Source organism: Rhinolophus sinicus, chromosome 8 (assembly GCF_057876585.1).
Source record: "Rhinolophus sinicus isolate RSI-liver-muscle chromosome 8, RSI-T2T, whole genome shotgun sequence".
In the NCBI taxonomy this organism is placed as follows: domain Eukaryota; kingdom Metazoa; phylum Chordata; class Mammalia; order Chiroptera; family Rhinolophidae; genus Rhinolophus; species Rhinolophus sinicus.
In genome coordinates, this window is record NC_142508.1 from 30,231,204 (window position 1) to 30,501,587 (window position 270,384).

The following is a 270,384-nucleotide window of genomic DNA, read 5'->3' on the forward strand; positions in this document are numbered from 1 at the left end:
TAAGACCATTTACCAGGGAGACCCCAACGAAGAGCCGCCACCACCTCCCTATGCATCACGGCCAACCACTGGCGTGGCCCCGCTGCTTCCAGACACTCTGCTTCCAGCCTCGGCCTCTCCATGGTCCCAACCCAACCAGCCCAGAGCCCGACTTCATAGGATTAGCGGGAATTGAGTCAGACTGAGGGCGACTGGGCTCATTCGAACTCAGCCCCCACGAGCCCACGGTTAACTTAGATGTAGGGGGCCAAACAGTATCTTTTATGGTAGATACTGGAGCAGAACACTTGGTAGTCACCATGCCGGTGGCACTACTCGGGGACTGCAGAGTCACCATAATGGGAGCCACCGGGGATCAAGCTAAGAGCCGACCATTCTGCCAGGCTCAGACTTGTAAATTGGGAGGACACACCGTATCGCACGAGTTCCTCTACTTACCAGACTGCCCAATCCCACTCCTGGGACGTGACCTCCTTACCAAGTTAGTCCTCTCTCTTTATCTTTTTAAGAGAGTGAGCCTTAACCAAGACGGGAACTCAGGGGTCTCAGACGGTCCGAATAACGCGCAAGGCGTAGCCTCTGGTGTCTTTTTTGGACCAGGGGTGAGGCAATTGTTTTGACTTAGGCACCAACCCCTATGTAGTCTGGACATGAGTTCAGGAAGAGCTGAAATTGGGTCAATCGGGACCCTCCCTTGCAGTACCCAGTTGCTGCAGCCGTCTGGTGCTCAAGCCCTTTAGATCGGGCCGACACGTTTTCAGCCACCGTGTCTGCTATATGTTTATATAGCTGGAGCCTGTTTGTAACTGGTTGTAATTACCTTCCGGATGGTCCATCGTGGCCAGGCGTTGATAATGAATATGGATAGGTTTGGCCAGAATGTTATCTATTTGTTGTTTGATGAATCCTGTCAGTTTATTAAATGCCCAAGGTCCGAGGGAGACAAGTAGGAGTAATCCTAGAATGGGACCAAGGATGGGGAGGAGGACAGGCAAGAGACCATGAAAACTGGTTAGAAAGGGGTTGTCAAGAAGTTGTTTTTTGCGTTGAAGAAGATCTTCTTGGAGTCTCTTGACCTTGTCTCGCACTATGCCGGATTTGTTGGCATAGAAGCAGCATCGTTCCTGTAAAGCTAAACAGATCCCCCCTTGTTCCGCTGTTAGAAGATCGAGCCCTCGTCTGTTTTGGAGTACTACTTCTGCTAAGGAATCGACCTGCTCTTGAAGGTCATTAATAGTATCTGATAGTGTGGTAACATCATCAATAAGTTGGAGAGAGAGCCATTAATAAGTGTCTACGGACACTCCTACCCCGGCAGCACCTGTGGCCATAGCGGCGGTTATACCTAGTCCTGCCATAAGGGGAATAAATGCGAGGGCCCGTTTCTGTCGTCCAGGGAAAAGATCAAGGGCTGGTATAGGAAGTGACTGATCTCCGGGTAGAATATCTATATCTGGCAAGAGAAAAGCCAGTGCACAGAGGCCAGTCCAATTGGTGGGGAGGGCCGTGAAGGCCAGGCCGTTGCCGCAGATGAAAACATGATTAGGAGCGGGGCAGGCAGGAGCAGTGGAATTAACAATAGCCAGCCAAAACGCAAGAAGTTACCAGGAGTAGATATCCAACGAGAATGGTTGGGTGTAACATCTGCGGAAAAAAAGGAAATATCTCAGGGATTAAGTCCCTGGTGGTGGTGGATTAGTGATAGGGGGGTTAATGGGTTTGACCAGACGAGCGGGTAACCAGCGGGGATTGTTTTCCTGGGTATCATATATGCAGGCAGATCCTCACGCCCAGATGAGAACTGGGTCGGGCCCATTCCATTTTGCCGTGAGGGGAATGGTGAAAAAGCAGTCTTTTAGATCAATAATAATTTTGGCGTGATTGGCTGGTATGGCAACAGGGGAGGGGAGGCCAGGTTGAAGGGCCCCCATGGCAAACATAGTTTTATTAATTTCACGGAGGTCTTGGAGAAGTCTCCAGGCTCCACTCTTTTTTTTAATAACAAATATAGGAGTGTTCCACGGGGAGGTGGTAGGCTCAAGATGACTGGCCGCCAGTTGTTCCTGCACTAACTGTGTGGCGGCTGTGAGTTTTTCTGAATTAAGTGGCCATTGGTCTACCCATACAGGCTCATCCGATTTCCATCTTATTTTGTCTGCATGGGGTACAGGGAAGTCAATGGCCGCTAGGAGAAATTTTGGTCGGGATGTCCCAGACCTGTCCTATTATTGTTGGTTATAACAGTTATGGGATGTTTGATGCCTTGTCCCGACTTTCCAAGCCCCTGTCCTGGGACAAAGCCTTGGTTGAGCATTTGTTGTGTGACTACTTCATTGGGGCTACACATGATAAGCTTTAACTGCGAAAGTATATCGCGTCCCCAGAGGTTAACGGGCAGCCCTGGGATGATATAAGGTTGGACGTGGCCGGTATTACCTTCACTGTCTGCCCAAGTGAGAAGTTTTGTACTCTGTCTAGGGTTAGTAGACTGACCGATGCCCTTTAGATGGGTGGAGGCAACAGTGGTAGGCCACGAGGCAGGCCAGAAATGAGAGGCGATGACCGTAGCGTCAGCCCCAGTGTCAATGAGTCCCTCAAAAGGTTTATTGTCTAATTTTAGGGTGAGAAGGGGTCTGTCAGGGGTAATTTGTTGTATCCAGTAGGTATCCGAGGCCCCAAAGGCAGAGTGTAGTCTAGGGTGAGGGAGGTTAGACTTAGTGGAGGAATCTAAGGGAAGTAAAATAAGTTGAGCTATTCTCTGGCCTTGTTGAATAGTAACTGGCCCGTTAGGCGCTGCGGCCAGGAGAGTAATGATCCCCATGTAATCTTGGTCAATTACTCCCGGGATAATATTGATCCCCGCTAGAGCTGAACTACCGCGCCCAAGGACTAGCCCGAAGGTATTGGGTGGTAGAGGCCCATGGGCATTGGTAGGGAGGAGTTGTATGCCTTGATCAGGGGTTAATAATGCTGGGGTGGGGGACAAGAGGTCCAATCCTGCACTGCCTGGGGTGGCTCTGCAAAGGGAGGTAATGGAGACTGGGACTGAGGAACAAACCGTATTGCCCCTGGTTTGTTCTGGGGACTTGGGGCCAGGGGCTGGCCCCGTTGGGGGTTTCCCGACCTGGGGGGAATTGGGTTACCCATAGCATCTACCTTGGAGTGACAGTCTCTAGCCCAATGTTTGCCGCGTTTACAGCGAGGACAGATAGTGGAAGGTGGCTGACGGGGCTATTTGTCTATAGGGCATTCCCGGACAAAATGACCAGGCTGTTTACAATTGTAACAGGATTTTTTATTGTCCTGTGTGAAGCTTTTTAGTGCGGCTCCAATGGCTAGACCGATGGCGTGAGACGCCCCGACACCAGAACAAAGTTTAATATAGTCTGAGAGGGAGCCATTGCGATGGGGGTGGATGGCGTCTTGGCATGTGGCATTGGCATTTTCAAATGCAAGATGTTTAATAAAGGCGCTATCTGACTCTTCTTTTCCAATTAAGCGCTCGGCAGCCTCAGTTAGGCGGCTGATGAAATCGCAATAGGATTCGTCAGGCCCTTGATGGATTTTGGCCAAGGAGGTGCTGGCGGGCCCTTTGGGTGGGAGTTTACGCCAGGCCTTGAGGCCGGCGTTTTGGACTTGAGCTAATAAGCCTGGGGGGAAGGCGGCCTGAGCCTCATTGGTGTTATAGGGCAGTCGGCCGAGAAGGCGATCTCTAGTCCAGGAGCGGGAGGACTGGCTCTGAGTATTTCGTTCAGCCATTTTTCGTGCGTTTTCCGCATACTCTGTGTGCCATAAAACAAAATCACCGCCAGACAGGGCGGCGTGAGCTAAAGTGAACCAATCATTTGCCGTTAGCCAACGGTCGGTGAGGCTTTCCAGCAAGGCTACCGTGAAGGGAGCTACAGGGCCATAAGCGTGGACCGCAGCCTTTAAGTCTTTTAAATACTTTATGTTTAAAGGGCGGTAGCGCTGTCTGTCTCTTAGGGGCCCCGCCTCTTCCTCTGAGGGGGGGTTATCCTGTTCCTCAGCTTCATTATCGGACCCCTCCGCGGTATCCTCCTCTTGGGGGTATACTCAGGGGTCTGAGTATCGGGACCTACCTCTGCAGCCTGTCTGCGAGTGACCGGAAAAGCGAGGACAGGTCTTTGTTTGGGAGCTCGTTTTAGGGGTAGACGGGGGGAAAAGGGCAGCCCAGAGAGTGCAGCGAGTTCAGCCTCAAGGGCACGGAGTTCTTTGAGAAGACTAATGTGTTGGCGTTTTTCCTGGAGGGCCTCTCGAAGAGAGGCAATCTGTTGTGTTAGGGAAGCGGTTGTTTGAGTAGGGGGATTGGAGTGAGGAATAGTAGAAGGGGGACCGTGGACGATGGGAGCGAGGAATGGAGGGTGTTGAGGGATGATATAAGGAGGTGGCCGGAAGGGTGGAGGAGACGATACAGCGGGGTCCTCCTGATGGTAACGAGCGGCCGCATCCTCAAGGGTAGCCTGGTCCTTGGGAGGGAGGGTTGTGTCCGAATCTTGGGGAAGGTTTTTAAGGCAGGGATAAAGTCTTAATGAGGGATGACTAGGGGGTTTAGCCGAATTTTGGGTAGGGCCTTCCTCGAGACAGGGCTTGGGCTTAGGGTCAGTAATAGGGATATCTATAGACACGGAGTCATTTTCAGATGGGGGACGGGACGATTCCTTTAAGAGGCTCTCCCCCTTTTTTATAACTTCTCTAACATCCGGGTCACGAGAGTGAACCCTGAGGACGTCATTTATAAGATTCCAGTAAGTAAAAGTAGAAACGGGGACCTTTTCAGGCCCAAAGGCTTTATAAAAGTCTTGGAACGCATCGCCGACGCGCTTCCAAATCCTAATATCAATCGTTCCTTCTTGGGGGAACCAGGGACAAATATCTGTCAGAAACTCGAAAAATTCACGGAGATCCTTTTTTCTAGCCTTAATTCCACGCACTTTGAGGGAACTCTTTAACCCAGAAATGAACAGTTCATGAGAACTTAATGTCTGACCCATGGTCCCCTTGTCGGCCCTTCAATCAACAAGCGAAACAATCAGATGCCCATCTGGCCGTGCCCCTCGGCGAAACAATCAGATGCCCATCTGGCCGTGCCCCTCGCGGGACTAAATCTGTCTTGGCTAAGGCGCTTCGGTATAAACCCCCGAACTGGTGGACCGGAGTCCAGTCGCCATTATGCCGTATGACAGAACCGGAACCGCAGATTAGGGCCCAAGCAAGCTCCGTGACGAGAAGTCGTGGAACTATCACTCATTCACACATTCATTCGACCAAGGGGTAATATTAAATCTAAAATCATCCCAAAACATCTATTTTCGTCTGTCTGCTTACCTCTATCAGATCAGGCTCACGGATCAGCTTGTATCCGCGGAGATCAGGAAACGAGTCAGGCTCACGCGGTAAAATCGCGCGGAGACTCACCAACGCGTCCGGCCGGACTTAAGGCAGACAGTTTTTCAAGGGGTCTGGGATCCTCGGGCCCCACGTTGGGCACCAGAAATGCCCCGACCAGCGGGGCATTCAACAGGGACCGAAGGGAGACACCCTGAAAAGAGAAAATAGGAGGCGCGAAGAAATGGAGGCAAGACAAAGTTCTGATCAAGCCTCAAATTTTTTATTGCAGCTACAAGATTATATGGGTTAGGGTAAACTGGGCGGGGAGTGAATGAGGAAGGAGAGAGCGGAATGAGGAAGGAGCTTTACTTATCAGAGACGTGACCTTTTAAGGGCAAACTGACGGTTCCAGGAATTAGGTCATGTGCTGCCGGATAGCATAGTTTCTCTGAGTCAGGCTCCTACAAGTTAGGGGCGCAAATCTCCTTCGAACCATCAGGTCAGGCCACCATGTCACTGCAGCTCCTGTCAGAGGGACTTATTCTGTCTATCACTACCCTGAGGGAAGAAGAATGGAGGCTTTATGGGACCAGAACCGGGAAGCCTACAGTGCCAATTTCCCGGAGGTTTGAGCTGAAGATAACCCGCCTGGGCTAGCAAGACATAAGGCCCCAGTTTTGGTGGAACTGAGACCCAGAGCTCAACCCCAACGGCTACACCAATACCCCATCTCCAAGGAAGCTCAGGCAGGGATTCAAAAACACCTCACCCATCTCAGAGCAGCAGGGATACTCATAGAGTGCCAGTCACCATGGAATATGCCCCTCCTGCCGGTAAGGAAGCCTAATGGAGAATACCGGCCAATACAAGATTTAAGAGTGGTAAACTAAGTCACAGTCTCCCTACACTCCGTAGTCCCAAATCCGTACACTCTCCTCAGTCAGCTGCCCCCGGAGGCTGGATGGTTCAACTGCCTGGACCTGAAAGATGCATTCTTCTGCATTTGGTTGGCACCCCAGAGCCAATCACTGTTCACTTTCCAATGGACTGATCCTGATACCGGCCGGTAGCTCCAGCTGACATGGACTCGGCTCCCACAGGGCTTCAAAAACTCCCCAACCCTCTTTGCGGAAGCACTAGCCTCAGATTTAGCCACCTTCCCTCGAGAAGAATACCGCTGCACTCTATTGCAATATGTGGATGATCTGCTCCTGGCCTGTGCCACCGAAACCAAGTGCCAAACTGCAACATGGGCACTCCTGTCGCACTTAGTCGAGATGGGGTATAGAGTCTCCTGGAAGAAAGCCCAGCTCTGCAGAAAACAAGTACAATACTTGGGCTTTGTCATCTCCAAAGGACAGTGGGCCCTCAGCACCGAGCGGAAGAAAGTCATCACCTCTCTCCCTCGGCCCCCCAACCGGAGAGCGCTCCATGAGTTCCTTGGGGCCACCGGCTTCTGCCAGATCTGGATTCCTGGCTTTTCGGCAATAGCCCGGCCCTTATGTGAGGCTCTAACTGGTCAAGAAAAAGCCCCCATACTATAGACAGACGATCAAGAACATGCCTTCTAGCAGCTCAAGAGCTCACTAGGAGAGGCCCCAGCCCTCGGGTTACCTGATGCTGAGAGGCCATTCCAGTTATTCGTCCATGAAGAAGACAAAATAGCCTTAGGACTGCTGGCCCAAACAGTTGGACCGTGGCTCCATCCCTTCGCCTACCTCTCAAAGAAACTAGGCCCGGTAGCAGTGGGTTGGCCACCATGCCTGTGGGCCCTAGCAGCCACTGTGATTCTCATCAAAGAGGCAGACAAGCTCACCTTAGGCCAGAGACTCGTAGTTAAGTACCCCACTCAGTCACCACCTTAATGAACAGTCAGGGACCCCGATGGCTGTCGAATGCACGGCTGACTCAGTATCAGGGGCTACTCCTGGAAAACCCTCGGATCTCGTTAGAAACTGTGTGCACCCTGAACCCAGCCACTTTCCTGCCAACCGAGGACGGGGATCCAGAACATGACTGTACAGAAGTTATCAGCGAGGTCTATGCCACCAGGCCTGACCTCTGGGACAGCCCACATCCTAACCCGGACCTTACTCTGTATACTGATGGCAGCAGCTTCCTGAGGGACAGAAAACGTAACGCAGGGCATGTGGTAACTACTACAGATGAGGTACTCGAGGCAGGGGCACTTCCATTGGGATGGTCGGCCCAACGGGCCGAACTGTGGGCACTAATAAGAGCCCTTACTCTATCCGAGGGCCAAAACATCAACATCTACACCGACTCTCGGTATGCCTTTGCAACCATCCACATCCATGGGGCTATATACAAAGAAAGAGGCCTTCTGACTGCGGAGGGAAAAACTATTAAAAATAAACAAGAAATCCTTAAGCTTCTACAAGCCATTTGGCTTCCCCAGCAGGTTGCAGTTATCCATCGTCCAGGCCACCAGAGGGGCAATGAGCCCTCAGTAGTCGGGAACAGGCTCACCGACACCACAGCCAAATCAGCAGCGATAGGAAGCCCTAGAGAACTACTCTTGGTCACTGACACCACCACCATGTCCCTCCCACGGTACACAAAAGAACTCAGATGGGCAAAGTCAGAAGGGGCCACCAGATTGCCACAAGGGTGGTGGCAAATGTCCGACGGAAGACTCTTCATCCCAGCCCTGCTAGGTCCTTAAGTAACCGCTGAATATCACAAGTTAACCCACTTAGGAAAAACTGCTCTCAAGGGCCTCCTAACCAAAAACTTCTACATCAGCTGGCTGTCAGCTCTTTGCAAGTCCATTGGAGAACGCTGACTCACTTGTGCAAAGAACAATACAAAGTCCGGCCCTAGCCCCATCCCCGGGATTCAGAGAAGCGGTCCTGCGCCTTTTGAGGACCTTGAAGTTGACTTCACTGACATGACTAACTGCTGCAGTACTAAGTACTTACTAGTCCTGGTCTGTACCTACTCCAGGTGCGTCGAAGCCTTCCCCACTCGGACTGAGAAGAGCCGTGAAGTAGCCAAGGTCCTCCTCAGGGAGATTATCCCCCACTACGAGATTCTACTTTCTATCCACGGTGACAACGGGCCGGCTTTCATAGCAGAACTCCTCCTGACAGTAACCAGAGCCATGGGCATCAACTGGAGACTCTATACAGCATACCGACCACAAAGCTCAGGGAAAGTTGAACATATGAACTGTACCCTCAAGGAGACATTAGCTAAACTGCACCAGGAGACCTCCCTAGGGTGGGTAGACCTCCTACCACTAGCTGTCCTTCGGGCACGCTGCACCCTTGGCAAATCTGGATTCTCTCCCTTTGAAATTATGTTCAGGAGGCCCCCACCCCTGCTGACCAGCCTCCCTGGTGACATTCGCCAGCTGGGGTTCTCCAGCCTCCAAGCCAGATGGCCGTGCTAGGCAAGGTCCTCACAGATGTACATGCTTACATTCTGGAAGGGGCCCCCATTTATCTCGGGGCCCTGGTACACCCCTTTACCCCAGGAGACCAAGTCTGGGTCAAATATTGGAAGCACGAGCCCCTACGACCCCGGTGGACAGGCCCTCACACTGTTATCCTTGTTACTACCACCACTCTTAAAGTTTCAGGCATCACTCCATGGATCCACCATACTTGAGTTAAAAGAGCCCAGCCGGAGGACGACGCCTGGAACACCCAACCTGACCAGGCCTGTCCACTCAGTCTGACCCTCAAGAAACAGCCCGGATGAGCCTCGCCGTCATCTGTCCGGCCTCCGTCTTTGCTGTTATTGGACTCCTATTGTTTCTAGCCTTTGCTGGTCTCATTGCATCCTCCCCTGAGCTGGTCACCACTGGAAAAGGGACTGTTAGGGTTCTACTTCCTGTTTTGGCCTGCTTGCCTCCTCTCCCTAACCTGTCTTAGGCAGCAACCATGATTTGGCTTTTTCTCATACTATCTCTTCCCCGGGAAGGAGTCACGACCTCCCCTTCCTGTCCCTCAGGCTACTGGGGAAAATTCACTGGCCACCCAACCTTCTTGTACTTATGTTTCATAGAGACCTCCGTCACCCGTTGGGCTACAGCCCAGATCCTTGCCCTGTGGGGTTATCGTCCTGTTAGCTAATATTATGACCTCTAAGATGTTACCACTTACGATCATCAACGGGGGGGGACATGATGCAGAAACTGACCTAAAATGGTTCGCTGCCACATGGAACTGACCTAAATGGTGGCCCGAGCAGAGAGAGAAGTCCCCAGCCTAAGCCCCAGCCCACTTCCGCATAACCCCCTCCAAGCCACACCCCGAGACAATCACCAGACGACACCTACCCCTTCCCCAACTCCAGGAAGTCCCCAACACATAAAAACCTGCTCAAAACCTTGCTAGGGGCTCGGTCTTTTGGGAAGGATCCCACTGAGCCCACCGGAGTAATAAAGCTGACCTTCCTAACTCTCTGAGTGCCGCTTGGGTTCTTTCCGGTCCTGGTATCCGTAACACCCCCTGTACAGACTAAAGGGCACTACAGGAGAGAGTACCCCTTGTTTTGAAGGGAGCAAGGACCAGCTCCCTCCCCCAAAATGGCTGTCATCACTGTTGGTCCTGAAGTTCCCAGTGGTTCCCAAGCTGTTCTCATCACAGGGGGTAAAACTGTGGGTGACCCTTACCACCCTGTGGGTGGTAAGCCTATTAATTTCCTAATTGATACAGAAGCCTTTTTATTCTGTCTCAACTGCTCACTCTGGACCTTTTTCCTATGAAAACCGTTTTGGTTGTAAAGATAAAGACAGTCCCCAGATTTGGGCTCATTTTGCTCAGCCTGTTTCTTATTATTGGTCTATACCTTAAAGAAAGTATAAAATAAACAAAATTAAACTTAAAAAGGACTCGAAAACTATTTAAGAAACTAGACTTCATAGCGCACAGCTGGTCAGCTTGCCTCCAGGCCATAGCTACAGCTGCCATCCTAGTTCCCAATGCCACCAAGCTCACAATGGGGAAAGACTTAACCATTTTCGTTTTTGCCCCACACCACATTCAAGGGCTTTTAAATGCTAATAAGAGTCACAGGCTCACTGATAGCGGCCTCCTGCAGCATCAGGCCCTTTTAAAAGGTCCTGTAATTCAAATAGGGATCTGCTCCACCTTAATCTTGCCACCTTCCTCCCAGAGACAGAGAAATAATTAACTGCCAATAAGTTTTAATACAAGCTTATACTGTTAAAACAAATATACAAAAAATACCCCGAGAAAACCCAGGTTGGACGCTCTTCACTGATAAGAGTTCTTTTATTAAAAAAAATAACATAATACAGAATTGTACACCTGAAATCTATGTAATTTTACTAACAATTGTCACCTCAATAAATTTAATAAAAAAAATAAAAAATAAAAAAAAAAAATAACATACAAAAGGCTCAATAGTCAAATAGCTTACTCAATGACAAAAACCCTAAACGCCACCTCACAGGCTATCCATGCCATGAGACAAAAGTTAGGACAGGTCAGAATAACAGTTCTCAAACAAAGCTGCCATAGATTATCTACTTCTCAAACACAATCAAGAATATAAAAAGTTTAAAGGGTTATGCTGTTTCAGTCTCTGATAATTCACAGTTAAGATTTCCAATATTAAACTAAAAACAAGATTTTTCAGCCTAGATTTTTTCTTCCCTACTTCCTCGCTTCCCAGTTTAACAGGACTTAAAGAAGCCTTTCTCATATTTCTGTTATTCATTATTATATGAATTATCTCTTGCTGCTGCCTAAGGTGTATCTACCACTCACTAGCTGGCTACGACGGCCTCCAAAGCAACAAAACCTTCATCTGGATATGCTCATCTACCGGGGACCCTTCGATAGACCTCTGGACAAGCCCTAGCTGCTGGTCTCTCTCTATGTCTCTCCTCAGCCTGAAGTATCCAGAACGCTCGTCCCCCCATCCGCTAACAGCAGTTAAGGCTTCCTCTTCAGAGGGGGGATTGAGACAGGTTAGTAAATATAATTAACTGGTGGAATATAATCCCTGGTGGAATAAAGAATAAAGAAAAGACAGCCATATCCTAAAACTCCAGGTTTTGAAATCACTCCTTTGCTCCAGGACATAATGTAACAATGTGGCCTTGAAGTTAATCATAAAATTCATTTTGGCCTGACAAACAAGCAGATCTGATAGCTAAGAGTGGGTTACTTTGCTAATTCCTTTAGGATGGGCAAGCAGAACAAAACTGGTAGACAAATTTCATTAGAAGGCACCAGTTCCCTTCTTCAAACAAGTTCCCTTCTTTAAACAGCTCCCCTTCCCCAAGCAGACAGGGGAAGGTATAAAAGTAAGAGCTTTTGCCTCAGTTATGGGGCACCCCCCATTCGGGACCCCCTCCGGCTCGGGAGCTATAACCTCTTCTCCTGCCTCTAATAAACTATCCTCTTTTTAAAACTTTTTGCCTCTCCCTGGTCCGTGTTTCCATTCTTCGGCTTCACGAGACAGGATCCCAGCCCACACTCAAACTGCTGGCAGATCTAATTTCACCTACATCACTTTTACATAGGTGGGTACAGGATAGTTAATAGCATTTTACAACACAGAGATGGTATTTGGGGAACAAGAAAACAATGAGGGATTTTGTAGTTTCCTGCTCTCGCTTAGGGGGTTGTGCCCCCTGTGGGGTTGAGAAAGGAATTATTCTTACATTCCAAGGGTATGTTATCTTAGATGCAAAAAGATGACAGACAGGCTCACGTAAGGTAAAGACTGACCTTTGTCAAGAAAGCTACAAGCCAAAGATGTGACACCCCTCTATGGCCCACCTTAGTTAGGAATTTTTATGTTCATGCTGTTCTATGTGGTTATTTTCAGTCTCCTGAGCTTGTCAGGTTTAACAAGTAGCCTCTTTTCTGTCCTCATAAATCCCTCATCTTACCTGGCAAACTATGTAAGTCCTCAGCACAAAAGGACCGGGAGCTTATGCCTCTTTTGCCCACCTCAGATAGGCCCATTCTCTTCCCTAGGAGTGTGTTACGAACAAACCCTGTTTGCATACTTCTCAGCTTGCTGGTTTTTGATTCTTCACTGTGTCAGCAAGAACGAGCCTCCCACAACATTTTGGTGCCGTGACTCAAATTGAACCCTTTGTGCCTCCAGCCATTTGGAATGCAGTGAAGTATGACTGGCAAGGTTTTCTTGTCTTCTCTCACCTTCAAGGTTAAAGAGAGATACCACATTGCGGAGGAGGGATATTCAAACATGGTAGGCCTATGTTCAGACAGAAACAAGGATAAAACAAGGATAAAATCTAAAATGAGTGCTCAGGTTTTGTTACTGGAAAGTGGGCCCTTCTCAGCGCGATGTCCAGATTCTTGCAATCTCAAGCAAAAATTGAATGAGACACAGAAATAAAGTGGTGAGAGAGTAGTTGATAAGAAGAGATAGTATACTTCAAAGGGTTTGAAGCGGGCCCGAACAAAGGCAAAGCTCAAGAGGTGCTGACTGGTGAGGACTTGGAGTTTTTATCCATTTTTTTCTCTAGAATGGGCTGTTCCTTCCCAGGTGTGGGACCACTTGATTGATACCTGTGATTGACAAGAGGCCATTACCTCATCTTTTTTTTTTTTTTTTTAAGATTTTATTGGGGAAGGGGAACAGGACTTTATTGGGGAACAGTGTGTACTACCAGAACTTTTTTCCAAGTCAAGTTGTTGTCCTTTCAATCTTAGTTGTGGAGGGCACAGCTCAGCTCCAGGTCCAGTTGCAGTTGATAGTTGCAGGGGGTGCAGCCCACCATCCCTTGCGGGAGTCGAACTGGCAACCTTGTGGTTGAGAGCCCGCGCTCCAACCAACTGAGCCATCCGGGAGGCAGCTCAGCTCAAGGTGCCGTGTTCAATCTTTAGTTGCAGGGGGCACTGCCCACCATCCCTTGGGGGACTCGAGGAATCGAACTGGCAACTTTGTGGTTGAGAGCCCGCGCTCCAACCAACAACTGAGCCATCCGGGAGGCAGCTCAGCTCAACGTGCCGTGTTCAATCTTAGTTGCAGGGGGTGGAGCCCACCATCCCTTGCAGGATTCCAGGAGTTGAACCAGCAACCTTGTGGATGAGAGCCCACTGGCCCATGTGGGAATTGAACCAGCAGCCTTAGAAGTTATGAGCATGGAGCTCCAACCGCCTGAGCCACTGGGCCGGCCCCTACCTCATCTTTTTAGACTGTGCATGTTCCTTCCCAGAATTCAGTCTGTTATAATATTAATAAACTTCTGGGCATATGTATGATATTATAATGATGGTATAATGAGGCCCAGGTGAAATGAAGGTCATTGTGGCCTTTACTGTGCAGGTGTGAGTGGCCAGTTTAATCTAGTTGGATATTTTGTACCCATTTCTTTCTCATAGGGGTAGATAATTATAGTGAAAAGGGAAGTTTTGGGCAGAGAGGGGAGGTCTTTGGGGCAGTTGCATTCTGTGGATTATGCAGGAATGCAGAGTCCTGATGCCTGTCTCTAATTGACTGCCTTGTTTTCTCCTTGAGAGACATGATCCCCATAAAATCTCTATGGGAAGTTGAGGGACAGAAGGTCTGTTTTTCAGTATCTGCTTCCTGCTGGGCAGGGGCGCAGAGCTGTCCCTACCTGTTGGGGGATTCATGAAACTCTCTCCTTATCTGATCTCAGATGAGAGGAAGTAGTCTTGAGATCCACCTGGAAGACCGTGTTGGCTTCTTTGGCTGTGACTGGAAATCTTGCTGGGGTACCCTCTGTATCCCCAAGGCTCCTGAATGTGGAAAAATAGATTTTAATAAATTTCTTAAAGAGCAGAGCTTGAAGCTATTCGTGCGAGGTGGCTATGCGATAGAAAATCCGTCCACTCTATGGAGCCTGTGGCCACTTAATCAGTTATTTGGGTGACATTAATTGTCCAGGAGCTGGGCCCAAAATAGGTTGGAAAGAACATTAGACTTCAATGATTACAATCAACAAGTATAAATCACAAGTTTTAGGGTAATTACCTAAAGCAGGGGGTAGGAGCTAAAAAACTGGGAAAAAGAAAACTTTAAGAAGGAAACTTAAAATCTCTACAGGCAAGAAAACAAAGTTTTTTGGGGAGAGAGGGGGGCTACTCACTTGGCCTGTATCAGTTTCACCAGGGTTCTGAAGACCAAAGAGGCATTTCCTCCCTCCAGTCTGAGTTCTTGGGTATCCCTACATGGGTGGGGGCCTCTCAGAAGTGTCTGGAGTCAAACCGTAAGATGCACAGGGGCCTCATAGGGAACTCCCATCACTGTAATATAAATCTGTCTCCTCTGGAGACATACAAAATAAGGTGGGGACAACCAGGGGAGAAACCAGGCATGTAGAGAGTTGGGGATGGCCAAAGGTGTAACGGCCTTTGGGAGCCCCACTTTTGACCCATCACATGAATTCCTTTTCTTTTCTGCCTCTGTAGGGACAAAAGAGTCAGTCAGCTTCCACCCCAGCAGCCCTGACCCGGCAGCCCAGTTACATAAGAAGGAACGCTGCACGGGCGGCACCCATCCTGAAGATGTCGCTGTTTGTATACGCTTATATAAACACCTTGAGTGTCTGCCAATTTGGTCTCTTTACGGTATAAAAATCAGGCCATTTCAAGAGGCTGGCTGCAGCTGCTGTACCGGGGGGCTGCCGGTTATCCCCTGATGAGGCGATGAAGTCAGTGTATAAAGTATGTCTACTCTGCCTTCCGCTCCACACATCTTCTACCAGCTCCCAGACTCACAGACACCTTACCCTGGGCCCACTACTCACTCGGACAGCCCCTAAACCTGGCCAAGAGAGAAATAAATGTAAATCATCCGCCTGTCGTAAGCTCGCGGCAACTCTCTTTGCCCCAGGTGCCTCTAGCGACTTATCTGCATCTGAACACCTTTTGCAGGAGTTGCAAGAAGGGGCACTGTGGTATTTGCCAGATGAATACCTTGCTCTATTCCTCTGGAGAAATAGTTGAATCCCTGCAGGCAGGGCGGGCTCACATTAGAGCACACCCATGGCCCTTCACGGGCATGAACTTTTTATTTCCTCCTAAATTCTGAGGGTCCCAAGGAGACTTACAGCCTGGGGAGCAGTGGGCACAGCCGCTCCCACCCGGGCTTACCCCCGATCCTGTCTCCAGGGCCCCCGTTTTCTTTCTCTGATTTCCAGGTGAGCAGCAGCCCGCCTAGGCTCTCTCCTGTTACTTTCTCCACCCTAAGTCTTTCCTTTGTTTCACTGTCCCCAGAGGCAATCACACTCCCACCCCTGTGGCGCATCCCAGACTTAGGTTTAGTTCTTGAGAGGAGGCAAGAGTTTAACTCTCAGGGGAGATTCTCGGTCTTTTCAGGCCTTTCTTTTAATTGTGGCTTTTAGCTCAAATTTGCCTCACTCACAAGTCTTTTCTGTCCCTTTACTGACTATATCTCTACCACCCCCATCGATCCTGCTATAGAGTAGCTGCCCTGTCTCTTTTCAAACTGAGCTGCAATTTAATCCCCAAAGGCAATGCTCTTTTTGAACACTATTGCCTAGCAGGGGTCACGCTAACACCAGCAGACCCGGAGGTGGAGGAACAAAGGGATGAGGGTTTGAGTACTTCCTTCTGGCTGCTATCACTTTCTTCATAAATACAACAAAACTCTTAATCAAAATCGTACCCTGGTCTTTCCTCATTAGCCCTTATAATTTCCTACTCCTGGATGAACGTTTTTTAGCTCCCAGAGGAATGCGGTAACTATCAAGACTCTTTCTCAACCCTCAGAAATCCAGAAAAGGGGCGGGACAGTCTTGCCACTGCCCATCCCCTGTAGTTAGGGCCAGGGCTTTGAGGTCTCCTGACAAAACTCCACCAGAGTCTTGTTTTTTTCAAGCCTGATTTGTTCGTTTTATTATACATTTTTTCTAACGTATAAGCCAATGGTGAGGAACAGGCTGAGTAAAATAAGCCCAAATCTGGGGGCTGTCTTTATCTTTACAACCAAGCAGTTTTCAGAGGAAAAAGTTCCAAAGTGAGCAGTTGAGACAGAATAAATGGCTTACATATCAATTAGGAAATTAACAGGCTTACCTGCCATGTCAGGGTCATGCGCAGTTTTACCCCTGTGATGAGAACAGCTTGGGAGCTGCTGAGAACTTCAGGTCCGTTAGTTTATCACAGCAATTTGTGGGGAAGGAGTTGGTCCCTGTTCCTTTCAGAATAGGGGGCAATTCTTCTTCCAGTGCCCTTTAGTTTGCACAAGGGGCACAGCTGTTTTGGAAAATTACGACACTCCTTATTGCAGTGTTCTGGGTTTCCACAACCAAAGCAGGCTTCTTTATCTGGTGTTTCCTCTTCTGGGGCTTTTGGGGTGCCCTGATGTGACTTCAACCCTGGGTTGTCTATAACTGTGGCCAAAAGTCTGGCTTGTCTCTGGTCTCACTGTTCCTTTATTCCTTGTTTTCCTGTCTTGGTTGTTAAAGATATTTAAACAAATTCCTGGCCTTCTCTAGGATCTGAGTCTCTTAATCAGGGATGTAACAGTGGGCTAGAACCATAAGAATTCCCTGCCAGTTAGGGACAAACAGTAGTCTAAGCTTCCTTTTATTGGCCTATAGCTGATACCGAGGAAGGCACATGAACTCTAGCAGTTCTAACATCACCAGCTTACTTTTGAGATTTAAATTTACTTAGTTAATTACATTTAGTTTAACCATATTTAAAATTATCTCAAGATTTCTTTTATAGAAAATGGCATAGGAAAAGCTGGAAATGCTGTAGTTACTTTACATAATATCTTAGAAAATGCAAGCCTTCCTTCTGGGGCCAGCGCACAACGGGCCTAACTAATAGCTCTCACCCGAGCACTAGAGCTGAGTAAAGGAAAAAGAGCCAAAATATATACTGATTCAAAAAATGCCTTTTTAGTATTACATGCCCATGGCAGCATTTGGAAAGAAAGATGCTTCCTAACAGCCAATGGGTCACCCATCAAATCTCACCAGGTGATCAACTGACTGCTGCAGGCAGTACATTCTCTTCAAGAAATAGCAATCATACACTGCAAGGGGCACCAAAAGGGAAGTGATAAAATTTCTGAAGGCAATAGATTAGCAGACCAAGCTAAAAATGCTGCCAAAATGGGTCTCAACCATATGCTACCTCCTCTAATTTGGGACGGATCCATAACTCAAATTAAGACCCAGTATACTCAGAATAAGATTGGGCCAAAGCAAGGAGCTACACTGCCCAACCCATGGGTTGGTTACAAGGGGGGAATGGTCATTTACACCTCCCAGCTGCCAATCAATGGAAAATTCTTAAAACCCTCCACCAAATCTTCCACCTAGGGAGGGACAAAACTTTACAAATGGCCCAAATATTATTCATAGGAAAAGATCTTTAAAAGACTATACAACATATTCTCACCCTCTAACACATTCTCAGACACCAATAGGGGTACAAAGACAAGGCAAATGCCCAGGAGAGGATTGGCAATTAGACTTCACCCATATGCCCAAGGCCAAAGGCTATAAATATCTCTTAGTATGGGTAGACATCTTCACACACTAGGTTGAAGCCTTTCCTTGTAAGACAGGAAAGGCAATGGAAGTAGTTAAAAGTCCTAATCATAGAAATTATAACTAAGTTTGGCCTCCCCAGGTCTCCTCAAATTGACAATGGGCCTTCTTTCAAGTCTTCAGTCACCGAGGGTGTAACCAAAGCCCTGGGAATAAACTATCACCTCCATTGTGCTTGGAGGCCACAATCCTCAGGAAAGGTAGAAAAGACCAATGACATCATCAGAGACATCTTCGAAAACTCTCACAAGAAACTGATCAAAATTCGGTAACTTTACTTCCCATAGCTCTGCTTCGCATTCGAAATACTCCAATTAAGTGTGGCCTGAGCCCTTTTGAAATGTTGTATGGTAGATCTTTCTTAACCAATGACCTCCTAGTTGATCATGAGGCTATGGAATTAAACCAACATATAACCTCACTAGCACAATTTCAACAGGCCATCTAACAATTGTCAGAAGCTCAATCCCGAGCAGATAAAAAACCACTATTTAACCCAGGAGATGAAGTTCTTATTAAATCTCTTCCTTGTCTGTCTCCAATGCTAGATCCAGTGTGGAAAGGCCCCTACACGGTAATCCTCTCCACTCCCACTGCAATTAAAGTACCAGAATTCGACTTCTGGATCCACCACTCCCAAGTCAAGCCTTGGACACCCTCCATCTTAGACACAAGATAGCTACATGACTCATCTTCTGAGCTCTTCTCCTAAGCAACACACATACTCTCCAAACAGAGGGAACCGCCTTTAACCTAACTGACTGCTGGATCTGTGAGAAAGAGTGTCTATGGACCATTATCCCTGCTTCTATACTTACCTGGTTACAGGCTAATTACACCATTACTCCCTCAATTTCTTACACTCACCCCTTCCTCAACGGGTACGTTGAGAAGCTATTCCTAGCCTCCTGGAGAGAAGACATGGAGAGTAAAAAACAACAGACTCCCTGTTCTAATGAAACCCCGGCTGTTGCCTGGCTAGATAGGCTAGGCCTTAACACCTCTGCTACCTTCCCACTTTGCTTTGAAAACACCCTCCAGACAAAATGCCCGGATTATTCCTTGGACAACTCCCCCCTTCCCAATGTAAATTCACATTTAAGATCATCCCAACTTCTAGAGAAGAACTTTGGAATTCCTCAAGACACCACACCCTAAGAGCACGTAAGGGCTGTGCAAGATATCACACTTTCCTTAGAACACTCTACCCCACCTCAGGGAGGGCACCCTTTTATACTATCTCAAACCAATCCTGTTCAGCAAGATGGTCACATATAGTCTGCAATACCTCTCAGCTCAATCTAGCCTCAGGACTGCTACTCTCCGTACACCAGTTCTCCCTAAAAATCTACCCTTCCAGTAATTTACTCCCCACGCTCTCTGAAAGAGCCAAAGCAGATTGGGATATAATCTGGCAAAAATTAACTGGGACGTACTCCTCTTGATCAGCCAGACCAAAGACCCTTTACACCTATGCGTTTAATTTTAATTTAATACCTGAAGAGGGTCTTTTTTTCTCCTGCGGTACTAAAGCCTATATTACTTTATCCCCTGGTTGGACAGGCCTCTGTAGCCTTGCTTTCATAGCTCCCATGGCAGACTACGCTCTTGGCACCAGCAATATGCCACGTTTTAAAACAATCACATCCTAGGATGCGAAGGGCGGCAGTGGCTCCAGTTTTAATCCTGCTCCTGATCGGCGTTTTGGAAGCATCTGGTGCAGCCTTAGGGGGAACTTCCATGCATCTATCTGTCCAACTAGCAAAGGCATTAAAAGAAACCACTGCTGGAATGCGACACTTGCCCAACAAGTAGACTCACTAACAGGGGTAGCTCTTCAAAACAGACAAGCCCTAAATTTGTTACCGTGTTTTCCCAAAAATAAGACCTCGCTGGACCATCAGCTCTAATGTGTCTTTTAGAGCAAAAATTAATATAAGACTCCGAGTCTTATATAATATAATTAATATAGTATAGTATAGTATAGTATAGTATAGTATAGTATAGTATAGTATAGTATAGTATAATATAATATAAAATAAAAGACTGGGTCTTATATAATATAAGACCGGATCTTATATTAATTTTTGCTCCAAAAGACAGAACTGATGGTCTGGCTAGGTCTTATTTTTGGGGAAATACGGTGACATCCTATGTGGGAGGGACCTGTGTCTATCTTAAAGAGGAATGCTGTTTTTACATAAATTATACTGGGTCCGTAGTGACCCATTTAGAAACTGCTGATGAACTAATAACGTCCATCAAAAATGTCTCAGGCTGGTGGGCATCCCTTAAAGCCAGACTCCTACAAAGGCTGTGGCCCCTTACAGCCCCTCTAATAATCCTCCTCCTTCTACTCTTATTCAGGTCTTGCATCTTCAACCTACTCACTTGGTTTATTTCTTCTTGCCTAGAAACCATTACGTTACAAAGGTACTCAACATGGAGCCACACATGGACCTGCAAGACCTATCCATCTACCGGGGACCCTTAACAGACCTCTGAACAAGCCTTAGCTGTTGGTCTCTTTCTACGCCTCTCCTCAGCCTGAAGTAGCCAGAGCGGTCATTGCCCCTATTCCCTAACAGTAGTTAGGTTACTTCTTCAGATGGGGGATTGAGATAGGTTTAGTTAGCATGTTGTTAGGTAGACAGGAAGGTCCCTAGTGAAATAAACAAAAGGCAGCCATATCCTGAAACTCCAGGTTCTAGAATGGCTCCTTCACTCCAGGACAAAGATATAAGAATGTGCCTTGAGGCTAATAAGTTATCTCATAAATCTCTTTTGGCTGGACAAATGGAACTGATAGATAGGAATGGATTATTTTGTTAATCATTTCAGGATGGGCAAACAAAACAAACCTGATAGACGAATCCCATTAGAAGACACCAGCTCCCTTCTCCAAGCAGGCAAGGGAAGATATAAAAATAAGAGCTTTTGCCTCAGTCACTGCGCATCCCATTCAGGACCCCCTCCCACTCAGGAACTGTAACCCTTTGCTTTTAATAAATTATCCTCTTTTACAACTCCTCGCCTCTCCTTGGTCTGTGCTTCCATCTTCGGTTTCACAAGACAAGATCCCGGCTCTCACAGAAATGTCCTACATCAATTAGCTGGAGTTTCCCTCCAAAATTGAACGGCATTGGACCTCCTTACAGCCTCAGCAGGGGAAACATGCCTATATCTTAAGGAACAGTGTTGCTTCTATGTTAACAATCAGGACAAGTCTAAAAGAATGTTCAGAGCATCCTTGAATCTGCATCTAGGATCAAGACCTCAGCCTTTTTCTGGGATTCAAATTCATGGCTCATGTTTTTATTTCTTGCCTTTGCAACTTACTAAGTTTATCTCTTCTAGAATAGAGCCTATAAAGCTACAAATTATTGCCATGAACAACTATCAACCCCTGGGACCCCAATCTCCAGACATTTATAACGGACCAATGGATGGATACTTCTCTCCGCCTACTCTGATCAATAGTTAGCAAGCAGATAGCCAAAGAAGTCTCAACATCCCTTTACAGCAGGAAGCAGCCAGAGTGGTTGTTGCTCCAAAGTCCCCAAAGATTTGGGTTCCTAATGCTTGAGGGGGGAAATGTTAGGTAGAAGTTAGAAAATGTGGGAGAAGGGGGAGGGGTGGGATGGGGTCCATAGTAACTATAGAGAAAGCTCATAAATAGCTTTGATTAGCTGCCTCCAGCCACGTATCCGTTTCTACAACAACAGATGACAAGAGGTGGTCTGGAGCTAGATAAAGATCTGAGTCAACAGACCTCCACCCATCTTAGGAGGTCATGCCCTCCCGTGGAAGAGCATGCATCACTTTTCCCGCCAAATCAATATGTAATTCCCTTACCCCACCCAACAAACTCTAAGTCCTCTGGACAAGAGCCCTCCCTCTGGCACTCGTGTTCTCTCACCCTCACTCTCTCCTCCTTTCTCTCTCCCTTTCTCTCTCTCTCTCTGCCTCTCTCCCAACTCAGCTAGGCCCATTCTCTTCCCTGAGAATGTATCACTATTACCAGGGGCCTAGGCTTCTCTCTCTCTGTCTCTCTCTCTCTCTGTCTCTCTCTCCCCCCTCCCCCACCTTGGCTAGGCCTGTTCTTTTCCCTGAAGATGTATCACTAATAAACCCTGCTTGCATATTAATCAGCTTGCTGACCTTTGATTGTTCACTGCATAGGCAAGAAGAACTGACACTCCTGTAACACAGTCATGGCCAGTCCTGACAACCAATGAGACTGCGGGTCAATCCTGCCCATTGATGTGCAAATAGCAACCAAGGCTCAGCTATGAAAGGAGGGCACACACAACCCACACAAGGGACACATCTGGAGTGCATGGCTCAAGTGACCAGGAAGACTGTGCCACTGGGCCCCACAGGATACCTACTACGTAAGTCCCCTCTATTAAGACCAGAAGACATAGCAGCCCTACCTAATACATAGAAACAAACACAGGGAGGCAGCCAAAATAGGGAGACAAAGAAATATGTCCCAAATAAAAGAACAAAATAAAGTTCCAGAAAAGAACTAAACAAAATGGAAACAAGCAATGTACTAGACACAGAGTTCCAAACACTGGTTATAAAAATGCTCAATGATCTCAGGGAGAACCTCAACAAAGTAATAGGAAACATAAAAATAGAGATAGAAAACATAATTAAGAACCAATCAGAAGTAAAGTATACAACAATGGAAATGAAGAACACATTACAGGGAATCAACAGTAGATTAGATGAAGCAGAGGATCAAATCAATGATTTAGAAGATAAGGTAACAAAAAACACCCAGTCAGAACAGCAAAAAGGAAAATGAATCCAAAAAATTGAGGAGAGTTTAAGGGGCCTCTGGGACAACCTCAAGCATAACAATGTTCTCATCATACGGATACCAGGAGGAGAAGAGAGAGCAAGGAATTGAAAACTTATTTGAAGAAATAATGATGGAAAACTTCCCTAACCTGGTGAAGAAAATAGGTATACAAGCCCAGGAAGAGCAGAGAGTCCCAAACAAGATGAATCCAAACAGGCCCACACCAAGATACATCATAATTAAAATGCCAAAAGTTAAAGACAAAGAGAGAGTCCTAAAAGCAGCAAGAGAAAGACAACTAGTGATTTATAAGGGAGCTCCCATAAGACTATCAGCTGATTTCTCAACAGAAACTGTGTAAGTCAGAAGAGATTGGGGCAAAATCAATGTGATGAAAAGTAAGAACCAAGATTACTCTACTCAGCAAAGCTATCATTTAGAATTGAAGGACAGACAAAGGGCTTCCCAAATAAGAAAAAGCTAAAGGAGTTCATCACTAATAATCCCTGCTTTATTAATAAACCAGTATTACAAGGAATCTCAGAGGGACTTCTTTAAGATGTAAAAATAAAAACTAAAAAATATGAACAATAAAATGGTAATAACTACATACCTATTAACAATTACTTTCAATAGAAATTAAGTAAATGCTTCAATCAAAAGATAGTGAAGCTGAATGGATAAGAAAACAAAACCCTTACATATGCTGCTTATAAGAGATGCACTTCAGATTGAAATATACACACACAGACTGAAAGTAAAGAGATGGAAAAAGATATTTCATGAAAACAGAAGCAAAGAAACAAAGAAACAAAAAGCTGGGGTATCAATACTTATACCAGACAAAATAGACTTTAAAACAAAGATGATAACAAGAGACAAAAGAGGACCTAGTAATCCCACTTCTGGGTATTTATCCAAACAAACCCAAGGTGCTACTTTGAGGAAATGTGCTCATCTATATGTTGATTGCAGCATTGTTTACAATGGCTAAGATGTAAAGGCAGCTTGGGTGCGCTGGATAAATGAATGGGTAAAGAAGACGTGGTACCTATGTACAATGGAATATTACTCAGCCATAAAAGAGAACAACATCTTGCCATCTATGACAACATGGATGGACCTAGAAAGTATTATGCTGAGTGTAGTAAGTTAGACACCAAAAGACAAATGTCATATGATTTCACTTATAAGTGGAGACTGAAGAATAAAATAAACAAATAAGAAACAGAAACAAACTCATAGATACAGAGAACATTTTGATGGTTGCCAGATTGAGGGGTTGGGGATAGGTGAAAAGGGGAAGGGATTAAGAAGTAAAACTTGTTTGTTACACAGTAGTCATGAGGATGTAGGGTACAGCATAAAAATATAGTCAATAATATTGTAATAGCTATGTATGGTATCAGATGGGTACTAGATGTATCCAGGTGGCAGATGGGAGGGCAGTTGGGGACAGGATAAAAAAGGTGAAGGGATTACAAAATACAAATTGGTAGTTACAAAATAGTCATGGGGATGTAAATTATAGGGAATATAATCAACAATATGGTAACAACTATGTATAATGCCAGATGGGTATTAGTCAGGGGCATCACTTCCCAAATTATATAAATGTCTAACCACTATGCTGCACACCTGAAACTAATATAAAATAACATTGAATGTTAACCCTAATTGAAAAATTAAAAAGGGTGGGGAGAAAGATAAAGAATAAGAAGTCCAAAGTTCCAGATATAAAACAAGTAAGTCTAAATAAATCTTGGGGATATAATATACAGCATAGAAATATAGTCAATAATATTGTGATAGCATGGCAGGCACAGTGTCAGATGTTTTCCAGACATATCATGGTGATCACTACTTTAGCATAGGGAATATAACTTTGTATAGTGCCACGTGGGTACTGTTGAATAACTATGATGTACACCTGAAGCTAATATAATATTGTATGTTAGCTGTATTTTAATAAAAATCTTAAAAAACAACAACTCTGAATTCTCTTTTTTGGAAGTCTTGGTGTAATACACACAGACACGCTTGAGACATACTAAGATGGGAGGGTGGATGAGGGAAATTCCTTTGCACTCAGATGGGTTAAAGAATGGAACTGGAGAGTGGGAGAAAGAGAAACTAAAGGAAGGAGGTTGTAAGTCATTTCTATTTCATTTTTTGTGAAGCTACTTAGCCTATATATTTAATTGGTTAATTGGTCTAAATGACTGTAAGAGCTCTTTGTAAATTAAAGAAAGTTCTTCTTTTGTTATATGTGTTGTAAAGATAGATTTCTATGTAGCCTTTATTTTTTATTTTTTATGGTTAACCTTAAAGTAGTAATTTTCAGGATTTTTTTTCTTCATGGCTTCTAGACGTTCCTTAGAAAGCCTTCCCCATGTTTGTGTTATTAAAAAACAAAAATTCCCATTTTTCTTCTAGATTTTTATAAGTTTACATGCTTATATTTAAATATTTCATCTATTTTTTAGCGCTTGTGTGTATAAAAAGTGAAATATTTATGTACTCTTTTTATAGAAGTAATATGTTTGAAGATACTGGTATTTAATATATAATATTAGATAATTAATATTTATTTAATTTGTAATTTTACTGTCAGATTTTATTATGTAACTTTGTTATACCTTTAACCTATCTTTCTATAGCCAGAACACTTTGGTTCACATTTAATAAAATAAAAACAAAGTGACTCATACAAAAAAACAAAAAGACTCTACCAAACAGCTATTAGAAACAATAAATGAATACAGTAAAGTTGCTGGCTATAAAATCAATGTACAAAAATCCATTGCATTCTTATATACTAACAATGAAACCTCAGAAAAAGAAATAAAAAACACAATTCCTTTTACAATTGCAACAAAAAGAATAAATTATCTAGGAATAAACAAAGGATGTGAAGGACCTATACATTGAAAACTATAAGACAATTTTAAGGGAAATTGAAGAAGACACAAAGAAATGGAAAGACAGTCCATGTTCATGGATTAGAAGAATCAACATAGTTAAAATGGCCATATTACCCAAAGCAATATACAGATTTAATGCAATCCTTATCAAAATCCCAATGATGTTTTTTAAAGAAATAGAACAAAAAATCATCAGCTTTATATGGAACCACAAAACACCCCGAATAGCAAAGCACTCCTAAGAAAAAAAAAATTAAGGCTGGAGGTATCACATTCCCTGATCAGCTTATACTACAGGGCAACAATAATCAAAACAGTATGGTATTGGCAGAAAAACAGACACACAGACCAATGGAATAAAACTGACAACCCAGAAATATATATGGGCCAATAATTTTCAGCAAAGGAGCCAAAAACATACAATGGAAAAAAGAAAGCCTCTTCAATAAATGGTGCTGGGAAAGCTGGAAAGTCACATGCAAAAGAATGAGACTAGACTGCTATCTGTCACCATACACCAAAATTAACTCATGGATCAAAGACCTAAAACAATAAATGACATAGGTACTAAATTTATGGACCTTGGGTTCAAGGAGGCTTTTATGAATTTGACTTCAAAGGCAAGGGAAGTAAAAGCTAAAATAAATATATCAAACAAAAAAACTGCTGCACAGCAAAAAAAACCATCAACAAAACAAAGAGAAAACCAACCAAATGGGAGAAGGTATTTGCAAACAATGCCTCTGATAATGGGCTAATATCCAAAATATATAAAGAACTGGTACAACTGAAAAACAACAATAACAACAACAAAACAATCCAATTAAAAAATGGGCAGAGGACATGAAGAGAAACTTCTCCCAAGAAGACATACAAACCGCCAACAGATATATGAAAAGATGCTCAACTTCACTAGCTATTAGGGAAATGCAAATCAAAACCACAATGAGATACCACTTCACACCTGTTAGAATAGCTATTATCAACAAGAGAAGTAATGACAAGTGTTGGAGAGCCTGTGGAGAAAAAAGGAACCCTCATACACTGTTGGTGGGAATGCAGATTGGTGCAACCACTATAGAAAACAGTATGGAGGTTCCTCAAAAAATTAAGAATAGAATCACCATATGATCCATCAATCCCTCTTCTGGGTTATCTACTCAAGAAATCTGAAAACATTTATCTGTAAAGATATATGTAGTCTGATATTCATTGCAGCATTATTTATGGTGGCCAACACATGGAAACAACAGAAGTGTCCTTCAATAAAGAAGATAAAGAAGATGTGGTACATATATACAATGGAATATTACTCTGCCATAAGATGAAATACTGCCCTTTTGACAATGTGAATGGATCCTGAGATGATCATACTAAGCGAAGTGAGACAGAAAAAGTCAAGAACTATATTAAATCACTCATATGTGGCATATAAAACAAACGAACACATGAACAAGACAATAAACAAAGAAATAAAAAATCATAAATACAGAAACAGTTTAGTGGTTACCAGAGGAAAGGGGGGATGATAGAAGAGGGTAAAGGGGGTCCAATATATGGTGATGGAAGGAGAACTGACTCTGGGTGGTGAGTACACAATGCAATATACAGATGATGTATTATAGAAACGTACACTGATAACCTATCTAATTTTACTAACCAATGTCACCCCAATAAATTTAATAAAAATTAAGAAAAAAGCAGTTGATGGTAGTAAAGAGTCTACCACCTCAAGCCAGACCAGGAGAGTTGGCTTTGGACATTGCTTGTATCGGAGGCAAATGTCTTCAGATATAAAAGGGCTAAAGAAGAAAGATTAATCTGAGTGGAAAACTGGCTTTAATAAGTTTTTACTTCTTTGAACAGAAAATTAATAAAATACTTGAGAAGGCTTTGACAAAGCTTTAAAAGAGAAAATATAATTGTTTCTGTTTGAAAATTAATATTTTAACTCTTCGTAAAGACTGGAGATAAAAGTGGAGTTTATCAGGGGTTTTTGCGTCATATGTTAATGTATTAGTTTTCTATTGCTGAGTAACAAATTACTACACTATCAAGGCCTTGGCCAGGGCTTAGTCCTCATCTGGAGGTTCAACTAAGGAAAGCTCAATTTCCTTACTCATGTGGTTGTTGGAAACATTTACTTTGTTGAGGCTATAGGATTCGTGGAGGCTTACTTGTTTATAAAACAGCAAGTGGAGAAAGAGAGAAAGTCTGCTAGCAAGACAGAATCTAGTGTAATATGATGTAATCATTAGAGTGACATCCCATTTTCTTTGCTATATTCTGTTGGCTATAACCAAGCCACAGGGCCTGCAAGAGGAGGTAACTACACCAGGAAATGGAGATCATGGGGACTACTTTAGAGTCTGTTTTCCACAGGCCATCCTCTGGCCATCAATAATCCACATGCAAAATACATTTTCCTCTTCCTAAGGTTCCCAGGCATCTCACTGAATTATAGTATCAGTTCAAATTCCAAACTCTTATCATATAAATCAGGTCCAGGTGAAGATTAGGCTTCTGGGTATAATCTAAGTACCCCTCCTGAGAAAAAATTTCTCTCCATATGTGGACCTGTGAAACTAAAATTATCTGTCCCAACATATCCAACAGGCAATGGTGAAATAGGTATAAGAAAACAGCTATAGACATCCTAGTTCACAAAGTGGGGAAATGGAAGTTAAAAAAACTTATCAGTCCATAGTAGTCAGAAATCAATACAGCAAGACAAAAGTTGGCAATTCCTTTGAGTTTCAAAGGCTGCAAATAATTTTCCATGGCTCTTAGCCCAGTCATCTGAGGTCTTGGTTCTTCCCCTTGAATTATCTTTCATTTTTCATAAATGGTAGCATATGTTTTATCAGACTACTTCTGGAGAGCATAATGTTGGGAGTCCAACAGCCTCCATTCATTTTGTACTCTGACCCTTTCCACCCAAGCTGGAAGTGTTTCTGCTGAAATAATTTTCTAAAAAAATCTGTGGGTTTCCTATGAATTTCAGTGGAGTTCATCTCATTGGACAAAAAACATACCCACAGATCTTTTCAAGATATTTTTTTTTCTGTCTTTGGCTCCTAATGAGATGGTTGAAGAAAAACAAACTTAAGCTTTATAGAGTCTCTATGGTTTAACTGAGAGAATCTGTGGGGGAAAAACCTTAATCTCTTGAAAAGACCCTTTGTATTACTCTGTCCTTTTAATCTTTCTCAAGTTTTATGAAAAGGTTGTACAGTCACATTCTCAGCTTTTTTTCTCTAGATAGCATTGTCTTAATTTTAGCATCTTTGGTCACCTGGAGAAGCAGAGAATTTTCAAGATCATTAAGTCCTTGTTCCTTTTTGTTTAATAGTTATTTCTATTTCCTTTCCACAGTATCTCTCCTCCCATATTTTTTCTATAAATATCTTCAATACTTTGCTTGCTCCCATATTTTTTCTATAAATATCTTCAACACTTTGCTCGGAAGTTCTGCCTTCCACATAACTGCCAGAAACAATTTTACTAACTTCTGTGATTTTTCCAACATGTGCCTCACTTCCTTTTGAATCCTTAAAGTTCAGATTTCTATAGCATATTTGAAGTAATTTAGGCCTTCTCTATCATGATACTTAAAATTCTCTAGATTCCACCCTCTGCCTGTTTTCAAAGCCACTCCTACATTTTTGGGTATTTGTTACAGCACCATGTCACTTACAGATATTAAAATCTGTATTTATTTGCCATTACTGCATACCAAAGCACCACAAACTTAGAGGCATAAAACAACACAAATTTATTAACTTACAATTTCTGTGGGCCAGTAGTGTGGACATCACTTGGTTGGGTCCTCTGCTTAGAATCTCACAAGGCTGTTCTAAAGGTGTTGTCCAGGGCTATATTCTTAGCAGGAGGCTCAACTAGGGAGGGATTAACTTCCCTGCTCATGTGGTTGTTTGCAGCATTCAATTCTTTGTAGCTATAGAATTCACGGCACTTATTTCTTCAAAACCACCAGTGTAAGAGAGGTAGCAAGTCTGCTAGCAAGATAGAGTATTATAGAATGTGTTGTAATCATTCTGACTGAAATCTCATCACCGGTGCCATATTCTATTGCTTAGAATCAATCACAGGTTCTGCCTACCTTTAAGGGGAGCGAATGACATGTGAACATCAGAAAGCAGGGATCAGAAGGGCCACCTTAGATCTTTGATTCTTTTTCAAAAGTCACTAATCCTCTTCTCCTCTACTGCTCCCTCACATCCTATTTTCCCACTAAATGAGAGTATTAGAAATTCCTCAAATATTAGACACACTTTCACTTCTCTGAACCTTTGTACATTCTGTTTCTTTTAATTGGAATGTCTTTGATCCACTTCAGTGCATGCATGTGTTGGTTAAGTTATTTAATATTCAGGAGTGGAAGTCAGCTCTGCTCTCAATGCAGTTGCCTTTCAAAATATTGGGTTCTACTCTACATACACAGATTCTCTCCATCTCAAGTTCTTAGCAGAAAACTTAACTTTGTCCAATCTGCTACAAGAAACTTACCTATTGGAGGTTGTAGGAAAGATAATACAGAACCTATATCCTCTAATTATATTTGATTTTATTCTTGACTCAATCCATATCTTTGGTTCCTGGTTCCTGACAAAATGCAGCCCCCACCACATTTCCAGTTTGGCTCCTTCCTCCTTAGCTTTAGAATAATTGTTAGAACTCTGCTTCTCGCTCAAGTCTGGGCCAGGTTTGGGGATACTCCTAGCTTCACCCCTCCCAAAGCTTTCACCTCTGAAAACCAAAGAGGCATCTTTTGGGAGCACCATGTTAACTTTATCTGCACTCTACACTATATGTTTCATTAAATTATATATTTACTCAACTAATGTATCCTGAATCTTTACCCTCTTTTAGCTGCTTGCTATACAGTGATGTACAAGACATAGTCTCTGTCCTGACTGACAATCTGTTGAAGGAGACAGATGTAAGCAGATAATGGCCATGTGTTTGTAATATGCTATAGAAAAGATATTCAAGTAAAGGCATGCAATCATGCAGAGGCCTTCAGGATAAAAGAAATGAAAACAATTTGCTATGTTTGAATCAGATACGAGGTACATAATGGAGAATTAGAAAAAATAGAGCTAGAAGAGCTAAAGGTGGCTGACTAGTTATCAGCTTTTAATTTTCAAATTAAAATCTTGACCTTCTCCTGCAGGCAATGAAGAGTCACCAAAGATTTTTAAATATGAACGTAAAAGTTTTTAAAATATTGTTTGATGAAGGTAACTTTGATACAAGCCTATCAAAAAGCTATTACAGGGCCGGCCCGGTGGCTCAGGCGGTTGCAGTTCCATGCTCCTAACTCTGAAGGCTGCCGGTTCGATTCCACATGGGCCAGTAGGCTCTCAACCACAAGGCTGCCAGTTCAATTCCTCGAGTCCTACAAGGGATGGTGGGCAGCGCCCCCTGCAACTAAGATTGAACATGGCACCTTGAGCTGAGCTGCCTCCCGGATGGCTCAGTTGTTGGTTGAAGCGTGGGCTCTCAACCACAAGGTTGCCAGTTCGATTCCTCGAGTCCCACAAGAGATGGTAGGCAGTGCCCCCTGCAAATAAGATTGAACACGGCACCTTGAGTTGAGCTGCCGCTGAGCTCCCGGATGGCTCAGTTGGTTGGAGTGCGTCCTCTCAACCACAAGGTTGCTGGTTCGACTCCCACAAGGGATGGTGGGCTGTGCTCCCTGCAACTAGCAACGGCAACTGGACCTGGAGCTGAGCTGTGCCCTCCACAACTAAGACTGAAAGGACAACAACTTGACTTGGAAAAAAGTTCTGGAAGTACACACTGTTCCCCAATAAAGTCCTGTTTCCCTTCCTCAATAAAATCTTTTAAAAAAAAAAAAGCTATTACAACAGGCCAGGGAGAGAAATAAAAAGGGAATCAACTCAAGAAACACTGTAGAGGTTTAGTTGACAGAATTTGACAGTCTCTGGATGAAGGGAAGGAGAGTATGGAATACCTCTGAGGAGTTTCTCCTAGGTAAATTACTGAAAGATGGAACCATGAATCAAGATGAGTAACAGCAGAATAGATGCAGACTTGAGGAGAAAGGTTCAGGAATATGGAATCTTGTAAGAGATTGGATATAACATTAATATCTGCATTTGAGCTGTTTGCACCATTCTCTACTTAACCCACAAAAGTGGATTTCTTTCCCAGCTAGGAGGTGAAGGATAGAAACAAAGTCATTTTCATTCATCTTCCAAGGGATGAAAGCCTTGGGTCTAAGTACACCTCTCCTGGCACACATAGCATGTTTTTTCCTAAGTGGGGGAAAAAAAAAATCCATGACCTTCCTCATAAAGAATATCTCTGTCTTTGAACTTCTGGGTTTAATGTCTCCTGGGCATATGAAGACACTGTCCCAATGCATTTTTAAGATCCCAGTGCTTTAATCAAGCCAATTGCTTTCATGTTTTGAATGTATAAAAACATCTTAGTATAGGACGCACTTAATATTTCAAAATAATGGCTCTTTGTTAACTACTGCTTATGTGCAGTGAGAATAAGCTCTCTAGTGGAAACTTAATTTCATAGAGGAAACAGTTTTGTTAGCTTAAAAATTAACATCAGTCCAATTCAGAAAGAAATGATGTACCTTATTGTATGTACATGCTGTATGAGAATATGCCATTCTTGAAAATATCGGTGTGTGGAAGAAGGTTTCATATTTATAGCCAACATTACAGCCATTCTGGAAATAAGTGAAGAACATCATTAATATATTTGGCTTTCCGCTATTTGCTTCTCAGTAGGAAGTGGGATTCAAAATGAGGAATTGGTCAGTGACTGACCAAGTCCTGAGCACTGGGCTGACTACTGTGGAAACAGTGGTCTGGACTTCTGGGCTCACTGCTGCATGCAGGCTGTGGTTCAGGTGCTCACCTGCTGGAGTGAGTGGTTCCCCGGCTCCCAGGCAGATTTAGAACATTCCATGGACTGAAACCCTTCCTGATAATGCAAAAAAAAAAAAAAAAAAAAAAAAAGAGTTCATAAAAGTGAGTGCGAAGGGGGACTGCGCAGGCATGCATTCCCTTCCCAGGAACCATCCAGGCTCATCCCCTACAGGACAATTAAGCTGTCCAAACACCCCTAAAAAGGGGAGATAAAACCCCAACTGGATTTAGCTGGTTCCTAAATATGAGCAAACTATTGGAACCCACCTGCTAGCTGAACTCTAGCCTCATTATAATACAATTAAAACAAAATGAACATTGAGCCTTGCCCTCCCCTCCACCCATGAGTTTTTCTGTATGCCTTCTGAGTAAAAGCATGCACAGAAAGAAACTAGTTATATAACCACCATATGTCAATCAAGTAACCTCAGTCTATACGTCACATCTCCTGTGGGAAGTTTTCCTTCCCTGTCCTATATAAGAAAAAACTAACCTAAAGTTAGGGGCAGTCGTCTGCCCCTGGCAACCTCTATGCTGGCATCTTTCTTCTTGAATAAAACTTTCCTTGCTCTCCTACTTTTCTGAGTCATGCAAATTCTTTCACTTTCTGCGAATGACTAGGGGTATCTATCCAATGACACACTTCCTTTGTCACCTTCCATAGGTCAGAGACTTTTTTGGGGATAAACTTCAGTTATTTTGTAAAAACAATTAAGTAAAAACAATGGTAATGATTGCAATAAAGTGTGATGGTGGTAATTTTTATCACTGCTATAAACCTCCACAGTTTTTTCCTCAGTAACTTTCATACTGCAATGAATGAATCCTAACACTCTCAACTAATTCATTTCATTCTTTTATCACCCCCCGAGATGTCTGGCCATCTCATCTATCTTCCTGGATTGACCTAAAAGCCGCCAGCCCAGGTGAGACCCGACAACTGCTCCAAGAAAGTCAAGAAGGATGGGATAGGCAGGCAAAGTCACTCCCGCTGGCTGCATGGCCCTCCCTGGTCCACCGCTGGTCATGTTTCTCAGCCTCAGGCATCCAGAGACACATCTCAAATTTCCCTGAAGGAGCTTCCCACTACCAGAACCCACACAGGGCCACGGCCAGGTTCAAGGTCTCCTCAGCATCCCTCACAGGATGGCCCATGCTGGTCCTCTTTCCTGAAAAGCTTTTCCACGAGCGCCTACAATGACCAGCCCCACAAAACCATGGCCAGGCGCTTTGCTCCCAACTCACTTGCCTGGGATAGTGAGAGTCTGTCCGCCTTGGTGAAGAGGACTTTTGGCTGTTTGCTAACCCACAAGTGCCATGCCCAGGAGGGGACCAGAGGACCCCCATTTGGCTGTGAGTCCTCTCTATGGGGAGTCCATCCATGCCCTTAAAACAGCACTCACTCTTGGGTGGCTGGATGGCTCAGTTGGTTGGAGCGTGAGCTCTCAACAACAGGGTTGCCAGTTGAATTCCAGCATGGGATGGTGGGCTGTGCCCCCTGCAACTAAGACTGAAAACAGTGACTGGACTTGGAGCTGAGCTATGCCCTCCACAACTAGACTGAAGGATAACTTGGAGCTTAAGGGCCCTGGAGAAACACACTGTTCCCTAATATTCCCCAATAAAAAAATATTAAAAAATAAAAATAAAAACAGCACTCACTCACTGCCTCATGATTGCTATGCACCAGGATTCAGTTTAGCTGACTTTTCTCCAAGTTCCCTTTGTCCTTCTCTGCAGATATTGAAGGATGGGCTCAATTGACATGAAACTTTAATCCACGCAGATCATCTCTGTTCATGGTGAATGAATTGCTCAGAGTTATTTCCCTAGATAATCCACTTTCATATTTCCCAGTGCCAATAATTAGGTCTTCTCAATTTCATAGTTTTCATAGTCTAATGTGATTTTCTGGAAAAGAGGAATGAAATGATGGAGATCAATGTGATTGTAAACCAGGACAGAGAAGTCTCTCCAGCTCAGGAGGATGCAGTAAGGTCAGGAATCTTTAGCCAGGAATTTCTCTGCTGGCCTCTCCTACTCACTTTCTCACCTGTCTGGATACAACACACACTCAGAAGACAGCTGGATAGGGAGGGGTGAGACAAAACTTTCCACCCCAGTTTTTCTTACTATAGTAGCATACACATTACAAACTTTCCCACCTTCACCATTTTGTTTTCTTCTTTTTTTCTTATTAGTTTCAGGTGTACAAAACAATGTAATAATTAGACATTTATACCCCTCACAAAATGATAAACACCCTCCCCGAATCTACTACCCCTCTGATATTGCACACAGCTATTACATTTCCACTGTCTCTGTTCCTTATGCTGTACTGCACTTCTTGTGACTATATACATAGACATACATACATACGTTAAATTATAGTTGATATTATTATTCAGCTTCAGCTTCAGGTGTACAGCACAGTGATCAGGAATCTACACCGTCCCTGAAGTGGTCTCCCTAATAATACAAATGTCCATCAGATACCCTACAAAATCTTTACATTATTGATTATACCCCTCAAACTGTCTTTCATATCCCCGTGGCAATCTTGTGGTCACCTATTGTGCTTTCTAATCCCCTCACCTTCTCCCTCATCTCCACTCCCTTTCCGATCTAGCAACCCTGAGTTTTTCCTCTATATTTCTGAGACTGTTTCTGATTAGTTTGTTCATTTATTCTAGTCTTTAGATTCGGCATATAAATGAGATCATATGGTATTTGTCTTTCTCCGTCTGACTCATTTCACTTAGCATAATGTCCTCTAGTTCCATCCATATCGTTCCAATTGATAAGATTTCATTCTTCTTCTTGGCCGAGTAATACTCCATTGTATAAATGTACCACAGTTTCTTGATCCAGTCTTCTACCGATGCACATTTGGTTGTTTCCATGTCTTGGCTACTGAGAATAGTGCTGCAATAAACATTGGGGTGCATAAATTTTTTTCAAATTAGTGTTTTGGATTTCTCTAGATAGATACGTAGGAGTGGAATCACTGGGTCATAAGGTAATTCCATTTCCAGTTTTTTGAGATAACTCCATACTGATTTCCATTGTGATGGCACCAATCTGCAATCCCACCAGCAGTGCACGAGGGACCCCCTTTCTCCATATCCTCGCCAGCACTTGTTTTTTGTTGATTTATTGGTGATAGACATTTTGACTGGGGTGAGGTGGCATCTTATTGTGGTTTTTATTTGCATTTCTCCAATGATTAGTGAGGTTGAGTATTGGATTTAATTGGTATTTTTAGAGCATTTCACCCCAAAGCTGCAGAATACACATTCTTCTCAAGCAAACATGGAACATTTTCCAAGACAGACCACGTTAGGCCACAAAACAAGTCGCAATAAATTTAAGAAAACTGAAATCATATCAAGTGTCTTCTCTGACCACAAAGCTATGAAATTAGAAATCAATTACAAGAAAAAGACTGGAAGACACACAAATACATGGAGGCTGAATAACATGTTGCTAAGTAATGAATGAGTCAACAATGTGATCAAGGAAGAAATCAAAAGATATCTCAAGACAAACAAAAATGAAAACACAACGACCCAAAATCTATGGGATGCAGCAAAAGCAGTCCTAAGAGGGAAATTCATAGCAATGCAGGCCTACCTAAAGAAACAAGAAAAATCACAAATCAAGAGTTTATCCTTACACTTAAGGGATCTGGGAAAAGAACAGCAAAATAAGCCCAAAGGGAGTACAAAGAAGGAGATAATAAAGATAAGAGTGGAAATAAATGAAATAGAGACCAAAAAAACAATACAAAAGATCAATGAATCCAAGAGCTGGTTTTTCGAGAAGATAAACAAAATCGACAAACCATTAGTCAGACTCATCAAAACAAAGAGAGAGAGGACCCAAATTAATAAAATCAGAAATGGGGCCGGCCCGGTGGCTCAGGCGGTTAGAGCTCCGTGCTCCTAACTCCGAAGGCTGCCGGTTCGATTCCCACATGGGCCAGTGGGCTCTCAACCACAAGTTTGCCAGTTCAATTCCTCGAGTCCCGCAAGGGATGGTGGGCAGCGCCCCTGCAACTAAAATTGAACACGGCACCTTGAGCTGAGCTGCCGCTGAGCTCCCGGATGGCTCAGTTGGTTGGAGCGTGTCCTCTCAACCACAAGGTTGCCGGTTCTACTCCAGCAAAGGATGGTGGGCTGTGCCCCCTGCAACTAGCAACAGCAACTGGACCTGGAGCTGAGCTGTGCCCTCCACAACTAAGACTAAAAGAACAACAACTTGAAGCTGAACAGAACCCTCCACAACTAAGATTGAAAGGACAACAACTTGACTTGGAAAAAAGTCCTGGAAGTACACCCTGTTCCCCAATAAAGTTCTGTTCCCCTTCCCCAATAAAAAAATAAAAAATAAATAAATAAAAATAAAATCAGAAATGAAAGTGGAGAAGTGACAACAGACATCACAGAAATACAAAAGATTTTAAGAAATTACTATGAACAACTATATGCCAACAAATTAGACAATCTGGAAGAAATGGACAATTTTCTAGAAGCATACAACTTTCCAAGGCTAACTGAAGAAGAAATGGAAAACCTGAATAGACTGATTACCACCAGGGAAATTGAATCAGTAATCAACAAGCTCCCAACAAACAAAAGCCCTGGACCAGATGGCTTTACAGGAGAATTTTACAAAACATTCAAAAAATAATTATCACCTATTCTCCTCAAGCTATTCCAAAAAATCCAGAAGGAGGAAAGGCTCCCAAACACTTTTTACAAACCACTATCACCCTGATCCCCAAATCAGACAAAGACATTACAAAAAAAGAAAGCCACCTTCAATTTTTAAGTGTACACTGCAGTGGTGTTAAATACATTCATAATGCTGTGCAGCCATCACAACCACCATCTCCAGAACTCTTCTCATCTTGTAAAACGGAATCACTATATCCAGGAAACTATAACTAACCATTTCCTCCCAGTCCCCAGCCCCTAGGAACTCCTGTCTATCATTTTCACTATTCTCAGTGTTCTACTCATAGAAGAAGAGTAATACAGCATTTGCTCCTTTGTGACTGGCTTATTTCACTTACCACAATGCCCTCAAGTTTCATGCATGTTGTACCAGAATGTCCTCCTTTCTCAAATTTCAAAAATACTCCCTTGTATGTATAGACCACATGGTGCTTATTCATTCATCCATTGATGGCCACGGGTTGCTTCCACAGTTTAGCTACTGTGACTAAGTTGGCCACGAAAATGGGTATATTTGATCTAAAGCTGATTTTGTCTGATATTAGTATAGCCGCCCCTGCCCTCTTTGGGGTGCTATTTGTACAGAATATCTTTTCCATACTTTAACTTTCAATCTAATTGTGTCTTCTGATCTAAAGTGAATCTCTTGTAGACAGCAAATACTTACATTATGTTTTTTAATCCATTCTACCAATCTATGTCTCTTAATCCATAGTTATTGTTTTCCCTTGAATATGCCCTGCTCGTTTTTGGTTACTATATACATGGACTACCCTTTTCCATCCTTTCAAGTTCAACCTTTTTGTGTCTTTGGATCTAAAGTGAGTCCCTAATATAGGTAGAGTGTATAGCTGGTTCATGTGTTTGATCCATTCCGCCAATCTGACTATTTAACCCACTTACATTGAAAGTGATTACTGACAAGGAGAGACTTATCAGTTCTCTGTCACTCTGTTGTTTGTTTTCTATATGTCTATGAGTCTTTTGTTCCTCATTTCACACATGACAGTCTTCTTTTGTGTTTAGTTGACTTTTCTGTAGGGAAATATTTAAATTCCTTTCGTGTATATTCTACAGCTCTTTTCCTTGTGGTTACCATGGGGAGTACATTTAACACTCTTATGTGACTTCATACAAGCTTAAATTCAATTTCATGTTTTTCAAAATAACTCTGCTCCTTCACAACTCTGACCTCGTGCCTTTTCAGTTATTGATGTCACAAAATTACATCTTTATGCATTGCAAATCCAAAAACATACAGTTTTTTTGTTTGTTTTGTTTTGTTTTTTTAAAGATTTTATTGGGGAAGGGGGAACAGGACTTTATTGGGGAACAGTGTGTACTTCCAGGATTATTTTTTCCAAGTCAAGTTGTTGTCCTTTCAGTCTTAGTTGTTGGGGACACAGTTCAGCTCCAGGTCCAGGTGCTGTTGCTAGTTGCAGGGGGCAAAGCCCACCATCCCTTGTGGGACTCGAGGAGTTGAACTGGCAACCTTGTGATTGAGAGCCCACTGGCCCATGTGGGAATCGAATCGGCAGCCTTCGGAGTCAGGAGCACGGAGCTCCAACCGCCTGAGCCACCGGGCCTGCCCTAAAGTTTTTTGTTTGTTTGCTTGTTTTTTTTAAACAAGTACATTAGTCTCCTAATGTAGAAAGCAATGATGGGACCATCCTGGTGGCTCAGGCGGTTGGAGCTCCGTGCTCCTCATGCTGAAGGCTGCTGGTTTGATTCCTACATGGGCCAGTGGGTTCTCAACGATAAGGTTGCTGGTTCAATCCTCGACTCCCGCGAGGGATGGTGGGCTCCACCCCCTGCAACTAAGATTGAACATGGCACCTTGAGCTGAGCTGTCACTGAGCTCCCAGATGGCTCAGTTGGTTGGAGCACGGGCTCTCAACCACAAGGTTGCCAGTTCCACTCCAGCAAGGGATGGTGGGTTGCATCATTTTGAGATCAACCAGAGTTTCAAAAAAAGGAATTGAATATTTTAAGTGTAGGGCACTATAAGGTCTTTAAAAGACAAAATTTATGACAGATTTTCAAATTGTAAATGAAAAGTTCCCTGAAGCATCCTACAAATTTTCATTTCTATTAAAGTCAATATCAGCCTTTAATATTCCACAAAAATAAAAGTTATTTGGGGTCCCCCCTCCTTTTTTTTTTCCCAAAGTAAAGGGGTCTTGAAACTAGTAAGTGAGAAAACCACTGTATCTTATGCCCAGTCATGATTTTTCGTGATTATGCTCCGGCCTCATAAGGCATCACTGTGATGGAATTACAAAAAATCCTGTATAAGGTCCTGGCTGGGCTGAGGTTTTTGTCCTTATAGCCCAGGAAGCTGATGTGTGGTGACCTGTCTGACTTGGACCAATGAGCTTGTTTTCTCCTTTTTTTGGGGGTCCTGTTTAGTTTATTTTTTCTTTTGTCTTTACACTTTTTCTCATTTTCTTTTTTCCTTATAAGTTTCCATGTTCTTATTTCTGTTTGTTCTCTTTTCTCAGTTTTTGTTTTTCCTTTTCTTTTTCTCATTTTCTTCCTTTGTTCTTTTCTCATTTTTCTCTATTTTTTATTTTTCTTGTTCTTTTCCTCATTTTTGTCTTTAAAGTTTTTAGTTAGTATACTTAGTATTGTTAGTACAATTAGCATTGCCTACTATTACTTACTAGTATCGTTAGTGAGCATAGCTTGCATTGTTAATATTGGTATCAGCAACTTAAAATTGTTAGCATCGTTTGTAAGCATAGTTAGCAGTGTTACTACTAGTTGACGTACTTAGCATAGTTAGCAGTGTTTGCTAGCATAGTTAGCATTGATAGTATAATCTGTTAGTGTAGTTATCAGGTCACCATGTCGCATGATCTTCTACCCATCTCTAAAAAAATGTATCATTGGATAATAGCAATGCATAGATAACATATTTTGCTTTTCTTATGTATTTATAAATAACATTTTAGTTCAAAATTATCAATACTGTATGATGAGACAGGTAAAAGTTTAAGAGGAACGAATTTGTAAGCTAAGAGGAACGAGCTTAAAGATTAACCACTTGGCTATGAATCCCTCGGCTAGCTGTGGGAACAGACAGTTTCCCGGAAGAAGCTGACTGTAGCAACCCCCCTTGCAAGCTAACAGGCGCCTTACATCCATCACAGATGGGAACAGAACAGTTCCCAGAAGAAGCCAATTGTAACAGCAAACTCCCTGCAAGCTGAGAAGTATCCTGCATAGAAAAATATAAACCCCCTACACACCTTCTCATCAGGGGAGCTGTCTACTCTAGACTCTGACCCCAGCAACTCCTCTGCTGGTACTTCTCTCCTTAAATAAATTTTCTAACTTCTACTCCTTCGTGCCTTATAAATACTTTCACAACCTGCGAGCTAGCAAACACAACAATTTCCAAGTTTGGGTTATACAAAATTATAAATCCTGGGTTGAGCACCCCTTCGTGTTCTCTTACTTGCTGGCTCTGAGGAAGCCAGCTGCCATGTGAGCTGCCCTATGGAGAGCCTCATGTAGCTAAGAACTGATGTCTCCAGTCACACACATGAGTTTGGATGGAGATCTCCCCTCAGTCAAGTCTTGAAATGACTGCAGCCCCAGCCAACCCATTAACCACAAGCTGGTAAGATCCCCTGAACCAGAGAGGCAACGAGATTGCTTACCCACCATAACTGTAAGATAATGAATGTAGTTGTTTTAAGCCATTGCTTTCTGGGTAAGTAGCTATGCAACAATAGCTAACTACTATAGTCTGGTTTTTTTTTTCTTGGAAAACTGTTAAAATATTCTATCATAGGTACCCCATAAGTAACCACAAGCTTAGGGTCAGTGGGGGCTCTTGCATCTAATATTGTTACTTTTCAGCCTAATTGTCCAGGAATCTGTTTCAGAGGATCCAGTTCTAGGTGGACCACACTGAAAACTGCAGACACAACAAGGGAAACATCCAGAAAGAAAGAAAAACCATCCTTCTCCCAGAGGGGATCTCGTGTGACCACAGAAAATGACAATAGCAAAAGGGAAATATCAGTTTTTGATGCTATATAAATCATGGAATAGCTCTTTTTAACAAAGCCTAAGACTTTTTGAATAACCCAACCTCTGTTTGAACCCCATGGTTTCTTCTCACATGCTTTCCAACACAGGTCCTTTTTTGTTTTTCTTTTGATCTCAGGAATTCTATATCCCCCCCCCGCCCCGCTTTTTTTTTAATTAAAATTTATTGGGGTGACAATGGTTCCCCTTAAAAAAATTTTTTTAGCTACAGTCGACATTCAATATTACTTTATATTATTAGTTTCAAGTGTAAGCAGCATAGTGGACAGACATTTATATAATTTATACAGTGATCCCCTGATAAGTCCAGTACCCGCATGGCACTATACATAGCTGCTGCCACCCCCTTTTAAAAGTTGATGTGGGCCAGTGTGAGAAACAAAACTGTAAAAGAGGAAGATTGTGGAACTGGCCATGTCTGTGTTTAAATTCTGGCTGTCATTAATTCAGAGCTTTGGGTGAGTGACTGAATCTTTAAACAGGCATGCTGATGCTTACCTTTCAGAGTTGTTGTGAATATTTAAGCTTCAAAATTTGAAGTAATGCATTGAAGGACTCAGCACACCATAGGTGCTAGGTAAATAATAGTCACCATTGTTAGTATTCCTTCTCTCATGTTTGGTTCTTCCCTTAAGGCTGGTCTTATGACATCTCCCAACACATTTTATTAAAAGTCACTTTGTCAGTGTCGTGCGGGGCGGCCTGCGGGGTCTCTGGTCCCGCTGCCCACATAGAATGCAGGATATGGTGAGGCCAAAAAGGAACACCCACGGAGCCATAGGTAGGGGAGTCATACCACTATGGTCTCACTGGAGGCTGGGCCCACCGGACGCACGACCTGCCGTCTGCCTTTCCGCCAACCGACCGACGACTCTCCTCCACTCTCCTCGGCTCTGTTCCTCTGCTCTCTTCCGCTCTCCTCAGCAATCCTCCGCTCTCCTCGGCTCTCCTCAGCTCTCCTCAGCAATCCTCGGCTCTCCTCCATAGCCGCAGCAGTTACATCAGCGGCCAATTGGCCAACTGGCCACAGCCGATGGCCAACCACCACCCGAGCCAACACCTTTCCACGTGAGGCCGAGAGCCTGTAAACTTTCTGGGGCTCTGTCCCCACAGTCAGTGTCCTGCCTGGTTGCTCAGGTGGTTGGAGCTCCATGCTCCTAACTCCGAAGGCTGCCAGTTCGATTCCCACATGGGTCAGTGGGCTCTCAACCACAAGGTTGCCGGTTCAATTCCTCAAGTCCCGCAAGGGATGGTGGGCTCTGCCCCCTGCAACTAAAATTGAACACAGCACCTTGAGCTGAGCTGCCGCTGAGCTCCCGGATGGCTCAGTTGGCTGGAGCACGGGCTCTCAACCACAAGGTTGCCAGTTCAAGTCCCGCAAGGGATGGTGAGCAGCGCCCCCTGCAACTAGCAATGGCAACTGAACCTGGAGTTGAGCTGCACCCTCCACAACTGAGACTGAAAAGACAACAACTTGACTTGGAAAAAAGTTCTGGAAGTACACACTGTTCCCCAATAAAGTCCTGTTCCCCTTCCCCAATAAAATTTTTTTTAAAAAGTCACTTTGTCAAATTGTATTTAACAGGGAAACACATTCTGGATGCTACCCACGTGCTTATCCCAAGATCCAGAAAATCCTATTTCAGAGGAGAGGTACAACATGGAAATAGAGGTTTTCAGCACTTAGCGAACGCAGGAGGAAAGTTATTTGCTGGCGTTTGCCAAGTAGCGTGTAGGCTAGATGCCCAGTGGTTCCCTCAAGGCTGTCCACAATGCACTCCACTCAGAAAAGAAAATGAAATGTAAAATAACTGATCGACAACTTACAACATTTCAGAATCTTTGAACTAAACAACACGTATTTAGTTGCCTCCTGAGTGGGAAAACCTAGAGAATGAGAAACTGGAGTGAGAGGGAGAATTCATCTTAACGGTACTGTTGGTAGGTTAAAATTTTTGTACTATGTTAGACATGACCTAATCAAAATGTTGTATTAATTAAAATGTATCCACTCTGAATCATATTAATATTGCACAATTAATCTTTCCCTTTTAGTTGTATTAGTCCCAACATTTCGTTTTGTTTCTCTTTTAGTAGAACAGAACACTAATTCTAAACATTTTCTTTCAAAAGTAGTACAAGTGGGCTGGCCAGGTGGCTCAGGCGGTTAGAGTTCCGTGCTCCTAACTCCAAAGGCTGCCTGTTCAATTCCCACGTGGGCCAGTGGGCTCTCAACCACAAGGTTGCCAGTTCAATTCCTCGACTCCCACAAGGGATGGTGGGCAGCGCCCCTGCAACTAAGATTGAACACGGCACCTTGAGCTGAGCTGCCTCCCGGATGGCTCAGTTGGTTGGAGCGCGGGCTCTCAACCACAAGGTTGCCGGTTCGACTCCCGCAAGGGATGGCGGGCTCTGCTCCCTGCAACTAGCAACGGCAACTGGACCTGGAGTTGAGCTGCGCCCTCCACAACTAAGACTGAAAGGACAACAACTTGACTTGGAAAAAAAGTCCTGGAAGTACACACTGCTCCCCCAATAAAGTCCTGTTCCCCTTCCCCCAATAAAATCTTAAAAAAAAAAAGTAGTACAAGTATCAGTTTCTTAATCCATAGAGATAGCCACTCCCAATTGCAGTCTTACCTCCAATTTGATTGAGCATTTCCTCCAGCTTTGATCACCTATGGTTAGGAAGGAATTCACCTCTCTCCTGGGCTTCTCCTGGAGGAGAGAAAACAATGAAACTTCCCACCAGCTTTCAAGCCAGTTATTTATCAGTCACAGCTTTAGGCAGTTCAGCCTTGGCCTGCACACAGGACACATGTGGATACATCAGCTACAGCCTTGTTCTCCCTTCACTTCTGAGACTGCTGGACTGCTGGGGCGTGAGCTGCCCTGGGATTCTGTCCCTGTTCTTAGAATATCAGAATAGTGCTTTTATTCTGAAGAGTCAGAATAAGACCCTTCAATAAGGAGAAAAAACACTTTACAAAACTTAAATTAGGAAAGCTCTTTTAATTGTCCTTAAATCCAATTAATAGTATTAGTCATTTCAATGGGTTCAACATTCTTCTCTCTACTAGATGGTTAGTGGAAAATGTATGTCTCCCAAAACTTGGAAGCCATCATGTCCTAGATCCAGAGAAAAAACAAAACAAAACTTTGAAATGATTCAAAACTAACTCCTAATTAATAGAGAAAAACCAAAAGTTTTCTACCTTTTGTAGAAAACAACCAAATGAAGACCTGTCACTGTAACAGGCATGGTATTTGTGCTGTAGAGGTATGTACTGGTGTAAGAAGATCTGCTTCCGACTTGTGTGGAGTTGAGACGTCCTGAGAGGGGCTAAGTGGAAGGCAAGATACGAGGTGATGCCAGGCTCTCCACCCCTCGCTTCTTCTCCAAGAATAGTAGGGCGTCTGCCTCAGCGCTGGGAAGGCAAACCCACCTCCAGATGCCACTAGGGACCTTGTTCTTTTTGTTTCTTCTCTGCTTCCCACTCATGTATTTTTCCTCTCTTAATTCGTGACCTACCATTTTAAACTAATTAACCTCAGGGGCTTTATTTTTATTTTGAACATGACCTCTCTTAATAAGTATGTTTTTCATTGCTTTCCTAGCTGGAGTGCTGCTCTTCACCTTACCAACCAAGCTGTGGAACAAAGTACCCATTCTTTCTGTGCCTTCCTTCCTTGCTGTAAAATGGAGATGGTAATGGCCCTGCCTCACGGCGTCATTGGGAGAATTAAATGAGTTAGAAGAGGCACCTTTCTTAGAACAGTGCCTGATTTGAAGAAAGCACCAAATGGGGCAGATGTTTCTATTTTTATGGAAAATTTCACTTATTTCCCCTTTATTCTATTTTTAACTTTTAGCTTATTTTATTGAATTTTAATTTTAGCATTATCTTAGTTCTGTTTTTCAGGTTTCTCTATCATTTTAAATCATGTTTAATTTGGTCTACTCTACTGTTACCATTTTCTAATAATTTACTTCAATGACTCATTTAAGCCTGTCCTTCACTTGGGTTTTATTGACCCTCTTTGTTGTCCCATTTTTTCTTTTTGGTTGGATTGGATGAGGGTGGCAATGCGAGTAGTCATTTTTAATGACTTGTCTTCATTCTGGGCAACAGAAGTGAGTCTAGAGAAACAATTAGCAAGCTTCAGTGTCCCTCAGAAACACCCAGAGGGCTTGTTAAAACACAGACTAATGGCACTGCCCTGAGTGATTCAGTGGGTCGAGGTTGGGGCCCCTAATATTTGCATGTCTAACAAGTTCCCAGCTGATGCTGCTGCTGTTGGTTGGGGACCACATTTGGAGATGCACTGGTCTGGATGAGTATGAGTAGGGGACTGTCATGCGGGAGACCCTGCTCGCTGTGCCATTTTTCAGGTGGGGCAGCCTGCAGGGTCTCTGCTCCCGCTCCCCACACAAAAACGCAGGATATGGTGAGGCCAAAAAGGAACACCCACGGAGCCATAGGTAGGGAAGTCATACCACTATAGTCTCACTGGAGGCTGGGCCCACTGGACGTGCGACCTGCTGTCCGCTCCTCCGCCAACCGGCCGACGACTCTCCTCCACTCACCTCGACTCTGTTCCTCTACTCTCTTCCGCTCTCCTCGGCTCTCCTCCGTAGCCGCAGCAGTTATACCAGCAGCCAATCGGCTAACCGGCCACAGCCGATGGCCAATTAGCCACAGCCGATGGCCATCCACCACCCGAGCCAGCACCTTTCCATGTGAGGCCGAGAGTCTGTAAACTACTTTCTGGGGCTCTGTCCCCACACTCCACCCCTACAGGGTCTTGCCTCACAAGCTACACGACAAGCGTCTTCCGCGAGGGTCCCTGTGCCGTATTAGCCTACTGACACCTACGGACGAAAAGAAACGGTAGTCTTAGGAACCAACAATGGCAAATCCCTTCCATCTGGGAGGATACACGCTAGCATTTTGTCCTGGGAAAGGAGGGTCGCTGCCACTGGCACCTTTCCCAGTTTGTGGTACCAGACCTTTATGGTAGTGCTTGGGGTCCCTTGCATAGTTTCAACATGTAACAGAACAGGGGACCCCATAATAGGCCATAGTGAGAGCACAGTTTCCTCGCAAAATCATCCCAGTATCGGGACCTCTGTATACTACAGTCACTTGCAGTGGCCACTCAGCCACCACTCCTGGTGTCACTTGCAAATCATGAGTCAAACCGGCCCCCCATGGGGCTATCAGACCCAACCACCGACAGTGGGGGCTTTTGACCTGTCAGGGCCAAGTCCATTGCTGCCATTCCCCGGCTTTCAAGCATGTGGGTGCTGGCAGCAAAATGTTCCCATTTCTGCCATAGCCTGGCTTTAACAGAGTCTCACTGGTGGTAACTTGTAATTGAATGGGAGTGGCCGTTCGATGTAGCAGACCTTCTACTGGTGCGGGCCCTCCCTTCTGTGGTCTCTCATTCAGGACTCTCAGGACGTCCCATAGACGAGAGGCCCAGTCACGCATCGTGGGAGGGTGTTTTGACACCCGGAGACCTTGCTTCAAAAAGCCATTATAGCGTTCAATCATGCCAGCTGCTTGTGGATTGTACGGGGTGTGAAACAACCATTGTATGTCCATCCTGGCAGCCCAGTGCTGCACTTCTTGCCCCGTAAAATGGGTACCCCTGTCACTTTCAATGACTTGGGGGCGCCCATAGAGGGCGCACAGCCGTGTAAGGGCGACCACTGTATGCTGCTGATCCGCAGCCGGACAGGGCCAAGAAACATCAACCCCGTAGCAGTGTCCAGTGCTGTAAATGCGTATATCGCATTGTGGGCCTTAGGCAGGGGTCCAATGTAATCCACTTGCCAGCAAGTGAGGGGCACCCTCCCTCGCGTAATCTGCTGTGTCTCCCAGGGGAGCCTCCGCCTTTGGGGGCTGTCCTGGGCACAGACGGCACAGTCATAGCAGGCGTCTGCTATCTCCTGCCATTTCAAAGGCAGGCCCCAGCATCTGCTCACCTGCCACATGGTTTGGCTTCCAGCGTGCTGCAATTTCCTATGCAGCCAGTGGGCCACATCAGTGGCAGGAGCCCGCTCTAACTATCGTACCCGTGCTAGGGCGTCTGCTTCATCATTACCTGGGGACACTAAGGGGAAGTGACCTGTGACATGCATTAAGGTCACCTCCTTCTCTGCCCTAGATCCCAGAGGTCCTGCCACATGGCTTGACCCCACAGTGGACGGTGTCCCACCAACCAGTTTTGGCATTTCCATGTAAGAAGCCACAACATTAGGCCCCGGAACACCGCCCAGCTGTCAGTGCAAATAACTAGGGGCCCAGGCTCGTGGCTGATTACCATCCACACAGCCCGTAATTCAGCCCACTGGCTACTCTGGCCTGTCCCAGTATCAAACCAAATGGTGTCTGTTTTGTACACCAATAGCCGTCCAAACAGCTGCAGCCCCTCGGCTAGAACCATCAGTAAACCAGGCATCCTCAGGTATTGGGGACTGTCCTTCTTTGTAGGGCGAGGGCTCCAAGTCCTCCCCTCTAGGCAGAGCACTTGGCTCAGCCTGGGCTACAAGCTCCACAGGCCCCAGGACCTGTTGTAGCTCTGTGCTCAAAGGGCTTGAACTAAGGGTGCTACGTTGCTCCAAGTAGGCACCCCACTTGGCGAGAGTGGTGGTCTGTGCCACCCCCGTTTTGGGTCCCTGGGTCCACGTACGGACCTCCCCCCTGTGACGGGCCAGCCGCCACGAGTCGATCAGTACCTGAATGGGGGAGTGGGAATGAAATAAAAGACACACACAAATGCTAATGCGGCCGGTCTTCAGTCATGCTGAAGCCCTGAGTTTATTATTTCTAACCAATATATACAATTTGAGTACGTGCAGTTAAACGAAGAAGATATGCATTATCTCAGTGAAAGTAAATCTTTCCAGCTTCAACCTTACTTTGACATAGAAGATACAAGGTCACTGAAACTCACAAAAGTAAATATTTCAAGGAGACAGAACCTACCAATTGTCCAGAAAGCCCTTAGTCTTCTGTGTCTGGGAACTGGCCGTTTTCACCACATTCCTCAGCAGCCGTTAGGCGCTTTTCAGATAAGGCAGAGACAATGTTATGGGGGCAGAAACCGAGCCAGTCTGCAAGGTTCAGGGTTGCAAGAAACCATGGCTCCCCACACCCCCCCCTTTTTTATTTTATAAAAGCAAAGTCCATCCAGCCAGGATGGCGAGGTGACAGTGCCTGACTTAGGCATCCCAGGACGCCTGCCTCAACTTACCCGTCATTGGTACTCATATTTTATTATATAAGCCCTGTCTTAGGTGTTGAAGCGGCTCCCAAGTATTTGCCCGTCGTTGACTAACCCGCCCCTCATAATGCACAGTGGTGAGAGGCTTATTGCTTGCCTTAAGCTCAAGCTGATGGATGTCAGCTCGTAAGTCTAACATCCTGCTGATGAAACATCTGATGAGGATGGGGAGTAGGCACAGAACCAAGCAGACACAGATGCCCAATGTAAGAAATATTATAACAGAATGGGTAATATAAGGCATAGAGGGCAAAACACTCCTAAGAACATCAACAAACTCAGAGGCAGCCTGAGCTGCATCAAATTTTAAGGGTTCAGCTTCTCTCATACTTTGAATTTCATCATGAAGCCAGCTTTCTTTTATACAGACAGAAACAAGAAGGTTACATAAAGCGGCTGAGGCAGCAAGTACAGATTAGTTATGTTTTCTCAAAGTTTGGCCCTGACTGTCTTTATCTCTTTGGTAATTTCTCATCCCCAGAACAGCAGGTGTCTGTTTGTTCTTTATGCTTATCGGAGTTTCCCTCAGCCATCCTCCCAAACTCTGCTTGAAGTTACATTTTCTTAACCCTTAATGCTCCAATTCCCTACATATCCCCCTTTTTTATTTTTATTTATTTATTTTTTTGAGATCGTGTCTGGCTTAGGTGGTCAGTACAGACATTTTTACTTACCCGTCATTGGATATCAATCATCAAAGCGATCGACTCCTGTCTTAGGTTGTAAAAACGCTTACTGATCATTACCCGTCATTGGCTACCGATCTCCTTTGAGGAAAGCCAGAGACAGCAATGGCTTTTTCCAGGCAGGGGGAAGGGGAGGCAAGGCTCCTTTTTGGATCTTTTAAGGCAGCTCATTGGGGGTCCCCACTCGGTTTTGCCTGGCTTAGGTTGTATCTCCTGTGAGATATCTTACCCGTCTTTGGCTGCAAACCATCTTTTGGGGACCAGACAGAGAGACATAAGGTGTAAACACAAGGATGGAACAGAGTCCCAGAAAGGCACAGTCTTACAGGCTCTTCTTTCCTTAAGGAAAGACATGGGGGGACAGTCGGCTAGGCTGTTGTGTGACTACATCTCCCCCTTTTTTTTTTTTTTGAAGTATGAGAAACACAGAACGTGTAGTTATTTCATTTACAGCCTGTCGGAGGGCTATTTGTCCACATCTGAGGACTATGTAAAATAAACAGAACAATAAACAGAATAGCAATATCTCCAGCAAACCCTCTACCCAAAGTCTTTATCCATTTAACAGGGTCTGAAGTGGAAAGTCCTTTTGCAGCTGCAGAAAGTGAGAGCTTTTCCACACCCTAGGGGCGTGGATGGGTATCTATAGATGTCTCTTCTTCTGTGGGCTGTTGTTCATGGTATGGTTTAACACCGACCAGGAATTCACAAAGGTTTTTCTTCCGGACCTGGAGAAATACAAGCAAAGCCTCTTCCCCGTGTTATCTCGCGGGGAGAAGTAGGATCAGCTTCCCCACGTAATATTTTAAACAAAGGTTGTAATTTACCGGTTGTCAACCGCAACTGAGGTCTAATCCAATTAATGTCTCCCAGTAGCTTTTGGAAATCATTTAATGTTTTTAAACAATCTCGCCGGATTTGTATTTTTTGAGGCACAATGGCCTGAGGCATTAAACAATATCCCAGATAAGAGTAAGGAAGCACTTGCAGAATTTTTTTTGGGGCTATAACCAGCCCATAATTGAGGAGTTTTTTTTTTGTAAATGAGCAAAAGCAGCAAGCAACTTTGGTTCACAAGAGTGGGCAAGAATTATGTCATCCATGTAGTGGATGATGTAAATATCTGAAAATGTCCTTTAGGTAGGTTTTATAGCAGCTGATACAAATTTTTGACATAATGTAGGGCTACTAGCCATTTCTTGAGGTAGCACTAGCCAATGATATCTCTTAAAAGGTTTTTGTAAATTAACAGAAGGAACACTGAAAGCAAACCTAGGGCAGTCATCAGGATTTAAAGGTATAGTATAAAAACAATCTTTTAAGTCTAAAACAATTTTATATGTGTTTTTTTGGTATGGCTGCAGGACAGGGCAAGCCTGGCTGTAAGGCTCCCATTAATTTCATGGTTTTATTAACTTTTTGTAAATCTTGTCATAATCTCCATCTACCAGATTTTTTTTTTTTAATAACAAAAATGGGAGAATTCCAGGGAGAATTGGAGGAAGCAATGTGTCCCTTTTAAAGTTGGTCCTGTACTAGCAGCTTGTAAACTCTTTTGTAGGGGGGACCTTTGATCTTTTACGCCTGGTAATTGTCTCATTGTCACAGGGGCTACAACAGGGGCCTCAGGCTGTGGATCCAGCCCTGTAACTACACTTGGAGGAGAGCTTAATTGTAACCTAGGCTTCTATTTTGATTGAGATTTTAATAAAGGCCCAGTCTGTTGAGCCTGGACTAATTGCATTTGAACAGAGAGGGAAGTGAGTGCAGCTTGTAATCTTTGCACCTCTGCTTCCAAGGGGGATCTTTACCCCGAGGATTCCATTGATTTCTAAAAGGAATCTGGGGACTCCGAGGACAATTTCCTCCATCCACAGCAACTTTAAGTTCAATCAGCTGTCCCTGAATCTTTTTTAGCTGATCTGCAAAAGAAAGTGTAGTGCCTGCAGGTTGTCTGCCTTCTTGAGCCATAGCCACCAAAGGAGGGTATTTGTTCCTATTATGTTTGGCTGTTTTATCCTCTAAGTCTTTTTGATCCTGAGAGTCTAAATCTTCCCAGTCCTCGATCGGAGGTTCCTGATAAATAGGCTCTGTATCTTTAAAAAGTTCTTCTGTGGGTTTGGCTTCCTCCCCCTTTTCTCTCTCTGCCAGAGAAGCGGCAGATGAAAGAATTTCTTCATTGCCAGCTTGTTTTACTTTCTCTAGCTTACAGCTCTTACGCCTGAGATCTAAACAATCTCTAATCAAGGTCCACAACCCGAATGTTTCTACAGGGATCTGCTGAGGTCCGTGGGCAGCATAATAATCTTGTAACTGCTCTCCCACTTTCTCCCAAGTTTCCAGACTGACAGTGCCTTCTTCTGGAAACCATGGACAAACTTCTTTTACAAATTCTAAAAACTTATCTAACTGTTCTCTGCTCACCCGACTGCCACGGGCGGCAAGCAATTTCTTAAGTCCTCTAACATACAGGTCCTTGCTGCTAGCGTGACCCATCCTTTACCCTAACTCGGCCCTTCTTTCAAACAAAGAAAACACTCTGATGCCCGTCTGGCCGTGCCCCTCGCGGAGCCAAATCTGTCTTGGCTAAGGCGCTCCGGTATAACCCCCCAGACAGGTGGATAGAAGTCCAGTCGCCGTTATGCCGTATGACAGAACCGGAACCGCAGATTAGGGCCCAATCAAGCTCCGTAACAAGAAGTCGTGGAACTATCACTCACTCACACATTCATTCGACCGAGGGGTATTGTGCCTTACTCACCACGCATCCACTGATAAGCTCTCTACGAGCTGGGCCCTTGCCACGTGGTGTTCCTCACTGTTACCCCCGTATTCAGGTCCCTGTTCGGGCGCCAAGTGTGACGGGCCAGCCGCCACGAGTCGATCAGTACCTGAATGGGGGAGTGGGAATGAAATAAAAGACACACACAAATGCTAATGCGGCCGGTCTTCAGTCATGCTGAAGCCCTGAGTTTATTATTTCTAACCAATATATACAATTTGAGTACGTGCAGTTAAACGAAGAAGATATGCATTATCTCAGTGAAAGTAAATCTTTCCAGCTTCAACCTTACTTTGACATAGAAGATACAAGGTCACTGAAACTCACAAAAGTAAATATTTCAAGGAGACAGAATCTACTAATTGTCTAGAAAGCCCTTAGTTTTCTGTGTCTGGGAACTGGCCGTTTTCACCACATTCCTCAGCAGCCGTTAGGCGCTTTTCAGATAAGGCAGAGACAATGTTATGGGGGCAGAAACCGAGCCAGTCTGCAAGGTTCAGGGTTGCAAGAAACCATGGCTCCCCACACCCCCCCCGGACAGGATATGTTGTTCAAACCAACACACGTGCCGTTCCTGTGATGGCTTCTGTGGCCACTAGGGCTGCATACACAGCAGCCAGCTGTTTATTAGAGAGTAGCGGACCTCCACTCCTTTCCATAATTGGGACCAAAATCCCACTGGCAACCGGAGACGGTCCTGCCGTTGCCAGAGGCCCCATCCGTACCCCTCTTGGGTTACGTGAACATCAAGTTCAAATGGGCGGCTGGGGTCCACTACTTGCAGAGCCTGTGCCTGCTGCACTGCCCGTTTCGTGGCAACGAAGGCTTGCTCCATAGCCTCAGTCCAATCCCATGAGGCCCCCTTTTTTTTATCATATTGTACAAGGGCCTTGCCATTTGTGCTAAATGGGGTACAAACGCCCGTCAATATCCTAGCAGCCCCAAATACGTCTGCAGTTGGGAGACCTTGGTCGGCCAGGGAAAGGCTTGTATCTTATCAATGACTGCCTCAGGTATAACCTTTGTCTTACCCGACCACACAACACCCAAAAATTTGACGGATAAGCCAGGGCCTTGGACCTTTTCCTCATTCACCGACCAGCCGTGTGACTTCAGGTGGCGGAGAAGAGAGGGAGCTGCTTGCTCTAAATCAGAAAGAGAATCTGAGGTTAATAGAATGTCATCAACGTAATGAAACAAGGCCACAGAGGATGGGCGATCCCACTGTGCGAAATCCTGGGCCACGAGCCCGTGGCAGATAGTGGGGCTGTGCAAGTATCCTTGTGGAAGGACTTGAAAAGTCCACTGCCGCCCATCCCATGTAAAAGCAAACTGCTCTTGACACTCGGGTGCAATGTCAATGGAGAAAAAAGCATTGGCCAAGTCCACTACATAGTGATATGTCCCCAGGCGGACAGTCAGAAGATCCATTAAATCATGAATTGAAGGCACTGCAGCATGCAAGAGTGGCGTCACCTTATTTAACTCCCTACAGTCCACAGTCATTCGCCAGGTCCCATCTGGCTTCTTGACAGGCCATACTGGGGAGTTAAAGGGACTAAGCATTGGTCTCACAATATGTGCCTTTTCCAATTCCAATATTGTACGATCAATCTCCTCCTGTCCTCCTGGCAGGCGGTACTGTCGCACTGTAACCACGTGCCAGGGCTGTGGCAACACTTGAGGAGGGTGGTGAGCATGCCCGCGTGTCACCGATTTCACCACCCGGATCCATAGACGGAACTCTCCTACCGACGTCTGTAAGCTGAGGCCATGTAGCACGTCCACCCCTAGAATATACTCCGGAACGGGGGAGACATAAACCTTGTAGGTACGAGGAGGAAGCCTTCCTATACCCAGTGGTAAGGAAATGGCTTTCACAGTCACAGTCTTTCCCCTGTAGCCATCAATGCAGATTGCTGGTCCAGGGAACAGTTCTGGGTTCCCATAAACGAGACTGCAGTCGGCACCAGTGTCAACTAGGGCCAAAACCCTCTGTACATTCGAAGGGGACCAATGTATGGACAGTTCCACGTGGGGCCTCCGGTCCCTGCTCGTCCCCTCTGACCGGGTACCTTGGCCCCACCCCTAATCAAGCTGAGAGGAGTCGGCCTCAAGCGGCTGCATGAAGTCCTGGAGGGACACGGGTCGCGCTTTGCCAGACTCCTCCTTTATGCTTCTCCGGAATTGTTGTTCCGGACGCAACTGTTTCCAAAGTTCAAGCAGGAGTGCATTGGGTTGTCAGTCTATTTTCTTCCTATCGACCCCTGCTGCCATGAGATCACGCCACATCTGTGCGCGTGTTAGTCACTGAGGCCCGCAACCTCGCCCCTTTACCTTTGGTTTGGGCTTCCAGGTCTCAACTGTGCGGACCTCCTGTCTTAACTTCCTTCGCCTCCGGCTTTCTACATCCCCTAGGGTGGCCGTGGCAGTTGTAACTTCATGGATCCGTCGCCCTACATACGGTGTAAGAATAGCAACCAAGGATCCAAAAGCTCTCGCAGGTGCAGTATCCAAAACCAGATCTCTCATGCTGGCAGTAAAAAGTTCGTCATCTGGGCCCTGCATGTTGAGGTTAAAAATAGCATGTCTCATACCCATTTCACGGATTATTTGCGTAAGTTCTGTATATGACTGCCATTGACTCACAGTGTCTGGCAGCTCGCCAGCCTGTCCCCATACTGTGCATACCGCAGCAGTGAGCCACGCCATTAGAGAATGGTTGCCCTGGTTGTTGGCCAACCTATGGCAGTTTTGTAACCTTTGTCACAGGGAAGGATGCACTGTCACGAAGGCTAGCTTTTCCATCTCGCCTGGGGAGCAGAGAATGCTGTCTGCTCCCTCATTCTCTGTCTGCTCCCTCATTCCATAAACGTAATAGCCAAGCTGAGACTGGCTCTCCACTGTCTGTACTGCCTCCCTAGCTCCTGCAACTCAGTGGGAGTGTATGGGGTGTAGGTAGTGAACTCAGTCACAGCTGGGTTGCCGGCAGCAACGCCCCCAGGGCCCAAAGGTTGCTCACGTTTTACCCTTTGCTTCAAGATTGGCCGGGCTTGGGGGTTGGGAGCTACATTGTCTCCACTGGCTTCCTCCGCCTCTGCCTCAGAGTCTCCACCTTGGGGCCCCTGTTCTAACAGGCGGACCCGGGCTTCCAGCGCTTCCAACCGGGACACCTGGTCAGGTACCTGGGTCACTTCATTAAGCGCATTTTCCGAGTTGAGACTCAAGGCCGTGAGGAACATCCAGCCCACGCGGCCGGCCGCAGCCTTCTCCTCCTCCGGCAACCGCTCAGCCAGAGCCTGCAGGGCCCTCTCCACACTGGCCGGAGAGCTGTCCATGTCCTCCCACCTTTCCTTAGGGGTCCAACTCCTGAGAACAGTGGCCACCGGACACCACACACTGTGTGGGGGCCACACGTCCTCCTGCCCAGAGTCAGATGCCATTCCTACCTGGTCGGAATCTTGCTCACCGTGCCAAGTGTCTGAGTGGGTGGAGGCCTCCTTGTAAGATGTCCACCACCCTCGGATCCTAAGGCCGCAGCAGATCAACAAAAGGAGGACAACGCCTTCTATTGCCAAGAAGGTGGTGTGCCAGCTGGAGGCTTGAGTCTCCCAGGCAGACCGCGCCTCCCGTTCCTGGTGTCGCTCCTCATGGGCCTCCCGAAGCTGGGCTCTCACACGCACAAACGCTCCACCATGCTTCAGTAGGTTTTGGCCGGCACCGTACCCTGCTCGCTGCGCCATTTTTCAGGTGGGGCGGCCTGCGGGGTCTCTGCTCCCGCTCCCCACACAAAAACGCAGGATATGGTGAGGCCAAAAAGGAACACCCACAGAGCCATAGGTAGGGGAGTCATACAACTATAGTCTCACTGGAGGCTGGGCCCACTGGACGCGCGACCTGCTGTCCGCTCCTCCGCCAACCGACCGACGACTCTCCTCCACTCACCTCGACTCTGTTCCTCTACTCTCTTCCGCTCTCCTCTTCTGCTCTCCTCGGCTCTCCTCGGCTCCTCAGCAGTCCTCGGCTCTCCTCCGTAGCCGCAGCAGTTATACCAGCGGCCAATCAGCTAACCAGCCACAGCCGACGGCCAATCAGCCACAGCCGATGGCCATCCACCACCCGAGCCAGCACCTTTCCACGTGAGGCCGAGAGCCTGTGAACTACTTTCTGGGGCTCTGTCCCCACAGGGACAGCATCCTTACCATAAACTAGGGAAACGCTTTCCATGCCCCTTAACCCGCTTCTTACCACACACTCACATGCTTCACTGAATTCTCCCCAACACATTCCACTCCCTGTTCACTTGGAACTTTTCCCAAGGTCGTTAACACCCTCTCTGTATATGGGTCATTGATTGGCAGAAAAGGTTACTTATTAAAGCCTCACACCCTCTCCTTAAGAGAAAATACATGAATTTGAATCCACGGTATTGAAAACATATAGTGATAGGGCTTTAGGCAAACATTGGCAATTGCATGCTAGGAGGGAAGAGCCAGGTGAACCTCTAACCCGAGAACATACAGCTCTGGCGTGACCCTTGTGAGGAGCCAGGTGCAGCGGAGCTCTCATCGGGCCTCACAGAAGTATAGGAACCTGCAAGTCAGGTTCCTGTCATGGCTTTGTTACTTTCACAGTAATCACTTCAAATAGCATGTTGGGAAAATGATAACAGTCAACTAAAACCTCCCCGAGGGCCCATCTCTGTCCCCTCCTGTAGTCACACAACAGCCTAGCCAACTGTCCCCCCATGTCTTTCCTTAAGGAAAGAAGAGTCTGTAAGACTGTGCCTTTCTGGGTCCTTATGTTTACACCTTATGTCTCTCTGTCTGGTCCCCAAAAGATGGTTTGCAGCCAAAGACAGGTAAGATATCTCACGAGAGATACAACCTAAGCCAGGTGGAACTGAGTGGGGAGCCCCAATGAGCTGCCTTAGAAAAATATGGGAAGGGGCCTTGCCTCCCCTTCCCCCTGCCTGGGAAAAGCTGTTGCCGGCTCTGCCTTTTCCCTGGCACCTGTTTGTGAGAGAAGTTACAAAAACAATAAAGATCAGTTCTCTCCACTTAGCTCAATGGAACTGTTACAAAATAAGAGACTTGACCCTTCTGACCCTGAGAGGGTACATACCTTAATTAGGACATTGTGGGACCTTGTGCTTCAGCTGTTGACTGACAAAGGGTGATTGAGATAAATATTTTTCTGTTATGATGTGTGAGTTTCAGAGACCTGTGTTCGAAACAATGTTGCTTTCTCTTGTTTTTGCATACCTGTTACAATAAAAAACCCCAGTCGGCCATATTCTGGGCTCCAGTCCTCTGAGACTGAGAGACCCCTGACCTTTGGAGAGATTTAACTGCATTAAGTCTCTGTTTGTTTCTTTCTAAAAAAACTTAACCCAAACCGCCCCTTCTCGCACCCTCACTGCCCGTGTTGCGCTGGACGCGACACCCTCCTTTTCTCCCCAGGGATAACGGCTTCCCTGTAGTGGATGTGGACTCTTCCTATCATGTTTGTATATTTGTATTATCTGTGTGTCTACCAACAATATACAGTACACATTACACATTGTGATATTTACATAGTCTGCGTCTGTCCCCCTTTGTGATCATAATCTATGTCTCACCTTATCTCCATTACCCTGTTCCCAAATCCCTCCACTCCCTCAAATTCTGAAAGTACAGGGATATGGCTGAGCTGGGCTTTTCCAGTCTTTGTCCTTTGTCCCTCGGCAGTACAGGATGCTATGTATCCTTCAAAGGGAGCTTTATCAAACTTGGATAGAAGCCAAACTGATAATCCTGATAATGGTTCCCTCTTAGCCCTAAATCTCCAGTTGTCTTTGTGTCCTCCGAGTGAGAGAAAGATTTTCCCGTTGAAAGGATTCTTGCCCAACATTAAATAATCTTTCTGCCTTCTTCCTACCTCTCCACCCTGCCATCTCAAACGCACCACAAATTTCCGAACGTGGGAGGTCACTTAGCTCTCTCCAGATGGAGGGAGCTGCCCACTGCCTGACTCCAGCCACTTCACCAGTGAGCTGCAGTCCAGTTTCTACCCTGCAGACTCGCCTACCTCCCTGGCCCACATGGGCTCAGCTGGCTGGGTGTGGAGTGCATGGCACCATGAGAAGTGGCAGCCTGGTAGGCCACAGGCCGCAGGTGTAGGGCCCCCCAGATAATCCAGGAGGATCTCCTAACTCAAGGTCTTTAACTTCATTCTATCTACAAAGACATTTTGTTTTTCCAAATGAGGCCACATTCCTACATTCTGGGGATTAGAACACGGACGTGTCTTTTGGGGGCCTATACTTCAACCTACTACATATGGACTATCTCTCCAAAGTATCACCACACCAGTCTAGAAGACGAGTACCAGTAATACCATTTCTCTCTTTCTGGTGGGGAAATGGAACTTACTTTCCTGAGTCACAGAGCTAGTCAACAGGAGAGCTGGGATTTTAACCCAGGGAACTGGACTATAGACCACGTTTCTAACCACATCACGGGTCAGAGTTCAGACACGGCCTTTCTTTTAGATCCCTCACTTTCCCTTCTACTTATTCCCTCAGAAATTAAAAAAGGGTCCGAGTTCTTTGTTACTTCTGGCTTCCATATGATAAACAGCTAACCAAGCAGGCCCACCTTATCTATAGACTGAACAGGTCAGACCAAGCAGAGCAGCTCCATTCTCCACATTCCCTTGGGATGCTATGATTGTGTTACACAAGTGTGAGATATACAATAAAATACATGTATTGCTGAAACAAAGTTGCTCAGTCAAGTTATCTGAGCTCATGGGAAAGTAGGGTGTGGGCAGACCACTCAAAATCTATGTGACTTGATGGTCAAGAACACAAAAAAACAAACACAAATAAAACAATAACTAGTATCTCAGAGAAAACTTGGGCTGTCCAGGCAAGCAGCTTTTCATGACTGGAGGATGCCAGAGGGCATTTAAAATGCATGAACAATGACAGAAAAACACCAGCAGAGTGAAAATTCTGGACACGGGGTAACGTGTGTGTGTGTGTGTGTGTGTGTGTGTGTGTGTGTGTGTGTAACGCATTCCATGAGCCCTTGGGGGAGCTGATCATGTGTGCCCACACCTTCTGTTGTTGTTAGGCCTGCACAATCCCCGAGTTGCTGGGTCCTGCTTCTTCTCGCCTTGTACCCGCACGAATAAACAGCTGGCATTCAGATTTAATCTTAAAACAAAAGAGGAAACATGAGTCATACCCTCATAGGACAGTTCTGCCACATCCATCACTGTAATGTGATTTAGCTCATACAGTTAGTACACAGGGGAGTGATATCAGGTAACTCAGAAATCAAATTGGTTCATACTCCACATTTCCTTAGCAAAAGGAGAACAGGAAAATTATAAGCTTCTGCAGCAAAGAAAAAAGCCAGCTTCTCCAGTGGCAGCAGGGATACTTTGGCTTTACGTTTTACAGTGTGAAGTAAACACCTGCCCCTCAGAGAGGGGCCTGGACCTTGCATGAGTCTTGGCTCAGGCAGCAATGGTGCCTCAATTGCCCGCCTTGCAGGCTCAGAGATCCATTTCTAACCACATTGTCTCTGCATCGTCCAGTACTCCTGCCTTCTTATGTTTGTTCTCGATTGCTTCCTAATCTTGTAGGAAGGACAGGAGAGGGATTAGGGTTTCCCTGCCCTTTAACTCTGTGGACACACACAGGCTCTGGCACAGGCAAATCTCAACCCAGGCCTCCATTCTGGACGCTGATACAGAATCCCACCACTGCAACTGAGGGCGAAAAAGGGGCCACACACTAAACCTGACAAGCTTAGGGGAGGCCTGCATGGTGGGCCCTACAAATTCAGACACCAAAATTAACCACATGGGATGGTCTGAACATAAAAATTCCTAAAAGCAGGTCATGGCCGGTAGTCACATCCTTGGCCTGTAGCTTCCTTGACAAAGGTCAATCTTTTAAGTGAGCCTATGTAGTGTCTTTTTGCATCTAAGATAATATACCCTCAGAATGTCAAAGTAACCACTTCTCTCTGGATCTCTCTGGGCACAACCCACCACACCACAGCATGAGAACACAGAGCACTTCACTGTTATTCTGTTGCCGAATAGCATCTCTATGTGCTGTAAATGTTCATTATTCACTAGCCTGTACCCACCAATGTAAAAGAAGTATGGTCTCTCTGTTCTACTTTTTATCCAATCCCAGAGACTTCCCCGCTTTGCTTTCTCCCACCCCCTTAATCTACCACCAGTGGACTTCATGTAACCCTCATGTCTCCTCCTTTGATTCTAATGCATAAAATAAGTTGCAAACCCATCATTTTCTGAAGCATTTTCTCAGTCCATTGAGATTTTGCTTTCTGACATTTGTTGTCAGTTTTGCTCAACTAAACTCATAAAAATTCTCTACAGGTTTGGATGTTTCTTACGTCAACCCAATCATTGCGATAACAGCAACAAGCACTCAGAGATTGCTAGCTATTAGTCAGGAATGTTCTAAGAATGTTACATGGTCTTACATATTAAAGAGGAACAGGATAGGTCATCCAAAAATATGCCACTTTGACATAGGATTATTTTGAACAGAAGACATTTGAGTTCCTGAAATCCCTATCCCTCTAAAAGCAGGGCCTCCCAGGGCGGATGGGTGGCTCAGTTGTTTAGAACATGAGCTCTGGGCAATGGGGCTGCTGGTTTGATTCTCACATGGGCCAGCGAGTTGCGCCCTCCGCAACTAGAATAAAGTCAATGAGCTGCCGCTCAGCTCCCGGGTGGCCAGATGGCTCAATTGGTTGGAGCGCAGGCTCTCAACCACAAGGTTGCTAGTTTGACTCCTCGACTCCCCCAAGGGATGGTGGGCTGCGCCCCCTGCAATAACTGGACCTGGAGCTGAGCTGCGCTGTCATGCAGGGTGTCACACGGGGTCTCAGCTCCTGCTCCCCACATAAGAACGCAGTATATGGTGAGGTCAAAAAGGAACACCCACAGAGCCACAGATAGGGGAGTCATACCACTATATTCTCGCTGGCGGACGGGTGAGACATACGAAGTAGGATGCACACGATCTGTAATCTGCCGTCCGCTTTTTCTGCCTGCCAACCAGCCAACCAACCAAGGCAGCCAGGGCAGTTACATCAGCAGCCAATGGCTAACCAGCTACAGCCAACTGCCAACCACCACCCGAGCCAGCATCCTCTCCCCCATCCCACATGAGGCCAAGAGCCTGGAAACTGCTCTCTGGAACACTGTCCCCACACTCCACACCTCCAGGGTCTCGCCTCATAATCTACGTGACAAGCATCTTCCGTGAGGGGCCCTGTGTCAGGAACCCAGCTCACGAAAAAAAGGTCCCAGTCCAGTTCAAGTAATGTCCCAGGATGTCCACCTACTTTCTGGGCACAGCCAGAGCTCCCAGGGCACCGCCAGTCCTTCTTGGCACAACCAGACTTCCTGGGCACAGCCAGGGCTCTCAGGGTACCACCAGTCTTTCTGGGCACAGCCAGGTTTCTCATAAACAAGACTGCAATCTGTGCCAGTGTCAACTAGGCCCAAACCCTCTGCACATTAGAGGGTGACCAATGTATGGACAGTTCCACGTGAGGCCTCTGGTCCCCGCTTGTCCCCTCTGATCGGGTAACTTGGCCCAACCCCTAATCAAGTTTAAAGGAGTCGACCTCAAGCGGCCGCATGAAGTCCAAGGATCATACTTTCCTGGACTTCTCCTTTAGGCTTTGCCAGAATTGCTGTTACAGATGCAACTGTTTCCAAAGTTCCAATAAGAGTGCATTGGGTTGTCGGTCTATTTTCTTCCGATCGACCCCTGCTGCCATGAGATCACACCACGTCTGTGTGCGTGTTACTCTGTGAAGCCCGCAACCTTGTCCCCTTACTTTTGATTTGGGCTTCCAGGCCTTAACTTCTCAGACCTCCTGTCTTAACTTCCTTTGCCGCTGGCTGTCAACATCCCCTAGGGTGGCCATGGCAATGGTAACTTCATGGATCCGCCCACCCCACATAGGGCGTAAGAATGGCAACCAAGGATCCAAAAGCACTTGCAGGGGCAGTATCCAAAACCAGATCTCTCATGCTGGTTGTAAAACGCTCGTCATCCGGCCCCCGCATGTTAGGGTTGAACATAGCATGTCTCATACCCATTTCACAGATGATTTGAGTAAGTTCAGTATATGACTGCCATTGACTCACAGTGTCTGGCAGCTCACCAGCCTGTCCCCATACTGTGTGTACCGCAGCAGTGAGCCACTCCATTAGAGAATGGTTGCCCTGATCTTGGGCCAACCTATGGCAATTCTGTAACCTTTATCGCAAGGACGGATGCACCCTCACGGTGGCTAGCTTTTCCATTTCGCCTGGGGAGCAGGGAATGCTGTCTGCCCCCTCATCCCATAAACGTAGTAGCTAAGTCGAGACTGGCTCTCCAGGGCGCTGTCTGTACTGCCTCCCCAGCTCCTGCAACTCAGTGGGAGTGTAAGGGGTATAAATTATGAACTCAGTCACAGCTGGGTTACCGGCAGCAATGATCCCTGGGCCCAAATGTTGCTCACGTTTTACCTTTTGCTTCACAATGGGCCAGGTGTGGGGGTTGGGAGCTACATTGTCTCCACTCGCATTGTCCGCCTCTGCCTCAGAGTCTCCACTGTGGGGCTCCTCCTCTAACAGGCGGACCCGAGCTTTCAACACCTCCCACTGGGACACCTGGTCTTGCACCTGGGCTATTCCAGCAAGTGCTTCCTCCGAGTTATGATGCACCGCAGTGAGAACCTCCTCCAACCAACGGTCCCGAGCTTCCCGCTGGGGCTGCTGGTCCTGCACCTGAGCTATTTCATTAAGTGTGTCCTCCATGTTATGGCACAACGTGGTGAGGAAGATCCATCCCACGTGGCCGGCTGTACCCTTTGCCTCCTCTGGCAACCACTCCGCTAGAACCTGCAGGGCCCTCTCCACGCTAGCCGGAGAGCCATCCCTGTCCTCCCCCCGCCACTCCTCTCGGGGGTCCAACTTTTGAGAACAGTGGCTACCGGGTACCACACACTGTGTGGAGGCCACATGTCCTCCTGCCTAGAGTCAGACACGATTTCTACCTGGCCGGAATCCTGCTTGCCATGCCAGCAGGATTGGGTGGAGGCCTCAGTGCAAGATGTCCTCAACCCTCGGAGTCTACAGCAGCAGCAAACTACTAAAAGGAAGGCGATGCCTTCTATGACCAAGAGGGTGGTGTGCCATCTGGAGGCTCAAGTCTCCCAGGCAGACCGCAACTCCGTTCCCAGCGCAGCTCCTCATGGGCCTTCTGAAACTGAGCTTTCATATGTAGAAACTGCTCCATTACCTTACAGAGAGTTTCGGCCAACACCAAACCCTACTCATTTCACCATGTGTCATGCAGGGTGCCACGTGGGGTCTCAGCTCCCGCTCCCCACATAAGAACGCAGGATATGATGAGGCCAAAAAGGAACACCCACGGAGCCAAAGACAGGGGAGTCATACCACTACATTCTCCCTGGCGGCTGGGTGAGACACACGAAGTAGGATCCACACGATCCACAATCTGCAGTCCGCTTTTTCTGCCTGCCAACCAACCAACCAACCAACCAACCAACCAACCAACCAACCAACCAACCAATCAACCAACCAACCTAGTCACAGCAGTTACATCAGCAGCCAATTGGCCAACTGGCTACAGCCAATGGCCAACCACCACCCAAGCCAGCACCCCCCTTCCCCCCACACCCCCCTCAGCCTCCCAGCCAGCGAGGCAGAGAGCCCAGAAACTTCTCTTCGGGACTCTGTCCCCACATATGCCCTCCACAACTAAGATTGAAAGGACAACTTGACTTGGAAAAGTCCCAGAAGTACACACTGTTCCACAAACAAAGTCCTGTTCCCCTTTCCCAATAAAATCTTTAAAAATAATAATAAAAAAATAAAATAAAAGCAGTGCCTCCCAAAAGAATTCAATTGTCATTCCCTCCTAGGATCAAGGAGATAAGAAGTTGGCACCACACCCAGACACACACTGTCACAAGCTATTGTATCTCCCATGGATCCACTTATCTTTCCAAAGTTGTTTGCTTTTCTATAAGTGCCCTCCTTTTCCCCTACTAAGTTAGTTGTATATACCCCCAAATTCTCTCTACTCCCTTGAGTTACTCATTTCCCAGTGCTTCCATGTTATGTGCCATGCACATGCTGATACACTTGTTTTTCTCTATTCTGTCTTTTGTCTGTCCAATTTACAGGGCCACAGACCCTAGGAAAGTAGCAGATAGAATTTTCCTCTTTTACAGTATGTATTTGTGAAGTTAACTTATTTAATTACCACAACCTTATGAGGCAGTTGCTTTCAGCTGAGAAATCTGAGACAAAATGTTAAGTGATTTAGCTACAGCCAGTATTACGATGGCACAGCCTGGAGAAAACAGTCAAGTTCTAGAGTTGGAATGACAGTTGTGGGGATGGGGGCAGGGTGAATGAATAAAAGGGGGGGGGGAAGAGCGAATACCAAGCTTCTTGAGTTGGTGTTGTTAAGTCCGGGAATCTTGCTCATTTATGGGCCAGCTGAGGTCTCCAGGGGCGGGCACTCTTTCATATTGTTGTCTGAGGACCATGAGCTGGACAGTATTAACCCGATCTTTTACGAAATTAATAAGTTTGTTTAATATGCAAGGGCCAAAGGTTAAAATAAGCACAAGTAAAAGAATTGGACCTACTAAGGTTGATACTAAAGTGGTGAACCAGGGGGATCTATTAAACCAAGTTTCAAACCAGTTTTCTTGAGCTTCGCTTTTACGTTTTTTCTTGGCTAGCCCTTTTCTAACTTTGCCATAGATTTTTTTACTACCCCAGTATGGTCAGCATAAAAACAGCATTCTTCCCCCAGCGCAACACACAATCCACCTTGTTGGAGGAACAACAAATCAAGTCCTTTTTTATTTTGGAGTACTACTTCGGATAGAGAGGTGAGCGACTTTTCTAAATGACTAATAGAGGTTTCTAGTCTTTTTATATCCTCATCTATGGCCGCTCTCAGGGAGGTCATTCCTTATTGTTGAGTAGCTAGGGAAGCTATACCGGTCCCGGCTCCGGCTATTTTTAAACTGAACAGAGTTGCAATGGTTAGGGCAGTGATGGGCTCTCTTTTTTGCCTTGCATTATAGCTTTTACCTTGGCCAGATTGGTGGGGCGCCGCTCGGAGACCTGCCATAAGAGTCGTTGGCCGTCCATTGTCGCCGGGGACATTCTTTCTGGCCTCGGTGAGGATCCGCTCGCGCTCTTCGGTGGTGAATAAAGTCTTAAGAAGCTGCTGGCAATCATCCCAAGTGGGACTGTGCGTGTGCATGACAGACTCAAACAGGTCAGTTAAACCTTTCAGGTCCTCAGAAAAAGAAGGGTTTTGGGCCTTCCAGTTGTACAGATCACTGCTTGAAAAGGGCCAATACTGGTATGCACGCTCCCCATCTGGGCCAGTCCCTCCTATGGCTCGCACGGGGAGAAGTGGCGTCCCCACGGAGGTGGAGGAGGATGGCTCCCTGTATCCAAGCCCCCTGTATCCGCCAACAATGGAGTGGCTGCTAGTCCTGCTTCTACTCAACATCTGGGAGAAAAGCCACGCGGGGATCAACCCACACCAACCCCATAAGCTAACCTGGACCCTAACGGACGGACAGACCCAAACTACCCTTAATAGCACTACCCATACTGCACCAGTCAATACTTGGTGGCCAGACTTGTTTTTTGACCTGCGTGACATTTTTGGCCACCTCTGACCGGAGGAAGTCTGAAACAGGGCTCCCCGGTCTTAATCAGGGAGGGCTGAAACAGGTCCTCGGCCAGAGGCTGAAACAGGTCTCTGCTTGGTCTGGTCTGTGTTTGGTCTGGTTTTTTGAGAATTCTCACGGGAAGGAAGGAGCGGGTTACGACCCTGGAAATTCCAACTCTGGAAGTCGTGGGAGACGTCCCCGACAAGAAGGTGGCACAACGATGTCCGCAGTGGACGCCGTTCGGACGGGCCTGGGGTAAGGATCCTGAGTATGGTGTGATTGAAACGGCGCCTGTGGATGTAGTGTGGTTGACCGGCCGGTGGGTGTTGAAAAGTCCTGTGCGAAGTTGTGTATTTTCTGGCATTGTGTTTTCGGTCCTTTCTTTTGTCTTTTCCTGGTTTCTCTTTACAACCATTATGGGACAGGCTACTGAAGACTCATTACGGAAACTAATGCGCAATGTATATGAGGCCCTTAATGCCACCAGTCCTAACCTCACAACTTCCTGTTGGCTGTGCTATGACGTTAATCCCCCGTTCTACGAGGCAATTAGGCTTAATGCCACTTATACCGCCTCTAACAGTAAGAACCCCTCTCAGTGTTCATGGGGGGATCGTAAAATTGGCTTAACCTTGCAACTAGTAAGTGGCAATGGAACCTGTTTAGGGAGAGTGCCCCGGGCTAAGCTAAGTCTATGTGCCTCCATAGACCACACCCCTAGTTGGAAAAGTGACATCAAATGGTTCATCCCCAATACTAATGGATGGTGGATATGTTCAAAGACTGGCCTCACCCCGTGCCTATCTACCTCGGTCTTCAATGCCTCCAATGAATTCTGTGTCCTGGTAGCTGTATTGCCCCGTGTTCTCTATCACCCTGAGGAGCGTATGTATTTACATTGGGATAGTGACACAAGTGTGAGAAGTAAAAGAGTGCCCGCCCCTGGAGACCTCACCTGGCCCATAAATGAGCAAGATTCCTCATTATGAACAACAAACAGGGGGGAATGTAAGGGACTGTTAGCATAAGGACTGCCACTTTACGGTTAAGATAGGGTTAACAGCCCTGGCAGCCCTGGGCTCAAGAACTGTTACTTTAAAGTCAGAGTAAGATTAACAGCCTAACAGCCTTGAGCTTAAAACAACCTAATGGCCTAATTGTTAGTTCCAGGATGTGGGCATAGAGACCAGATGTTTTATCTCCTGATATGGAAGCTTTTGAAGCGTATCTATTGTAAACTCTTTGAAGCATTGCACAATCTGCACTCCCTAAGACTTTAGAAATTACAGAATGTCTCAGTTATGTGAGAATTGAAGTTCATACTGTACTCCCTAAGACTTTAGTGATTACTAAGCACCTTAGAACTGCTATAAAAACCCTTAGCTTTGTAGGCTAGGGGTCCTTGTTGAAACCCGCTGCGTCGGGCAGAGACAGGGACCCCAGCTAGCTGGAAATAAACCTCGCTGTGTGACTTGCATTATCGTGTGTTCTCTGTCTTTCTGAGGGGTGAAAGATTCCCGGACTTAACAGTGTCAAAAGGAAATTGTGGATCGATCAACCAAGATAAGCAGGAATTTTGAAAAGTTTATGAAAGTTATCCGGGGGCTGCCCAGATAATTGATAGCTGATTAAATATACCAACTTTTTCTTAAAAATCGTAACAGCAAAATGAATTCAAACTAGAACAGCAGCCTAGAACAATCCTGAAATTTATTTAAAAAAATGGATTTCTGAGAGAAGAGCTAAACTTTTCCAAAGCATAAAGCAAAATGGTCACTCCCAGCATTCTTTGTAACTCATTCATTTTTTTTGAGGGGGGGGGATGTCTTTATTTAGAAGTTTGGTGATGTTTTTGTGACCAGAAATATATAGTAGGAACTTAACTCTTATTTGTGTCAATTAGCCTATAGTAAACTTGGTTTCATTATATGTCCTTTTGCTTCAAGACATAATGTTAAGATTTACTGTCTAAGGACCTACACAGAGCCTTATCAGGACATGGGTGAAGGAGCAACAATTGCAGTCGGTGGCTGTGAGGGAAAGTTGCAAAGACAATATAATATTTAAGCTGCAGTTTACCTGGTGAGTAGGCCTTCACCTCTCCGGTGAAACTTAATCCGCTGCATGAACCGGGCTGGGGCAGCGTTGTAACCCCGCACCCAGACCTCAACGCACCCAGCCAACCAGAGGACTCCATCTCCGACACCCGCTGAAGGTTGGGTTTGCTGCCACATGGGGGCGCCGTAGCCTGGCGCCTCCAAGGCCCTTCCGTTTCCGGGCACCGGGGTCCAGCGCCGCCATCGACGCGGGACGTATAGCTGCCCGGCACGCCCCCGCCGCGCGCCGCGAATCAGTCGCGGCTCCTTTCACCAGGGCAACACCTGGCGCTTCCTTCGCGCCGGCTGGGATCGTTTCTCCGCGCCATTTTCAAACTGCCCTAGCGCCGGAGCCGGTGTTTGGGGCGGAAGGAGCCAGGGAGGGAGGCAGGTTCCAGGGCGATGCGGGCGCAGGCGGTGGGAGCGGCAGCGGGAGCTGAGAGTGAGTGTGATCCCCCGGGCTGTCGGGACCCGAAGGTCGGCGGCGCCATCGCTTCCCCGGGCGGTCCCCACGGGCCGGGTGTTGCGGGGAGGGAGGCCGCACGGCCGGGCGGGGTGCGGAAATTCCTCGCTGGCTCCGCTTCCGACACCTCTTCCCTTCTCCGCCCGACGGTGAAACTGCGGGCCGGAGGTCGGCCTGCTGGAGCTCCCTGGTTGCCTCCTGCGCTGCTTGCCACGGGTGCCTGTGCGGTCCCTGCAGACCGGCCAGCTACTGACTGATGGGTTGATTTAAAAGTTAAAATGCCTTCTTCGTGTAAGAATCTTAGTTGTTCTTTATAAACACAGAAATGCCCCCCAAATTAGGACGAGAGCCATTTGTTAACCTTTGTCCCGCACCTTTTAAAACATCCCCTCTACCTTCCAGTCTCTACTCCTAGGCAGCCTCAGTTAAGGTTGTGTTTTGTTTTGGTTTTTAGCCTTTGTGCATGCATACGCACATGATAACGTTAGTAAAATAAGATGTACTGGCTTTCAGACATCAACCCCCCCCCCCCCCCCCCCCAGTTAAGTAGGAGGATAATTCTAAAAACGCTGCGTGGGGGACCTCCAAACCTCACCTTTTCTCTTGTTTGTCTAGAAACTTTCAGTATAGCCACACTGTTGGATGATTGTAACTTGATTCTTAACAATCAGATGCCACTGGGGATGACCACAGAGAACAGAAAGATGAACACTGTTTTATGTGTAGACTAATGGTTTGCTTATATTATTATCTAAAACTGGGAGTGGCCTGAACACAAAGCAGGCCCTGCAAACTCATTAGTGCCAGAACAGAGTTACAAGGCCAACTTCTTAAATGTGAAAACAGTTACTTCTGGAGGATGTCCCAGAACTTTTAACTAGTTTATAAACAACAAGCCAATCCAGTAAGTTGTCTCAGTCAGTTGTCAGTTATCTTGGTGCACACTGAACAAAGGGAGCATCTTAGAGGATGTGTACAGAAGCAGCTCTCCTCATAGTCAGGTTCTATGGGTGCTAAAAGGAGGGTTTTTAAAGTTTTGTTTTTGTGGTTTATCTGAAGCAAACATCTTGTTATACCTGCTTTATATTGTTTTCAAGTTAATCGTTGACATGCTACACAGAGCAGAACTGTTGTATTCCATTTTATGTTCACCTGTGTGCTAAAAGAGATCCAAAATTATATTTTGGGGAAAACTTTAGCCCTCTGCAAGTATTTTTCTAACTCATTTCAAGTGGAGTGGATATGACGAAAGCCAGCATATAGGCACATACCACATTTGGATACATGTCTACTTTTGGCCCCACTCTTGTTACTCTTTCTTCTTTTATTTCAGTTGTAATATATCCTACCTGGCCACATTTTATGTATCATTCATTGTAAGTAGCTATAAATCAATTTCGAATAAGGTAAGATATAAATTGTGAAAGAAATTAAAGATATTTTAAATACATTCAAATACATTTGTATTTCTTCAAATATAAATTCAACTATTACTGTAAATGTACACATATACTGTTAAAAAAAGACAACAGGCCCAAAATAGAGTCATTTATGTTAAGCCCCCAAAACAAACTGAGACTTAACTTACAATTTCAGCTCTCCCAGAAATAGAATCCTAAACCAGTCAGTCAGGAATTGCCTGATCAGCTAGTTAGGTAATTTATAGTCCCCCTCCAACCCAAACACAATTTGAGACAATAATATAAGCACATCATTAGTTCATAAAACAATGTTCATCTTTCTGTTCTTACAGGACTATGTCCACTCATCTGTAACGATCACCTTTCCAAAGGGGACAGCATGTCTTTCCAATACGGCTTAATCTGTCTTGAAAAAGGAAAGTTGCATGCACGTTTAAATGCACTGTTCCTAAATCTGAAGACATCCAACTTCTTTGTAGGCATGGCCAAGACAGAATGAGGAATCCTTTCTAGGTGGTCTCCCAACTGACAGGACTAAACCTCCCCACTCTTTCATACCCTGAAGCACATCAGCCACTTCCCTGAAATAGAAAGAATAGAACTTATAGTCACAAGTTCAATCATTTCCACAAATCCAAACTTTGGACTATGTTCTTTAATCGAGACATGAAAGGATTTTTCTCATTATCAAACAAAATACCTCTCTAAGTTTGTTCCCACACAAGAGAAGAGTCAGAGAGAAGATCCTGGTCAAGCTGGTTTATGTGAGTGATGATCCTAAAACACAGAAATCATGGACAAGGGAAAGTGAGTTGAGAAAGTGGAAAAAGCCAATGTCAGGCTCATTCATGACCCAAGTTCCCACTGGCCAAAGCAGCTCAGGTCCCTGGAACGTGCTGAGCAGCACACAGCTTCCCAGGACCAATTCCTCAATGTATAAGTTTTAATGGTGCTCTCCTGCCCATTTTGAAACCTCTAGATACATGTGTCTCTACTCACAATACCTGTGGTACTGCTGACATTTGGGGCCAGGTGATTTTTATCCTGTGGAGGTCTGTCCTGTGACTACTAGGCTGCTTGGCAGCATCCCTGACCTCCAGCCACTAGATGCCAGTAGTACCTTCTCCCCAAATGTCACAACCAACAATGTCTGCAGACATTGCCACATGTGCTGTGGAAGGCAAACTTGTCCCTAGTGGAAACCACTATTAGACGTAAGGATTCACTTTTAGTTTTTTAAATCTTATTCTAAAGTTTTTATTGCCATTTTGTAACCATTCAAGTTATCTTTTTGTTGTAGAATTTTTGTTTTGTTTTAGAATGTTTCTTGTTTTGTTTTAGAATGTTTCTTGTTTTTTAGAAGAGGAGCTGTTCTCAGACTTACATTCTAAGAACTCCTTGCCTTAACATCATCACAGGCTAAATTAATAGTTGCTACATTCCCATTATACTTTGAAATAAAAAATCTGTAATATTATTTCACATTCTATTACAGTGCTTAAAAATACAAATGTATTTGTATCTGTATATATTTGTATATATATTTCTGGCTACAAGACTGTCATTTCTTTGGTGATGGAGATAATGTCATGTTCATTTTTGCATCTATAGCATTTACAACAATCCTAATACCTATGCATGTGCTTTTATACTGTATTTTAAAGGATTCGAGTGTTGGCTCTTTCAGTTGCCTATGCCTACAGGGTGCCTATTTATTATGTCTTGTGACCTTTACTCAAATCACAGCCCTGCCATCTACTGGCTAATTACCCAAACTGTAGGTACAATACCCAGGAAACAATAAGCTAATATGCCATATTTCTCAAATACAAAACCTAAAATTACATTCAATAACACAAATTAAAGAAACTTCTGAATCACTTTCAAACATATGCAAATATATATCCAACTATTGAAATACTTCAATTTTTAACAATTTTGCCTAATTGAGTGAAATTAATTCACAGGTATAAGGTTTTTAGTTCTAATATATAGCATTTGTATTTGCAAATAAGGATTATGCAATGAATATATAATGTCCACATTAACCCCCTTTGATTTTACGCAATGTCCTTTCCTAACTAACCTCAAGCTTTGTTGCTTTTTCCCTTAGAGACCTCTCTTTGAAGAGTGTAAGCCCCTCAACAAAATACCTACCAGGATGCCTAACCAGCTGAATAGAAGACTTCAGGACAAGCTCCTCAGCTAGCAGGATTCCTCTTCTGATTGGACCCCAAGTTGTTCCACAATTTGGATTGAAATAAGCAGTTTTTAAATAGTAGGTTATTAGTACGGTTACAGGATTGACTGAATTGAACCATGAATTCAACCAAGTAGGTTAGTAGGTGTTGGGGCTGGGGAAACGTTCCCCTCACCCGTCTAAGTTCTTCTGGTTGGTCAGATAATTCAAATAACATACAGCAGATTAACAGTATAAAAAATCAAATGTTTTATACATATGCAGAGATTCACATAAGCATGAAAATTCTAAAGACAGTGAGGTAACATTGGCTATATACATACGACATTTTGGACAAAGGAGAAAAGGGGGGAGCGGGATTGTTAGATTTCAGAAGTGAGAATGGGCAATTGACAGGTAGCTGCGGAAGAGTGAACACACATGGCAGGAAAATTCTTACAGGGCAACTTGTAAACAATGGGACATGAGGTGATCCAGTAAAGGCACTTGGAACCTTCCTGACTAATGCCAAGCTTCCCCTCCTGAAGGTCTTTTTCTATCTGAATCTCTTTGAGAAAAGGGGAAGTACAAAATTCTTCTTGTTTTGGGGCTTTCACTGATTTCAGTTCAAAATAATCTGCATGCCAGGGTGGCACATTCTGGGGACATTTGCTTCTAACTGCCCCATAAGAAATTAGACTAAATATTTAAAAAATTGTGTAAAAGCATTTTCATTACTGGTTGAATGAACCTCCTCACTAACTCATTGCCTTCACCAATTATGACTGTATACTTTCAAGTGTCTCATTCATACATTATTCTACTCTTACAATAACAATAATACGGTTAACTAATAATACAGATTGGGTGGGGAAACAAAAGAATGGAAGGAGGGTGAGATAAAAGTTGGCAATTCAACTTTAATTACTAATTAACATTTGACATATCATAAATCTATTACCAATTCATATTTATGAATTATAAAGTGTATTTGCTTTAGCAGGAAGGCATAACCAAATGTCTCTAAAGTATGCTGAATAGTTCTGTCACTTATCTGTTTTGTTGAGATCATTAACATGCTTTGAAGCCAAATGCAGCAGATGTACAAACTCACAGATATTTCTCATTCTTCCTAATATTAGCTCCTGATACATTACTGATTTGCAAGATGACTATTTATTTCTAATACAGAAAACTTACCAGTGGCATGACCCCATTTCTGTACTCCAGATACTTAAAATGTCTGAAGAAATTCAAGAGATGATTGATCATAGAACAATTTGGCACGGCATAAATGGAGAAATTGAGGTTTTGCTGTTTAGCACCTTGTCTAAGGTAATGGAGCTAATTGTGGGAGATAATTCTAGAACTCTCAGCTGCTGAGAAAATAACTGTTAGTCCCGAGGCCACACCGTAGGCTGATGCCTGGGACTAACACACCACCAACAGTATTACAAGGTGAGCCTCTCAGGCCCAATCCCACCACACCTCACACCCCTACGTACCTCACTCATCTGCAATCCCAGCCTAAGTCATTCTTTTCGCACAAACTCTTAACCCACAAGCTCTGTTTATGCTACTTCCTTCCCTTCAGAAGCAAACCCTTCCAGTGTCTCTTGTGACCCCAACCTGTAACCAGCCATTCCCCTTTCTCCAAACATTCCCCTCACTGTCTTGCCCTAAGGAAACCTACGTGGGCCCTGAGCAAACATCGAATGTCAGCATCAGGTGTTGAGCAGTTGTCTTCCTTACTCTGCATGGTTACTTGCAAATTATCTCAACCCTTCCCTCCTGCAAAACCACTGTCCTTTTAATGCTGATGTCATTTGGATAGACCACCATTTCCTACACCTCTCACACCCCTCTGCCAACCTCCTAGTCACATCTCTTCACTCACTAGCACTCTTCCTGGCAAGGAGGCTTCCGTTTCACCCAGTTTCCTTCATCCTTAGTGATTTCAATACCTAAGTGGTGAGCCATCGAAAAGCCCCAACTTCTCAGTTTCTTGATTTCCACACTCCATTGACATTTTCCTTTTTCCACTTCCATCACCCATTTTATGGTCACCCTGGACCTTTATGTCTCTTAAAACATACAAACCTTTTCAAAAATTTCAAATAGAAAAATCTTTCCTACTACAGCTTCCTATGCATTCAGTTCATTGATACGGGTAATTCTATCCGACCACACAGATCTTCAACGTGAGGGCATCTGATCCTTTCATCCCACCACTTTATCATCCATCAGTCCCCTCCTGTCTTCACTTTCCACCTTGTTCAGCAGATTCCATTATCATCAACATAGGGCCCCTTTGTAAATACTTTCAACTCCCAGTGCCTTCTGTCCCTCAATTGAACTCATCGTACAAAACTCCAATCCATGTATAACGTAACCTTGCTTCAGACCTACTCCTTGTTTACAACGAAACAGGAAAGTGTTAGTAATCACAGAAATCACATGATCAGGCAACTAATTTCACTTTTCAGTTTGTACTTTCAGGTCACAATTTAAATCTTGATATGGCCCAGAAGTCTTGTGACATTTCTCTAATAAGTGACCGTGTCTTCTTTCCTTAAGGGAATATCTGCAAAGTATCTGGTATGTTAAATGGTATAAAAATAACATTAAGAGCTTGGTTTGAGTCACACATAACATGAACAGTAGAGTTGAAAGATCTGAGAAAAGGTGAGCCATGAGACCTGGGATTTTCCGGGTGTGCCGTTCACCCAGATAGATCCCCACAAAGTGAGCGCATATCTTGATGCAATCACCAGGCCCAGGATCCGTCCTGCAGCCTTTCAGACACAGAAACTTAATCTCATCAATGTGAACACAACTAACACAGCTCACCAGAGACTGCTATGTAAGCCTTTTACTTATTTACAATAAGGAGTGTAATGGCCAAGCAGTCTGGAAATGTCATCCTGGGAAACAAGGAAGCAGAGTAAGGAGTTACACTACTGGAATGTGTCATGACAACTGGCTTCCATGTGACAATAGCATATCCTTGTCAAGTGGCTTTTTGAATTGGCCTAACAAGATTCTCTCTTCAGGTAAAGTCATGCTCTTGCAAATTTTCTTTTTTTATACCTTTATTTCCTAGCCTTCTTCTAAAGTACAAATCCATTCCTTACCAATGTTAATACCCCTCTGCCTATGAGCACATACATCTCGTTAAGGTGATGCTGCTTTTCTCTGCACTGAATACATTACACTTACTGCTGTTTAACTTTCGGAGCTCTCTGGGGACACCTAGGATCACCTCCATATAGAAGCTAACATTTCATTCCTACGTGCAAAGCCATTAGCACACGCTGAAGGGCAGAGTCAACATTCCCCAAACATCGGTCATACCTGTACGACTTTCATGATTTTTACTATTATCTGAGGACAACTATAATGCCATTGTTTATTTGTCTTCAGATAACCTCACTTCTTTGCCTAAATTTATTTTTAAAGGATGCTTTCTTACTACCATTAATTAGTAACCCAATCTATACTTGACAGAAGTAAAAATAACCAATAAGGTAAAAATAAAAATATTCTTTAACAATTCATTTCACTACTGCACATATATCATTACTTATTACCACAGCTGCTAAAATAGAACATATTGTTTTCTATCTGCTATGAGGTCTAATATAGCCCATGCAATCCTGGCCTGTTACTGAAGACTACACAAGTATTACCTTGTTGTAACATCAGCACTGCTCTGACTCATCAAACCTTGATGTGGTGTGATTGCTAGTTCAATCTTTAAAAGAAACAACAACAAAAAGACCATAGAAAATATGAGTTGTTTATATGGAATGTTCCCGAGGATATTATCTTTAAAATGAGACCAATTCTCTGGAAATAATCTAGCGGTCTTTCATGAATTCTCTGAGTTCTGACTGTGTACTTAATGGGCCATCATTTAAACCATTTGTTGTTGTGTAGGAGGTGAGTTTTAAAAACATTTTCTGAGGCATAAAAAGCTATAGCTCTTTTGGACCACAACAAAATGTTTTGCACAGCTCATTCTATTCAATATGTACAGAAGCCTAAGATGTAGTAAAATGTTTGAAAATAATTATTAAGGAAAAGAGAATAAGGAACGATGGGGTTTGTTGGCAAAGGTACAAAGTATATTTTCAGAGGCTATTGGAAAATGTATAGGGGATTGATCAGGTATAGACAAAACAGTAAGAAAAGCTCCTCTGTCCTTTGAGTTACCAGTGTCCTGGGGTAATGCTTTGTCCAGAAAGTCTGTGAGCATAAGTCCGTAGGAAAAAATAAATATTATATCGTGAACCATGAGATTTTTAGGACGTCCACTAAGAAGATAGCAATTGTAAATGCCGTGTATCTTTAAATCTTTATTTCCAAACGTAGCTTCGTGGTTATATAAAACACCTCCAGCAAATTCAAGAACAAATAATATTATAATAGAATATGATTTGACTCACTGTAACTGCATCTGTGATCTACTTAGGCATCTTAATATTGAAACTTTGTTGCATTCATTTTAAATACATCTTAGGGAAGAGTGGGTATTTGTTGTCTCCTTCCTTAGCATCCATTTCCCCTTTTTTCCCAACCCAGAGGGCCTCATTTTCTATAGGAAAACTCACCATCCCCAGTCCAAAGCAGCCATGTGGTTTGAAAGGCTAGATCTCATCCCCAGGTCAAGTTCAGCAGAGCCCTTTACACCTGACCAGTCATTAGTTCAGGGAGGGACATGGATCCCAGTTTGGCCAATGAAATGGCCAGAGATTTACGAAGGACTCCTAAGCATGAAGCTTCCTTTTTCTTCTGTGGGAGCTTTAGGGACTTGAGCTGACAATGTGAGAGGAATGTGAAGACCATTAACGGTACCATGAGAGGACCTAGCACGAGAACAAATCCAGCACCTGGAGGAGGACAGAGCTACAAGAATCAAAATGGAGTTGGTGTCCTGATGTCACCATGAATCTATGAGTCAGGACTCCCCAACAGCCTAAAATCAGAACAGTCTGTGGGCAACTCAGTTCCATGAATCTATTATGTACTCTGTTATATACTCCACATTTTTTTCTTTCTTAATCCACTTTGGTTCAGGTTTTCCATTATTTGCAACCAGAAGCCTCCCAGCCAATATAGGGAGATGTTCTGGGACATAGGAAAAGTATTGTGTTCAGGAGGCCTGGGTTCTGGATTAGCTCTTCTACTGAGTGTGAGTGTGATCTGAAGCCAGTTCTTAACCAAATCCTTCACTCATTTTATCCACGAGTAAAACGAGAGCATTAGTTCCAGAGGTTTTCTGAAACAGTCCAGACAGGCTAGCTGTCCACCAGTTCCACCCCTCTTCCCAGGCATACAGGTTGACTACATATACTCGTCTCCCATACTGTTTGGCTGGGGAATTGTAACTCAGTTCTCGACAGTGGGACATAGAACAAAGTGATGAAAACAACATCACGGTGTAGCTTCTTAAAATGCCTCAGAGATTCCGAAGTCCTCTCTGCTTTCTGCAGTGACTATGAGGGCAAATGTTAAGGATGACAGAGTCCTAGGTCCCTGCATCTTTAATAGGAGGGTACCACCCAGGGATGCTTCTCAACCCACATCAGACTCGGGAATAAAAAATAAATTCTGTTTAACGACAAAGATTTGGGAGTTGTTGTTTTTACAGTACTTACGCCATACAGTAAGATTGTTTTCATTTCACAAACTAAGTGTAAATTAGGATAGAGGTAGTAAAACACGCATAATTTCAGTTTAATTTATCAGTCACATAAGTCTGAATCTAGGCTGTTTTATCAGTGCAAAAATAGTTCTTTTAATGTTTGTCTTTTTTTCAGGATAACTTCTAATGGAAGAAGAGAAACATGTTGGAAAGTTTTCAAGTTTTGTGGTTTGTGACAATTACCGTTTTTCCCCGAAAATAAGACCTAGCAAGACCATCAGCTCTAATGTGTCTTTTGGAGCAAATACAAGACCGGATATAGTATCCTATCATATAATACCGGGTCTTATATAAGACCAGATCTTATATTAATTTTTGCTCCAAAAGACACATTACAGCTGATGTTCTGGCTAGGTCTTATTTTCGGGGAAACACGGTAGGTTGAAAACTAAAGGAGATTTTGAATCTGGGAGACTAGGCTGACGGACGATCACGGTGAGGTGGCACAGTCCTGAGGATGGGATTGAACCTGCCCCTCAGCAAGCAAGAAGCCACAGCACAGTCTTGAGGGGCGGGTGGCAGGAGGAAGGGGAGGCTAAGCAGTGAAACGACTGGTGTATCATGAGTCTTTTCTAGATCAAAGTTGGGCAACCCATCCCACTGACTCAGACAAGAGGAGACATTCAATTAGTAACCTATTACTAAACCAATTGGACATGCTGGATCAGTCTTCTAAGTTAGATTTATTTTGTCTCTTACAACCAGTCCCAGATATCTGCCTATCCCTCTACCTCTTGGATACAAGGAATAACCAGTTAGGGCTAACATTGGATCCTTCCTATTTCCTTGTTTCCATCTAAGACCTTGGCCCCATTAAAACTTGAGCTGATTGTGTACAGCTCCATTCCTGTGTCTGCCAACCCAAACCCATAGGGAGAGTAACCTCACCTCCCTCTACTTATTTTAGAAGTGATGTCTTTACAGTGTAAACTCAGGAGCTGCTTTGGATAAGTGATGGTCATCACTGCGTCTGGCACTCTGCTCCACCAACGAACACTGTAAAACTGATAATAAGGTTCTCTATCGAGTAGTGTTTTCCTGATACCCAGTTACCTTGCAACCTACCGCAGCAAGGGATACTAACCACAATGGGACCAAAAACGCTTAGCTATAAAGAGGTCCTGTTCCCAGCAGTAACTATGTGCTAACAAACACCCTGCATACTTCTCTTTCTGCTTTCTTATGGTGGTTTTATATAGATGTCTATATATGAAGATGTAAGTATGTACATATTCTCCACAAGAATGGTAAACTTAAGAAAACTGTCTTACTCATTCAATACTCTATCAAATAACTATTTTTTCAGCATGTCATATTTTCACTTAAGAACTTTGAGCAGGTTTTCTGTGTGAGCACGTGTGTGTTTCTTTGAAGGGGTTTACAGGGGAAGACAAATTTAAGATAAAGTGTCAACTGCTAGAATTCAGGTCAGACTGGGAATTTCGGATGTGTTTACTGTCATCTATTTGTAGGAGTTCATTTAAATGGAGTGGAAAGAGACTATGAAGAGGATCTTTTTCTTCACCTATTTCCATGGTCTTGTGTCTGAACTCTGGGTACAGGGGGCGAATTACAGACGGAAGTAAGAAAGAGTTGTTTTCACAAGGATTCTCTGAGCCTTGGGTCTACAGGCAGCCGTCCCCCAGAATCCAGTAACAAGCCCTGATACACAGGCAAGGACCCAACCTCATCACTTACGATGTGAATACAGTGTAGCGTTAGCTCAGGCAAGATATTGGAAATAGACTATCATTTTGGCAACCGTGACAGCTTGAAGCTCTGGAACTTTTGGGAGACGGCCCTCTGCTCCCTTTTTCTTACTCCTGCCCATATAACTAAAGAATTGCCCTGATTACAAGTGAATGTTTTTTGGAGCTGTACACCTTGCTGACACGAAGTGGAAAGACGCTTTTTAAATCTTTTACCAAACTGGAATTATCTTCCAACACGTCTTCTGTAGTCACACAACAGCCTAGCCAACTGTCCCCTGTGTCTTTCCTTAAGGAAAGAAGAGTCTGTGAGACTGTGCCTTTCTGGGACTCTGTTCCATCCTTGTGTTTACACCTCGTGTCTCTGGTCCCCAAAAGATGGTTTGCAGCCAAAGACGGGTAAGATATCTCGGGGGATACAATCTAAGCAAGGCGGAACCGAGTGGGGACCCCCAATGAGCTGCCTTAGAAGAATATGGGAAGGAGACTTGCTTCTCCTTCCCCCTGCCTGGGAAAAGCCATTGCTGGCTCTGTCTTTTCCTTTTCACCTAATTGGGATAAAAGTCTTGAGAATGATAAGATTAAACTCTCTCTGCTCAGCTCTGTGAAACAATTTCAACATGTGATATATGTCCCTGAAAAGAGGTGCATACCTCACCTCAAGGACATTCTGCTCCGGCTGTCTGAAGATCAACATAATTGGTTTGGGTTGTTTCTATAACGTGATAAGTGAATCTCACAAACCATGCCAAAAACATGCTACTTCCTTGTATACTTACCAATAAAAACCTCCAGTCGGCTCAAATCTGGGCTCCAGTCCTCTGAGATTGAGAGACCCCTGGCCTTCCGGGAGATTTAACTGCATTAAGTCTCTGTTTCTTAAAAACTTAACCCAAACCGCCCCTCCTCACACCTTCACTGCCCGTGTTGCGCTGGACGCGACATCTGGCGCCTAACGCGGGGCTCGAGACTACGAGTCATAAGGATCTGCAGACACGGTGAAGGGACTCCGAGAATCTGCCGCGGCTGCTACCTGGGGTAAGGAGGTAGTCTATGGACTTGGAGAATTTAATCAGGGTAACGAAGAAGTTCAAAAGAAACAACTCTTTCGTGTGAAAGAGTGTGATTGTGTGAGTGAATGCTTATAGCTCCATGGTCCTTTAGGACTACGGAGTTTGCTTGGGCTCGTAACCGCGGTTCCGTAAGGCGTCATACGACATAACAGCGATTTGGCATCTCGCCAACCACGGTTGGGGGATATACAACCACGCCTTAGCTAAGACATGTTCTAAGGTCTCGAGAGAGGCACGGCCGGCCGAGCATCAGAGTGGAATTGGAGTGAAAGTCCTCTTTCATTTCCTGCTTAATTACTAACATGGGTAATGCAGAAAGCAAGTATAGACCTTACATCTGCCTGCTTCAGCAGCTTCTTAAAAAGGGAAAGCACAGAACCTCAGAAAAAGATTAGAGGAATTCCTCAAAGTAATTGAGACTCATTCCTGGTTTCCAAACCTTGGGACACCTGATATAGATGAATGGGAAGAGGTAGGACGAAGTCTCCGTGAAGTACATTCTAGTGGAGTGTCTTTCCCCGGTTCAATCTGGGAAACGTTCCAGTTAATCCACTCAGTTTTGGAACCGCTCCAAACAGACTCAGAAGAGGAGAGAGAAAAAGATGACATAGACCAGTTTAAAAAAACAAAAGAGGGTCGAGATGATGATGAGGGGTCCGAGACGGCGTCCACTGTCATTCCTAAAATTCTATATCCAGACCCAGAGGAATGTTTTGAGGACGATTGTCCCCCTCCTCCATCTCATTGGCCACCTCCTTCCTGTTTAAAACAAACGCGGAGGCTTTCCAAACCTGCTAGACAAAACAATAATCCCTTTCTCAGTAAAAGTATCCCTCAGACAACTAAGAAGGGTACGCGCTCTTCATTATCAGCTATAGAGCGTGGCATACAACAAGCTAAACTCGAAAGAGACATAGATGCCCTTAATTTTCCAGAGATCTTTAGACAGGCTGAAGCCCCTAATGCAGACCATCCTGAAGGGATCCATGAGGCGATTTATGAGCCTTTCTGCTTTAAATTGCTAAAAGAATTAAAACTATCAGTTTTGCAGTTTGGAGTCACTTCTCCATATACCGTCGGCCTTGTTAAAAGTATTGCCGATGGAAATCGGATGATTCCCACAGATTGGAATGCTTTAGCAAAAACTTGTCTAACTCCTTCTCAATACCTCCAATTTAAAACTTGGTGGATTGATAGTGCAGAAACACAGGAGAGACAAAATCAGGCTCGTAATATAGATATTTCTGCTGACCAGCTATTAGGAAAAAGACTTTGGACTGAGACCCATGATCAGCAAGATATGGAAGAATTGGCTATTGGACAACTAAAACAAATTTGTCTAGCAGCATGGGAAAAGATTGAGATAGAGGGCAAAACTCCCTCCTCTTTTCAAAAGATTTTACGAGGTCCACAGGAACCTTATTCAGATTTCCTTGCCTGTTTGCAAGAAGCCATTAATAAACAAATCACTAATCCTGCTGCCGCAGATATCATTCTACAAATTATGGCTTTTGAAAACGCAAACAAAGATTGTAAGCGTGCCATTGGCACACAAAAAGGAAAAACTGCTGCTATGGGATATCTTAGGCTGTGTCAAGAAGTGGGGACAGAAGACCATAAAGCTGCTATGTTAGCTAATGCCATTACAGGGGCAATTCAGGGAAAAGACAAATTTTCTGGCACTTGCTATAATTGTGGCAAGCCAGGACATACTAAAAAGAATTGCAGAGGTAAGAAAAAAAGCGGCTCCCAGCTGCAAAGTCCTTCTCCCCAGGGTTCTAAACAACCCGGGGTTTGTCCTCAGTGTAAAAAAGGAAAGCATTGGGCCTCTGAATGCCAATCTAAATATCATAAAGATGGGACCCCGCTTCAGGGAAACGGGAAGCGGGGCCAGCCCCATGCCCAGACAACAACCGGGGCGTTTGTGAGTCAGACAGCACCTCAAAATTACCAGACGGTGCCACCTCCTCAAAATTATCTGTTCAACAATTAACCCATGCAACTGAGGGAAGTGCTGCAGTTGATGTTTGTACAGCTCAAGATATACTGCTACTTCCAGGAGAAACCCCCCTTCGTGTGCCCACAGGAATAATTGGACCAATCCCTCAAAAAACAGTTGGACTTCTCCTTGGTCGCTCAAGCTTAACATTAAAAGGAGTTATAGTCCACACTGGAATAATAGATCCAGATTTCAAGGGAGAAATTCAAATTGTTATGTCCTCCTCAGTCCCTTGGTCTGCTGAAAAGGGAGAACGAGTTGCACAGCTTCTTTTAATCCCTTATGTACCCCCCAAAAAGAGGGGAACCTGAAAAAGAACTGGAGGGTTTGGAAGTACCGGATCAGCAGGTGCTTTTCTGGCAGAAAAGATTTCTGGCATCCGCCCAGTCTGTCAAATTAAGATTCATAACAAAAAATTCTTAGGATTAATGGACACTGGTGCAGACATCTCTGTAATAAATTCTCAAGATTGGCCGGCTAATTGGCAAGTACAACCATCTAACACTAATGTTGTAGGGATAGGCGAGGCTGCAGGACTGCTTCAGAGCACCTGCATTCTTCCTTGCCTCGGGCCAGAAGGACAAAAAGGATTTTTACAGCCTTATATCGCTGATATTCCAATCAGTTTGTGGGGTCAAGATCTGCTTTCTCAATGGGGAGCAGAAATCTGGATACCCCCAGGACAATATAGCTCTCAGAGCCAAAAAATAATGAATCAGATGGGTTTCCAACCAGGACAAGGTTTAGGAAAGTTTAATCAGGGACTTACTCAGCCTATTCAGACTGCGTTGCAGACTGGACGTGAAGGATCGGAATTTAATTCATAAAATCATAAGCCTTTTTGTTAGGGGCCACTGTCATGGAGCTAAAAACTCCTTTGGCTCTTAAGTGGAATAGTGATAAGCCTCACTGGATTGAACAGTGGCCCCTTTCAAAAGAAAAATTAGAGGCTTTGACTGAATTGGTACAAATTCAATTAAAACAGGATTATATAGAACCTTCAACTAGCCCTTGGAATTCTCCTGTTTTTGTCATAAAAAAAGAGATAAGGAAAATGGAGAATGCTCACAGATTTACGAACAATTAATACTTTGATTGAGCCTATGGGTCCGTTACAGCCTGGACTCCCCCAACCATCCATGATTCCCAAGAATTGGCCTTTAGTAGTAATAGATTTATAAGATTGTTTTTATACTATCCCTTTACATCCTCAAGACTGCCCTAGATTTGCATTCTCAGTGCCCTCTCTAAATAATAGAGAGCCTAGTAAAAGATATCAATGGAAAGTGCTTCCTCAGGGAATGCTTAATAGTCCCACAATATGTCAGTTTTTTGTAGCCAGAGCTGTTTCACCAGTCAGAAAAGAATTTCCAGGTTGTTACATCATTCATTATATGGATGACATTCTCTGTGCTGCATCTACTGCAGAGATTTTAGCAGATTGTTTTAAGTTGCTTCAGAAACAACTTGAGTTGGCAGGTCTCTGTATTGCTCCTGATAAGATTCAAACCACGACTCCTGTAAAATATCTTGGAGCTATTGTTGACAGACAAACGATTAGGCCTCAAAAGGCACAAATCAGAAGAGACCAAATCTCGACATTAAATGATTCACAAAAATTGTTAGGAGATATTAATTGGCTTCGTCCCACTCTGGGAATCCCCACCTATGAGCTCAGTAATTTATTTGGTCTCTTATGGGGTCCTTCTCAATTAGACAGTCCTCGTGCCCTGACTCCTCAGGCCAACAAAGAGCTAGAATTAGTTGAACAAAAAATTCAAGAGGCTCAGATTCAGCGCATAGATCCATCTCAACCTTTACAAATTTTAATTTTTCTCACTCCTCATTCGCCTACAGCGGTCATTATCCAACAAAATGACTTGGTGGAGTGGCTGTTTCTGCCTAATAATTTTGTCAAATCACTCCCAACTTATTTAGAGTTAATTTCAGAGCTTGTTTCACGAGCTCGCACCAGAGTTCTTCATTTAAACGGAATCGAAGCTAACAAGATAGTAGTCCCATTTAAAAAACAACAAATTACACACTTAAATAACCATTCTGAAATCTGGCAAATAGCTATTTGTGGATATTTTGGAATTATTGATCATCACTATCCAAAAAATAAATTTTTTTTTTAATAAATTGTTTCAATTCCTTCTAAAGACAAGTTGGATTCTCCCTAAAAGATTAAGTCCAGCTCCAATTTCAAAAGCTGTGACAGTTTTTACTGATGGGTCTAGTAACGGCAGGGCCGCAATTGTAAGTGAAATAAATCAACAAGTCATTCAAACTAATTGTACCTCTGCACAGAGAGCAGAGTTAGTTGCTGTGCTAATTGCCTTACAAGATTATACTGAACCTTTAAATATTGTCTCTGATTCAGCTTATGTAGTTCACACAGTAAAAAATATTGAGACGGCGTTACTGTCTAATAACTCAAACCCGTCTCTTCAGTTTCTTTTTAATCAGCTTCAACAGGTTGTTAGAAACTGACAACATCCATTTTTCATTACTCATATACGCTCCCACACCTCCTTACCAGGACCACTGACGTGTGGCAATCCTGTTGCTGATTCTTTAATTGCTAATGTTCTAGTTACTGAGGCAACCCAATTTCATTCTTTAACCCATACAAATGCTGCTGGCCTTCGGGCTCGTTTTCCTATTACTTATAAACAGGCCAGACATACAGTTCAAACTTGCCCAAACTGCCAAATTCTTAATGCTTCTCAAGAGGGCCGTGAAGGGGTTAATCCCCGAGGACTAGTTCCTAATGCTGTTTGGCAAATGGATGTAACTCATGTCCCTTCCTTTGCACGTTTATCTTTTGTTCATGTCCCTGTTGATACATCCTCTGGTTTCATCTCGGCCACCGCTCAAAGCGGAGAAAATGCTAGCCACTCTTGCAGACATTTACTTATCTGCTTCTCCATTATGGGCCTCCCTCAAGCCATTAAAACAGACAATGGCCCAGCTTACACTAGTAACAACTTCACAAAATTTTGTGAACAGTGGAAAATTAATCATACCACAGGGATTCCTTATAATCCCCAAGGACAAGCTATTGTAGAACGTGCTAATTGTACTCTCAAAAACAACTTCAAAAACAAAATGGAGGAGACAATCCTCCACAAGTATAACTGGCCAAAGCCATGTTTACTTTAAATTTTTTGAATTCTTCTGGCTCTAGCAGTAATACAGAGCCACACCTTGGGCGCACAGCTGCAGAAAGACATTTTAACAATCTCCATAGTCCTAAGGCTTTGGAGGATGTGCCCATTTGGTGGAAGGATATTCAAACTAATCAATGGCAGTTAGGGACTTTGTTAACATGGGGACGAGGTTCTGCTTGTGTCTCTCCAGGACCAAAGGAACGTCCTTTGTGAGTGCCTAGTCGGTGCATCAAGCCATACTGTGGACCTCGCACCCCAGTCCAGAGTGATAATCACTCGCGGGACAAAATCACTACCGATCACCAGTGTGAGTCCACAGAAGGATCAGTGCCACTGGCTTCATCGCTTCATGGGACCCCATTATCAGCCACCAGCTCCCGAGATGCCACACCAGCCCCGTCGGCAGCCGCCTGTGGTGACTCCACTTCCATCACCTGATATGAAACAGCGCGACACCTGTAGCCGTCCTGCCCCGGTGCCTGCTGCTTCATCCTCAACTAAGGCTCCTGACCTGAGTACTACCACACTCCCTACTTGGAGACAACTTGAAAAGTTATCCCTAGAGGCTAATAATAATTTAATTAAAGAAATATTCTCCCAAACAGATACCAACATATTGGTTTCCAAGATGGCTATTCTTTTCATTGTGAGTTGCCTTCCAATGAGTGTTTATGCTGATAATTTTACCTATTGGGCTTATGTTCCTAATCCTCCATTGTTAACACCTGTAACTTGGAACGATGATCCTCCTTTAATTTACATTAATAATAGCTCCTGGTTTCCAGGACCTGAGGATCAAAGAGGCCCAGAGTTCCCTGATGAAGAAGTCCGAGAGTTTATACTCTCTGGTCACACTGCCTTAGGTTTTGAACATATACCTATCTGTATTGGCCCTATTCCTCCATGTCTTCCTCTCTCTGATCAAGCTTGGGTGATTCCCAAGGGAGAGGGAAATGCCACTTATAAAAAATTGTTTATGCTTTCAGGTCAAGGATTTCAGACTCAAGAGCTAAGCACTCATCTTTTTCCTCCTTCTCTTCATCCGTGTCCTCAAGATAAATGGGTTGACACACACTCCCGCATTCATAGGGAAGTATGTAGAGGAAGCTTAGATCGAGCGTACTGTAGTTGATTGGGGACCTTATGGGATTGCTATTCATGTATGTTCCAGAGTAAATTGCTCTGAACCTCAATCCCTAAGAGATCAAATGTCAGAGCTCAATTTCCCAAAGATCATTAAATCACCATATTTCTATTTTTTGGAAAGATAAAGTTTTAGCACCACCTCAGTTAAAAATGATTACTCCTATTTGGGGTCCTGTACAAAAGACCCTATGGAAAGTAGCTTTAGGTTTAGGTCAAAATCAGATTTGGAATGGAAATTATACTAAAGATATTGGTAATCAATATACCTTTAAGTTTGAAAAAACACAGATGTTTAATTTACAAGTATGTCTTAAAACTCCTTTTGTTTTTCTGATGGGAAAGTTCACAATTGATTCAACCTTAAAAATAGCTGAATGCCATCAGTGTCGTTTGTTTGCTTGTATAGATTCTTCAATTTATAATTCCTCCCAAGATCAGATAATGATCTTGAGGAAAAGACGGGGTCTATGGATTCCTGTCCAAGCCCCTCGAGTGTGGGAGGGCTCTCCCACTGTTCATATTGTTCTTCAATTGCTTCATAAGATATTACATAAAACTAAAAGATTTGTAGGATTGCTGATTACTGCTATTATGGGTATAATTGCTATAACCACTGTCGCTGCTGTTTCTGGTGTTGCTCTACATCAAACTGTTCAAACTACAGAATTTGTACAAAAATGACATAGAAATGCTAGTAAATCTTGGAATCAACAAATCAAAATAGATCAAAAAATTAATGTTAGATTAACAGATCTAGAAACCACTGTTGTATTTCTTGGTGATCAAGTAAAAATCTTCAGACTATGATTACCCTAAAATGTGATTGGAATGTATCCACTTACTGTGTAACCCCATTTTCTTATAATCAAACTCGTACCCCTTGGTCTAAGGTGCGAGCCCACCTCCTGGGACATACGCCTAACCTCACTGTGGACATTATACAATTACAACAAGAAGTGGATCAGATGTCCAGCGCCAAGCTTTGGCTCCTCCCTGGAGAAGAGACACTTTCTGCAGCTGCAGAAGGACTTTCCAATTTAAACCCTGTTAAATGGATAAAGACTCTGGGTGGAGGGTTTGCTGGGGCTATTGCTATTCTGCTTATTATTCTTTGTTCATTTTGTGTAGTCCTCAGATGTGGACAAATAGCCCTCTGACAGGCTATAAATGAAGAAACTGCACGGTCTGTGTCTCTCATACTTCAAAAACAAAAAAGGGGGAGATGTAGTCACACAACAGCCTAGCCAACTGTCCCCCCTGTGTCTATCCTTAAGGAAAGAAGAGTGTGAGACTGTGCCTTTCTGGGACTCTGTTCTGTCCTTGTGTTTACACCTTATGTCTCTCTGTCTGGTCCCCAAAAGAAGGTTTGCAGCCAAAGATGGGTAAGATATCTCACGGGAGATACAACCTAAGCCAGGCGGAACCGAGTGGGAACCCCCAATGAGCTGCCTTAGAAGAATATGGGAAGGAGACTTGCCTCTCCTTCCCCCTGCCTGGGAAAAGCCATTGCTGGCTCTGGCTTTTCCCTCTCACCTAATTGGGAGAAAAGTCTTGAGAGTGATAAGATTAAACTCTCTCTGCTCAGCTCTGTGAAACAATTTCAACATGTGATATATGTCCCTGAAAAGAGGTGCATACCTCACCTCAAGGACTTTCTGCTCCGGCTGTTTGAAGATCAACATAATTGGTTTGGGTTGTTTCTATAACGTGATAAGTGAGTCTCACAAACAATGCCAAAAACACTGCTACTCCCTTGTATACTTATCAATAAAAACCTCCAGTCGGCTCAAATCTGGGCTCCAGTCCTCTGAGACTGAGAGACCCCTGGCCTTCAGAGAGATTTAACTGCATTAAGTCTGTTTGTTTCTTTCTTAAAAACTTAACCCAAACTGCCCCTTCTCGCACCCTCACTGCCCGTGTTGTGCTGGACGCGACAGTCTACCATTTTCCACTTTAAATGTCCCCCAAAACTTAAATTACTAGAAACTTCAATCACTCCCTGGCATGGACACTTCCTGCACACCACCCAGCCCCCCTTAGATCGCCTACGCTTCCTGTGCTTCAGCTCCTGAAGCCAGGACCTGCTGCTCCTCTCCAGGACACTGCCACCTGTAGGGGGCTCGGGCTTTGATCTCACACAGCAGCTGGAACTGTGCCTCCTCCACCGACAGCGTTCCCTAAGCATTGGCAAAACGGGGTTACCAAAGCCCAGGTACCGTGCCTCAGCTGAGGACACAACTGCAGACACAAGGCACATACCAGCACCGCCCTGCAGGGGTGGCCTGGGTAAAACCCAGCCTGCAGATGCCGCCATGCTTGGTTTCCTCCCCTCCCGCTTCCCTCACTCCTTACTGACTTCTCCTCCATAATAAATCGCTGACATAAATCCTGGCTTTAAGGTGTGATTCTGGAGCCTACGTCCTACAACACTCTTCTAAACAAAAGGTCTATAAAGAAACACCAGGAGTCGAGGGGGAATATGGTCGAGGGGGACAGTCTCACACAAGGTAAGAGTGGTTTGAAGGAAGACAGGAGAAGCATTTTGCTGAGTATTTGACTATCACTAGTACTGGAAATGTCAACATGAGTGACTTACTCTGTGAACGTTGCGACCTTGCAGGTTGACCACCCCACACCCAGTTCCTCCAGGAAAGACACATGGGTAGCTCAAACCTTCATCACCACTGCAATCACCAAGCTTGGAGTGTGGCCAGGCTTCTGAACGCCACGACTAGACAGATCACTGTGGTGTCAGGAAGTGGAGCTCAGATTTGCCCTGTTTACCCAAAGAGCCCAATATGTTTAGGGGACACAGGTTATTGGTGGCACCTACCTATGGCCAGACCACAGGCTGGTCAGTTTTTGGGGACGGGTCAGAATGGCAACCCAGACTCACCTAATGGTGCTTTTCCTCTGGCTTGCTTCTGAACCAGTAACAGGCAGGGCAAAGGATATACATGAGATTACGATACAGACTAGTGGCTTCATTTCTTGCTACATCATTGAGCCCAACTGAAGTTTTAGTGCAGCAACCTGGCTACAGTCTTTCATAAACAGGTATTTTTTGAGTAAACAACCCTTTTTAAATCAATTTTGGTGGTAGCGGTGATTGCCTACCCAGGGATATTTAGAGGCCCGCACAGATCTGTGGAGGGGGGGCAGAGTCCCTTATCATCCTTTGCATCATGTAAAAGATCCGTTGATATCCGATGACAAGGAGGGGCTACAGGTACCTTCAAACCAAGGAACATACAGGTCCCTCCGAAAGGAAGAAGTATTCATGATCTCCATCTTAGGCAAGAATTCAAGTACAAGCAGTTTATTTAGGGAGAACCAGGAAGGGAATGGAGAAGTGTTCCAAGGAAAGGAAGGAGGCAATGAGAGGTGCACTGTTAAATCAGCTACTGTGTTGAATGACTGAGATATCCCACCTGAATTATCCTACCTGGCTGAAGAAGGTATCTATAAAATCCACTTTGGCAGTCACTGAAGACTGCTCCCTACGGGTGCTAATTCCCCAGTATTTCCAGCCTGACACAGAGGTAGGCTGGGTTCTAGAAAAACCCCTTAAAGAAATGCATGTATCGACAACTGACAGTCACTAAAGCACACTGAAATAGTTTTGAAAGAACTGGGAAATATTTATTATACATGTACTTACTTAGAAATTGAGCTAGAAGGGACACACAACTGGCCCAGGTAAAGAGTGACCGGACTTCACATTTGAAGCAGACCCAGAAAGGATGTCCACGGAAGTTCAGGGCTCCTGGGGGATGAGCTTTCCAACAGTTCTCACGGAATGCAGGGTAATACACTGACTTACATTGAAAAATAAAGTCAGCTGATAAGTTTGCTAATGGGGATGGGTTTTGCCATAAATGTGTTAAATTTGCAGCTTTAGGGTTGTAATGAAAATATATTTAAGGCACACAAAAAAATACTATCTGACAGAAATTACACATTTGTTATCATTAATAAACGTATGATATAGAAATGTAGAATTTTAAAGTACGCTTGTTTAAAGAGTTAGTTAAAACATTTTTTGTTTTAAAAAATGTATAAACTAAATGAGCAAAAAAGTGTTTTAAGATCCCTGTAGCTCACTGCTAACACTCCACTTCCGGAACATTTCTAAGTCAAAATTCTTAGTTGCCAGCTTGAAATCAGAAACAAACTTGAGCTGATTGAAGCAGAAAAAGAATTTGTAAAAGGACACTGAGCAGCTCCCATAATTGGAGCCAGGCTGGAGAACAAGATTCAGAAGTTACAGCCATGTAGTGTGTCCCAGACATACAGCAAAGCTGAGTCCCTGAGGACACCACTGCCAAACAATACAGACTGAAGCTTGCAGGTGCCAATACTGCTGGCAAGCCCACGTGCCCTGGGTGCCACCAGCAGCATGAAAGACATGGCTCCTTTATGGACTTGCTCTTGCTGCGACTGTTCTGACCAACAGAGTGTGTTGTCTGTAGGACCCAATTCAGTTTGGGGTAGACATAAGCAGATCTTAGGCCTCTCTAGCTGCAAGAAAGACCACGAAAAAGAGTACCTGATACACAGACCTCTACCTCCCACCAAAACTCATAAAGTAGGGACTTCTCAAGAAATAAAAAGAGAGTTCTGATGCTGAACAATTGAAAACGATGACTAACATCCTGGATGAACAGTTGTCTTTAATTTAATTACAGCTTTTTGTTTCCAAAAAACTGTCTGCTGAGTATTTCTTTTAATCCACTGCATTCTTATGACACGTTTGTGGTTTTCAATTCACTTTCTGTTGCATGTTAAAATGCAGATCACTATTTTATATCATCGTTATTTTTGTGCATGAAAAATCCCACTGCATGAGTTATTGTCACATGGAATAATGACTTGGAAAACCTTCCTGTAGTTCTAGGCTGAAATTTCAATAGGAAGGGAGAGACGGAGGAAACAAGACATTCTTCTTCAGTCTAATCATAGTTGTTTTGTGTTGTTGTTATCCACGGTGCAAATTGTTAAGTTCAGAAAAATGCAACCGAATTCTATCTCAAAGCTGGTAAAAATGGGCACTATTGTAATACCTGAGGCTGAGATGATGAATTATCTCACTTTCTGGGTGGGAAAGTGAGTTGTGCAAAATTTGTAGAGGACAATTTGGTAATATGAATATAAAAGCTTTAGAAATCTCACTTGACATTAGAGAACAGAAGTCTGCAGACTTTCTGTAAAGAGCCAGACAGTAACTATTTAAGGGCTTTGTGGGCCATATGATCTGACACCACTACTCACCTCTGTCATTGTCACCCAATAGCAGCCATAAATGACACATAATAGGTGTGGCTGTGTTCCAATAAAACTTATTTACAAAAAAAGTTGAACTGAGGGCTAGTTTGCCAACCCCTGCTACAGAAGTTTAATAACACAGATGCCTAATATTGAAGAAAAGGGGAATAAATGCACCAGGGTAGATAAATGTTGAATCTGCCTCTTTGAAACTGCCAAAACAGGAATCTGAAGGAAGACTCCTAAGTACCCACATCTGAATAACCTCAAATGTTTACATCATGGTCTTGATTTCTTCACTCTATTGGACATTTCCCTTGGACAACAATGTTAAAATCGCAGTGTAATGAGTAGAGCTTGACTGTATATGTTCAGACTGGCTCTGTCACTGACTAACAAATGACTTTGGGCAAGATAAAACCCAGAGAAGACCTCAGGAGAACCATGGAACATGTTCACAGGAGGGATGGAGGCTTAGCATACAGCGAAGACTCTTGATCAAGAAGACTGCGGGTTTCAGTAAAAGTTAAACACGCACCACTCTTCGCTCTGACAGTGGGGCCATCACCTTATAAGCACAGTATAATGAATAAGAAACACACATGAAGTAAACAGTGACTTGGGTTGAAGAAACCCACATTTTCCTCAATTCCACAGTGGACGGAATTCTAGAGAGAAGTTCAGAATATAGGACTTTGTGCCACAGAGAAAGATGTCACGAGCCATAGTACTTAAGTTGTCTGTTGTCAAATAGGCTACAAATCTCCTAGATACAGCACCGTTGTTTTCCCCAAAGACTTTCTTTGGTCAAAATCCAGGAAACTAATAAATTAAGAGGTTGTATATCTCTAGCAGTTTTCATTGTTAAGCCACTAAGTTTGTATTGCCATCGTAACAAACTTAGTGGCTTAACAACGAAACTTTATTATCTTACAGTTCTACGGGTCAGAAGTCTGACAGGGGTCTGCCCCTAGGCTAAAATCAAGGTGCTGGCAGAATATGTTCCTTTCTGGGGGCCCTAAGGGAGAACCCACTTCCTGCTCACTTGGCTTATTGACAGCATTCAGTTATTTGCCTTTGTGGGACCAAGGTTCCTGTTTTCTTGCTGGCTGTTCACTAAAGGCTGTTGCCAGCTAAAGACAACCATTCCTTGGTTCATGGTCCCCTTTCATCAACTTCAAAGCCATCGACAGCAAAACCACTCATGTACATCTCTCAGAACCACTCTCCCGCCTCCCTCTTCCACTTTTAAGGACCAAACTTCTAAACATCGTCTATCTGTTATTTATCTGGCATATTAATTTAATAGAAACTACACAAGGTCATAAACTTACAATGTAATGTATTTATTATGAAATTATTCCATAAGCTACTATATGATGCTAATAAACATTTTCAAACATAAGCATACTTTAAGAGATGAAAAATTACATATATTTTTAAAATGTGGCAGTTTTTTTTTAAACTCCTTACTAATGATACCTCATTTATCACTAATTAATATTTGGCTTTCTTTTCAGTTCAATGTCTAACATTTGGAAATCACACAATATCTTCATTATTTTCATTTATGGAAGATACTTACACTTTTCCCCCAGAAAATACTGGGTTAGTCACCACCTATTTCCTGATTATGTGTGGTTTCAAACAGGTCAGAGTAAGTTTCAGTATGTAAAATATTAACCATTTGGAAGTGATCTGTATGTTGTGGGAATGCTGTAATGAAAACAGCTTCACTTTTCAGAAGAAAACTGCTGACATTGCAAGAGATATTTCAAACCCACAATTCGTCAGTTAAGAAATCATAAACCTAACTGAAATCAGAGATTTTTGTAAAAAAGGAAATAGCTCCCGCTGGTATTTTGTATATAGATCCTTTTTTAACTTTTGAAGTTAGGGGACCACTGTAAAATGAGTTACATTTTCTAGTAACACTTGTAAATACCCAAAATGGTAGCTAACGCAGCATCTAAGCACCTAAGGAAACAGGCCCAGGTGAGTTGATGTTACAAGGACACCCACACAATTCACAAGCTGAGCCAGGACTAGACCCCGCCTGGTGCTTATCTAGAAGACTCTTCCTTAATCAATCCTGTCCAGGGCTGTGCAGCAGACCTTTGATTTACTAATTTAACCCTGAGGGCAGGAACACCTAGTGGCCTGACAAAAGGAAAGCCGTTTTTTCAGGGAGGCTCGCACACCTCCTCCTGCTTGGATTCAGTTATTTAAGTAAGTGAAAACAACGCCTCCACGTTGGTGCATTTTTGGAGGCCAATGCAGAATATGCTAACATGCTTCTTACTGGTGTGTTCTCCAGAGATGTATACCATATGGTCACAATATGCGCAACTTCGTCCTAGGCCATTCAGCTTCTAAAAGACTAATGTCGGCTCCAAGACTAGGGATCCCACTTCCCCGCACCTACATTTCCTACGGGAACAGCACTCATCTCTACTTCACGTGATGAAGGCACCTTATTGCGCGTTCCCTGCTTCTCCTCAACGTTTTCCCTTAGTAACTTCTCCCCATCGCCTTGCACTCCGCTAGGAAACTCGCTCTCTCATTTTCTCCCTCCTACCCCGCCTTCAGTAAGGTTCTTCCTTTCTTCTGCATCCCGCTGGCCTTTGCCTCTCTCGGCTTCCGAGATCACCCGCCGGAAATCAGCGGAAACGCACTGCGCACGCGCACTAAACTCGTCACCGCTTGGCCTCACGGGTACGGTCGGTCAGTTGGTTACTTTCGGTAGGACTCGCGGAGGCTGGGGTGCGGTAAATCTCGCGATACTTGCTGCAGCCAGTTGGCGCGAGCTGCTGTGGGTTTTATCTCCGCTAGTCGGTAACCTGCAGTGTTGCCTGCAGTGGCGGTGCTCGCGCCATGACGTCGGCTCTGGAGAATTATATCAACCGTATCCTTTGGTGGCCGCCGCTGGCGCCAGCCGGAGCGTGGCGAGGCCCGCGTCCGCCCTGGCGAGGCCGGCGCTCCAGAGGCCCGGGTCGGGATCGGCGGGCGGCTGGGACTCGCGGCCACTGCCTGGCCCTGGTGCGGGGGTTAAGGATCCGGACCGAGTGGTCCCGCGCCCGGGGCTGGAACCCGCCGCGGCTCCTACGGGCCCGAGGCGCCTTTTAATTTTAACCTTTAAAAAATGTGATTATTCTGAACTTTCCCCCGTCTCTGTAGAAACCCGCTATTGATTCATCATTACTACTTCCCTAGGGCCTGTGCGGTCAAGTTTGGGAATAAAATGAACAGTCCTAGCGGCGACGATGGTCTTGTAAATCTATGTACGTGTTTTATTCTTAGGCTTTGCTCGTTGTTCGAGGATAGCAAAAAGTAAGGATGGTCAGGTTGAAATTCTGTCCCTTTACCCTTTTAGTTTTAACTTCTTTGTTGATAGAATGAAAATAATGCTTGCTGTTGCAATGGATCGTCACAAGGGGCAAATAAATAAGCCTCTGTGAAGTCTTAAAAGTCCTCATGTGCTACATTTTAAAGTCTCGGGACAGAAACACTGCATTGTGCTCACATACAAATTTGGGACAAAAGTGAAACACTACGACTTTTAAAGATGCAAAGCATAGTGCTACCTGACGACACTGGTTATAGCTTCTTTCTTTTGAATTCCAGACGCCAAGCCCTGGAAGACAGTGTCTTAACACCCTTGAAATCATGCAACATTAATTCAGCACTAATCCGTTTTCGTGTTAGAGATAAAGAAACAGGCCTAAGAAAGTGGGGAATGTCTTACTCAAAGTTAGAGCTGCAATATTCCTAAGTAAAAAAGTACCAGATATCCCAGCTATTTTGAGACAGGCTGCATTGACCACACAGAAAAGAATTTTCCTTTTCTGTTTTCTTCTTTTTTGTGTGATTATCACAAGGAATTGAAGACAGAAACTAAGTTTTTATATTGTGAATGTACTGGCTGTGTTGAATAGTTGTATCTTAATTCTGTCACCTTTTCTCTAGTAATTCAAACCACTTCCTTACCAGGTTCTAAGTTTTCAGTTTGCATTCCCTGAGAAATGTTTTCCTTGAATCAGTTGTCAGGAACTGTTGCTGTTATTACTTCTGACGGGAGAATGATTGTGGTAAGTATTTGGCATATTCATTATCTGCTTTCTCAGAGGCTTATCGGTTGTAAATTTTTATGCAAAACCTCTAATCTCTGATGCCTAGGCACCACGTATAACTGCATTACAGTTTTCGGATTCAACTCGTTATTTCTTTGATAAGTAGCTGCCGATCCCTATTTTCTTTTATTATTAAATGTTGAGTGAAAGTTACATACAAGGCTTCTAGGAGCTGGGCTGAGTAAGAGTAATAGATGCTGCCCTCAGAGAGTGGCTAGTCTAGTCTGCAGATACCTGCCTGTATTTTATATTTATCTTCCTCTTCCATTTTTTAATTTCCTTCCCCATTTAGTGCTCTGATATTCACTACATGAATCATAATTCTTTTGAAATTTTGTATATGCCTCTTAGAAACTTTTTTGGTGATTTAGATACTACATATATAGAATAATGAACAATTAAGGCTTGTATGGTATGAATATTCTTTGACTATCTTAGGTTGTATGACCTCTGTCTTTTGTAGGACAAATTATGTTGATTGACCCTAAATTTATGTCATCTCATTTGTTCTTCCATCACAGTATCCCCGTTAATTCCAGAAAAATCTTGGATTCTCTTCTTGACCTGTTCCTTGATCTGAGGAATTTATCCCATGATTTTTGGCTGCTTAATTATGTCTTCATTCATAATTCATATGGCTATTTGCTTTCAAAAAAGTCTTAAGGTTGCTAAGCTTTCTCTATTTTCTAACTGTATCGAATTCATATAATTTAATCTTTCATTTTCCCATTCTTCACTTCTGTTTTTGTTTGTTTTCTGTTTAATCCTTGTGATCTTTCTCAGGGGTCATTAAGTGACTATTACCAGTCAAAGTGTTAGACTTTGCCATTGATCAAGTTATATTATGTATCAGGCATGACATGTATTATGTCACTTAATCTTCCATACAACTCTGAGGAAGATTTTACCCGTGTTCTAGGTTAGGAATCAAGCTCAGGAAAAGTGAATCGGTTTCCCGAAGTCCCATGTGGCAGAACCAAACTGGGACTTAAATTGAATTTGACTCCAAAGCTAAGGCTTGGAGTTGCCTTGCTTCCTTTTTAAGAGAACAATCATGTTTTCTTTTAAGCATCTCACATTATATTTTGTGCAATAATGACAGTTTGAAATATATTAATCTTATATTAACACTTTGAGAAAGACTTGCTATTAACAAATATTTGCAAATAGTTGATTTTGTGAAAACCTCACGTTTAAGTTTTTCTGTTTTTGTTAGCAGGAAAAATAATAAATTGGAAAATTATTTTGATGTTACAGAAGGAAAGCTATTTTAAAAGCATTTTGAGTCAGTAGCTCTGTATTTCTTTGATATGTGGTTCACTTGATAGAATAATTATTTGTAAAATGAAGCCAAGAGCCTATGTATGGGTGTGATAACTGTTTGCTAACTAGTTTAGTGTAGTAAATACTCCATATTTTGTTTCTCTTCCAAATTCTAGGTTATCATTTTCTCTTTATTTCATTCTGATTTTACATATCTTGATTTTCAAAACATGAAAGAGTTTAATAGTGAGCTTGAGGGACTTAACCAAGCAAGACCAGTATAAGTTGATGTTTCTTCAGAAACTTGAATAGCATTTGAGTTACTGTGTTGTGCTAAGCCCATGTCTTCCTTTATTCAAAATCGGGATTCTTCCATCAAACTTTATCTAAATTTTTACTTCAAGTTCTGGTTCTAATTATTAGTCATGTTTGTATCTACCTTATTGCATTATTGGGTGGATTAAATAAGTAAATACATGTGAGGCCCATGGAACACTTTCTGGCAAACAGAAAGTACTCCTTAAGTGTTAGCTGTTAATACCAGTTGAAGTTGCATGTACAGAGGATGCCAAAAAAATGTATACACATTTTAAGAAAGGAAAAAAACTGTATTAAAATTGTAATGCTCAATATGTATGGATAAAAAAAGATGAATACAAGTCATGTGTATACACTTTTTTGGCACCCTTGGTATTTATGGGACTGATTTGAATCTCTGAAAAATAGGAACTATATTTGCTTGTTCATAGAAGTTAGTATATTATAGTACTTGAGTGGTCTGGCTTTGAACATGTCTTTCGTAGGTCAGACCCTAGCTCTGCTACTTTCTACCTAGGAAACCTTAAGAGATGACTTAACCTCTCTATGCCTCAATTTTTCTTCTCTGAAGTGGGAATGATTACATCTACCTCAAAGGGTAGAGGTTAGTTGAGATAATGCATATGGTGTGTGTAGCACAGGGCCGAGTCCTAGTATGTATTACGAAGTGACACTGTCATTGCTATAGCTGGTATGTAGGTTCCGTGTGTGTGTGTGTGTGTAGTTTCTCCTTAAATTCCCTTGCTTTAGTTTGTATCTTTAGAATGTTAGCTCTTGGACTGGACTACATGGGCTTTTATGCTACTTTTTTGGAAATACACTGGTATGTAGGTGTCCTTTGTAACTCTCAACAACTCTGCACTAGTCAGATGTGTGATGTAATTTTTTACCCCTAAAAAACCAAGAGATGAGTTTTGTGCCCATGAATACTGTTGGTTCTAAAGAGGTATTCTGGTTTACAGTGGACTTATATTTAAAATAGGTACTTCTGTTGGAGTACCCAGCAACTAAAATTGTGTGGTTGCATTTATACATTCAGGTAAACCCAAATATTTGTCTTTTCTCTTGAATTATTTTTCCCCACAGGGAACACTGAAAGGTTTTGACCAGACCATTAATTTGATTTTGGATGAAAGCCATGAACGCGTGTTCAGCTCTTCACAGGGAGTAGAACAAGTGGTACTAGGGCTATACATCGTAAGAGGTGACAATGTGTAAGTAAAATACGTCTTTTTTAAGTGCTGTAGGTGTACTGCCTTGCTATATGGAGAAGAGGTTTCCATCTACTGAGATTGGCCCGTATTTCTAATAGTGAAGTGGCCTGGGTAAGGTCCTTACACGAAATACTTCATTAGAGAAGCTTTTTAGAATGTTCTTCCAAAATACCTCCAATTTCAGAGGACTATAAATGTACTCGGGGGTTTGAAAATTTCTTTGAAATCTCTTGAATGAACAATTTTAAATGATTCATGCTCCATAATATAGCTGAATTTATAAACAAGTACTTATCCATTACTTATAATTTTCTTTCAATTTTTTAGTATAATTGGCACTCTTAACATATCCCATGTTTATGCTGTGGCCTCAGTTAACTTGTGGCACACTGATACGGCAGTTTGAGAAATATATATTTTAGTGGTAGTAATTTAAGAAATGTCTACAACAGTGTAGAGCGCAGCTTTCTAATAGAGATTTTGGGGGGGGTGGAAACACGCTATGTCTGCATTATCAGCTCTGGTAGGTACGGGCCGTGTATAGCCACTGAGTACTTGGAAAGTGGCTGGTGTGACTGAATTTTAAATTTTATTAATCGTAACTAATTTTAACAGTTACATGTGGCTAGTAGCTACTGTATTTGAGAGTGCAATTAAAGCAGCTAGAAGATTGTTGAATCAATTTTCTAGTGAGTACTGTATAGAACATGGCTGGAAGGCAGCAAAAGACACATTAACATCTCATATTTTGGGGCACAGGTAGGAAGGATATAGAAGATATCTATAAGAATACTATTCATTTGAATTGTTTATCTTAAATCATCTTTAGATGGATAAATTATTTCATCTTTAATCAAAATGAGAGGTTTGTAAAATATTCTCTAGAGATGACTTTTAGGTGTGAAGTTATAAAGTGAGCTGTAAAGAACCAGAGGAAGGCAGAGCAGGGGGACCTAAGTCCCCTGACCAAAGCAACACTGATTGTTTATATTGGGGCTCTGCATAATAACTGATATTAGGAAGATTTCTCCTACTTTAATTTAAACAAGCAAACAAAAAAACAGAATGTATTTTTTAACTTCAATTTTTAAAAATTTAAAACTTTGCTGTAGACCTAGTAGTTGCTGAAGCCAGCTTACGAAAACAGATTGTTATATATTCAGGAATTTTGCAAGCTGGTTGATTGCAAAATCTTGTTGGTAGCTTGAAATCAGCCATAGTGGGAGAATTTGCACTATGGATGTCAGTAAACACTGCAAACCAGGCTCCCCATTTTTCTTTGGAGAGCTTATTTTAAAACATTTACTGGAGCATTTTCTCCATCCGTTGAGATTTTGCTTCCCAGCAATTGTCGTCATTTTGGCTCAAATAAACTCTTACAAGCTTTTAAAAAAACAAAACAAAACAAACCATTTACCAGCACTTCACTATCTTCCCTAAGGATTTCAAATGATATTCAATGTTAAGGGTGCCTTAAGATCTTCAGTTTGTTTTATATTGAGAAAATTTATTATATTCTCCCAGAGTTTGGTACTTCCTATAATTAGAGATCTACGTCTTTATGTAGTTTAAAGCAAAATTTGGCAAATTTGGTATTAAAAGTATTCATGTATAGAATTTACTGTCGTTAAAGACAAATTTAAACAACCAGTTTTTTGTGGAATAATGTTTCATTCAGGTCCCGTGGTCTGAATGTAACTGACTATATTTAGCTAGAGAGACATGGCCTTGGTCACTCAGTATGGTTTAATGAAATTAGTGTTAGGTTTGTTTCAAATCAAGGAAAAATTTACTGGCTTTAAGTCTAGCCAGTAGCATGAAAAATCATTTGTTAGATACTTCAGTACCAATTATTATTATCTTTGTATATAAAAAACTACATTTGGTCTTGAATTTAAATTGAGTAAACTTGAGAAATCATGAAAAGGAAATAGAAATTACATGTCATTGATGGATTTAGTTCATTAAAGTTACTTAAATAACACACACTTTTATTTGCTTATTTAGTAGTGATTTTGTGATTTCCCTCCAGTCTCTCACAACTTCCCTAATTCAGTCCCTGTGGAGTTGAAATCATAGGGTTGGATGTTTTGGGGGTTTTGTTCCATGTCTGTCCCATTTGTGTCTTTTTCCTTTACAGACCCATGATCCAATCCCACTATATGAAATCTGTCTTTTTTTTTTAAACTTTTATTTATTTAAGTGTATTTTTCCAGGACCCATCAGCTCCAAGTCAAGTAGTTGTTTCAATCTAGTTGTGGAGGGCACAGCTCACAGTGGCCCATGTAGGGATTGAACCAGCAACCTTGTTGTTAAGAGTGCTGCACACTCTAACCAACTGCGCTAACCGGCCACCCCTGAAATCTGTCCTTTAATATTGGTTCCTGTAATAATATTTCCTTCAAATTATTTCGTCTTGAGTTTTGTGACTTAAATGTGCAATTCACTACTTCCTGAAGAGTTTGTTTTCACTTTAAGGAGTTCTGTTGACTTTATCTTCAGTTTTGTCAGAAATTAGATTGTTTTAACTCATTTTTTTTCTTTTCCCTAATAATTGCAGTGCAGTCATTGGGGAAATTGATGAAGAAACAGATTCTGCACTTGATTTGGGGAACATTCGAGCAGAACCTCTAAACTCAGTAGCACACTGAGGAAGAATTACATACATTGAACACCTGTAAATCTTTGTACAGAAACTGATTATTCTGAGGATTATGTGTGGATTTTTATGAATGTGTAATTGTGCAATTTTGACTCTATGGATTCATTGTAATATGTAAATTAAAACATTTTTACATTTTCTTGAATAAACATTGTTTTGCCTACATAGGTTTGGTACCTTTGTTTTATTTTTCTATTAAATAGTGTAAAAATCTAATTATTTTGAGAAGTTTTAGAAAACAATTTCTGATATTTTTGGAATATTTATGGAAAGCTACTCAAAAAGAAATTTGTGTACTATATAAATCAAGCATACAAATACCATCCATAGTGCAGGATCCATGTGTTTTTTCCCTGATTTTAAGAGCGTCACAGGAAGGTAAGTCTTGTCTTCTACAGTTCTTTGAGCCATGCCCGTTTCCCACACTGCCCTGGGGGTTGCTCCCTACACCTTACAAGTGTGCTTAAAAAATGTGGTTGAGGAAAGTAAAAATACTAACAAAGTTACATATTATTTGAAAAAATCGATTGCATATAATCTTAAAAGCCATCCTTCCTCTCAATTTTAAGAATTGTGGAATTCCTAGCATTAAAGATTTTTGTTGTTTATAAATGTGAGTAAACCTTAAGTTTGTATTGAGGTAGTGCTTGCTATTTTCAGCAACTTTCTATATGACACTGATTACATACTCCTAATTTCAAAAGAAGTAAACATGGTTTCTCAGAGCATTTCAGGCCTATTCGGTTGATTAGCTGGATGAATCAAGTAGATACGGTCCCTCGTTTACAAATAGGCAGTTTTCTAAAACTCCTTTGTACCATTGGTTGGTGACACATTAAAGAATCCATACAAACAATATATGTAATGTGTAGATACCCAGGCTAGTCCACAAAAAATCTCATCAACTCGTGTAGGCCAAAGTGTGTACCTTTGTGATGAGAAGAAAAGGGAAAAAAAATATTTACAGACTTGTAATTAAAACAAAATTTAAATAGTTTTTTCTTTCTTTTTAATAAGTGTTTAGGTGTTGGCAAGCTTTTTTGATATAGATGCAGATAGTATATATTTTAAGCTCTAAGGACCATGTGGTCTCTGCCACAGCTACTCAACTCTTGTAGCATGAAAACAACCATAGATTATACGTAAATGAATGATCATGGCTGTGTTCCAATGAAACATTTACAATAACAGGTGGCAGGCTGGACTTGGCCTGCAGGCCATAGCTTGCTGACCCTTGGCTTAATACATGCTCAAGAATAGACGATGGCTAATCCAGAATGGATTCTTTCAGAACTTAGAGGTCAATTTCATTTGTATTTTTTAATTTTTAAAATAATTAAACATGGTAGATTTTGGTTCACAAATAAAACATTTTCCGAAAGAAAATTCACTCACAGAAACAAGAATTGTTCAGGAGAGAACTGTTCAGATAGTTTTCTTCAAAGGTCATGTAGCACCATCACCCAGAATAATTTGGTCAATGTTCTGATGTTCAGGGCTATCCCTGGGAGTATTAGCAGAAGTTTAGCTAGTATTGGCTATTCATAAACATTTGGCTTTTGTACTATAAGGTTTTGTAATCAGTTTAGTAATAAAATGAACATGCAAACAGGCAAGTTAATTTGGGACTATTATTTTAATAATGGTATTTTAAATTGGTAAACTAATTCCAAAACAAATAATGAATAAAGACCACCCAATTCCTAAGTGAAATGTATTCTAACAGTACAAATGAAGTCCAGAGGCAGATGTTTTCCCAACATACTCGACGTATCAACACAAATTACATATAAACCAGTAAACAAAGCAGTCCCCCTCCCTCACAGGAATGCCTTTCTTATATCATGTGTCCTTTTGAAATCTAAAATGCCTTATAAAGATGTATTTTCCTGATTGATGTCAGAAAAATCATTCCCAATATAATTGGTTGTCTTTATTAATGGTCAGAGAAATGAATGAAAATATACCAAATGGTATATGCGGTTCTTTATCCCTGGGTGCGCACGGTGTGTTTTTATGCTCGTAACTCAGTTGGATTTCTTTTTGCAAGAGACTAAGGGAACCACAAGTATGAGTGGTAACATGATTAATATGTAGTCTCAATTTTATATTCTTTAATGAGACTTTTATTCTGGAATCTGTTTATTATTTATAAAGAGGCTCAAATCAGTTTTAATCTAATTACTTATGTGCTTTGTGACTCAGGTATTTATCTAAGCCCAGCTTAATAATGAGTCAAATTTTCTTGTCAAGATATTTTTCATTGAAGTTTTACATATAGGGTAATTCACTGCAAAAAGGACTTAATTTGTTTGTTTTTAACTGAAAAGACACTAAAGTAATAGTGAAAACGTTGCTTTTATTTAACCTAAAAGCAATGTTTTCAACTATTACTTGGCCTTACATGCTGACAGCTTTGGCTTAAATATTACAAATCTTGTTGCCAGAAGAAGCAGAGATATTAGAGATAAACTTTTGTTAATTACTTTACTCAAACATCCTGTTTAACACCTTTCTAAAATTTGAAATTTTAACCGTGTGAGATATAAGTATGATAAAAAACTTTTATATTTAATGTAGTATATTATGACGATATAGTGTATTCTCAGGCTTCACCTTCAAAATTAGTAGATAATGTTTATTCAGTGCATATCACGTGCCCAGCGTGATGCTAAGAGTTTACAACAGTGACCACTTCGGTATGGGAAAATTGAGGCTCAACAGGGTTAGGGGCCTTACAAGAGGTCACACTTGGGAGTAAGCGCTCTAATTCAACCAGAGCTTGCTACTGCTTATATAATTCTGCCTATCAGCAGAAAGTATAGCCTCAAAATCTCTGCTCTCAAGTAACTATCAAAAGTCTGACTGAAAGAAATCTTTAGATGATCTAAAGTAGTTCCCAAAGCTTCATTGTGAGCCATTTTTATTATAATTACCTGAGATGCTGTAAATATCCTTGGGTCCCACTGTCTTTATTGTGGTTCAGTAGTTCTGGAATGGGGCAAAAAGGAATACTCAATAAATAGCTAAGTAAGAAAAGTGTGGAATTACTAAAAGGTATCATTTGTTATCTGCCTGGATGAGTCCTTTTAAGATAGGGATAATAATATGTATCTTACGGGTTGTGACAAATGAATTAGACTGTAGTTTAACTTTTTTTTTTTTTTAAAGATTTTATTGGGGAAGGGGAACAGGACTTTATCGGGGAACAGTGTGTACTTCCAAGACTTTTTTTTCCAAGTCAAGTTGTTTTCCTTTCAATCTTAGTTGTGGAGGGTGCCGTTCAGCTTCAAGTTGTTGTCCTTTCAGTCTTAGTTGTGGAGGGTGCAGCTCAGCTCCAGGTCCACTTGCCGTTGCTAGTTGCTAGTTGCAGGGGGTGCAGCCCACCATCCCTTGCAGGAGTCGAACCGGCAACCTTGTGGTTGAGAGCCCACTGGCCCATGCGGGAATCGAACTGGCAGCCTTCAGAGTTAGGAGCATGGAACTCTAACCACCCGAGCCACCAGGCCGGCCCCTAGACTGTATTTTAAATTTGGTATGATTTGATTTGGGGGGCATAATAGTAAACAGCTATTATTCTAGGTATTCAAAAGCCAGTGTGAAAATTTTATAAACGTGGGTCTTGGGCCGGCCCGGTGGCTCAGGTGGTTAGAGCTCCGTGCTCCTAACTCCGAAGGCTGTCGGTTTGATTCCCACATGGGCCAGTGGGCTCTCAACCACAAGGTTGCCAGTTCAATTCCTCGACTCCCGCAAGGGATGGTGGGCTCTGCCCCCTGCAACTAGAAAACGGCAACTGGACCTGGAGCTGAGCTGCGCCCTCCACAACTAAGACTGAAAGGACAACTTGAAGCTGAACAGAACCCTCCACAACTAAGACTGAAAGGACAACAACTTGACTTGGAAAAAAAGTCCTGAAGTACACACTGTTCCCCAATAAAGTCCTGTTCCCCTTCCCCAATAAAAATCAATCAATCAATCAATCAATAAAATATTAAAAAAAAAAAAAAAAAAAGTGGGTCTTGTCGCTTTAGTTTTTCAGAGTCCCACTGGCTGTCATACCTACAAGAGACTGGAGTATATAAATTATGAGGATTTCAAGGTAAGTGGAAGGTATGCACAACAAGTTGGCAATTTTAACAAATATACAGCAAGATTAAATTTGTTTTATGGCAATTGTGCTCTTGACTCATGGAGTTGGAAAATGAAAACTCAGAAGTCTTTTGCGTTGAAACTGGAATTTGCATAGTTATATATACCTCATTTTATTAATTTACTTTTACTAATTTAAAATTTTATTTTACTAATTTGGGGCTCTTTAAAAAAAACTTGGGCTGTAGTCTGAGTTTTTGAGTTGTGGGCAAATTTGATAAAAGTTACTTTCTGTTTACATGTAAGAGTGAAAAAAAAAAATGTTGACAAGGCAGAGAGAGCTATTTCCATCCAGGTTGATAGTGATCCATTAAAGAGCATAGTGTTCTCATTCAACTAGCTACAAATTCATTTAATTGAGAGCTATTTATTTCTTCATCTGCATCTGGTTTCCTGGGATTATTCATGTGCAATTTAGTCCAATGCTTTGATGTGGTCTCCCTCTTCTCTATAGTGGGGAAGCTGTGTGACCTGGGCTTAGTTGGTCTTCCTGAATTGATGCTGCCTCCTTGTGAGCACAGCTTCCTTTTCTGTGTGTCCACAAACTTGAAAAAGAATAGATTTTGGAATTTTGTCAGGGACATTTGTCAAGCCATTAATGCATGGTAGGGACTGTGCTCGAAGCAGTGGATATATCAGGGAACGATATTAACAAGCTTCTCGTCCTTGCGAAACTTGTATCTACCTATAGTACCTCAACCAAATCAACTTGACTCAAAGATTTACTGTCCAAGGTAATGAGTTGTCTTGTCAAATTCTTTCAGTACGCTTGTATGTAATTTACAGGGCTTGGGTTGATTTAAAGCTGACTAAAAAGTGTCTTTTTAAGTGGGTATACTTTGGATTGAATTTTCCCAGCTTTTTTTCTGTTAAGATTGAAGTCTGTGTAGGTTGCATAACACAAAGGATAAAGGCAAAATAGGACTTCTCCAGCAGCTCTCTCTCTCATCAGCTAAGAGTATGCCATCTGTGCCTACGTCAACACTGGGTGAGTGGAGGAGTTGAGAACTATTCTCCAAGACATCTTTTCTTGGGGTTAGGATTAGAAAAGTTTTAAAACATTCAATTTTTATATTGATTTTTTTGTTATACCCTTTTACTTCCATCTTGTTTGTACATATTTATTTTTTAAACATCATTTTAGTTTATAGCTGTATTGCTTGCCAGAAGTGGCTCAGGTCAAATAATGCTAAAACTAGGACCAAAATCCCATCCTAATATTTCTACTCCAGTGTTCTTCCAACTATATAATATGGCTTCGTCTCTATTCTCATTAGGGTAATTTTCAATTATACTGTAAATGTTTTTTACGTTTTATTTTCCCCATATATTGGCTTTACAAACACCATATAATGGAAATGGTAACAAATTGTTATTACATTGGAAACACATTAAGAGGAAAATTATCCAGGAATGGGTGTTGGGAGGGATCTCTGGGGCATACGATGCATTATGTCATGTATAAAAAACAAGAGTGTGTGTGTGTGTGTGTGTGTGTGTGTGTGTGTGTGTGTGTAGGTGGTGGGCAGACAGGAAAATAAAGCGTTTCTGTTTGATGTCTGAAAATATGCACAAAATAGCTAATGTTTCATCTAATTTACCTCATCATGGAAAGCCATAGATTATAATAAATTGCACTTTACGAAGAGGAACACTCATAAGCATGTAAGTCGCCAGAGTGCTGCAATATGGCTTATGTAATATTTTAAAATAAATTATCTGAAAGAGGTCATAATGATAGCTACATTTTTAAAAAATTAATTTTATTTATCTTTAAAATTAAAATGTTATTTTAAAAGAGTTTAGATCTCTCAAGCTGACTTGTTTTCACATAGTTTCTAAGGTTTCAAAATTCTGCAGTTTTCACAGAATGTATTTTTTTTAATTAAAATTTATTGGGGTGACAATGGTTAGTAAAATTACATGGGTTTCAAGTGCACAATTCTGTAATACATCATCTATCTATCACATTGTGTGTTCACAACCCAGAGTCAGTTCTCCTTCTGTCATTGTATATTTTACCCTCTTCTACCACTTTCCCCCCAACCTTACCCTCTGAAAACCACTAAACTATTGTCTGTGTCTACACAAAATGTTTTAAATCCTAATATTGATTATTGGGTGGTTTATTGTTTGTGGCTTATAATTTCATGATTTGCTCAGCTACTACCTCATTTGAAACTAAAGTTGTATATGTATATTATTAATCACTAGGTAACATATTTGTGATTACATATAAAAACTTTAGGGTCTCTAGGAATTGTGGCCAATCATACTAATAGGAGAGAGCTAACAGAAGTCAAGTCTGATTTGAAAACTATTCCTTCTCTACATACATTCCAAACAAGATGATCTTTACAACAGTAATGCTCAGTTCCCATGTTGATCCCTAATTGTCTTAGGAAATGGAAACTAACTTTTATACTTGGACACTGATACTTGGATGGATTTGAATGAACCCTACCTGAGAGACTTATGTCCCTTAGATTCAGAGAATCCTGTTGAACCTTGAAAAGTATGGCTGCCTTTGCTAAAATTGAGGTGGAGACACAAGTCACATTGGAGATTTTCATTATTATGTCTAATTCATGACCTGAGTGGCCAACCTTAGTTGTGGGACTCTAAGGAAAACAGTCCTCCACTACTCTGGGGAAAGATGACATAGAACTTTCATAGCTGGACACAGGTAACTCCAGAGGACATAGCTCTCAGGAGACCATCTGAGAGCAGAGAAAGGAGATGATTCTCTTCTTGCAACACTATTTGAATCCGATGGCTTCAGCTGGTTCCCATAAGCAATTCTTAGATTTGTACCCTAAATGTTCCACTGCCTCGCCCTAGTCCCAGCCCTACTTTGTGGGCAAGAACAACAGAGTTCTCATTGGGACTCTAGTGTGAAGGTCTGGGTGATGGTTTGGGCTCCACACAAAGTTCTGGCTGAATTGGAAGAATGCTTTGGAAACAAAGGTGAGCACTTCAGTGTGAACTAAAAGAGCTGGAGTCCACGTGTGGTCCACGACGAAAGAGCTGGGCCAGCGCTTACGAGTAAGTTAGCCTTTCCCTACTAACTCAAATGGTCCCAGTGATCAAGTACTAATTCTCCTATATATTTGGATATGTTTCTTGGCTTTCTATTCTATTTCATTCATTTGTCTGTTCTGTCAGTAAAACAATATTTAATTAGTGGAAATTCATAAATCTCAACCTTATTCTAAAACTTTTCTTAACATCATCATAACAGTATACTAGAATGACCTCACAAATAATTCTAATTTTTGAAATCTTGATTATTTTGACTTGGTTTATAGGAAATTATTAACATAATAAGGGAAAGGTCACATATTTTAGATAAATGAGTCTCCTTGTTCAAGAACATGGAGCACTTCTCCATTCCAAAGGTTTATTCTAAGATTCCCTAGTAAAGCATCTATCTATCTATCTACCATCTAACGTGTGTTGATTAAGACAACGAGATCTGCACACCTATTACAATGGCCAAAATCCAGAACACTGATAACACCAATGCTGGTGAGGACGTGAAGCAATGGGAACCCACACTCATTGTTGGTGGGAATGCAAAACGGTGCAGCCACTTTGGAAGACAGTTTGAAGATTTCTTACAAAACTAAACATACTCTTACCATAAAATCCAGGAATCACACTCCTAGGTATTTACCCAAAGGAGGTGAAAACTTATGTCCACACAAAAACCTGCACCTGGATGTTTATAGCAGCTTTATTCATAATTGCTTAAACTTGAAAGCAACCAAGATGTCCTTCAGTGAATAAACTATGGTACACTCAAAAGAAATCCACTATCGAGCCATGAAAAGACAGGGAGGAACACCAGTGTGGGTGTGTAAATAGACCAGTGAACTATCCATTACACACCAAGTATCATTAAACTCACTAGACGAAACTTGTCATGAAATATACTGTTTCCCTGAAAATAAGACCTAGCCAGACAATCAGCTCTAATGCATCTTTTGGAGCAAAAATTAATAGAAAACCTGGTATTACATTTATTATATTATACTATATTATATTATATTATAAAGACCCAGTCTTATATTATAGTAAAATAAGACCAGGTCTTCTATTAATTTTTGCTCCAAAAGACGCATTAGAGCTGATTGTCTGGCTAGGTCTTATTTTCGGGGAAACATGGTATGTACAGCAGGCATTTCCAATGACTAAACTAACATTTAATAATATTGTAAATGAAACTTTGAGAGATCATCTAGCATAATTACCATTATTCAGAAATGCTTTGCGTTAAAGAGAAAGAGGGAAACCTTCAGTTGGCACTTAGTACAACGCTTTCGTTTTAGTTTTCTCAGCCTACACAGACCAGACGTAGCCAGGAATTGTCTGTAGCTAGATGAGTCCTGAGAGATGGGAGTAAACGTCCCAGTAGAGCTCAATTCACTTTTGACGGATGGATGAATGAAAGAATTAATAGATAAATGCACTTGGAGAACTCCCTATTTTAAAAGGAAACTTATAAGAAAAGTGATAATTTTGATGTTGGAATATCATCTTGTAATTTTGCTATTATTAATTTTCAGTGTTCACAATTAGGACCTAATTCTAGTCTTTGTAAAATTGATAGGACATAGTAGAAATATATTCCTTAATTTAGAAAAGGAATGATCGACTTTCAGTTAATTCAAAGAAACTATTTTAACAAGAGAGAGACGATTGGTTTGTGAGATTTCTATTCCTGCACTTCCCAGGACAGTTTCCTCACACTAAACTTTTATGAAAATTTTGCAAAAAAAATTAATGTTAATTGTAGAAATATGAAAACTGATGAGGAAAGAGGAAAGGAAAATATTAACCAAAAATAAATGTGAAAAATAACTATTATAAATTTAAACATAGAGACTTCCCTGTCATATTCATTTAGCTATTTTTTCCCGTTTATAAATCTTGCTTGTATCATCTAAGAGTTGATGTTAGTGACTATTCTTTCTAAATGTTTACTTTCTTTATTTCTGAGAATAGGAATATTACAGAGTATTGAAAAAGACTTGATTTGTAGTTCTTGCCAATTTTCATCATGTAAATACTCCTATTTCTGATTTCAAGCCTCCAACTGTTCCAGAATATTTAGTCTCTAGGTTATGATATGAGTGAACTCCAGCTCACCACTGTTTGGATGGTGTTTTAAACGAAAGCACAGAGACTATTTCAAAGGCCATAGTAGTAATCTAGGCAAGAGATAAACAGACTGAATTAAGGTATGTCGTGCGGGACGGCCTGCGGGGTCTCTGCTCCCGCTCCCCATACAAGAACGCAGGACATGGTGAGGCCAAAAAGGAACACCCACAGAGCCATAGGTAGGGGAGTTATACCACTATATTCTCTCTGGCAGCACTATACTCTCACTGGAGGCTCGATCCACACTGTCTGCAAACCACCATCCACGCTTGCCAGCCCAGCCACCATCTTCTTGCTAGCCCCCATCTTTTTCTCTTCTCTCTGCTAGCACAGCCACAGCAGTTATATTAGTGGCCAATGGCTCACTGGTTACAGCTGACGGCCAACTAGCCACAGCTGATGGCCATCCAATCACATTGATGGCCATTTACTACCTGAGCCAGCACCTGTCTATGTGAGGCCGAGAGCCTGGAAACTACTTTCTGGGGCTCTGCCCCCACACTCCACCCCTACAGGCTCTCGCCTCACAATCTACGCGACAAGCGTCTTCCGCGAGGGACCCTGTGCAAGGAGCCTGGAGGTGAATGCAATATCCTGGACATAGCCAGGCTCTCTGGGCACAGCCAGGGTTTCTCAGGGCACCACCAGTACTTCTGGGCACAGCCAGACTTCCTGGACTTCTTAGGGTACCACTAGTTTTCCCGGGCACAGCCAGGGTTTCTCAGGGCACCACCAGTACTTCTGGGCACGGCCAGACTTCCTGGACTTCTTAGGGTACCACCACTCTCTCTCTGGGAACAGCCCGACTTCCTGGACTCAGCCAGGTCTCTCAAGGCACTGCCACTCTCTCTGGGCCTCTCAGGGTACCCTGCTGGAACAACAGCGACTCACAATCAAGGTGCTTACATATTCTCAATGGTGGCCAGTCAAGACACAAAAGCAAATATCCCCCAGTTCCAACAAACAGTCAAGCTGTCCATTAAATTAGGGATGGAAGGCAATTCCCCATAGTCCATAGTCATTCGCCAAGGCTGTCCTGGGGGTGAGGGATGACCTTGACCTCATCCTCATCTCCCATGGAGGATTCAGCAAGCGTTACCTCCTGGGACTACAAGTCCTGCATCCGGGCTGCCTGAGCAGGAACTTCCCTGGCCCACAGGGCTGCAACAACCTTCGCTTTCTCTGGCCTGTGCTGGTTGGGGAACTGTCCACATCTTTCCACCTCTCCACGGGGCTCCATCCCTCCAGCAGCTGCATGGCTTTTCCTGTGCTGGTGAGAGAACCGTCCACGTCCTCCCACCCCTCCACAGGGGTCCAGCTCTCCGGCAGCTGCTCCTCCTGGTCTTCCTGAGACTGAGTGTTCATACACACAAACTGCTCCACCGTCCTTTGGAGAGCTGTGGACGGCACCATACCCTGCTCGCTGCGCCATTTGTCGTGCCGGGAGACCCTGCTCACTGCGCCATTTGTCGTGCAGGGAGGCCTGCGGGGTCTCTGCTCCCGCTCCCCATACAAGAATGCAGGACATGGTGAGGCCAAAAAGGAACACCCACGGAGCCATAGGTAGGGGAGTTATACCACTATATTCTCTCTGGCAGCACTATACTCTCACTGGAGGCTTGATCCACACTGTCCGCAAACCACCATCCACGCTTGCCAGCCCAGCCACCATCTTCTTGCTAGCCCCCATCTTTTTCTCTTCTCTCTGCTAGCACAGCCACAGCAGTTATATTAGTGGCCAATGGCTCACTGGTTACAGCTGACGGCCAACTAGCCACAGCTGATGGCCATCCAATCACATTGATGGCCATTTACTACCTGAGCCAGCACCTGTCTATGTGAGGCCGAGAGCCTGGAAACTACTTTCTGGGGCTCTGCCCCCACAAGGTAGTAGAAATATGAGACACAGGTTCCAAATAGAATATATAGGAGGGAGCTCATGAGAAAATAACCCTTTCACGTGTCTTTATATCCCTCATATGGACGTAGGACTGCTGTGTTGTGATGGCTTGTTCTGTTAGGTAGAAGGGATATTGTCCTAAACAGTGTGGATATTTCCTTTGTCAGTCATCCAAATGAAAGATACATCTTGAAATAGGAAATGAAGGACTGAGTTGCAGGTCTTTATTAAGAGGTACAGGCAATTCAATGGCCTCTTGGGCATGGACTCGAGCTTTTAGACATGCACTAGGGCAGTATTCTCTAAATTAAGTAGAAGGGATTAGCAAAACAAAATAAAATGAAATGCCTCTGTGTGTATTTTGTTGACATACTAAATATATGTGTGCATGTGGCAGTGTTCTAATATATCGTGTCTATTACAGAAGCTATAGACATATACAATCATTTTCAAAGGAAGATATCATAATAGGTGCAAAGAAGTTCTGATACTTTCTTTCCTCACCCAGTGGATTATTTCTTGTATCCCTTTGTCAATGAAAAACATCCGGCTTAAGAGAAAGCTTATAAGAGTTTATTTGAGCCAAACTGATGACAATAGAGGGGAAGCAAAATCTCAAAGGATTGAGAAAATGCTCCTTAAAATGGCCGTTTTGCAGCTTATTTTATACATAGAATCAAAGGAGGAAGGGTACATGAAATCCATTTTAAATATTGGAGAGGTTACAGATTGAAAATCTCTTACCCTTCTTATTTAAAAAATTATGTTTTAGCTTATATGAGTGTCCATGCCTTGTGTGATAGGCAGAAGTATAAAATGACCCCCAGTGACCCTTACTTTGAGTGTGGATGGAACCTATGAATATGATGAGATATCATTCCTGTGATTATGTGATCTTAAATGAGAAAAGGGAGATGATCCTGTTTGGGCCTTATCTGATCACATGAGACATTTAAATCTAGATCTAGAAGTCCAATAAGAAGTTAGAGATGTAAGTATGAGAGAGATGTGAAGAGAAGGAAATTCTCCTGCTGGCTTTGAAGATGAAAGGGACAAGGTGGAAAGGACATGAGAATGACCTCTAGGAGCTGAAGGCATCCCTTCACCAAGAGCCAGTAAGAAAAAGGAGGCCAGAGTCTTGCAGATACAAACCACTGAATTCTTCCAGCACCTATATGAGCTTGTAAGAGACCCCCAAGGACCAGATGAGCAGCTTGTAGATATCTTAATTTGAGACCAGAATGGAGAGGTTATAGAAGTGTACAATTATGAGGTTCTTATGCTACATGTGAAGTGCTATAATATTATTGGAAGATAGGCTGTGATAAGGGGTGTGTGTGTGTGTGTGTGTGTGTGTGTGTGTGTGTGTGTGTGTTGTGTGTGTATTAAATCCAAGAGCAACAACACAATTAAATATAAAAGAGATACAACCATAAGTCAATAGTGGAGATGAAATGGAACCATTAAAAATATATGCATTTATTCCAAAAAAAAGGTAGGAAAGAAAGGAAACACCAAAAAAGTGGGGATAAATAGAAAAAAAAAATAAGATGGCAGATTTAAATTCAAACATGTCAATAATTCATTAACGTAAATGATCTAAACACCCCAATTAAAAGGCAGAGAATGTCAGCATCAGATAAAACAGCAAGATCCCCTTCTATACTGTCTATAAAGATAAAGAAGGACATTGTATAATGACATAGGAGTCATTAATTTAGAGGACATCCAACCCTTAAAATGTATATATATAGTAAAAGAGCTTCAAAATACATTAAGTAAAACTCATACAACCAAAAGGACAGAGAGAGAGACAAATCTACAATTATAGTTTCAAACTTCAACATTTTTCTTTTGGTAATTTGTAGAACAAGTAGATGAAAACATCAGCAAGGATTTAGAAACACCATCACCCAATTGGACTTAATTTAAATTTATGGAACACTCCACCTGCAGTAGTAGAATGCACTTCCCCTCACCCCCAAGTGCACACAGAACATTCACACAGATAAACCATATCCTGGACCATAATGCAAATCTCAACAGATTTACAAGGATTAAATGACAATGAAACCTAAAATCAATAAAAATATAGCTGAATATTCCTCAATATATGGAAATTAAACAACATGTTTTTAATTGACCATATGCCAAAGAAATCACAGGACAATTAGAAAATATATTGAATTTTAAAAAATGAAATGAGAACTTACCAAAATTTGTGGGATGCTTCTAAAGCAGCTTTAGCAAGACAGCTATAACAGTGCTTAGAGGGAAAGTCACGCTTTCAATGTTTATATTAAAATAATAATTTTCTCAAATGAATAATTTAAGATTCTGCCTTAACAAACTTGGGGGGGGGAGGGGAGAGGACACAAGGCATAAAGAAAGAAATAAAGAGCGGAAATCATAAAATAGCAACAAAAATCAGTAAAACTAAAAATATTAAACTTATAGCCAGAATGATCAAGAAAATACAAATATCAGAAATGAATGAGTGATCATTACAGATTATACAGACGTTAAATAAATTATATGGAATAATATCAATAACTTTATTCCAATAAATATGATTGCATAGATAAAATTTACAAATACCTTAAAATGTGTAAACTATTAAAAGCCATTCAAGAAGAAATACATAACATAAATAGCCATCTATTAAAGATGTATAGCTAAATAAATGCCTTTCCACAGAGAAAACTCTAGATTCAGATGGCTTTATTGATTCAACATAGTACTAGCAGTTCTAGACTGCAATAAAGTCAAAGAAAACAAAGGCACAAAGATTAGAAAGGAAAAAAAATGTACCTATGTGCAGGTAACATGATTGTATAAGTATAAAATCTGAAGAAGTCTACAAAAATACTAAAACTAAATAAGTGAGTTTGTCAAGGTTTCAAGAAACAAGATAAATATACAAAAATCAATAGTATTTCTATATGTTAGCAATGAACATGTGACATCAAAATTAAAAATACAATTTCATAAATAAAATACGTAACAAAACATGCACAGAATTTATATACTGAAAACTACAAAATCCTCAGGGAGAGAAATCAAAGAAAATCTCAAAAAATGGAGAGACATGTTTGTAGATTAGAAGACTCAACATAGTAATGATGACAGTTCTCTTGAAGCAATGCAGATTTAATGCAACCTAATCAATATCCCAGCAAGATTTGTTATAGACATAGGCAAGATTCTAAAATTTATATGGAAAGGCAAAGGAACAAGAATTGCTAAAACAATTTTGAAAAAGAATAAAGTGGGAAGAATAATTCTACATGATTTAAAGACTAATTATTAACTACAGTAATATAGACGTTGTGATATTGGTGGAGGGATAGATATATAGATCAGATAGATATGTAGATCAGTGGATTAGACAAAAGAATGCAGAAATAGACCCACACAAATATGCCTGATTTTGACAAAAGTGTAAAAGCAATTCAATGGAAGAAAGGTAAGCTATTCAGAAAATGATGCTGGAGCAATTGTACATCCACAGGCAAAAACCAACCAACAAACAAAGAATTTTGACCTAAGTTTCACACTTTATATGAAAATGAACTGAAAGTGGATCATTATTTAATGTAAGATATAAAACTACACAACTTTTAGATTTAAAAAAACCCAGGAGAAAAATCTTTGGGTTCTAGAGCTAGGCAGAGTTTTTCTTACCGCTGAATAGTATTCCATTGTGTATATATACCACAACTTAGGCAGAGTTTTTAGACCTAATACCAAAAGCATGGGCTACCAAAGGAAAAATTTGATAAATTAGACCTCATAAAAATTTAAAACTTTTGCTCTGTGAAAGACCTTGTTTTATTCTCTATAAAAGGATAAAAATACAAACTACAATCTGGAAGTAACTATTTGCAAATTACACATCTGACAAAACACTCATAGTATGTAGAATATATGAGGACTCTTGTATACAGGACTCTCAAAACTCAACAGTAAAAAAAAAAAAAAAAAATCAATCCAGTTAGAAAAAGGACAAAACACATGAAAAGATGTTGCACCAAAGAAGGTAAACAGATGGAAAATAAGCACATGAAAATAGTTTCAACATCATTAGGAAAATGCAAATTAAAACTACAATGAGATACCACTTGTGGGGACAGAGCCAGGAGTGCAGTTTCCAGGCTCTCGGCCTCACGTGAAAAAGTGCTGGCTCAGGTGGTAAATGGCCATCAACTGTGATTGGATAGTCATCAGCTGTAACCAGTGAGCCATTGGCCACTAATATAACTGCCATGGCTACACTAGCAGAAAAATGGGGCTAGCAAGAAGATGGTGGCTGAGCTAGAAAGAGCAGATTGCAGCTAGCAAGTGAGGTTGGTTGGTAGAGAGAAGTGGATGGAAGGTTGAAGATCATGTGGCTCCTGCTTCCTGTATCTCCAACCCAGCTGCCAGCGAGACTATAGTGGTATGACTCCCCTATCTATGGCTCCGTGGGTGTTCCTTTTTGGCCTCACCATATCCTGCATCCTTATGCGGGGAGTGGGAGATGAGACCCTGCATATCACCCCACATGCCACCACTGTATACTTATGAGAATGGCTAAAATAAAACCAGAGTCAGTGTCAAATTCTGGTTAAGGCACAGAAACTGAATCATTTGTACATTGCTGATGGGAATATAAAATGGTATAGCCACTCTGGAAAATAATTTGGCAGTTTCTTGAAATATTGAACATGTAACTACCATACAAACCAGCAATTGTACACTTGGGCATTTATCCCAGAGAAATGAAAACATGTTCACACAAAAACCTATACACTAATGTCCACTGTAGCTTTATTTATAATAGCTCCAAACTGAATACAGCCTAGATATTTTCAAGGGATAAATGGTTAAACAAATTCTGCTATGTCCATACCACGGAATACTATTCAACAGTAAAACAGAATGAACTATTGCTACATATCACAATCTGGGTGAATTTTCAGAGAATCATGCTGAGTGAAAAAGCGAGTCCCCAAACTTTACACACAATATGATTCCATTTATATCATATTCTTTAAATGTAAAACTATAGAAATGAAGAACAGATTAGTGGTTGCAAAGGCTTAAGGAGGTGCTGGGAGGTGGGAAGGAAATGGGTGTGGCTATAAGAAGGCCACAGAAGTATTCTTGTGATGATGACAATGTTCTATATTTTGACCTTTTCAAGGACCAAATCCTGGCTATTAAAATATAGCGTAGCATGGGACAAGCCAGGATAAAGGGTCAATAAGATTTCTCTTATTTCTTACAACAGCATATGAAATGACAATAATTTAAAAATATAAAATTTAATTAAAAATTATATATGTATAAAACCAATTATTACGGTGTGGGGACAGAGCCCCAGAAAGTAGTTTACAGGCTCTCGGCCTCACGTGGAAAGGTGCTGGCTCGGGTGGTGGATGGCCATCAGCTGTGGCTGATTGGCTGTGGGCTGTGGCCGGTTAGCAGATTGGCCACTAGTATAACTGCTGCGGCTACGGAGGAGAGTTGAGGATTGCCGAGGAGCCCAGGAGAGTGGAAGAGAGTAGAGGAACAGAGTCGAGGAGAGTGGAGGAGAGTCGTCGGTCGGTTGGCGGAAAGGCGGACAGCAGGTCGCGCAACCGGTGGGCCCAGCCTCCAGTGAGACCATAATGATATGACTCCCCTACCTATGGCTCTGTGGGTGCTCCTTTTTGGCCTCACCATATCCTGCATTCTTATGTGGGGAGCGGGACCAGAGACCCCGCAGGCCGCCCCGCACGACAAATGGCGCAGCGAGCAGGGTCTCCTGCACAACATAGGGCAAAATGTACTCCTCTGAAAGTATGGATACTTAAAGACAGTTTACTCTTTCTCACCTAACATCAATTTCAGAGAGCTTCATTTAATGATTTTATGTCCTGGAATCCTCTATTCTATACAGTTGAAGAGCCAGCCTCTGTTTTATGTATAAATGTTCATATTTCTCCAGACATGCAAATTGTTAGTAAAAATAAAATTCTAACAAAGATGATGTATTTATTTTTCTAAACAATAGGTGGCATCTGAGTTTCACAAATAAAATTGATGATTCTTGCTCTTGTATCAGGAAATGTAATTACATTTAAAAAATTCATTTAAATTTAATTTACGTACATAGTACTCCTCATAGTTTATAGTATGTTTATAATTATTGGTAAACTGAACGAATACACTTTTTTTTTCTAAAATTAACATTGGGAATTTTGCTTTTTTTGGAAAAATATGAAAATAATTTCATAATGCACATTTATGTCCCTGTGAGTACAATTTATACAGTGTATAAAAATACTCTTTTCTATCAAATCATATTGGAAGTTTTAACTAAAATCCAGCAAATTCTCATATCAAGTATTAACTTTTCTAATTTCAGTTAATATTTAGATATGTAGGAAAATCGAAATATTCACTATATGAATAATACATAACTATTTTCTAATAAAATTCGCATTATTTGGAAATATTAGCCTTCCAACTATGTAATTTTGACCCCTTTTATATCTTAGGCACAGACATGTTTTCTTGTTCCCCTTCTTTAGGATTGGAAACTTATTCTGAGGTTATTTTAAGCCCAAGGAATCACAGGTGAGACTAATCACTTCCTATTGCTTTCAGGTGTTCAGTATTGATTGGCTACTTTTACTCCAGCTTAACAACAAAATCTAAAGCCTTCTGTGTCATTTCTCTAGGTATAAACTCACATACCGTATTCAGAGTTGTTGACTTTATTCTTTCCTAAGAACAATTTGACTATATTGTTCTGAATATATTTATATTTTATGTCGTCATTTTTTCATGGTGACTGTGAGCACATAACCCTTGAGGGAAGGCCATGAAGAAAGCTATGACTTCCAGCTTTGCCATGACTACCTGGGTCCTGGCTTTCAGTCTACTCCCCAGCCTAGTAGGATAAAAACCTAAACCCCAACTCAATGAGTTGTAGAAACAATCCCAGGCTTTTCATTGAGAGATTGGATTTGAATCCATGCCCTGCCATTTTTGAGCTCTAAAACCATGGTCAAATTTCCAAACCGATTTAAGATTCAGTTTCATCTAGATGATCTGGTGTGAGAATGAAGTTAAATAATTATGTGTTAGCTATTCTATAACAGGGGCCTTACTCATTTTTTTTTTTTGCTGTTCATTATAAAATAAAAATTTTTAAATGAATTCAATTTATAATTCAAGCTATTGTTAGAAGAGTATTAAATATAAATTTTTAGTAATGCCCAGCTAGCAATTGTCAGCTATAGGAAATAAAAAAAAAAAAAGAACAAAAATGTGGAAGAAAATTTTTCTCATTCTATTTTGGAAGTTAATGCTCAGTGTAGGAGTGTTTTGCATTGTTACAGTCTCACCCTGCTTGATCAAAATACTGCTATAAGATCTTTGAGCTGGGACTTTGGAAAAGCAGCAGTGTCATAAAGAGGGCTGATTTTCACTAGAGAAGTCAGGAGAGATGAGCAATGCTGGAAAGGCTTTGGAACTCTGGGAAGTGTGTTAGGGGAGAAGGGGTGTCATAACTGAATCAGGGATGTGAAGGCATGGCTTAAAAACCTAAACTAAGACATCACCTCACAGCAATATGCTATCAAATCCCAGTCATATAATTACCGATATTCAATAATTGTTGTGGGATATGTGCCATATATCTACCCCGGTAAGGACAGCTTTCTGAGTGGTGGTACTTTATATGTTTCTGAGTGGTGGTACTTTAGTGTCTAGCATGGTAATATATAATCTGATTATGTAATGACTTAAATTAGCTTTTCCATCTGTAAAAATAAATTCTGAAATTATCTAGATTACAAAATAATTTTTATTTAATTCTGAAGTTTTATTTCAGCTTTTACTTTTATGCTCTTTAAGGATTTACTGGAGCTAAATCTCTTTAATCAAGAGTTGTATATTTACTATAAATTCAATGAAGTATAATAGAAAGATAGTGAGGCCCCCAACTATATTTTCTACTTGAGATGGCGGGTATCTTTAAAATATATTTGTAGATGCCAGGTCTAGGTAATGAGGCAAATATTTGCCTAAGACGTTGCATATAATTAGCTTATAAATGAAAAAAATCCTTATAGCAATGGAGGCGACACAATCACTTATTTGAAAAGTCTCAGAATTTAGTATGAATTTGATTTAAATAGGACACAGAGGATAAATTTTAGATATCTCGAAGAATCATGCCTCAACATTTTTCCTTTTACTCCTAAGTTTATGCTGTCTGTAAATTATTAAAGACATTTACAAACTATTTATAACATCCAGTTTTTTTTTTAAGTAAGCTACATTAATTTATTTAAAATTTGGATTCCGTACCAAAGGAGTTGTGTAACTCTTCCGGTGTACCAAGGCTATACACCAGAGAAGCTGCAGCACGAGTTCCTGAACGAGTACCGACCCCAGGTACGTTATCCAGTTTGAGCACGGGCAAATTTACCACCCCCTGCACGTGCTCATTGATACCAATGGCATCAAGAGCATGGTGCTAGGCCGGTACCTGGCGCAGATTGAGGAACGGTTGGTGAGTCAAATTTACCGCGGCGTCATCCCGCGCATTCCTGATTGGCTGAGCATTTCAAAAACGCGAGTTGGGGGACCCAATCACGTGTGAAACGAGGGCTACATCCCGTCTTATTTGCTGCCGAAGCAGCAGCCCGAACTTCAGTGGGCGTGGACTAATCTCCAGCGGGCCGCCCTCAACCTCCAGGAGCCGCAAACAGCTCGTGGAGGAAGGAGCTCCTGGCAGAGACCGTGGCCAGCTTGCTCGAGAGTGCAGACGACAAAACTCCTCGTCCTCGAGGACCTCGGGAGACCCAGTGTACCGGAGTCGCGCTACTCACCAGTACATGGAGCTCGTTAACTGGCTGGTGGAGAACGGCATTACGTCAGAGAGCAATGGATTCAGGAGAACCAGGAAGCCTGTATCTCTTACAACGCGACGGGCAATGCCCGCTCGCAAATCAAGTCGGCTCTGGACAACGCCAGCAAAATCGTGAGCCTGACCAAGACGGCCTCGGACTACCTGGTCGGGTCTGCATCGCCAGAGCATCGAGGACAACCGCGTCCACCGCATCTTTCACCTCAACGGCTACGACCCGGCCTACGCCGGCTCAGTGGTGCTGGGCTGGTGCCGAAGAAAGTTGGGCAAGCGGAACACCGTCTGGCTCTTTGCACCTGCGCCCACGGGCAAGACCAACATTGCGGTGGCTATTGCCCATGCTGTGCCCTTTTATGGGCGTGTCAACTGGACCAGCAAGAACTTTCTCTTCATGATTGTGTGGACAAGACAGTGATTTTGTGGGAGGAGGGCAAGATGACGGCCAAGGTCATGGAGTCGGCCAAGGCCATCCTGGGGGCTCGGCAGTGTGAGTGGACCAGAAATGCAAGCCTTGCAGCAGACTGAACCCACACCGGTCATCATCACCTCCAACACCAACATGTGCGTGGTCACTGACGGAAACTCGAAGACCTTTGAACACCAACAGCCGTTACAGGACCGCATGTTCAAGTTGGAACTGACTTACCGTTTGGAGCCAGACTTTAGGGAAGTGACTAAGCGGGAGGTCAAAGACTTTTTCGCCTGGGCCACCGCCAACGAGCATCGGTCTCACGAGTTTTTTGTGAGGAAGGCAGTCTCCTCCAAAAGGCCCACCCCGGAAGAGTATAAAAGTCCGGAGAAGCGGGCGTGGGTCTCAGCTGGAGATTCACACTCGTCCGAGACAGACGATCTTATCCATTTTGCTCTCAGGTACAAATCAAAGTGTTCTAAACACTTGGGGCTCGATAAAATGCTCTTTCTGTGTAAAATTTGTGAGAAAATGAATCAGGATGTCAATATTTGTCTGGAGCACGGGGCAGAAAACTACAGAATGCTTTCTGGGGGTCAAATTTGTAGAGAATTTGCCAGTTTTTGAAAAGCCAAAAGTTGGCAGAAATCCCTTTGCTGTAATTGATGTAAATATCCCACGCCCAGAGTATAAAAAGCTATGCGCAGTTCATCATATTCTGGGCGGGGGGGGGGGGGGGGGGGGCCGGAGGGCCAGTGTTCTGCCTGTAATCTCACCAATGTTGACAATGTTGATCTCAATAACTGCAATAAAGAACAATGATTGACTCAAACAGATATGGCTGATGGTCATTTTCCAGGCTGGTTGGAGGACACTGTGGGGACAGAATCCCAGAGAGCAGTTTCCAGGCTCTTGGCCTTGCATGGGGAGGTGCTGGCTCCAGCGGTGAATGACCATCAATTGTGATTGGTTGGCCGTCAGCTGTAACTGGTTGGCCAATTGGCTACTGATGTAACTTCCAGTCTGCATTGATTGGTTGGTTGGGAGGCAGAAAGGTGAATGACGGACTGCAGATCTTGGGGATCCTACACCGAGACCTTCTCGTCTGTCCCGGACTTCGAGTTTGCCCCCAAGGCCTCAGAAGAGCAGGTGGAGCCTCCCTCGGTCAGCATCCGCTATCTCACCCGCCCCATCTAACGCCCACCTCTGTTGCATACCCTTCAATAAATGTTTCCGTTTCATTCAAAATGGCCTCCAGCGGTTTCTGGTTTAATGTCACTAGATTGGCACGCAGATAAGCGCACACTCGCGGGCTGGCACGACGCCAACCCTAGCCTCCTAGAGAACGGGTGGCTTTCCCCGGGAGTAAGTACGCTCGCTCGCTCACTGGGCCCGGCGGCAGCAGAACCGCGGAAGAACCGGGGAGAACATGATTGAGTATTAAATAGCATATGGATTTCTTGTGGTGTGGTTCTGTTTTACTTGATTTACTTTTGCAAGCACTATATTTCTAATTAACTGGCCAAATCAAATGAAATCCGCTGAATTTCGAGTGAACATGACCTTTGTGTTCTGTGCTGAAACGTTCATTCACAAACTGTCAAACATCCTATCAATAGTCAATTCCCCTGCCAGTGTGAATCTAAGCCTTCCCCACCACACACACACTCCTGGGGAGAGGATTTAAAGAGGAGGGCATGACATGGCCTGTCACTTTTTATTTATGAAAACACGGTTCCCATGTTTTTGGAACTCGGTTGGAATGCAGTAGCACATTGAAAACACATTGACTGTTCACTTATCTATGAACATGAGTTTATCTGAGAAATGGTTTCCATGAGCAAATTTAAATAAGGGAGAAATATGCTTAGATGTCTTTGTATCGAACAAATACTGCCCTCATACAATATTTCTTTTTGCTGGGTAACCCTGCTGAACTCAGCATAACCTATTGGTGCTGTAAACTGTCTAATAAATCACCAGCCCTGCCATACACTGCAAATAACACAGTGATATGACAAACACATCAGCAGCGGAAATGACTGCTCATACAAAATGATCTAGTGCTAAGATTAATTCAACTTATTGGCATTAGTGAACGTTCTATATTGTAGAAAGTATCGAGGAGATCTTGTTATTCCTGTTCCTTATTCATTTTAGTAATATGGAAGCTAACCCTTTCACCACTAAGCTGTAGCAACTATAATGTTTTTGGTGGTGATTAGCAGTGAGTTATCTTCTTGCTTAGTCCTCATCTGATCAGTGCTGTTTATGGAGAATTTCATCTGCTAGCTAGCTTGAGAAGACTAAATTACAACATGAATGAAGTGATAAAAAACCCAATATGTGTAACATGTAGAATATCCATTGTAACAATCAGAGTCCCAGAAAGAAATAGAATCAAACTCAGATGATAGGAGACTTTAATGGACATAGGATTTAAGGAATTACGGCAAGATTAAGGAAATCAACAAAGACATTGAGGAATTTAGAGACTAGCAACACAGAGACACCTTCACTAGGCCAGTGAAAGCTGGAGTCCATAGACAGAGACAGAAACTAGAGTAGTGGAGGGATGCAAAACACTGCCGTGAACATATCTCAAAGAACATAGGGAATCTCTTGCTCCTCACACCCTCTCATTTACTGATGTTTCCAATCGGCTGAATACAAATGGGAGCCAGCTGGCAAGATGCAATGCACAGGACTCAGCACCATGGATTATAAAATAAGGCACTTAGAAGGGCTAAGAAGGAATCTGGGACAAGGTAGGTAGTAAAGGGGAATAACCAGCCAACTGACAAAAATAAACTACTGAAATAACCTTCTGTAATGGCTACTTCTTACATGAAGTTTTCTACTTTGGGTGATTTAATTGTAAGGCAGATCGATGCAACAACACTCTAAGAGGTTCTTTAAATGAGAACTTAATGTGCTGTGGCTCAGCAACTCTGGTGGTGCCTCAATCCCAAATATCCATTTGCATCTCTAATGTATACAGAGGTCACGAAAAAAGGGGACAAAAAGTGATCAATGAGATTCAGACAATTTGATGGTTAAGAGGGCTCCAATAAAACCTAGTTTGCAGAGAAAAGGAAAATGGGGCCTGGTGATCTAACAATAGAGCCTCAGTATAGGAAGTATAGGTTCTGATTTGGGGCAATTTGACCATCTCTCCCCTTGTTACCTGGGAAATCTGTGCTGACACTGTTATAGTGATGGTGGTGCTGGAACTGGAGGAAGTAGTCTGCCAGGCAGGGGCAGTGCTTTTCCATGGTGCTGTCCTATCCTGAGTTTTGAACTTGCCATTGTCTAGCGGATATGTAATTGAACACTGAGATTTGAATACTGATGTGATTATATCTGCATTTCCCACTAGGTGGAGCTCACATACTGAAGTTACAGCTGAGATACTGAAATTATAAATAAATAAACTATGTGTAAAAGGACAATCTACTAAAATACTGAGTGTGTGTTCTCCCTCTAGCTTTCCTTTCTCTCCAATTTAAATAGGTTGCTAACGTTGGTGATATCTTGCCTTAGGAATTCAGGAAGACTGAAAGCAGAAGGTCCTGAACTAAAAGACTCCTCTTTGACAAAAGCGAAGAAGGATAGTTTCTTTAATAAATCATGTAGGGAAAACTGGATATCCACAAGCAAAAGAACAAAACTGGACCCCCAAAGGCTAAGACTTTTGAAGAGGAAATGATAGAGGGAGAAGGCTACTGAGCACACAGAGAGGTCGGAAAAGTTCCCAGAGATTGGGAAGGGGATAGATATTTGTGTGTTCAGGAATGGTTTATTTTTTTTCTTGTTGGCATCACCGAGTGACAGTAGGCCATTACAACTGGGGTTCCTTCCCATTGTCCCTGATGGTTCCCATGTCCTGAATGTGGCATGGATGCAGCAGAGGTCAGAGGAGCAGGCCAACTGGGAGAATGATTGTCAGTACAGATTGATTGCTAACGACCAAGGGGCCTATCTGTATGTTGTCACACAGCAGCCTATCTGTCTGTTCCCTAAAGAAAGGAGAGTCTGTGAGACTAATCCTTTCAGGGACTTTGCTTCACCTTTGTGCTTACACCTTATGTCTCCCTGTTTGGCCCCAGGGGATGGCTGGTCAGCCAATGACGGGTAAGATTCCCGGGGAGGGGGGGCGGGGAGGACAACCCAAGCCATGCGCAGCCATGTGGGGACCAACAGGAGAACCCACGAGGTTGATAGAGTTGGGCACAGACCCCCACTTTCCCACAGCTAAGGAGAGCTTCTGCCTTTGTGGCTGCATTTCTTCCCACAACTTGCTTGGGAAGAGATTCAATGATGTGATAACATCAGTTCTCCATCTATTCATATCAGTAAGTTTCAGCATAAAGGTTTTGTCCCTTAGGGAGGTACATCCTGAAACTGATGGTTCCGCTGCTTGCAGGCAAGGTGTTCGAATCAGTTTTGTAGTATAATGTGTGAAATTCACAGACCGTGGAGAAAACGATGTTACTTCCTTGTGTGTGCATCAATAAAAGCCACAAGGAGGCCCAATTTGGGGCTCTCAGTCCTTTGAGGTTGTGAGATTCTTGGCCCCCTGTTTCATAACTTTCTTGATTTCAGTTTCTTTCTTAACCTTTAGCCACCCTTTCTCGTTCACTCACTGCCTGTGTTGTGCTGGACGCAACACCTGTACTTCTGTACAACCTTGCAGTGAAAAAGAAGCCCCAAGTGTAATTGGGTTGAATTGTCTATCAGCATGATCAATGGGTTCAGAATCGTAATTAAATTAGTTTACATAAATTTGATATAGTTCTTGAATAATTGAATGCGTGGACTGAGATTCTATGACCTTACCAATGATCCCTATTGTAAAGGTTTTTTCTACTAAATTTCCACAAGTCATTGAGTAGAATCTGGTTAAAAGTTTTAGCCAGTGTGGTGTCAGTCATCTTTGTTCTTGTCCAAGTTGGATTCCTCTTTTTTTTCTACCTCAGGTCACAGGAATCCTCATGTGGTTGTTTAGGACCTTTATTCTCAGTTTCTACATATGCACCTACTCAAAGATTTCTCTAAGCAAAGCCTCTATCTAGTGATACCTATGAAATCCTGCCTACTAAATGTGCTTTTGAAAAATGCTGGGTATCTGCCCTACTTCTTTACTTTGTATTCAGTCTCAGTCTACATCCTAACATCCTCAAGACACATCTCTTCCTATGTCTGCAGAACCATGTAAAAAGTCATTAAAGCCAATTTCTCGTTGGCTCAATGGACTCATCTTCTAACATTGTACTCCAAACCCCTCCTCCCATGGCTATCTCATCCTTCTCCGTGACTCTTGACTGTGCTTGCTTTAATCCTGTTTCAATTTTCTCATTATTCACTTATTTGCATTTGAAAACCCAATTCTAGATATGATTATATGCGGTATAAGATAACATGGGGCCAGATTTCAAACTATATTACAAAGCTACAGAAATCAAAATAGTATGATATTGGCATAAAAACAGACACATAGATCAATGGGCCAGAACAGAGGGCCTAGAAATAAACCCAGGCATACATGGTCAATTAAATTTTGACAAGGGCAAATAGGAATACACAATGGGGAAAAGATAGCCTCTTCAATAAATAGTGCTGGGAAAACTGGATATTCACATGCAAAGAACAAAATGGGACCTCTTCCTTACACTACACACAAACCCAACTCAAAATAGACTAAAGAATGTAAGAACTGAAACTGTAAATATCCTAGAAGAAACATAGGGGATAAGCTCCTTGACATTGGTCATGGCATGATATTTTGGATTTAGCACCAAAAGCACAAGTAACAAAAGCAATAATAAACAAGTGGGACTACTTCAAACTAAAAAGCTTTTGCAGAACAAAGGAAATTATCAACAAAATGAAAAAAAAAATCTATGGCATGGGAGAAAATATTTGCAAACCACTCATCTAATAAGGGGTTAACATCCAAAAAAAAAAAAAAAAAAAAAAAAAAAAAATATATATATATATATATATATATATATATATATATATATATATATATGGAACTCATACAACTCAATTGCAAAAACCAAATAACTCAATTAAAAAATGGGCATAGAAATTGAATAGACATATTTCTAAAGAAAATATAAAGATGGTTAATATGTATACGAAAGGCTCAATATCATTAATCATCAGGGAAATTAATCACCATTACTAAAATGAGATATCACCTCACACCTTTTACAATGTCTATTATCAAAAAGACGATAGATAAATACTGGCTGACAAGGATATGGAGAAGAGGGAACCCTTGTATACTGCTGGTGGGAATGTAAACTGGAAGTGGTACTATTAGGATCTGTCGATTGTTATGTATGTTACTATCTTCTTCAATTGTTTTATTGTCTCTACTTAATAAATTACATGGGGTTTGGAATTTAATTTATTTTCTTCCTCTAGAACAGAGTTTTTAACTGTGACACTATTGACACATTGGGACGGGTACTTTTTCACTTTAGGAGACTGTCTTGGGCATCGTAGGATGTCTAGCAATATCCTTGGCCTCTACGCATCATATGCCAGTAAGCATTCCTCTACCCCCATCATGACAACAAAAACATGTTTCTAGATGTTACCAAATGTCCCATGGGGCAAAAATCACTTCCAGTTGAGAACTACTGTTCTGAAGAAGCTGGTATGATAACTTATAGTTAAATTTCTTTATTGATATGTTGTTAATATGCACAACACTGAAAATTTTGTATTCCCTTTTTTCTTTCATTTGTATGATGAGTTATTTAGCATCTGAAAGATGCATTGATAATATTTTATATTACAGCAGTTTCTTTTAGCTCTACAGATATAAACCTTGGGGGAGGCTCTTTTAAAAGGGCAACCTTTAGATTAAACAGAAATGCATATAAATGTAACTTATTCTTGTATATTTTGATGTGAATATGTTCACATATAAATTTATCATTCTATTATATTTAAGAACAGAAATGCAAATGAATAGTGGAGTTAATTTAAAGAATAAAACAGAAAAAAATTGTGTTTGGTATTTTAGTACCCCCCCACCCAAAAAAAGGAGAGCTAAGAAATTGTAGTAAAACTCAAAATGCCAGCATTTTGAAGTAGCTTGTTTTACATACTGAAAAATCAGATTTCCTCAAAAGGTAATATTTTGAAAGTTGTACTGTCATGCAGGGTGCCATGCGGGATCTCAGGTCCTGCTCCCCACATAAGAACTGAGGATATGGTGAGGCCAAAAAGGAACACCCACGGAGCCATAGAAAGGGGAGTCATACCAGTGTATTCTCGATGGCGTCTGGGTTGGAGACACAGGAAGCAGGAGCCACATGATCGGCAATCTGCCCTCCACTTCTCTGCCAACCAACCCACTCCACTTACTAGCTGCAATCCGCCAACAAACCAACCTATCAACTCCCTAGCGTAGCCACAGCACTTATATTAGTGGCTAATGGATAACTGGGTACAACTGATGGCCACCCAGCTACAGTGGATGGCCATCGGATTACTGCTGATGGCCATCTAATAGCCAAACCAGCATCTTTCCACGTGAGGCCGAGAGCCTGGAAACTGCTCTCTGGGACTCTGTCCCCACAGGACCCCAAACCACACCACCTGCCGGAGGAAGAAATGTCGACTTCTCATCTTCATCACCTGAATTCTTACAAGACATGCAGAGGGGTGTTTTTCAAATACTTCAAATGCTGCCACGTACACACATTCCTGGGCTTGACAAAAACCCAACAAGTGGAACAGGTTAGATGGAGAAGTTTCTACCCAACACACAGAAAAGCCTTCTAACATCTAGAACTGCAAACTCTGGAACGTTCTCAGCCAGAGTCTCACCCCAGGGATGTGCCAGGTACAAGCAGGAGGGTCCAGGGCCTGAACGGACTCAGGAGCTGAAGCCTCAGGAGCTGAAGCCCTCACAGTGGAGGTCGCCTGTCACCTGAGGGCATGGCTATAGTCCAAGCTCAGGGACAAGTTCAGAGTTGTTGCAGGAAACTGACTTTGCTGGTTTCTAAGTGGCAATGAACTCAACATACAGAACTGTTTACTTAAGCTACTCATTTGCTGAAAAGAGCAACGAAAAAGGAACATGAATAAAGGGGGCCAAATAAGTCCCACCAAGGACAGGCACCAAATGAGTCCCACCCAGCACCTGGGTGCAAAATAAGTCCCACCCAGCACCTGGCCGCTAAATAAGTCCCACGCACACTATCAGCGCCAAATAAGTCCCACCCACGTCACCAGTACGAAATGTTCCCACCCACCACACCAGCATGAAATAAGTCCCACCCAATACCCAGACGTGAAATGTCACACCTATCACATGGTCATGATTTATGTCATCACATGGGAGTGAAATATGTCTCACTCATCGCATGGGCATGAAATATGTCACACCAACCACACGGCCGTGAAATATGTCTCATTCATCACACAGGAGTGAAATGTGTCTCACTCATTACACAGGCGTGAAATATGTCAGTCATCACACAGACATAAAAAAATGTCACTTATCACACAGGTGTGAAAAATATGTCACTTAGCACACAGGCATGTGATAACACTAACCCTAACCACCCTAACCCTAACCCTAACCCTAAAACTATAAAACCCAAAAACCCTAACCCCAACTTTAACCCTTACCCTCTAACCAAACACTGAAACAGAACCCGAATCTCTAAACCCAAACCTCTAATCCTGATTCCCTGAACTCTGTACCCGAAACCTAAATCTGAATGTGAACACGGAACCCAAACCCTGAAACTGAACCCCAAAATCGAACCAGAACCCTGAAACTCATACCCCTAACCTTGAACTTCTGAACTCTGCCCTCTAAATCTTGAAACAGAACACAAACCCTGAATCTAAACCCAAACCCCAAAGCCCAAAACCGAAACCTAACCCAGAACCCCGGAACCCTAAATCCATGTACCCAAAACCCAGAACTGAAACATGAAGGCAAACCCCGAAACCGAACTTAAACCCTGAAAACCAAATCATGAAACCTGAACCCTGAACCTCTGAAACCCAAACCTCTGTACCCTGAACCTCGAACTGAACACAATCCCGAATGCAAACCCGAACCCCAAAACTGAACCCAAACCCCAAAACCCAAACACAAACCAGGAACCCATGAACCACAAACCTTGAACCCCTGAACCCCGAACACAAACATGAACCCCGAACTCGAACTGAACTCCTAAACCAAACCCCAAAACCAACCACAAACCCTAACACTAAACACTAAACCCTAGCCCTAAACTTTTTTTAATTAAAATTTATTGGGTGACAATTGTTAGTAAAGTTACATAAGTTTCAGATGTATAATTCTGTATTACATCATCTATAAATCACATTGTGTGTTCACCACCCAGAATCAGTTCTCCTTCCATCACCATATATTTTATCTAAACCGTAAACTGTAACCCTAACCCTAACCCTAACCCAAATCCGGCGAGATGCAGGGTCAAGAGCCCTGCGTGAGAGCCAGGGACCATATTCACGGGAGAGCAAGAAGGGAGAGCGAGAGGCGCCAGAATGTTTACCCACGAACTGAGGTGTAGTTTGTTTTGAGAGCTTTGCTTACCTCGGTATTTGCCGTGGAGACACTGCTGCTCTGGGGACAGCATCGACGTCCTTCTGTACCTGCTTCTTTCAGTATTTCCCAGAGAAATACTGGACAAGGGAGGAAAAGGTAAGGAGGAACTTCCTGTGCACAAAATCTGCTGAGTCGTTGAAGGGGGATGTTGAGCTCCAGCGGACAGAGGAGAGGCAGGGCTTGGTGTGGAACACTGGTATTTGTTATGTGAAGCAAGATAGGGTTTAGTGTCATTGTACTACGAGTAGCTGTTTATTGTTTTCAGTGCCATTCACGTAGGTTTAATTTTAAGCTCCATTTTGCTTCATTGATGTATGTGGTTTATGTCAATTCCACCCTGTTTTGCTTATTATGTTTTGTATTTTGTCGAGGACCTGGATAATCATATTAAAAACTCTCCTTTGTCTATTAACACATTTCAAGTTACTCACATCACCCAAGGACCAATAACTACTAATGTAGTTTTCACATAACATGCCGAATGCTCCCAAGGCGAGGAGCTTCACCTCCTTGAGTGAACTTGGGTCTGCATGGAGCTTGGCCTCTATTAAATGTATGTCTTTCTGCTTTTATGGTCCGGTTTTCATGTTGTTATGTAGAATTGTAATTTACTTTCTGTCAGAGCCTGCACACGAGAGGAAAGGTTCCTGAAGTGGGGAGTGAGCAGGCGGAGGGCGCAGCGCCGGCGGAGCCGGCCCGCGAGGAGACGCTCGCCACCCGAGCGGCCCAGCAGCACGGCGCACGCTCACGAGGCAGGCCGGGAGCAGGCTCTTGGGGCGCCGGCAGCCGGGTCCCAGCGTCTACGGCCATACCACCCTGAACGCGCCCGATCTCGTCTGATCTCGGAAGCTAAGCAGGGTCGGGCCTGGTTAGTACTTGGATGGGAGACCGCCTGGGAATACCGGGTGCTGTAGGCTTTTGCTCGCCTCTCCTTTTGCGCCGCCGCCCCGGCGTGGCTCCCTCCGAACCCCTGGCGCCCCTTGCCCCTCTTCTGCCGCCCAGCCAGCCGAAGGTACCCCTGGCCAGCGGCGGGTCAGCCGCCCGGCACTACAAGCTCGCAGCCCGGGCCGCACGCCAGGCCCGTCGGCCCCGGCTCCCCCCCACACCCTCTTCTCAGTCCTCTTCGCTCCCGCAGGCCGACAGCCCGCAGCCCTTCGCCGAGCCGCGGTCGCCGCCGTCGCCGCCGCTGCCATCGCCGCGCTCCCTCCCGCTCCCCGCCCCCGCCGCCCCCAAAGCCCAAGCCCAGGGCTGCCTGCCGGCGCAGGCCTCCACCAGGCTTTCTCCATCCCAGGACGTGCCGGTCCTTTGCACCTCGGCCCGAGCCCAGGGGACGACCATCCCTGTGCCTGCACCTGGGCCCCGAGACACAGGATAGGCGTGTCCTCCGGCAAACGGGATGCCCACCCGCCCCGCCCCACCGGGGGCCTCTGTCTCTGCTGGCAGGCACCTCGCCCCACACCCCCGCGCGCGCGCGCGCGCGCGCGCCCCCTCCCGTCTCCCACAAGAGCCAGGAGCCCTCGGTTCCCGCCGGCCGCAGTGGCCCCGACACACAGGGGAAAAAGAGCCGGGACAAACCAGGGGACGGAGAGAGCAGCACCCCAACACCCCGCACGCCCTCGGGCTCCAGGAGAGACCACCATGTCGGAGCCTGCCGACGAGACGAACGGTTCCTGAAGTGGGGAGTGAGGATTGAGAAGAAAATAGACAAGAGACAAAGATGGGATCGGGAGGGCGAGCAGTTCTGACTAGACTGCTGCGCCTGCTTGATTTTTCAGCATTCTTTTATACAGACAGAAACAGGAAGGTTACATAAAGCGGCTGAGGCAGCAAGTACAGATTAGTTATGTTTTTCCAAAGTTTGGCCCTGACTGTCTTTAGACCTTTTGAGATTGTCCCATTCCCAGAACAGCAGGTGTCTGTTTCTGTTTGTTCTTTATGCTTATCGGAGTTCCCCTCAGCCATCCTCCCAACCTCTGCTTGTAGTTACATTTTCTTAACGCTTGATGCTCCAGCTCCCCGCAATTCCCCCTTTTTTATTTTTTGAGATCGTGCCTGGCTTAGGTGGTCAGTACAGACATTCTCACTTACCCGTCATTGGATATCCTTCATCAAAGCGATCGACTCCTGTCTTAGGTTGTAAGACATCCACTGATCATTACCCGTCATTGGCTACCGATCTCCTTCGGGGTTAGACAGGGGCAGTGGCTTTTGGTTTATTAGCCATGTGGAGCCTTATTTTGTGAATTTCTCCATAAATATCTGTGACTATCCCCATCACAGCTTCTGTGATGCAGGGGAGGAAACATAGTATCAGGAGGATCACAACAGGCGGAATTACAAGGGGAGGGGGGCATAATTTGAAGCATTGAAGAGTATGATGGCAATACATTGTGAAAACTAGAGACAAGTTTGTTGAGAGTATCAGCTATATCGGTGTTTAAAGGAGAGGTCTCTTGCAGTGTCAAGACCTCTTTATGAAACTGGATAAGATCAAGAGTAACATTTTTTTCTTACACGGTCTGTGAGACTCGTACCTCATAGCAGAAAAATGTTTATTCCAATCACCCTTTGTCTGTTAACAGCCGAAGCATAAAGTCCCATGATGTCTTACCTTCTCAGGGTCAAGTCACCCATATTGTAACAGTTCTGTTGAGATAAGTGGAGAGAACTGATCTTCATTGCCCTCATGACTTCTCTCACAATCAGGTGAGAGAGGAAAGCCAGAGACAGCAATGGCTTTTGCCAGGCAGGGGGAAGGGGAGGAAAGGCTCCTTTTTGGATCTTCTAAGGCAGCTCATTGGGGGTCCCCACTCGGTTCCGCCCGGCTTAGGTTGTATCTCCCGTGAGATATCTTACCCGTCTTTGGCTGCAAACCATCTTTGGGGGACCAGACAGAGAGACATAAGGTGTAAACACAAGAATGGAACAGTAGGGGGCGTGGATGGGTATCTACAGATGTCTTCTCTTCTGTGGGCTGTCGCTCATGGTATGGTTTAACACCGACCAGGAATTCACAAAGGTTTTTCTTCCGGACCTGGAGAAATACAAGCAAAGCCTCTTCCCCGTGTTATCTCGCGGGGAGAAGTAGGATCAGCTTCCCCACGTAATATTTTAAACAAAGGTTGTAATTCACCGGTTGTCAACCGCAACTGAGGTCTAATCCAGTTAATGCCTCCCAGTAGCTTTTGGAAATCATTTAACGTTTTTAAACAATCTCGCCGGATTTGTATTTTTTTGAGGCACAATGGCCTGAGGCATTAAACAATATCCCAGATAAGAGTAAGGAGGCACTTGCTGAATTTTTTCTGGGGCTATAACTAGCCCATAATTGTGGAGCTTTTCTTGTAAATGAGCAAAAGCAGCAAGCAACTTTGGTTCACAAGAGTGGGCAAGAAGTATGTCATCCGTGTAGTGGATGATGTAAATATCTGGAAATGTCCTTCGGGTAGGTTTTATTGCAGCTGATACAAGTTTTTGACATAATGTAGGGCTACTAGCCATTCCCTGAGGTAGCACTAGCCAATGATAGCTCTTAAAAGGTTCTTGTAAATTAACGGAAGGAACACTGAAAGCAAATCCAGGGCAGTCATCAGGATTTAAAGGTATAGTATAAAAACAATCTTTGAAGTCCAAAACAATTTTACATGTGTGTTTTGGTGTGGCTGCAGGACAGGGCAAGCCTGTCTGTAAGGCTCCCCTTCATTTCATGGTTTTATTAACTTTTTCTAAATCTTGTCATAATCTCTATCTACCAGATTTTTTTTTTTTTTTTTTTTTTTTTTTTTTTAATAACAAAAATGGGAGAATTCCCGGGAGAATTGGAGGGGGCAATGTGTCCCTTTTTAAGTTGCCCCTGTACTAGCAGCTTGGCGGCTTGAATCTTTTTCGGTTGATAGGGGCCTCGGGCAGTGGATCTAGCCCTGCAACTACACTTGGAGGAGAGCTTCATTGTAACCCAGGCTTCTATTCTGATTGAGATTCTAATAAAGGCCCAGTCTGTTGAGCCTGGACTAATTGCATTTGAACAGAGAGGGAAGTGAGTGCAGCTTGTAATCTTTGCACCTCTGCTTCCCAGGGGGATCCAGTTTGGGTTGATCATTCTCAGAGTATCTGATTCCCTCGTGTTTAGGATCGATCACATCCCTAACCAAATTCCATAAGGAAAAAGTATCTACTGGTACTTCAGAGGGTCCACGAGCATCATAATATCCCTGTAAACGCTCTCTCACCTTTTCCCAAGTTTCTAAGTTTAAAGTCCCTTCTTCGGGGAACCAGGGACATATTTGTACTACAAATTCTAAAAATCGAAGCAACTGTGCTTCACTGGTTTTAACTCCTCTAGCTTTTAGCATGCTCCTTAACATGTGAGTAAACAGCCTTTTACTGTTACCCTGTCCCATTTTATTTTACTCCCGACTATGGTATCTCACCGCTTTCACTAACCTTATTCGACGCGTCTCGTTTGCAAGCGGAGTCCTTCACTGATTCCCCAGTAGTCAGGTCCCTGTTCGGGCGCCACTTGTCGGAGCCTGCCGACGAGACGAACGGTTCCTGAAGTGGGGAGTGAGGATTGAGAGAAAAAATTGGACAAGAGACAAAGATGGGATCGGGAGGGCGAGCAGTTCTGACTGGACTGCTGCGCCTGCTTGATTTTTCAGCATTCTTTTATACAGACAGAAACAAGAAGGTTACATAAAGCGGCTGAGGCAGCAAGTACAGATTAGTTATGTTTCTCCAAAGTTTGGCCCTGACTGTCTTTAGACCTTTTGAGATTGTCCCATTCCCAGAACAGCAGGTGTCTGTTTCTGTTTGTTCTTTATGCTTATCGGAGTTCCCCTCAGCCATCCTCCCAACCTCTGCTTGTAGTTACATTTTCTTAACCCTTGATGCTCCAGCTCCCCACACCACCACAAGGGGAAGAGCAGGCACGCAGGCACACAACCCTCACAACGAGGGTGCCTGGGGCTGCCACTCTCCGCCCGCGGGCGGGACCCTGGGCGGGGCTCGGAGCCCACCGGCACTCCGGAGACCCTGGCGGCCCGCCCCGGGGGCTTTGAGGGTGACTGCCAAAGCCCGGGCACTGCCTCCTTAGCGGAGCCCAGCCCCGGGCTCCACCACACACCGGTGGAGAAGCTGCCACCGCAACACAGCCTCAGTGCGTCCGTCCCAGTCCGTGTCCCAGCCTGTGCGTCCCCCCCACCCTCAACCTCCACCCCCTGTCCGTCTGGCTCTGCGACATGCCTGTTGGGCTGTGGCTCTCGCTCAGGAGCTCTCTCCCCGCGTGCCAGCCCCCTCTTTCTCTGTCTCTGTCCATGTCTCTCTGTACGTCTAGATACATACATGCACATATACGTGTATATTTCCATCTCGCTCCCTCCTCCTCCTCCTCCTCCTCCCCCCCCCCCGTTCTGTCTGTCGGTCCCTGTCCTGCGGGGACTCTAGTCCCTCTGCCCGCACAAGAACGCAGGATATGGCGAGGCCAAGAAGGAACACCAACGGAGCCATGGATAGGGGTCTCATAGCACCATTTCTCACGGGCGGCTGGCTCGGAGACACAGCAAGCCGGAGCCGCACGATCCCCAACCTGCCGGCCGCTTCTCTGCCAACCAACCGACCCACCAACCGACCGACACGCCAAGCCGGCCAACTGCAATCCGCGCCCCTCTGCAATTTGCAGTCCACCATCCGCGCTTCCTAGCTTGGCCACCGCAGCTGTACCGGTGGCCTATGGCCAACTGGCAACAGCTGACGGCCAAGCGGTCACAGCTGATGACCGTGCACCACCCGAGGCAGCACCCCTCCACGCGAGGCCCAGAGCCTGGAAACGGCTCTCTGGGACTCTGTCGCCACAGTCCCCGCCTGTCTCTCTCCGCCTCTCTCTTGCTCCGTCTCTGGCCTTCTCTCATCCTCTCTCTCACCTCCCTGGGTCAGGAGAGGTGACGTGTAGCCAGTGAAGGGACCGGAGATCGGGCGGGACGCTGGTCGCTGAGGAGGGGCGAGGGCCCGGACGGAAGGCTGTGTGACGAAGGGTGACGGCAGACTGGAGCCGCTGCACCCTGGTGGCACGGGTGGCTCCCCGTGGCTTTGGGCCAGTCGGTGGGGCCGGCCAGTGCCAGGGCCAGGGCCGCGCGTGCCTAGGGCCGGAGGGGCCTGAGAGGACCCTGCGACCCCCTCGCTTGCCACGAGCGGGGGACCGCAGAGCAGCCAGGCGGGTCTGGGGTGGTGGGGCTGGGGGTGGGGGTGAGCGGGGTTGGGGGGGGCGGGGTGTAAGCCGTACGGGGCCCGGGGAGTCCCAGGATGCCAGGGCGCCGAGACTTCTGTCACCGTCAGGGAAGTGACAGAGGCCCGTGGAGCCACGGGTGGCGCGGAGGGGCCTCGCTGCGGGCCAAGAGTAGCCCGCCGCCCACGCCGGCGGCGTCCGGGGGAGGCGGGGAGCAGGCGGGAGGCGCGGCGCCGGCGGAGCCGGCCCGCGAGGAGATGCTCGCCACCCGAGCGGCCCAGCAGCACGGCGCACGCTCACGAGGCAGGCCGGGAGCAGGCTCTTGGGGCGCCGGCAGCCGGGTCCCAGCGTCTACGGCCATACCACCCTGAACGCGCCCGATCTCGTCTGATCTCGGAAGCTAAGCAGGGTCGGGCCTGGTTAGTACTTGGATGGGAGACCGCCTGGGAATACCGGGTGCTGTAGGCTTTTGCTCGCCTCTCCTTTTGCGCCGCCGCCCCGGCGTGGCTCCCTCCGAACCCCTGGCGCCCCTTGCCCCTCTTCTGCCGCCCAGCCAGCCGAAGGTACCCCTGGCCAGCGGCGGGTCAGCCGCCCGGCACTACAAGCTCGCAGCCCGGGCCGCACGCCAGGCCCGTCGGCCCCGGCTCCCCCCCACACCCTCTTCTCAGTCCTCTTCGCTCCCGCAGGCCGACAGCCCGCAGCCCTTCGCCGAGCCGCGGTCGCCGCCGTCGCCGCCGCTGCCATCGCCGCGCTCCCTCCCGCTCCCCGCCCCCGCCGCCCCCAAAGCCCAAGCCCAGGGCTGCCTGCCGGCGCAGGCCTCCACCAGGCTTTCTCCATCCCAGGACGTGCCGGTCCTTTGCACCTCGGCCCGAGCCCAGGGGACGACCATCCCTGTGCCTGCACCTGGGCCCCGAGACACAGGATAGGCGTGTCCTCCGGCAAACGGGATGCCCACCCGCCCCGCCCCACCGGGGGCCTCTGTCTCTGCTGGCAGGCACCTCGCCCCACACCCCCGCGCGCGCGCGCGCGCGCGCGCCCCCTCCCGTCTCCCACAAGAGCCAGGAGCCCTCGGTTCCCGCCGGCCGCAGTGGCCCCGACACACAGGGGAAAAAGAGCCGGGACAAACCAGGGGACGGAGAGAGCAGCACCCCAACACCCCGCACGCCCTCGGGCTCCAGGAGAGACCACCATGTCGGAGCCTGCCGACGAGACGAACGGTTCCTGAAGTGGGGAGTGAGGATTGAGAAGAAAATAGACAAGAGACAAAGATGGGATCGGGAGGGCGAGCAGTTCTGACTAGACTGCTGCGCCTGCTTGATTTTTCAGCATTCTTTTATACAGACAGAAACAGGAAGGTTACATAAAGCGGCTGAGGCAGCAAGTACAGATTAGTTATGTTTTTCCAAAGTTTGGCCCTGACTGTCTTTAGACCTTTTGAGATTGTCCCATTCCCAGAACAGCAGGTGTCTGTTTCTGTTTGTTCTTTATGCTTATCGGAGTTCCCCTCAGCCATCCTCCCAACCTCTGCTTGTAGTTACATTTTCTTAACGCTTGATGCTCCAGCTCCCCGCAATTCCCCCTTTTTTATTTTTTGAGATCGTGCCTGGCTTAGGTGGTCAGTACAGACATTCTCACTTACCCGTCATTGGATATCCTTCATCAAAGCGATCGACTCCTGTCTTAGGTTGTAAGACATCCACTGATCATTACCCGTCATTGGCTACCGATCTCCTTCGGGGTTAGACAGGGGCAGTGGCTTTTGGTTTATTAGCCATGTGGAGCCTTATTTTGTGAATTTCTCCATAAATATCTGTGACTATCCCCATCACAGCTTCTGTGATGCAGGGGAGGAAACATAGTATCAGGAGGATCACAACAGGCGGAATTACAAGGGGAGGGGGGCATAATTTGAAGCATTGAAGAGTATGATGGCAATACATTGTGAAAACTAGAGACAAGTTTGTTGAGAGTATCAGCTATATCGGTGTTTAAAGGAGAGGTCTCTTGCAGTGTCAAGACCTCTTTATGAAACTGGATAAGATCAAGAGTAACATTTTTTTCTTACACGGTCTGTGAGACTCGTACCTCATAGCAGAAAAATGTTTATTCCAATCACCCTTTGTCTGTTAACAGCCGAAGCATAAAGTCCCATGATGTCTTACCTTCTCAGGGTCAAGTCACCCATATTGTAACAGTTCTGTTGAGATAAGTGGAGAGAACTGATCTTCATTGCCCTCATGACTTCTCTCACAATCAGGTGAGAGAGGAAAGCCAGAGACAGCAATGGCTTTTGCCAGGCAGGGGGAAGGGGAGGAAAGGCTCCTTTTTGGATCTTCTAAGGCAGCTCATTGGGGGTCCCCACTCGGTTCCGCCCGGCTTAGGTTGTATCTCCCGTGAGATATCTTACCCGTCTTTGGCTGCAAACCATCTTTGGGGGACCAGACAGAGAGACATAAGGTGTAAACACAAGAATGGAACAGTAGGGGGCGTGGATGGGTATCTACAGATGTCTTCTCTTCTGTGGGCTGTCGCTCATGGTATGGTTTAACACCGACCAGGAATTCACAAAGGTTTTTCTTCCGGACCTGGAGAAATACAAGCAAAGCCTCTTCCCCGTGTTATCTCGCGGGGAGAAGTAGGATCAGCTTCCCCACGTAATATTTTAAACAAAGGTTGTAATTCACCGGTTGTCAACCGCAACTGAGGTCTAATCCAGTTAATGCCTCCCAGTAGCTTTTGGAAATCATTTAACGTTTTTAAACAATCTCGCCGGATTTGTATTTTTTTGAGGCACAATGGCCTGAGGCATTAAACAATATCCCAGATAAGAGTAAGGAGGCACTTGCTGAATTTTTTCTGGGGCTATAACTAGCCCATAATTGTGGAGCTTTTCTTGTAAATGAGCAAAAGCAGCAAGCAACTTTGGTTCACAAGAGTGGGCAAGAAGTATGTCATCCGTGTAGTGGATGATGTAAATATCTGGAAATGTCCTTCGGGTAGGTTTTATTGCAGCTGATACAAGTTTTTGACATAATGTAGGGCTACTAGCCATTCCCTGAGGTAGCACTAGCCAATGATAGCTCTTAAAAGGTTCTTGTAAATTAACGGAAGGAACACTGAAAGCAAATCCAGGGCAGTCATCAGGATTTAAAGGTATAGTATAAAAACAATCTTTGAAGTCCAAAACAATTTTACATGTGTGTTTTGGTGTGGCTGCAGGACAGGGCAAGCCTGTCTGTAAGGCTCCCCTTCATTTCATGGTTTTATTAACTTTTTCTAAATCTTGTCATAATCTCTATCTACCAGATTTTTTTTTTTTTTTTTTTTTTTTTTTTTTTTTTTAATAACAAAAATGGGAGAATTCCCGGGAGAATTGGAGGGGGCAATGTGTCCCTTTTTAAGTTGCCCCTGTACTAGCAGCTTGGCGGCTTGAATCTTTTTCGGTTGATAGGGGCCTCGGGCAGTGGATCTAGCCCTGCAACTACACTTGGAGGAGAGCTTCATTGTAACCCAGGCTTCTATTCTGATTGAGATTCTAATAAAGGCCCAGTCTGTTGAGCCTGGACTAATTGCATTTGAACAGAGAGGGAAGTGAGTGCAGCTTGTAATCTTTGCACCTCTGCTTCCCAGGGGGATCCAGTTTGGGTTGATCATTCTCAGAGTATCTGATTCCCTCGTGTCTAGGATCGATCACATCCCTAACCAAATTCCATAAGGAAAAAGTATCTACTGGTACTTCAGAGGGTCCACGAGCATCATAATATCCCTGTAAACGCTCTCTCACCTTTTCCCAAGTTTCTAAGTTTAAAGTCCCTTCTTCGGGGAACCAGGGACATATTTGTACTACAAATTCTAAAAATCGAAGCAACTGTGCTTCACTGGTTTTAACTCCTCTAGCTTTTAGCATGCTCCTTAACATGTGAGTAAACAGCCTTTTACTGTTACCCTGTCCCATTTTATTTTACTCCCGACTATGGTATCTCACCGCTTTCACTAACCTTATTCGACGCGTCTCGTTTGCAAGCGGAGTCCTTCACTGATTCCCCAGTAGTCAGGTCCCTGTTCGGGCGCCACTTGTCGGAGCCTGCCGACGAGACGAACGGTTCCTGAAGTGGGGAGTGAGGATTGAGAGAAAAAATTGGACAAGAGACAAAGATGGGATCGGGAGGGCGAGCAGTTCTGACTGGACTGCTGCGCCTGCTTGATTTTTCAGCATTCTTTTATACAGACAGAAACAAGAAGGTTACATAAAGCGGCTGAGGCAGCAAGTACAGATTAGTTATGTTTCTCCAAAGTTTGGCCCTGACTGTCTTTAGACCTTTTGAGATTGTCCCATTCCCAGAACAGCAGGTGTCTGTTTCTGTTTGTTCTTTATGCTTATCGGAGTTCCCCTCAGCCATCCTCCCAACCTCTGCTTGTAGTTACATTTTCTTAACCCTTGATGCTCCAGCTCCCCACACCACCACAAGGGGAAGAGCAGGCACGCAGGCACACAACCCTCACAACGAGGGTGCCTGGGGCTGCCACTCTCCGCCCGCGGGCGGGACCCTGGGCGGGGCTCGGAGCCCACCGGCACTCCGGAGACCCTGGCGGCCCGCCCCGGGGGCTTTGAGGGTGACTGCCAAAGCCCGGGCACTGCCTCCTTAGCGGAGCCCAGCCCCGGGCTCCACCACACACCGGTGGAGAAGCTGCCACCGCAACACAGCCTCAGTGCGTCCGTCCCAGTCCGTGTCCCAGCCTGTGCGTCCCCCCCACCCTCAACCTCCACCCCCTGTCCGTCTGGCTCTGCGACATGCCTGTTGGGCTGTGGCTCTCGCTCAGGAGCTCTCTCCCCGCGTGCCAGCCCCCTCTTTCTCTGTCTCTGTCCATGTCTCTCTGTACGTCTAGATACATACATGCACATATACGTGTATATTTCCATCTCGCTCCCTCCTCCTCCTCCTCCTCCTCCCCCCCCCCGTTCTGTCTGTCGGTCCCTGTCCTGCGGGGACTCTAGTCCCTCTGCCCGCACAAGAACGCAGGATATGGCGAGGCCAAGAAGGAACACCAACGGAGCCATGGATAGGGGTCTCATAGCACCATTTCTCACGGGCGGCTGGCTCGGAGACACAGCAAGCCGGAGCCGCACGATCCCCAACCTGCCGGCCGCTTCTCTGCCAACCAACCGACCCACCAACCGACCGACACGCCAAGCCGGCCAACTGCAATCCGCGCCCCTCTGCAATTTGCAGTCCACCATCCGCGCTTCCTAGCTTGGCCACCGCAGCTGTACCGGTGGCCTATGGCCAACTGGCAACAGCTGACGGCCAAGCGGTCACAGCTGATGACCGTGCACCACCCGAGGCAGCACCCCTCCACGCGAGGCCCAGAGCCTGGAAACGGCTCTCTGGGACTCTGTCGCCACAGTCCCCACCTGTCTCTCTCCGCCTCTCTCTTGCTCCGTCTCTGGCCTTCTCTCATCCTCTCTCTCACCTCCCTGGGTCAGGAGAGGTGACGTGTAGCCAGTGAAGGGACCGGAGATCGGGCGGGACGCTGGTCGCTGAGGAGGGGCGAGGGCCCGGACGGAAGGCTGTGTGACGAAGGGTGACGGCAGACTGGAGCCGCTGCACCCTGGTGGCACGGGTGGCTCCCCGTGGCTTTGGGCCAGTCGGTGGGGCCGGCCAGTGCCAGGGCCAGGGCCGCGCGTGCCTAGGGCCGGAGGGGCCTGAGAGGACCCTGCGACCCCCTCGCTTGCCACGAGCGGGGGACCGCAGAGCAGCCAGGCGGGTCTGGGGTGGTGGGGCTGGGGGTGGGGGTGAGCGGGGTTGGGGGGGGCGGGGTGTAAGCCGTACGGGGCCCGGGGAGTCCCAGGATGCCAGGGCGCCGAGACTTCTGTCACCGTCAGGGAAGTGACAGAGGCCCGTGGAGCCACGGGTGGCGCGGAGGGGCCTCGCTGCGGGCCAAGAGTAGCCCGCCGCCCACGCCGGCGGCGTCCGGGGGAGGCGGGGAGCAGGCGGGAGGCGCGGCGCCGGCGGAGCCGGCCCGCGAGGAGATGCTCGCCACCCGAGCGGCCCAGCAGCACGGCGCACGCTCACGAGGCAGGCCGGGAGCAGGCTCTTGGGGCGCCGGCAGCCGGGTCCCAGCGTCTACGGCCATACCACCCTGAACGCGCCCGATCTCGTCTGATCTCGGAAGCTAAGCAGGGTCGGGCCTGGTTAGTACTTGGATGGGAGACCGCCTGGGAATACCGGGTGCTGTAGGCTTTTGCTCGCCTCTCCTTTTGCGCCGCCGCCCCGGCGTGGCTCCCTCCGAACCCCTGGCGCCCCTTGCCCCTCTTCTGCCGCCCAGCCAGCCGAAGGTACCCCTGGCCAGCGGCGGGTCAGCCGCCCGGCACTACAAGCTCGCAGCCCGGGCCGCACGCCAGGCCCGTCGGCCCCGGCTCCCCCCCACACCCTCTTCTCAGTCCTCTTCGCTCCCGCAGGCCGACAGCCCGCAGCCCTTCGCCGAGCCGCGGTCGCCGCCGTCGCCGCCGCTGCCATCGCCGCGCTCCCTCCCGCTCCCCGCCCCCGCCGCCCCCAAAGCCCAAGCCCAGGGCTGCCTGCCGGCGCAGGCCTCCACCAGGCTTTCTCCATCCCAGGACGTGCCGGTCCTTTGCACCTCGGCCCGAGCCCAGGGGACGACCATCCCTGTGCCTGCACCTGGGCCCCGAGACACAGGATAGGCGTGTCCTCCGGCAAACGGGATGCCCACCCGCCCCGCCCCACCGGGGGCCTCTGTCTCTGCTGGCAGGCACCTCGCCCCACACCCCCGCGCGCGCGCGCGCGCGCGCGCCCCCTCCCGTCTCCCACAAGAGCCAGGAGCCCTCGGTTCCCGCCGGCCGCAGTGGCCCCGACACACAGGGGAAAAAGAGCCGGGACAAACCAGGGGACGGAGAGAGCAGCACCCCAACACCCCGCACGCCCTCGGGCTCCAGGAGAGACCACCATGTCGGAGCCTGCCGACGAGACGAACGGTTCCTGAAGTGGGGAGTGAGGATTGAGAAGAAAATAGACAAGAGACAAAGATGGGATCGGGAGGGCGAGCAGTTCTGACTAGACTGCTGCGCCTGCTTGATTTTTCAGCATTCTTTTATACAGACAGAAACAGGAAGGTTACATAAAGCGGCTGAGGCAGCAAGTACAGATTAGTTATGTTTTTCCAAAGTTTGGCCCTGACTGTCTTTAGACCTTTTGAGATTGTCCCATTCCCAGAACAGCAGGTGTCTGTTTCTGTTTGTTCTTTATGCTTATCGGAGTTCCCCTCAGCCATCCTCCCAACCTCTGCTTGTAGTTACATTTTCTTAACGCTTGATGCTCCAGCTCCCCGCAATTCCCCCTTTTTTATTTTTTGAGATCGTGCCTGGCTTAGGTGGTCAGTACAGACATTCTCACTTACCCGTCATTGGATATCCTTCATCAAAGCGATCGACTCCTGTCTTAGGTTGTAAGACATCCACTGATCATTACCCGTCATTGGCTACCGATCTCCTTCGGGGTTAGACAGGGGCAGTGGCTTTTGGTTTATTAGCCATGTGGAGCCTTATTTTGTGAATTTCTCCATAAATATCTGTGACTATCCCCATCACAGCTTCTGTGATGCAGGGGAGGAAACATAGTATCAGGAGGATCACAACAGGCGGAATTACAAGGGGAGGGGGGCATAATTTGAAGCATTGAAGAGTATGATGGCAATACATTGTGAAAACTAGAGACAAGTTTGTTGAGAGTATCAGCTATATCGGTGTTTAAAGGAGAGGTCTCTTGCAGTGTCAAGACCTCTTTATGAAACTGGATAAGATCAAGAGTAACATTTTTTTCTTACACGGTCTGTGAGACTCGTACCTCATAGCAGAAAAATGTTTATTCCAATCACCCTTTGTCTGTTAACAGCCGAAGCATAAAGTCCCATGATGTCTTACCTTCTCAGGGTCAAGTCACCCATATTGTAACACTTCTGTTGAGATAAGTGGAGAGAACTGATCTTCATTGCCCTCATGACTTCTCTCACAATCAGGTGAGAGAGGAAAGCCAGAGACAGCAATGGCTTTTGCCAGGCAGGGGGAAGGGGAGGAAAGGCTCCTTTTTGGATCTTCTAAGGCAGCTCATTGGGGGTCCCCACTCGGTTCCGCCCGGCTTAGGTTGTATCTCCCGTGAGATATCTTACCCGTCTTTGGCTGCAAACCATCTTTGGGGGACCAGACAGAGAGACATAAGGTGTAAACACAAGAATGGAACAGTAGGGGGCGTGGATGGGTATCTACAGATGTCTTCTCTTCTGTGGGCTGTCGCTCATGGTATGGTTTAACACCGACCAGGAATTCACAAAGGTTTTTCTTCCGGACCTGGAGAAATACAAGCAAAGCCTCTTCCCCGTGTTATCTCGCGGGGAGAAGTAGGATCAGCTTCCCCACGTAATATTTTAAACAAAGGTTGTAATTCACCGGTTGTCAACCGCAACTGAGGTCTAATCCAGTTAATGCCTCCCAGTAGCTTTTGGAAATCATTTAACGTTTTTAAACAATCTCGCCGGATTTGTATTTTTTTGAGGCACAATGGCCTGAGGCATTAAACAATATCCCAGATAAGAGTAAGGAGGCACTTGCTGAATTTTTTCTGGGGCTATAACTAGCCCATAATTGTGGAGCTTTTCTTGTAAATGAGCAAAAGCAGCAAGCAACTTTGGTTCACAAGAGTGGGCAAGAAGTATGTCATCCGTGTAGTGGATGATGTAAATATCTGGAAATGTCCTTCGGGTAGGTTTTATTGCAGCTGATACAAGTTTTTGACATAATGTAGGGCTACTAGCCATTCCCTGAGGTAGCACTAGCCAATGATAGCTCTTAAAAGGTTCTTGTAAATTAACGGAAGGAACACTGAAAGCAAATCCAGGGCAGTCATCAGGATTTAAAGGTATAGTATAAAAACAATCTTTGAAGTCCAAAACAATTTTACATGTGTGTTTTGGTGTGGCTGCAGGACAGGGCAAGCCTGTCTGTAAGGCTCCCCTTCATTTCATGGTTTTATTAACTTTTTCTAAATCTTGTCATAATCTCTATCTACCAGATTTTTTTTTTTTTTTTTTTTTTTTTTTTTTTTTTTAATAACAAAAATGGGAGAATTCCCGGGAGAATTGGAGGGGGCAATGTGTCCCTTTTTAAGTTGCCCCTGTACTAGCAGCTTGGCGGCTTGAATCTTTTTCGGTTGATAGGGGCCTCGGGCAGTGGATCTAGCCCTGCAACTACACTTGGAGGAGAGCTTCATTGTAACCCAGGCTTCTATTCTGATTGAGATTCTAATAAAGGCCCAGTCTGTTGAGCCTGGACTAATTGCATTTGAACAGAGAGGGAAGTGAGTGCAGCTTGTAATCTTTGCACCTCTGCTTCCCAGGGGGATCCAGTTTGGGTTGATCATTCTCAGAGTATCTGATTCCCTCGTGTCTAGGATCGATCACATCCCTAACCAAATTCCATAAGGAAAAAGTATCTACTGGTACTTCAGAGGGTCCACGAGCATCATAATATCCCTGTAAACGCTCTCTCACCTTTTCCCAAGTTTCTAAGTTTAAAGTCCCTTCTTCGGGGAACCAGGGACATATTTGTACTACAAATTCTAAAAATCGAAGCAACTGTGCTTCACTGGTTTTAACTCCTCTAGCTTTTAGCATGCTCCTTAACATGTGAGTAAACAGCCTTTTACTGTTACCCTGTCCCATTTTATTTTACTCCCGACTATGGTATCTCACCGCTTTCACTAACCTTATTCGACGCGTCTCGTTTGCAAGCGGAGTCCTTCACTGATTCCCCAGTAGTCAGGTCCCTGTTCGGGCGCCACTTGTCGGAGCCTGCCGACGAGACGAACGGTTCCTGAAGTGGGGAGTGAGGATTGAGAGAAAAAATTGGACAAGAGACAAAGATGGGATCGGGAGGGCGAGCAGTTCTGACTGGACTGCTGCGCCTGCTTGATTTTTCAGCATTCTTTTATACAGACAGAAACAAGAAGGTTACATAAAGCGGCTGAGGCAGCAAGTACAGATTAGTTATGTTTCTCCAAAGTTTGGCCCTGACTGTCTTTAGACCTTTTGAGATTGTCCCATTCCCAGAACAGCAGGTGTCTGTTTCTGTTTGTTCTTTATGCTTATCGGAGTTCCCCTCAGCCATCCTCCCAACCTCTGCTTGTAGTTACATTTTCTTAACCCTTGATGCTCCAGCTCCCCACACCACCACAAGGGGAAGAGCAGGCACGCAGGCACACAACCCTCACAACGAGGGTGCCTGGGGCTGCCACTCTCCGCCCGCGGGCGGGACCCTGGGCGGGGCTCGGAGCCCACCGGCACTCCGGAGACCCTGGCGGCCCGCCCCGGGGGCTTTGAGGGTGACTGCCAAAGCCCGGGCACTGCCTCCTTAGCGGAGCCCAGCCCCGGGCTCCACCACACACCGGTGGAGAAGCTGCCACCGCAACACAGCCTCAGTGCGTCCGTCCCAGTCCGTGTCCCAGCCTGTGCGTCCCCCCCACCCTCAACCTCCACCCCCTGTCCGTCTGGCTCTGCGACATGCCTGTTGGGCTGTGGCTCTCGCTCAGGAGCTCTCTCCCCGCGTGCCAGCCCCCTCTTTCTCTGTCTCTGTCCATGTCTCTCTGTACGTCTAGATACATACATGCACATATACGTGTATATTTCCATCTCGCTCCCTCCTCCTCCTCCTCCTCCTCCCCCCCCCCCGTTCTGTCTGTCGGTCCCTGTCCTGCGGGGACTCTAGTCCCTCTGCCCGCACAAGAACGCAGGATATGGCGAGGCCAAGAAGGAACACCAACGGAGCCATGGATAGGGGTCTCATAGCACCATTTCTCACGGGCGGCTGGCTCGGAGACACAGCAAGCCGGAGCCGCACGATCCCCAACCTGCCGGCCGCTTCTCTGCCAACCAACCGACCCACCAACCGACCGACACGCCAAGCCGGCCAACTGCAATCCGCGCCCCTCTGCAATTTGCAGTCCACCATCCGCGCTTCCTAGCTTGGCCACCGCAGCTGTACCGGTGGCCTATGGCCAACTGGCAACAGCTGACGGCCAAGCGGTCACAGCTGATGACCGTGCACCACCCGAGGCAGCACCCCTCCACGCGAGGCCCAGAGCCTGGAAACGGCTCTCTGGGACTCTGTCGCCACAGTCCCCGCCTGTCTCTCTCCGCCTCTCTCTTGCTCCGTCTCTGGCCTTCTCTCATCCTCTCTCTCACCTCCCTGGGTCAGGAGAGGTGACGTGTAGCCAGTGAAGGGACCGGAGATCGGGCGGGACGCTGGTCGCTGAGGAGGGGCGAGGGCCCGGACGGAAGGCTGTGTGACGAAGGGTGACGGCAGACTGGAGCCGCTGCACCCTGGTGGCACGGGTGGCTCCCCGTGGCTTTGGGCCAGTCGGTGGGGCCGGCCAGTGCCAGGGCCAGGGCCGCGCGTGCCTAGGGCCGGAGGGGCCTGAGAGGACCCTGCGACCCCCTCGCTTGCCACGAGCGGGGGACCGCAGAGCAGCCAGGCGGGTCTGGGGTGGTGGGGCTGGGGGTGGGGGTGAGCGGGGTTGGGGGGGGCGGGGTGTAAGCCGTACGGGGCCCGGGGAGTCCCAGGATGCCAGGGCGCCGAGACTTCTGTCACCGTCAGGGAAGTGACAGAGGCCCGTGGAGCCACGGGTGGCGCGGAGGGGCCTCGCTGCGGGCCAAGAGTAGCCCGCCGCCCACGCCGGCGGCGTCCGGGGGAGGCGGGGAGCAGGCGGGAGGCGCGGCGCCGGCGGAGCCGGCCCGCGAGGAGATGCTCGCCACCCGAGCGGCCCAGCAGCACGGCGCACGCTCACGAGGCAGGCCGGGAGCAGGCTCTTGGGGCGCCGGCAGCCGGGTCCCAGCGTCTACGGCCATACCACCCTGAACGCGCCCGATCTCGTCTGATCTCGGAAGCTAAGCAGGGTCGGGCCTGGTTAGTACTTGGATGGGAGACCGCCTGGGAATACCGGGTGCTGTAGGCTTTTGCTCGCCTCTCCTTTTGCGCCGCCGCCCCGGCGTGGCTCCCTCCGAACCCCTGGCGCCCCTTGCCCCTCTTCTGCCGCCCAGCCAGCCGAAGGTACCCCTGGCCAGCGGCGGGTCAGCCGCCCGGCACTACAAGCTCGCAGCCCGGGCCGCACGCCAGGCCCGTCGGCCCCGGCTCCCCCCCACACCCTCTTCTCAGTCCTCTTCGCTCCCGCAGGCCGACAGCCCGCAGCCCTTCGCCGAGCCGCGGTCGCCGCCGTCGCCGCCGCTGCCATCGCCGCGCTCCCTCCCGCTCCCCGCCCCCGCCGCCCCCAAAGCCCAAGCCCAGGGCTGCCTGCCGGCGCAGGCCTCCACCAGGCTTTCTCCATCCCAGGACGTGCCGGTCCTTTGCACCTCGGCCCGAGCCCAGGGGACGACCATCCCTGTGCCTGCACCTGGGCCCCGAGACACAGGATAGGCGTGTCCTCCGGCAAACGGGATGCCCACCCGCCCCGCCCCACCGGGGGCCTCTGTCTCTGCTGGCAGGCACCTCGCCCCACACCCCCGCGCGCGCGCGCGCGCGCGCGCCCCCTCCCGTCTCCCACAAGAGCCAGGAGCCCTCGGTTCCCGCCGGCCGCAGTGGCCCCGACACACAGGGGAAAAAGAGCCGGGACAAACCAGGGGACGGAGAGAGCAGCACCCCAACACCCCGCACGCCCTCGGGCTCCAGGAGAGACCACCATGTCGGAGCCTGCCGACGAGACGAACGGTTCCTGAAGTGGGGAGTGAGGATTGAGAAGAAAATAGACAAGAGACAAAGATGGGATCGGGAGGGCGAGCAGTTCTGACTAGACTGCTGCGCCTGCTTGATTTTTCAGCATTCTTTTATACAGACAGAAACAGGAAGGTTACATAAAGCGGCTGAGGCAGCAAGTACAGATTAGTTATGTTTTTCCAAAGTTTGGCCCTGACTGTCTTTAGACCTTTTGAGATTGTCCCATTCCCAGAACAGCAGGTGTCTGTTTCTGTTTGTTCTTTATGCTTATCGGAGTTCCCCTCAGCCATCCTCCCAACCTCTGCTTGTAGTTACATTTTCTTAACGCTTGATGCTCCAGCTCCCCGCAATTCCCCCTTTTTTATTTTTTGAGATCGTGCCTGGCTTAGGTGGTCAGTACAGACATTCTCACTTACCCGTCATTGGATATCCTTCATCAAAGCGATCGACTCCTGTCTTAGGTTGTAAGACATCCACTGATCATTACCCGTCATTGGCTACCGATCTCCTTCGGGGTTAGACAGGGGCAGTGGCTTTTGGTTTATTAGCCATGTGGAGCCTTATTTTGTGAATTTCTCCATAAATATCTGTGACTATCCCCATCACAGCTTCTGTGATGCAGGGGAGGAAACATAGTATCAGGAGGATCACAACAGGCGGAATTACAAGGGGAGGGGGGCATAATTTGAAGCATTGAAGAGTATGATGGCAATACATTGTGAAAACTAGAGACAAGTTTGTTGAGAGTATCAGCTATATCGGTGTTTAAAGGAGAGGTCTCTTGCAGTGTCAAGACCTCTTTATGAAACTGGATAAGATCAAGAGTAACATTTTTTTCTTACACGGTCTGTGAGACTCGTACCTCATAGCAGAAAAATGTTTATTCCAATCACCCTTTGTCTGTTAACAGCCGAAGCATAAAGTCCCATGATGTCTTACCTTCTCAGGGTCAAGTCACCCATATTGTAACACTTCTGTTGAGATAAGTGGAGAGAACTGATCTTCATTGCCCTCATGACTTCTCTCACAATCAGGTGAGAGAGGAAAGCCAGAGACAGCAATGGCTTTTGCCAGGCAGGGGGAAGGGGAGGAAAGGCTCCTTTTTGGATCTTCTAAGGCAGCTCATTGGGGGTCCCCACTCGGTTCCGCCCGGCTTAGGTTGTATCTCCCGTGAGATATCTTACCCGTCTTTGGCTGCAAACCATCTTTGGGGGACCAGACAGAGAGACATAAGGTGTAAACACAAGAATGGAACAGTAGGGGGCGTGGATGGGTATCTACAGATGTCTTCTCTTCTGTGGGCTGTCGCTCATGGTATGGTTTAACACCGACCAGGAATTCACAAAGGTTTTTCTTCCGGACCTGGAGAAATACAAGCAAAGCCTCTTCCCCGTGTTATCTCGCGGGGAGAAGTAGGATCAGCTTCCCCACGTAATATTTTAAACAAAGGTTGTAATTCACCGGTTGTCAACCGCAACTGAGGTCTAATCCAGTTAATGCCTCCCAGTAGCTTTTGGAAATCATTTAACGTTTTTAAACAATCTCGCCGGATTTGTATTTTTTTGAGGCACAATGGCCTGAGGCATTAAACAATATCCCAGATAAGAGTAAGGAGGCACTTGCTGAATTTTTTCTGGGGCTATAACTAGCCCATAATTGTGGAGCTTTTCTTGTAAATGAGCAAAAGCAGCAAGCAACTTTGGTTCACAAGAGTGGGCAAGAAGTATGTCATCCGTGTAGTGGATGATGTAAATATCTGGAAATGTCCTTCGGGTAGGTTTTATTGCAGCTGATACAAGTTTTTGACATAATGTAGGGCTACTAGCCATTCCCTGAGGTAGCACTAGCCAATGATAGCTCTTAAAAGGTTCTTGTAAATTAACGGAAGGAACACTGAAAGCAAATCCAGGGCAGTCATCAGGATTTAAAGGTATAGTATAAAAACAATCTTTGAAGTCCAAAACAATTTTACATGTGTGTTTTGGTGTGGCTGCAGGACAGGGCAAGCCTGTCTGTAAGGCTCCCCTTCGTTTCATGGTTTTATTAACTTTTTCTAAATCTTGTCATAATCTCTATCTACCAGATTTTTTTTTTTTTTTTTTTTTTTTTTTTTTTTTTAATAACAAAAATGGGAGAATTCCCGGGAGAATTGGAGGGGGCAATGTGTCCCTTTTTAAGTTGCCCCTGTACTAGCAGCTTGGCGGCTTGAATCTTTTTCGGTTGATAGGGGCCTCGGGCAGTGGATCTAGCCCTGCAACTACACTTGGAGGAGAGCTTCATTGTAACCCAGGCTTCTATTCTGATTGAGATTCTAATAAAGGCCCAGTCTGTTGAGCCTGGACTAATTGCATTTGAACAGAGAGGGAAGTGAGTGCAGCTTGTAATCTTTGCACCTCTGCTTCCCAGGGGGATCCAGTTTGGGTTGATCATTCTCAGAGTATCTGATTCCCTCGTGTCTAGGATCGATCACATCCCTAACCAAATTCCATAAGGAAAAAGTATCTACTGGTACTTCAGAGGGTCCACGAGCATCATAATATCCCTGTAAACGCTCTCTCACCTTTTCCCAAGTTTCTAAGTTTAAAGTCCCTTCTTCGGGGAACCAGGGACATATTTGTACTACAAATTCTAAAAATCGAAGCAACTGTGCTTCACTGGTTTTAACTCCTCTAGCTTTTAGCATGCTCCTTAACATGTGAGTAAACAGCCTTTTACTGTTACCCTGTCCCATTTTATTTTACTCCCGACTATGGTATCTCACCGCTTTCACTAACCTTATTCGACGCGTCTCGTTTGCAAGCGGAGTCCTTCACTGATTCCCCAGTAGTCAGGTCCCTGTTCGGGCGCCACTTGTCGGAGCCTGCCGACGAGACGAACGGTTCCTGAAGTGGGGAGTGAGGATTGAGAGAAAAAATTGGACAAGAGACAAAGATGGGATCGGGAGGGCGAGCAGTTCTGACTGGACTGCTGCGCCTGCTTGATTTTTCAGCATTCTTTTATACAGACAGAAACAAGAAGGTTACATAAAGCGGCTGAGGCAGCAAGTACAGATTAGTTATGTTTCTCCAAAGTTTGGCCCTGACTGTCTTTAGACCTTTTGAGATTGTCCCATTCCCAGAACAGCAGGTGTCTGTTTCTGTTTGTTCTTTATGCTTATCGGAGTTCCCCTCAGCCATCCTCCCAACCTCTGCTTGTAGTTACATTTTCTTAACCCTTGATGCTCCAGCTCCCCACACCACCACAAGGGGAAGAGCAGGCACGCAGGCACACAACCCTCACAACGAGGGTGCCTGGGGCTGCCACTCTCCGCCCGCGGGCGGGACCCTGGGCGGGGCTCGGAGCCCACCGGCACTCCGGAGACCCTGGCGGCCCGCCCCGGGGGCTTTGAGGGTGACTGCCAAAGCCCGGGCACTGCCTCCTTAGCGGAGCCCAGCCCCGGGCTCCACCACACACCGGTGGAGAAGCTGCCACCGCAACACAGCCTCAGTGCGTCCGTCCCAGTCCGTGTCCCAGCCTGTGCGTCCCCCCCACCCTCAACCTCCACCCCCTGTCCGTCTGGCTCTGCGACATGCCTGTTGGGCTGTGGCTCTCGCTCAGGAGCTCTCTCCCCGCGTGCCAGCCCCCTCTTTCTCTGTCTCTGTCCATGTCTCTCTGTACGTCTAGATACATACATGCACATATACGTGTATATTTCCATCTCGCTCCCTCCTCCTCCTCCTCCTCCTCCCCCCCCCCCGTTCTGTCTGTCGGTCCCTGTCCTGCGGGGACTCTAGTCCCTCTGCCCGCACAAGAACGCAGGATATGGCGAGGCCAAGAAGGAACACCAACGGAGCCATGGATAGGGGTCTCATAGCACCATTTCTCACGGGCGGCTGGCTCGGAGACACAGCAAGCCGGAGCCGCACGATCCCCAACCTGCCGGCCGCTTCTCTGCCAACCAACCGACCCACCAACCGACCGACACGCCAAGCCGGCCAACTGCAATCCGCGCCCCTCTGCAATTTGCAGTCCACCATCCGCGCTTCCTAGCTTGGCCACCGCAGCTGTACCGGTGGCCTATGGCCAACTGGCAACAGCTGACGGCCAAGCGGTCACAGCTGATGACCGTGCACCACCCGAGGCAGCACCCCTCCACGCGAGGCCCAGAGCCTGGAAACGGCTCTCTGGGACTCTGTCGCCACAGTCCCCGCCTGTCTCTCTCCGCCTCTCTCTTGCTCCGTCTCTGGCCTTCTCTCATCCTCTCTCTCACCTCCCTGGGTCAGGAGAGGTGACGTGTAGCCAGTGAAGGGACCGGAGATCGGGCGGGACGCTGGTCGCTGAGGAGGGGCGAGGGCCCGGACGGAAGGCTGTGTGACGAAGGGTGACGGCAGACTGGAGCCGCTGCACCCTGGTGGCACGGGTGGCTCCCCGTGGCTTTGGGCCAGTCGGTGGGGCCGGCCAGTGCCAGGGCCAGGGCCGCGCGTGCCTAGGGCCGGAGGGGCCTGAGAGGACCCTGCGACCCCCTCGCTTGCCACGAGCGGGGGACCGCAGAGCAGCCAGGCGGGTCTGGGGTGGTGGGGCTGGGGGTGGGGGTGAGCGGGGTTGGGGGGGGCGGGGTGTAAGCCGTACGGGGCCCGGGGAGTCCCAGGATGCCAGGGCGCCGAGACTTCTGTCACCGTCAGGGAAGTGACAGAGGCCCGTGGAGCCACGGGTGGCGCGGAGGGGCCTCGCTGCGGGCCAAGAGTAGCCCGCCGCCCACGCCGGCGGCGTCCGGGGGAGGCGGGGAGCAGGCGGGAGGCGCGGCGCCGGCGGAGCCGGCCCGCGAGGAGATGCTCGCCACCCGAGCGGCCCAGCAGCACGGCGCACGCTCACGAGGCAGGCCGGGAGCAGGCTCTTGGGGCGCCGGCAGCCGGGTCCCAGCGTCTACGGCCATACCACCCTGAACGCGCCCGATCTCGTCTGATCTCGGAAGCTAAGCAGGGTCGGGCCTGGTTAGTACTTGGATGGGAGACCGCCTGGGAATACCGGGTGCTGTAGGCTTTTGCTCGCCTCTCCTTTTGCGCCGCCGCCCCGGCGTGGCTCCCTCCGAACCCCTGGCGCCCCTTGCCCCTCTTCTGCCGCCCAGCCAGCCGAAGGTACCCCTGGCCAGCGGCGGGTCAGCCGCCCGGCACTACAAGCTCGCAGCCCGGGCCGCACGCCAGGCCCGTCGGCCCCGGCTCCCCCCCACACCCTCTTCTCAGTCCTCTTCGCTCCCGCAGGCCGACAGCCCGCAGCCCTTCGCCGAGCCGCGGTCGCCGCCGTCGCCGCCGCTGCCATCGCCGCGCTCCCTCCCGCTCCCCGCCCCCGCCGCCCCCAAAGCCCAAGCCCAGGGCTGCCTGCCGGCGCAGGCCTCCACCAGGCTTTCTCCATCCCAGGACGTGCCGGTCCTTTGCACCTCGGCCCGAGCCCAGGGGACGACCATCCCTGTGCCTGCACCTGGGCCCCGAGACACAGGATAGGCGTGTCCTCCGGCAAACGGGATGCCCACCCGCCCCGCCCCACCGGGGGCCTCTGTCTCTGCTGGCAGGCACCTCGCCCCACACCCCCGCGCGCGCGCGCGCGCGCGCGCCCCCTCCCGTCTCCCACAAGAGCCAGGAGCCCTCGGTTCCCGCCGGCCGCAGTGGCCCCGACACACAGGGGAAAAAGAGCCGGGACAAACCAGGGGACGGAGAGAGCAGCACCCCAACACCCCGCACGCCCTCGGGCTCCAGGAGAGACCACCATGTCGGAGCCTGCCGACGAGACGAACGGTTCCTGAAGTGGGGAGTGAGGATTGAGAAGAAAATAGACAAGAGACAAAGATGGGATCGGGAGGGCGAGCAGTTCTGACTAGACTGCTGCGCCTGCTTGATTTTTCAGCATTCTTTTATACAGACAGAAACAGGAAGGTTACATAAAGCGGCTGAGGCAGCAAGTACAGATTAGTTATGTTTTTCCAAAGTTTGGCCCTGACTGTCTTTAGACCTTTTGAGATTGTCCCATTCCCAGAACAGCAGGTGTCTGTTTCTGTTTGTTCTTTATGCTTATCGGAGTTCCCCTCAGCCATCCTCCCAACCTCTGCTTGTAGTTACATTTTCTTAACGCTTGATGCTCCAGCTCCCCGCAATTCCCCCTTTTTTATTTTTTGAGATCGTGCCTGGCTTAGGTGGTCAGTACAGACATTCTCACTTACCCGTCATTGGATATCCTTCATCAAAGCGATCGACTCCTGTCTTAGGTTGTAAGACATCCACTGATCATTACCCGTCATTGGCTACCGATCTCCTTCGGGGTTAGACAGGGGCAGTGGCTTTTGGTTTATTAGCCATGTGGAGCCTTATTTTGTGAATTTCTCCATAAATATCTGTGACTATCCCCATCACAGCTTCTGTGATGCAGGGGAGGAAACATAGTATCAGGAGGATCACAACAGGCGGAATTACAAGGGGAGGGGGGCATAATTTGAAGCATTGAAGAGTATGATGGCAATACATTGTGAAAACTAGAGACAAGTTTGTTGAGAGTATCAGCTATATCGGTGTTTAAAGGAGAGGTCTCTTGCAGTGTCAAGACCTCTTTATGAAACTGGATAAGATCAAGAGTAACATTTTTTTCTTACACGGTCTGTGAGACTCGTACCTCATAGCAGAAAAATGTTTATTCCAATCACCCTTTGTCTGTTAACAGCCGAAGCATAAAGTCCCATGATGTCTTACCTTCTCAGGGTCAAGTCACCCATATTGTAACACTTCTGTTGAGATAAGTGGAGAGAACTGATCTTCATTGCCCTCATGACTTCTCTCACAATCAGGTGAGAGAGGAAAGCCAGAGACAGCAATGGCTTTTGCCAGGCAGGGGGAAGGGGAGGAAAGGCTCCTTTTTGGATCTTCTAAGGCAGCTCATTGGGGGTCCCCACTCGGTTCCGCCCGGCTTAGGTTGTATCTCCCGTGAGATATCTTACCCGTCTTTGGCTGCAAACCATCTTTGGGGGACCAGACAGAGAGACATAAGGTGTAAACACAAGAATGGAACAGTAGGGGGCGTGGATGGGTATCTACAGATGTCTTCTCTTCTGTGGGCTGTCGCTCATGGTATGGTTTAACACCGACCAGGAATTCACAAAGGTTTTTCTTCCGGACCTGGAGAAATACAAGCAAAGCCTCTTCCCCGTGTTATCTCGCGGGGAGAAGTAGGATCAGCTTCCCCACGTAATATTTTAAACAAAGGTTGTAATTCACCGGTTGTCAACCGCAACTGAGGTCTAATCCAGTTAATGCCTCCCAGTAGCTTTTGGAAATCATTTAACGTTTTTAAACAATCTCGCCGGATTTGTATTTTTTTGAGGCACAATGGCCTGAGGCATTAAACAATATCCCAGATAAGAGTAAGGAGGCACTTGCTGAATTTTTTCTGGGGCTATAACTAGCCCATAATTGTGGAGCTTTTCTTGTAAATGAGCAAAAGCAGCAAGCAACTTTGGTTCACAAGAGTGGGCAAGAAGTATGTCATCCGTGTAGTGGATGATGTAAATATCTGGAAATGTCCTTCGGGTAGGTTTTATTGCAGCTGATACAAGTTTTTGACATAATGTAGGGCTACTAGCCATTCCCTGAGGTAGCACTAGCCAATGATAGCTCTTAAAAGGTTCTTGTAAATTAACGGAAGGAACACTGAAAGCAAATCCAGGGCAGTCATCAGGATTTAAAGGTATAGTATAAAAACAATCTTTGAAGTCCAAAACAATTTTACATGTGTGTTTTGGTGTGGCTGCAGGACAGGGCAAGCCTGTCTGTAAGGCTCCCCTTCATTTCATGGTTTTATTAACTTTTTCTAAATCTTGTCATAATCTCTATCTACCAGATTTTTTTTTTTTTTTTTTTTTTTTTTTTTTTTTTTTTTTTAATAACAAAAATGGGAGAATTCCCGGGAGAATTGGAGGGGGCAATGTGTCCCTTTTTAAGTTGCCCCTGTACTAGCAGCTTGGCGGCTTGAATCTTTTTCGGTTGATAGGGGCCTCGGGCAGTGGATCTAGCCCTGCAACTACACTTGGAGGAGAGCTTCATTGTAACCCAGGCTTCTATTCTGATTGAGATTCTAATAAAGGCCCAGTCTGTTGAGCCTGGACTAATTGCATTTGAACAGAGAGGGAAGTGAGTGCAGCTTGTAATCTTTGCACCTCTGCTTCCCAGGGGGATCCAGTTTGGGTTGATCATTCTCAGAGTATCTGATTCCCTCGTGTTTAGGATCGATCACATCCCTAACCAAATTCCATAAGGAAAAAGTATCTACTGGTACTTCAGAGGGTCCACGAGCATCATAATATCCCTGTAAACGCTCTCTCACCTTTTCCCAAGTTTCTAAGTTTAAAGTCCCTTCTTCGGGGAACCAGGGACATATTTGTACTACAAATTCTAAAAATCGAAGCAACTGTGCTTCACTGGTTTTAACTCCTCTAGCTTTTAGCATGCTCCTTAACATGTGAGTAAACAGCCTTTTACTGTTACCCTGTCCCATTTTATTTTACTCCCGACTATGGTATCTCACCGCTTTCACTAACCTTATTCGACGCGTCTCGTTTGCAAGCGGAGTCCTTCACTGATTCCCCAGTAGTCAGGTCCCTGTTCGGGCGCCACTTGTCGGAGCCTGCCGACGAGACGAACGGTTCCTGAAGTGGGGAGTGAGGATTGAGAGAAAAAATTGGACAAGAGACAAAGATGGGATCGGGAGGGCGAGCAGTTCTGACTGGACTGCTGCGCCTGCTTGATTTTTCAGCATTCTTTTATACAGACAGAAACAAGAAGGTTACATAAAGCGGCTGAGGCAGCAAGTACAGATTAGTTATGTTTCTCCAAAGTTTGGCCCTGACTGTCTTTAGACCTTTTGAGATTGTCCCATTCCCAGAACAGCAGGTGTCTGTTTCTGTTTGTTCTTTATGCTTATCGGAGTTCCCCTCAGCCATCCTCCCAACCTCTGCTTGTAGTTACATTTTCTTAACCCTTGATGCTCCAGCTCCCCACACCACCACAAGGGGAAGAGCAGGCACGCAGGCACACAACCCTCACAACGAGGGTGCCTGGGGCTGCCACTCTCCGCCCGCGGGCGGGACCCTGGGCGGGGCTCGGAGCCCACCGGCACTCCGGAGACCCTGGCGGCCCGCCCCGGGGGCTTTGAGGGTGACTGCCAAAGCCCGGGCACTGCCTCCTTAGCGGAGCCCAGCCCCGGGCTCCACCACACACCGGTGGAGAAGCTGCCACCGCAACACAGCCTCAGTGCGTCCGTCCCAGTCCGTGTCCCAGCCTGTGCGTCCCCCCCACCCTCAACCTCCACCCCCTGTCCGTCTGGCTCTGCGACATGCCTGTTGGGCTGTGGCTCTCGCTCAGGAGCTCTCTCCCCGCGTGCCAGCCCCCTCTTTCTCTGTCTCTGTCCATGTCTCTCTGTACGTCTAGATACATACATGCACATATACGTGTATATTTCCATCTCGCTCCCTCCTCCTCCTCCTCCTCCTCCCCCCCCCCCGTTCTGTCTGTCGGTCCCTGTCCTGCGGGGACTCTAGTCCCTCTGCCCGCACAAGAACGCAGGATATGGCGAGGCCAAGAAGGAACACCAACGGAGCCATGGATAGGGGTCTCATAGCACCATTTCTCACGGGCGGCTGGCTCGGAGACACAGCAAGCCGGAGCCGCACGATCCCCAACCTGCCGGCCGCTTCTCTGCCAACCAACCGACCCACCAACCGACCGACACGCCAAGCCGGCCAACTGCAATCCGCGCCCCTCTGCAATTTGCAGTCCACCATCCGCGCTTCCTAGCTTGGCCACCGCAGCTGTACCGGTGGCCTATGGCCAACTGGCAACAGCTGACGGCCAAGCGGTCACAGCTGATGACCGTGCACCACCCGAGGCAGCACCCCTCCACGCGAGGCCCAGAGCCTGGAAACGGCTCTCTGGGACTCTGTCGCCACAGTCCCCGCCTGTCTCTCTCCGCCTCTCTCTTGCTCCGTCTCTGGCCTTCTCTCATCCTCTCTCTCACCTCCCTGGGTCAGGAGAGGTGACGTGTAGCCAGTGAAGGGACCGGAGATCGGGCGGGACGCTGGTCGCTGAGGAGGGGCGAGGGCCCGGACGGAAGGCTGTGTGACGAAGGGTGACGGCAGACTGGAGCCGCTGCACCCTGGTGGCACGGGTGGCTCCCCGTGGCTTTGGGCCAGTCGGTGGGGCCGGCCAGTGCCAGGGCCAGGGCCGCGCGTGCCTAGGGCCGGAGGGGCCTGAGAGGACCCTGCGACCCCCTCGCTTGCCACGAGCGGGGGACCGCAGAGCAGCCAGGCGGGTCTGGGGTGGTGGGGCTGGGGGTGGGGGTGAGCGGGGTTGGGGGGGGCGGGGTGTAAGCCGTACGGGGCCCGGGGAGTCCCAGGATGCCAGGGCGCCGAGACTTCTGTCACCGTCAGGGAAGTGACAGAGGCCCGTGGAGCCACGGGTGGCGCGGAGGGGCCTCGCTGCGGGCCAAGAGTAGCCCGCCGCCCACGCCGGCGGCGTCCGGGGGAGGCGGGGAGCAGGCGGGAGGCGCGGCGCCGGCGGAGCCGGCCCGCGAGGAGATGCTCGCCACCCGAGCGGCCCAGCAGCACGGCGCACGCTCACGAGGCAGGCCGGGAGCAGGCTCTTGGGGCGCCGGCAGCCGGGTCCCAGCGTCTACGGCCATACCACCCTGAACGCGCCCGATCTCGTCTGATCTCGGAAGCTAAGCAGGGTCGGGCCTGGTTAGTACTTGGATGGGAGACCGCCTGGGAATACCGGGTGCTGTAGGCTTTTGCTCGCCTCTCCTTTTGCGCCGCCGCCCCGGCGTGGCTCCCTCCGAACCCCTGGCGCCCCTTGCCCCTCTTCTGCCGCCCAGCCAGCCGAAGGTACCCCTGGCCAGCGGCGGGTCAGCCGCCCGGCACTACAAGCTCGCAGCCCGGGCCGCACGCCAGGCCCGTCGGCCCCGGCTCCCCCCCACACCCTCTTCTCAGTCCTCTTCGCTCCCGCAGGCCGACAGCCCGCAGCCCTTCGCCGAGCCGCGGTCGCCGCCGTCGCCGCCGCTGCCATCGCCGCGCTCCCTCCCGCTCCCCGCCCCCGCCGCCCCCAAAGCCCAAGCCCAGGGCTGCCTGCCGGCGCAGGCCTCCACCAGGCTTTCTCCATCCCAGGACGTGCCGGTCCTTTGCACCTCGGCCCGAGCCCAGGGGACGACCATCCCTGTGCCTGCACCTGGGCCCCGAGACACAGGATAGGCGTGTCCTCCGGCAAACGGGATGCCCACCCGCCCCGCCCCACCGGGGGCCTCTGTCTCTGCTGGCAGGCACCTCGCCCCACACCCCCGCGCGCGCGCGCGCGCGCGCGCCCCCTCCCGTCTCCCACAAGAGCCAGGAGCCCTCGGTTCCCGCCGGCCGCAGTGGCCCCGACACACAGGGGAAAAAGAGCCGGGACAAACCAGGGGACGGAGAGAGCAGCACCCCAACACCCCGCACGCCCTCGGGCTCCAGGAGAGACCACCATGTCGGAGCCTGCCGACGAGACGAACGGTTCCTGAAGTGGGGAGTGAGGATTGAGAAGAAAATAGACAAGAGACAAAGATGGGATCGGGAGGGCGAGCAGTTCTGACTAGACTGCTGCGCCTGCTTGATTTTTCAGCATTCTTTTATACAGACAGAAACAGGAAGGTTACATAAAGCGGCTGAGGCAGCAAGTACAGATTAGTTATGTTTTTCCAAAGTTTGGCCCTGACTGTCTTTAGACCTTTTGAGATTGTCCCATTCCCAGAACAGCAGGTGTCTGTTTCTGTTTGTTCTTTATGCTTATCGGAGTTCCCCTCAGCCATCCTCCCAACCTCTGCTTGTAGTTACATTTTCTTAACGCTTGATGCTCCAGCTCCCCGCAATTCCCCCTTTTTTATTTTTTGAGATCGTGCCTGGCTTAGGTGGTCAGTACAGACATTCTCACTTACCCGTCATTGGATATCCTTCATCAAAGCGATCGACTCCTGTCTTAGGTTGTAAGACATCCACTGATCATTACCCGTCATTGGCTACCGATCTCCTTCGGGGTTAGACAGGGGCAGTGGCTTTTGGTTTATTAGCCATGTGGAGCCTTATTTTGTGAATTTCTCCATAAATATCTGTGACTATCCCCATCACAGCTTCTGTGATGCAGGGGAGGAAACATAGTATCAGGAGGATCACAACAGGCGGAATTACAAGGGGAGGGGGGCATAATTTGAAGCATTGAAGAGTATGATGGCAATACATTGTGAAAACTAGAGACAAGTTTGTTGAGAGTATCAGCTATATCGGTGTTTAAAGGAGAGGTCTCTTGCAGTGTCAAGACCTCTTTATGAAACTGGATAAGATCAAGAGTAACATTTTTTTCTTACACGGTCTGTGAGACTCGTACCTCATAGCAGAAAAATGTTTATTCCAATCACCCTTTGTCTGTTAACAGCCGAAGCATAAAGTCCCATGATGTCTTACCTTCTCAGGGTCAAGTCACCCATATTGTAACAGTTCTGTTGAGATAAGTGGAGAGAACTGATCTTCATTGCCCTCATGACTTCTCTCACAATCAGGTGAGAGAGGAAAGCCAGAGACAGCAATGGCTTTTGCCAGGCAGGGGGAAGGGGAGGAAAGGCTCCTTTTTGGATCTTCTAAGGCAGCTCATTGGGGGTCCCCACTCGGTTCCGCCCGGCTTAGGTTGTATCTCCCGTGAGATATCTTACCCGTCTTTGGCTGCAAACCATCTTTGGGGGACCAGACAGAGAGACATAAGGTGTAAACACAAGAATGGAACAGTAGGGGGCGTGGATGGGTATCTACAGATGTCTTCTCTTCTGTGGGCTGTCGCTCATGGTATGGTTTAACACCGACCAGGAATTCACAAAGGTTTTTCTTCCGGACCTGGAGAAATACAAGCAAAGCCTCTTCCCCGTGTTATCTCGCGGGGAGAAGTAGGATCAGCTTCCCCACGTAATATTTTAAACAAAGGTTGTAATTCACCGGTTGTCAACCGCAACTGAGGTCTAATCCAGTTAATGCCTCCCAGTAGCTTTTGGAAATCATTTAACGTTTTTAAACAATCTCGCCGGATTTGTATTTTTTTGAGGCACAATGGCCTGAGGCATTAAACAATATCCCAGATAAGAGTAAGGAGGCACTTGCTGAATTTTTTCTGGGGCTATAACTAGCCCATAATTGTGGAGCTTTTCTTGTAAATGAGCAAAAGCAGCAAGCAACTTTGGTTCACAAGAGTGGGCAAGAAGTATGTCATCCGTGTAGTGGATGATGTAAATATCTGGAAATGTCCTTCGGGTAGGTTTTATTGCAGCTGATACAAGTTTTTGACATAATGTAGGGCTACTAGCCATTCCCTGAGGTAGCACTAGCCAATGATAGCTCTTAAAAGGTTCTTGTAAATTAACGGAAGGAACACTGAAAGCAAATCCAGGGCAGTCATCAGGATTTAAAGGTATAGTATAAAAACAATCTTTGAAGTCCAAAACAATTTTACATGTGTGTTTTGGTGTGGCTGCAGGACAGGGCAAGCCTGTCTGTAAGGCTCCCCTTCGTTTCATGGTTTTATTAACTTTTTCTAAATCTTGTCATAATCTCTATCTACCAGATTTTTTTTTTTTTTTTTTTTTTTTTTTTTTTTTTTAATAACAAAAATGGGAGAATTCCCGGGAGAATTGGAGGGGGCAATGTGTCCCTTTTTAAGTTGCCCCTGTACTAGCAGCTTGGCGGCTTGAATCTTTTTCGGTTGATAGGGGCCTCGGGCAGTGGATCTAGCCCTGCAACTACACTTGGAGGAGAGCTTCATTGTAACCCAGGCTTCTATTCTGATTGAGATTCTAATAAAGGCCCAGTCTGTTGAGCCTGGACTAATTGCATTTGAACAGAGAGGGAAGTGAGTGCAGCTTGTAATCTTTGCACCTCTGCTTCCCAGGGGGATCCAGTTTGGGTTGATCATTCTCAGAGTATCTGATTCCCTCGTGTCTAGGATCGATCACATCCCTAACCAAATTCCATAAGGAAAAAGTATCTACTGGTACTTCAGAGGGTCCACGAGCATCATAATATCCCTGTAAACGCTCTCTCACCTTTTCCCAAGTTTCTAAGTTTAAAGTCCCTTCTTCGGGGAACCAGGGACATATTTGTACTACAAATTCTAAAAATCGAAGCAACTGTGCTTCACTGGTTTTAACTCCTCTAGCTTTTAGCATGCTCCTTAACATGTGAGTAAACAGCCTTTTACTGTTACCCTGTCCCATTTTATTTTACTCCCGACTATGGTATCTCACCGCTTTCACTAACCTTATTCGACGCGTCTCGTTTGCAAGCGGAGTCCTTCACTGATTCCCCAGTAGTCAGGTCCCTGTTCGGGCGCCACTTGTCGGAGCCTGCCGACGAGACGAACGGTTCCTGAAGTGGGGAGTGAGGATTGAGAGAAAAAATTGGACAAGAGACAAAGATGGGATCGGGAGGGCGAGCAGTTCTGACTGGACTGCTGCGCCTGCTTGATTTTTCAGCATTCTTTTATACAGACAGAAACAAGAAGGTTACATAAAGCGGCTGAGGCAGCAAGTACAGATTAGTTATGTTTCTCCAAAGTTTGGCCCTGACTGTCTTTAGACCTTTTGAGATTGTCCCATTCCCAGAACAGCAGGTGTCTGTTTCTGTTTGTTCTTTATGCTTATCGGAGTTCCCCTCAGCCATCCTCCCAACCTCTGCTTGTAGTTACATTTTCTTAACCCTTGATGCTCCAGCTCCCCACACCACCACAAGGGGAAGAGCAGGCACGCAGGCACACAACCCTCACAACGAGGGTGCCTGGGGCTGCCACTCTCCGCCCGCGGGCGGGACCCTGGGCGGGGCTCGGAGCCCACCGGCACTCCGGAGACCCTGGCGGCCCGCCCCGGGGGCTTTGAGGGTGACTGCCAAAGCCCGGGCACTGCCTCCTTAGCGGAGCCCAGCCCCGGGCTCGACCACACACCGGTGGAGAAGCTGCCACCGCAACACAGCCTCAGTGCGTCCGTCCCAGTCCGTGTCCCAGCCTGTGCGTCCCCCCCACCCTCAACCTCCACCCCCTGTCCGTCTGGCTCTGCGACATGCCTGTTGGGCTGTGGCTCTCGCTCAGGAGCTCTCTCCCCGCGTGCCAGCCCCCTCTTTCTCTGTCTCTGTCCATGTCTCTCTGTACGTCTAGATACATACATGCACATATACGTGTATATTTCCATCTCGCTCCCTCCTCCTCCTCCTCCTCCTCCCCCCCCCCCCGTTCTGTCTGTCGGTCCCTGTCCTGCGGGGACTCTAGTCCCTCTGCCCGCACAAGAACGCAGGATATGGCGAGGCCAAGAAGGAACACCAACGGAGCCATGGATAGGGGTCTCATAGCACCATTTCTCACGGGCGGCTGGCTCGGAGACACAGCAAGCCGGAGCCGCACGATCCCCAACCTGCCGGCCGCTTCTCTGCCAACCAACCGACCCACCAACCGACCGACACGCCAAGCCGGCCAACTGCAATCCGCGCCCCTCTGCAATTTGCAGTCCACCATCCGCGCTTCCTAGCTTGGCCACCGCAGCTGTACCGGTGGCCTATGGCCAACTGGCAACAGCTGACGGCCAAGCGGTCACAGCTGATGACCGTGCACCACCCGAGGCAGCACCCCTCCACGCGAGGCCCAGAGCCTGGAAACGGCTCTCTGGGACTCTGTCGCCACAGTCCCCGCCTGTCTCTCTCCGCCTCTCTCTTGCTCCGTCTCTGGCCTTCTCTCATCCTCTCTCTCACCTCCCTGGGTCAGGAGAGGTGACGTGTAGCCAGTGAAGGGACCGGAGATCGGGCGGGACGCTGGTCGCTGAGGAGGGGCGAGGGCCCGGACGGAAGGCTGTGTGACGAAGGGTGACGGCAGACTGGAGCCGCTGCACCCTGGTGGCACGGGTGGCTCCCCGTGGCTTTGGGCCAGTCGGTGGGGCCGGCCAGTGCCAGGGCCAGGGCCGCGCGTGCCTAGGGCCGGAGGGGCCTGAGAGGACCCTGCGACCCCCTCGCTTGCCACGAGCGGGGGACCGCAGAGCAGCCAGGCGGGTCTGGGGTGGTGGGGCTGGGGGTGGGGGTGAGCGGGGTTGGGGGGGGCGGGGTGTAAGCCGTACGGGGCCCGGGGAGTCCCAGGATGCCAGGGCGCCGAGACTTCTGTCACCGTCAGGGAAGTGACAGAGGCCCGTGGAGCCACGGGTGGCGCGGAGGGGCCTCGCTGCGGGCCAAGAGTAGCCCGCCGCCCACGCCGGCGGCGTCCGGGGGAGGCGGGGAGCAGGCGGGAGGCGCGGCGCCGGCGGAGCCGGCCCGCGAGGAGATGCTCGCCACCCGAGCGGCCCAGCAGCACGGCGCACGCTCACGAGGCAGGCCGGGAGCAGGCTCTTGGGGCGCCGGCAGCCGGGTCCCAGCGTCTACGGCCATACCACCCTGAACGCGCCCGATCTCGTCTGATCTCGGAAGCTAAGCAGGGTCGGGCCTGGTTAGTACTTGGATGGGAGACCGCCTGGGAATACCGGGTGCTGTAGGCTTTTGCTCGCCTCTCCTTTTGCGCCGCCGCCCCGGCGTGGCTCCCTCCGAACCCCTGGCGCCCCTTGCCCCTCTTCTGCCGCCCAGCCAGCCGAAGGTACCCCTGGCCAGCGGCGGGTCAGCCGCCCGGCACTACAAGCTCGCAGCCCGGGCCGCACGCCAGGCCCGTCGGCCCCGGCTCCCCCCCACACCCTCTTCTCAGTCCTCTTCGCTCCCGCAGGCCGACAGCCCGCAGCCCTTCGCCGAGCCGCGGTCGCCGCCGTCGCCGCCGCTGCCATCGCCGCGCTCCCTCCCGCTCCCCGCCCCCGCCGCCCCCAAAGCCCAAGCCCAGGGCTGCCTGCCGGCGCAGGCCTCCACCAGGCTTTCTCCATCCCAGGACGTGCCGGTCCTTTGCACCTCGGCCCGAGCCCAGGGGACGACCATCCCTGTGCCTGCACCTGGGCCCCGAGACACAGGATAGGCGTGTCCTCCGGCAAACGGGATGCCCACCCGCCCCGCCCCACCGGGGGCCTCTGTCTCTGCTGGCAGGCACCTCGCCCCACACCCCCGCGCGCGCGCGCGCGCGCGCGCCCCCTCCCGTCTCCCACAAGAGCCAGGAGCCCTCGGTTCCCGCCGGCCGCAGTGGCCCCGACACACAGGGGAAAAAGAGCCGGGACAAACCAGGGGACGGAGAGAGCAGCACCCCAACACCCCGCACGCCCTCGGGCTCCAGGAGAGACCACCATGTCGGAGCCTGCCGACGAGACGAACGGTTCCTGAAGTGGGGAGTGAGGATTGAGAAGAAAATAGACAAGAGACAAAGATGGGATCGGGAGGGCGAGCAGTTCTGACTAGACTGCTGCGCCTGCTTGATTTTTCAGCATTCTTTTATACAGACAGAAACAGGAAGGTTACATAAAGCGGCTGAGGCAGCAAGTACAGATTAGTTATGTTTTTCCAAAGTTTGGCCCTGACTGTCTTTAGACCTTTTGAGATTGTCCCATTCCCAGAACAGCAGGTGTCTGTTTCTGTTTGTTCTTTATGCTTATCGGAGTTCCCCTCAGCCATCCTCCCAACCTCTGCTTGTAGTTACATTTTCTTAACGCTTGATGCTCCAGCTCCCCGCAATTCCCCCTTTTTTATTTTTTGAGATCGTGCCTGGCTTAGGTGGTCAGTACAGACATTCTCACTTACCCGTCATTGGATATCCTTCATCAAAGCGATCGACTCCTGTCTTAGGTTGTAAGACATCCACTGATCATTACCCGTCATTGGCTACCGATCTCCTTCGGGGTTAGACAGGGGCAGTGGCTTTTGGTTTATTAGCCATGTGGAGCCTTATTTTGTGAATTTCTCCATAAATATCTGTGACTATCCCCATCACAGCTTCTGTGATGCAGGGGAGGAAACATAGTATCAGGAGGATCACAACAGGCGGAATTACAAGGGGAGGGGGGCATAATTTGAAGCATTGAAGAGTATGATGGCAATACATTGTGAAAACTAGAGACAAGTTTGTTGAGAGTATCAGCTATATCGGTGTTTAAAGGAGAGGTCTCTTGCAGTGTCAAGACCTCTTTATGAAACTGGATAAGATCAAGAGTAACATTTTTTTCTTACACGGTCTGTGAGACTCGTACCTCATAGCAGAAAAATGTTTATTCCAATCACCCTTTGTCTGTTAACAGCCGAAGCATAAAGTCCCATGATGTCTTACCTTCTCAGGGTCAAGTCACCCATATTGTAACAGTTCTGTTGAGATAAGTGGAGAGAACTGATCTTCATTGCCCTCATGACTTCTCTCACAATCAGGTGAGAGAGGAAAGCCAGAGACAGCAATGGCTTTTGCCAGGCAGGGGGAAGGGGAGGAAAGGCTCCTTTTTGGATCTTCTAAGGCAGCTCATTGGGGGTCCCCACTCGGTTCCGCCCGGCTTAGGTTGTATCTCCCGTGAGATATCTTACCCGTCTTTGGCTGCAAACCATCTTTGGGGGACCAGACAGAGAGACATAAGGTGTAAACACAAGAATGGAACAGTAGGGGGCGTGGATGGGTATCTACAGATGTCTTCTCTTCTGTGGGCTGTCGCTCATGGTATGGTTTAACACCGACCAGGAATTCACAAAGGTTTTTCTTCCGGACCTGGAGAAATACAAGCAAAGCCTCTTCCCCGTGTTATCTCGCGGGGAGAAGTAGGATCAGCTTCCCCACGTAATATTTTAAACAAAGGTTGTAATTCACCGGTTGTCAACCGCAACTGAGGTCTAATCCAGTTAATGCCTCCCAGTAGCTTTTGGAAATCATTTAACGTTTTTAAACAATCTCGCCGGATTTGTATTTTTTTGAGGCACAATGGCCTGAGGCATTAAACAATATCCCAGATAAGAGTAAGGAGGCACTTGCTGAATTTTTTCTGGGGCTATAACTAGCCCATAATTGTGGAGCTTTTCTTGTAAATGAGCAAAAGCAGCAAGCAACTTTGGTTCACAAGAGTGGGCAAGAAGTATGTCATCCGTGTAGTGGATGATGTAAATATCTGGAAATGTCCTTCGGGTAGGTTTTATTGCAGCTGATACAAGTTTTTGACATAATGTAGGGCTACTAGCCATTCCCTGAGGTAGCACTAGCCAATGATAGCTCTTAAAAGGTTCTTGTAAATTAACGGAAGGAACACTGAAAGCAAATCCAGGGCAGTCATCAGGATTTAAAGGTATAGTATAAAAACAATCTTTGAAGTCCAAAACAATTTTACATGTGTGTTTTGGTGTGGCTGCAGGACAGGGCAAGCCTGTCTGTAAGGCTCCCCTTCGTTTCATGGTTTTATTAACTTTTTCTAAATCTTGTCATAATCTCTATCTACCAGATTTTTTTTTTTTTTTTTTTTTTTTTTTTTTTTTTTTAATAACAAAAATGGGAGAATTCCCGGGAGAATTGGAGGGGGCAATGTGTCCCTTTTTAAGTTGCCCCTGTACTAGCAGCTTGGCGGCTTGAATCTTTTTCGGTTGATAGGGGCCTCGGGCAGTGGATCTAGCCCTGCAACTACACTTGGAGGAGAGCTTCATTGTAACCCAGGCTTCTATTCTGATTGAGATTCTAATAAAGGCCCAGTCTGTTGAGCCTGGACTAATTGCATTTGAACAGAGAGGGAAGTGAGTGCAGCTTGTAATCTTTGCACCTCTGCTTCCCAGGGGGATCCAGTTTGGGTTGATCATTCTCAGAGTATCTGATTCCCTCGTGTTTAGGATCGATCACATCCCTAACCAAATTCCATAAGGAAAAAGTATCTACTGGTACTTCAGAGGGTCCACGAGCATCATAATATCCCTGTAAACGCTCTCTCACCTTTTCCCAAGTTTCTAAGTTTAAAGTCCCTTCTTCGGGGAACCAGGGACATATTTGTACTACAAATTCTAAAAATCGAAGCAACTGTGCTTCACTGGTTTTAACTCCTCTAGCTTTTAGCATGCTCCTTAACATGTGAGTAAACAGCCTTTTACTGTTACCCTGTCCCATTTTATTTTACTCCCGACTATGGTATCTCACCGCTTTCACTAACCTTATTCGACGCGTCTCGTTTGCAAGCGGAGTCCTTCACTGATTCCCCAGTAGTCAGGTCCCTGTTCGGGCGCCACTTGTCGGAGCCTGCCGACGAGACGAACGGTTCCTGAAGTGGGGAGTGAGGATTGAGAGAAAAAATTGGACAAGAGACAAAGATGGGATCGGGAGGGCGAGCAGTTCTGACTGGACTGCTGCGCCTGCTTGATTTTTCAGCATTCTTTTATACAGACAGAAACAAGAAGGTTACATAAAGCGGCTGAGGCAGCAAGTACAGATTAGTTATGTTTCTCCAAAGTTTGGCCCTGACTGTCTTTAGACCTTTTGAGATTGTCCCATTCCCAGAACAGCAGGTGTCTGTTTCTGTTTGTTCTTTATGCTTATCGGAGTTCCCCTCAGCCATCCTCCCAACCTCTGCTTGTAGTTACATTTTCTTAACCCTTGATGCTCCAGCTCCCCACACCACCACAAGGGGAAGAGCAGGCACGCAGGCACACAACCCTCACAACGAGGGTGCCTGGGGCTGCCACTCTCCGCCCGCGGGCGGGACCCTGGGCGGGGCTCGGAGCCCACCGGCACTCCGGAGACCCTGGCGGCCCGCCCCGGGGGCTTTGAGGGTGACTGCCAAAGCCCGGGCACTGCCTCCTTAGCGGAGCCCAGCCCCGGGCTCCACCACACACCGGTGGAGAAGCTGCCACCGCAACACAGCCTCAGTGCGTCCGTCCCAGTCCGTGTCCCAGCCTGTGCGTCCCCCCCACCCTCAACCTCCACCCCCTGTCCGTCTGGCTCTGCGACATGCCTGTTGGGCTGTGGCTCTCGCTCAGGAGCTCTCTCCCCGCGTGCCAGCCCCCTCTTTCTCTGTCTCTGTCCATGTCTCTCTGTACGTCTAGATACATACATGCACATATACGTGTATATTTCCATCTCGCTCCCTCCTCCTCCTCCTCCTCCTCCCCCCCCCCCCCCGTTCTGTCTGTCGGTCCCTGTCCTGCGGGGACTCTAGTCCCTCTGCCCGCACAAGAACGCAGGATATGGCGAGGCCAAGAAGGAACACCAACGGAGCCATGGATAGGGGTCTCATAGCACCATTTCTCACGGGCGGCTGGCTCGGAGACACAGCAAGCCGGAGCCGCACGATCCCCAACCTGCCGGCCGCTTCTCTGCCAACCAACCGACCCACCAACCGACCGACACGCCAAGCCGGCCAACTGCAATCCGCGCCCCTCTGCAATTTGCAGTCCACCATCCGCGCTTCCTAGCTTGGCCACCGCAGCTGTACCGGTGGCCTATGGCCAACTGGCAACAGCTGACGGCCAAGCGGTCACAGCTGATGACCGTGCACCACCCGAGGCAGCACCCCTCCACGCGAGGCCCAGAGCCTGGAAACGGCTCTCTGGGACTCTGTCGCCACAGTCCCCGCCTGTCTCTCTCCGCCTCTCTCTTGCTCCGTCTCTGGCCTTCTCTCATCCTCTCTCTCACCTCCCTGGGTCAGGAGAGGTGACGTGTAGCCAGTGAAGGGACCGGAGATCGGGCGGGACGCTGGTCGCTGAGGAGGGGCGAGGGCCCGGACGGAAGGCTGTGTGACGAAGGGTGACGGCAGACTGGAGCCGCTGCACCCTGGTGGCACGGGTGGCTCCCCGTGGCTTTGGGCCAGTCGGTGGGGCCGGCCAGTGCCAGGGCCAGGGCCGCGCGTGCCTAGGGCCGGAGGGGCCTGAGAGGACCCTGCGACCCCCTCGCTTGCCACGAGCGGGGGACCGCAGAGCAGCCAGGCGGGTCTGGGGTGGTGGGGCTGGGGGTGGGGGTGAGCGGGGTTGGGGGGGGCGGGGTGTAAGCCGTACGGGGCCCGGGGAGTCCCAGGATGCCAGGGCGCCGAGACTTCTGTCACCGTCAGGGAAGTGACAGAGGCCCGTGGAGCCACGGGTGGCGCGGAGGGGCCTCGCTGCGGGCCAAGAGTAGCCCGCCGCCCACGCCGGCGGCGTCCGGGGGAGGCGGGGAGCAGGCGGGAGGCGCGGCGCCGGCGGAGCCGGCCCGCGAGGAGATGCTCGCCACCCGAGCGGCCCAGCAGCACGGCGCACGCTCACGAGGCAGGCCGGGAGCAGGCTCTTGGGGCGCCGGCAGCCGGGTCCCAGCGTCTACGGCCATACCACCCTGAACGCGCCCGATCTCGTCTGATCTCGGAAGCTAAGCAGGGTCGGGCCTGGTTAGTACTTGGATGGGAGACCGCCTGGGAATACCGGGTGCTGTAGGCTTTTGCTCGCCTCTCCTTTTGCGCCGCCGCCCCGGCGTGGCTCCCTCCGAACCCCTGGCGCCCCTTGCCCCTCTTCTGCCGCCCAGCCAGCCGAAGGTACCCCTGGCCAGCGGCGGGTCAGCCGCCCGGCACTACAAGCTCGCAGCCCGGGCCGCACGCCAGGCCCGTCGGCCCCGGCTCCCCCCCACACCCTCTTCTCAGTCCTCTTCGCTCCCGCAGGCCGACAGCCCGCAGCCCTTCGCCGAGCCGCGGTCGCCGCCGTCGCCGCCGCTGCCATCGCCGCGCTCCCTCCCGCTCCCCGCCCCCGCCGCCCCCAAAGCCCAAGCCCAGGGCTGCCTGCCGGCGCAGGCCTCCACCAGGCTTTCTCCATCCCAGGACGTGCCGGTCCTTTGCACCTCGGCCCGAGCCCAGGGGACGACCATCCCTGTGCCTGCACCTGGGCCCCGAGACACAGGATAGGCGTGTCCTCCGGCAAACGGGATGCCCACCCGCCCCGCCCCACCGGGGGCCTCTGTCTCTGCTGGCAGGCACCTCGCCCCACACCCCCGCGCGCGCGCGCGCGCGCGCGCCCCCTCCCGTCTCCCACAAGAGCCAGGAGCCCTCGGTTCCCGCCGGCCGCAGTGGCCCCGACACACAGGGGAAAAAGAGCCGGGACAAACCAGGGGACGGAGAGAGCAGCACCCCAACACCCCGCACGCCCTCGGGCTCCAGGAGAGACCACCATGTCGGAGCCTGCCGACGAGACGAACGGTTCCTGAAGTGGGGAGTGAGGATTGAGAAGAAAATAGACAAGAGACAAAGATGGGATCGGGAGGGCGAGCAGTTCTGACTAGACTGCTGCGCCTGCTTGATTTTTCAGCATTCTTTTATACAGACAGAAACAGGAAGGTTACATAAAGCGGCTGAGGCAGCAAGTACAGATTAGTTATGTTTTTCCAAAGTTTGGCCCTGACTGTCTTTAGACCTTTTGAGATTGTCCCATTCCCAGAACAGCAGGTGTCTGTTTCTGTTTGTTCTTTATGCTTATCGGAGTTCCCCTCAGCCATCCTCCCAACCTCTGCTTGTAGTTACATTTTCTTAACGCTTGATGCTCCAGCTCCCCGCAATTCCCCCTTTTTTATTTTTTGAGATCGTGCCTGGCTTAGGTGGTCAGTACAGACATTCTCACTTACCCGTCATTGGATATCCTTCATCAAAGCGATCGACTCCTGTCTTAGGTTGTAAGACATCCACTGATCATTACCCGTCATTGGCTACCGATCTCCTTCGGGGTTAGACAGGGGCAGTGGCTTTTGGTTTATTAGCCATGTGGAGCCTTATTTTGTGAATTTCTCCATAAATATCTGTGACTATCCCCATCACAGCTTCTGTGATGCAGGGGAGGAAACATAGTATCAGGAGGATCACAACAGGCGGAATTACAAGGGGAGGGGGGCATAATTTGAAGCATTGAAGAGTATGATGGCAATACATTGTGAAAACTAGAGACAAGTTTGTTGAGAGTATCAGCTATATCGGTGTTTAAAGGAGAGGTCTCTTGCAGTGTCAAGACCTCTTTATGAAACTGGATAAGATCAAGAGTAACATTTTTTTCTTACACGGTCTGTGAGACTCGTACCTCATAGCAGAAAAATGTTTATTCCAATCACCCTTTGTCTGTTAACAGCCGAAGCATAAAGTCCCATGATGTCTTACCTTCTCAGGGTCAAGTCACCCATATTGTAACAGTTCTGTTGAGATAAGTGGAGAGAACTGATCTTCATTGCCCTCATGACTTCTCTCACAATCAGGTGAGAGAGGAAAGCCAGAGACAGCAATGGCTTTTGCCAGGCAGGGGGAAGGGGAGGAAAGGCTCCTTTTTGGATCTTCTAAGGCAGCTCATTGGGGGTCCCCACTCGGTTCCGCCCGGCTTAGGTTGTATCTCCCGTGAGATATCTTACCCGTCTTTGGCTGCAAACCATCTTTGGGGGACCAGACAGAGAGACATAAGGTGTAAACACAAGAATGGAACAGTAGGGGGCGTGGATGGGTATCTACAGATGTCTTCTCTTCTGTGGGCTGTCGCTCATGGTATGGTTTAACACCGACCAGGAATTCACAAAGGTTTTTCTTCCGGACCTGGAGAAATACAAGCAAAGCCTCTTCCCCGTGTTATCTCGCGGGGAGAAGTAGGATCAGCTTCCCCACGTAATATTTTAAACAAAGGTTGTAATTCACCGGTTGTCAACCGCAACTGAGGTCTAATCCAGTTAATGCCTCCCAGTAGCTTTTGGAAATCATTTAACGTTTTTAAACAATCTCGCCGGATTTGTATTTTTTTGAGGCACAATGGCCTGAGGCATTAAACAATATCCCAGATAAGAGTAAGGAGGCACTTGCTGAATTTTTTCTGGGGCTATAACTAGCCCATAATTGTGGAGCTTTTCTTGTAAATGAGCAAAAGCAGCAAGCAACTTTGGTTCACAAGAGTGGGCAAGAAGTATGTCATCCGTGTAGTGGATGATGTAAATATCTGGAAATGTCCTTCGGGTAGGTTTTATTGCAGCTGATACAAGTTTTTGACATAATGTAGGGCTACTAGCCATTCCCTGAGGTAGCACTAGCCAATGATAGCTCTTAAAAGGTTCTTGTAAATTAACGGAAGGAACACTGAAAGCAAATCCAGGGCAGTCATCAGGATTTAAAGGTATAGTATAAAAACAATCTTTGAAGTCCAAAACAATTTTACATGTGTGTTTTGGTGTGGCTGCAGGACAGGGCAAGCCTGTCTGTAAGGCTCCCCTTCATTTCATGGTTTTATTAACTTTTTCTAAATCTTGTCATAATCTCTATCTACCAGATTTTTTTTTTTTTTTTTTTTTTAATAACAAAAATGGGAGAATTCCCGGGAGAATTGGAGGGGGCAATGTGTCCCTTTTTAAGTTGCTCCTGTACTAGCAGCTTGGCGGCTTGAATCTTTTTCGGTTGAAAGGGGCCTCGGGCAGTGGATCTAGCCCTGCAACTACACTTGGAGGAGAGCTTCATTGTAACCCAGGCTTCTATTCTGATTGAGATTCTAATAAAGGCCCAGTCTGTTGAGCCTGGACTAATTGCATTTGAACAGAGAGGGAAGTGAGTGCAGCTTGTAATCTTTGCACCTCTGCTTCCCAGGGGGATCCAGTTTGGGTTGATCATTCTCAGAGTATCTGATTCCCTCGTGTTTAGGATCGATCACATCCCTAACCAAATTCCATAAGGAAAAAGTATCTACTGGTACTTCAGAGGGTCCACGAGCATCATAATATCCCTGTAAACGCTCTCTCACCTTTTCCCAAGTTTCTAAGTTTAAAGTGCCTTCTTCGGGGAACCAGGGACATATTTGTACTACAAATTCTAAAAATCGAAGCAACTGTGCTTCACTGGTTTTAACTCCTCTAGCTTTTAGCATGCTCCTTAACATGTGAGTAAACAGCCTTTTACTGTTACCCTGTCCCATTTTATTTTACTCCCGACTATGGTATCTCACCGCTTTCACTAACCTTATTCGACGCGTCTCGTTTGCAAGCGGAGTCCTTCACTGATTCCCCAGTAGTCAGGTCCCTGTTCGGGCGCCACTTGTCGGAGCCTGCCGACGAGACGAACGGTTCCTGAAGTGGGGAGTGAGGATTGAGAGAAAAAATTGGACAAGAGACAAAGATGGGATCGGGAGGGCGAGCAGTTCTGACTGGACTGCTGCGCCTGCTTGATTTTTCAGCATTCTTTTATACAGACAGAAACAAGAAGGTTACATAAAGCGGCTGAGGCAGCAAGTACAGATTAGTTATGTTTCTCCAAAGTTTGGCCCTGACTGTCTTTAGACCTTTTGAGATTGTCCCATTCCCAGAACAGCAGGTGTCTGTTTCTGTTTGTTCTTTATGCTTATCGGAGTTCCCCTCAGCCATCCTCCCAACCTCTGCTTGTAGTTACATTTTCTTAACCCTTGATGCTCCAGCTCCCCACACCACCACAAGGGGAAGAGCAGGCACGCAGGCACACAACCCTCACAACGAGGGTGCCTGGGGCTGCCACTCTCCGCCCGCGGGCGGGACCCTGGGCGGGGCTCGGAGCCCACCGGCACTCCGGAGACCCTGGCGGCCCGCCCCGGGGGCTTTGAGGGTGACTGCCAAAGCCCGGGCACTGCCTCCTTAGCGGAGCCCAGCCCCGGGCTCCACCACACACCGGTGGAGAAGCTGCCACCGCAACACAGCCTCAGTGCGTCCGTCCCAGTCCGTGTCCCAGCCTGTGCGTCCCCCCCACCCTCAACCTCCACCCCCTGTCCGTCTGGCTCTGCGACATGCCTGTTGGGCTGTGGCTCTCGCTCAGGAGCTCTCTCCCCGCGTGCCAGCCCCCTCTTTCTCTGTCTCTGTCCATGTCTCTCTGTACGTCTAGATACATACATGCACATATACGTGTATATTTCCATCTCGCTCCCTCCTCCTCCTCCTCCTCCTCCCCCCCCCCGTTCTGTCTGTCGGTCCCTGTCCTGCGGGGACTCTAGTCCCTCTGCCCGCACAAGAACGCAGGATATGGCGAGGCCAAGAAGGAACACCAACGGAGCCATGGATAGGGGTCTCATAGCACCATTTCTCACGGGCGGCTGGCTCGGAGACACAGCAAGCCGGAGCCGCACGATCCCCAACCTGCCGGCCGCTTCTCTGCCAACCAACCGACCCACCAACCGACCGACACGCCAAGCCGGCCAACTGCAATCCGCGCCCCTCTGCAATTTGCAGTCCACCATCCGCGCTTCCTAGCTTGGCCACCGCAGCTGTACCGGTGGCCTATGGCCAACTGGCAACAGCTGACGGCCAAGCGGTCACAGCTGATGACCGTGCACCACCCGAGGCAGCACCCCTCCACGCGAGGCCCAGAGCCTGGAAACGGCTCTCTGGGACTCTGTCGCCACAGTCCCCGCCTGTCTCTCTCCGCCTCTCTCTTGCTCCGTCTCTGGCCTTCTCTCATCCTCTCTCTCACCTCCCTGGGTCAGGAGAGGTGACGTGTAGCCAGTGAAGGGACCGGAGATCGGGCGGGACGCTGGTCGCTGAGGAGGGGCGAGGGCCCGGACGGAAGGCTGTGTGACGAAGGGTGACGGCAGACTGGAGCCGCTGCACCCTGGTGGCACGGGTGGCTCCCCGTGGCTTTGGGCCAGTCGGTGGGGCCGGCCAGTGCCAGGGCCAGGGCCGCGCGTGCCTAGGGCCGGAGGGGCCTGAGAGGACCCTGCGACCCCCTCGCTTGCCACGAGCGGGGGACCGCAGAGCAGCCAGGCGGGTCTGGGGTGGTGGGGCTGGGGGTGGGGGTGAGCGGGGTTGGGGGGGGCGGGGTGTAAGCCGTACGGGGCCCGGGGAGTCCCAGGATGCCAGGGCGCCGAGACTTCTGTCACCGTCAGGGAAGTGACAGAGGCCCGTGGAGCCACGGGTGGCGCGGAGGGGCCTCGCTGCGGGCCAAGAGTAGCCCGCCGCCCACGCCGGCGGCGTCCGGGGGAGGCGGGGAGCAGGCGGGAGGCGCGGCGCCGGCGGAGCCGGCCCGCGAGGAGATGCTCGCCACCCGAGCGGCCCAGCAGCACGGCGCACGCTCACGAGGCAGGCCGGGAGCAGGCTCTTGGGGCGCCGGCAGCCGGGTCCCAGCGTCTACGGCCATACCACCCTGAACGCGCCCGATCTCGTCTGATCTCGGAAGCTAAGCAGGGTCGGGCCTGGTTAGTACTTGGATGGGAGACCGCCTGGGAATACCGGGTGCTGTAGGCTTTTGCTCGCCTCTCCTTTTGCGCCGCCGCCCCGGCGTGGCTCCCTCCGAACCCCTGGCGCCCCTTGCCCCTCTTCTGCCGCCCAGCCAGCCGAAGGTACCCCTGGCCAGCGGCGGGTCAGCCGCCCGGCACTACAAGCTCGCAGCCCGGGCCGCACGCCAGGCCCGTCGGCCCCGGCTCCCCCCCACACCCTCTTCTCAGTCCTCTTCGCTCCCGCAGGCCGACAGCCCGCAGCCCTTCGCCGAGCCGCGGTCGCCGCCGTCGCCGCCGCTGCCATCGCCGCGCTCCCTCCCGCTCCCCGCCCCCGCCGCCCCCAAAGCCCAAGCCCAGGGCTGCCTGCCGGCGCAGGCCTCCACCAGGCTTTCTCCATCCCAGGACGTGCCGGTCCTTTGCACCTCGGCCCGAGCCCAGGGGACGACCATCCCTGTGCCTGCACCTGGGCCCCGAGACACAGGATAGGCGTGTCCTCCGGCAAACGGGATGCCCACCCGCCCCGCCCCACCGGGGGCCTCTGTCTCTGCTGGCAGGCACCTCGCCCCACACCCCCGCGCGCGCGCGCGCGCGCGCGCGCCCCCTCCCGTCTCCCACAAGAGCCAGGAGCCCTCGGTTCCCGCCGGCCGCAGTGGCCCCGACACACAGGGGAAAAAGAGCCGGGACAAACCAGGGGACGGAGAGAGCAGCACCCCAACACCCCGCACGCCCTCGGGCTCCAGGAGAGACCACCATGTCGGAGCCTGCCGACGAGACGAACGGTTCCTGAAGTGGGGAGTGAGGATTGAGAAGAAAATAGACAAGAGACAAAGATGGGATCGGGAGGGCGAGCAGTTCTGACTAGACTGCTGCGCCTGCTTGATTTTTCAGCATTCTTTTATACAGACAGAAACAGGAAGGTTACATAAAGCGGCTGAGGCAGCAAGTACAGATTAGTTATGTTTTTCCAAAGTTTGGCCCTGACTGTCTTTAGACCTTTTGAGATTGTCCCATTCCCAGAACAGCAGGTGTCTGTTTCTGTTTGTTCTTTATGCTTATCGGAGTTCCCCTCAGCCATCCTCCCAACCTCTGCTTGTAGTTACATTTTCTTAACGCTTGATGCTCCAGCTCCCCGCAATTCCCCCTTTTTTATTTTTTGAGATCGTGCCTGGCTTAGGTGGTCAGTACAGACATTCTCACTTACCCGTCATTGGATATCCTTCATCAAAGCGATCGACTCCTGTCTTAGGTTGTAAGACATCCACTGATCATTACCCGTCATTGGCTACCGATCTCCTTCGGGGTTAGACAGGGGCAGTGGCTTTTGGTTTATTAGCCATGTGGAGCCTTATTTTGTGAATTTCTCCATAAATATCTGTGACTATCCCCATCACAGCTTCTGTGATGCAGGGGAGGAAACATAGTATCAGGAGGATCACAACAGGCGGAATTACAAGGGGAGGGGGGCATAATTTGAAGCATTGAAGAGTATGATGGCAATACATTGTGAAAACTAGAGACAAGTTTGTTGAGAGTATCAGCTATATCGGTGTTTAAAGGAGAGGTCTCTTGCAGTGTCAAGACCTCTTTATGAAACTGGATAAGATCAAGAGTAACATTTTTTTCTTACACGGTCTGTGAGACTCGTACCTCATAGCAGAAAAATGTTTATTCCAATCACCCTTTGTCTGTTAACAGCCGAAGCATAAAGTCCCATGATGTCTTACCTTCTCAGGGTCAAGTCACCCATATTGTAACAGTTCTGTTGAGATAAGTGGAGAGAACTGATCTTCATTGCCCTCATGACTTCTCTCACAATCAGGTGAGAGAGGAAAGCCAGAGACAGCAATGGCTTTTGCCAGGCAGGGGGAAGGGGAGGAAAGGCTCCTTTTTGGATCTTCTAAGGCAGCTCATTGGGGGTCCCCACTCGGTTCCGCCCGGCTTAGGTTGTATCTCCCGTGAGATATCTTACCCGTCTTTGGCTGCAAACCATCTTTGGGGGACCAGACAGAGAGACATAAGGTGTAAACACAAGAATGGAACAGTAGGGGGCGTGGATGGGTATCTACAGATGTCTTCTCTTCTGTGGGCTGTCGCTCATGGTATGGTTTAACACCGACCAGGAATTCACAAAGGTTTTTCTTCCGGACCTGGAGAAATACAAGCAAAGCCTCTTCCCCGTGTTATCTCGCGGGGAGAAGTAGGATCAGCTTCCCCACGTAATATTTTAAACAAAGGTTGTAATTCACCGGTTGTCAACCGCAACTGAGGTCTAATCCAGTTAATGCCTCCCAGTAGCTTTTGGAAATCATTTAACGTTTTTAAACAATCTCGCCGGATTTGTATTTTTTTGAGGCACAATGGCCTGAGGCATTAAACAATATCCCAGATAAGAGTAAGGAGGCACTTGCTGAATTTTTTCTGGGGCTATAACTAGCCCATAATTGTGGAGCTTTTCTTGTAAATGAGCAAAAGCAGCAAGCAACTTTGGTTCACAAGAGTGGGCAAGAAGTATGTCATCCGTGTAGTGGATGATGTAAATATCTGGAAATGTCCTTCGGGTAGGTTTTATTGCAGCTGATACAAGTTTTTGACATAATGTAGGGCTACTAGCCATTCCCTGAGGTAGCACTAGCCAATGATAGCTCTTAAAAGGTTCTTGTAAATTAACGGAAGGAACACTGAAAGCAAATCCAGGGCAGTCATCAGGATTTAAAGGTATAGTATAAAAACAATCTTTGAAGTCCAAAACAATTTTACATGTGTGTTTTGGTGTGGCTGCAGGACAGGGCAAGCCTGTCTGTAAGGCTCCCCTTCATTTCATGGTTTTATTAACTTTTTCTAAATCTTGTCATAATCTCTATCTACCAGATTTTTTTTTTTTTTTTTTTTTTAATAACAAAAATGGGAGAATTCCCGGGAGAATTGGAGGGGGCAATGTGTCCCTTTTTAAGTTGCTCCTGTACTAGCAGCTTGGCGGCTTGAATCTTTTTCGGTTGAAAGGGGCCTCGGGCAGTGGATCTAGCCCTGCAACTACACTTGGAGGAGAGCTTCATTGTAACCCAGGCTTCTATTCTGATTGAGATTCTAATAAAGGCCCAGTCTGTTGAGCCTGGACTAATTGCATTTGAACAGAGAGGGAAGTGAGTGCAGCTTGTAATCTTTGCACCTCTGCTTCCCAGGGGGATCCAGTTTGGGTTGATCATTCTCAGAGTATCTGATTCCCTCGTGTTTAGGATCGATCACATCCCTAACCAAATTCCATAAGGAAAAAGTATCTACTGGTACTTCAGAGGGTCCACGAGCATCATAATATCCCTGTAAACGCTCTCTCACCTTTTCCCAAGTTTCTAAGTTTAAAGTGCCTTCTTCGGGGAACCAGGGACATATTTGTACTACAAATTCTAAAAATCGAAGCAACTGTGCTTCACTGGTTTTAACTCCTCTAGCTTTTAGCATGCTCCTTAACATGTGAGTAAACAGCCTTTTACTGTTACCCTGTCCCATTTTATTTTACTCCCGACTATGGTATCTCACCGCTTTCACTAACCTTATTCGACGCGTCTCGTTTGCAAGCGGAGTCCTTCACTGATTCCCCAGTAGTCAGGTCCCTGTTCGGGCGCCACTTGTCGGAGCCTGCCGACGAGACGAACGGTTCCTGAAGTGGGGAGTGAGGATTGAGAGAAAAAATTGGACAAGAGACAAAGATGGGATCGGGAGGGCGAGCAGTTCTGACTGGACTGCTGCGCCTGCTTGATTTTTCAGCATTCTTTTATACAGACAGAAACAAGAAGGTTACATAAAGCGGCTGAGGCAGCAAGTACAGATTAGTTATGTTTCTCCAAAGTTTGGCCCTGACTGTCTTTAGACCTTTTGAGATTGTCCCATTCCCAGAACAGCAGGTGTCTGTTTCTGTTTGTTCTTTATGCTTATCGGAGTTCCCCTCAGCCATCCTCCCAACCTCTGCTTGTAGTTACATTTTCTTAACCCTTGATGCTCCAGCTCCCCACACCACCACAAGGGGAAGAGCAGGCACGCAGGCACACAACCCTCACAACGAGGGTGCCTGGGGCTGCCACTCTCCGCCCGCGGGCGGGACCCTGGGCGGGGCTCGGAGCCCACCGGCACTCCGGAGACCCTGGCGGCCCGCCCCGGGGGCTTTGAGGGTGACTGCCAAAGCCCGGGCACTGCCTCCTTAGCGGAGCCCAGCCCCGGGCTCCACCACACACCGGTGGAGAAGCTGCCACCGCAACACAGCCTCAGTGCGTCCGTCCCAGTCCGTGTCCCAGCCTGTGCGTCCCCCCCACCCTCAACCTCCACCCCCTGTCCGTCTGGCTCTGCGACATGCCTGTTGGGCTGTGGCTCTCGCTCAGGAGCTCTCTCCCCGCGTGCCAGCCCCCTCTTTCTCTGTCTCTGTCCATGTCTCTCTGTACGTCTAGATACATACATGCACATATACGTGTATATTTCCATCTCGCTCCCTCCTCCTCCTCCTCCTCCTCCCCCCCCCCGTTCTGTCTGTCGGTCCCTGTCCTGCGGGGACTCTAGTCCCTCTGCCCGCACAAGAACGCAGGATATGGCGAGGCCAAGAAGGAACACCAACGGAGCCATGGATAGGGGTCTCATAGCACCATTTCTCACGGGCGGCTGGCTCGGAGACACAGCAAGCCGGAGCCGCACGATCCCCAACCTGCCGGCCGCTTCTCTGCCAACCAACCGACCCACCAACCGACCGACACGCCAAGCCGGCCAACTGCAATCCGCGCCCCTCTGCAATTTGCAGTCCACCATCCGCGCTTCCTAGCTTGGCCACCGCAGCTGTACCGGTGGCCTATGGCCAACTGGCAACAGCTGACGGCCAAGCGGTCACAGCTGATGACCGTGCACCACCCGAGGCAGCACCCCTCCACGCGAGGCCCAGAGCCTGGAAACGGCTCTCTGGGACTCTGTCGCCACAGTCCCCGCCTGTCTCTCTCCGCCTCTCTCTTGCTCCGTCTCTGGCCTTCTCTCATCCTCTCTCTCACCTCCCTGGGTCAGGAGAGGTGACGTGTAGCCAGTGAAGGGACCGGAGATCGGGCGGGACGCTGGTCGCTGAGGAGGGGCGAGGGCCCGGACGGAAGGCTGTGTGACGAAGGGTGACGGCAGACTGGAGCCGCTGCACCCTGGTGGCACGGGTGGCTCCCCGTGGCTTTGGGCCAGTCGGTGGGGCCGGCCAGTGCCAGGGCCAGGGCCGCGCGTGCCTAGGGCCGGAGGGGCCTGAGAGGACCCTGCGACCCCCTCGCTTGCCACGAGCGGGGGACCGCAGAGCAGCCAGGCGGGTCTGGGGTGGTGGGGCTGGGGGTGGGGGTGAGCGGGGTTGGGGGGGGCGGGGTGTAAGCCGTACGGGGCCCGGGGAGTCCCAGGATGCCAGGGCGCCGAGACTTCTGTCACCGTCAGGGAAGTGACAGAGGCCCGTGGAGCCACGGGTGGCGCGGAGGGGCCTCGCTGCGGGCCAAGAGTAGCCCGCCGCCCACGCCGGCGGCGTCCGGGGGAGGCGGGGAGCAGGCGGGAGGCGCGGCGCCGGCGGAGCCGGCCCGCGAGGAGATGCTCGCCACCCGAGCGGCCCAGCAGCACGGCGCACGCTCACGAGGCAGGCCGGGAGCAGGCTCTTGGGGCGCCGGCAGCCGGGTCCCAGCGTCTACGGCCATACCACCCTGAACGCGCCCGATCTCGTCTGATCTCGGAAGCTAAGCAGGGTCGGGCCTGGTTAGTACTTGGATGGGAGACCGCCTGGGAATACCGGGTGCTGTAGGCTTTTGCTCGCCTCTCCTTTTGCGCCGCCGCCCCGGCGTGGCTCCCTCCGAACCCCTGGCGCCCCTTGCCCCTCTTCTGCCGCCCAGCCAGCCGAAGGTACCCCTGGCCAGCGGCGGGTCAGCCGCCCGGCACTACAAGCTCGCAGCCCGGGCCGCACGCCAGGCCCGTCGGCCCCGGCTCCCCCCCACACCCTCTTCTCAGTCCTCTTCGCTCCCGCAGGCCGACAGCCCGCAGCCCTTCGCCGAGCCGCGGTCGCCGCCGTCGCCGCCGCTGCCATCGCCGCGCTCCCTCCCGCTCCCCGCCCCCGCCGCCCCCAAAGCCCAAGCCCAGGGCTGCCTGCCGGCGCAGGCCTCCACCAGGCTTTCTCCATCCCAGGACGTGCCGGTCCTTTGCACCTCGGCCCGAGCCCAGGGGACGACCATCCCTGTGCCTGCACCTGGGCCCCGAGACACAGGATAGGCGTGTCCTCCGGCAAACGGGATGCCCACCCGCCCCGCCCCACCGGGGGCCTCTGTCTCTGCTGGCAGGCACCTCGCCCCACACCCCCGCGCGCGCGCGCGCGCGCGCGCCCCCTCCCGTCTCCCACAAGAGCCAGGAGCCCTCGGTTCCCGCCGGCCGCAGTGGCCCCGACACACAGGGGAAAAAGAGCCGGGACAAACCAGGGGACGGAGAGAGCAGCACCCCAACACCCCGCACGCCCTCGGGCTCCAGGAGAGACCACCATGTCGGAGCCTGCCGACGAGACGAACGGTTCCTGAAGTGGGGAGTGAGGATTGAGAAGAAAATAGACAAGAGACAAAGATGGGATCGGGAGGGCGAGCAGTTCTGACTAGACTGCTGCGCCTGCTTGATTTTTCAGCATTCTTTTATACAGACAGAAACAGGAAGGTTACATAAAGCGGCTGAGGCAGCAAGTACAGATTAGTTATGTTTTTCCAAAGTTTGGCCCTGACTGTCTTTAGACCTTTTGAGATTGTCCCATTCCCAGAACAGCAGGTGTCTGTTTCTGTTTGTTCTTTATGCTTATCGGAGTTCCCCTCAGCCATCCTCCCAACCTCTGCTTGTAGTTACATTTTCTTAACGCTTGATGCTCCAGCTCCCCGCAATTCCCCCTTTTTTATTTTTTGAGATCGTGCCTGGCTTAGGTGGTCAGTACAGACATTCTCACTTACCCGTCATTGGATATCCTTCATCAAAGCGATCGACTCCTGTCTTAGGTTGTAAGACATCCACTGATCATTACCCGTCATTGGCTACCGATCTCCTTCGGGGTTAGACAGGGGCAGTGGCTTTTGGTTTATTAGCCATGTGGAGCCTTATTTTGTGAATTTCTCCATAAATATCTGTGACTATCCCCATCACAGCTTCTGTGATGCAGGGGAGGAAACATAGTATCAGGAGGATCACAACAGGCGGAATTACAAGGGGAGGGGGGCATAATTTGAAGCATTGAAGAGTATGATGGCAATACATTGTGAAAACTAGAGACAAGTTTGTTGAGAGTATCAGCTATATCGGTGTTTAAAGGAGAGGTCTCTTGCAGTGTCAAGACCTCTTTATGAAACTGGATAAGATCAAGAGTAACATTTTTTTCTTACACGGTCTGTGAGACTCGTACCTCATAGCAGAAAAATGTTTATTCCAATCACCCTTTGTCTGTTAACAGCCGAAGCATAAAGTCCCATGATGTCTTACCTTCTCAGGGTCAAGTCACCCATATTGTAACAGTTCTGTTGAGATAAGTGGAGAGAACTGATCTTCATTGCCCTCATGACTTCTCTCACAATCAGGTGAGAGAGGAAAGCCAGAGACAGCAATGGCTTTTGCCAGGCAGGGGGAAGGGGAGGAAAGGCTCCTTTTTGGATCTTCTAAGGCAGCTCATTGGGGGTCCCCACTCGGTTCCGCCCGGCTTAGGTTGTATCTCCCGTGAGATATCTTACCCGTCTTTGGCTGCAAACCATCTTTGGGGGACCAGACAGAGAGACATAAGGTGTAAACACAAGAATGGAACAGTAGGGGGCGTGGATGGGTATCTACAGATGTCTTCTCTTCTGTGGGCTGTCGCTCATGGTATGGTTTAACACCGACCAGGAATTCACAAAGGTTTTTCTTCCGGACCTGGAGAAATACAAGCAAAGCCTCTTCCCCGTGTTATCTCGCGGGGAGAAGTAGGATCAGCTTCCCCACGTAATATTTTAAACAAAGGTTGTAATTCACCGGTTGTCAACCGCAACTGAGGTCTAATCCAGTTAATGCCTCCCAGTAGCTTTTGGAAATCATTTAACGTTTTTAAACAATCTCGCCGGATTTGTATTTTTTTGAGGCACAATGGCCTGAGGCATTAAACAATATCCCAGATAAGAGTAAGGAGGCACTTGCTGAATTTTTTCTGGGGCTATAACTAGCCCATAATTGTGGAGCTTTTCTTGTAAATGAGCAAAAGCAGCAAGCAACTTTGGTTCACAAGAGTGGGCAAGAAGTATGTCATCCGTGTAGTGGATGATGTAAATATCTGGAAATGTCCTTCGGGTAGGTTTTATTGCAGCTGATACAAGTTTTTGACATAATGTAGGGCTACTAGCCATTCCCTGAGGTAGCACTAGCCAATGATAGCTCTTAAAAGGTTCTTGTAAATTAACGGAAGGAACACTGAAAGCAAATCCAGGGCAGTCATCAGGATTTAAAGGTATAGTATAAAAACAATCTTTGAAGTCCAAAACAATTTTACATGTGTGTTTTGGTGTGGCTGCAGGACAGGGCAAGCCTGTCTGTAAGGCTCCCCTTCATTTCATGGTTTTATTAACTTTTTCTAAATCTTGTCATAATCTCTATCTACCAGATTTTTTTTTTTTTTTTTTTTTTTTTTTTTTTAATAACAAAAATGGGAGAATTCCCGGGAGAATTGGAGGGGGCAATGTGTCCCTTTTTAAGTTGCCCCTGTACTAGCAGCTTGGCGGCTTGAATCTTTTTCGGTTGATAGGGGCCTCGGGCAGTGGATCTAGCCCTGCAACTACACTTGGAGGAGAGCTTCATTGTAACCCAGGCTTCTATTCTGATTGAGATTCTAATAAAGGCCCAGTCTGTTGAGCCTGGACTAATTGCATTTGAACAGAGAGGGAAGTGAGTGCAGCTTGTAATCTTTGCACCTCTGCTTCCCAGGGGGATCCAGTTTGGGTTGATCATTCTCAGAGTATCTGATTCCCTCGTGTTTAGGATCGATCACATCCCTAACCAAATTCCATAAGGAAAAAGTATCTACTGGTACTTCAGAGGGTCCACGAGCATCATAATATCCCTGTAAACGCTCTCTCACCTTTTCCCAAGTTTCTAAGTTTAAAGTCCCTTCTTCGGGGAACCAGGGACATATTTGTACTACAAATTCTAAAAATCGAAGCAACTGTGCTTCACTGGTTTTAACTCCTCTAGCTTTTAGCATGCTCCTTAACATGTGAGTAAACAGCCTTTTACTGTTACCCTGTCCCATTTTATTTTACTCCCGACTATGGTATCTCACCGCTTTCACTAACCTTATTCGACGCGTCTCGTTTGCAAGCGGAGTCCTTCACTGATTCCCCAGTAGTCAGGTCCCTGTTCGGGCGCCACTTGTCGGAGCCTGCCGACGAGACGAACGGTTCCTGAAGTGGGGAGTGAGGATTGAGAGAAAAAATTGGACAAGAGACAAAGATGGGATCGGGAGGGCGAGCAGTTCTGACTGGACTGCTGCGCCTGCTTGATTTTTCAGCATTCTTTTATACAGACAGAAACAAGAAGGTTACATAAAGCGGCTGAGGCAGCAAGTACAGATTAGTTATGTTTCTCCAAAGTTTGGCCCTGACTGTCTTTAGACCTTTTGAGATTGTCCCATTCCCAGAACAGCAGGTGTCTGTTTCTGTTTGTTCTTTATGCTTATCGGAGTTCCCCTCAGCCATCCTCCCAACCTCTGCTTGTAGTTACATTTTCTTAACCCTTGATGCTCCAGCTCCCCACACCACCACAAGGGGAAGAGCAGGCACGCAGGCACACAACCCTCACAACGAGGGTGCCTGGGGCTGCCACTCTCCGCCCGCGGGCGGGACCCTGGGCGGGGCTCGGAGCCCACCGGCACTCCGGAGACCCTGGCGGCCCGCCCCGGGGGCTTTGAGGGTGACTGCCAAAGCCCGGGCACTGCCTCCTTAGCGGAGCCCAGCCCCGGGCTCCACCACACACCGGTGGAGAAGCTGCCACCGCAACACAGCCTCAGTGCGTCCGTCCCAGTCCGTGTCCCAGCCTGTGCGTCCCCCCCACCCTCAACCTCCACCCCCTGTCCGTCTGGCTCTGCGACATGCCTGTTGGGCTGTGGCTCTCGCTCAGGAGCTCTCTCCCCGCGTGCCAGCCCCCTCTTTCTCTGTCTCTGTCCATGTCTCTCTGTACGTCTAGATACATACATGCACATATACGTGTATATTTCCATCTCGCTCCCTCCTCCTCCTCCTCCTCCTCCCCCCCCCCGTTCTGTCTGTCGGTCCCTGTCCTGCGGGGACTCTAGTCCCTCTGCCCGCACAAGAACGCAGGATATGGCGAGGCCAAGAAGGAACACCAACGGAGCCATGGATAGGGGTCTCATAGCACCATTTCTCACGGGCGGCTGGCTCGGAGACACAGCAAGCCGGAGCCGCACGATCCCCAACCTGCCGGCCGCTTCTCTGCCAACCAACCGACCCACCAACCGACCGACACGCCAAGCCGGCCAACTGCAATCCGCGCCCCTCTGCAATTTGCAGTCCACCATCCGCGCTTCCTAGCTTGGCCACCGCAGCTGTACCGGTGGCCTATGGCCAACTGGCAACAGCTGACGGCCAAGCGGTCACAGCTGATGACCGTGCACCACCCGAGGCAGCACCCCTCCACGCGAGGCCCAGAGCCTGGAAACGGCTCTCTGGGACTCTGTCGCCACAGTCCCCGCCTGTCTCTCTCCGCCTCTCTCTTGCTCCGTCTCTGGCCTTCTCTCATCCTCTCTCTCACCTCCCTGGGTCAGGAGAGGTGACGTGTAGCCAGTGAAGGGACCGGAGATCGGGCGGGACGCTGGTCGCTGAGGAGGGGCGAGGGCCCGGACGGAAGGCTGTGTGACGAAGGGTGACGGCAGACTGGAGCCGCTGCACCCTGGTGGCACGGGTGGCTCCCCGTGGCTTTGGGCCAGTCGGTGGGGCCGGCCAGTGCCAGGGCCAGGGCCGCGCGTGCCTAGGGCCGGAGGGGCCTGAGAGGACCCTGCGACCCCCTCGCTTGCCACGAGCGGGGGACCGCAGAGCAGCCAGGCGGGTCTGGGGTGGTGGGGCTGGGGGTGGGGGTGAGCGGGGTTGGGGGGGGCGGGGTGTAAGCCGTACGGGGCCCGGGGAGTCCCAGGATGCCAGGGCGCCGAGACTTCTGTCACCGTCAGGGAAGTGACAGAGGCCCGTGGAGCCACGGGTGGCGCGGAGGGGCCTCGCTGCGGGCCAAGAGTAGCCCGCCGCCCACGCCGGCGGCGTCCGGGGGAGGCGGGGAGCAGGCGGGAGGCGCGGCGCCGGCGGAGCCGGCCCGCGAGGAGATGCTCGCCACCCGAGCGGCCCAGCAGCACGGCGCACGCTCACGAGGCAGGCCGGGAGCAGGCTCTTGGGGCGCCGGCAGCCGGGTCCCAGCGTCTACGGCCATACCACCCTGAACGCGCCCGATCTCGTCTGATCTCGGAAGCTAAGCAGGGTCGGGCCTGGTTAGTACTTGGATGGGAGACCGCCTGGGAATACCGGGTGCTGTAGGCTTTTGCTCGCCTCTCCTTTTGCGCCGCCGCCCCGGCGTGGCTCCCTCCGAACCCCTGGCGCCCCTTGCCCCTCTTCTGCCGCCCAGCCAGCCGAAGGTACCCCTGGCCAGCGGCGGGTCAGCCGCCCGGCACTACAAGCTCGCAGCCCGGGCCGCACGCCAGGCCCGTCGGCCCCGGCTCCCCCCCACACCCTCTTCTCAGTCCTCTTCGCTCCCGCAGGCCGACAGCCCGCAGCCCTTCGCCGAGCCGCGGTCGCCGCCGTCGCCGCCGCTGCCATCGCCGCGCTCCCTCCCGCTCCCCGCCCCCGCCGCCCCCAAAGCCCAAGCCCAGGGCTGCCTGCCGGCGCAGGCCTCCACCAGGCTTTCTCCATCCCAGGACGTGCCGGTCCTTTGCACCTCGGCCCGAGCCCAGGGGACGACCATCCCTGTGCCTGCACCTGGGCCCCGAGACACAGGATAGGCGTGTCCTCCGGCAAACGGGATGCCCACCCGCCCCGCCCCACCGGGGGCCTCTGTCTCTGCTGGCAGGCACCTCGCCCCACACCCCCGCGCGCGCGCGCGCGCGCGCGCCCCCTCCCGTCTCCCACAAGAGCCAGGAGCCCTCGGTTCCCGCCGGCCGCAGTGGCCCCGACACACAGGGGAAAAAGAGCCGGGACAAACCAGGGGACGGAGAGAGCAGCACCCCAACACCCCGCACGCCCTCGGGCTCCAGGAGAGACCACCATGTCGGAGCCTGCCGACGAGACGAACGGTTCCTGAAGTGGGGAGTGAGGATTGAGAAGAAAATAGACAAGAGACAAAGATGGGATCGGGAGGGCGAGCAGTTCTGACTAGACTGCTGCGCCTGCTTGATTTTTCAGCATTCTTTTATACAGACAGAAACAGGAAGGTTACATAAAGCGGCTGAGGCAGCAAGTACAGATTAGTTATGTTTTTCCAAAGTTTGGCCCTGACTGTCTTTAGACCTTTTGAGATTGTCCCATTCCCAGAACAGCAGGTGTCTGTTTCTGTTTGTTCTTTATGCTTATCGGAGTTCCCCTCAGCCATCCTCCCAACCTCTGCTTGTAGTTACATTTTCTTAACGCTTGATGCTCCAGCTCCCCGCAATTCCCCCTTTTTTATTTTTTGAGATCGTGCCTGGCTTAGGTGGTCAGTACAGACATTCTCACTTACCCGTCATTGGATATCCTTCATCAAAGCGATCGACTCCTGTCTTAGGTTGTAAGACATCCACTGATCATTACCCGTCATTGGCTACCGATCTCCTTCGGGGTTAGACAGGGGCAGTGGCTTTTGGTTTATTAGCCATGTGGAGCCTTATTTTGTGAATTTCTCCATAAATATCTGTGACTATCCCCATCACAGCTTCTGTGATGCAGGGGAGGAAACATAGTATCAGGAGGATCACAACAGGCGGAATTACAAGGGGAGGGGGGCATAATTTGAAGCATTGAAGAGTATGATGGCAATACATTGTGAAAACTAGAGACAAGTTTGTTGAGAGTATCAGCTATATCGGTGTTTAAAGGAGAGGTCTCTTGCAGTGTCAAGACCTCTTTATGAAACTGGATAAGATCAAGAGTAACATTTTTTTCTTACACGGTCTGTGAGACTCGTACCTCATAGCAGAAAAATGTTTATTCCAATCACCCTTTGTCTGTTAACAGCCGAAGCATAAAGTCCCATGATGTCTTACCTTCTCAGGGTCAAGTCACCCATATTGTAACAGTTCTGTTGAGATAAGTGGAGAGAACTGATCTTCATTGCCCTCATGACTTCTCTCACAATCAGGTGAGAGAGGAAAGCCAGAGACAGCAATGGCTTTTGCCAGGCAGGGGGAAGGGGAGGAAAGGCTCCTTTTTGGATCTTCTAAGGCAGCTCATTGGGGGTCCCCACTCGGTTCCGCCCGGCTTAGGTTGTATCTCCCGTGAGATATCTTACCCGTCTTTGGCTGCAAACCATCTTTGGGGGACCAGACAGAGAGACATAAGGTGTAAACACAAGAATGGAACAGTAGGGGGCGTGGATGGGTATCTACAGATGTCTTCTCTTCTGTGGGCTGTCGCTCATGGTATGGTTTAACACCGACCAGGAATTCACAAAGGTTTTTCTTCCGGACCTGGAGAAATACAAGCAAAGCCTCTTCCCCGTGTTATCTCGCGGGGAGAAGTAGGATCAGCTTCCCCACGTAATATTTTAAACAAAGGTTGTAATTCACCGGTTGTCAACCGCAACTGAGGTCTAATCCAGTTAATGCCTCCCAGTAGCTTTTGGAAATCATTTAACGTTTTTAAACAATCTCGCCGGATTTGTATTTTTTTGAGGCACAATGGCCTGAGGCATTAAACAATATCCCAGATAAGAGTAAGGAGGCACTTGCTGAATTTTTTCTGGGGCTATAACTAGCCCATAATTGTGGAGCTTTTCTTGTAAATGAGCAAAAGCAGCAAGCAACTTTGGTTCACAAGAGTGGGCAAGAAGTATGTCATCCGTGTAGTGGATGATGTAAATATCTGGAAATGTCCTTCGGGTAGGTTTTATTGCAGCTGATACAAGTTTTTGACATAATGTAGGGCTACTAGCCATTCCCTGAGGTAGCACTAGCCAATGATAGCTCTTAAAAGGTTCTTGTAAATTAACGGAAGGAACACTGAAAGCAAATCCAGGGCAGTCATCAGGATTTAAAGGTATAGTATAAAAACAATCTTTGAAGTCCAAAACAATTTTACATGTGTGTTTTGGTGTGGCTGCAGGACAGGGCAAGCCTGTCTGTAAGGCTCCCCTTCATTTCATGGTTTTATTAACTTTTTCTAAATCTTGTCATAATCTCTATCTACCAGATTTTTTTTTTTTTTTTTTTTTTTTTTTTTTTAATAACAAAAATGGGAGAATTCCCGGGAGAATTGGAGGGGGCAATGTGTCCCTTTTTAAGTTGCCCCTGTACTAGCAGCTTGGCGGCTTGAATCTTTTTCGGTTGATAGGGGCCTCGGGCAGTGGATCTAGCCCTGCAACTACACTTGGAGGAGAGCTTCATTGTAACCCAGGCTTCTATTCTGATTGAGATTCTAATAAAGGCCCAGTCTGTTGAGCCTGGACTAATTGCATTTGAACAGAGAGGGAAGTGAGTGCAGCTTGTAATCTTTGCACCTCTGCTTCCCAGGGGGATCCAGTTTGGGTTGATCATTCTCAGAGTATCTGATTCCCTCGTGTTTAGGATCGATCACATCCCTAACCAAATTCCATAAGGAAAAAGTATCTACTGGTACTTCAGAGGGTCCACGAGCATCATAATATCCCTGTAAACGCTCTCTCACCTTTTCCCAAGTTTCTAAGTTTAAAGTCCCTTCTTCGGGGAACCAGGGACATATTTGTACTACAAATTCTAAAAATCGAAGCAACTGTGCTTCACTGGTTTTAACTCCTCTAGCTTTTAGCATGCTCCTTAACATGTGAGTAAACAGCCTTTTACTGTTACCCTGTCCCATTTTATTTTACTCCCGACTATGGTATCTCACCGCTTTCACTAACCTTATTCGACGCGTCTCGTTTGCAAGCGGAGTCCTTCACTGATTCCCCAGTAGTCAGGTCCCTGTTCGGGCGCCACTTGTCGGAGCCTGCCGACGAGACGAACGGTTCCTGAAGTGGGGAGTGAGGATTGAGAGAAAAAATTGGACAAGAGACAAAGATGGGATCGGGAGGGCGAGCAGTTCTGACTGGACTGCTGCGCCTGCTTGATTTTTCAGCATTCTTTTATACAGACAGAAACAAGAAGGTTACATAAAGCGGCTGAGGCAGCAAGTACAGATTAGTTATGTTTCTCCAAAGTTTGGCCCTGACTGTCTTTAGACCTTTTGAGATTGTCCCATTCCCAGAACAGCAGGTGTCTGTTTCTGTTTGTTCTTTATGCTTATCGGAGTTCCCCTCAGCCATCCTCCCAACCTCTGCTTGTAGTTACATTTTCTTAACCCTTGATGCTCCAGCTCCCCACACCACCACAAGGGGAAGAGCAGGCACGCAGGCACACAACCCTCACAACGAGGGTGCCTGGGGCTGCCACTCTCCGCCCGCGGGCGGGACCCTGGGCGGGGCTCGGAGCCCACCGGCACTCCGGAGACCCTGGCGGCCCGCCCCGGGGGCTTTGAGGGTGACTGCCAAAGCCCGGGCACTGCCTCCTTAGCGGAGCCCAGCCCCGGGCTCCACCACACACCGGTGGAGAAGCTGCCACCGCAACACAGCCTCAGTGCGTCCGTCCCAGTCCGTGTCCCAGCCTGTGCGTCCCCCCCACCCTCAACCTCCACCCCCTGTCCGTCTGGCTCTGCGACATGCCTGTTGGGCTGTGGCTCTCGCTCAGGAGCTCTCTCCCCGCGTGCCAGCCCCCTCTTTCTCTGTCTCTGTCCATGTCTCTCTGTACGTCTAGATACATACATGCACATATACGTGTATATTTCCATCTCGCTCCCTCCTCCTCCTCCTCCTCCTCCCCCCCCCCGTTCTGTCTGTCGGTCCCTGTCCTGCGGGGACTCTAGTCCCTCTGCCCGCACAAGAACGCAGGATATGGCGAGGCCAAGAAGGAACACCAACGGAGCCATGGATAGGGGTCTCATAGCACCATTTCTCACGGGCGGCTGGCTCGGAGACACAGCAAGCCGGAGCCGCACGATCCCCAACCTGCCGGCCGCTTCTCTGCCAACCAACCGACCCACCAACCGACCGACACGCCAAGCCGGCCAACTGCAATCCGCGCCCCTCTGCAATTTGCAGTCCACCATCCGCGCTTCCTAGCTTGGCCACCGCAGCTGTACCGGTGGCCTATGGCCAACTGGCAACAGCTGACGGCCAAGCGGTCACAGCTGATGACCGTGCACCACCCGAGGCAGCACCCCTCCACGCGAGGCCCAGAGCCTGGAAACGGCTCTCTGGGACTCTGTCGCCACAGTCCCCGCCTGTCTCTCTCCGCCTCTCTCTTGCTCCGTCTCTGGCCTTCTCTCATCCTCTCTCTCACCTCCCTGGGTCAGGAGAGGTGACGTGTAGCCAGTGAAGGGACCGGAGATCGGGCGGGACGCTGGTCGCTGAGGAGGGGCGAGGGCCCGGACGGAAGGCTGTGTGACGAAGGGTGACGGCAGACTGGAGCCGCTGCACCCTGGTGGCACGGGTGGCTCCCCGTGGCTTTGGGCCAGTCGGTGGGGCCGGCCAGTGCCAGGGCCAGGGCCGCGCGTGCCTAGGGCCGGAGGGGCCTGAGAGGACCCTGCGACCCCCTCGCTTGCCACGAGCGGGGGACCGCAGAGCAGCCAGGCGGGTCTGGGGTGGTGGGGCTGGGGGTGGGGGTGAGCGGGGTTGGGGGGGGCGGGGTGTAAGCCGTACGGGGCCCGGGGAGTCCCAGGATGCCAGGGCGCCGAGACTTCTGTCACCGTCAGGGAAGTGACAGAGGCCCGTGGAGCCACGGGTGGCGCGGAGGGGCCTCGCTGCGGGCCAAGAGTAGCCCGCCGCCCACGCCGGCGGCGTCCGGGGGAGGCGGGGAGCAGGCGGGAGGCGCGGCGCCGGCGGAGCCGGCCCGCGAGGAGATGCTCGCCACCCGAGCGGCCCAGCAGCACGGCGCACGCTCACGAGGCAGGCCGGGAGCAGGCTCTTGGGGCGCCGGCAGCCGGGTCCCAGCGTCTACGGCCATACCACCCTGAACGCGCCCGATCTCGTCTGATCTCGGAAGCTAAGCAGGGTCGGGCCTGGTTAGTACTTGGATGGGAGACCGCCTGGGAATACCGGGTGCTGTAGGCTTTTGCTCGCCTCTCCTTTTGCGCCGCCGCCCCGGCGTGGCTCCCTCCGAACCCCTGGCGCCCCTTGCCCCTCTTCTGCCGCCCAGCCAGCCGAAGGTACCCCTGGCCAGCGGCGGGTCAGCCGCCCGGCACTACAAGCTCGCAGCCCGGGCCGCACGCCAGGCCCGTCGGCCCCGGCTCCCCCCCACACCCTCTTCTCAGTCCTCTTCGCTCCCGCAGGCCGACAGCCCGCAGCCCTTCGCCGAGCCGCGGTCGCCGCCGTCGCCGCCGCTGCCATCGCCGCGCTCCCTCCCGCTCCCCGCCCCCGCCGCCCCCAAAGCCCAAGCCCAGGGCTGCCTGCCGGCGCAGGCCTCCACCAGGCTTTCTCCATCCCAGGACGTGCCGGTCCTTTGCACCTCGGCCCGAGCCCAGGGGACGACCATCCCTGTGCCTGCACCTGGGCCCCGAGACACAGGATAGGCGTGTCCTCCGGCAAACGGGATGCCCACCCGCCCCGCCCCACCGGGGGCCTCTGTCTCTGCTGGCAGGCACCTCGCCCCACACCCCCGCGCGCGCGCGCGCGCGCGCGCCCCCTCCCGTCTCCCACAAGAGCCAGGAGCCCTCGGTTCCCGCCGGCCGCAGTGGCCCCGACACACAGGGGAAAAAGAGCCGGGACAAACCAGGGGACGGAGAGAGCAGCACCCCAACACCCCGCACGCCCTCGGGCTCCAGGAGAGACCACCATGTCGGAGCCTGCCGACGAGACGAACGGTTCCTGAAGTGGGGAGTGAGGATTGAGAAGAAAATAGACAAGAGACAAAGATGGGATCGGGAGGGCGAGCAGTTCTGACTAGACTGCTGCGCCTGCTTGATTTTTCAGCATTCTTTTATACAGACAGAAACAGGAAGGTTACATAAAGCGGCTGAGGCAGCAAGTACAGATTAGTTATGTTTTTCCAAAGTTTGGCCCTGACTGTCTTTAGACCTTTTGAGATTGTCCCATTCCCAGAACAGCAGGTGTCTGTTTCTGTTTGTTCTTTATGCTTATCGGAGTTCCCCTCAGCCATCCTCCCAACCTCTGCTTGTAGTTACATTTTCTTAACGCTTGATGCTCCAGCTCCCCGCAATTCCCCCTTTTTTATTTTTTGAGATCGTGCCTGGCTTAGGTGGTCAGTACAGACATTCTCACTTACCCGTCATTGGATATCCTTCATCAAAGCGATCGACTCCTGTCTTAGGTTGTAAGACATCCACTGATCATTACCCGTCATTGGCTACCGATCTCCTTCGGGGTTAGACAGGGGCAGTGGCTTTTGGTTTATTAGCCATGTGGAGCCTTATTTTGTGAATTTCTCCATAAATATCTGTGACTATCCCCATCACAGCTTCTGTGATGCAGGGGAGGAAACATAGTATCAGGAGGATCACAACAGGCGGAATTACAAGGGGAGGGGGGCATAATTTGAAGCATTGAAGAGTATGATGGCAATACATTGTGAAAACTAGAGACAAGTTTGTTGAGAGTATCAGCTATATCGGTGTTTAAAGGAGAGGTCTCTTGCAGTGTCAAGACCTCTTTATGAAACTGGATAAGATCAAGAGTAACATTTTTTTCTTACACGGTCTGTGAGACTCGTACCTCATAGCAGAAAAATGTTTATTCCAATCACCCTTTGTCTGTTAACAGCCGAAGCATAAAGTCCCATGATGTCTTACCTTCTCAGGGTCAAGTCACCCATATTGTAACAGTTCTGTTGAGATAAGTGGAGAGAACTGATCTTCATTGCCCTCATGACTTCTCTCACAATCAGGTGAGAGAGGAAAGCCAGAGACAGCAATGGCTTTTGCCAGGCAGGGGGAAGGGGAGGAAAGGCTCCTTTTTGGATCTTCTAAGGCAGCTCATTGGGGGTCCCCACTCGGTTCCGCCCGGCTTAGGTTGTATCTCCCGTGAGATATCTTACCCGTCTTTGGCTGCAAACCATCTTTGGGGGACCAGACAGAGAGACATAAGGTGTAAACACAAGAATGGAACAGTAGGGGGCGTGGATGGGTATCTACAGATGTCTTCTCTTCTGTGGGCTGTCGCTCATGGTATGGTTTAACACCGACCAGGAATTCACAAAGGTTTTTCTTCCGGACCTGGAGAAATACAAGCAAAGCCTCTTCCCCGTGTTATCTCGCGGGGAGAAGTAGGATCAGCTTCCCCACGTAATATTTTAAACAAAGGTTGTAATTCACCGGTTGTCAACCGCAACTGAGGTCTAATCCAGTTAATGCCTCCCAGTAGCTTTTGGAAATCATTTAACGTTTTTAAACAATCTCGCCGGATTTGTATTTTTTTGAGGCACAATGGCCTGAGGCATTAAACAATATCCCAGATAAGAGTAAGGAGGCACTTGCTGAATTTTTTCTGGGGCTATAACTAGCCCATAATTGTGGAGCTTTTCTTGTAAATGAGCAAAAGCAGCAAGCAACTTTGGTTCACAAGAGTGGGCAAGAAGTATGTCATCCGTGTAGTGGATGATGTAAATATCTGGAAATGTCCTTCGGGTAGGTTTTATTGCAGCTGATACAAGTTTTTGACATAATGTAGGGCTACTAGCCATTCCCTGAGGTAGCACTAGCCAATGATAGCTCTTAAAAGGTTCTTGTAAATTAACGGAAGGAACACTGAAAGCAAATCCAGGGCAGTCATCAGGATTTAAAGGTATAGTATAAAAACAATCTTTGAAGTCCAAAACAATTTTACATGTGTGTTTTGGTGTGGCTGCAGGACAGGGCAAGCCTGTCTGTAAGGCTCCCCTTCATTTCATGGTTTTATTAACTTTTTCTAAATCTTGTCATAATCTCTATCTACCAGATTTTTTTTTTTTTTTTTTTTTTAATAACAAAAATGGGAGAATTCCCGGGAGAATTGGAGGGGGCAATGTGTCCCTTTTTAAGTTGCTCCTGTACTAGCAGCTTGGCGGCTTGAATCTTTTTCGGTTGAAAGGGGCCTCGGGCAGTGGATCTAGCCCTGCAACTACACTTGGAGGAGAGCTTCATTGTAACCCAGGCTTCTATTCTGATTGAGATTCTAATAAAGGCCCAGTCTGTTGAGCCTGGACTAATTGCATTTGAACAGAGAGGGAAGTGAGTGCAGCTTGTAATCTTTGCACCTCTGCTTCCCAGGGGGATCCAGTTTGGGTTGATCATTCTCAGAGTATCTGATTCCCTCGTGTTTAGGATCGATCACATCCCTAACCAAATTCCATAAGGAAAAAGTATCTACTGGTACTTCAGAGGGTCCACGAGCATCATAATATCCCTGTAAACGCTCTCTCACCTTTTCCCAAGTTTCTAAGTTTAAAGTGCCTTCTTCGGGGAACCAGGGACATATTTGTACTACAAATTCTAAAAATCGAAGCAACTGTGCTTCACTGGTTTTAACTCCTCTAGCTTTTAGCATGCTCCTTAACATGTGAGTAAACAGCCTTTTACTGTTACCCTGTCCCATTTTATTTTACTCCCGACTATGGTATCTCACCGCTTTCACTAACCTTATTCGACGCGTCTCGTTTGCAAGCGGAGTCCTTCACTGATTCCCCAGTAGTCAGGTCCCTGTTCGGGCGCCACTTGTCGGAGCCTGCCGACGAGACGAACGGTTCCTGAAGTGGGGAGTGAGGATTGAGAGAAAAAATTGGACAAGAGACAAAGATGGGATCGGGAGGGCGAGCAGTTCTGACTGGACTGCTGCGCCTGCTTGATTTTTCAGCATTCTTTTATACAGACAGAAACAAGAAGGTTACATAAAGCGGCTGAGGCAGCAAGTACAGATTAGTTATGTTTCTCCAAAGTTTGGCCCTGACTGTCTTTAGACCTTTTGAGATTGTCCCATTCCCAGAACAGCAGGTGTCTGTTTCTGTTTGTTCTTTATGCTTATCGGAGTTCCCCTCAGCCATCCTCCCAACCTCTGCTTGTAGTTACATTTTCTTAACCCTTGATGCTCCAGCTCCCCACACCACCACAAGGGGAAGAGCAGGCACGCAGGCACACAACCCTCACAACGAGGGTGCCTGGGGCTGCCACTCTCCGCCCGCGGGCGGGACCCTGGGCGGGGCTCGGAGCCCACCGGCACTCCGGAGACCCTGGCGGCCCGCCCCGGGGGCTTTGAGGGTGACTGCCAAAGCCCGGGCACTGCCTCCTTAGCGGAGCCCAGCCCCGGGCTCGACCACACACCGGTGGAGAAGCTGCCACCGCAACACAGCCTCAGTGCGTCCGTCCCAGTCCGTGTCCCAGCCTGTGCGTCCCCCCCACCCTCAACCTCCACCCCCTGTCCGTCTGGCTCTGCGACATGCCTGTTGGGCTGTGGCTCTCGCTCAGGAGCTCTCTCCCCGCGTGCCAGCCCCCTCTTTCTCTGTCTCTGTCCATGTCTCTCTGTACGTCTAGATACATACATGCACATATACGTGTATATTTCCATCTCGCTCCCTCCTCCTCCTCCTCCTCCTCCCCCCCCCCCCGTTCTGTCTGTCGGTCCCTGTCCTGCGGGGACTCTAGTCCCTCTGCCCGCACAAGAACGCAGGATATGGCGAGGCCAAGAAGGAACACCAACGGAGCCATGGATAGGGGTCTCATAGCACCATTTCTCACGGGCGGCTGGCTCGGAGACACAGCAAGCCGGAGCCGCACGATCCCCAACCTGCCGGCCGCTTCTCTGCCAACCAACCGACCCACCAACCGACCGACACGCCAAGCCGGCCAACTGCAATCCGCGCCCCTCTGCAATTTGCAGTCCACCATCCGCGCTTCCTAGCTTGGCCACCGCAGCTGTACCGGTGGCCTATGGCCAACTGGCAACAGCTGACGGCCAAGCGGTCACAGCTGATGACCGTGCACCACCCGAGGCAGCACCCCTCCACGCGAGGCCCAGAGCCTGGAAACGGCTCTCTGGGACTCTGTCGCCACAGTCCCCGCCTGTCTCTCTCCGCCTCTCTCTTGCTCCGTCTCTGGCCTTCTCTCATCCTCTCTCTCACCTCCCTGGGTCAGGAGAGGTGACGTGTAGCCAGTGAAGGGACCGGAGATCGGGCGGGACGCTGGTCGCTGAGGAGGGGCGAGGGCCCGGACGGAAGGCTGTGTGACGAAGGGTGACGGCAGACTGGAGCCGCTGCACCCTGGTGGCACGGGTGGCTCCCCGTGGCTTTGGGCCAGTCGGTGGGGCCGGCCAGTGCCAGGGCCAGGGCCGCGCGTGCCTAGGGCCGGAGGGGCCTGAGAGGACCCTGCGACCCCCTCGCTTGCCACGAGCGGGGGACCGCAGAGCAGCCAGGCGGGTCTGGGGTGGTGGGGCTGGGGGTGGGGGTGAGCGGGGTTGGGGGGGCGGGGTGTAAGCCGTACGGGGCCCGGGGAGTCCCAGGATGCCAGGGCGCCGAGACTTCTGTCACCGTCAGGGAAGTGACAGAGGCCCGTGGAGCCACGGGTGGCGCGGAGGGGCCTCGCTGCGGGCCAAGAGTAGCCCGCCGCCCACGCCGGCGGCGTCCGGGGGAGGCGGGGAGCAGGCGGGAGGCGCGGCGCCGGCGGAGCCGGCCCGCGAGGAGATGCTCGCCACCCGAGCGGCCCAGCAGCACGGCGCACGCTCACGAGGCAGGCCGGGAGCAGGCTCTTGGGGCGCCGGCAGCCGGGTCCCAGCGTCTACGGCCATACCACCCTGAACGCGCCCGATCTCGTCTGATCTCGGAAGCTAAGCAGGGTCGGGCCTGGTTAGTACTTGGATGGGAGACCGCCTGGGAATACCGGGTGCTGTAGGCTTTTGCTCGCCTCTCCTTTTGCGCCGCCGCCCCGGCGTGGCTCCCTCCGAACCCCTGGCGCCCCTTGCCCCTCTTCTGCCGCCCAGCCAGCCGAAGGTACCCCTGGCCAGCGGCGGGTCAGCCGCCCGGCACTACAAGCTCGCAGCCCGGGCCGCACGCCAGGCCCGTCGGCCCCGGCTCCCCCCCACACCCTCTTCTCAGTCCTCTTCGCTCCCGCAGGCCGACAGCCCGCAGCCCTTCGCCGAGCCGCGGTCGCCGCCGTCGCCGCCGCTGCCATCGCCGCGCTCCCTCCCGCTCCCCGCCCCCGCCGCCCCCAAAGCCCAAGCCCAGGGCTGCCTGCCGGCGCAGGCCTCCACCAGGCTTTCTCCATCCCAGGACGTGCCGGTCCTTTGCACCTCGGCCCGAGCCCAGGGGACGACCATCCCTGTGCCTGCACCTGGGCCCCGAGACACAGGATAGGCGTGTCCTCCGGCAAACGGGATGCCCACCCGCCCCGCCCCACCGGGGGCCTCTGTCTCTGCTGGCAGGCACCTCGCCCCACACCCCCGCGCGCGCGCGCGCGCCCCCTCCCGTCTCCCACAAGAGCCAGGAGCCCTCGGTTCCCGCCGGCCGCAGTGGCCCCGACACACAGGGGAAAAAGAGCCGGGACAAACCAGGGGACGGAGAGAGCAGCACCCCAACACCCCGCACGCCCTCGGGCTCCAGGAGAGACCACCATGTCGGAGCCTGCCGACGAGACGAACGGTTCCTGAAGTGGGGAGTGAGGATTGAGAAGAAAATAGACAAGAGACAAAGATGGGATCGGGAGGGCGAGCAGTTCTGACTAGACTGCTGCGCCTGCTTGATTTTTCAGCATTCTTTTATACAGACAGAAACAGGAAGGTTACATAAAGCGGCTGAGGCAGCAAGTACAGATTAGTTATGTTTTTCCAAAGTTTGGCCCTGACTGTCTTTAGACCTTTTGAGATTGTCCCATTCCCAGAACAGCAGGTGTCTGTTTCTGTTTGTTCTTTATGCTTATCGGAGTTCCCCTCAGCCATCCTCCCAACCTCTGCTTGTAGTTACATTTTCTTAACGCTTGATGCTCCAGCTCCCCGCAATTCCCCCTTTTTTATTTTTTGAGATCGTGCCTGGCTTAGGTGGTCAGTACAGACATTCTCACTTACCCGTCATTGGATATCCTTCATCAAAGCGATCGACTCCTGTCTTAGGTTGTAAGACATCCACTGATCATTACCCGTCATTGGCTACCGATCTCCTTCGGGGTTAGACAGGGGCAGTGGCTTTTGGTTTATTAGCCATGTGGAGCCTTATTTTGTGAATTTCTCCATAAATATCTGTGACTATCCCCATCACAGCTTCTGTGATGCAGGGGAGGAAACATAGTATCAGGAGGATCACAACAGGCGGAATTACAAGGGGAGGGGGGCATAATTTGAAGCATTGAAGAGTATGATGGCAATACATTGTGAAAACTAGAGACAAGTTTGTTGAGAGTATCAGCTATATCGGTGTTTAAAGGAGAGGTCTCTTGCAGTGTCAAGACCTCTTTATGAAACTGGATAAGATCAAGAGTAACATTTTTTTCTTACACGGTCTGTGAGACTCGTACCTCATAGCAGAAAAATGTTTATTCCAATCACCCTTTGTCTGTTAACAGCCGAAGCATAAAGTCCCATGATGTCTTACCTTCTCAGGGTCAAGTCACCCATATTGTAACAGTTCTGTTGAGATAAGTGGAGAGAACTGATCTTCATTGCCCTCATGACTTCTCTCACAATCAGGTGAGAGAGGAAAGCCAGAGACAGCAATGGCTTTTGCCAGGCAGGGGGAAGGGGAGGAAAGGCTCCTTTTTGGATCTTCTAAGGCAGCTCATTGGGGGTCCCCACTCGGTTCCGCCCGGCTTAGGTTGTATCTCCCGTGAGATATCTTACCCGTCTTTGGCTGCAAACCATCTTTGGGGGACCAGACAGAGAGACATAAGGTGTAAACACAAGAATGGAACAGTAGGGGGCGTGGATGGGTATCTACAGATGTCTTCTCTTCTGTGGGCTGTCGCTCATGGTATGGTTTAACACCGACCAGGAATTCACAAAGGTTTTTCTTCCGGACCTGGAGAAATACAAGCAAAGCCTCTTCCCCGTGTTATCTCGCGGGGAGAAGTAGGATCAGCTTCCCCACGTAATATTTTAAACAAAGGTTGTAATTCACCGGTTGTCAACCGCAACTGAGGTCTAATCCAGTTAATGCCTCCCAGTAGCTTTTGGAAATCATTTAACGTTTTTAAACAATCTCGCCGGATTTGTATTTTTTTGAGGCACAATGGCCTGAGGCATTAAACAATATCCCAGATAAGAGTAAGGAGGCACTTGCTGAATTTTTTCTGGGGCTATAACTAGCCCATAATTGTGGAGCTTTTCTTGTAAATGAGCAAAAGCAGCAAGCAACTTTGGTTCACAAGAGTGGGCAAGAAGTATGTCATCCGTGTAGTGGATGATGTAAATATCTGGAAATGTCCTTCGGGTAGGTTTTATTGCAGCTGATACAAGTTTTTGACATAATGTAGGGCTACTAGCCATTCCCTGAGGTAGCACTAGCCAATGATAGCTCTTAAAAGGTTCTTGTAAATTAACGGAAGGAACACTGAAAGCAAATCCAGGGCAGTCATCAGGATTTAAAGGTATAGTATAAAAACAATCTTTGAAGTCCAAAACAATTTTACATGTGTGTTTTGGTGTGGCTGCAGGACAGGGCAAGCCTGTCTGTAAGGCTCCCCTTCATTTCATGGTTTTATTAACTTTTTCTAAATCTTGTCATAATCTCTATCTACCAGATTTTTTTTTTTTTTTTTTTTAATAACAAAAATGGGAGAATTCCCGGGAGAATTGGAGGGGGCAATGTGTCCCTTTTTAAGTTGCCCCTGTACTAGCAGCTTGGCGGCTTGAATCTTTTTCGGTTGATAGGGGCCTCGGGCAGTGGATCTAGCCCTGCAACTACACTTGGAGGAGAGCTTCATTGTAACCCAGGCTTCTATTCTGATTGAGATTCTAATAAAGGCCCAGTCTGTTGAGCCTGGACTAATTGCATTTGAACAGAGAGGGAAGTGAGTGCAGCTTGTAATCTTTGCACCTCTGCTTCCCAGGGGGATCCAGTTTGGGTTGATCATTCTCAGAGTATCTGATTCCCTCGTGTTTAGGATCGATCACATCCCTAACCAAATTCCATAAGGAAAAAGTATCTACTGGTACTTCAGAGGGTCCACGAGCATCATAATATCCCTGTAAACGCTCTCTCACCTTTTCCCAAGTTTCTAAGTTTAAAGTCCCTTCTTCGGGGAACCAGGGACATATTTGTACTACAAATTCTAAAAATCGAAGCAACTGTGCTTCACTGGTTTTAACTCCTCTAGCTTTTAGCATGCTCCTTAACATGTGAGTAAACAGCCTTTTACTGTTACCCTGTCCCATTTTATTTTACTCCCGACTATGGTATCTCACCGCTTTCACTAACCTTATTCGACGCGTCTCGTTTGCAAGCGGAGTCCTTCACTGATTCCCCAGTAGTCAGGTCCCTGTTCGGGCGCCACTTGTCGGAGCCTGCCGACGAGACGAACGGTTCCTGAAGTGGGGAGTGAGGATTGAGAGAAAAAATTGGACAAGAGACAAAGATGGGATCGGGAGGGCGAGCAGTTCTGACTGGACTGCTGCGCCTGCTTGATTTTTCAGCATTCTTTTATACAGACAGAAACAAGAAGGTTACATAAAGCGGCTGAGGCAGCAAGTACAGATTAGTTATGTTTCTCCAAAGTTTGGCCCTGACTGTCTTTAGACCTTTTGAGATTGTCCCATTCCCAGAACAGCAGGTGTCTGTTTCTGTTTGTTCTTTATGCTTATCGGAGTTCCCCTCAGCCATCCTCCCAACCTCTGCTTGTAGTTACATTTTCTTAACCCTTGATGCTCCAGCTCCCCACACCACCACAAGGGGAAGAGCAGGCACGCAGGCACACAACCCTCACAACGAGGGTGCCTGGGGCTGCCACTCTCCGCCCGCGGGCGGGACCCTGGGCGGGGCTCGGAGCCCACCGGCACTCCGGAGACCCTGGCGGCCCGCCCCGGGGGCTTTGAGGGTGACTGCCAAAGCCCGGGCACTGCCTCCTTAGCGGAGCCCAGCCCCGGGCTCCACCACACACCGGTGGAGAAGCTGCCACCGCAACACAGCCTCAGTGCGTCCGTCCCAGTCCGTGTCCCAGCCTGTGCGTCCCCCCCACCCTCAACCTCCACCCCCTGTCCGTCTGGCTCTGCGACATGCCTGTTGGGCTGTGGCTCTCGCTCAGGAGCTCTCTCCCCGCGTGCCAGCCCCCTCTTTCTCTGTCTCTGTCCATGTCTCTCTGTACGTCTAGATACATACATGCACATATACGTGTATATTTCCATCTCGCTCCCTCCTCCTCCTCCTCCTCCTCCCCCCCCCCCGTTCTGTCTGTCGGTCCCTGTCCTGCGGGGACTCTAGTCCCTCTGCCCGCACAAGAACGCAGGATATGGCGAGGCCAAGAAGGAACACCAACGGAGCCATGGATAGGGGTCTCATAGCACCATTTCTCACGGGCGGCTGGCTCGGAGACACAGCAAGCCGGAGCCGCACGATCCCCAACCTGCCGGCCGCTTCTCTGCCAACCAACCGACCCACCAACCGACCGACACGCCAAGCCGGCCAACTGCAATCCGCGCCCCTCTGCAATTTGCAGTCCACCATCCGCGCTTCCTAGCTTGGCCACCGCAGCTGTACCGGTGGCCTATGGCCAACTGGCAACAGCTGACGGCCAAGCGGTCACAGCTGATGACCGTGCACCACCCGAGGCAGCACCCCTCCACGCGAGGCCCAGAGCCTGGAAACGGCTCTCTGGGACTCTGTCGCCACAGTCCCCGCCTGTCTCTCTCCGCCTCTCTCTTGCTCCGTCTCTGGCCTTCTCTCATCCTCTCTCTCACCTCCCTGGGTCAGGAGAGGTGACGTGTAGCCAGTGAAGGGACCGGAGATCGGGCGGGACGCTGGTCGCTGAGGAGGGGCGAGGGCCCGGACGGAAGGCTGTGTGACGAAGGGTGACGGCAGACTGGAGCCGCTGCACCCTGGTGGCACGGGTGGCTCCCCGTGGCTTTGGGCCAGTCGGTGGGGCCGGCCAGTGCCAGGGCCAGGGCCGCGCGTGCCTAGGGCCGGAGGGGCCTGAGAGGACCCTGCGACCCCCTCGCTTGCCACGAGCGGGGGACCGCAGAGCAGCCAGGCGGGTCTGGGGTGGTGGGGCTGGGGGTGGGGGTGAGCGGGGTTGGGGGGGGCGGGGTGTAAGCCGTACGGGGCCCGGGGAGTCCCAGGATGCCAGGGCGCCGAGACTTCTGTCACCGTCAGGGAAGTGACAGAGGCCCGTGGAGCCACGGGTGGCGCGGAGGGGCCTCGCTGCGGGCCAAGAGTAGCCCGCCGCCCACGCCGGCGGCGTCCGGGGGAGGCGGGGAGCAGGCGGGAGGCGCGGCGCCGGCGGAGCCGGCCCGCGAGGAGATGCTCGCCACCCGAGCGGCCCAGCAGCACGGCGCACGCTCACGAGGCAGGCCGGGAGCAGGCTCTTGGGGCGCCGGCAGCCGGGTCCCAGCGTCTACGGCCATACCACCCTGAACGCGCCCGATCTCGTCTGATCTCGGAAGCTAAGCAGGGTCGGGCCTGGTTAGTACTTGGATGGGAGACCGCCTGGGAATACCGGGTGCTGTAGGCTTTTGCTCGCCTCTCCTTTTGCGCCGCCGCCCCGGCGTGGCTCCCTCCGAACCCCTGGCGCCCCTTGCCCCTCTTCTGCCGCCCAGCCAGCCGAAGGTACCCCTGGCCAGCGGCGGGTCAGCCGCCCGGCACTACAAGCTCGCAGCCCGGGCCGCACGCCAGGCCCGTCGGCCCCGGCTCCCCCCCACACCCTCTTCTCAGTCCTCTTCGCTCCCGCAGGCCGACAGCCCGCAGCCCTTCGCCGAGCCGCGGTCGCCGCCGTCGCCGCCGCTGCCATCGCCGCGCTCCCTCCCGCTCCCCGCCCCCGCCGCCCCCAAAGCCCAAGCCCAGGGCTGCCTGCCGGCGCAGGCCTCCACCAGGCTTTCTCCATCCCAGGACGTGCCGGTCCTTTGCACCTCGGCCCGAGCCCAGGGGACGACCATCCCTGTGCCTGCACCTGGGCCCCGAGACACAGGATAGGCGTGTCCTCCGGCAAACGGGATGCCCACCCGCCCCGCCCCACCGGGGGCCTCTGTCTCTGCTGGCAGGCACCTCGCCCCACACCCCCGCGCGCGCGCGCGCGCGCGCGCCCCCTCCCGTCTCCCACAAGAGCCAGGAGCCCTCGGTTCCCGCCGGCCGCAGTGGCCCCGACACACAGGGGAAAAAGAGCCGGGACAAACCAGGGGACGGAGAGAGCAGCACCCCAACACCCCGCACGCCCTCGGGCTCCAGGAGAGACCACCATGTCGGAGCCTGCCGACGAGACGAACGGTTCCTGAAGTGGGGAGTGAGGATTGAGAAGAAAATAGACAAGAGACAAAGATGGGATCGGGAGGGCGAGCAGTTCTGACTAGACTGCTGCGCCTGCTTGATTTTTCAGCATTCTTTTATACAGACAGAAACAGGAAGGTTACATAAAGCGGCTGAGGCAGCAAGTACAGATTAGTTATGTTTTTCCAAAGTTTGGCCCTGACTGTCTTTAGACCTTTTGAGATTGTCCCATTCCCAGAACAGCAGGTGTCTGTTTCTGTTTGTTCTTTATGCTTATCGGAGTTCCCCTCAGCCATCCTCCCAACCTCTGCTTGTAGTTACATTTTCTTAACGCTTGATGCTCCAGCTCCCCGCAATTCCCCCTTTTTTATTTTTTGAGATCGTGCCTGGCTTAGGTGGTCAGTACAGACATTCTCACTTACCCGTCATTGGATATCCTTCATCAAAGCGATCGACTCCTGTCTTAGGTTGTAAGACATCCACTGATCATTACCCGTCATTGGCTACCGATCTCCTTCGGGGTTAGACAGGGGCAGTGGCTTTTGGTTTATTAGCCATGTGGAGCCTTATTTTGTGAATTTCTCCATAAATATCTGTGACTATCCCCATCACAGCTTCTGTGATGCAGGGGAGGAAACATAGTATCAGGAGGATCACAACAGGCGGAATTACAAGGGGAGGGGGGCATAATTTGAAGCATTGAAGAGTATGATGGCAATACATTGTGAAAACTAGAGACAAGTTTGTTGAGAGTATCAGCTATATCGGTGTTTAAAGGAGAGGTCTCTTGCAGTGTCAAGACCTCTTTATGAAACTGGATAAGATCAAGAGTAACATTTTTTTCTTACACGGTCTGTGAGACTCGTACCTCATAGCAGAAAAATGTTTATTCCAATCACCCTTTGTCTGTTAACAGCCGAAGCATAAAGTCCCATGATGTCTTACCTTCTCAGGGTCAAGTCACCCATATTGTAACAGTTCTGTTGAGATAAGTGGAGAGAACTGATCTTCATTGCCCTCATGACTTCTCTCACAATCAGGTGAGAGAGGAAAGCCAGAGACAGCAATGGCTTTTGCCAGGCAGGGGGAAGGGGAGGAAAGGCTCCTTTTTGGATCTTCTAAGGCAGCTCATTGGGGGTCCCCACTCGGTTCCGCCCGGCTTAGGTTGTATCTCCCGTGAGATATCTTACCCGTCTTTGGCTGCAAACCATCTTTGGGGGACCAGACAGAGAGACATAAGGTGTAAACACAAGAATGGAACAGTAGGGGGCGTGGATGGGTATCTACAGATGTCTTCTCTTCTGTGGGCTGTCGCTCATGGTATGGTTTAACACCGACCAGGAATTCACAAAGGTTTTTCTTCCGGACCTGGAGAAATACAAGCAAAGCCTCTTCCCCGTGTTATCTCGCGGGGAGAAGTAGGATCAGCTTCCCCACGTAATATTTTAAACAAAGGTTGTAATTCACCGGTTGTCAACCGCAACTGAGGTCTAATCCAGTTAATGCCTCCCAGTAGCTTTTGGAAATCATTTAACGTTTTTAAACAATCTCGCCGGATTTGTATTTTTTTGAGGCACAATGGCCTGAGGCATTAAACAATATCCCAGATAAGAGTAAGGAGGCACTTGCTGAATTTTTTCTGGGGCTATAACTAGCCCATAATTGTGGAGCTTTTCTTGTAAATGAGCAAAAGCAGCAAGCAACTTTGGTTCACAAGAGTGGGCAAGAAGTATGTCATCCGTGTAGTGGATGATGTAAATATCTGGAAATGTCCTTCGGGTAGGTTTTATTGCAGCTGATACAAGTTTTTGACATAATGTAGGGCTACTAGCCATTCCCTGAGGTAGCACTAGCCAATGATAGCTCTTAAAAGGTTCTTGTAAATTAACGGAAGGAACACTGAAAGCAAATCCAGGGCAGTCATCAGGATTTAAAGGTATAGTATAAAAACAATCTTTGAAGTCCAAAACAATTTTACATGTGTGTTTTGGTGTGGCTGCAGGACAGGGCAAGCCTGTCTGTAAGGCTCCCCTTCATTTCATGGTTTTATTAACTTTTTCTAAATCTTGTCATAATCTCTATCTACCAGATTTTTTTTTTTTTTTTTTTTTTTTTTTTTTTTTAATAACAAAAATGGGAGAATTCCCGGGAGAATTGGAGGGGGCAATGTGTCCCTTTTTAAGTTGCCCCTGTACTAGCAGCTTGGCGGCTTGAATCTTTTTCGGTTGATAGGGGCCTCGGGCAGTGGATCTAGCCCTGCAACTACACTTGGAGGAGAGCTTCATTGTAACCCAGGCTTCTATTCTGATTGAGATTCTAATAAAGGCCCAGTCTGTTGAGCCTGGACTAATTGCATTTGAACAGAGAGGGAAGTGAGTGCAGCTTGTAATCTTTGCACCTCTGCTTCCCAGGGGGATCCAGTTTGGGTTGATCATTCTCAGAGTATCTGATTCCCTCGTGTCTAGGATCGATCACATCCCTAACCAAATTCCATAAGGAAAAAGTATCTACTGGTACTTCAGAGGGTCCACGAGCATCATAATATCCCTGTAAACGCTCTCTCACCTTTTCCCAAGTTTCTAAGTTTAAAGTCCCTTCTTCGGGGAACCAGGGACATATTTGTACTACAAATTCTAAAAATCGAAGCAACTGTGCTTCACTGGTTTTAACTCCTCTAGCTTTTAGCATGCTCCTTAACATGTGAGTAAACAGCCTTTTACTGTTACCCTGTCCCATTTTATTTTACTCCCGACTATGGTATCTCACCGCTTTCACTAACCTTATTCGACGCGTCTCGTTTGCAAGCGGAGTCCTTCACTGATTCCCCAGTAGTCAGGTCCCTGTTCGGGCGCCACTTGTCGGAGCCTGCCGACGAGACGAACGGTTCCTGAAGTGGGGAGTGAGGATTGAGAGAAAAAATTGGACAAGAGACAAAGATGGGATCGGGAGGGCGAGCAGTTCTGACTGGACTGCTGCGCCTGCTTGATTTTTCAGCATTCTTTTATACAGACAGAAACAAGAAGGTTACATAAAGCGGCTGAGGCAGCAAGTACAGATTAGTTATGTTTCTCCAAAGTTTGGCCCTGACTGTCTTTAGACCTTTTGAGATTGTCCCATTCCCAGAACAGCAGGTGTCTGTTTCTGTTTGTTCTTTATGCTTATCGGAGTTCCCCTCAGCCATCCTCCCAACCTCTGCTTGTAGTTACATTTTCTTAACCCTTGATGCTCCAGCTCCCCACACCACCACAAGGGGAAGAGCAGGCACGCAGGCACACAACCCTCACAACGAGGGTGCCTGGGGCTGCCACTCTCCGCCCGCGGGCGGGACCCTGGGCGGGGCTCGGAGCCCACCGGCACTCCGGAGACCCTGGCGGCCCGCCCCGGGGGCTTTGAGGGTGACTGCCAAAGCCCGGGCACTGCCTCCTTAGCGGAGCCCAGCCCCGGGCTCCACCACACACCGGTGGAGAAGCTGCCACCGCAACACAGCCTCAGTGCGTCCGTCCCAGTCCGTGTCCCAGCCTGTGCGTCCCCCCCACCCTCAACCTCCACCCCCTGTCCGTCTGGCTCTGCGACATGCCTGTTGGGCTGTGGCTCTCGCTCAGGAGCTCTCTCCCCGCGTGCCAGCCCCCTCTTTCTCTGTCTCTGTCCATGTCTCTCTGTACGTCTAGATACATACATGCACATATACGTGTATATTTCCATCTCGCTCCCTCCTCCTCCTCCTCCTCCTCCCCCCCCCCCGTTCTGTCTGTCGGTCCCTGTCCTGCGGGGACTCTAGTCCCTCTGCCCGCACAAGAACGCAGGATATGGCGAGGCCAAGAAGGAACACCAACGGAGCCATGGATAGGGGTCTCATAGCACCATTTCTCACGGGCGGCTGGCTCGGAGACACAGCAAGCCGGAGCCGCACGATCCCCAACCTGCCGGCCGCTTCTCTGCCAACCAACCGACCCACCAACCGACCGACACGCCAAGCCGGCCAACTGCAATCCGCGCCCCTCTGCAATTTGCAGTCCACCATCCGCGCTTCCTAGCTTGGCCACCGCAGCTGTACCGGTGGCCTATGGCCAACTGGCAACAGCTGACGGCCAAGCGGTCACAGCTGATGACCGTGCACCACCCGAGGCAGCACCCCTCCACGCGAGGCCCAGAGCCTGGAAACGGCTCTCTGGGACTCTGTCGCCACAGTCCCCACCTGTCTCTCTCCGCCTCTCTCTTGCTCCGTCTCTGGCCTTCTCTCATCCTCTCTCTCACCTCCCTGGGTCAGGAGAGGTGACGTGTAGCCAGTGAAGGGACCGGAGATCGGGCGGGACGCTGGTCGCTGAGGAGGGGCGAGGGCCCGGACGGAAGGCTGTGTGACGAAGGGTGACGGCAGACTGGAGCCGCTGCACCCTGGTGGCACGGGTGGCTCCCCGTGGCTTTGGGCCAGTCGGTGGGGCCGGCCAGTGCCAGGGCCAGGGCCGCGCGTGCCTAGGGCCGGAGGGGCCTGAGAGGACCCTGCGACCCCCTCGCTTGCCACGAGCGGGGGACCGCAGAGCAGCCAGGCGGGTCTGGGGTGGTGGGGCTGGGGGTGGGGGTGAGCGGGGTTGGGGGGGGCGGGGTGTAAGCCGTACGGGGCCCGGGGAGTCCCAGGATGCCAGGGCGCCGAGACTTCTGTCACCGTCAGGGAAGTGACAGAGGCCCGTGGAGCCACGGGTGGCGCGGAGGGGCCTCGCTGCGGGCCAAGAGTAGCCCGCCGCCCACGCCGGCGGCGTCCGGGGGAGGCGGGGAGCAGGCGGGAGGCGCGGCGCCGGCGGAGCCGGCCCGCGAGGAGATGCTCGCCACCCGAGCGGCCCAGCAGCACGGCGCACGCTCACGAGGCAGGCCGGGAGCAGGCTCTTGGGGCGCCGGCAGCCGGGTCCCAGCGTCTACGGCCATACCACCCTGAACGCGCCCGATCTCGTCTGATCTCGGAAGCTAAGCAGGGTCGGGCCTGGTTAGTACTTGGATGGGAGACCGCCTGGGAATACCGGGTGCTGTAGGCTTTTGCTCGCCTCTCCTTTTGCGCCGCCGCCCCGGCGTGGCTCCCTCCGAACCCCTGGCGCCCCTTGCCCCTCTTCTGCCGCCCAGCCAGCCGAAGGTACCCCTGGCCAGCGGCGGGTCAGCCGCCCGGCACTACAAGCTCGCAGCCCGGGCCGCACGCCAGGCCCGTCGGCCCCGGCTCCCCCCCACACCCTCTTCTCAGTCCTCTTCGCTCCCGCAGGCCGACAGCCCGCAGCCCTTCGCCGAGCCGCGGTCGCCGCCGTCGCCGCCGCTGCCATCGCCGCGCTCCCTCCCGCTCCCCGCCCCCGCCGCCCCCAAAGCCCAAGCCCAGGGCTGCCTGCCGGCGCAGGCCTCCACCAGGCTTTCTCCATCCCAGGACGTGCCGGTCCTTTGCACCTCGGCCCGAGCCCAGGGGACGACCATCCCTGTGCCTGCACCTGGGCCCCGAGACACAGGATAGGCGTGTCCTCCGGCAAACGGGATGCCCACCCGCCCCGCCCCACCGGGGGCCTCTGTCTCTGCTGGCAGGCACCTCGCCCCACACCCCCGCGCGCGCGCGCGCGCGCGCGCCCCCTCCCGTCTCCCACAAGAGCCAGGAGCCCTCGGTTCCCGCCGGCCGCAGTGGCCCCGACACACAGGGGAAAAAGAGCCGGGACAAACCAGGGGACGGAGAGAGCAGCACCCCAACACCCCGCACGCCCTCGGGCTCCAGGAGAGACCACCATGTCGGAGCCTGCCGACGAGACGAACGGTTCCTGAAGTGGGGAGTGAGGATTGAGAAGAAAATAGACAAGAGACAAAGATGGGATCGGGAGGGCGAGCAGTTCTGACTAGACTGCTGCGCCTGCTTGATTTTTCAGCATTCTTTTATACAGACAGAAACAGGAAGGTTACATAAAGCGGCTGAGGCAGCAAGTACAGATTAGTTATGTTTTTCCAAAGTTTGGCCCTGACTGTCTTTAGACCTTTTGAGATTGTCCCATTCCCAGAACAGCAGGTGTCTGTTTCTGTTTGTTCTTTATGCTTATCGGAGTTCCCCTCAGCCATCCTCCCAACCTCTGCTTGTAGTTACATTTTCTTAACGCTTGATGCTCCAGCTCCCCGCAATTCCCCCTTTTTTATTTTTTGAGATCGTGCCTGGCTTAGGTGGTCAGTACAGACATTCTCACTTACCCGTCATTGGATATCCTTCATCAAAGCGATCGACTCCTGTCTTAGGTTGTAAGACATCCACTGATCATTACCCGTCATTGGCTACCGATCTCCTTCGGGGTTAGACAGGGGCAGTGGCTTTTGGTTTATTAGCCATGTGGAGCCTTATTTTGTGAATTTCTCCATAAATATCTGTGACTATCCCCATCACAGCTTCTGTGATGCAGGGGAGGAAACATAGTATCAGGAGGATCACAACAGGCGGAATTACAAGGGGAGGGGGGCATAATTTGAAGCATTGAAGAGTATGATGGCAATACATTGTGAAAACTAGAGACAAGTTTGTTGAGAGTATCAGCTATATCGGTGTTTAAAGGAGAGGTCTCTTGCAGTGTCAAGACCTCTTTATGAAACTGGATAAGATCAAGAGTAACATTTTTTTCTTACACGGTCTGTGAGACTCGTACCTCATAGCAGAAAAATGTTTATTCCAATCACCCTTTGTCTGTTAACAGCCGAAGCATAAAGTCCCATGATGTCTTACCTTCTCAGGGTCAAGTCACCCATATTGTAACACTTCTGTTGAGATAAGTGGAGAGAACTGATCTTCATTGCCCTCATGACTTCTCTCACAATCAGGTGAGAGAGGAAAGCCAGAGACAGCAATGGCTTTTGCCAGGCAGGGGGAAGGGGAGGAAAGGCTCCTTTTTGGATCTTCTAAGGCAGCTCATTGGGGGTCCCCACTCGGTTCCGCCCGGCTTAGGTTGTATCTCCCGTGAGATATCTTACCCGTCTTTGGCTGCAAACCATCTTTGGGGGACCAGACAGAGAGACATAAGGTGTAAACACAAGAATGGAACAGTAGGGGGCGTGGATGGGTATCTACAGATGTCTTCTCTTCTGTGGGCTGTCGCTCATGGTATGGTTTAACACCGACCAGGAATTCACAAAGGTTTTTCTTCCGGACCTGGAGAAATACAAGCAAAGCCTCTTCCCCGTGTTATCTCGCGGGGAGAAGTAGGATCAGCTTCCCCACGTAATATTTTAAACAAAGGTTGTAATTCACCGGTTGTCAACCGCAACTGAGGTCTAATCCAGTTAATGCCTCCCAGTAGCTTTTGGAAATCATTTAACGTTTTTAAACAATCTCGCCGGATTTGTATTTTTTTGAGGCACAATGGCCTGAGGCATTAAACAATATCCCAGATAAGAGTAAGGAGGCACTTGCTGAATTTTTTCTGGGGCTATAACTAGCCCATAATTGTGGAGCTTTTCTTGTAAATGAGCAAAAGCAGCAAGCAACTTTGGTTCACAAGAGTGGGCAAGAAGTATGTCATCCGTGTAGTGGATGATGTAAATATCTGGAAATGTCCTTCGGGTAGGTTTTATTGCAGCTGATACAAGTTTTTGACATAATGTAGGGCTACTAGCCATTCCCTGAGGTAGCACTAGCCAATGATAGCTCTTAAAAGGTTCTTGTAAATTAACGGAAGGAACACTGAAAGCAAATCCAGGGCAGTCATCAGGATTTAAAGGTATAGTATAAAAACAATCTTTGAAGTCCAAAACAATTTTACATGTGTGTTTTGGTGTGGCTGCAGGACAGGGCAAGCCTGTCTGTAAGGCTCCCCTTCATTTCATGGTTTTATTAACTTTTTCTAAATCTTGTCATAATCTCTATCTACCAGATTTTTTTTTTTTTTTTTTTTTTTTTTTTTTTAATAACAAAAATGGGAGAATTCCCGGGAGAATTGGAGGGGGCAATGTGTCCCTTTTTAAGTTGCCCCTGTACTAGCAGCTTGGCGGCTTGAATCTTTTTCGGTTGATAGGGGCCTCGGGCAGTGGATCTAGCCCTGCAACTACACTTGGAGGAGAGCTTCATTGTAACCCAGGCTTCTATTCTGATTGAGATTCTAATAAAGGCCCAGTCTGTTGAGCCTGGACTAATTGCATTTGAACAGAGAGGGAAGTGAGTGCAGCTTGTAATCTTTGCACCTCTGCTTCCCAGGGGGATCCAGTTTGGGTTGATCATTCTCAGAGTATCTGATTCCCTCGTGTTTAGGATCGATCACATCCCTAACCAAATTCCATAAGGAAAAAGTATCTACTGGTACTTCAGAGGGTCCACGAGCATCATAATATCCCTGTAAACGCTCTCTCACCTTTTCCCAAGTTTCTAAGTTTAAAGTCCCTTCTTCGGGGAACCAGGGACATATTTGTACTACAAATTCTAAAAATCGAAGCAACTGTGCTTCACTGGTTTTAACTCCTCTAGCTTTTAGCATGCTCCTTAACATGTGAGTAAACAGCCTTTTACTGTTACCCTGTCCCATTTTATTTTACTCCCGACTATGGTATCTCACCGCTTTCACTAACCTTATTCGACGCGTCTCGTTTGCAAGCGGAGTCCTTCACTGATTCCCCAGTAGTCAGGTCCCTGTTCGGGCGCCACTTGTCGGAGCCTGCCGACGAGACGAACGGTTCCTGAAGTGGGGAGTGAGGATTGAGAGAAAAAATTGGACAAGAGACAAAGATGGGATCGGGAGGGCGAGCAGTTCTGACTGGACTGCTGCGCCTGCTTGATTTTTCAGCATTCTTTTATACAGACAGAAACAAGAAGGTTACATAAAGCGGCTGAGGCAGCAAGTACAGATTAGTTATGTTTCTCCAAAGTTTGGCCCTGACTGTCTTTAGACCTTTTGAGATTGTCCCATTCCCAGAACAGCAGGTGTCTGTTTCTGTTTGTTCTTTATGCTTATCGGAGTTCCCCTCAGCCATCCTCCCAACCTCTGCTTGTAGTTACATTTTCTTAACCCTTGATGCTCCAGCTCCCCACACCACCACAAGGGGAAGAGCAGGCACGCAGGCACACAACCCTCACAACGAGGGTGCCTGGGGCTGCCACTCTCCGCCCGCGGGCGGGACCCTGGGCGGGGCTCGGAGCCCACCGGCACTCCGGAGACCCTGGCGGCCCGCCCCGGGGGCTTTGAGGGTGACTGCCAAAGCCCGGGCACTGCCTCCTTAGCGGAGCCCAGCCCCGGGCTCCACCACACACCGGTGGAGAAGCTGCCACCGCAACACAGCCTCAGTGCGTCCGTCCCAGTCCGTGTCCCAGCCTGTGCGTCCCCCCCACCCTCAACCTCCACCCCCTGTCCGTCTGGCTCTGCGACATGCCTGTTGGGCTGTGGCTCTCGCTCAGGAGCTCTCTCCCCGCGTGCCAGCCCCCTCTTTCTCTGTCTCTGTCCATGTCTCTCTGTACGTCTAGATACATACATGCACATATACGTGTATATTTCCATCTCGCTCCCTCCTCCTCCTCCTCCTCCTCCCCCCCCCCCGTTCTGTCTGTCGGTCCCTGTCCTGCGGGGACTCTAGTCCCTCTGCCCGCACAAGAACGCAGGATATGGCGAGGCCAAGAAGGAACACCAACGGAGCCATGGATAGGGGTCTCATAGCACCATTTCTCACGGGCGGCTGGCTCGGAGACACAGCAAGCCGGAGCCGCACGATCCCCAACCTGCCGGCCGCTTCTCTGCCAACCAACCGACCCACCAACCGACCGACACGCCAAGCCGGCCAACTGCAATCCGCGCCCCTCTGCAATTTGCAGTCCACCATCCGCGCTTCCTAGCTTGGCCACCGCAGCTGTACCGGTGGCCTATGGCCAACTGGCAACAGCTGACGGCCAAGCGGTCACAGCTGATGACCGTGCACCACCCGAGGCAGCACCCCTCCACGCGAGGCCCAGAGCCTGGAAACGGCTCTCTGGGACTCTGTCGCCACAGTCCCCGCCTGTCTCTCTCCGCCTCTCTCTTGCTCCGTCTCTGGCCTTCTCTCATCCTCTCTCTCACCTCCCTGGGTCAGGAGAGGTGACGTGTAGCCAGTGAAGGGACCGGAGATCGGGCGGGACGCTGGTCGCTGAGGAGGGGCGAGGGCCCGGACGGAAGGCTGTGTGACGAAGGGTGACGGCAGACTGGAGCCGCTGCACCCTGGTGGCACGGGTGGCTCCCCGTGGCTTTGGGCCAGTCGGTGGGGCCGGCCAGTGCCAGGGCCAGGGCCGCGCGTGCCTAGGGCCGGAGGGGCCTGAGAGGACCCTGCGACCCCCTCGCTTGCCACGAGCGGGGGACCGCAGAGCAGCCAGGCGGGTCTGGGGTGGTGGGGCTGGGGGTGGGGGTGAGCGGGGTTGGGGGGGGCGGGGTGTAAGCCGTACGGGGCCCGGGGAGTCCCAGGATGCCAGGGCGCCGAGACTTCTGTCACCGTCAGGGAAGTGACAGAGGCCCGTGGAGCCACGGGTGGCGCGGAGGGGCCTCGCTGCGGGCCAAGAGTAGCCCGCCGCCCACGCCGGCGGCGTCCGGGGGAGGCGGGGAGCAGGCGGGAGGCGCGGCGCCGGCGGAGCCGGCCCGCGAGGAGATGCTCGCCACCCGAGCGGCCCAGCAGCACGGCGCACGCTCACGAGGCAGGCCGGGAGCAGGCTCTTGGGGCGCCGGCAGCCGGGTCCCAGCGTCTACGGCCATACCACCCTGAACGCGCCCGATCTCGTCTGATCTCGGAAGCTAAGCAGGGTCGGGCCTGGTTAGTACTTGGATGGGAGACCGCCTGGGAATACCGGGTGCTGTAGGCTTTTGCTCGCCTCTCCTTTTGCGCCGCCGCCCCGGCGTGGCTCCCTCCGAACCCCTGGCGCCCCTTGCCCCTCTTCTGCCGCCCAGCCAGCCGAAGGTACCCCTGGCCAGCGGCGGGTCAGCCGCCCGGCACTACAAGCTCGCAGCCCGGGCCGCACGCCAGGCCCGTCGGCCCCGGCTCCCCCCCACACCCTCTTCTCAGTCCTCTTCGCTCCCGCAGGCCGACAGCCCGCAGCCCTTCGCCGAGCCGCGGTCGCCGCCGTCGCCGCCGCTGCCATCGCCGCGCTCCCTCCCGCTCCCCGCCCCCGCCGCCCCCAAAGCCCAAGCCCAGGGCTGCCTGCCGGCGCAGGCCTCCACCAGGCTTTCTCCATCCCAGGACGTGCCGGTCCTTTGCACCTCGGCCCGAGCCCAGGGGACGACCATCCCTGTGCCTGCACCTGGGCCCCGAGACACAGGATAGGCGTGTCCTCCGGCAAACGGGATGCCCACCCGCCCCGCCCCACCGGGGGCCTCTGTCTCTGCTGGCAGGCACCTCGCCCCACACCCCCGCGCGCGCGCGCGCGCGCGCGCCCCCTCCCGTCTCCCACAAGAGCCAGGAGCCCTCGGTTCCCGCCGGCCGCAGTGGCCCCGACACACAGGGGAAAAAGAGCCGGGACAAACCAGGGGACGGAGAGAGCAGCACCCCAACACCCCGCACGCCCTCGGGCTCCAGGAGAGACCACCATGTCGGAGCCTGCCGACGAGACGAACGGTTCCTGAAGTGGGGAGTGAGGATTGAGAAGAAAATAGACAAGAGACAAAGATGGGATCGGGAGGGCGAGCAGTTCTGACTAGACTGCTGCGCCTGCTTGATTTTTCAGCATTCTTTTATACAGACAGAAACAGGAAGGTTACATAAAGCGGCTGAGGCAGCAAGTACAGATTAGTTATGTTTTTCCAAAGTTTGGCCCTGACTGTCTTTAGACCTTTTGAGATTGTCCCATTCCCAGAACAGCAGGTGTCTGTTTCTGTTTGTTCTTTATGCTTATCGGAGTTCCCCTCAGCCATCCTCCCAACCTCTGCTTGTAGTTACATTTTCTTAACGCTTGATGCTCCAGCTCCCCGCAATTCCCCCTTTTTTATTTTTTGAGATCGTGCCTGGCTTAGGTGGTCAGTACAGACATTCTCACTTACCCGTCATTGGATATCCTTCATCAAAGCGATCGACTCCTGTCTTAGGTTGTAAGACATCCACTGATCATTACCCGTCATTGGCTACCGATCTCCTTCGGGGTTAGACAGGGGCAGTGGCTTTTGGTTTATTAGCCATGTGGAGCCTTATTTTGTGAATTTCTCCATAAATATCTGTGACTATCCCCATCACAGCTTCTGTGATGCAGGGGAGGAAACATAGTATCAGGAGGATCACAACAGGCGGAATTACAAGGGGAGGGGGGCATAATTTGAAGCATTGAAGAGTATGATGGCAATACATTGTGAAAACTAGAGACAAGTTTGTTGAGAGTATCAGCTATATCGGTGTTTAAAGGAGAGGTCTCTTGCAGTGTCAAGACCTCTTTATGAAACTGGATAAGATCAAGAGTAACATTTTTTTCTTACACGGTCTGTGAGACTCGTACCTCATAGCAGAAAAATGTTTATTCCAATCACCCTTTGTCTGTTAACAGCCGAAGCATAAAGTCCCATGATGTCTTACCTTCTCAGGGTCAAGTCACCCATATTGTAACAGTTCTGTTGAGATAAGTGGAGAGAACTGATCTTCATTGCCCTCATGACTTCTCTCACAATCAGGTGAGAGAGGAAAGCCAGAGACAGCAATGGCTTTTGCCAGGCAGGGGGAAGGGGAGGAAAGGCTCCTTTTTGGATCTTCTAAGGCAGCTCATTGGGGGTCCCCACTCGGTTCCGCCCGGCTTAGGTTGTATCTCCCGTGAGATATCTTACCCGTCTTTGGCTGCAAACCATCTTTGGGGGACCAGACAGAGAGACATAAGGTGTAAACACAAGAATGGAACAGTAGGGGGCGTGGATGGGTATCTACAGATGTCTTCTCTTCTGTGGGCTGTCGCTCATGGTATGGTTTAACACCGACCAGGAATTCACAAAGGTTTTTCTTCCGGACCTGGAGAAATACAAGCAAAGCCTCTTCCCCGTGTTATCTCGCGGGGAGAAGTAGGATCAGCTTCCCCACGTAATATTTTAAACAAAGGTTGTAATTCACCGGTTGTCAACCGCAACTGAGGTCTAATCCAGTTAATGCCTCCCAGTAGCTTTTGGAAATCATTTAACGTTTTTAAACAATCTCGCCGGATTTGTATTTTTTTGAGGCACAATGGCCTGAGGCATTAAACAATATCCCAGATAAGAGTAAGGAGGCACTTGCTGAATTTTTTCTGGGGCTATAACTAGCCCATAATTGTGGAGCTTTTCTTGTAAATGAGCAAAAGCAGCAAGCAACTTTGGTTCACAAGAGTGGGCAAGAAGTATGTCATCCGTGTAGTGGATGATGTAAATATCTGGAAATGTCCTTCGGGTAGGTTTTATTGCAGCTGATACAAGTTTTTGACATAATGTAGGGCTACTAGCCATTCCCTGAGGTAGCACTAGCCAATGATAGCTCTTAAAAGGTTCTTGTAAATTAACGGAAGGAACACTGAAAGCAAATCCAGGGCAGTCATCAGGATTTAAAGGTATAGTATAAAAACAATCTTTGAAGTCCAAAACAATTTTACATGTGTGTTTTGGTGTGGCTGCAGGACAGGGCAAGCCTGTCTGTAAGGCTCCCCTTCATTTCATGGTTTTATTAACTTTTTCTAAATCTTGTCATAATCTCTATCTACCAGATTTTTTTTTTTTTTTTTTTTTTTTTTTTTTTTAATAACAAAAATGGGAGAATTCCCGGGAGAATTGGAGGGGGCAATGTGTCCCTTTTTAAGTTGCCCCTGTACTAGCAGCTTGGCGGCTTGAATCTTTTTCGGTTGATAGGGGCCTCGGGCAGTGGATCTAGCCCTGCAACTACACTTGGAGGAGAGCTTCATTGTAACCCAGGCTTCTATTCTGATTGAGATTCTAATAAAGGCCCAGTCTGTTGAGCCTGGACTAATTGCATTTGAACAGAGAGGGAAGTGAGTGCAGCTTGTAATCTTTGCACCTCTGCTTCCCAGGGGGATCCAGTTTGGGTTGATCATTCTCAGAGTATCTGATTCCCTCGTGTCTAGGATCGATCACATCCCTAACCAAATTCCATAAGGAAAAAGTATCTACTGGTACTTCAGAGGGTCCACGAGCATCATAATATCCCTGTAAACGCTCTCTCACCTTTTCCCAAGTTTCTAAGTTTAAAGTCCCTTCTTCGGGGAACCAGGGACATATTTGTACTACAAATTCTAAAAATCGAAGCAACTGTGCTTCACTGGTTTTAACTCCTCTAGCTTTTAGCATGCTCCTTAACATGTGAGTAAACAGCCTTTTACTGTTACCCTGTCCCATTTTATTTTACTCCCGACTATGGTATCTCACCGCTTTCACTAACCTTATTCGACGCGTCTCGTTTGCAAGCGGAGTCCTTCACTGATTCCCCAGTAGTCAGGTCCCTGTTCGGGCGCCACTTGTCGGAGCCTGCCGACGAGACGAACGGTTCCTGAAGTGGGGAGTGAGGATTGAGAGAAAAAATTGGACAAGAGACAAAGATGGGATCGGGAGGGCGAGCAGTTCTGACTGGACTGCTGCGCCTGCTTGATTTTTCAGCATTCTTTTATACAGACAGAAACAAGAAGGTTACATAAAGCGGCTGAGGCAGCAAGTACAGATTAGTTATGTTTCTCCAAAGTTTGGCCCTGACTGTCTTTAGACCTTTTGAGATTGTCCCATTCCCAGAACAGCAGGTGTCTGTTTCTGTTTGTTCTTTATGCTTATCGGAGTTCCCCTCAGCCATCCTCCCAACCTCTGCTTGTAGTTACATTTTCTTAACCCTTGATGCTCCAGCTCCCCACACCACCACAAGGGGAAGAGCAGGCACGCAGGCACACAACCCTCACAACGAGGGTGCCTGGGGCTGCCACTCTCCGCCCGCGGGCGGGACCCTGGGCGGGGCTCGGAGCCCACCGGCACTCCGGAGACCCTGGCGGCCCGCCCCGGGGGCTTTGAGGGTGACTGCCAAAGCCCGGGCACTGCCTCCTTAGCGGAGCCCAGCCCCGGGCTCCACCACACACCGGTGGAGAAGCTGCCACCGCAACACAGCCTCAGTGCGTCCGTCCCAGTCCGTGTCCCAGCCTGTGCGTCCCCCCCACCCTCAACCTCCACCCCCTGTCCGTCTGGCTCTGCGACATGCCTGTTGGGCTGTGGCTCTCGCTCAGGAGCTCTCTCCCCGCGTGCCAGCCCCCTCTTTCTCTGTCTCTGTCCATGTCTCTCTGTACGTCTAGATACATACATGCACATATACGTGTATATTTCCATCTCGCTCCCTCCTCCTCCTCCTCCTCCTCCCCCCCCCCCCGTTCTGTCTGTCGGTCCCTGTCCTGCGGGGACTCTAGTCCCTCTGCCCGCACAAGAACGCAGGATATGGCGAGGCCAAGAAGGAACACCAACGGAGCCATGGATAGGGGTCTCATAGCACCATTTCTCACGGGCGGCTGGCTCGGAGACACAGCAAGCCGGAGCCGCACGATCCCCAACCTGCCGGCCGCTTCTCTGCCAACCAACCGACCCACCAACCGACCGACACGCCAAGCCGGCCAACTGCAATCCGCGCCCCTCTGCAATTTGCAGTCCACCATCCGCGCTTCCTAGCTTGGCCACCGCAGCTGTACCGGTGGCCTATGGCCAACTGGCAACAGCTGACGGCCAAGCGGTCACAGCTGATGACCGTGCACCACCCGAGGCAGCACCCCTCCACGCGAGGCCCAGAGCCTGGAAACGGCTCTCTGGGACTCTGTCGCCACAGTCCCCACCTGTCTCTCTCCGCCTCTCTCTTGCTCCGTCTCTGGCCTTCTCTCATCCTCTCTCTCACCTCCCTGGGTCAGGAGAGGTGACGTGTAGCCAGTGAAGGGACCGGAGATCGGGCGGGACGCTGGTCGCTGAGGAGGGGCGAGGGCCCGGACGGAAGGCTGTGTGACGAAGGGTGACGGCAGACTGGAGCCGCTGCACCCTGGTGGCACGGGTGGCTCCCCGTGGCTTTGGGCCAGTCGGTGGGGCCGGCCAGTGCCAGGGCCAGGGCCGCGCGTGCCTAGGGCCGGAGGGGCCTGAGAGGACCCTGCGACCCCCTCGCTTGCCACGAGCGGGGGACCGCAGAGCAGCCAGGCGGGTCTGGGGTGGTGGGGCTGGGGGTGGGGGTGAGCGGGGTTGGGGGGGGCGGGGTGTAAGCCGTACGGGGCCCGGGGAGTCCCAGGATGCCAGGGCGCCGAGACTTCTGTCACCGTCAGGGAAGTGACAGAGGCCCGTGGAGCCACGGGTGGCGCGGAGGGGCCTCGCTGCGGGCCAAGAGTAGCCCGCCGCCCACGCCGGCGGCGTCCGGGGGAGGCGGGGAGCAGGCGGGAGGCGCGGCGCCGGCGGAGCCGGCCCGCGAGGAGATGCTCGCCACCCGAGCGGCCCAGCAGCACGGCGCACGCTCACGAGGCAGGCCGGGAGCAGGCTCTTGGGGCGCCGGCAGCCGGGTCCCAGCGTCTACGGCCATACCACCCTGAACGCGCCCGATCTCGTCTGATCTCGGAAGCTAAGCAGGGTCGGGCCTGGTTAGTACTTGGATGGGAGACCGCCTGGGAATACCGGGTGCTGTAGGCTTTTGCTCGCCTCTCCTTTTGCGCCGCCGCCCCGGCGTGGCTCCCTCCGAACCCCTGGCGCCCCTTGCCCCTCTTCTGCCGCCCAGCCAGCCGAAGGTACCCCTGGCCAGCGGCGGGTCAGCCGCCCGGCACTACAAGCTCGCAGCCCGGGCCGCACGCCAGGCCCGTCGGCCCCGGCTCCCCCCCACACCCTCTTCTCAGTCCTCTTCGCTCCCGCAGGCCGACAGCCCGCAGCCCTTCGCCGAGCCGCGGTCGCCGCCGTCGCCGCCGCTGCCATCGCCGCGCTCCCTCCCGCTCCCCGCCCCCGCCGCCCCCAAAGCCCAAGCCCAGGGCTGCCTGCCGGCGCAGGCCTCCACCAGGCTTTCTCCATCCCAGGACGTGCCGGTCCTTTGCACCTCGGCCCGAGCCCAGGGGACGACCATCCCTGTGCCTGCACCTGGGCCCCGAGACACAGGATAGGCGTGTCCTCCGGCAAACGGGATGCCCACCCGCCCCGCCCCACCGGGGGCCTCTGTCTCTGCTGGCAGGCACCTCGCCCCACACCCCCGCGCGCGCGTGCGCGCGCGCGCCCCCTCCCGTCTCCCACAAGAGCCAGGAGCCCTCGGTTCCCGCCGGCCGCAGTGGCCCCGACACACAGGGGAAAAAGAGCCGGGACAAACCAGGGGACGGAGAGAGCAGCACCCCAACACCCCGCACGCCCTCGGGCTCCAGGAGAGACCACCATGTCGGAGCCTGCCGACGAGACGAACGGTTCCTGAAGTGGGGAGTGAGGATTGAGAAGAAAATAGACAAGAGACAAAGATGGGATCGGGAGGGCGAGCAGTTCTGACTAGACTGCTGCGCCTGCTTGATTTTTCAGCATTCTTTTATACAGACAGAAACAGGAAGGTTACATAAAGCGGCTGAGGCAGCAAGTACAGATTAGTTATGTTTTTCCAAAGTTTGGCCCTGACTGTCTTTAGACCTTTTGAGATTGTCCCATTCCCAGAACAGCAGGTGTCTGTTTCTGTTTGTTCTTTATGCTTATCGGAGTTCCCCTCAGCCATCCTCCCAACCTCTGCTTGTAGTTACATTTTCTTAACGCTTGATGCTCCAGCTCCCCGCAATTCCCCCTTTTTTATTTTTTGAGATCGTGCCTGGCTTAGGTGGTCAGTACAGACATTCTCACTTACCCGTCATTGGATATCCTTCATCAAAGCGATCGACTCCTGTCTTAGGTTGTAAGACATCCACTGATCATTACCCGTCATTGGCTACCGATCTCCTTCGGGGTTAGACAGGGGCAGTGGCTTTTGGTTTATTAGCCATGTGGAGCCTTATTTTGTGAATTTCTCCATAAATATCTGTGACTATCCCCATCACAGCTTCTGTGATGCAGGGGAGGAAACATAGTATCAGGAGGATCACAACAGGCGGAATTACAAGGGGAGGGGGGCATAATTTGAAGCATTGAAGAGTATGATGGCAATACATTGTGAAAACTAGAGACAAGTTTGTTGAGAGTATCAGCTATATCGGTGTTTAAAGGAGAGGTCTCTTGCAGTGTCAAGACCTCTTTATGAAACTGGATAAGATCAAGAGTAACATTTTTTTCTTACACGGTCTGTGAGACTCGTACCTCATAGCAGAAAAATGTTTATTCCAATCACCCTTTGTCTGTTAACAGCCGAAGCATAAAGTCCCATGATGTCTTACCTTCTCAGGGTCAAGTCACCCATATTGTAACAGTTCTGTTGAGATAAGTGGAGAGAACTGATCTTCATTGCCCTCATGACTTCTCTCACAATCAGGTGAGAGAGGAAAGCCAGAGACAGCAATGGCTTTTGCCAGGCAGGGGGAAGGGGAGGAAAGGCTCCTTTTTGGATCTTCTAAGGCAGCTCATTGGGGGTCCCCACTCGGTTCCGCCCGGCTTAGGTTGTATCTCCCGTGAGATATCTTACCCGTCTTTGGCTGCAAACCATCTTTGGGGGACCAGACAGAGAGACATAAGGTGTAAACACAAGAATGGAACAGTAGGGGGCGTGGATGGGTATCTACAGATGTCTTCTCTTCTGTGGGCTGTCGCTCATGGTATGGTTTAACACCGACCAGGAATTCACAAAGGTTTTTCTTCCGGACCTGGAGAAATACAAGCAAAGCCTCTTCCCCGTGTTATCTCGCGGGGAGAAGTAGGATCAGCTTCCCCACGTAATATTTTAAACAAAGGTTGTAATTCACCGGTTGTCAACCGCAACTGAGGTCTAATCCAGTTAATGCCTCCCAGTAGCTTTTGGAAATCATTTAACGTTTTTAAACAATCTCGCCGGATTTGTATTTTTTTGAGGCACAATGGCCTGAGGCATTAAACAATATCCCAGATAAGAGTAAGGAGGCACTTGCTGAATTTTTTCTGGGGCTATAACTAGCCCATAATTGTGGAGCTTTTCTTGTAAATGAGCAAAAGCAGCAAGCAACTTTGGTTCACAAGAGTGGGCAAGAAGTATGTCATCCGTGTAGTGGATGATGTAAATATCTGGAAATGTCCTTCGGGTAGGTTTTATTGCAGCTGATACAAGTTTTTGACATAATGTAGGGCTACTAGCCATTCCCTGAGGTAGCACTAGCCAATGATAGCTCTTAAAAGGTTCTTGTAAATTAACGGAAGGAACACTGAAAGCAAATCCAGGGCAGTCATCAGGATTTAAAGGTATAGTATAAAAACAATCTTTGAAGTCCAAAACAATTTTACATGTGTGTTTTGGTGTGGCTGCAGGACAGGGCAAGCCTGTCTGTAAGGCTCCCCTTCATTTCATGGTTTTATTAACTTTTTCTAAATCTTGTCATAATCTCTATCTACCAGATTTTTTTTTTTTTTTTTTTTTTTTTTTTTTTTTTAATAACAAAAATGGGAGAATTCCCGGGAGAATTGGAGGGGGCAATGTGTCCCTTTTTAAGTTGCTCCTGTACTAGCAGCTTGGCGGCTTGAATCTTTTTCGGTTGATAGGGGCCTCGGGCAGTGGATCTAGCCCTGCAACTACACTTGGAGGAGAGCTTCATTGTAACCCAGGCTTCTATTCTGATTGAGATTCTAATAAAGGCCCAGTCTGTTGAGCCTGGACTAATTGCATTTGAACAGAGAGGGAAGTGAGTGCAGCTTGTAATCTTTGCACCTCTGCTTCCCAGGGGGATCCAGTTTGGGTTGATCATTCTCAGAGTATCTGATTCCCTCGTGTCTAGGATCGATCACATCCCTAACCAAATTCCATAAGGAAAAAGTATCTACTGGTACTTCAGAGGGTCCACGAGCATCATAATATCCCTGTAAACGCTCTCTCACCTTTTCCCAAGTTTCTAAGTTTAAAGTCCCTTCTTCGGGGAACCAGGGACATATTTGTACTACAAATTCTAAAAATCGAAGCAACTGTGCTTCACTGGTTTTAACTCCTCTAGCTTTTAGCATGCTCCTTAACATGTGAGTAAACAGCCTTTTACTGTTACCCTGTCCCATTTTATTTTACTCCCGACTATGGTATCTCACCGCTTTCACTAACCTTATTCGACGCCTCTCGTTTGCAAGCGGAGTCCTTCACTGATTCCCCAGTAGTCAGGTCCCTGTTCGGGCGCCACTTGTCGGAGCCTGCCGACGAGACGAACGGTTCCTGAAGTGGGGAGTGAGGATTGAGAGAAAAAATTGGACAAGAGACAAAGATGGGATCGGGAGGGCGAGCAGTTCTGACTGGACTGCTGCGCCTGCTTGATTTTTCAGCATTCTTTTATACAGACAGAAACAAGAAGGTTACATAAAGCGGCTGAGGCAGCAAGTACAGATTAGTTATGTTTCTCCAAAGTTTGGCCCTGACTGTCTTTAGACCTTTTGAGATTGTCCCATTCCCAGAACAGCAGGTGTCTGTTTCTGTTTGTTCTTTATGCTTATCGGAGTTCCCCTCAGCCATCCTCCCAACCTCTGCTTGTAGTTACATTTTCTTAACCCTTGATGCTCCAGCTCCCCACACCACCACAAGGGGAAGAGCAGGCACGCAGGCACACAACCCTCACAACGAGGGTGCCTGGGGCTGCCACTCTCCGCCCGCGGGCGGGACCCTGGGCGGGGCTCGGAGCCCACCGGCACTCCGGAGACCCTGGCGGCCCGCCCCGGGGGCTTTGAGGGTGACTGCCAAAGCCCGGGCACTGCCTCCTTAGCGGAGCCCAGCCCCGGGCTCCACCACACACCGGTGGAGAAGCTGCCACCGCAACACAGCCTCAGTGCGTCCGTCCCAGTCCGTGTCCCAGCCTGTGCGTCCCCCCCACCCTCAACCTCCACCCCCTGTCCGTCTGGCTCTGCGACATGCCTGTTGGGCTGTGGCTCTCGCTCAGGAGCTCTCTCCCCGCGTGCCAGCCCCCTCTTTCTCTGTCTCTGTCCATGTCTCTCTGTACGTCTAGATACATACATGCACATATACGTGTATATTTCCATCTCGCTCCCTCCTCCTCCTCCTCCTCCCCCCCCCCCGTTCTGTCTGTCGGTCCCTGTCCTGCGGGGACTCTAGTCCCTCTGCCCGCACAAGAACGCAGGATATGGCGAGGCCAAGAAGGAACACCAACGGAGCCATGGATAGGGGTCTCATAGCACCATTTCTCACGGGCGGCTGGCTCGGAGACACAGCAAGCCGGAGCCGCACGATCCCCAACCTGCCGGCCGCTTCTCTGCCAACCAACCGACCCACCAACCGACCGACACGCCAAGCCGGCCAACTGCAATCCGCGCCCCTCTGCAATTTGCAGTCCACCATCCGCGCTTCCTAGCTTGGCCACCGCAGCTGTACCGGTGGCCTATGGCCAACTGGCAACAGCTGACGGCCAAGCGGTCACAGCTGATGACCGTGCACCACCCGAGGCAGCACCCCTCCACGCGAGGCCCAGAGCCTGGAAACGGCTCTCTGGGACTCTGTCGCCACAGTCCCCGCCTGTCTCTCTCCGCCTCTCTCTTGCTCCGTCTCTGGCCTTCTCTCATCCTCTCTCTCACCTCCCTGGGTCAGGAGAGGTGACGTGTAGCCAGTGAAGGGACCGGAGATCGGGCGGGACGCTGGTCGCTGAGGAGGGGCGAGGGCCCGGACAGAAGGCTGTGTGACGAAGGGTGACGGCAGACTGGAGCCGCTGCACCCTGGTGGCACGGGTGGCTCCCCGTGGCTTTGGGCCAGTCGGTGGGGCCGGCCAGTGCCAGGGCCAGGGCCGCGCGTGCCTAGGGCCGGAGGGGCCTGAGAGGACCCTGCGACCCCCTCGCTTGCCACGAGCGGGGGACCGCAGAGCAGCCAGGCGGGTCTGGGGTGGTGGGGCTGGGGGTGGGGGTGAGCGGGGTTGGGGGGGGCGGGGTGTAAGCCGTACGGGGCCCGGGGAGTCCCAGGATGCCAGGGCGCCGAGACTTCTGTCACCGTCAGGGAAGTGACAGAGGCCCGTGGAGCCACGGGTGGCGCGGAGGGGCCTCGCTGCGGGCCAAGAGTAGCCCGCCGCCCACGCCGGCGGCGTCCGGGGGAGGCGGGGAGCAGGCGGGAGGCGCGGCGCCGGCGGAGCCGGCCCGCGAGGAGATGCTCGCCACCCGAGCGGCCCAGCAGCACGGCGCACGCTCACGAGGCAGGCCGGGAGCAGGCTCTTGGGGCGCCGGCAGCCGGGTCCCAGCGTCTACGGCCATACCACCCTGAACGCGCCCGATCTCGTCTGATCTCGGAAGCTAAGCAGGGTCGGGCCTGGTTAGTACTTGGATGGGAGACCGCCTGGGAATACCGGGTGCTGTAGGCTTTTGCTCGCCTCTCCTTTTGCGCCGCCGCCCCGGCGTGGCTCCCTCCGAACCCCTGGCGCCCCTTGCCCCTCTTCTGCCGCCCAGCCAGCCGAAGGTACCCCTGGCCAGCGGCGGGTCAGCCGCCCGGCACTACAAGCTCGCAGCCCGGGCCGCACGCCAGGCCCGTCGGCCCCGGCTCCCCCCCACACCCTCTTCTCAGTCCTCTTCGCTCCCGCAGGCCGACAGCCCGCAGCCCTTCGCCGAGCCGCGGTCGCCGCCGTCGCCGCCGCTGCCATCGCCGCGCTCCCTCCCGCTCCCCGCCCCCGCCGCCCCCAAAGCCCAAGCCCAGGGCTGCCTGCCGGCGCAGGCCTCCACCAGGCTTTCTCCATCCCAGGACGTGCCGGTCCTTTGCACCTCGGCCCGAGCCCAGGGGACGACCATCCCTGTGCCTGCACCTGGGCCCCGAGACACAGGATAGGCGTGTCCTCCGGCAAACGGGATGCCCACCCGCCCCGCCCCACCGGGGGCCTCTGTCTCTGCTGGCAGGCACCTCGCCCCACACCCCCGCGCGCGCGCGCGCGCGCGCGCGCCCCCTCCCGTCTCCCACAAGAGCCAGGAGCCCTCGGTTCCCGCCGGCCGCAGTGGCCCCGACACACAGGGGAAAAAGAGCCGGGACAAACCAGGGGACGGAGAGAGCAGCACCCCAACACCCCGCACGCCCTCGGGCTCCAGGAGAGACCACCATGTCGGAGCCTGCCGACGAGACGAACGGTTCCTGAAGTGGGGAGTGAGGATTGAGAAGAAAATAGACAAGAGACAAAGATGGGATCGGGAGGGCGAGCAGTTCTGACTAGACTGCTGCGCCTGCTTGATTTTTCAGCATTCTTTTATACAGACAGAAACAGGAAGGTTACATAAAGCGGCTGAGGCAGCAAGTACAGATTAGTTATGTTTTTCCAAAGTTTGGCCCTGACTGTCTTTAGACCTTTTGAGATTGTCCCATTCCCAGAACAGCAGGTGTCTGTTTCTGTTTGTTCTTTATGCTTATCGGAGTTCCCCTCAGCCATCCTCCCAACCTCTGCTTGTAGTTACATTTTCTTAACGCTTGATGCTCCAGCTCCCCGCAATTCCCCCTTTTTTATTTTTTGAGATCGTGCCTGGCTTAGGTGGTCAGTACAGACATTCTCACTTACCCGTCATTGGATATCCTTCATCAAAGCGATCGACTCCTGTCTTAGGTTGTAAGACATCCACTGATCATTACCCGTCATTGGCTACCGATCTCCTTCGGGGTTAGACAGGGGCAGTGGCTTTTGGTTTATTAGCCATGTGGAGCCTTATTTTGTGAATTTCTCCATAAATATCTGTGACTATCCCCATCACAGCTTCTGTGATGCAGGGGAGGAAACATAGTATCAGGAGGATCACAACAGGCGGAATTACAAGGGGAGGGGGGCATAATTTGAAGCATTGAAGAGTATGATGGCAATACATTGTGAAAACTAGAGACAAGTTTGTTGAGAGTATCAGCTATATCGGTGTTTAAAGGAGAGGTCTCTTGCAGTGTCAAGACCTCTTTATGAAACTGGATAAGATCAAGAGTAACATTTTTTTCTTACACGGTCTGTGAGACTCGTACCTCATAGCAGAAAAATGTTTATTCCAATCACCCTTTGTCTGTTAACAGCCGAAGCATAAAGTCCCATGATGTCTTACCTTCTCAGGGTCAAGTCACCCATATTGTAACAGTTCTGTTGAGATAAGTGGAGAGAACTGATCTTCATTGCCCTCATGATTTCTCTCACAATCAGGTGAGAGAGGAAAGCCAGAGACAGCAATGGCTTTTGCCAGGCAGGGGGAAGGGGAGGAAAGGCTCCTTTTTGGATCTTCTAAGGCAGCTCATTGGGGGTCCCCACTCGGTTCCGCCCGGCTTAGGTTGTATCTCCCGTGAGATATCTTACCCGTCTTTGGCTGCAAACCATCTTTGGGGGACCAGACAGAGAGACATAAGGTGTAAACACAAGAATGGAACAGTAGGGGGCGTGGATGGGTATCTACAGATGTCTTCTCTTCTGTGGGCTGTCGCTCATGGTATGGTTTAACACCGACCAGGAATTCACAAAGGTTTTTCTTCCGGACCTGGAGAAATACAAGCAAAGCCTCTTCCCCGTGTTATCTCGCGGGGAGAAGTAGGATCAGCTTCCCCACGTAATATTTTAAACAAAGGTTGTAATTCACCGGTTGTCAACCGCAACTGAGGTCTAATCCAGTTAATGCCTCCCAGTAGCTTTTGGAAATCATTTAACGTTTTTAAACAATCTCGCCGGATTTGTATTTTTTTGAGGCACAATGGCCTGAGGCATTAAACAATATCCCAGATAAGAGTAAGGAGGCACTTGCTGAATTTTTTCTGGGGCTATAACTAGCCCATAATTGTGGAGCTTTTCTTGTAAATGAGCAAAAGCAGCAAGCAACTTTGGTTCACAAGAGTGGGCAAGAAGTATGTCATCCGTGTAGTGGATGATGTAAATATCTGGAAATGTCCTTCGGGTAGGTTTTATTGCAGCTGATACAAGTTTTTGACATAATGTAGGGCTACTAGCCATTCCCTGAGGTAGCACTAGCCAATGATAGCTCTTAAAAGGTTCTTGTAAATTAACGGAAGGAACACTGAAAGCAAATCCAGGGCAGTCATCAGGATTTAAAGGTATAGTATAAAAACAATCTTTGAAGTCCAAAACAATTTTACATGTGTGTTTTGGTGTGGCTGCAGGACAGGGCAAGCCTGTCTGTAAGGCTCCCCTTCATTTCATGGTTTTATTAACTTTTTCTAAATCTTGTCATAATCTCTATCTACCAGATTTTTTTTTTATTTTTTTTTTTTTAATAACAAAAATGGGAGAATTCCCGGGAGAATTGGAGGGGGCAATGTGTCCCTTTTTAAGTTGCTCCTGTACTAGCAGCTTGGCGGCTTGAATCTTTTTCGGTTGATAGGGGCCTCGGGCAGTGGATCTAGCCCTGCAACTACACTTGGAGGAGAGCTTCATTGTAACCCAGGCTTCTATTCTGATTGAGATTCTAATAAAGGCCCAGTCTGTTGAGCCTGGACTAATTGCATTTGAACAGAGAGGGAAGTGAGTGCAGCTTGTAATCTTTGCACCTCTGCTTCCCAGGGGGATCCAGTTTGGGTTGATCATTCTCAGAGTATCTGATTCCCTCGTGTCTAGGATCGATCACATCCCTAACCAAATTCCATAAGGAAAAAGTATCTACTGGTACTTCAGAGGGTCCACGAGCATCATAATATCCCTGTAAACGCTCTCTCACCTTTTCCCAAGTTTCTAAGTTTAAAGTCCCTTCTTCGGGGAACCAGGGACATATTTGTACTACAAATTCTAAAAATCGAAGCAACTGTGCTTCACTGGTTTTAACTCCTCTAGCTTTTAGCATGCTCCTTAACATGTGAGTAAACAGCCTTTTACTGTTACCCTGTCCCATTTTATTTTACTCCCGACTATGGTATCTCACCGCTTTCACTAACCTTATTCGACGCGTCTCGTTTGCAAGCGGAGTCCTTCACTGATTCCCCAGTAGTCAGGTCCCTGTTCGGGCGCCACTTGTCGGAGCCTGCCGACGAGACGAACGGTTCCTGAAGTGGGGAGTGAGGATTGAGAGAAAAAATTGGACAAGAGACAAAGATGGGATCGGGAGGGCGAGCAGTTCTGACTGGACTGCTGCGCCTGCTTGATTTTTCAGCATTCTTTTATACAGACAGAAACAAGAAGGTTACATAAAGCGGCTGAGGCAGCAAGTACAGATTAGTTATGTTTCTCCAAAGTTTGGCCCTGACTGTCTTTAGACCTTTTGAGATTGTCCCATTCCCAGAACAGCAGGTGTCTGTTTCTGTTTGTTCTTTATGCTTATCGGAGTTCCCCTCAGCCATCCTCCCAACCTCTGCTTGTAGTTACATTTTCTTAACCCTTGATGCTCCAGCTCCCCACACCACCACAAGGGGAAGAGCAGGCACGCAGGCACACAACCCTCACAACGAGGGTGCCTGGGGCTGCCACTCTCCGCCCGCGGGCGGGACCCTGGGCGGGGCTCGGAGCCCACCGGCACTCCGGAGACCCTGGCGGCCCGCCCCGGGGGCTTTGAGGGTGACTGCCAAAGCCCGGGCACTGCCTCCTTAGCGGAGCCCAGCCCCGGGCTCCACCACACACCGGTGGAGAAGCTGCCACCGCAACACAGCCTCAGTGCGTCCGTCCCAGTCCGTGTCCCAGCCTGTGCGTCCCCCCCACCCTCAACCTCCACCCCCTGTCCGTCTGGCTCTGCGACATGCCTGTTGGGCTGTGGCTCTCGCTCAGGAGCTCTCTCCCCGCGTGCCAGCCCCCTCTTTCTCTGTCTCTGTCCATGTCTCTCTGTACGTCTAGATACATACATGCACATATACGTGTATATTTCCATCTCGCTCCCTCCTCCTCCTCCTCCTCCCCCCCCCCCGTTCTGTCTGTCGGTCCCTGTCCTGCGGGGACTCTAGTCCCTCTGCCCGCACAAGAACGCAGGATATGGCGAGGCCAAGAAGGAACACCAACGGAGCCATGGATAGGGGTCTCATAGCACCATTTCTCACGGGCGGCTGGCTCGGAGACACAGCAAGCCGGAGCCGCACGATCCCCAACCTGCCGGCCGCTTCTCTGCCAACCAACCGACCCACCAACCGACCGACACGCCAAGCCGGCCAACTGCAATCCGCGCCCCTCTGCAATTTGCAGTCCACCATCCGCGCTTCCTAGCTTGGCCACCGCAGCTGTACCGGTGGCCTATGGCCAACTGGCAACAGCTGACGGCCAAGCGGTCACAGCTGATGACCGTGCACCACCCGAGGCAGCACCCCTCCACGCGAGGCCCAGAGCCTGGAAACGGCTCTCTGGGACTCTGTCGCCACAGTCCCCGCCTGTCTCTCTCCGCCTCTCTCTTGCTCCGTCTCTGGCCTTCTCTCATCCTCTCTCTCACCTCCCTGGGTCAGGAGAGGTGACGTGTAGCCAGTGAAGGGACCGGAGATCGGGCGGGACGCTGGTCGCTGAGGAGGGGCGAGGGCCCGGACGGAAGGCTGTGTGACGAAGGGTGACGGCAGACTGGAGCCGCTGCACCCTGGTGGCACGGGTGGCTCCCCGTGGCTTTGGGCCAGTCGGTGGGGCCGGCCAGTGCCAGGGCCAGGGCCGCGCGTGCCTAGGGCCGGAGGGGCCTGAGAGGACCCTGCGACCCCCTCGCTTGCCACGAGCGGGGGACCGCAGAGCAGCCAGGCGGGTCTGGGGTGGTGGGGCTGGGGGTGGGGGTGAGCGGGGTTGGGGGGGGCGGGGTGTAAGCCATACGGGGCCCGGGGAGTCCCAGGATGCCAGGGCGCCGAGACTTCTGTCACCGTCAGGGAAGTGACAGAGGCCCGTGGAGCCACGGGTGGCGCGGAGGGGCCTCGCTGCGGGCCAAGAGTAGCCCGCCGCCCACGCCGGCGGCGTCCGGGGGAGGCGGGGAGCAGGCGGGAGGCGCGGCGCCGGCGGAGCCGGCCGGCGAGGAGATGCTCGCCACCCGAGCGGCCCAGCAGCACGGCGCACGCTCACGAGGCAGGCCGGGAGCAGGCTCTTGGGGCGCCGGCAGCCGGGTCCCAGCGTCTACGGCCATACCACCCTGAACGCGCCTGATCTCGTCTGATCTCGGAAGCTAAGCAGGGTCGGGCCTGGTTAGTACTTGGATGGGAGACCGCCTGGGAATACCGGGTGCTGTAGGCTTTTGCTCGCCTCTCCTTTTGCGCCGCCGCCCCGGCGTGGCTCCCTCCGAACCCCTGGCGCCCCTTGCCCCTCTTCTGCCGCCCAGCCAGCCGAAGGTACCCCTGGCCAGCGGCGGGTCAGCCGCCCGGCACTACAAGCTCGCAGCCCGGGCCGCACGCCAGGCCCGTCGGCCCCGGCTCCCCCCCACACCCTCTTCTCAGTCCTCTTCGCTCCCGCAGGCCGACAGCCCGCAGCCCTTCGCCGAGCCGCGGTCGCCGCCGTCGCCGCCGCTGCCATCGCCGCGCTCCCTCCCGCTCCCCGCCCCCGCCGCCCCCAAAGCCCAAGCCCAGGGCTGCCTGCCGGCGCAGGCCTCCACCAGGCTTTCTCCATCCCAGGACGTGCCGGTCCTTTGCACCTCGGCCCGAGCCCAGGGGACGACCATCCCTGTGCCTGCACCTGGGCCCCGAGACACAGGATAGGCGTGTCCTCCGGCAAACGGGATGCCCACCCGCCCCGCCCCACCGGGGGCCTCTGTCTCTGCTGGCAGGCACCTCGCCCCACACCCCCGCGCGCGCGCGCGCGCCCCCTCCCGTCTCCCACAAGAGCCAGGAGCCCTCGGTTCCCGCCGGCCGCAGTGGCCCCGACACACAGGGGAAAAAGAGCCGGGACAAACCAGGGGACGGAGAGAGCAGCACCCCAACACCCCGCACGCCCTCGGGCTCCAGGAGAGACCACCATGTCGGAGCCTGCCGACGAGACGAACGGTTCCTGAAGTGGGGAGTGAGGATTGAGAAGAAAATAGACAAGAGACAAAGATGGGATCGGGAGGGCGAGCAGTTCTGACTAGACTGCTGCGCCTGCTTGATTTTTCAGCATTCTTTTATACAGACAGAAACAGGAAGGTTACATAAAGCGGCTGAGGCAGCAAGTACAGATTAGTTATGTTTTTCCAAAGTTTGGCCCTGACTGTCTTTAGACCTTTTGAGATTGTCCCATTCCCAGAACAGCAGGTGTCTGTTTCTGTTTGTTCTTTATGCTTATCGGAGTTCCCCTCAGCCATCCTCCCAACCTCTGCTTGTAGTTACATTTTCTTAACGCTTGATGCTCCAGCTCCCCGCAATTCCCCCTTTTTTATTTTTTGAGATCGTGCCTGGCTTAGGTGGTCAGTACAGACATTCTCACTTACCCGTCATTGGATATCCTTCATCAAAGCGATCGACTCCTGTCTTAGGTTGTAAGACATCCACTGATCATTACCCGTCATTGGCTACCGATCTCCTTCGGGGTTAGACAGGGGCAGTGGCTTTTGGTTTATTAGCCATGTGGAGCCTTATTTTGTGAATTTCTCCATAAATATCTGTGACTATCCCCATCACAGCTTCTGTGATGCAGGGGAGGAAACATAGTATCAGGAGGATCACAACAGGCGGAATTACAAGGGGAGGGGGGCATAATTTGAAGCATTGAAGAGTATGATGGCAATACATTGTGAAAACTAGAGACAAGTTTGTTGAGAGTATCAGCTATATCGGTGTTTAAAGGAGAGGTCTCTTGCAGTGTCAAGACCTCTTTATGAAACTGGATAAGATCAAGAGTAACATTTTTTTCTTACACGGTCTGTGAGACTCGTACCTCATAGCAGAAAAATGTTTATTCCAATCACCCTTTGTCTGTTAACAGCCGAAGCATAAAGTCCCATGATGTCTTACCTTCTCAGGGTCAAGTCACCCATATTGTAACAGTTCTGTTGAGATAAGTGGAGAGAACTGATCTTCATTGCCCTCATGACTTCTCTCACAATCAGGTGAGAGAGGAAAGCCAGAGACAGCAATGGCTTTTGCCAGGCAGGGGGAAGGGGAGGAAAGGCTCCTTTTTGGATCTTCTAAGGCAGCTCATTGGGGGTCCCCACTCGGTTCCGCCCGGCTTAGGTTGTATCTCCCGTGAGATATCTTACCCGTCTTTGGCTGCAAACCATCTTTGGGGGACCAGACAGAGAGACATAAGGTGTAAACACAAGAATGGAACAGTAGGGGGCGTGGATGGGTATCTACAGATGTCTTCTCTTCTGTGGGCTGTCGCTCATGGTATGGTTTAACACCGACCAGGAATTCACAAAGGTTTTTCTTCCGGACCTGGAGAAATACAAGCAAAGCCTCTTCCCCGTGTTATCTCGCGGGGAGAAGTAGGATCAGCTTCCCCACGTAATATTTTAAACAAAGGTTGTAATTCACCGGTTGTCAACCGCAACTGAGGTCTAATCCAGTTAATGCCTCCCAGTAGCTTTTGGAAATCATTTAACGTTTTTAAACAATCTCGCCGGATTTGTATTTTTTTGAGGCACAATGGCCTGAGGCATTAAACAATATCCCAGATAAGAGTAAGGAGGCACTTGCTGAATTTTTTCTGGGGCTATAACTAGCCCATAATTGTGGAGCTTTTCTTGTAAATGAGCAAAAGCAGCAAGCAACTTTGGTTCACAAGAGTGGGCAAGAAGTATGTCATCCGTGTAGTGGATGATGTAAATATCTGGAAATGTCCTTCGGGTAGGTTTTATTGCAGCTGATACAAGTTTTTGACATAATGTAGGGCTACTAGCCATTCCCTGAGGTAGCACTAGCCAATGATAGCTCTTAAAAGGTTCTTGTAAATTAACGGAAGGAACACTGAAAGCAAATCCAGGGCAGTCATCGGGATTTAAAGGTATAGTATAAAAACAATCTTTTAAGTCCAAAACAATTTTACATGTGTGTTTTGGTGTGGCTGCAGGACAGGGCAAGCCTGTCTGTAAGGCTCCCCTTCATTTCATGGTTTTATTAACTTTTTCTAAATCTTGTCATAATCTCTATCTACCAGATTTTTTTTTTTTTTTTTTTTTTTTTAATAACAAAAATGGGAGAATTCCCGGGAGAATTGGAGGGGGCAATGTGTCCCTTTTTAAGTTGCTCCTGTACTAGCAGCTTGGCGGCTTGAATCTTTTTCGGTTGATAGGGGCCTCGGGCAGTGGATCTAGCCCTGCAACTACACTTGGAGGAGAGCTTCATTGTAACCCAGGCTTCTATTCTGATTGAGATTCTAATAAAGGCCCAGTCTGTTGAGCCTGGACTAATTGCATTTGAACAGAGAGGGAAGTGAGTGCAGCTTGTAATCTTTGCACCTCTGCTTCCCAGGGGGATCCAGTTTGGGTTGATCATTCTCAGAGTATCTGATTCCCTCGTGTCTAGGATCGATCACATCCCTAACCAAATTCCATAAGGAAAAAGTATCTACTGGTACTTCAGAGGGTCCACGAGCATCATAATATCCCTGTAAACGCTCTCTCACCTTTTCCCAAGTTTCTAAGTTTAAAGTCCCTTCTTCGGGGAACCAGGGACATATTTGTACTACAAATTCTAAAAATCGAAGCAACTGTGCTTCACTGGTTTTAACTCCTCTAGCTTTTAGCATGCTCCTTAACATGTGAGTAAACAGCCTTTTACTGTTACCCTGTCCCATTTTATTTTACTCCCGACTATGGTATCTCACCGCTTTCACTAACCTTATTCGACGCGTCTCGTTTGCAAGCGGAGTCCTTCACTGATTCCCCAGTAGTCAGGTCCCTGTTCGGGCGCCACTTGTCGGAGCCTGCCGACGAGACGAACGGTTCCTGAAGTGGGGAGTGAGGATTGAGAGAAAAAATTGGACAAGAGACAAAGATGGGATCGGGAGGGCGAGCAGTTCTGACTGGACTGCTGCGCCTGCTTGATTTTTCAGCATTCTTTTATACAGACAGAAACAAGAAGGTTACATAAAGCGGCTGAGGCAGCAAGTACAGATTAGTTATGTTTCTCCAAAGTTTGGCCCTGACTGTCTTTAGACCTTTTGAGATTGTCCCATTCCCAGAACAGCAGGTGTCTGTTTCTGTTTGTTCTTTATGCTTATCGGAGTTCCCCTCAGCCATCCTCCCAACCTCTGCTTGTAGTTACATTTTCTTAACCCTTGATGCTCCAGCTCCCCACACCACCACAAGGGGAAGAGCAGGCACGCAGGCACACAACCCTCACAACGAGGGTGCCTGGGGCTGCCACTCTCCGCCCGCGGGCGGGACCCTGGGCGGGGCTCGGAGCCCACCGGCACTCCGGAGACCCTGGCGGCCCGCCCCGGGGGCTTTGAGGGTGACTGCCAAAGCCCGGGCACTGCCTCCTTAGCGGAGCCCAGCCCCGGGCTCCACCACACACCGGTGGAGAAGCTGCCACCGCAACACAGCCTCAGTGCGTCCGTCCCAGTCCGTGTCCCAGCCTGTGCGTCCCCCCCACCCTCAACCTCCACCCCCTGTCCGTCTGGCTCTGCGACATGCCTGTTGGGCTGTGGCTCTCGCTCAGGAGCTCTCTCCCCGCGTGCCAGCCCCCTCTTTCTCTGTCTCTGTCCATGTCTCTCTGTACGTCTAGATACATACATGCACATATACGTGTATATTTCCATCTCGCTCCCTCCTCCTCCTCCTCCTCCCCCCCCCCCCCCGTTCTGTCTGTCGGTCCCTGTCCTGCGGGGACTCTAGTCCCTCTGCCCGCACAAGAACGCAGGATATGGCGAGGCCAAGAAGGAACACCAACGGAGCCATGGATAGGGGTCTCATAGCACCATTTCTCACGGGCGGCTGGCTCGGAGACACAGCAAGCCGGAGCCGCACGATCCCCAACCTGCCGGCCGCTTCTCTGCCAACCAACCGACCCACCAACCGACCGACACGCCAAGCCGGCCAACTGCAATCCGCGCCCCTCTGCAATTTGCAGTCCACCATCCGCGCTTCCTAGCTTGGCCACCGCAGCTGTACCGGTGGCCTATGGCCAACTGGCAACAGCTGACGGCCAAGCGGTCACAGCTGATGACCGTGCACCACCCGAGGCAGCACCCCTCCACGCGAGGCCCAGAGCCTGGAAACGGCTCTCTGGGACTCTGTCGCCACAGTCCCCGCCTGTCTCTCTCCGCCTCTCTCTTGCTCCGTCTCTGGCCTTCTCTCATCCTCTCTCTCACCTCCCTGGGTCAGGAGAGGTGACGTGTAGCCAGTGAAGGGACCGGAGATCGGGCGGGACGCTGGTCGCTGAGGAGGGGCGAGGGCCCGGACGGAAGGCTGTGTGACGAAGGGTGACGGCAGACTGGAGCCGCTGCACCCTGGTGGCACGGGTGGCTCCCCGTGGCTTTGGGCCAGTCGGTGGGGCCGGCCAGTGCCAGGGCCAGGGCCGCGCGTGCCTAGGGCCGGAGGGGCCTGAGAGGACCCTGCGACCCCCTCGCTTGCCACGAGCGGGGGACCGCAGAGCAGCCAGGCGGGTCTGGGGTGGTGGGGCTGGGGGTGGGGGTGAGCGGGGTTGGGGGGGGCGGGGTGTAAGCCGTACGGGGCCCGGGGAGTCCCAGGATGCCAGGGCGCCGAGACTTCTGTCACCGTCAGGGAAGTGACAGAGGCCCGTGGAGCCACGGGTGGCGCGGAGGGGCCTCGCTGCGGGCCAAGAGTAGCCCGCCGCCCACGCCGGCGGCGTCCGGGGGAGGCGGGGAGCAGGCGGGAGGCGCGGCGCCGGCGGAGCCGGCCCGCGAGGAGATGCTCGCCACCCGAGCGGCCCAGCAGCACGGCGCACGCTCACGAGGCAGGCCGGGAGCAGGCTCTTGGGGCGCCGGCAGCCGGGTCCCAGCGTCTACGGCCATACCACCCTGAACGCGCCCGATCTCGTCTGATCTCGGAAGCTAAGCAGGGTCGGGCCTGGTTAGTACTTGGATGGGAGACCGCCTGGGAATACCGGGTGCTGTAGGCTTTTGCTCGCCTCTCCTTTTGCGCCGCCGCCCCGGCGTGGCTCCCTCCGAACCCCTGGCGCCCCTTGCCCCTCTTCTGCCGCCCAGCCAGCCGAAGGTACCCCTGGCCAGCGGCGGGTCAGCCGCCCGGCACTACAAGCTCGCAGCCCGGGCCGCACGCCAGGCCCGTCGGCCCCGGCTCCCCCCCACACCCTCTTCTCAGTCCTCTTCGCTCCCGCAGGCCGACAGCCCGCAGCCCTTCGCCGAGCCGCGGTCGCCGCCGTCGCCGCCGCTGCCATCGCCGCGCTCCCTCCCGCTCCCCGCCCCCGCCGCCCCCAAAGCCCAAGCCCAGGGCTGCCTGCCGGCGCAGGCCTCCACCAGGCTTTCTCCATCCCAGGACGTGCCGGTCCTTTGCACCTCGGCCCGAGCCCAGGGGACGACCATCCCTGTGCCTGCACCTGGGCCCCGAGACACAGGATAGGCGTGTCCTCCGGCAAACGGGATGCCCACCCGCCCCGCCCCACCGGGGGCCTCTGTCTCTGCTGGCAGGCACCTCGCCCCACACCCCCGCGCGCGCGCGCGCGCGCGCGCCCTCCCGTCTCCCACAAGAGCCAGGAGCCCTCGGTTCCCGCCGGCCGCAGTGGCCCCGACACACAGGGGAAAAAGAGCCGGGACAAACCAGGGGACGGAGAGAGCAGCACCCCAACACCCCGCACGCCCTCGGGCTCCAGGAGAGACCACCATGTCGGAGCCTGCCGACGAGACGAACGGTTCCTGAAGTGGGGAGTGAGGATTGAGAAGAAAATAGACAAGAGACAAAGATGGGATCGGGAGGGCGAGCAGTTCTGACTAGACTGCTGCGCCTGCTTGATTTTTCAGCATTCTTTTCTACAGACAGAAACAGGAAGGTTACATAAAGCGGCTGAGGCAGCAAGTACAGATTAGTTATGTTTTTCCAAAGTTTGGCCCTGACTGTCTTTAGACCTTTTGAGATTGTCCCATTCCCAGAACAGCAGGTGTCTGTTTCTGTTTGTTCTTTATGCTTATCGGAGTTCCCCTCAGCCATCCTCCCAACCTCTGCTTGTAGTTACATTTTCTTAACGCTTGATGCTCCAGCTCCCCGCAATTCCCCCTTTTTTATTTTTTGAGATCGTGCCTGGCTTAGGTGGTCAGTACTGACATTCTCACTTACCCGTCATTGGATATCCTTCATCAAAGCGATCGACTCCTGTCTTAGGTTGTAAGACATCCACTGATCATTACCCGTCATTGGCTACCGATCTCCTTCGGGGTTAGACAGGGGCAGTGGCTTTTGGTTTATTAGCCATGTGGAGCCTTATTTTGTGAATTTCTCCATAAATATCTGTGACTATCCCCATCACAGCTTCTGTGATGCAGGGGAGGAAACATAGTATCAGGAGGATCACAACAGGCGGAATTACAAGGGGAGGGGGGCATAATTTGAAGCATTGAAGAGTATGATGGCAATACATTGTGAAAACTAGAGACAAGTTTGTTGAGAGTATCAGCTATATCGGTGTTTAAAGGAGAGGTCTCTTGCAGTGTCAAGACCTCTTTATGAAACTGGATAAGATCAAGAGTAACATTTTTTTCTTACACGGTCTGTGAGACTCGTACCTCATAGCAGAAAAATGTTTATTCCAATCACCCTTTGTCTGTTAACAGCCGAAGCATAAAGTCCCATGATGTCTTACCTTCTCAGGGTCAAGTCACCCATATTGTAACAGTTCTGTTGAGATAAGTGGAGAGAACTGATCTTCATTGCCCTCATGACTTCTCTCACAATCAGGTGAGAGAGGAAAGCCAGAGACAGCAATGGCTTTTGCCAGGCAGGGGGAAGGGGAGGAAAGGCTCCTTTTTGGATCTTCTAAGGCAGCTCATTGGGGGTCCCCACTCGGTTCCGCCCGGCTTAGGTTGTATCTCCCGTGAGATATCTTACCCGTCTTTGGCTGCAAACCATCTTTGGGGGACCAGACAGAGAGACATAAGGTGTAAACACAAGAATGGAACAGTAGGGGGCGTGGATGGGTATCTACAGATGTCTTCTCTTCTGTGGGCTGTCGCTCATGGTATGGTTTAACACCGACCAGGAATTCACAAAGGTTTTTCTTCCGGACCTGGAGAAATACAAGCAAAGCCTCTTCCCCGTGTTATCTCGCGGGGAGAAGTAGGATCAGCTTCCCCACGTAATATTTTAAACAAAGGTTGTAATTCACCGGTTGTCAACCGCAACTGAGGTCTAATCCAGTTAATGCCTCCCAGTAGCTTTTGGAAATCATTTAACGTTTTTAAACAATCTCGCCGGATTTGTATTTTTTTGAGGCACAATGGCCTGAGGCATTAAACAATATCCCAGATAAGAGTAAGGAGGCACTTGCTGAATTTTTTCTGGGGCTATAACTAGCCCATAATTGTGGAGCTTTTCTTGTAAATGAGCAAAAGCAGCAAGCAACTTTGGTTCACAAGAGTGGGCAAGAAGTATGTCATCCGTGTAGTGGATGATGTAAATATCTGGAAATGTCCTTCGGGTAGGTTTTATTGCAGCTGATACAAGTTTTTGACATAATGTAGGGCTACTAGCCATTCCCTGAGGTAGCACTAGCCAATGATAGCTCTTAAAAGGTTCTTGTAAATTAACGGAAGGAACACTGAAAGCAAATCCAGGGCAGTCATCAGGATTTAAAGGTATAGTATAAAAACAATCTTTGAAGTCCAAAACAATTTTACATGTGTGTTTTGGTGTGGCTGCAGGACAGGGCAAGCCTGTCTGTAAGGCTCCCCTTCATTTCATGGTTTTATTAACTTTTTCTAAATCTTGTCATAATCTCTATCTACCAGATTTTTTTTTTATTTTATTTTTTTTAATAACAAAAATGGGAGAATTCCCGGGAGAATTGGAGGGGGCAATGTGTCCCTTTTTAAGTTGCTCCTGTACTAGCAGCTTGGCGGCTTGAATCTTTTTCGGTTGATAGGGGCCTCGGGCAGTGGATCTAGCCCTGCAACTACACTTGGAGGAGAGCTTCATTGTAACCCAGGCTTCTATTCTGATTGAGATTCTAATAAAGGCCCAGTCTGTTGAGCCTGGACTAATTGCATTTGAACAGAGAGGGAAGTGAGTGCAGCTTGTAATCTTTGCACCTCTGCTTCCCAGGGGGATCCAGTTTGGGTTGATCATTCTCAGAGTATCTGATTCCCTCGTGTCTAGGATCGATCACATCCCTAACCAAATTCCATAAGGAAAAAGTATCTACTGGTACTTCAGAGGGTCCACGAGCATCATAATATCCCTGTAAACGCTCTCTCACCTTTTCCCAAGTTTCTAAGTTTAAAGTCCCTTCTTCGGGGAACCAGGGACATATTTGTACTACAAATTCTAAAAATCGAAGCAACTGTGCTTCACTGGTTTTAACTCCTCTAGCTTTTAGCATGCTCCTTAACATGTGAGTAAACAGCCTTTTACTGTTACCCTGTCCCATTTTATTTTACTCCCGACTATGGTATCTCACCGCTTTCACTAACCTTATTCGACGCCTCTCGTTTGCAAGCGGAGTCCTTCACTGATTCCCCAGTAGTCAGGTCCCTGTTCGGGCGCCACTTGTCGGAGCCTGCCGACGAGACGAACGGTTCCTGAAGTGGGGAGTGAGGATTGAGAGAAAAAATTGGACAAGAGACAAAGATGGGATCGGGAGGGCGAGCAGTTCTGACTGGACTGCTGCGCCTGCTTGATTTTTCAGCATTCTTTTATACAGACAGAAACAAGAAGGTTACATAAAGCGGCTGAGGCAGCAAGTACAGATTAGTTATGTTTCTCCAAAGTTTGGCCCTGACTGTCTTTAGACCTTTTGAGATTGTCCCATTCCCAGAACAGCAGGTGTCTGTTTCTGTTTGTTCTTTATGCTTATCGGAGTTCCCCTCAGCCATCCTCCCAACCTCTGCTTGTAGTTACATTTTCTTAACCCTTGATGCTCCAGCTCCCCACACCACCACAAGGGGAAGAGCAGGCACGCAGGCACACAACCCTCACAACGAGGGTGCCTGGGGCTGCCACTCTCCGCCCGCGGGCGGGACCCTGGGCGGGGCTCGGAGCCCACCGGCACTCCGGAGACCCTGGCGGCCCGCCCCGGGGGCTTTGAGGGTGACTGCCAAAGCCCGGGCACTGCCTCCTTAGCGGAGCCCAGCCCCGGGCTCGACCACACACCGGTGGAGAAGCTGCCACCGCAACACAGCCTCAGTGCGTCCGTCCCAGTCCGTGTCCCAGCCTGTGCGTCCCCCCCACCCTCAACCTCCACCCCCTGTCCGTCTGGCTCTGCGACATGCCTGTTGGGCTGTGGCTCTCGCTCAGGAGCTCTCTCCCCGCGTGCCAGCCCCCTCTTTCTCTGTCTCTGTCCATGTCTCTCTGTACGTCTAGATACATACATGCACATATACGTGTATATTTCCATCTCGCTCCCTCCTCCTCCTCCTCCTCCTCCCCCCCCCCCCGTTCTGTCTGTCGGTCCCTGTCCTGCGGGGACTCTAGTCCCTCTGCCCGCACAAGAACGCAGGATATGGCGAGGCCAAGAAGGAACACCAACGGAGCCATGGATAGGGGTCTCATAGCACCATTTCTCACGGGCGGCTGGCTCGGAGACACAGCAAGCCGGAGCCGCACGATCCCCAACCTGCCGGCCGCTTCTCTGCCAACCAACCGACCCACCAACCGACCGACACGCCAAGCCGGCCAACTGCAATCCGCGCCCCTCTGCAATTTGCAGTCCACCATCCGCGCTTCCTAGCTTGGCCACCGCAGCTGTACCGGTGGCCTATGGCCAACTGGCAACAGCTGACGGCCAAGCGGTCACAGCTGATGACCGTGCACCACCCGAGGCAGCACCCCTCCACGCGAGGCCCAGAGCCTGGAAACGGCTCTCTGGGACTCTGTCGCCACAGTCCCCGCCTGTCTCTCTCCGCCTCTCTCTTGCTCCGTCTCTGGCCTTCTCTCATCCTCTCTCTCACCTCCCTGGGTCAGGAGAGGTGACGTGTAGCCAGTGAAGGGACCGGAGATCGGGCGGGACGCTGGTCGCTGAGGAGGGGCGAGGGCCCGGACGGAAGGCTGTGTGACGAAGGGTGACGGCAGACTGGAGCCGCTGCACCCTGGTGGCACGGGTGGCTCCCCGTGGCTTTGGGCCAGTCGGTGGGGCCGGCCAGTGCCAGGGCCAGGGCCGCGCGTGCCTAGGGCCGGAGGGGCCTGAGAGGACCCTGCGACCCCCTCGCTTGCCACGAGCGGGGGACCGCAGAGCAGCCAGGCGGGTCTGGGGTGGTGGGGCTGGGGGTGGGGGTGAGCGGGGTTGGGGGGGCGGGGTGTAAGCCGTACGGGGCCCGGGGAGTCCCAGGATGCCAGGGCGCCGAGACTTCTGTCACCGTCAGGGAAGTGACAGAGGCCCGTGGAGCCACGGGTGGCGCGGAGGGGCCTCGCTGCGGGCCAAGAGTAGCCCGCCGCCCACGCCGGCGGCGTCCGGGGGAGGCGGGGAGCAGGCGGGAGGCGCGGCGCCGGCGGAGCCGGCCCGCGAGGAGATGCTCGCCACCCGAGCGGCCCAGCAGCACGGCGCACGCTCACGAGGCAGGCCGGGAGCAGGCTCTTGGGGCGCCGGCAGCCGGGTCCCAGCGTCTACGGCCATACCACCCTGAACGCGCCCGATCTCGTCTGATCTCGGAAGCTAAGCAGGGTCGGGCCTGGTTAGTACTTGGATGGGAGACCGCCTGGGAATACCGGGTGCTGTAGGCTTTTGCTCGCCTCTCCTTTTGCGCCGCCGCCCCGGCGTGGCTCCCTCCGAACCCCTGGCGCCCCTTGCCCCTCTTCTGCCGCCCAGCCAGCCGAAGGTACCCCTGGCCAGCGGCGGGTCAGCCGCCCGGCACTACAAGCTCGCAGCCCGGGCCGCACGCCAGGCCCGTCGGCCCCGGCTCCCCCCCACACCCTCTTCTCAGTCCTCTTCGCTCCCGCAGGCCGACAGCCCGCAGCCCTTCGCCGAGCCGCGGTCGCCGCCGTCGCCGCCGCTGCCATCGCCGCGCTCCCTCCCGCTCCCCGCCCCCGCCGCCCCCAAAGCCCAAGCCCAGGGCTGCCTGCCGGCGCAGGCCTCCACCAGGCTTTCTCCATCCCAGGACGTGCCGGTCCTTTGCACCTCGGCCCGAGCCCAGGGGACGACCATCCCTGTGCCTGCACCTGGGCCCCGAGACACAGGATAGGCGTGTCCTCCGGCAAACGGGATGCCCACCCGCCCCGCCCCACCGGGGGCCTCTGTCTCTGCTGGCAGGCACCTCGCCCCACACCCCCGCGCGCGCGCGCGCGCCCCCTCCCGTCTCCCACAAGAGCCAGGAGCCCTCGGTTCCCGCCGGCCGCAGTGGCCCCGACACACAGGGGAAAAAGAGCCGGGACAAACCAGGGGACGGAGAGAGCAGCACCCCAACACCCCGCACGCCCTCGGGCTCCAGGAGAGACCACCATGTCGGAGCCTGCCGACGAGACGAACGGTTCCTGAAGTGGGGAGTGAGGATTGAGAAGAAAATAGACAAGAGACAAAGATGGGATCGGGAGGGCGAGCAGTTCTGACTAGACTGCTGCGCCTGCTTGATTTTTCAGCATTCTTTTATACAGACAGAAACAGGAAGGTTACATAAAGCGGCTGAGGCAGCAAGTACAGATTAGTTATGTTTTTCCAAAGTTTGGCCCTGACTGTCTTTAGACCTTTTGAGATTGTCCCATTCCCAGAACAGCAGGTGTCTGTTTCTGTTTGTTCTTTATGCTTATCGGAGTTCCCCTCAGCCATCCTCCCAACCTCTGCTTGTAGTTACATTTTCTTAACGCTTGATGCTCCAGCTCCCCGCAATTCCCCCTTTTTTATTTTTTGAGATCGTGCCTGGCTTAGGTGGTCAGTACAGACATTCTCACTTACCCGTCATTGGATATCCTTCATCAAAGCGATCGACTCCTGTCTTAGGTTGTAAGACATCCACTGATCATTACCCGTCATTGGCTACCGATCTCCTTCGGGGTTAGACAGGGGCAGTGGCTTTTGGTTTATTAGCCATGTGGAGCCTTATTTTGTGAATTTCTCCATAAATATCTGTGACTATCCCCATCACAGCTTCTGTGATGCAGGGGAGGAAACATAGTATCAGGAGGATCACAACAGGCGGAATTACAAGGGGAGGGGGGCATAATTTGAAGCATTGAAGAGTATGATGGCAATACATTGTGAAAACTAGAGACAAGTTTGTTGAGAGTATCAGCTATATCGGTGTTTAAAGGAGAGGTCTCTTGCAGTGTCAAGACCTCTTTATGAAACTGGATAAGATCAAGAGTAACATTTTTTTCTTACACGGTCTGTGAGACTCGTACCTCATAGCAGAAAAATGTTTATTCCAATCACCCTTTGTCTGTTAACAGCCGAAGCATAAAGTCCCATGATGTCTTACCTTCTCAGGGTCAAGTCACCCATATTGTAACAGTTCTGTTGAGATAAGTGGAGAGAACTGATCTTCATTGCCCTCATGACTTCTCTCACAATCAGGTGAGAGAGGAAAGCCAGAGACAGCAATGGCTTTTGCCAGGCAGGGGGAAGGGGAGGAAAGGCTCCTTTTTGGATCTTCTAAGGCAGCTCATTGGGGGTCCCCACTCGGTTCCGCCCGGCTTAGGTTGTATCTCCCGTGAGATATCTTACCCGTCTTTGGCTGCAAACCATCTTTGGGGGACCAGACAGAGAGACATAAGGTGTAAACACAAGAATGGAACAGTAGGGGGCGTGGATGGGTATCTACAGATGTCTTCTCTTCTGTGGGCTGTCGCTCATGGTATGGTTTAACACCGACCAGGAATTCACAAAGGTTTTTCTTCCGGACCTGGAGAAATACAAGCAAAGCCTCTTCCCCGTGTTATCTCGCGGGGAGAAGTAGGATCAGCTTCCCCACGTAATATTTTAAACAAAGGTTGTAATTCACCGGTTGTCAACCGCAACTGAGGTCTAATCCAGTTAATGCCTCCCAGTAGCTTTTGGAAATCATTTAACGTTTTTAAACAATCTCGCCGGATTTGTATTTTTTTGAGGCACAATGGCCTGAGGCATTAAACAATATCCCAGATAAGAGTAAGGAGGCACTTGCTGAATTTTTTCTGGGGCTATAACTAGCCCATAATTGTGGAGCTTTTCTTGTAAATGAGCAAAAGCAGCAAGCAACTTTGGTTCACAAGAGTGGGCAAGAAGTATGTCATCCGTGTAGTGGATGATGTAAATATCTGGAAATGTCCTTCGGGTAGGTTTTATTGCAGCTGATACAAGTTTTTGACATAATGTAGGGCTACTAGCCATTCCCTGAGGTAGCACTAGCCAATGATAGCTCTTAAAAGGTTCTTGTAAATTAACGGAAGGAACACTGAAAGCAAATCCAGGGCAGTCATCAGGATTTAAAGGTATAGTATAAAAACAATCTTTGAAGTCCAAAACAATTTTACATGTGTGTTTTGGTGTGGCTGCAGGACAGGGCAAGCCTGTCTGTAAGGCTCCCCTTCATTTCATGGTTTTATTAACTTTTTCTAACTCTTGTCATAATCTCTATCTACCAGATTTTTTTTTTATTTTTTTTTTTTTAATAACAAAAATGGGAGAATTCCCGGGAGAATTGGAGGGGGCAATGTGTCCCTTTTTAAGTTGCTCCTGTACTAGCAGCTTGGCGGCTTGAATCTTTTTCGGTTGATAGGGGCCTCGGGCAGTGGATCTAGCCCTGCAACTACACTTGGAGGAGAGCTTCATTGTAACCCAGGCTTCTATTCTGATTGAGATTCTAATAAAGGCCCAGTCTGTTGAGCCTGGACTAATTGCATTTGAACAGAGAGGGAAGTGAGTGCAGCTTGTAATCTTTGCACCTCTGCTTCCCAGGGGGATCCAGTTTGGGTTGATCATTCTCAGAGTATCTGATTCCCTCGTGTCTAGGATCGATCACATCCCTAACCAAATTCCATAAGGAAAAAGTATCTACTGGTACTTCAGAGGGTCCACGAGCATCATAATATCCCTGTAAACGCTCTCTCACCTTTTCCCAAGTTTCTAAGTTTAAAGTCCCTTCTTCGGGGAACCAGGGACATATTTGTACTACAAATTCTAAAAATCGAAGCAACTGTGCTTCACTGGTTTTAACTCCTCTAGCTTTTAGCATGCTCCTTAACATGTGAGTAAACAGCCTTTTACTGTTACCCTGTCCCATTTTATTTTACTCCCGACTATGGTATCTCACCGCTTTCACTAACCTTATTCGACGCGTCTCGTTTGCAAGCGGAGTCCTTCACTGATTCCCCAGTAGTCAGGTCCCTGTTCGGGCGCCACTTGTCGGAGCCTGCCGACGAGACGAACGGTTCCTGAAGTGGGGAGTGAGGATTGAGAGAAAAAATTGGACAAGAGACAAAGATGGGATCGGGAGGGCGAGCAGTTCTGACTGGACTGCTGCGCCTGCTTGATTTTTCAGCATTCTTTTATACAGACAGAAACAAGAAGGTTACATAAAGCGGCTGAGGCAGCAAGTACAGATTAGTTATGTTTCTCCAAAGTTTGGCCCTGACTGTCTTTAGACCTTTTGAGATTGTCCCATTCCCAGAACAGCAGGTGTCTGTTTCTGTTTGTTCTTTATGCTTATCGGAGTTCCCCTCAGCCATCCTCCCAACCTCTGCTTGTAGTTACATTTTCTTAACCCTTGATGCTCCAGCTCCCCACACCACCACAAGGGGAAGAGCAGGCACGCAGGCACACAACCCTCACAACGAGGGTGCCTGGGGCTGCCACTCTCCGCCCGCGGGCGGGACCCTGGGCGGGGCTCGGAGCCCACCGGCACTCCGGAGACCCTGGCGGCCCGCCCCGGGGGCTTTGAGGGTGACTGCCAAAGCCCGGGCACTGCCTCCTTAGCGGAGCCCAGCCCCGGGCTCCACCACACACCGGTGGAGAAGCTGCCACCGCAACACAGCCTCAGTGCGTCCGTCCCAGTCCGTGTCCCAGCCTGTGCGTCCCCCCCACCCTCAACCTCCACCCCCTGTCCGTCTGGCTCTGCGACATGCCTGTTGGGCTGTGGCTCTCGCTCAGGAGCTCTCTCCCCGCGTGCCAGCCCCCTCTTTCTCTGTCTCTGTCCATGTCTCTCTGTACGTCTAGATACATACATGCACATATACGTGTATATTTCCATCTCGCTCCCTCCTCCTCCTCCTCCTCCCCCCCCCCCCCGTTCTGTCTGTCGGTCCCTGTCCTGCGGGGACTCTAGTCCCTCTGCCCGCACAAGAACGCAGGATATGGCGAGGCCAAGAAGGAACACCAACGGAGCCATGGATAGGGGTCTCATAGCACCATTTCTCACGGGCGGCTGGCTCGGAGACACAGCAAGCCGGAGCCGCACGATCCCCAACCTGCCGGCCGCTTCTCTGCCAACCAACCGACCCACCAACCGACCGACACGCCAAGCCGGCCAACTGCAATCCGCGCCCCTCTGCAATTTGCAGTCCACCATCCGCGCTTCCTAGCTTGGCCACCGCAGCTGTACCGGTGGCCTATGGCCAACTGGCAACAGCTGACGGCCAAGCGGTCACAGCTGATGACCGTGCACCACCCGAGGCAGCACCCCTCCACGCGAGGCCCAGAGCCTGGAAACGGCTCTCTGGGACTCTGTCGCCACAGTCCCCGCCTGTCTCTCTCCGCCTCTCTCTTGCTCCGTCTCTGGCCTTCTCTCATCCTCTCTCTCACCTCCCTGGGTCAGGAGAGGTGACGTGTAGCCAGTGAAGGGACCGGAGATCGGGCGGGACGCTGGTCGCTGAGGAGGGGCGAGGGCCCGGACGGAAGGCTGTGTGACGAAGGGTGACGGCAGACTGGAGCCGCTGCACCCTGGTGGCACGGGTGGCTCCCCGTGGCTTTGGGCCAGTCGGTGGGGCCGGCCAGTGCCAGGGCCAGGGCCGCGCGTGCCTAGGGCCGGAGGGGCCTGAGAGGACCCTGCGACCCCCTCGCTTGCCACGAGCGGGGGACCGCAGAGCAGCCAGGCGGGTCTGGGGTGGTGGGGCTGGGGGTGGGGGTGAGCGGGGTTGGGGGGGGCGGGGTGTAAGCCGTACGGGGCCCGGGGAGTCCCAGGATGCCAGGGCGCCGAGACTTCTGTCACCGTCAGGGAAGTGACAGAGGCCCGTGGAGCCACGGGTGGCGCGGAGGGGCCTCGCTGCGGGCCAAGAGTAGCCCGCCGCCCACGCCGGCGGCGTCCGGGGGAGGCGGGGAGCAGGCGGGAGGCGCGGCGCCGGCGGAGCCGGCCCGCGAGGAGATGCTCGCCACCCGAGCGGCCCAGCAGCACGGCGCACGCTCACGAGGCAGGCCGGGAGCAGGCTCTTGGGGCGCCGGCAGCCGGGTCCCAGCGTCTACGGCCATACCACCCTGAACGCGCCCGATCTCGTCTGATCTCGGAAGCTAAGCAGGGTCGGGCCTGGTTAGTACTTGGATGGGAGACCGCCTGGGAATACCGGGTGCTGTAGGCTTTTGCTCGCCTCTCCTTTTGCGCCGCCGCCCCGGCGTGGCTCCCTCCGAACCCCTGGCGCCCCTTGCCCCTCTTCTGCCGCCCAGCCAGCCGAAGGTACCCCTGGCCAGCGGCGGGTCAGCCGCCCGGCACTACAAGCTCGCAGCCCGGGCCGCACGCCAGGCCCGTCGGCCCCGGCTCCCCCCCACACCCTCTTCTCAGTCCTCTTCGCTCCCGCAGGCCGACAGCCCGCAGCCCTTCGCCGAGCCGCGGTCGCCGCCGTCGCCGCCGCTGCCATCGCCGCGCTCCCTCCCGCTCCCCGCCCCCGCCGCCCCCAAAGCCCAAGCCCAGGGCTGCCTGCCGGCGCAGGCCTCCACCAGGCTTTCTCCATCCCAGGACGTGCCGGTCCTTTGCACCTCGGCCCGAGCCCAGGGGACGACCATCCCTGTGCCTGCACCTGGGCCCCGAGACACAGGATAGGCGTGTCCTCCGGCAAACGGGATGCCCACCCGCCCCGCCCCACCGGGGGCCTCTGTCTCTGCTGGCAGGCACCTCGCCCCACACCCCCGCGCGCGCGCGCGCGCGCGCGCCCCCTCCCGTCTCCCACAAGAGCCAGGAGCCCTCGGTTCCCGCCGGCCGCAGTGGCCCCGACACACAGGGGAAAAAGAGCCGGGACAAACCAGGGGACGGAGAGAGCAGCACCCCAACACCCCGCACGCCCTCGGGCTCCAGGAGAGACCACCATGTCGGAGCCTGCCGACGAGACGAACGGTTCCTGAAGTGGGGAGTGAGGATTGAGAAGAAAATAGACAAGAGACAAAGATGGGATCGGGAGGGCGAGCAGTTCTGACTAGACTGCTGCGCCTGCTTGATTTTTCAGCATTCTTTTATACAGACAGAAACAGGAAGGTTACATAAAGCGGCTGAGGCAGCAAGTACAGATTAGTTATGTTTTTCCAAAGTTTGGCCCTGACTGTCTTTAGACCTTTTGAGATTGTCCCATTCCCAGAACAGCAGGTGTCTGTTTCTGTTTGTTCTTTATGCTTATCGGAGTTCCCCTCAGCCATCCTCCCAACCTCTGCTTGTAGTTACATTTTCTTAACGCTTGATGCTCCAGCTCCCCGCAATTCCCCCTTTTTTATTTTTTGAGATCGTGCCTGGCTTAGGTGGTCAGTACAGACATTCTCACTTACCCGTCATTGGATATCCTTCATCAAAGCGATCGACTCCTGTCTTAGGTTGTAAGACATCCACTGATCATTACCCGTCATTGGCTACCGATCTCCTTCGGGGTTAGACAGGGGCAGTGGCTTTTGGTTTATTAGCCATGTGGAGCCTTATTTTGTGAATTTCTCCATAAATATCTGTGACTATCCCCATCACAGCTTCTGTGATGCAGGGGAGGAAACATAGTATCAGGAGGATCACAACAGGCGGAATTACAAGGGGAGGGGGGCATAATTTGAAGCATTGAAGAGTATGATGGCAATACATTGTGAAAACTAGAGACAAGTTTGTTGAGAGTATCAGCTATATCGGTGTTTAAAGGAGAGGTCTCTTGCAGTGTCAAGACCTCTTTATGAAACTGGATAAGATCAAGAGTAACATTTTTTTCTTACACGGTCTGTGAGACTCGTACCTCATAGCAGAAAAATGTTTATTCCAATCACCCTTTGTCTGTTAACAGCCGAAGCATAAAGTCCCATGATGTCTTACCTTCTCAGGGTCAAGTCACCCATATTGTAACAGTTCTGTTGAGATAAGTGGAGAGAACTGATCTTCATTGCCCTCATGACTTCTCTCACAATCAGGTGAGAGAGGAAAGCCAGAGACAGCAATGGCTTTTGCCAGGCAGGGGGAAGGGGAGGAAAGGCTCCTTTTTGGATCTTCTAAGGCAGCTCATTGGGGGTCCCCACTCGGTTCCGCCCGGCTTAGGTTGTATCTCCCGTGAGATATCTTACCCGTCTTTGGCTGCAAACCATCTTTGGGGGACCAGACAGAGAGACATAAGGTGTAAACACAAGAATGGAACAGTAGGGGGCGTGGATGGGTATCTACAGATGTCTTCTCTTCTGTGGGCTGTCGCTCATGGTATGGTTTAACACCGACCAGGAATTCACAAAGGTTTTTCTTCCGGACCTGGAGAAATACAAGCAAAGCCTCTTCCCCGTGTTATCTCGCGGGGAGAAGTAGGATCAGCTTCCCCACGTAATATTTTAAACAAAGGTTGTAATTCACCGGTTGTCAACCGCAACTGAGGTCTAATCCAGTTAATGCCTCCCAGTAGCTTTTGGAAATCATTTAACGTTTTTAAACAATCTCGCCGGATTTGTATTTTTTTGAGGCACAATGGCCTGAGGCATTAAACAATATCCCAGATAAGAGTAAGGAGGCACTTGCTGAATTTTTTCTGGGGCTATAACTAGCCCATAATTGTGGAGCTTTTCTTGTAAATGAGCAAAAGCAGCAAGCAACTTTGGTTCACAAGAGTGGGCAAGAAGTATGTCATCCGTGTAGTGGATGATGTAAATATCTGGAAATGTCCTTCGGGTAGGTTTTATTGCAGCTGATACAAGTTTTTGACATAATGTAGGGCTACTAGCCATTCCCTGAGGTAGCACTAGCCAATGATAGCTCTTAAAAGGTTCTTGTAAATTAACGGAAGGAACACTGAAAGCAAATCCAGGGCAGTCATCAGGATTTAAAGGTATAGTATAAAAACAATCTTTGAAGTCCAAAACAATTTTACATGTGTGTTTTGGTGTGGCTGCAGGACAGGGCAAGCCTGTCTGTAAGGCTCCCCTTCATTTCATGGTTTTATTAACTTTTTCTAAATCTTGTCATAATCTCTATCTACCAGATTTTTTTTTTATTTTTTTTTTTTTAATAACAAAAATGGGAGAATTCCCGGGAGAATTGGAGGGGGCAATGTGTCCCTTTTTAAGTTGCTCCTGTACTAGCAGCTTGGCGGCTTGAATCTTTTTCGGTTGATAGGGGCCTCGGGCAGTGGATCTAGCCCTGCAACTACACTTGGAGGAGAGCTTCATTGTAACCCAGGCTTCTATTCTGATTGAGATTCTAATAAAGGCCCAGTCTGTTGAGCCTGGACTAATTGCATTTGAACAGAGAGGGAAGTGAGTGCAGCTTGTAATCTTTGCACCTCTGCTTCCCAGGGGGATCCAGTTTGGGTTGATCATTCTCAGAGTATCTGATTCCCTCGTGTCTAGGATCGATCACATCCCTAACCAAATTCCATAAGGAAAAAGTATCTACTGGTACTTCAGAGGGTCCACGAGCATCATAATATCCCTGTAAACGCTCTCTCACCTTTTCCCAAGTTTCTAAGTTTAAAGTCCCTTCTTCGGGGAACCAGGGACATATTTGTACTACAAATTCTAAAAATCGAAGCAACTGTGCTTCACTGGTTTTAACTCCTCTAGCTTTTAGCATGCTCCTTAACATGTGAGTAAACAGCCTTTTACTGTTACCCTGTCCCATTTTATTTTACTCCCGACTATGGTATCTCACCGCTTTCACTAACCTTATTCGACGCGTCTCGTTTGCAAGCGGAGTCCTTCACTGATTCCCCAGTAGTCAGGTCCCTGTTCGGGCGCCACTTGTCGGAGCCTGCCGACGAGACGAACGGTTCCTGAAGTGGGGAGTGAGGATTGAGAGAAAAAATTGGACAAGAGACAAAGATGGGATCGGGAGGGCGAGCAGTTCTGACTGGACTGCTGCGCCTGCTTGATTTTTCAGCATTCTTTTATACAGACAGAAACAAGAAGGTTACATAAAGCGGCTGAGGCAGCAAGTACAGATTAGTTATGTTTCTCCAAAGTTTGGCCCTGACTGTCTTTAGACCTTTTGAGATTGTCCCATTCCCAGAACAGCAGGTGTCTGTTTCTGTTTGTTCTTTATGCTTATCGGAGTTCCCCTCAGCCATCCTCCCAACCTCTGCTTGTAGTTACATTTTCTTAACCCTTGATGCTCCAGCTCCCCACACCACCACAAGGGGAAGAGCAGGCACGCAGGCACACAACCCTCACAACGAGGGTGCCTGGGGCTGCCACTCTCCGCCCGCGGGCGGGACCCTGGGCGGGGCTCGGAGCCCACCGGCACTCCGGAGACCCTGGCGGCCCGCCCCGGGGGCTTTGAGGGTGACTGCCAAAGCCCGGGCACTGCCTCCTTAGCGGAGCCCAGCCCCGGGCTCCACCACACACCGGTGGAGAAGCTGCCACCGCAACACAGCCTCAGTGCGTCCGTCCCAGTCCGTGTCCCAGCCTGTGCGTCCCCCCCACCCTCAACCTCCACCCCCTGTCCGTCTGGCTCTGCGACATGCCTGTTGGGCTGTGGCTCTCGCTCAGGAGCTCTCTCCCCGCGTGCCAGCCCCCTCTTTCTCTGTCTCTGTCCATGTCTCTCTGTACGTCTAGATACATACATGCACATATACGTGTATATTTCCATCTCGCTCCCTCCTCCTCCTCCTCCTCCCCCCCCCCCCCGTTCTGTCTGTCGGTCCCTGTCCTGCGGGGACTCTAGTCCCTCTGCCCGCACAAGAACGCAGGATATGGCGAGGCCAAGAAGGAACACCAACGGAGCCATGGATAGGGGTCTCATAGCACCATTTCTCACGGGCGGCTGGCTCGGAGACACAGCAAGCCGGAGCCGCACGATCCCCAACCTGCCGGCCGCTTCTCTGCCAACCAACCGACCCACCAACCGACCGACACGCCAAGCCGGCCAACTGCAATCCGCGCCCCTCTGCAATTTGCAGTCCACCATCCGCGCTTCCTAGCTTGGCCACCGCAGCTGTACCGGTGGCCTATGGCCAACTGGCAACAGCTGACGGCCAAGCGGTCACAGCTGATGACCGTGCACCACCCGAGGCAGCACCCCTCCACGCGAGGCCCAGAGCCTGGAAACGGCTCTCTGGGACTCTGTCGCCACAGTCCCCGCCTGTCTCTCTCCGCCTCTCTCTTGCTCCGTCTCTGGCCTTCTCTCATCCTCTCTCTCACCTCCCTGGGTCAGGAGAGGTGACGTGTAGCCAGTGAAGGGACCGGAGATCGGGCGGGACGCTGGTCGCTGAGGAGGGGCGAGGGCCCGGACGGAAGGCTGTGTGACGAAGGGTGACGGCAGACTGGAGCCGCTGCACCCTGGTGGCACGGGTGGCTCCCCGTGGCTTTGGGCCAGTCGGTGGGGCCGGCCAGTGCCAGGGCCAGGGCCGCGCGTGCCTAGGGCCGGAGGGGCCTGAGAGGACCCTGCGACCCCCTCGCTTGCCACGAGCGGGGGACCGCAGAGCAGCCAGGCGGGTCTGGGGTGGTGGGGCTGGGGGTGGGGGTGAGCGGGGTTGGGGGGGGCGGGGTGTAAGCCGTACGGGGCCCGGGGAGTCCCAGGATGCCAGGGCGCCGAGACTTCTGTCACCGTCAGGGAAGTGACAGAGGCCCGTGGAGCCACGGGTGGCGCGGAGGGGCCTCGCTGCGGGCCAAGAGTAGCCCGCCGCCCACGCCGGCGGCGTCCGGGGGAGGCGGGGAGCAGGCGGGAGGCGCGGCGCCGGCGGAGCCGGCCCGCGAGGAGACGCTCGCCACCCGAGCGGCCCAGCAGCACGGCGCACGCTCACGAGGCAGGCCGGGAGCAGGCTCTTGGGGCGCCGGCAGCCGGGTCCCAGCGTCTACGGCCATACCACCCTGAACGCGCCCGATCTCGTCTGATCTCGGAAGCTAAGCAGGGTCGGGCCTGGTTAGTACTTGGATGGGAGACCGCCTGGGAATACCGGGTGCTGTAGGCTTTTGCTCGCCTCTCCTTTTGCGCCGCCGCCCCGGCGTGGCTCCCTCCGAACCCCTGGCGCCCCTTGCCCCTCTTCTGCCGCCCAGCCAGCCGAAGGTACCCCTGGCCAGCGGCGGGTCAGCCGCCCGGCACTACAAGCTCGCAGCCCGGGCCGCACGCCAGGCCCGTCGGCCCCGGCTCCCCCCCACACCCTCTTCTCAGTCCTCTTCGCTCCCGCAGGCCGACAGCCCGCAGCCCTTCGCCGAGCCGCGGTCGCCGCCGTCGCCGCCGCTGCCATCGCCGCGCTCCCTCCCGCTCCCCGCCCCCGCCGCCCCCAAAGCCCAAGCCCAGGGCTGCCTGCCGGCGCAGGCCTCCACCAGGCTTTCTCCATCCCAGGACGTGCCGGTCCTTTGCACCTCGGCCCGAGCCCAGGGGACGACCATCCCTGTGCCTGCACCTGGGCCCCGAGACACAGGATAGGCGTGTCCTCCGGCAAACGGGATGCCCACCCGCCCCGCCCCACCGGGGGCCTCTGTCTCTGCTGGCAGGCACCTCGCCCCACACCCCCGCGCGCGCGCGCGCGCGCGCGCCCCCTCCCGTCTCCCACAAGAGCCAGGAGCCCTCGGTTCCCGCCGGCCGCAGTGGCCCCGACACACAGGGGAAAAAGAGCCGGGACAAACCAGGGGACGGAGAGAGCAGCACCCCAACACCCCGCACGCCCTCGGGCTCCAGGAGAGACCACCATGTCGGAGCCTGCCGACGAGACGAACGGTTCCTGAAGTGGGGAGTGAGGATTGAGAAGAAAATAGACAAGAGACAAAGATGGGATCGGGAGGGCGAGCAGTTCTGACTAGACTGCTGCGCCTGCTTGATTTTTCAGCATTCTTTTATACAGACAGAAACAGGAAGGTTACATAAAGCGGCTGAGGCAGCAAGTACAGATTAGTTATGTTTTTCCAAAGTTTGGCCCTGACTGTCTTTAGACCTTTTGAGATTGTCCCATTCCCAGAACAGCAGGTGTCTGTTTCTGTTTGTTCTTTATGCTTATCGGAGTTCCCCTCAGCCATCCTCCCAACCTCTGCTTGTAGTTACATTTTCTTAACGCTTGATGCTCCAGCTCCCCGCAATTCCCCCTTTTTTATTTTTTGAGATCGTGCCTGGCTTAGGTGGTCAGTACAGACATTCTCACTTACCCGTCATTGGATATCCTTCATCAAAGCGATCGACTCCTGTCTTAGGTTGTAAGACATCCACTGATCATTACCCGTCATTGGCTACCGATCTCCTTCGGGGTTAGACAGGGGCAGTGGCTTTTGGTTTATTAGCCATGTGGAGCCTTATTTTGTGAATTTCTCCATAAATATCTGTGACTATCCCCATCACAGCTTCTGTGATGCAGGGGAGGAAACATAGTATCAGGAGGATCACAACAGGCGGAATTACAAGGGGAGGGGGGCATAATTTGAAGCATTGAAGAGTATGATGGCAATACATTGTGAAAACTAGAGACAAGTTTGTTGAGAGTATCAGCTATATCGGTGTTTAAAGGAGAGGTCTCTTGCAGTGTCAAGACCTCTTTATGAAACTGGATAAGATCAAGAGTAACATTTTTTTCTTACACGGTCTGTGAGACTCGTACCTCATAGCAGAAAAATGTTTATTCCAATCACCCTTTGTCTGTTAACAGCCGAAGCATAAAGTCCCATGATGTCTTACCTTCTCAGGGTCAAGTCACCCATATTGTAACACTTCTGTTGAGATAAGTGGAGAGAACTGATCTTCATTGCCCTCATGACTTCTCTCACAATCAGGTGAGAGAGGAAAGCCAGAGACAGCAATGGCTTTTGCCAGGCAGGGGGAAGGGGAGGAAAGGCTCCTTTTTGGATCTTCTAAGGCAGCTCATTGGGGGTCCCCACTCGGTTCCGCCCGGCTTAGGTTGTATCTCCCGTGAGATATCTTACCCGTCTTTGGCTGCAAACCATCTTTGGGGGACCAGACAGAGAGACATAAGGTGTAAACACAAGAATGGAACAGTAGGGGGCGTGGATGGGTATCTACAGATGTCTTCTCTTCTGTGGGCTGTCGCTCATGGTATGGTTTAACACCGACCAGGAATTCACAAAGGTTTTTCTTCCGGACCTGGAGAAATACAAGCAAAGCCTCTTCCCCGTGTTATCTCGCGGGGAGAAGTAGGATCAGCTTCCCCACGTAATATTTTAAACAAAGGTTGTAATTCACCGGTTGTCAACCGCAACTGAGGTCTAATCCAGTTAATGCCTCCCAGTAGCTTTTGGAAATCATTTAACGTTTTTAAACAATCTCGCCGGATTTGTATTTTTTTGAGGCACAATGGCCTGAGGCATTAAACAATATCCCAGATAAGAGTAAGGAGGCACTTGCTGAATTTTTTCTGGGGCTATAACTAGCCCATAATTGTGGAGCTTTTCTTGTAAATGAGCAAAAGCAGCAAGCAACTTTGGTTCACAAGAGTGGGCAAGAAGTATGTCATCCGTGTAGTGGATGATGTAAATATCTGGAAATGTCCTTCGGGTAGGTTTTATTGCAGCTGATACAAGTTTTTGACATAATGTAGGGCTACTAGCCCTTCCCTGAGGTAGCACTAGCCAATGATAGCTCTTAAAAGGTTCTTGTAAATTAACGGAAGGAACACTGAAAGCAAATCCAGGGCAGTCATCAGGATTTAAAGGTATAGTATAAAAACAATCTTTGAAGTCCAAAACAATTTTACATGTGTGTTTTGGTGTGGCTGCAGGACAGGGCAAGCCTGTCTGTAAGGCTCCCCTTCATTTCATGGTTTTATTAACTTTTTCTAAATCTTGTCATAATCTCTATCTACCAGATTTTTTTTTTTTTTTTTTTTTTTTTAATAACAAAAATGGGAGAATTCCCGGGAGAATTGGAGGGGGCAATGTGTCCCTTTTTAAGTTGCCCCTGTACTAGCAGCTTGGCGGCTTGAATCTTTTTCGGTTGATAGGGGCCTCGGGCAGTGGATCTAGCCCTGCAACTACACTTGGAGGAGAGCTTCATTGTAACCCAGGCTTCTATTCTGATTGAGATTCTAATAAAGGCCCAGTCTGTTGAGCCTGGACTAATTGCATTTGAACAGAGAGGGAAGTGAGTGCAGCTTGTAATCTTTGCACCTCTGCTTCCCAGGGGGATCCAGTTTGGGTTGATCATTCTCAGAGTATCTGATTCCCTCGTGTCTAGGATCGATCACATCCCTAACCAAATTCCATAAGGAAAAAGTATCTACTGGTACTTCAGAGGGTCCACGAGCATCATAATATCCCTGTAAACGCTCTCTCACCTTTTCCCAAGTTTCTAAGTTTAAAGTCCCTTCTTCGGGGAACCAGGGACATATTTGTACTACAAATTCTAAAAATCGAAGCAACTGTGCTTCACTGGTTTTAACTCCTCTAGCTTTTAGCATGCTCCTTAACATGTGAGTAAACAGCCTTTTACTGTTACCCTGTCCCATTTTATTTTACTCCCGACTATGGTATCTCACCGCTTTCACTAACCTTATTCGACGCGTCTCGTTTGCAAGCGGAGTCCTTCACTGATTCCCCAGTAGTCAGGTCCCTGTTCGGGCGCCACTTGTCGGAGCCTGCCGACGAGACGAACGGTTCCTGAAGTGGGGAGTGAGGATTGAGAGAAAAAATTGGACAAGAGACAAAGATGGGATCGGGAGGGCGAGCAGTTCTGACTGGACTGCTGCGCCTGCTTGATTTTTCAGCATTCTTTTATACAGACAGAAACAAGAAGGTTACATAAAGCGGCTGAGGCAGCAAGTACAGATTAGTTATGTTTCTCCAAAGTTTGGCCCTGACTGTCTTTAGACCTTTTGAGATTGTCCCATTCCCAGAACAGCAGGTGTCTGTTTCTGTTTGTTCTTTATGCTTATCGGAGTTCCCCTCAGCCATCCTCCCAACCTCTGCTTGTAGTTACATTTTCTTAACCCTTGATGCTCCAGCTCCCCACACCACCACAAGGGGAAGAGCAGGCACGCAGGCACACAACCCTCACAACGAGGGTGCCTGGGGCTGCCACTCTCCGCCCGCGGGCGGGACCCTGGGCGGGGCTCGGAGCCCACCGGCACTCCGGAGACCCTGGCGGCCCGCCCCGGGGGCTTTGAGGGTGACTGCCAAAGCCCGGGCACTGCCTCCTTAGCGGAGCCCAGCCCCGGGCTCGACCACACACCGGTGGAGAAGCTGCCACCGCAACACAGCCTCAGTGCGTCCGTCCCAGTCCGTGTCCCAGCCTGTGCGTCCCCCCCACCCTCAACCTCCACCCCCTGTCCGTCTGGCTCTGCGACATGCCTGTTGGGCTGTGGCTCTCGCTCAGGAGCTCTCTCCCCGCGTGCCAGCCCCCTCTTTCTCTGTCTCTGTCCATGTCTCTCTGTACGTCTAGATACATACATGCACATATACGTGTATATTTCCATCTCGCTCCCTCCTCCTCCTCCTCCTCCTCCCCCCCCCCCCCCGTTCTGTCTGTCGGTCCCTGTCCTGCGGGGACTCTAGTCCCTCTGCCCGCACAAGAACGCAGGATATGGCGAGGCCAAGAAGGAACACCAACGGAGCCATGGATAGGGGTCTCATAGCACCATTTCTCACGGGCGGCTGGCTCGGAGACACAGCAAGCCGGAGCCGCACGATCCCCAACCTGCCGGCCGCTTCTCTGCCAACCAACCGACCCACCAACCGACCGACACGCCAAGCCGGCCAACTGCAATCCGCGCCCCTCTGCAATTTGCAGTCCACCATCCGCGCTTCCTAGCTTGGCCACCGCAGCTGTACCGGTGGCCTATGGCCAACTGGCAACAGCTGACGGCCAAGCGGTCACAGCTGATGACCGTGCACCACCCGAGGCAGCACCCCTCCACGCGAGGCCCAGAGCCTGGAAACGGCTCTCTGGGACTCTGTCGCCACAGTCCCCGCCTGTCTCTCTCCGCCTCTCTCTTGCTCCGTCTCTGGCCTTCTCTCATCCTCTCTCTCACCTCCCTGGGTCAGGAGAGGTGACGTGTAGCCAGTGAAGGGACCGGAGATCGGGCGGGACGCTGGTCGCTGAGGAGGGGCGAGGGCCCGGACGGAAGGCTGTGTGACGAAGGGTGACGGCAGACTGGAGCCGCTGCACCCTGGTGGCACGGGTGGCTCCCCGTGGCTTTGGGCCAGTCGGTGGGGCCGGCCAGTGCCAGGGCCAGGGCCGCGCGTGCCTAGGGCCGGAGGGGCCTGAGAGGACCCTGCGACCCCCTCGCTTGCCACGAGCGGGGGACCGCAGAGCAGCCAGGCGGGTCTGGGGTGGTGGGGCTGGGGGTGGGGGTGAGCGGGGTTGGGGGGGGCGGGGTGTAAGCCGTACGGGGCCCGGGGAGTCCCAGGATGCCAGGGCGCCGAGACTTCTGTCACCGTCAGGGAAGTGACAGAGGCCCGTGGAGCCACGGGTGGCGCGGAGGGGCCTCGCTGCGGGCCAAGAGTAGCCCGCCGCCCACGCCGGCGGCGTCCGGGGGAGGCGGGGAGCAGGCGGGAGGCGCGGCGCCGGCGGAGCCGGCCCGCGAGGAGATGCTCGCCACCCGAGCGGCCCAGCAGCACGGCGCACGCTCACGAGGCAGGCCGGGAGCAGGCTCTTGGGGCGCCGGCAGCCGGGTCCCAGCGTCTACGGCCATACCACCCTGAACGCGCCCGATCTCGTCTGATCTCGGAAGCTAAGCAGGGTCGGGCCTGGTTAGTACTTGGATGGGAGACCGCCTGGGAATACCGGGTGCTGTAGGCTTTTGCTCGCCTCTCCTTTTGCGCCGCCGCCCCGGCGTGGCTCCCTCCGAACCCCTGGCGCCCCTTGCCCCTCTTCTGCCGCCCAGCCAGCCGAAGGTACCCCTGGCCAGCGGCGGGTCAGCCGCCCGGCACTACAAGCTCGCAGCCCGGGCCGCACGCCAGGCCCGTCGGCCCCGGCTCCCCCCCACACCCTCTTCTCAGTCCTCTTCGCTCCCGCAGGCCGACAGCCCGCAGCCCTTCGCCGAGCCGCGGTCGCCGCCGTCGCCGCCGCTGCCATCGCCGCGCTCCCTCCCGCTCCCCGCCCCCGCCGCCCCCAAAGCCCAAGCCCAGGGCTGCCTGCCGGCGCAGGCCTCCACCAGGCTTTCTCCATCCCAGGACGTGCCGGTCCTTTGCACCTCGGCCCGAGCCCAGGGGACGACCATCCCTGTGCCTGCACCTGGGCCCCGAGACACAGGATAGGCGTGTCCTCCGGCAAACGGGATGCCCACCCGCCCCGCCCCACCGGGGGCCTCTGTCTCTGCTGGCAGGCACCTCGCCCCACACCCCCGCGCGCGCGCGCGCGCGCGCGCGCCCCCTCCCGTCTCCCACAAGAGCCAGGAGCCCTCGGTTCCCGCCGGCCGCAGTGGCCCCGACACACAGGGGAAAAAGAGCCGGGACAAACCAGGGGACGGAGAGAGCAGCACCCCAACACCCCGCACGCCCTCGGGCTCCAGGAGAGACCACCATGTCGGAGCCTGCCGACGAGACGAACGGTTCCTGAAGTGGGGAGTGAGGATTGAGAAGAAAATAGACAAGAGACAAAGATGGGATCGGGAGGGCGAGCAGTTCTGACTAGACTGCTGCGCCTGCTTGATTTTTCAGCATTCTTTTATACAGACAGAAACAGGAAGGTTACATAAAGCGGCTGAGGCAGCAAGTACAGATTAGTTATGTTTTTCCAAAGTTTGGCCCTGACTGTCTTTAGACCTTTTGAGATTGTCCCATTCCCAGAACAGCAGGTGTCTGTTTCTGTTTGTTCTTTATGCTTATCGGAGTTCCCCTCAGCCATCCTCCCAACCTCTGCTTGTAGTTACATTTTCTTAACGCTTGATGCTCCAGCTCCCCGCAATTCCCCCTTTTTTATTTTTTGAGATCGTGCCTGGCTTAGGTGGTCAGTACAGACATTCTCACTTACCCGTCATTGGATATCCTTCATCAAAGCGATCGACTCCTGTCTTAGGTTGTAAGACATCCACTGATCATTACCCGTCATTGGCTACCGATCTCCTTCGGGGTTAGACAGGGGCAGTGGCTTTTGGTTTATTAGCCATGTGGAGCCTTATTTTGTGAATTTCTCCATAAATATCTGTGACTATCCCCATCACAGCTTCTGTGATGCAGGGGAGGAAACATAGTATCAGGAGGATCACAACAGGCGGAATTACAAGGGGAGGGGGGCATAATTTGAAGCATTGAAGAGTATGATGGCAATACATTGTGAAAACTAGAGACAAGTTTGTTGAGAGTATCAGCTATATCGGTGTTTAAAGGAGAGGTCTCTTGCAGTGTCAAGACCTCTTTATGAAACTGGATAAGATCAAGAGTAACATTTTTTTCTTACACGGTCTGTGAGACTCGTACCTCATAGCAGAAAAATGTTTATTCCAATCACCCTTTGTCTGTTAACAGCCGAAGCATAAAGTCCCATGATGTCTTACCTTCTCAGGGTCAAGTCACCCATATTGTAACACTTCTGTTGAGATAAGTGGAGAGAACTGATCTTCATTGCCCTCATGACTTCTCTCACAATCAGGTGAGAGAGGAAAGCCAGAGACAGCAATGGCTTTTGCCAGGCAGGGGGAAGGGGAGGAAAGGCTCCTTTTTGGATCTTCTAAGGCAGCTCATTGGGGGTCCCCACTCGGTTCCGCCCGGCTTAGGTTGTATCTCCCGTGAGATATCTTACCCGTCTTTGGCTGCAAACCATCTTTGGGGGACCAGACAGAGAGACATAAGGTGTAAACACAAGAATGGAACAGTAGGGGGCGTGGATGGGTATCTACAGATGTCTTCTCTTCTGTGGGCTGTCGCTCATGGTATGGTTTAACACCGACCAGGAATTCACAAAGGTTTTTCTTCCGGACCTGGAGAAATACAAGCAAAGCCTCTTCCCCGTGTTATCTCGCGGGGAGAAGTAGGATCAGCTTCCCCACGTAATATTTTAAACAAAGGTTGTAATTCACCGGTTGTCAACCGCAACTGAGGTCTAATCCAGTTAATGCCTCCCAGTAGCTTTTGGAAATCATTTAACGTTTTTAAACAATCTCGCCGGATTTGTATTTTTTTGAGGCACAATGGCCTGAGGCATTAAACAATATCCCAGATAAGAGTAAGGAGGCACTTGCTGAATTTTTTCTGGGGCTATAACTAGCCCATAATTGTGGAGCTTTTCTTGTAAATGAGCAAAAGCAGCAAGCAACTTTGGTTCACAAGAGTGGGCAAGAAGTATGTCATCCGTGTAGTGGATGATGTAAATATCTGGAAATGTCCTTCGGGTAGGTTTTATTGCAGCTGATACAAGTTTTTGACATAATGTAGGGCTACTAGCCATTCCCTGAGGTAGCACTAGCCAATGATAGCTCTTAAAAGGTTCTTGTAAATTAACGGAAGGAACACTGAAAGCAAATCCAGGGCAGTCATCAGGATTTAAAGGTATAGTATAAAAACAATCTTTGAAGTCCAAAACAATTTTACATGTGTGTTTTGGTGTGGCTGCAGGACAGGGCAAGCCTGTCTGTAAGGCTCCCCTTCATTTCATGGTTTTATTAACTTTTTCTAAATCTTGTCATAATCTCTATCTACCAGATTTTTTTTTTTTTTTTTTTTTTTTTTTTTTTTTTTTAATAACAAAAATGGGAGAATTCCCGGGAGAATTGGAGGGGGCAATGTGTCCCTTTTTAAGTTGCCCCTGTACTAGCAGCTTGGCGGCTTGAATCTTTTTCGGTTGATAGGGGCCTCGGGCAGTGGATCTAGCCCTGCAACTACACTTGGAGGAGAGCTTCATTGTAACCCAGGCTTCTATTCTGATTGAGATTCTAATAAAGGCCCAGTCTGTTGAGCCTGGACTAATTGCATTTGAACAGAGAGGGAAGTGAGTGCAGCTTGTAATCTTTGCACCTCTGCTTCCCAGGGGGATCCAGTTTGGGTTGATCATTCTCAGAGTATCTGATTCCCTCGTGTCTAGGATCGATCACATCCCTAACCAAATTCCATAAGGAAAAAGTATCTACTGGTACTTCAGAGGGTCCACGAGCATCATAATATCCCTGTAAACGCTCTCTCACCTTTTCCCAAGTTTCTAAGTTTAAAGTCCCTTCTTCGGGGAACCAGGGACATATTTGTACTACAAATTCTAAAAATCGAAGCAACTGTGCTTCACTGGTTTTAACTCCTCTAGCTTTTAGCATGCTCCTTAACATGTGAGTAAACAGCCTTTTACTGTTACCCTGTCCCATTTTATTTTACTCCCGACTATGGTATCTCACCGCTTTCACTAACCTTATTCGACGCGTCTCGTTTGCAAGCGGAGTCCTTCACTGATTCCCCAGTAGTCAGGTCCCTGTTCGGGCGCCACTTGTCGGAGCCTGCCGACGAGACGAACGGTTCCTGAAGTGGGGAGTGAGGATTGAGAGAAAAAATTGGACAAGAGACAAAGATGGGATCGGGAGGGCGAGCAGTTCTGACTGGACTGCTGCGCCTGCTTGATTTTTCAGCATTCTTTTATACAGACAGAAACAAGAAGGTTACATAAAGCGGCTGAGGCAGCAAGTACAGATTAGTTATGTTTCTCCAAAGTTTGGCCCTGACTGTCTTTAGACCTTTTGAGATTGTCCCATTCCCAGAACAGCAGGTGTCTGTTTCTGTTTGTTCTTTATGCTTATCGGAGTTCCCCTCAGCCATCCTCCCAACCTCTGCTTGTAGTTACATTTTCTTAACCCTTGATGCTCCAGCTCCCCACACCACCACAAGGGGAAGAGCAGGCACGCAGGCACACAACCCTCACAACGAGGGTGCCTGGGGCTGCCACTCTCCGCCCGCGGGCGGGACCCTGGGCGGGGCTCGGAGCCCACCGGCACTCCGGAGACCCTGGCGGCCCGCCCCGGGGGCTTTGAGGGTGACTGCCAAAGCCCGGGCACTGCCTCCTTAGCGGAGCCCAGCCCCGGGCTCCACCACACACCGGTGGAGAAGCTGCCACCGCAACACAGCCTCAGTGCGTCCGTCCCAGTCCGTGTCCCAGCCTGTGCGTCCCCCCCACCCTCAACCTCCACCCCCTGTCCGTCTGGCTCTGCGACATGCCTGTTGGGCTGTGGCTCTCGCTCAGGAGCTCTCTCCCCGCGTGCCAGCCCCCTCTTTCTCTGTCTCTGTCCATGTCTCTCTGTACGTCTAGATACATACATGCACATATACGTGTATATTTCCATCTCGCTCCCTCCTCCTCCTCCTCCTCCTCCCCCCCCCCCCGTTCTGTCTGTCGGTCCCTGTCCTGCGGGGACTCTAGTCCCTCTGCCCGCACAAGAACGCAGGATATGGCGAGGCCAAGAAGGAACACCAACGGAGCCATGGATAGGGGTCTCATAGCACCATTTCTCACGGGCGGCTGGCTCGGAGACACAGCAAGCCGGAGCCGCACGATCCCCAACCTGCCGGCCGCTTCTCTGCCAACCAACCGACCCACCAACCGACCGACACGCCAAGCCGGCCAACTGCAATCCGCGCCCCTCTGCAATTTGCAGTCCACCATCCGCGCTTCCTAGCTTGGCCACCGCAGCTGTACCGGTGGCCTATGGCCAACTGGCAACAGCTGACGGCCAAGCGGTCACAGCTGATGACCGTGCACCACCCGAGGCAGCACCCCTCCACGCGAGGCCCAGAGCCTGGAAACGGCTCTCTGGGACTCTGTCGCCACAGTCCCCACCTGTCTCTCTCCG

At 49.5% G+C, this 270,384-nt stretch overlaps 1 protein-coding gene, 3 long non-coding RNA genes and 24 other non-coding genes across 29 annotated transcripts; 26 read left to right on the forward strand and 2 right to left on the reverse strand.

Moving 5' to 3' along the window:
• Nucleotides 1–10,718: 10,718 nt before the first annotated feature.
• On the reverse strand, nt 10,719–19,778 carry LOC148757393 (uncharacterized). The gene is made up of 2 exons (XR_016021960.1): nt 16,389–19,778; nt 10,719–14,087 (listed from the first exon to the last, which is right to left on the reverse strand). It is a non-coding gene; the product is annotated as an uncharacterized LOC148757393 (long non-coding RNA).
• An 11,713-nt stretch (nt 19,779–31,491) lies between these two features.
• On the reverse strand, nt 31,492–132,322 carry LOC109436036 (uncharacterized). 2 transcript variants are annotated; one of them, XR_016021961.1, is made up of 5 exons: nt 131,824–132,322; nt 43,992–44,069; nt 34,216–34,464; nt 32,543–32,608; nt 31,492–32,351 (listed from the first exon to the last, which is right to left on the reverse strand). It is a non-coding gene; the product is annotated as an uncharacterized LOC109436036 (long non-coding RNA). The 2 variants fall into 2 exon arrangements; XR_012490472.2 differs by lacking the exon at nt 131,824–132,322 and adding an exon at nt 67,958–68,053.
• LOC141567632 (uncharacterized) lies at nt 68,279–74,148 on the forward strand. The gene is made up of 2 exons (XR_012490474.2): nt 68,279–68,416; nt 71,972–74,148. It is a non-coding gene; the product is annotated as an uncharacterized LOC141567632 (long non-coding RNA).
• LOC109439685 (U6 snRNA-associated Sm-like protein LSm8) lies at nt 94,849–101,861 on the forward strand. The gene is made up of 4 exons (XM_019719960.3): nt 94,849–95,014; nt 96,157–96,197; nt 98,907–99,034; nt 101,595–101,861. The coding sequence occupies exons 1-4, from the start codon at nt 94,984–94,986 to the stop codon at nt 101,683–101,685; spliced, it is 291 nt and encodes a 96-aa protein (XP_019575519.1). The 5' UTR covers nt 94,849–94,983; the 3' UTR covers nt 101,686–101,861.
• A 311-nt stretch (nt 132,323–132,633) lies between the features above and the next one.
• On the forward strand, nt 132,634–132,752 carry LOC141567977 (5S ribosomal RNA). Its single transcript, XR_012491012.2, has one exon. It is a non-coding gene; the product is annotated as a 5S ribosomal RNA (ribosomal RNA).
• Nucleotides 132,753–138,404: 5,652 nt separating this feature from the next.
• LOC141567956 (5S ribosomal RNA) lies at nt 138,405–138,523 on the forward strand. Its single transcript, XR_012491001.1, has one exon. It is a non-coding gene; the product is annotated as a 5S ribosomal RNA (ribosomal RNA).
• Nucleotides 138,524–144,178: 5,655 nt separating this feature from the next.
• Nucleotides 144,179–144,297, forward strand: LOC148757394 (5S ribosomal RNA). The gene has a single exon (XR_016022302.1). It is a non-coding gene; the product is annotated as a 5S ribosomal RNA (ribosomal RNA).
• A 5,656-nt stretch (nt 144,298–149,953) lies between these two features.
• LOC148757395 (5S ribosomal RNA) lies at nt 149,954–150,072 on the forward strand. The gene has a single exon (XR_016022303.1). It is a non-coding gene; the product is annotated as a 5S ribosomal RNA (ribosomal RNA).
• Nucleotides 150,073–155,727: 5,655 nt separating this feature from the next.
• On the forward strand, nt 155,728–155,846 carry LOC148757396 (5S ribosomal RNA). Its single transcript, XR_016022304.1, has one exon. It is a non-coding gene; the product is annotated as a 5S ribosomal RNA (ribosomal RNA).
• A 5,661-nt stretch (nt 155,847–161,507) lies between these two features.
• On the forward strand, nt 161,508–161,626 carry LOC148757397 (5S ribosomal RNA). The gene has a single exon (XR_016022305.1). It is a non-coding gene; the product is annotated as a 5S ribosomal RNA (ribosomal RNA).
• Nucleotides 161,627–167,283: 5,657 nt separating this feature from the next.
• Nucleotides 167,284–167,402, forward strand: LOC148757398 (5S ribosomal RNA). Its single transcript, XR_016022306.1, has one exon. It is a non-coding gene; the product is annotated as a 5S ribosomal RNA (ribosomal RNA).
• A 5,660-nt stretch (nt 167,403–173,062) lies between these two features.
• On the forward strand, nt 173,063–173,181 carry LOC148757399 (5S ribosomal RNA). The gene has a single exon (XR_016022307.1). It is a non-coding gene; the product is annotated as a 5S ribosomal RNA (ribosomal RNA).
• A 5,642-nt stretch (nt 173,182–178,823) lies between these two features.
• LOC148757400 (5S ribosomal RNA) lies at nt 178,824–178,942 on the forward strand. Its single transcript, XR_016022308.1, has one exon. It is a non-coding gene; the product is annotated as a 5S ribosomal RNA (ribosomal RNA).
• A 5,644-nt stretch (nt 178,943–184,586) lies between these two features.
• Nucleotides 184,587–184,705, forward strand: LOC148757401 (5S ribosomal RNA). Its single transcript, XR_016022309.1, has one exon. It is a non-coding gene; the product is annotated as a 5S ribosomal RNA (ribosomal RNA).
• Nucleotides 184,706–190,356: 5,651 nt separating this feature from the next.
• Nucleotides 190,357–190,475, forward strand: LOC148757402 (5S ribosomal RNA). Its single transcript, XR_016022310.1, has one exon. It is a non-coding gene; the product is annotated as a 5S ribosomal RNA (ribosomal RNA).
• A 5,651-nt stretch (nt 190,476–196,126) lies between these two features.
• On the forward strand, nt 196,127–196,245 carry LOC148757403 (5S ribosomal RNA). Its single transcript, XR_016022311.1, has one exon. It is a non-coding gene; the product is annotated as a 5S ribosomal RNA (ribosomal RNA).
• A 5,643-nt stretch (nt 196,246–201,888) lies between these two features.
• Nucleotides 201,889–202,007, forward strand: LOC148757404 (5S ribosomal RNA). Its single transcript, XR_016022312.1, has one exon. It is a non-coding gene; the product is annotated as a 5S ribosomal RNA (ribosomal RNA).
• Nucleotides 202,008–207,642: 5,635 nt separating this feature from the next.
• Nucleotides 207,643–207,761, forward strand: LOC148757405 (5S ribosomal RNA). Its single transcript, XR_016022313.1, has one exon. It is a non-coding gene; the product is annotated as a 5S ribosomal RNA (ribosomal RNA).
• A 5,654-nt stretch (nt 207,762–213,415) lies between these two features.
• LOC148757406 (5S ribosomal RNA) lies at nt 213,416–213,534 on the forward strand. Its single transcript, XR_016022314.1, has one exon. It is a non-coding gene; the product is annotated as a 5S ribosomal RNA (ribosomal RNA).
• A 5,652-nt stretch (nt 213,535–219,186) lies between these two features.
• On the forward strand, nt 219,187–219,305 carry LOC148757407 (5S ribosomal RNA). Its single transcript, XR_016022315.1, has one exon. It is a non-coding gene; the product is annotated as a 5S ribosomal RNA (ribosomal RNA).
• A 5,654-nt stretch (nt 219,306–224,959) lies between these two features.
• On the forward strand, nt 224,960–225,078 carry LOC148757408 (5S ribosomal RNA). Its single transcript, XR_016022316.1, has one exon. It is a non-coding gene; the product is annotated as a 5S ribosomal RNA (ribosomal RNA).
• Nucleotides 225,079–230,730: 5,652 nt separating this feature from the next.
• LOC148757409 (5S ribosomal RNA) lies at nt 230,731–230,849 on the forward strand. The gene has a single exon (XR_016022317.1). It is a non-coding gene; the product is annotated as a 5S ribosomal RNA (ribosomal RNA).
• Nucleotides 230,850–236,493: 5,644 nt separating this feature from the next.
• On the forward strand, nt 236,494–236,612 carry LOC148757410 (5S ribosomal RNA). Its single transcript, XR_016022292.1, has one exon. It is a non-coding gene; the product is annotated as a 5S ribosomal RNA (ribosomal RNA).
• Nucleotides 236,613–242,252: 5,640 nt separating this feature from the next.
• On the forward strand, nt 242,253–242,371 carry LOC148757411 (5S ribosomal RNA). Its single transcript, XR_016022318.1, has one exon. It is a non-coding gene; the product is annotated as a 5S ribosomal RNA (ribosomal RNA).
• A 5,643-nt stretch (nt 242,372–248,014) lies between these two features.
• LOC148757412 (5S ribosomal RNA) lies at nt 248,015–248,133 on the forward strand. Its single transcript, XR_016022319.1, has one exon. It is a non-coding gene; the product is annotated as a 5S ribosomal RNA (ribosomal RNA).
• Nucleotides 248,134–253,771: 5,638 nt separating this feature from the next.
• LOC148757413 (5S ribosomal RNA) lies at nt 253,772–253,890 on the forward strand. The gene has a single exon (XR_016022320.1). It is a non-coding gene; the product is annotated as a 5S ribosomal RNA (ribosomal RNA).
• A 5,644-nt stretch (nt 253,891–259,534) lies between these two features.
• LOC148757414 (5S ribosomal RNA) lies at nt 259,535–259,653 on the forward strand. Its single transcript, XR_016022321.1, has one exon. It is a non-coding gene; the product is annotated as a 5S ribosomal RNA (ribosomal RNA).
• Nucleotides 259,654–265,302: 5,649 nt separating this feature from the next.
• LOC148757415 (5S ribosomal RNA) lies at nt 265,303–265,421 on the forward strand. The gene has a single exon (XR_016022322.1). It is a non-coding gene; the product is annotated as a 5S ribosomal RNA (ribosomal RNA).
• Nucleotides 265,422–270,384: the final 4,963 nt, after the last annotated feature.

What these genes read in the sequence shown, in the direction of transcription:
- LOC109439685 (XM_019719960.3), top strand. Translation starts at nt 94,984, where the DNA reads ATGACGTCGGCTCTGGAGAATTATATCAACC. An exon ending in TCTGGAGAATTATATCAACC is followed by an intron (nt 95,015 to 96,156) that starts GTATCCTTTGGT and finishes ATCAGTTGTCAG; the next exon opens with GAACTGTTGCTGTTATTACT. An exon ending in ATCGTAAGAGGTGACAATGT is followed by an intron (nt 99,035 to 101,594) that starts GTAAGTAAAATA and finishes TAATAATTGCAG; the next exon opens with TGCAGTCATTGGGGAAATTG.